The 288,358-nt window shown below is 39.7% G+C and overlaps 2 protein-coding genes and 1 pseudogene across 9 annotated transcripts; 2 read left to right on the forward strand and 1 right to left on the reverse strand.

Moving 5' to 3' along the window:
• Nucleotides 1-8,807: 8,807 nt before the first annotated feature.
• PANK1 (pantothenate kinase 1) lies at nt 8,808-113,093 on the reverse strand. Of its 6 annotated transcripts, XM_061402769.1 has the most exons (9): nt 112,901-113,093; nt 107,175-107,324; nt 93,002-93,142; nt 33,965-34,317; nt 24,149-24,402; nt 18,988-19,164; nt 18,358-18,481; nt 14,913-15,038; nt 8,808-10,325 (listed from the first exon to the last, which is right to left on the reverse strand). In XM_061402769.1, exons 4-9 carry the CDS (start codon nt 34,298-34,300, stop codon nt 10,266-10,268), a joined length of 1,077 nt encoding a protein of 358 aa, XP_061258753.1. In that variant the 5' UTR covers nt 34,301-34,317; nt 93,002-93,142; nt 107,175-107,324; nt 112,901-113,093; the 3' UTR covers nt 8,808-10,265. The 6 variants fall into 6 exon arrangements, with proteins under 6 accessions (XP_061258753.1, XP_061258748.1, XP_061258752.1 ...); XM_061402764.1 differs by lacking the exons at nt 93,002-93,142; nt 107,175-107,324; nt 112,901-113,093 and adding an exon at nt 64,424-65,776; XM_061402768.1 differs by lacking the exons at nt 93,002-93,142; nt 107,175-107,324; nt 112,901-113,093 and adding an exon at nt 63,527-63,955.
• A 119-nt stretch (nt 113,094-113,212) lies between these two features.
• Nucleotides 113,213-197,589, forward strand: KIF20B (kinesin family member 20B). Of its 3 annotated transcripts, none has more exons than XM_061402761.1 (33): nt 113,213-113,387; nt 119,334-119,481; nt 127,425-127,511; nt 127,612-127,731; nt 128,602-128,740; nt 129,310-129,494; nt 132,609-132,645; nt 133,128-133,355; nt 134,273-134,384; nt 135,475-135,546; nt 135,635-135,781; nt 136,438-136,600; nt 137,126-137,416; nt 141,064-141,203; nt 141,717-141,855; nt 142,855-143,083; nt 143,836-143,888; nt 145,232-145,351; nt 150,919-151,072; nt 160,060-161,293; nt 161,635-161,773; nt 167,265-167,384; nt 169,346-169,406; nt 176,756-176,881; nt 177,740-177,867; nt 181,382-181,537; nt 185,403-185,579; nt 187,315-187,425; nt 188,999-189,196; nt 191,450-191,548; nt 191,955-192,105; nt 196,037-196,179; nt 197,338-197,589. In XM_061402761.1, exons 1-33 carry the CDS (start codon nt 113,365-113,367, stop codon nt 197,413-197,415), a joined length of 5,508 nt encoding a protein of 1,835 aa, XP_061258745.1. In that variant the 5' UTR covers nt 113,213-113,364; the 3' UTR covers nt 197,416-197,589. The 3 variants fall into 3 exon arrangements, with proteins under 3 accessions (XP_061258745.1, XP_061258746.1, XP_061258747.1); XM_061402762.1 differs by having other exon boundaries at nt 113,213-113,344; XM_061402763.1 differs by having other exon boundaries at nt 113,214-113,387; nt 142,975-143,083.
• A 66,925-nt stretch (nt 197,590-264,514) lies between these two features.
• On the forward strand, nt 264,515-265,007 carry LOC133239080 (large ribosomal subunit protein eL21-like; annotated as a pseudogene).
• The last annotated feature ends 23,351 nt before the right edge of the window (nt 265,008-288,358 follow it).

A 288,358-nucleotide genomic window follows, 5' to 3' on the forward strand; every position in this document is an offset into this window, starting at 1 on the left:
TATAAGGGCTATAATGTCCAATTCATTTTTCAATGAAATTGGTCATTAATGAATATCAAAATTATGTTTTCCCTGGTGTCTCCAAGAAGATGGCTTTCAGATTCTCTGGCTTTTACGTTGCCTACTTTTGCTGCTTTTTAAAGACTGTTCCTGACTGGTATTTCATACTTTGTTCTATAATTAAACTATACCATGGGGAAAAAAAACACATGAGCAATAATTAATCAGTAGTTAGCATTATATAATGAGTTGATAAATCTTAAAGTTTGTATGCAAATATATTTGGAATTTGCTTGGCATCCAAAAACTAGACACAATTTGGTGTTTTCTTTTTAAAGCAAATCTTAATGTCATATACCATTTTAGAAAGGTTGTTGTTTTTTTTATATCAAAGGGTAGTTATATCTTGGTTATATTCAATGTCTTTCTCTATGGCCATGAAAACAGATTATGCCACAGATGAAATGGTCCTTAAGGTTCTCTGAGACCAACTGTGTGATGCACAGATATTCCTCCAGCCTGATTTTGCTGAGTAGTCGTCATGGTTAATTAATGACCATGGTCGAGGCTGTGAGGTCAGGACAGCTGAGGTCGGTCATTGGCTGTAGAAACACAGCCTAAAGCACAGGAAGAATTGTGTAATTAACTGAATATTCAGGGTACAGTCAACAAAACTCAATTGTTCTCAACAACCAAGCCATTTTCTCTGCTGTCACTGAAAGCTGTGTGGGTCGGATCTGCAGATAATTGCCTCCCTTCTCCATCTCATTTTGCTTGTCTAAACATTGCATAAATAACTACTTGATAAATTCAATGTTGATGTTGGCACGTGAACAGACAGACAAGAGTGACTGCTTGTTTCAAAATTTATAATTCCAACATAAATAGTAATCAAATCCCAAAGGAGACTGCTTAAAAATATTCCTGTTTAACATTCACGATCCCATTTAACTTGCCTAATTTCAACCCACACACTTGTGGAACTTAATACAAAAATACTCTTGGCCTATTTTTAAAATAATGTGACATTTGACAAACTGTTCAAGTATTGAATTTAAAAATATGCTCTGTGTGAACTATAGTTCTAATATAAATTCCAGATGCATCACTGGCAGGATTAACACTGGGCTTTATCTCTTCCCCAGTGCACCACGTCTACACACACACACACACAAACACACACAAACACACACAAACACACACAAGCACGAACACACAACCTAAATGCTAGAAAATGTAGTTTGAGAACATTCCATGAAAAAATATTAACCGGTCAGGGTAAGTTAACTTGAGTAGTTAATGAAAAAGCAATTATTTCAACATTTAAGTTTTCTTTTAAAATTACAATTTACATATCTCTTAAAGATACAGAAGAAGAAATGTACCACCTGCCTCACTATGGAACACGCTAAAATAGACATAATTCATTAGACACATTATGGCAGCCAAATGGCAAGAATTTTTTAGATGCCAAACCTGGTTAGAATAGCAGCAGTGAATTTCATGAACAGAGGGAAAGCAGAGGGAAGAAAAGAGAGAAGGAAAAGTCTAATATTAAAAAGATCCAATTCTTTCTAGTTGCTTTACAACCAAAGGGGAAAATTAAAACTCTTCTTAAGCTGTAAGAGCAAAAATTAAAAGAGAAATTCATTTGTTAAAAAAAAGAAAATGGAGACAACTGGGACTGAGGCTGCTGGCATTTATTTTTGCTGGCATTTATGATTTATTATTGTTACCACATCAACTCTGTGATAGATATTTGACTAAATGCACTTGGTTATTGTGTCTGAAAATGTGAGGATTCAAGGAACGTGCAAGAGAACTCAATTCAGTTTCTCAGTTAAGTCCAACTTTTTGCGACCCCAAGCCAGGTCTTCCCTGTCCATCACCAACTCCTGGAGCTTGCTCAAACTCATGTCTATTGAGTCAGTGATGCCATCCAACCATCTCATCCTTTGTTGTCCCCTTCTCCTCCTGCCTTCAATCTTTTCCAGCATCACAGTCTTTTCCAATGAATCAGTTCTTTGCATCAGGTGGCCAAAGTATTGGAGCTTCAGCTTCAGCATCAGTACTTCCAATGAATATTCAGGACTGATTTACTTTAGGATAGACTGGTTGGATCTCCTTGCAGTCCAAGGGACTCTCAAGAGTCTTCTTCAACACCACAGTTCAAAAGTATCAATTCTTTGGCACTCAGCTTTCTTTATGGTCCAACTCTCACATCCATACATAATTACTGGAAAAACCATAGCTTTGACTAGAGAGACCTTTGTTGGCAAAGTAATGTCTCTGCTTTTTAATATGCTATCTAGGTTGGTCATAGCTTTTCTTCCAAGGAACAAGTGTCTTTTAATTTCATGGCTGCAATCACCATCTGCAGTGATTTTGGAGCCCAGAAAAATAGTCAGTCACTGTTCCCACTGTTTCCCCATCTATTTGCCAGGAAGTGATGGGACCAGATGCCATGATCTTCATTTTTTGAATGTTGAGTTTTAAGCCAGCTTTTCCACTCTCCTCTTTCCCTTTCATCAAGAAGCTCTTTAGTTCCTTTTCACTTTCTACCATAAGGGTGGTGACATCTGCATATCTGAGGTTATTGATATTTCTCCTGGCAATCTTGATTCCAGCTTGTGCATCATTCAGTCTGGCATTTCGCATGATGTACTCTGCATACAAGTTAAATAAGCAGGGTGAAATATACAGCCTTGACGTAATCCTTTCCCAATTTGGAACCAGTCATTGTTCCATGTCTGGTTCTAACTGTTGCTTCTTGACCTGCATACAGATTTCTCAGGAGGCAGGTAAGGTGGTCTAGTATTCCCATCTCTAAAAGAATTTTTCACAGCTTGTTGTGATCCACACAGTCAAAGGCTTTAGTGTAGTCAGTGAAGAAGATATTTTTTCCGCAATTCTCTTGCTTTTTCTAGGATCCAACAGATGTTGGCAATTTGATCTCTGGTTCCTCTGCCTTTTCTAAATCCAGCTTGAACATCTGGAATTTCTCAGTTTATGTACTGTTGAAGCCTAGCTTGGAGAATTTTGAGCATTACTTTGCTAGCGTGTGAGATGAGTGCAATTGTGCAGTAGTTTGAACATTCTTGGCATTGCCTTTCGTTGAGATTGGAATGAAAACTGACCTTTCCCAATCCTGTGGCCATTGCTGAGTTTTCCAAATTTGCTGGCATACTGAGTGCAGCACTTTCACAGCATCATCTTTTAGGATTTTAAATAGCTCAGCTGGAATTCCATCACCTCCACTAGCTTTGTTCGTAGTGATGCTTCCAAAGGCCCACTTAACTTTGCACTCCCAAATATAATGAGTAGAATATTTTATGAAATTGAAATGACACCATAGGTTAAAATAAAGAATATCCAATTAATGTAGATAATTTCACTTTTGTGCTATATATAAAGGATTTTTTTCAGCTTTCAAATGTAACTTATTTGTGAAAAATAGCTGTACTGAAATATAATTCACATACTATTTAATTAATTTATTTAAAGTGTATAATCAGTGATTTCTGAATTGTACAAGCATCACTTCAATCAATTTCAGAACATTTTCATCACCAAAAAAGAAACCTCATTAACAATGAGCAGTAACTCATTTCTCTCAAATCCTTAGACTTAGTAAACCACTAATTAGCTTTCTGTCTCTATATTGTGTGATAGCTTAATCTCTCAGTTGTGTCCGACTCTTTGCTACCCCCTAGACTGTAGCCCATCAAGCTCCTCTGTCCATGGGATTTCCCAGGCGAGAATACTGGAATGGGTTACCATGTCTTACTCCAGGGGATCTTCTTAACTCAGGGATCAAAACTGGGTCTCCTGCATTGAAGGCAGATTGTCTTTTGAAACTAGCCCCTTTCACTTAGCATAGTAGTTTCAAGGTTAATCCATGTTGTAATAGATACCAGTACTTCATTCCTTTTTATGGTTAAGTAATATTTATAGCTATAAATTTCTCCCTAAGCATGGCTTTACCTGCATGCAACAAAGTTTTGGATGTTGTGTTGAAATTTTCATTCATTTCAGTTTATTTTCTGTTTTCTTTGCGATTTTTGTTTGACCTATTGATTACTTAGAAGTGTATTGTTTACTTTTCACATATTTTGAATGTCTCAAATTAGCATTCTCAAATTTGATAATATATCCTTGCTTAAAATTTTATTTCTAAATTTTCAAGAAGCTTTATAAGAGACTCTGAGATGAGGCGATTCTATGGTAGTCCAGTACTTAAGACTCCACGCTTCCATGAGTTGTGGGTTCAAGCCCTGGTCAGAGAACTAAGTTCACACATTTGTGAACTAAATTAAATACTCAAAGCTTACGAAATGGGTTAGCCATCAAACTGCTTCCCCAAAATATCTTTCATTTTCATAGAGGTGGTGGTAATGAACGAAAGCAAGATGAACTCACTGGCATTCCTTAGAAGCTGAGGCCATAACTTAATCATATTTGTATTTCATGTCCATCTGATTTTCCAGGCAACTCAGTGGGTAGAGAATCTGCCTGCAGTGCAGGAGACACAGAAACGCAGGTTTGATCCCTGGGTTGGGAAGATCCTCTGGAGGAGGGCATGACAACCCACTCTAGTATTCTTTCCTGGGAAATCCTAAGGACAGAGGAGCCCGGCGGGCTACATCTGTAAGGTCACAAAGAGTCAGACATGACTGAAGCGACTGAGCATACTCCTACACCCATCTGATTAAAGGAAGTCTTGTTCTTTCCTATTTTATCACCCTGTTTCTTTTGTAGCATTTATCACTATCTGATTGTTTTCTCATTTATTTATTGGTCTCTGCTTAAAGTCAATTTTCCCTCACCAGAATGGAAGCCAAATGAAAGGAGGGATCTTGTTGTCTTATTCATAAAAGAATGTATTCTAAATGTTACCCAGTGCCTCCCGGATCATAGGCATTCAGTCAAAAGTAAATAGAATGAGTGAGTACCTAGAAGACCCTGTAGAAAATGTGCATTCATTAAAACTTCTTCAACAAATTTGGAAGGATCATCTTCTGATCACTGGGAGGAAAAGTGCCTTCTCTCTAAACAGTTCTTACCAATAATGGAGCTTATGGCAATCTCTGATGGTGAAACCTTCCCACTCACTAAACAGAACCACAACAGAATTGTATCTACTAGTTTCCTGTGGGAAAATGCTCAAGAGTTTATATAACCATCTTAGTTACAGAGAAATGTGGTCCACTAAGCAGCTCCTGGAGAACCCCATGGACGGAGGAGCCTGATAGGCTGCAGTCCATGGGGTCACTAAGAGTCGGACATGACTGAGTGACTTCACTTTCACTTTTCACTTTCATGTGTTGGAGAAGGAAATGGCACCCCACTCCAGTATTCTTGCCTGGAGAATCCCAGGGACAGAGGAGCCTGTTGGGCTGCTGTCTATGGGGTCGCACAGAGTCGGACACGACTGACGCGACTTAGCAGCAGTAGCAGTAAGCAGCTCCTGCACGAGGTCTGGCACAGTAGAGGAAATAAAGTAACCATGATAATGGAATAGTATGTATTCAAAAGCACAATACACGGTTTACTCACGTTAATAGGACATTTTGCTCTACTATCACTTTGAAGCCAGATTAATTCTAGTTTCACTTTATTTGAAACTCTCTGACAGCTCCACACTGACTACAGAAGAGACCAACATCCTTAATGCAGAATACGAGTCCTTTCAGAATCTGGCTGTTGCCCTCTCTCCCGTGTCTGGTTTCTCTCTCACTAACCACAGCCCGGCTGAAGCAGACAGCATCCAGTTTCCTGAATAAACAAGGCTTCTTCTTCCCTCAATGCTTCTCTCACCCTGCTGTCTCTGCTTGGGCAGCCCTTCCCTCCTGGTCCGCTCGGTGCTCTGGGCTTGCTGGTTAAGGCTCTGTGAAAACTTTTCTTGTACTCTCCTCCAGGAGAGAGGACCAATGTCTCCTTCAAGTGCAGCTTTCTACCCTCACTTGGAGGACTTCAAACAGGACCTAGTCCACGGCTACTGTTAGAACTACATTTCCCACCACTCTGCCCATTGTTGACCCCAGACGCACCGGCCTCTTTACGGTTCTTTACCACTTCCATTGACATTTTCCAGGAGTGAAAGAATTTCTCCCAGGTATTTCCATGGTGTGTCCTCAACTTTATTCAACTCTGCTCAGCATCACCTCCTAAGAGAGGTTGTCTTTGAGCATTCTAACCAAAGAAATTTCTCCTTTTCATTTTCTAAACAGAATTACCTTGCTCTCTGGCCCCTCTATCTTTTTCCTCTTTGTAGTACTGATATAACATTATGTGATTAGTAATGTTATCTGTCTTCCCTTCCAGAATGTAAGCTCTCTGAGGATGGGTCTGAGTTTTGTTTACTGCTGTGCATATCTGTGAATGAATGAATGACACCTGAAATTATATGGTTGGTTGAAGACGTCTGTCTTCCCCGAACTTGACAAACATCGGTCATAACCTATTCCTCCTAGTCTACTCAGTGCCCCTTCCTGGCACAAAATAACTTCTTAATATTCCTTGTACAACTGAATGATGTCAAGTATAAATTACCTGTAACAATGGTTCTCAACAAAGGGACTCTGAATCCATGTAAAGATGGATGAAGAATACATAAACTGAAGAATGCAAGTAAATATTTCCACAATTCCTTTACTGAAACTCTTGGCACCAGATGTGTTTCAAATTCAGAATGCTTCCCTACTTAATTAACACCCTTAGTAGGGTCTGGTGGAGAAGGCAATGGCACCCCACTCCAGTACTCTTGCCTGGAAAATCCCATGGATGGAGGAGCCTGGTAGGCTGCAGTCCATGAGGTCGCTAGGAGTCGGACTTGACTGAGCGACTTCACTTTCACTTTTCACTTTTATGCATTGGAGAAGGAAATGGCAACCCACTCCAGTGTTCTTGCCTGGAGAATCCCAGGGATGGGGGAGCCTGGTGGGCTGCCGTCTCTGGGGTCGCACAGAGTCGGACACGACTGAAGCGACTTAGCAGCAGCAGTAGCAGCAGTAGGGTCTGGGGCAGTACCTTGTAATCAAACACATTAATTTCTTTGCAACGTGTAGAGACCTCCAAAGTGTCATAAATAATGCTCAAGTCAACTTTTTCTGTGAAATGAATTATCAAGATAAATTTTAAGAGTTTGGGATTTCAGAATTGTGGATGTGGGCTGTAGATGTAGACTAGCATATTGAGATCTGTGTAGTATTTTCATGCTAAAATGGGTTCCCCACATTCCAGTTTAGAAATCACCGATTTAACCTGTTCATTTAAAAAAAATATCTATTTTTTTTCCCAGCATAGCTAGCATTAATGAAGTATATACTGTGTATCAACCTCTGTGCTAAGCTTTTTAAGTATACAGGTAAAAACTACTATTTGCCTCATTTTATAAGTGAGAAAGAGCTTCCCAAGTGGCGCTAGTGGTAAAGAACCTGCCTGCTAATGCGGGACACATAAGAGATGCGGGTTTGATCCATGAGTTGGGAAGATCTTGTGGAGGAGGGCATGGCAACCCACTTCAGTATTCTTGCCTGGAGAATCCCATAGACAGAGGAGCCTGGTGGGTTATGGTCCATAGGGTCACAAAGAGTCAGACACGACTGAAGCAACTTAGCACCCATATGCACACATATGAATGAGAAAAACGGGTTTAAAGACAGGGTTAACTACTTGCCCACACAGCTCATCAGTGGATAGGCTGGATTCAAACAGAAGCTGTCTCACAACCAGACGTCCTGCTGTGGATCTTCTGGTCACCCTGACTTCATGGAGTTCAAGATAAGCATTCTTCAGTTCAGTTCAGTTCAGTCGCTCAGTCATGTCCGACTCTTTGGGACCCCATGAATCGCAGCACACCAGGCCTCCCTGTCCATCACCAACTCCTGGAGTTCACTCAAACTCATGTCCATCGAGTCAGTGATGCCACCCAGCCATCTCATCCTCTGTCGTCCCCTTCTCCTCCTGCCACCAATCCCTCCCAGCATCAGGGTCTTTTCCAATGAGTCAACTCTTCACATGAGGTGGCCAAAGCACTGGAGTTTCAGCTTCAGCATTCTTAGTCTTGCCAAATTTCTTCATGATGTTGAGCCAAAGTGTCTGTTATTCAAGTGAATGTAAAAAAATTCCTCTGGTACTACTTCCTCATTGTTTAAAAAAAAAAAAAAAAGACTGGCTATAAGTAGCCAACATATAACTGATATTTGTATAATGGAGTAATTTATTTCCTTAGTTAAACCCATATTGTATACATTTATAATGAGAGATCAAGTGATTCCAGATAATTAAAAAATTGTGTAGTTGCACTAACATGCCTTGATTTCTTTTGAAGAACCATGATCCAAGGGGTGTTATTCCCTGACGGATGAGAGTAGGAATGGCAGAAGAGAACAATCTGAAACAGGTACTCTCACAGGCGATATGTGGGTTTTCACACTTACCTTTTTCAAAAACATCTTAGTTTCTGGAATTTTTTTCAGCCAGGTGGAAGTTGATCAAATGTTTTTGTGATGACCAAATTTTGAAACTCTTTCAGAATTATCAAATACAGTAGTGATCTTTTGGGAATAAGGAGTTAGTTGTGTAAGAACAATAAAGCTACATTAAAAAAATAAATCCTTGCATAGGGCTACACTACAGCTTTAAGTGAAGACAGAGCATTTTGGACCTTACCAAGCTTACGTGAAAGCTTCAAATTATGAAATGTAGAGTAGCTAAAGTATAACACATATTCCTTTTATGATACAAAAGCAGATAATATGGACATAAAGGTTAAGATATGAAAATGACATACACACTAAAACAAATCACAACAGAAACAGGCTTTATTTCAACCAGACAAGTGAACACTTTCATTAACATCAACTTCTTCAAGACTTGAAGACATGGAAATTAAAGATGGTGCCCAGAAGGCAAAGAAGGAAAGTCTCATCATGGAACAATGGTACTGCCCTTCAAAAATCCCTTTCGACAATATGCTCAATTCAAAAGATTAATTAGTTCTGAATCATTAGATCTCATGTTTCAATATTTGTACAAAGCTCTCATTTTCAAGTTACCCATCAGTCCCAATGATATCTTTCAAACAGAAAAAAAAATATAGATCAGTATCATAATTTTTTTTTTAAATTTTAGAAAGTGGGATTGAAATACAGTTTTCAGTCTAAAATATTTTAAATAAAAAAGTTTGTTATTATTTAAGATGCATTGTTACAAAGCTCCTAGGTACATACATGTACAAAACACAGATGTTACTACATGACACCTCAACCCATGACTTCTCCTAAACATCCCAGTGTGAACAGTTATCTACCGGGAGACTTTCCCTGTAAATTCCAGCATCTTGCACAGGATTCGCTGCCACTCACATGCTCTGCATGGATGAGGACATTTAACCAGAGAACATTTCAATGTAACATTATAACCCAACATAAAAGAAATTCAATGCAACACTTTATATTCATAAGGGTGATGACAAAATTGCATATATTAATCATTTTCAACTTTTGCCAGACTCACTAAATTCATGAACACTTCTTCAGAGTTTTCTCTTCAAGGGCACTTTTGAGAGCTTTAGGTCTCGTGCTTAACTTTGTATTGAGTTGGTCAGCACCTTGATTAATGTGAACAAGGACACTGAAGAACGAATGTGTTGCAGGGGTGGGGGAGGGGTCATCCGAGGACAGAAACGGGGAAGGATTCTCTTTTTCCATAAGACAGTCAAACAGAAAAAACAAGACCAAAAAAAGGGAAACAGACAAACAAACAAACAAAATAGTGTTCACAGTAAAACATGCCAGATTTGTAGTTTCATTTGAAACCAACAGCAAATCATGAAACGTCATGAAAAATATGTCAAGGTAAAATCTTCTAGAGTCATTACTAAATGAAATTAAAAATTATCACACTGATCAGTAAACCCCAGAAGAAAAATAACCAGCACTTACATTTCAGGTCCTTCTTTAAACATCATTCAGCTTTTCAGAGTCAATGCATAAAATTGGTAGGTTTGGCCACGTTGCACAAATGTTTTTCTTTTTTTAAAAATACAGTATACAGAAAAAACTCTTGTATTCCCCATTTTGAATCATAAGCTCAAAACCCAAGAGTAAAAGATCAGCAAGAAGGATTTTAAATTATGTACAAATCCAGCAGGTTCATCTGCCATAATGGCTTGGCTTCCGTCCCGTGGCTCTCACCCTCTCCAGCAGCAGAGCTTGCGTCCCTGTCCTCACAGAGGGCTGCTCCATGTCTATGGCTCATCTCTACTGGTCATCAGGCATTTTGAACAGTTCCAACAGTGCCCCGACAGCTCCAAAGTAACCCTACAACAACAATGGGAAAACTTCTGTATGATTATCTCTGAACCTTGGCCCAATACCTGCTGTTTTTCATAATTTGAGGAATGCTGCCCACTAATGCTGTGTGTGCGTGCATGCTCAGTCACTCATTCATGTCTGGCTCTTTGAGACCCTATAGACCGTAGCCCGCCAGGCTCCTCTGTCCATAGGATTCTCCAGGAAAAAACACTGGAGTGGGTTGCCATGCCCTCCTCCAGGGCACCTTCCTGACCCAGGGGCTGAACCCGCGACTCTTTGTCTCCTGCATTGGCAGGCGGGTTCTTTACCACTAGCACCACCTGGGAAGCTGTAGATAATGAGAAATTTAAAACCTGAACTCTGGTATGAAACATGATAGAATAATAATAATAAAAAATGCACTGCGTATCTATTTGCTTATAAACATTAATTAACAGATGTAAAGCGCTTAGAAAAATCTCTGGCACCACAGTATACACTACTACCTTGCTGTTGAGTATTTTTAGGATTTTTCGGATTATAATTATTTCATTTTAATCCTTGTTATGGCAAAATTCACATTATTACCTCCATTCCACAGATAAGAAATGGAAGGTAATAAAGTAAATTACCCTTTCAGGGTCACATGCCTTGTCCTGGGCTCAATTCCAAAATCTATCTGACTCCAAAGTTGTCATGTCTCACAGGAAGGAACTCTAAGCTTCTCTCATCTGTAAAAATAACAGAACCTGAAAAACAGAAATATTTAGAGAAGTTGGTTTCCAAAAGGCAGGAGACGCCTCTTCTCTGCTATTTGCCTGGCTCAATGGTTACTTCCTGCAGAAATGGGTGGCAGATGTCAGAACACTACACAGCAGGGATCTCTGCCTCCACTGCCAACTGCTAACATTTATTGAGGGCTTGCTATAAGCTAGAAATTGTTCTAAGAACGCTACATGAATTTCTTCACTTAATTTTCACAATAACTTTATGAGACAAATACTATTATCACTTCATTTTACAAAAGCTAAAAGAGAATGGAGAAGTCATTGACTAAGGTCTCCAAGTCAGTGGGAGCCTGTGTTCTCAACTGCTTCACTAGACTATTTCTTTTAGTTCCAAGATACATGCGTGTGCATGCTCAGGCAGGTGTGACTCTTTGCAACCCTATGGACTGTAGCCCACCAGGCTTCTCTTTCAAGAATACTGAAGTGGGTTGCCATTTCCTGCTTCAGGGAATTTTCCCGACCCAAGGATCAAACCAGCATCTCCTGTGTCTCTTGCATTGGTAGGCAGAGTCTTTTACAACCAAGCCACCTGGGGAGTCCACTTCTCTTAGGAGATGCTCACTCATATAAGTGAAATGAATGAGACTGAGTGAGGACTCCAGGCAGGGCAGGAAAGCCACCTTACCAGCCCTCCCAAAAGTTCTCTCTCCATACCTTCCTCCAGAAAGACCTGCCTAACTGAGAATGAACCCAAGGAGGTAGAGAATTTTCTGAGAAGTACCTACAAGGAGATACAAAAACGCTCTATTTTCATTGGCCATAGAGACTGAGTTTAACACTTAGTAACAAACCATAGCTATCATCCAGAGGCCTAAGACTGTATGAAGGATATGCCTTTATACCCGGAGAAGTGGGTTCCCCAAAACATTGGGTTTTGCTCCCTATCTTACCATCAACTAACTACCTGTGTGCCCCGTAGATGGCTTTTAATCCCTGATGACTTCCAGCATTTGTTTTCTATTTTAGTCCAAGAGGATCACAACTTAGGGTTGCCAGATAAAACAGATAAATGCTAGATAAAATAAGTGTGTCCTATTTGATTGCTAAATATAGTAACACTAGGGTTTCCCCAGTGGCTCAGTGGTAAAGAATCCACCTGCAATGCAGGAGCCGCAGAAGATGCAGGTTCAATCCCTGGGTCAGGAAGATTCCCCTGGAGGAGGGCACGGCAACCCACTCCAGGATTCTTGCCTGGAGAATCCCATGAACAGAGGAGCCTGGTGCGCTACAGTCCACAGGGTCGCAAAGAGTTGGATACAACTGAAGCGACTTAGCACAGATATCCAGAAGAGTGTTTTTCATTTTATTTTTTTAAACAAAACTTTACAAGGAAAATCGATTAACTAAGTAGATAGAAAGGGAGATGCTCTGGTTGGGGGAAGGAAAGTGAAAATTCTGAGGCCCCATCCTCCCCACAAAAAAAGTTAATATCATTTCTTAGCCTGCGTAAAAACATGAAAACAAAAACTTTCTTTAGTACTAATGTCTATCACTGGCCTTTAACTCTTTTGTATTTAACTTCCTATTGTTTTATATGCTTTAATAGAACATAGGTTTGCTGCTGCTGCTGCTAAGTTGCTTCAGTCATGTCGGACTCTGTGTGACCCCATAGACAGCAGCCCACCAGGCTCCGTCGTCCCTGGGATTCTCTAGGCAAGAATACTGCAGTGGATTGCCATATCCTTCTCCAATGCATGAAAGTGAAAAGTGAAAGTGAAGTCGCTCAGTCGTGTCTGACTCTCAGCGACCCCATGGACTGCAGCCCACCAGGCTCCTCCATCCATGTGATTTTCCAGGCAAGAGTACTGGAGTAGGGTGCCATTGCTTTCTTCGAGAACATAGGTTTAGAGAGCCCTAAATAACTTAGAAATGCATCAGCAACTTTTCAAGTAAATAATTCAGTTTGGAAATGAGAAAAATGCCACAGTATTCATTACAATGGAAATTTATGATACTTCCTGTTCTTCCTGCTGCATTATATCCAAGGCACTGGGTACCTGCTATGATAAATAGCTGCCTTCTAAAAAAAAAAAAAAGAGCTGCTTTCTACAGTATTGATTTTATTTTCTTCCATTTTAAAATTAATTAATTTATTTTTGGCTGTGCTGGGTCTTCGTTGCTGTGGGGGCTCCTCTCGTGGTGAGCTGGGGCTGCTCTCTAGTTGCAGTGCTCAGGCTTCTCGTAGCAGTGGCTTCTCTTGTTGAGGAGCACGGGCAAACAAGTTCCAGTAGTTGTGGCACATGGGCTCAGTAGTTGTGGCACATGGGCTCAAGAGTTGTAGCTTGTGGGCCCGAGAGCGCTGGCTCAGTGTTTACTCCACGGCATGTGGGGTCTTCCCAGAACAGGGATTGAACCTGTGTCTCCTGCACTGGTAGGCGAATTCTTCACCACTGAGCCACCAGGGAAGCCCTACAGTATTGATTTTAAAGGAGGATAGAGGAGGTGGGAAGAAAAGAGGGCCCCCCTACTCACTCTTAGAAACCTCCAATTTAGAAACTGGATATAAGGGACTCTGAATTAATCAGAGCTCTCTACTTCTGTAAACAGGCTGCCTAATGTCTAGCACACTAGCCTCTCAAGGCCACCAGGTTACTAAGAGTAGCCTGAACACTTCTGTTCTCACTGACTGAGTTGTTTATTTGCCAAGGGTCAGTTGTGTTTATCCTCAAATTTGTTTAGGACAATTTCATTATTAATGTAATAATCTAATGTAAGTATATACCACCAAAACCAATAAAAAGAGTACAAGATGGTATGGTCACCTCTATGAAAATCGTTATTTTCTTAAAAAAGATGAAAAAGCTAGTTAATAATAGTCAAAGTTGCTAGGAGAGTAAATGTTCAAAGTTCTCATTACAAGGAAAAAAATCTTTGTAATAATGTGTGGTGGTGGATGATAACTAAACTTATGCTATTAATAATAACCATTTTATAATACATACATATATTGAATCATTATTGTATACCTTAAACTTATACAGTGTTATGTGCTAACTCTATCTCAAAATTGAAAAAAAAAAAAAGCTACAAAGATTTAAAAAGGTAGTCACAACCGTTGCCCTCTATTTAGGTAGCTTCTACATATGAAAGATTGGGATAATTTAGAATGATTTTGCAATCAAATTACTTCATAAGGATCTTTAATTTCTTGATCTACTTTAAAGAAACAAACCAAAAATAAAAAAATGTACACAATACTGTGGATTATAAAAAAGAGACAATTACAAAGCTCCCATCAGCAGAACCCAGGCTCAAAATTAGGTCTTGCACCTGCCTCAAAAAATTGGTGAGCAAGTGAACATTTACACATTTTATATTAAAATAGAATGTTTAAAGTAGGGAGGTATTTTCCTAGGATCACTCATTTTTTAACTTAAAAAAAAATTAACCATCTACTAGTCTTGATTGTCAGAGAAGGCAATGGCACCCCACTCCAGTACTCTTGCCTGGAAAATCCCATGGACGGAAGAGCCTGGTGGGCTGCAGTCCATGGGGTCGCTAGGGGTCGGACACGACTGAGCGACTTCACTTTCACTTTTCACTTTCATGCACTGGAGAAGGAAATGGAAACCCACTCCAGTGTTCTTGCCTGGAGAATCCCAGGGACAGAGGAGTCTGGTGGGCTGCCGTCTTGGGGTCGCACAGAGTCGGACACAACTGAAGCGACTTAGCAGCAGCAGTCTTGATTGTTGGATAAGAGAGCTTCCATTTTATATACTGTTCTTCCTTATCTTTTGCATAAATACAAACTAAGGAACCCGCTCACATGTTAGACAACCCAAAAATGTCCACAGAGGACAATTAAGTCCATGTGAACTCAACTTACCTCATGTTCCAAAAACAGAGCTTTTAGCTGTCCTTTGGACCAAAAATCCATGGCGTATGCTAGCAGCTTCATGGAGACCATATTGATTCTGAGAAAATTCCCAACGAACACAACCCTATCAATATTCTGGGAAAAGAAAAAACGAAAGAGAAACAGTGAACCATGGCATAAAAATAGCATTTAACAGATCCAATGCTTTGTATATCACTGTGCTCCAGGACTTTGCAGAGTGAATTTGTTGTTGTTGTTAAGCAGAATTATTTCAGGATTTCCAAGGTGAAGCCAAATCAACCTCATAGTTCATTCCACAGTTTGCATGGGTGAGGTAGAGACTGATATTGGGCTTGTTTACAGGTATTATGTTAGGTTGCCCTGGGTCTAATATAAAATTCACCTCCCAACATTTCATATATGGAATTAAAACTGGAACTCAAGCTCATCGAAATTGCTTGTGCTTTCCTTCAATCCCCCAAACTTCCAACTCTAAAATATTATCAACTTATAAATTATTTTTTTTATAAATTTTATCTATTTTTTAAAAAAGTTTTTGGTGCTGCGATGGCAGCACCAAATCCCAACCACTAAGCTATCAGAGAACTCCCAACCAACTCATAAATTAAATGGTTATGGTATAAGTTATTCATCTAACAAGTCTGGTCAGGTTGCTCTGTTGCAAACACTGGGAATACAAAAAAGAAATGGTACCCAGTTTTGCCCTTTAGGATATATGATGAAATATCCTGTTTGATCAATATGTGGGTTACAATAAGATAATGAAAATCACATTTATATTTTTGTTGTCATGGATACAGATTTGTATTCTGAACACACACCTCACACTGAACTCAGCCTGTCTGCCACACAGACGCTGCTCACCATCACTCACTCAGAGAGTCGGTTGCTATGGTCACTCACATAAAAGGGAACAGAGTCTTGGGATCTGGCATTATTTTCTGTTCAATCTATCAAGAGCAATCAGAGTGTGGGAACATCACTTTCTAACTGTCTCAGATTTCAACAATACATGTTAACAAATCTATTAACCACAGTGAAAATTTTCCCTGGGTAGAGGTGTGGGAGGTAACTTTAATGTTTCCACAAATAAGAGCTGTAGCCACAAACTGCCCAGGTAGGACTTGCTCAAACTTTCGGTCCTGCATTGCTCTGGCAGGAAGCCAGAAGAAAGGGAAATGGCATTAGAATGTGATAGATACTCCTATTTCAAATAAATTCCAGGTGCGTCAAAGATATAAATGTTAAAAAAAAAAAAAGAGACAAAGAAAACACGGAAGAATTCTTTTTAAAAATGTTGAAGTAGAAAAGGTGTAACACTCAGACTCCATTAAAGAAAAGTCTGACATATTTAATTCAAAAATCAAATATTTATTCAGCATGTTTACCCTATAATGCAGATAATACAGAGTCAAAACAAAACAGAAAAACTAAAACCAGTGCTACCTCTAGTGAGGTTAAAATTGAGGGATGGGATGGCAGTGGTGACTCATTTCCATGTATAGTCTACTTGTGGTGTCTTCAGAGCTCTGTATTATGTGTTTGTACTCTCTATTTCAAAAAAAAAAAAGAATACAAACTTTAAAAGTTGGTAGAGAACTATTTGATAGCATTCCAGTAATCACAGAAAAATATTTTAGAGTCAGTAAATGTGGTGCCCCTCCGTGAAATGGCTGGAATCAAAGATCCTCCAGTCAGTGACTCCAGGGAGCAAAGCAATGGCTGGCAGGACGCTGGCCAACAGAAGCCTGGCCCCAAGCGATCCGTGAGTCCTCTTATTCATTCAACACCACAGAAACATTCAAAAGAGTTACTCCAACTGTTAATAGGATGTACCATGGCTACACTATAATCCAACAATAAATGGTATTGACACTGAAATAAAAGTAAAAAATAAAAGCAGTTATTCTACTCGTAAAGTGATTATGATACCTGTAAAAAGATCTGCTGGCTCACTGCAGCTCTCTGGAAAGTAGGGGAAATGGCACCTATTGCTCTATTGGATGGAAGACATTCCACCCAAGTGACCTTTGAGAGTTTATGGGCACAGCCAACTATACACATACTAGTCCTAGGGCTTGTTTGGCTACTTGGGAAAACTTTCCTCAAAGGTTAATGTCAAAAAGTAAATTCTCTGTTAAAGTGAATCCCATGACCACAGTGGACTTTGAAAAGGCATGTCTCTGGAATACATACTTTCATCTGAATACCACCCTCATTTAAACTCCAACTGAAATGAGGGCTTACAAAAAGCATGACACTGATCCATAGGCCAGTGACAAATTCTGTTCAATGCTGTAAAAGGAGTGTGTCTCTTTCGTAACCCTAGAGTTCAAAGGCAGGGCTGTCACCCACCTGTCATAAAGGCTGCCTCCTACCCTGTTTAATATTCCACTGTTCAACTAGAAGGGGGCTGGAGAGGGCTTCTGCAGTTACCTGTAGTGTTCCAATTCTTGATCTGAGTGGTGGCTATACAGGTGTGTGTGTGCACACATGCACATGTGTCTGACAATCTGTCGGCTGTACCCTTGTGATTCGAGCCCTCTTCTGTATATATGTCACATTTCTATGAAAACTCATATTTTAAAAACTCTTACTGATGCTCCAGTGCTAAGTCGCTTTAGTCGTATCTGACTCTTTGTGACCTCATGGACGGCAGCCCACCAGGCTCCTCTGTCCGTGGGATTCTCCAGGCAAGAATATTGGCAAGCAGGGTCTTTACCACTAGCGCCACCTGGGAAGCCCCACTACTGATGCTACAGTGATTCTTTAATACTTTTGCTATTTCTTATTCCACATCCTAATGCCTCTTTCTTGTCTTCCTAATAAAACTCGGTGAGAACTATTCTACTTGACACATCTTGTATTTCAGAAAAGGGTTCTGTTCTTCTCAAAGCAATTTTGCAATGTTTTAAAACACGTTACCAAAGCTTTGTCAGTCACCAACTCTGCCCTTTCTTGTGCCTGGGGCTCTGGCTGGCCTCAGCTGTAGCAAGCTCTCTGTGCTTTGATAGCCCTGTACAATGCTGCTTGAACTCCATGCCACAAGGCAACACTGTAAAGAAGCTGAAAGCAGAGAGAATATCGAAAATTGCAAGTAGAATGTTTTACCTGCAACTGTTTACAAGGATGCATGAGCTTTCCCTCACCGTTCAATAGGTGTGTGTCCACAAGGTTGGAGAGGTTATAGTATGGACTGTCATTTTTACTGTTTCCCCAGTTAGATGGTTTTATTTGTCATCACCCAGTGTCTCCTTAAAACACATACTCCTCTCCCTCCCCCAACAAACATCCCTCATGTTCTGCAAGGTATGATTATGAGAAACAGCAGGTTTTCCAAGGATCTGTAGTGTTGTGAGGGTCACCAGTTACTGCACTGCCAAAAATGGTGTTTATGAATGACAGATGGCTGTTCCCGGGGTGAAGGCCTTACCTCATTCAGCGCACACATCCGAGCAATGGAGCCAATGTTGTTGGTGATGGTGACGAGGGTGGCTCGGGCGAGGTCTTCCTTGCTGATGGAATCTCGCTTTTCCTTACTCATCATGTTGCCAAAGCTATGTTGGAAATATTAGCGACTGTTCAAAATCATCCTCAGGCAGGCCCCATGCTTCCACCAAAGTACAGCGGAGAGTTTTATGAATAACTCTGATCAAGCTCAAATGACCTGATTTAGCTACCATGGTTTACAAGCTGACAGGATTACCATATGGATGATTGGCCGCCCTTTTCTTAATAGGGACAAAGTAGCATGGCTATTAATGGGGGGAAAAATTTTTTTTTTAATGCCTCTAGATATCTGGACAAGAATGGAACAGGGGAAACTGTTGCAGTTTTCCAGAACCTTCTTTCAAAGCTGCCTTATTTTAAGCACAGGTATCCAAAGCTAAACATCTCAGTGCTTCACCAAGGGCAGGAGATCAAGTCTGAGCTCCAATACCATAGATCCTTGCACCAGGCTGGTGGGTTGACATTAAAAAAAAACAAAAAACTAAATGAACAGCCAGGGTGGAGAGACTGCCTTGTGTTTAATCGCTACTGCTCCTAGCTACTTAGTCTCTACCTTGATGCTACCGCAGATCCTTGAAGGCCAAATCGTTCATAGTCTCCTCCGTAAATGTCCTTCACCAGCTTATCAACATTGGTGCTGTCGCCTTTGGCTGCCATTTCCAGAGCTTCTTCAAAGGTCTCACAACCAGTCAGCAAGCAACAAAGGCCTAGGAATGTTCCACCTCCAAGACTGAAGGAACAATAAGGTTTATTTTTTAAGTTTTACTGGAAGACTTTGCCCATCCAAGTCCCCAACTACATCAAGACCACTAATACGGGTGAATCAAAACAGAAAAAAAACTAAGGGGGCACTTGAATTAAAGTGCTGGGTGAAAAAGAGCTTCAGGGTAGATCGGATTGGAAAAAAAAAAAAAAAGAGGGCAGAGACTAAAAGAAACATCAAGGAAAACTTGCCCTGAATTTTAAGAACAAAACCCAGAGAAAGACTCTCACTGATTTCCGTTGTGAGACCTTCAACCAGCCGCTGACCTAAGTGCTTCATGCAATCGTCCCGCCTAGAAACTGGGGCTCAATCATGAGCTAGCTCCCTTAATTTGGGTGGTGTGGAAGCGGCAAATAACCAGAGAAATGACTGCTATTAAAAAAACAAACAAACAAACATATGTAGCTAAATGCAAATACTTAGAAACTGTGTATACATGAAGCACAGTTCATATCTAGAGAGACAGACTCTATGACGACAAGACTGAACTGGGACTCTGCCAGGAATAGCCAGTCCCAAAGCTGTATCTTTCCTCCGACCTTGCTTCTCCTGCAGAAGTAATGTCACTGAAGATTCTCAGAAATTTCAAAAAGGAAACAATTGATGGATCTCACATTTGATTTTTTTTCTAGTAAACTTTGGAAAAGATTATTAGTATTTTACTTACCATGCGATAGTCAAAAAATAGCAACAGAGATCTTAAAATGGTTTCAGTGTTTGAACCATGTTTTAAAAGGTTTCAGTTTTTTTGTGGGGGTGGGGGGGGTGCTGCAGGGAATTCCTCTACGATAGTCTTTTGAGACAAAATTCGAAACCAATCATGATAGTTGAGAGGGAACTCAATTGTATTTGAGGGGAAGAAAAGCAGATTCAGAATAAAACTGTCAGCAGTGAGCGCCTGGCAGAGAAGAGCACTGATATGGCCATGAATGGGCCTTACTTTCTGTTTGCCACTCAGAAGAGTAAATGCACATCAGTTTGTTCTGAAATTCCAAGAACTGCCAGCCCTGGGGATTCCATATGTGTTTGGATACTGGCTTTTAAGAGGAAATTCAAATTGAGATTGAGGTTATTTTCAAAACTTAAATCTAAAAAAAAAAAAAAGAAAATTTAGGGTAAACTATATTTATTGTCAAAAAGTTGTTACCAAAAAGGTACCAGATTATAGACACACAGTTCTTTAGGATTTACATCTAAGGTGTAACTGTAATATTTCTTAAATAGTGATTCTTACAAAAATGCATACTTGATTGAAATGATGTGTCTTCGTAGCAAATTAGGTAGTTAGGCACCAGGCATAGCCATGCAAACTAGGTGCAGTCCCGTGAGGACAAAAAGCTCCACGGGCATTACACTCTTGACAACTCAGTCACAGCAGAAATTCTGGATTTCCTCTAAGAAAGTTTGTGTTTATTTACATTTAACATGGTGCATCATGAGATGTTGTTAGTTTTTAGTCTGCCCCACATAGCTAGCATGGTTTAATGGGAACACTTTTTGGCTTGTGTGATGTGAATTTGTCTTGTTTTCTGTGTGTGTGTGTGTGTGTGTGTGTGTGTGTATAAAAAGCTTAGCACCCATTTCTAGTTTCTACTTTTCATCCACACTAATATCCTGTCTTTGAAATCAGGTATTTGTATTCCTCAAGGTGTTCAGCAACTGACTCCAAACATACAAGCACTTAAAGGCACTGGCTGACTTAGAAAGAAGGCAACTCATCATCTGATGTGTTGGTATGAGTGAAAAGGGACGAGGGCTTTGTATGAGTGGAAAATGACAGGTGACTGACAAAGAATCGGTGCTGAATGGGGAAAGCAAGCATGCACTGGCACAGCTGGGACACTGCAGGTTGGACGAAAGAACGTACAGTTGCAGAAGACCACTTTATTAACATCCTCAACCTGCCCCCCCGTTATCCAGTCTAGTGATTCTCTCGCTCATCATCAGATGCATGTTTGTTTCAGCAGACACATAGCAAAACCCTCAGCAAATCAGAGACCAAAACATCATTGTTTTTTTTTTAAAAAACCCAACAAACCTGTAGTGAGGAATTTCAGGAAGAAAGTAAAAGAAGCCAATTACATGAATGCTCATGCCCTTAAAACAGATTCCAAAAGAATGAAATAAGCTGCACTGCTCATTTCATTGAAGCTTGGAAAGTCTTTACATTCCTCTTTTCATAGATTACACATTCTAACAATATAAGCTGTTAAGTTCTGCTTTTTTTTTTTCATTGACTGCTATAATATAATTGGAGTTGTGTCAACAGAAAGGAAATGTTGCTATGAATCTAGGATGCAGTAAAATTACATATAACACTGAAACAAATCATTTAAAATCATAAGTCTAAAAGAAAACTGATATCCTGTAATAATGTGGGTTCCTAAAAATAAAAATGCTTAATAGGAAAATAGGGTATACGAGGATAACAAAAAACCTAGAGTTACAGCCATCCTACTAGGAGTAGCAAAACTTAAAGATCAAGCCATTTGCTTCAATCAGCGATTTCCAAAGTGTGTTCCACACACTGATGTTCACGGCTGACCAAAATATAGGCACACCTCATTTTCCTGTGCTTTACTTTATGGTACTTTACAGATACTGAATTTTTATAAATTGAAGGTTTGCGGCAATCCTGGATCCCCAAGCCTATCAGTGCCATTTTTCCAATGGCACTTGTTCACTTGTGTCTCTGTGTCACATTTTGGGTACTTCTCACAATATTTCAAGTTTTAACATTATGATTTTATGTGTTATAGTGATCTGTGATCTTTGGAGTTAAAGGATTATGACTTGCTGAAGGCTCAGATTATGGTTAGCATTTTTTAGGAATAAAATTTTTTAATCAAGGTATATATATGTATTTTTAAACATAATGTCATTGCGCAATTAACAGACTACAATATAGTGTAAACACAACTTTTAAATGCACTGGGAAACCAAAAGACTTATGTGATCCGCTTTATTGTGATACTGGCTTTATCGCAGCAGTCCGGAACTGATCCTGCAATTTCTCTGAGGTATGCCTATAGTTTATAGATAAATGGTTTTCTAACTTGGATCAAAAACAAAACAAAAAAACTTTGGCAGAATAAATGGTTGGACAAGGAAGACCTGGGGTCCAGAGACTTGATATTTCGTTCCCTTCCCCAACCTGTGGCAGCCCTGGAAAGGGCTCTCTCATAACCTTCAGTCTCCTGCAATACCTTTCCAAAACTACTGGTTAAAGAGAGCTTGTCAGAAAGCTTGGACATCCAAACAGTATTCGCTGATTGCGAAGCACTGGTCATTAACCAGCATTTACCAGTCATTGGAATTTATAGGCATTACTGCACATATATCAGATACCAAGCAGCACAGTTTGGCTCATTATTCAAAGACAACCAGATCCTTGGAACCTCCAAGGTTGAGAGCATGTACCTGTGACATAAATCATGACTTTGTTTAGTGTTAATCAACAAAACTATAAATATCTCTAATTGTGGACAATGGTTAGCTTGTTGTTACCTTGGGACTAGCTCTACCAATTCGATGGCTCCTTTTGGGAGGAAGTCTGTAGCTGAAGATTATACCTTTCTCAGAAGATCACTCTCTTCAGGTAAACCCAGTCTAGCCAAAATATTTACTTGTCTCTGATACTTCTGACAGTCCTAATGAGGCCGTGGGGCCGATTCTTCAGCTTAGTGCTGTATTCTTAGTAAGAAAGTGTGTTGCCTGGAGGCAATTTACACACACACAAGCAGGATCAGTCAGGATGTGTGTACCAGGGTTTCTTTATACCACCAACTGTTAACATTTGGGACTTGGCACTTTTTTGCTGTAGGGAGCTATCGTAGGATATTTAGCAACACCCTTGGTCACTAGATGCCAGTATCGCTGAATCTCCAGTTGTGACAACCAAAAAACAATGTCTCCAAACACTGTCAAACGTCCCTCCCCTGAGGGGCTCAATCTTCCCTTCCCCAGTGGTGAACCACTGATTTATGCAGACCCATCAAAAGTCATGTTAATACAGGAGAAAAGCTCCTGTTAATACAGGAGTGCTCGCCTCCTCATGCGTGAGTAGAATTACAGAATGTCGGTACTGGAGAGGCGGGTACAAATTAAGAAACAACTCACTTCATGGCACAAACAAGGATACTGAGGCTCAGAGGAGTTACATGGTATCTTTGTCTATCAAAAACAACACTTTCAATATCATGTCTCAAAGCACGTGTCACACAGTGCCAGTTCCTTAAATCATTCCTCCAAAAATGGGTTCTTGTGGTCCAATAAGTTAAAGAAACTTCATTCTAATCCTCTGACAAGTAAAGAAAACCCTTGTAATTTTGTTTACACTATGATCTCTCAAAGACTTCTGACCCTGTATCTTCGTTCCGTGTTGAATCCCTACTAACAGGAAGCTGAGCCCACATGCCCGTAGGGTGTGTGTACACAAAGAAACACTCCCTGCACCCCACTGCCGTCACAGGGCTGTTTGTCTATCCACTGCACTTCCAAATTCCCTGTGAGGTGTGCTGACTCTTCCAGTTTGCAGCAGGAGCATTTATCTGAGGGTAAAAAGCACTGTAAAGAGAGTCTGGCTCACTGATTGGAATGACATTATTTCAAGCAATTCTTTCTGTGCTAGGCACCAAGGCAGTTCCAAAGGAAGGGTTTCTCTGCAGCCCTCTGACTATCACAAGCACCCTTCCACCTGGCTTCTGGGTTGTGTGACCCTTTTCCCGCACCTGACCAGTTTCCCACCAGAGCAAGACCTGTGTTTTATTAACCTTTCTATCAATCACCCTGTATAACACATTCAATAAATCCTTTTTGGTTGGTTGAGGAGGTAAGATCTTTCTTTTAAAAATGTATTCAATATAAGTAACCTTTTCAGAAACTGGTCTTTAAGGAAGAGGCCTGGGTTTAATAAGCACAGAAAGGTTCTCCTAGTGGAAACCGCATTTACCTGGTCCCTGTAACTCTTTTATAGTTGTCCTTGGAGTACACAGCTAGGATGCTGACACCTGAGCCCATGTTCACCAGCAACATAGGGTACGGGTTATCCAGGCAGTACGGCTTTTTCTGACACAATTCGGGATTGGTGGGATTTTCAAAGTAGTAACATTCCGGCTTGCCGTTGAAGCCAATGGAGTCGACGTAAAGCAGGCCCTGAATCAGACAGTCCAGTTCGTCCAGTTTGTGGAGCTGCAGGTCAGCAATCTGAAAGAGAACAAGCCCGTGGGAGGGAGACTGCCACCACCTCAGGGGATGTCCTGGGGGCTTTTCTTTGGTCTAAACGTATCATGAACGTGAAAGGCATGGAACCATTCTTCTAGCACCGCATTGGGAAATCTTGTTGAGACTCAGTCATTCCAGTGGAAAACCAGCCCTTAGCATGTGGGGTGGGTTAAATGCTTGCCCCTGAAAGATATGCCCATATCTTAGTTTTCAGAACCTGTGACTGTAACCTTATTTGGAAACAAGGTCTTTTCATATGTAATTAATTAAGGATCCTGAGATGAAGAGAGCATCCTGGGTTATCTGGATAGCCCTAAGTCCATGGACAATTTCCTGATAAGACACAGGGAAGACTGGATGGACGCAGGGGAGAAGGCCACATGAAGACAGAAGGCAGAGACTGGAGGGCTGCACGACAGGCCAGGAATGCCAGCAGCCACCGGATGCCAGAGGAGGCAAAACATGGGTTCTGCCCGAGAGTCTCTGAAGGAAGTATGGTTCTAGCAACACCCTGATTTCATCTTTCTGGCCTCCAGAACTGTGACTGAACACATTTCTGTGGCTTTAAGCCGCTAGAAGGGTGGTAATTTGTTATAGCAGCCACAGGAAACTAACCCAGCGTACCATGGGGTGAAGAGAGTGAGAATGTTCTGGAAGCAGAAAGACTTCTACACTTCCTTGAAAAGATACACAGTCTTGAGGGAGGCACGTGAGCCTGGGGGCTGGGGACAATCTCCTTTGAGCCCAAATAGCCCAGCTCTCCTTTTCCCAGGCACCAGGCTTTGGAGTTAGAGGGGCCTGACTTTGAATGCTAGCTCTAACACTTAGCTAATTGAGGGATGTGGGGCTAGTTCCTTAACTTCTCAAGCCTCAGTTTCCTCCTCTGTAAAATAGGGACGATACCCACAGCATAGTGTAAAGACTACATGATGATAATATATAAAATGCTGGGACTTCTCTGGTTGCCTAGTGGCTAACACTCTGCCCTCTCTGTGCAGGGGGGCCCAGGTTTGATCCCTGGTCAGGGAACTACATCCCAAATGCTGCAACTAAGAGTTCAAATGCCATAAATAAAGATCCCATGTTCTGCAACTAAGGCCCAGAGCAGCCAAACAAATAAATATCTTAAAAAATAAAATAAAACAAAATGCTTACACATGGCTTGGCAAGTACAGAGGACTCGAAAAATAGTGACTCTTTTACTAATAGCTTAAGCAATGGCACCCCACTCCAGTACTCTTGCCTGGAAAATCCCATGGATGGAGGAGCCTGGTAGGCTGCAGTCCATGGGGTCGCTAAGAGTCGGACACAACTGAGCGACTTTCCTTTCACTTTTCACTTTCATGCATTGGAGAAGGAAATGGCAACCCACTCCAGTGTTCTTGCCTGGAGAGTCCCAGGGACGGGGGAGCCTGGTGGGCTGCCGTCTATGGGGTCACACAGAGTCGGACACAACTCAAGTGACTTAGCAGTAGTAGCAGTAGGTAGTCCTAGAGTGTCCTTTCATGCTCCTGAGAAACAAAAACTCCTTTTCTCCTAGGTACTGGGGGGAAAAAGAAAAGGGGAATGAGTTAACTGAGGGCTAGCCTTAGCAGGCAGTGGGTACTTTGCATCCTCAAAAGTTTATTAATGGTCCTCAAGAGTGATATTACTGCTGGTCCCCCCCAAAACGAAAACAATCTAATATTCACCAACATGAAACTGAGTCAACAATGGAAGATAATTTATAGGGTCTAATTTAAATTTTAAAAAATCTCTTTAAGAAAATAATAACTAGTATTTATTGTTTACTATATGCCCAACCCTTATACTAGATCATTTAGTTCTCACAAAAATCCTATGAAGAGGTACCATTATCCTAATGCTGTTTGAGGCTCATAGACCTGAAGTAACTTCCCCTAAGTGACACAACTGGCAAATGCTTTGCTGTTCTTCTGTCTTCATTCATAATGAGTCCTTCTTCTGGGATCTGGAAACCACCTACATGAGTACTATACTTAGATATATTGCCCCCAAAGCATCATCTTCATTATGAAAGTTAATAGCTAGAAGGAAATTTTGGACTTTTTGTCATCTCACTGTCCCAGTCAACAAAATCTACTGAAGCTTTATCTGCAGAGCAGAGTTAGAATAGGTTACTGGCAAGATGGTGGACATTTTCTTGATATACAGGAAGAAGCATTCTAAATGACACATGATGATAAAGCAAATCTATCAAATGATCCTGAACATTTCATTTTCCACCAAGTGAAATTCTGGGTGAGATGCATACCATGTGTTCGGGGGTAATACTAGAGGTGTAAGACCATCTGGAGAGCTAAACGCTATAGTGATACACAGCTGGGTAAACCCTGTCTTCTCTTCCTCCTAGATTCCTCAGCTCTATCCATGTCTTCCACTGCACTCACAGCAAGGGTCACATTCTGGCTTGCTTTGTGGTTCACTGGGTGCCCCTGCACACCACGCTCAAAGGCCTGTCCATTATAATGGCTTAATAAACATTTCTTAAACAGAACAGGGAAAGTCATCCCCTCTTAAATCACCCCACACTGAAAAGTAGTGATTTCATCAGCCAGTCTTGGGGTCATAGGTTAATCTGCTTAAAAATTAATCAGAGGTCCATCAACAATATTGAAACCCATGCCCAGAACTAACATCACAAACGTGAACAAAGTGTGTCCAGGAGACGTCCTGAAACTGCTCAGGAGAAAGAAAAACCTGTCAAGGCATATAAAGCATGCAACTTTGCTCTGAAAGGAAAGATCTCAACTTTTCCCTCAAAATCACTTTCAAATAATGTGCTAGCTGCAAGCAGACATCTCTTCTATAGCATTTTACTGAGGGATGGGTATTTGTTTTTATTTTTTAATTGGAGTATAATTGCTTTACAGTGTTGTGTTGGTTTCTGCTGTACAACATGTGAATCAACTATATGTATACGTATATTCCCTTCCCCTTCAGCCTCCTTCCTCCACCCATCCCGCCCCTCTAGGTGAGCACAGAGCACTGAGCTGAGCTCCCCGGGCTGCGAAGCTGCCTCCCACTAGCTGGCTACTCTACATGTGGGCGTATTTATGTCAGTGCTACTCTCCCAATTGGTCCCACCCTCTCCTTCCTCTCCACAAGTCCATTCTCTACGTCCTCTTCTCTATTCCTGCCCTGCAGATAGGTTCATCAGTACGATGGATATTTCTGAAGCCTGAGGTCATGCACCCCACACTGAGAAACAGAAATATTAGTCACTTTCATTGAGACCTATGGAGACCTCCCTCGAAGGTCTTTCTCATCCGGGAAATAGGACAGGCTCCCAAGTGTAAGCCATGAGTCAAATCATTACTTGGACAGCATGTTCAGATCCCAGCTACAGAGAAACGCTCTTTCTTGGGACTTGGTTTTCTTTATACTGGGGGTAAAGAAAAACAAATGCTGCAGGAGCCAGTAAAGGAGTAAAGTCCTTTGACTAAACGTTCAAGTAACAGAAGGATGGGGATCGTGGCACACAAGGCAATCCACATGTGTTTAAAATTCACTGCAGCCCATGTGATAGTGGGGGCTCACTGTTGCCAATGATCAGATTTCTCAAGAGTCAGAAATCTAGATTTTTACGTGAAACTTCCAATTTTTAAATGCTGGCAGCTAGTTTAAATTAAATACCTATATAGAAGGGCACCATAACAGCTGTGGGCTACATCTGACTTCCCACTAATAGGCAGTAAATTCCTATGAATTTTATATGTATTCTTAATGGTGATCTCTATAATGGGTCTTAGATGATGGTAGATCTGAAATATCAGATGCAGCGAATATGCAGATGAAGCTTCAGTTAATGTGAACATAACCTTGTCACCAAGGTGTGTTGGTAAATGTTTAACAATTACCTCTCTAGGAGCAAAAGCCCTGGTTTACAGCTTTTACCAATTTCAGTTGTATCATCACTCCCACCACGGCCAGCTTCAAGCTGCCAGCACAATGTCACTAAGCACCAACTTGGGAAGACACAGTGGGTTCTCATGAGCCAACAGGAGCTGACTCCAGCGCACCACTGCGTGTAACTCTCCTTAGCACTTTCAGAAGATATGATTTGCAGGACTTCCCTGGCAGTCCAATGGTTAAACCCTTCACTTCCACTGCAGTGGGCACCAGGCTCAATCCCTGATGGGGAACTATGATCCCACATGCCACACAGTGCAGCCAAAAAGAAAAGACAGTATGAGTTCTGCCTGTTCTTAAATCATTAAGTTTAAACTATTCCCCAAACTTAAAAACAAGAAATCAAAATTAGCCCTAAAACTCAAACTCTGTAAATAATGGGGATAGAGGAAGAAATAAAGTAAAAACAAACAAACAAACAAAAAAAAAACCCCACTTTTTTCCAAATTATTACTATGATAAACTAATTCTGTTTTGCCCATTCCCAAAGTCACCCAAGCAAGCATGGGTGCAGTGGGGATTCTCAAATTTTAGGCACCATCAGAACACCTGGAGGCTTTGTTAAATCAGATTGCTGGGCCCCCACTCCCAGAGTTTCTGATTGCCTGTCTAACAATATCCCAAGTGATCCAGATGCTGCTGGTCCTGCGACCACACAGACTTTGGAGCTGAAGAGCTGGTATGAATGCATGATCACAGAGTGACAACAGGCCTTCAATAAAATCACATACTGTCCCCAGTACCGGCTGCTCTAGTTAACTTTCAGGGCTCTTTTCAAGAACCGGATGAGATGGCTGTGTGAATGCCTTGGAAACATGAGCTACACATGAGTTATACAATTTATACAAGAGGTGAAATAATTCAATCTTCTTAAGCTGAAATACATTTGGAAACCCACTTCCAAACTGAAGGCTCTAATTTCTCAAAGGAATTCAGTGATTCCCTGTATGCTGAAATTAGAAAAAAAATATGGATTATAAACACAAGACATGTTGAGGATACAATTGGAAGAGGTTCTCCTTATGTGCTTCCCTCTGTCAAAAATAACTAACTAGCAAAAATTATTATATATAAGATAGGCTAAACAAGAAGGCCCTACTGTATAACACAGGGAACTGTTGTCAGTATCCTAAACATAATGGAAAAGAATATGAAAAAGAAGGTGTATATGTGTATCAATACAGAGAATCTTTCTGCTGTACAGCAGAAATTAACACACAATTGCAAATCAACTAGTGAAAGTTGCTCAGTCATGTCTGACTCTTTGCGACCCCATGGACTATATACAGTCCATGGAATTCTCCAGGCCAGAATACTGGAGTGGATAGCCTTTCCCTTCTCCAGGGGATCTTCCCAACCCAGGGATCGAACCAGGGTCTCCTGTATTGCAGATGGATTCAATTAGATTCAACTAGGAAATCAACTAGACTTCAATACAATAAACTTTCAAAGTAACTAAATAAATAGCTGAATGAATAAATAAATAAATGCATTCATACATACATATGTATGTTCATAAATATGAAAAAAACCATCCCAGGAGGTTTCATGCCTGCTCTCTATGGGAGTATGCCATTGACCTACCCCATTATATCACTCTCCTGCCCTTGAGAAATGAGTCACTAAATTGTTTGTATGATACACATTTGTATGATACCCCACACTGTCCAAGGTGCTTTTGCTGACATTGGCTCTATAAGTCATACTGGAAATGGTAGAAAAGGTTATCTTACTAAGCTCAAGAACAATCTGCATATAAAATGGTTGACTCTGAACTATAGATTACACTAGGGGCTCTTTGCTCCTTACACAGGAGAGCTGAGAGAGACCAGAAAGAGAGTTGAATTTCAAATATGTTTTGTGAGTGAGAAAAATAACAAAACCTGAGTAGGCAAACAGAAGGCAGCCCATATATTGATACTTTCTTGTATAGATGGCTAGACTGTTAGGCAAGTACTCCAGACTTGCTGCCTGCACCAATCTGTTTATTAGGCTCCAGCAGCCTGAAGGAACAGTTCAGTTCAGTTCAGTTGCTCAGTCGTGTCCAACTCTTTGTGACCCCATGAATCGCAGCATGCCAGACCTCCTGTCCATCACCAACTCCCGGTGTCCACACAAACCCATGTCCATCAAGTTGACGATGCCATCCAACCACTTCATCCTCTGTTGTCCCCTTCTCCTCCTGCCCTCAATCTTTCCCAGCATCAGGGTCTTTACAAATGAGTCAGCTCTTCACATCAGGTGGCCAAAGTGTTGGAGTTTCAGCTTCAACATCAGTCCTTCCAATGAACACCCAGGACTGATCTCCTTTAGGATGGACTGGTTGGATCTCCTTGCAGTCCAAGGGACTCTCAAGAGTCTTCTCCAACACCACAGTTCAAAAGCATCAATTATTCAGCGCTCAGCCTTCTTTATAGTCCAACTCTCACATCCATACATGACTACTGGAAAAACCATAGCCTTGACTAGATGGACCTTTGTTGGCAAAGAAATGTCTCTGCTTTTTAATATGCTGTCTAGCTTGGTCATAACTTTTCTTCCAAGGAGTAAGCATCTTTTAATTTCATTGCTGCAATCCCCATCTGCAGTGATTTTGGAGCCCAGAAAAATAAAGTCAGCCACTGTTTCCCCCTCTATTTGCCATGAAGTGATGGGACCAGATGCCATCATCTTAGTTTTCTGAATGTTGAGCTTTAAGCCAACTTTTTCACTCTCCTCTTTCACGTTCATCAAGAGGCTCTTTAGTTCTTCTTCACTTTCTGCCATAAGGGTGGTGTCATCTGCGTATCTGAGGTTACTGATATTTCTCCTGGACAGAGGCTTCTTTTTTTTGGTTAAATAAGACATGACTTTTCTCAAGTCAGATCCTTGAGAAACACACTTGCTCATGACCAACAAAAATTGAGTAACTTTCTCCTGGGGCATTACCCCAGAGGAGGGATAGAGCCTTTGACAGAGGTTGCTTAAATGCTGTAGGTCACCTTGGTTCACTTCAGGCTCCCTAGAAGAGATGGACACAGGCAACCTTGAGGGACCTGGGGAGCTCACAGCACTAGCAGTGGGTCAGCATCTGCTGAAAAGCATTGAGCTAACACTCAGCTCTCACCTAAGGGGGCACTATGAATGCCTCTTTATGGCTCTTTAGCTTTAGTTTCCTTATCCTTATAGCCACCTTCTGCTGCCTTCTGAAGATGATGAAACTGAGTCCCACAGGAGGGACATGATTTATCCAAAGGCACCCAGATAGTTAAATGCAGAAACATAATCAGAATTCAGGATCAGTGCTTTTTCATTTATGAATTTGCACTTAATGTTCATGCTCCTAGATCTCAACCTTCTCAGTTTCAAAACTCTTCAATTATTGGGCCCCAAAGAGGAGAGTGAAAAAGTTGGCTTAAAGGTCAACATTCAGAAAACTAAGATCATGGTATCCGGTCCCATCACTTAATGGCAAATAGATGGGGAAACAGTGGAAACAGTGGGTGACTTTATTTTTGGGGGCTCCAAAATCACTACAGATGGTGACTGCAGCCATGAAATTAAAAGACATTTACTCCTTGGAAGAAAAGTTATGACCAAGCTAGACAGCATATTAAAAAGTGGGACATTACTTTGCCAACAAAGGTCCGTTTTGTCAAGGCTATGGTTTTTCCAGTTGTCATGTATGGATGAGAATTGGACTATAAAGAAGGCTGAGCAGCAAAGAATTGATGCTTTTGAACTGTGGTGTTGGAGAAGACTCTTGAGAGTCCCTTGGACTGCAAGGAGATCCAACCAGTCCATCCTAAAGGAGATCAGTCCTGAGTATTCATTGGAAGGACTGATGTTGAAGCTGAAACTCCAACACTTTGGCCACCTGATGTGAAGAGCTGACTCATTTGAAAAGACCCTGATGCTGGGAGGGATTGGGGGTAGGAGGAGATAGGGATGACGACAGAGGGTGAGATGGTTGGATGGCATTACCGAGTCAATGGACATGAGTTTGGGTAAACTCCAGGAGTTGGTGATGGATTGGGAGGCCTGGTGTGCTGCAGTACATGGGGTCACAAAGAGTCAGACACAACTGAGCAACTGAACTGAATTGAACTTGGTGGAGAAAAGATTCCATGGATCATTTAAGTAAGTGGCAGCATCAAATTCTACTGCTGGGTAGGGAACACGGACACAAAAGGAAAAGTGAACACCTGAATATAATCAATCTGATCGAAGGGAACGTTCCAGGGCTCTATTGCTAGCTCTTGCAGAAACTACTTATCAATGAGATAAATGATGCTCCTTTTGAATGTGCAAATCAATTTGCATTAGAGCTTTATTCAATACAATGAATAAGGCATTGATTTACTAATTTATTCATTAATGATAAAGTTTCTGGCAAGACTAATCCCAGAATCTTTCAACCCTTCCTTCTTTTATGTTCAAACACTTCTGTTCATTTAAATTTCTCTATTATTTTTCTTTCTTCTCATTTTATTCCCTGTGAGATGAACCTAGACATTAAAGAGATTATCTTGACTATAGAAATGGGGAAATTGGAACACACAGGTGTTAGAGATTGCTTAATAAAGAGGAAGTTAGGACTCTATGCCACTCATCCATATCTTCCATTTAGCCAACTCTGTCAAATCTAAATAAGCAACACAGAGGCAGAATATCCTGCTGGTCAGGATAAGGTATTATTTACTTATTTGGCTGCACCATGTGGCGTATGGGATCCTAATTCCCTGTCCAGGGATTGAACCCACACCCTCTGGACTAGAATCACAGAGTCTCAACCACTGGACTGCCAAGGATGTCCTCAGGATAAGTTACTATTCTTATTATGTAGAACCATACTGCCTAAATCTTGTTTATTTATAAAGGAATTTACCTGTAAGTAATATCAAAGATTTCATTTTTGTTTGTGAGCAAAACTCCTAAAGGACATTCATAAAACAGAAAAGACACAGAGCAAATGGGCAGAAAGAAGTACTCATTTTTAGTAAGATGTATAAAAAGTCTTTCCTGCAGGCCTCGGTCTATATATCTATGAAACTGGCACAATAATTATGTTTTTCACAAGACTCAAGAGTCTGGAAAACTAAAATAGTTCAGAAGGTGATTTACATCACCTTGTCTTTAGCACATTGTGCAGACGTAATTGAAACAAAACTGAAGAGGGCAGCTAATATTTACTGGGCATTGGAAGTGCCAGGTACATATTATAGCTGCCAGCCCTATGAAGTAGGAACTATTTTTATTCTCATATAGATGAGGAAGCTGAAGCAGTGAGAGGTGAGGTAAACTTGTCCAAAGTTGCCAAGCCTAGTAGCCTAGTTCTTCCATTGGAGACGCCATGCCTATGGGCATAGGAGAGGCTTCCTTTGTTTCTCTAAGAGGTGGTTTTGTGGTTTGCACAGGGCTAAAGCGGAAGACCCTGATGCTGGGAGGGATTGGGGCAGGAGGAGAAGGGGACGACAGAGGATGAGATGGCTGGATGGCATCACCGACTTGATGGACATGGGTTTGGGTAAACTCTGGGAGTTGGTGATGGACAGGGGGCCTGGCGTGCTGCGATTCATGGGGTCGCAGAGTCGGACACGACTGAGTGACTGAACTGAACTGAACGCGGACATACCGTTCTGAAATCCTCCTCGAACTTGAAAGCCCCGCCTCCCGTGGCACAGAGCGTGGTGTGCAGGCTGGAGAAGTTCTTCTCGCTGCCCATCTGGATGAACTTGTGCATTGCACAGCTGGGGAAGCGGATGAAGTGCAGGTTCCCCTTCCGCCCACACATGGTCAAGTTTTTCAGTTCCAGGTGGACGTCTCGGATCCCGGTTTTCCCATAAGCCGTGTTAGAAGTCAAATACTTCCTGATGCTCTTTAGGTTCTCCACCTCCTCCTGCTCTTCTTCAGCTGTAATATCCTTCGGCTCAAAGTAGACCAATTTAACCAGCGTCCCACCGATATCCATGCCGAACCACGGGAACGCTAGGGGACAGAAAGAGTGACCATGAATTCTGTACATTCAAGAAACAGTCAATAATGAAACGCAGTGGTGTCGCATACGTATGTGCATTTACCATTAAATTTACCAGAATTCTACTCTAGGTGCCTAAAAGAAGAGACAGGCGAGGTGAAATACCCTCTTTAAAATGGTGCCCGTGATTCTGCTTTCATCCCACTCAAGAGTTGGACTCAGAATTGACTATGAGATAAGAATAGGATTCTCTAAGGCAGTCAATGGCCGCTTGCTTCTCAGGGCTCCAGAATGTCACCAAATGGAGTGCAATTTCAATACTTAGAGATACATCCTTTGCATACACTCTGGCTCCCAAAAGCTATTTTATCAGAATTTCAGGGAAAGAAACAATGATCTGACACCAGAGGAAATGCTGCTATGCTATCTGTATGTACCAAGAGATGGTATGTTGACCCCTAAGCCTCATGCTCTCTTCCCAGAGCACTCTTGGATGATAATTATCACAGTATACAATTTTTGCCTTCACGAGCTGACTTTTATACAATGTGACTCCACTGCTGCACTCAACAGAATAAACAGGAAGGAGAAAGGAGAGACAGTGGGTTTTAAGAGCTGAGGGGCAGACATGATGATTCCGATGGCAACAGGCCTCTCAAAAGAACAGATCGAATTACAACTCATTCCTTTCTTTTCTAAGGAAGAGATTCTCTCCCCATCTCCAGGTGCCCACCCAGAAGTCCTCACCTCAGCCCTGTGTCTCCTCCCCCATCGATTCTGATTTAATTCTTGGGGAGGACCTAGGCATGAGTATTTTTTTAAGTTCCCCAGATGTTCCAGTTTGCAGGCTTGCAAACTGCTGAACTACAAGAACCATGACCACTGATGGTCAAGCCTACAAATACCAGGTATACAACACAGAGGCATGTTTTGTGTAATATTTTAATACATAAATATATGTTTATATTTAATAAAATGCTGGAGAGGCTTACCTATGACAAAATGAATTTCCATAGTAATTATTTTTATTGTTATTGTGAGGAAAGGGCTGAGCTCCCTGAACAGGCTGAGTTTATTTAGAGGCAACCTGGAAAATTAATACTGGACTGTTGAATGCTTTGTAGTAAGCACGGGGCAAACCCAAATGGGAATCTGAAATTTGGAGATCCCTTTTCATCTTCCTCAGTAGACTGTATGGGCTAAATCTGAATCTTACAGTAAAAGTGAGTTTACATTCTAAATCAACTATACTGAGATCTCGGAGAAGGCAACGGCACCCCACTCCAGTACTCTTGCCTGGAAAATCCCATGGACGGAGGAGCCTGGTAGGCTGAAGTCCATGGGGTCGCACAGAGTCAGACACGACTGAGCGACTTCACTTTCACGCATTGGAGAAGGAAATGGCAACCCACTCCAGTGTTCTTGCCTGGAGAATCCCAGGGATGGGGGAGCCTGGTGGGTTGCCGTCTATGGGGTTGCACAGAGTCGGACACGACTGAAGCGACTTAGCAGCAGCAGCATACTCAGATCTAAACTAAAAACACCAAAACTGAGTTTAAAGACTCAAGAAGTTAAAGTGGCTTCTTTCAAAAAGCTTATTTTATTCAGCCCTAGACAACAGCCACTTGAGCCCTGGTCAAATTGTGCACATTATGCCTAGAGATTACACGGCCAGCAACAGAACTAGGACTTCGAGGAAGTCTTCTTTCTAGGCAGCCCCACTATTTAGCCCATCTCCATCTCCACTGGGAAGGGAGGAGGAAGGAGTACATAGGAGGAAGCCATTCCTGCCTAGAATCTTCTCTCCTGTGCTTGCCTGTTGTCATTTGAGTTCTGATCCAAGCCAGCTCCTCCACACTTGGTAAGCAGTAACTCTAATGGTAAATCCCAAACTCCCTAGAAGATTGAGAACAGCAGGGACTTCCCTGGTTGGTTCAGTGGCTAAGACTGTGCTCCCAATGCAGGGGGCCCGGGTTCAATCCCAGTTCGGGGAACTAGATCCCATATGCTGCAACTAAGAGTTCTCATATGCCATAACTAAAGATCCTGTGTGCCTCAGTGAAGGTCAAAGATCCCTCATGCCACAACTAAGACCTGGTGCAGCTATATAAATATATTTTTTTTTTCTCAAAAACATATTAAGAGAAGCAAATTCCGGTAACAAGACTGTTAACAAATGTCCTCTTATCTTTGCAGAAGTTTGCAAAGCAAATCCCACACAGCTCAGTGTAGACTGGGAAGCTTGCCTATCCTAGCAGGAGAGAGCAGAAACCTGGGAACCATTCATCCCTAGCTCACAGATGATGTTCTTGGTCCATTCTCGAAAAATCACTGTCAGCATGGCCCACAGTGTGCATGCGTGAGTGCTCAGTCACTTCAGTTGTGTCCAACTCTTTGCGATCCCAGGGACTGCAGCCCACCAGGCTCCTCTGTCCATGGGATTCTCCAGGCAAGAATACTGGAGTGGGTTGCCATTCCCTCCTCCAGGAGACCTTCCCGACCCAGGAATTGAACCCATGTCTCTTACGTCTACCTGCACTGGCACAAGGGTTCTTTACCACTAGCGCCACCTGGGAAGCCCAACCCACAGTGTAATAGGTGGAGTCCCAGTTCAGGATTCTGAACAACTGCTTCTCAGAAGCAGCAGCCAGTAACTAGCTCACACTAACTTCCTTCACCTCTCTGGATCACAATTTCCTTATCTGCAAAAGGAGTGGACTGTGTAAGAATGGCCTCTAGCCCCCTCCCTCCCATAAACTTCCCAAGGATTTTTTTTTTTTTTTAAGAAACACATATACAAAAATCACAACCAGCCACAATCAAATAGGCCAACCAGAGCCCTAGTTTTAAACCCCACTGAAATATACTGTAGTATGTCAACAGTGTCCAGTTATGCAATCGAGGTTGCAGGTATAATCCATTCTTGTCCACGTAGGAAAGACACCTACTACTGAATAGGATGGGAGAAGTGTATTCTGGAACACTGCTAAGGATAACCATTTTTGACAGACTCTGCCAACATCTATTAAAAGCACACATACATTTTAAAATGCAGTTAATTCCTCTCTCGGACCATATTTTTTAAAGGACTAGTATTTGAGGATGGGTATAAAGAAGTTTACTGCACCCCTTCTTGTTGACTAGTCACCAAGTCATGTCCAGCTCTTTCGCAACCCCATGGGCTGAACCTAGCAAGGCTCCTCTGTCCATGGGATTCTGCAGGCAAGAATACTGGAGTGGATTGCCATTTCCTTCTGCAGGAGATCTTGCTGACCTGGAGATCAAACCCATGTCTCCTGCACTGCAGGCAGATTCTTTAACACTGAGCTACCTGGGAAGCCCACTGCATCCCTTACAGTGGCCAAATCTAAGAAAAACAAAAAAGCAAGATCAAAACAAATTGGAAGCAACATACATGCCCTTTAACAGAGAAACTTCAATAAAGCATGACTTTCCAAACCATGGGATATTAGGCAGACATTAGAAAGAATGAATGAGATCTATACTAGAGATACCCCCAATCTTCTACGGATGAGAAAAACAAGAGATACCTAGCAGTGTAAATAACTTATTAACTCCATCTGGTTTGGAAAAAAAAAAACGAAGGGAGAAAGGAAAAGAGGAAGGAGGAACGAAGGACAGTGGGCAGGCAGGTGGAAGGCAGACCCCAAGTGTTTATGATTATATGAGCCCACAGGAAGGTAGAGAAGGCCACCCCTTCGGGTTGTTTATATTGTCGGAGGATGGTGGGATAAGTAGATTGTATAGGTAGAGGCTAGAAGTCAGAGAAAAGCATGAGAAAATTCTATACTTAGAAATTTCAGTACGTGAAGAAGTAAAATAAGAATTCAGTGATAATGGAAAATAAGACATCTTAGTGCAGAATGGACAGAACAAGTTGTATGTAACCCAGAAAAGCCCCTGTGGCCTGTATATGGTTGGCTGTTGTTAATTTAAGTACAGGCAACTGAAAAGAGGTCTCCCTTTTTAAAATGTGTCTAGGGACAGCTAAGCATTTTATAAATTATTTATAATTCCAGTTTCTTCTTCCTGCGTCACCTCCTCCATTTCAAAGCTTTTGTTAGCAGCTCAGCAAAACAGTGGGGGAAAGGGTAGAGTTTTGAAAATTCAGTTAAATGGCATATGAGCAGTTTGGGTTAAGGTAAAAGGGAATAAGGATTGGAAAACTATAGTTTAAATGGCAATATAAATTGCTTTCACTTACTGTATTCATTCCTTACCTTCATAAAAAATTAAATGCCCTTCTATTTACATTTTAATGCTTTTATAGGACACTATCATATTTTAAATGTTGTTTTATTTATCTTCCTGATATCAAGGGCTACCTAAATGATAGTTCCCATATACAAGCTGTGGTTGGAGACAGAAGATAAAGGGAAAAAAGAAATCCGAATGCAGCCACCATCCATGACTCGTGTTTTCTTTAATCCAGGGTATGCAGATGTTTTGATAAATTTAGCTGAACCACTGATAAGAATCTCTTCTGTGTTTGCCAGAAGTGATGCTCCTTCTAGATAAAGAATATCTGCACTCACTCTTTACTCTTCCCTTTTAAACCCAGATGCTTTTTTTTTTTTTTTTTAGTTCAGAAGCCTCTAGATCAAGAGGACCCACATCTAGAGTTGATGTTGAAATAACTTTGTTTCACCTCCTAATTTAGTGCCAACTGTGCATCACCTAGGCTCTTTGACTGGGTGGGACTGTGGGGTTCTCTCCTTTGGGGAGGAGATGAGTATTTCACGTGGAGGAAGGAGAGTGAGCCAAATACCTGGGAACCAGAAGCACACCTTGTGGTGGTCACTGGTGCTGCTGGCCCCTTCCCTCCTGGACTGAGTTTCTTTCCCCACTCTTTGTTAATAGATTGTCAAGCAAACTAATAAATAGGTGGGAAAGAAGTTTGAGGATTGTGTAATCAACAGAAAAGAGACTTTTCAAGTACTTTGGAAGATATTTTTATACTATGTGAGTACCGATTATGCTCAAGTTGCCTAGGGACTTCTGCAAGTTAAAAACACCACCAATAACAACTTTAATTTAGATCCAAGTATGTAATACAAACTGTATTTCTTTACAAATTTCCTCAGTGCTAGCCACCCCCTCACTGTGTCTCAATTTGACTGACAGCATAATGAAATTCTCTGCTAATGTATTCACGGAAGCATTGAACTTTAAGAGGTGGAAGGGATCTTTGGTCAAATTCAACACTTTGTTTACAGATAACAAAATCGAGGTTTGGAAAGATCAAGGGATTACCCAAGGTTGATCACAGTAGGTAACAGAAACTATTTTCAGTTTCATGAGCCCACATATTCCCCATTTCGCTAGGCTGGTCTGAGTTGAGTTGTCAGTCACAGACAGAATGATTGTAGGCAGGTTTTTCTCTTGAGCCATTTACTAACCTGTAAGATGAAGTAGACTAACTAACTAAGGTTCTGTTAAATTCTTACATTTCATCATCCCAATTACACATATACAAAGTCCTCCAAAAGCATAGCTTTAACAGCATAAAATATAAGAGTTGAAAACCTAAGACCCATTTAAGGACCTTGAAGAAAATGGTAAATGTAAAATTTAATAAAAGGGTTTCCATAACATTGTGAAGAAACCCATAATTATTGTACACAGAGCAGTCTGCTAAACATTAAATACTCTACGCAAAGAAACTTGAGTCATGGTTTCTTTTAAATTAATGCATACCAGATTTCTTGAAATTTTAGTCACACTGCAACCCACTCCAGTATTCTTGCCTAGAGAATCCCCATGGACAGAGGAACCTGGCAAGCTACAGTCCATGGGGTTGCAAAGAGTCGGACATGACTGAGCGACTAAGCACAGCACAGCACAGCACAAAGGTATCAGAACACAAGCACTTCCAGAGTAAGAATGGGAATATAAATGGTTGGAATCCTTCCTCTGGGCTATTTGGAAATATATACTAAAAAGCACCAGATTCCTATGCCCTTTGATACACTGGTTCCGCTTTACCCTATAGAAATAGTTATGCATGCATTCAAAAATTTATCTTAAAAATCATTGTTTTACTACTACTACTGAGGAAATGAATTTCATGTCCAAAAATAAAAGGTTGGTTATAGACAATTATCCATTAATACAAAGGAACAATATATCACCATCAAAATAATTTTGTAAGATAGCAATTAATGCGGAGAAGGCAATGGCACCCCACTCCAGTACTCCTGCCTGGAAAATCCCATGGATGGAGGAGCCTGGAAGGCTGCAGTCCATGGGGTCGCTGAGGGTCGGGCATGACTGAGCGACTTCACTTTCCCTTTTCACTTTCATGCATTGGAGAAGGAAACGGCAACCCACTCCAGTGTTCTTGCCTGGAGAATCCCAGGGATGGGGGAGCCTGGTGCGCTGCAATCCATGGGGTCGCACAGAGTCGGACACGACTAAAGTGACTTAGCAGTAGCAGCAGCAGCAATTAATGACATGAGGAGAATGTTCATTATATATTATTAGGTGAAAAGTGTGGGTGGTTAGTGGTACATTTTGTATGATTACAGTTTTGTGTAAAAATTAAACAGTTACTTGTTCCCAGAAAACAAGACTAGAAACTTCAGGCCAAAATGTTAACAGGCATTATGGATAGTGTGTGCTAAGTCACTTCAGTCCTTTCCAACTCTGCAACCCTATGGACCACAGCCCACCAGGCTCCTCTGTCTGAATACTGGAGTGGGTTGCTGTGCCCTCCTCCAGGGGATCTTCCTGACCCAGGGATCGAATCCACATCTCTCATGCCTACCTGCATTGGCAGGCAGGTTCTTTACCACTAGCACCATGTGGGAAGCCCATTAGAGTGGGCTTATGGTTTTTTTCTTCTGGCTTTGCTGATAGGATGTTTTTCAATTTTTACAATCAATATGTTTAATCTTCATAAGCAGAGTTATTTTATAATTCTCAATCAAAAACTTCTCTGTAATGATGCAAAAGCTAAAAAAAAATGTTTTAATTTCACTTCAATGAACAGAGAGCAGGTCTGTGGTCTTGCTCATGAAAAAGTGTGCCTTCATTTCCTCATCTCAACAATTTGGGTTACTCATCTCAACAATTGCTTTCTCAAGCAATATTCTGCTCATGTCAAGCCTGTTACCAAAATCTAAGATAGCACTATAAAGAGCGTGTGATATACATATACACACACAATGGAATACTACTCAGTCAAAATAAAAGAATTAAATGTTGCTATTTGCCACAACATGGATGGACTTGGAAGGTATTCTGCTTAGTGAAATAACTAAACCAGAGAAAGACAAATACTGTATGCTATCCCTTATATAGGGAATCTAAAAAATAAAACAAACTAGTAAATATAACCAAAAAGAAACAGACTCACAGATATAGAGCACAAACTAGTGGTTACCAGTGGGGAGAGAGGGGCAAGAAAGGGGTAGGAGAGTAGAGGTACAAACCATTAGGTACAGTAAGTTGCAAGGACATACTGTACAACACAGGGAATATAACCAATATTTTGTAATAACTATAAAAAGGAATGATGCTAAAGCTGAAACTCCAGTACTTTGGCCGCCTCATGCGAAGAGTTGACTCATTGGAAAAGACGCTGATGCTGGGAGGGATTGGGGGCAGGAGGAGAAGGGGACGCAGAAGATGAGATGGCTGGATGGCATCACCGACTCGATGGACGTGAGTTTGAGTGAACTCTGGGAGTTGGTGATGGACAGGGAGGCCTGGCGTGCTGCGATTCATGGGGTCGCAAAGAGTCAGACACGACTGATCGACAGATCTGATCTGATGAATGGACTATAACCTTTAAAATTTGTGAATCACTATATTGTACACCTTTAACTTACATAATATTGTACAGCAACTATATTTCAATTTAAAAGGTTGGAAAAAAAAAAAAAGAGGGACTTCCTTGGGTGTCCAGTGGCTAAGACTTCACATTCCAACACAGGGTGTGCAGGTTCCTTCCCTGGTTGGGGAGCTAAAATCCCACGTAACTTGCAGTCAAAAAACCAAAACATAAACAACAGCAGCAATAGTGTAACAAAATCAATAAAGACTTTAAAAATGGTCCACATTTAAAAAAAAAAAAAACATTTAAAAAAAGAAAAGGAATGACAGGGGAAGCCTGACACTCAAGAGCAGAGTTGTTTAGCTAGTTAGATGCTTGACATCACCAGGGCTCTTTCAGGCAGGAAGGGACCTGATTTCCCTCACTGTTGGCAAGGCACACCCTTGACAGCCTGAATGTTAAACTTGGAATTCAGAACACACTGAAGAAAGCACGGGGATGTTTGTGGGAATGGATCACCGTGGCAAAGGGCCCACGTCGCTGTGTGATAATAGCCCTTCTTCTACTGACAAGCCTCAGATGCCCATCAATTTTCTCCCTCTCCCAGACAGGTGGGAAAGAACCAAAAGGCCGATCATATTCTCATATGCAAAAGGGGAACAGAATAGTGAGAACAGTCCTTTCAGAGAATAATCCTTTCAGAACTCCCAAGGCAAGTAGAAGTATTACCACAAGTCACCAGAACCAACTTCTGGATTTCACCACCTCTGCCATACAGGCTCCAGTTAACTGTTAGGCACCAAAGGTTCCATGCCTACCATATTTTAAACAATCACAAAAAAATCAGAAGAAAATATGAATTTTCATGTCAAAGGAAATGCTGTCATACATAACAACACGTCCAACTTTACAGCAACAGTCGTAAAAGGCCTTTTTTTTTTTTTTAAATGGAGCAAGAGGCCCACAAAGTCAAGAGTGCCTGAGATCCATGAGAGTGAGACTCTGTTTATATTCTGCTCTGTGCCAACCCCAGGTTAGAAGTGACGTGAAACCCAATCAGGGTCTACTTTGCATGTGCAATTTGAACGGCAGCTCTGTGATTTTCTTACAACTGTATTTCCCGAAAGCAACTCCCATTTTAGTATTTTATGCAACTAAATTTTGAAGTCAAATGTTTCAATTATCTTTAGTTTTAAAAACTGATTGTGTAGGGACTTTCCTAGTGGTTCAGTGGCTGGGACTCTCCTCTCCCACAGCAGGGGGCTTGGATTCGATCCCTGGTTGGGGAGCTAGACTAAATATCCTGCACGCGAAGATCAAAGATGCAGGGGGCTGCAACTATGATCTGGTGCAGCCAGATAAATAAAGAAAGAAAAATAAATATTAAAAAAACCCCAAACAACAACAACAAAAACCTTGACTGCCATCAACAACATTTCTCAAATTTGCCTCATCATAAAAAACACCCAAGGCACTTGTTAAAAATACAGACTCCTAGGCCTTTGCCTGGAGAGCCCAGAGCAGGGGGACTAGAGACAATGTTTTCAAGGAGGAGCCCCTGGAATTCTCATGGGTCAAGTTCAAAACCAGAGTTCTAGCTGAACTAATGCTCTTGAACGCTCATAAGTACTGGACCACAATTTGAAAGTGAGAGTCAGAGTCTGAATGAGCTGTCTTTGCTCATAACTGCCAGGGAGCTCAGGCTGCCAACTGAGGCCAATGCATGGTAATGACCCGGCTGACGTCCCCATTCCCAGAGGGACTTGGAAACATCTTATCGCTTGCTAATGAAATTATTTCTGGACAATTTATAACACCAGTGCCGCGGGTGATTTTCACATTTTAAAGACAGCTTCTCAAGTTTCCAGTTATCATTCAACCAGGACTGAACCCAACCGACATGGGTCTAGAAATGTTACACATATAATTAAATTTCATCATGTGCTCCTCTCTCCCAATGACTTCCATTTTAAAGGTAACCAGCCATTCTTCCATAAAGAAGTAAGCTCTGGCAACAGCACTCATGTATTTAGGTCAGGCAAGCAGATATTCTCTGATTTGCAACCCACGGCACAGACAACCCCATGAAATCAGAACAAACAGGCATACTGACATGAAAGTCATGTCTCTCTCTTTTTTTTTTTTTAAGTTAAGATTTGGGAGGGGAAAAAAAGGCCTTGCAGGGCCCCACTGTGGTGGCACCAGTAAGTGTATTCTTAGCCTGGATCTGGGCCAGGAGGAATCGGGGCCAAGTTGGAGCCAGACATGCTGCTGCTTCTAAGTTGCTTCAGTCATGTCCGACTCTGTGCGACCCCATAGACGGAAGCCCACCAGGCTCCCCCGTCCCGGGATTCTCTAGGCAAGAACACTGGAGTGGGTTGCCATTTCCTTCTCCAATGCATGAAAGTGGAAAGTGAAAGTGAAGTCGCTCAGTTGTGTCTGACTCTGTGTGACCCCATGGATTGCAGCCCACCAGGCTCCCCTATCCCTGGGATTCTCCAGGCAAGAACACTGGAGTGGGTTGCCATTTCCTTCTCCAATGCATGAAAGTGGAAAGTGAAAGTGAAGTCACTCAGTCCTGTCTGACTCTTAGTGACCCCATGGACTGCAGCCCACCAGGCTCCTCCGTCCATGGGATTTTCCAGGCAAGAGTACTGGAATGGGGTGCCACTGCCTTCTCTGGGAGCCAGACATGAGGGGACCCAAAATGTCAAACCCCTGAGGCTAAAACAAACTTTTCCTCGAGTCTCTTCCATGAGTTGCTGACAGGCTCAGTGAGGTGCAATCTCTTTCCAAGGTCCTGGAATCTCTCTCTCCATTCCACCTTCTTACAAGAAGTTAGAACAGTGAGGGTGGTCATTGCAGTGTCCATTGAACTCATCTTCTCGCCCTCACGCCTGAAGTCCAGCCCTGCTTTCCTGCAACAGGTCTTAAGGAGGAGAAATGAAAGGCAGATGAAATTTGTTTCCTATTCCCTTGCAATATTCTCAGGTTGAGTGTGTGTGTGTGTGTGTGTTGGGGTGGTGTGTGTGTGTGTGTGCATGTTCAGTTGTGTCCTACTCTTTGGGACCCCATGGACTGTAGCCTATCAGGCTCCTCTGCCCATGGAGTTTACCAGGTGAGAATACTGGAGTGGATTGCCATTTCCTCCTCCAGATGATCTTCCTGACGCAAGGATCAAAACCAAGTCTCCTGCCTTGGTAGGAAACATTCTTTACCACGGCACCACCTGGGGTGGCAAGAGATGTATACAATTACAGATCTTCCATGTGGTCTTCACCTTTAGTTACACCACTCGACTCATCAGAAATGGCTTTGCTGGTGCTCAGCAGTAAAGAATCCACCTGCAAGGCAGGAGACATGGACTTGATCCCTGGGTTGGGAAGATCCCCTGGAGAAGGAAATGGCAACACACTCCAGTATTCTTGCCTGGAGAATTCCATGGACAGAGGAGACTGATGAGCAACAGTCCATGGGGTCACAGTCAGACACGACTTAGTGACTAAACAACAACAATTCATCAGAAATATAGTCCATGAATTAAAAAGAAGATGCCACAGTTTTGACCATGCAGAGACGTGCCAAGGGGACCTGAAGGCAGTGCACCTGTATGACTGTCTCCAGTGTGATCGTTTCAGCCACCAGAGCTGATCCCAGCATCCACTTAAGAATGGTTCTTCCAACTTCCTAATACCCTGCACTGAAGCTCAAGATGGTAATCTCATTACCTCCTTAAACAAATCCCAGTTTAAATCTCCAAGAGGTTTAGCTTTGTGTCTTGACAAGCCACCAGAGCATGCTTACTTACTCTAGGGACGCTATTGACAATTTAATACCAGGGGGTGGTTAATTAAAGAGGCTTTGGGGAGAACGGCATTGCTAGGTGGCACTGCAGAGAACAACGGGGCTACCAGAAATGAGCTTTGTTCATTAATTTTAGCTGTGAAAGCCTGGCAAACCTTTCAGGTCTAGCTGGGTGGGGACTGAGAAAAGATGTGCTAACTGCTCATGTGGCGATACAAGCTGAAATCGAGGAGGTCACAAGGACCCTCCTTCAATGATCTAAGACCAAGTTATATGCTTATGGGGCCACCGATTCAGTGAACAGATACTTTGTTCTATAGACTGGGAGGTTCTATGGTGGAGTCAGGATGCAGCAATGAACCCGGTCTCCTGGCATTTACATTCTCCTCTGCAAGGACTGATCATTAATCAAGAAGTCTGGAAAGAAGTGAAAATTCTGCTATGAGTGAAATTCACATTGTCCTTGTACCAGACATTACTTAATTAAAACAATCCTTTAATATTTACAAAGGGCAGCAGTTCTGTGCAGGGTTCTCTTTTGAGCACAGTAAAGTTTGACACTTCCCAGACATTCAGGAACCTTCTAATTCAACTGCAGATAAAGTTTGAACCTACTAAATGTTTCAAAATCACAGGATGCTAGTGTTGGAGGGATGTAAGGGCACTTTTTTAGGGAAATGCACATCAAAACCACAATGAGGTATTTCCTCAAACCCACTAGGATGGTTATAATTTAAAAAATGGAAAATAACAAGTGTTGATGGGGATATGGAGTAACTGGAACCCTCCTACACCGATGGTCAGAATATAAAACAGTGCAGTCACTTTGGAAAATAGTCTGGCAGTTTTGCAAGAGGTTAGACATAAGCTTGTCTATAATCTAGCAATTGCAGTCTTGGGTATATACCCAAGAGAAATGAAAGCCTATGCCCACACAAAAATTTGTATGTAAATGATCAGAGCAGTATTACATATAATAGTCAAAAAGTGGAAACCACAGAAATGTACATCAATTGATGAATAACACAGGACATGTCCATACAATGAAATATCATTTGGCAATAAAAAGGAAGGAAATACTGATACATACTAACACACAAGTGAAGTTTGAAAACACTATGCTAAGTGAAAAGAGGCAATCGCAAAAGACCAGATATATGATTCCATATACATGAAACACCCACAATAGGCAAGTCTATAGAGACAAACAGAGAAGGCAACGGCACCCACTCCAGTACTCTTGCCTGGAAAATCCCATGGACGGAGGAGCCTGGTGGGCTGCAGTCCATGGGGTCGCTAGGAGTCGGACACGACTGAGTGACTTCACTTTCACTTTTCACTTTCATGCATTGGAGAAGGACATGGCAACCCACTCCAGTGTTCTTGCCTGGAGAATCCCAGGGACGGGGGAGCCTGATGGGCTGCCGTCTATGGGGTCGCACAGAATCAGACACGACTGAAGCGACTTAGCAGCAGCAGAAGCAGGACTAGGAGTTGTGGGAGAAAAGGGGAGTGATTGCTAATCAGGTTTTTTTGGGGGGTGATGATGTAGTCTAAATTGTGTTAATGGTTTCACTGTGAATATGCTGAAAACCACTGAACTGGGCACTTTCAATGGGTGAATTGTATGTGTGTATGTCTCAATAAAGCAGATTTCATAACATACATAAAGCTCTGACCCAATCCATGCATTTTACCAATGACTTTTAAGATATAAATGCCAAATTATAAATAGTTTTTGAAGGAAATCTTTCTAAAATGCATGACTCACTTCTCATATTCTTAAGGAAACATGAATAAAGTCTTAGCTCTTTTGATGACTCAGGGTCATGTGAGAATCAATTACTGTGCCCACTATATACTGATGCCCTCAAGTACCACATAAACCTGTGCTTCCCTGGCTGCTACGGTTTGAGTATTCATCTGTCTGTTATAGCTTTCTATGTCTTTCTTTTCAGCTAATGCTGTTAATTTCTTGGCTGCTGTTGGTGTACTGTAATGTCTATCCCTAACCTGCTATGTATGATTGCAGAGAAACCAGAAGATCAAGTCTGTTAAAGCTGTGACTTGGGTGAAAGTAAATAGACTCGAGAGAGTCCAGGAAGTACTCCAAGTGCAAAATGCACGAGCATCTCCAACTTGATCTACTTTCCAACACTGATTTTTGGCAGCTCAGAAGGGTTTGTTTCCTTCCAGATTCTCAGCTGCCTTCTGGGTTATGGCTGCCAAGATGCCAGAAGTGATGATCGCTGTGATCAGCAGGAACAGCCAGATGTAATATATAATTGGGAAAAGAGATTCAAATTTCACAGATATATGAGTATTCAAAATATTTTGTCTGGTGCCACTTAGTTTGGGGGCATGGTGCCCTTCTCTATCACTAAGGTGAGACTGTCAAACTCTTGAGCATGGGAGCTTTTTTTTTTTAAACATCTTAACTGTGGATCTCAAATATGAAAGAGGTAAAAACAGTATCTTACTTAAGTTGGTTTATTTTACAAAACATATCACGTATTTAACATTAAGTTAACCAATAAGAACGATGCTGTTTTGATGAACATAAAGACCGGAAAACTGTCATTTATGGATGACAGGCGCAGCGTCAGGGACCTCAGCACAGTTTATCTTTGTACTTTCTTTGGATTACACAATATGGAGACAAATTTGAGTCACAGACAGTAGGCGTAAATCCTATCTGGTTTTGCAGCAGTTTTCCCTACAATCTCAGAGATTTCGTGAATCAAAACTGATGCAGTAGCTTGAAAAGATTTACTGGAAATGTATCAGAAAAGCTGAATAGTAAAATATCTAACAGCTCCTCAGTTTACTTGTAGTAAACATTAAAAAAAAAAACAAAAAACAAAAAGCCTCTAAATCTTATACATGCTAAAACTCGACAACGACATAATCAGGACGCAACAGGTTATCCATTTACTTGTGAGAGCATTTGCCAACCAAATATGCCTAAGCCTTGCCCCAAATTTAATGGAGGGTGGTAAACGTGTGCTGAAGTACTAGCTTATGCAAGTTTATCTGGATGTGTGGGCATAGACACACAGGCCAAATTTCAAAAAATACTTCAGGGCTGCACACATGCCAATCAAAGGTCTCTTTTTAGAAGTTCTGGAGAAGTTTATTCCAGGGTCTATAGAAGATGCAGCAGCATTGTAACAACTAGTGTTAAGGGCATACTATGTGCCAGGCGCTGTGCCAGGAGCTTCACAGGCAATATTTAATTGTCATAACCGAATGAGGTAGGCACTGTTATTATGCTCAATTTACAGATGACAAAACTGAGGCGCAGAGAGGTTAATGAACCCACCCAGGCATTAGTTAAGTGATCTCCAGCTTTTTAATTACAGCTTTTAAATAAATAAACAATTTTTTTTTAAATTGAAGTATAGTTGATTGTAGAATGTTGTGTTAGTTTCAGGTATACAGGTGTTTACACACACACATACACACACACGCACACACACATCCTTTATTTATTTTTGTCCATGCCACACAGTATGTGGAATCTTAGTTCCCTGACCAAGGCTTGAATCCGTGCTCCCTGCATTGGAAGCACAGTCTTAACCACATGACTGCAGTTATATCAATAAGAACTCACTGATGTTTAACTGATTTGATCCCTAGGAATGTTTGACAAACAAGAGTGAAACTAGATAGATTCAGGATCTTTTTTTTCTCTTTTGTGGTTAACCTGAAATACAGGGTCATCGGTGGAGAGATTGCCTGGAATCACAAATATCTCACAAATTTCAGCAATGTCCCTCTTGGCTCAACCCTGAATCTAGCACCTCCAGATTGCCAGGCCTGAGTCCAGACCTACATCCTACTTGTCTTTCTTTATCTCCAGTGTGAGTGCTAGCTTGCCTGTTCCCAGCCTACTGACTTCAGAAGAAAGGAGGGGAGAATTCTTGTAAGACTGTTCCTAACCTCTCAATGAGGGCTTCCCTAGTGGTTCAGTGGTGAAGAATCTACCCGCCAATGCAGGAGACACAAGGTCAATCCCTGGGTTGGGAGGATCCTCTGGAGAAGGAAATGACAACCCACTCCAGCATTCTTTCCTGGGAAATCCCATGGACAGAGGAGCCTGACAGGCTACAGACCATGGGGTGGCAGAGTCAGACACAACGGAGCAACTAAACAACAAGAAACCTCTCAAGCTCAAGACAAAAACTACATAGGAGATACCAGATGCTTCCATCTCAGTGATTTTGGAGTGACCCCAAAGCATCTGTTTTGGGGCACAGGACTATTTCATCCCAAGAAAGGTTTCAAAATCTCAGACCATGAAGAAATGGTTAAAAATTAATGATATTATGGAAATAGTACTTTAAGCATAAAAGCTATCTACAAATCTTATAGAAAAAAAAATTAATGATAAACAAATAATAAAAGGTACTGCCCCCCCCCCCCCCCCCACCGCAAAAAAGAAAAGGAATCCTTCAGGGCAACACGATATCAGATTTTCAGCTATCAACAAATAGGATGCAACAATTTTAACCATGGTTAGATAACTGATTTTATTCATCTCATCGTGCATCATAAAATACTATTTTCTCAATTGGATATAATACATTGTTAATGTTTTTAGCAAATAACAGATTATGCCTATTTTTTTAAAGCATTCTTATCCTTTAAACATATATATGAAAATATCTACCACTGAAATGATACGATATCTGAGATTTGCTTTCAATATCATCCAGTTTGGGAGGGGAATATTTGTATGTAATAGCCTAAATAAAATAAGATTGGACATGAGTTGATAACTGAGTTGAGTGATGAGTACTTAGTAGTTAGTTATACCATATACTCTGCTGATGCTGCGTCGCTTCAGTCGTGTCCGACTCTGTGCAACCCCATAGATGGCAGCCCACCAGGCTTCCCATCCCTGGCATTCTCCAGGCAAGAACACTGGAGTGGGTTGCCATTTCCTTCTCCAAGGCATGAAAGTGAAAAGTGAAAGTGAAGTCGCTCAGTCGTGTCCGACTCTATCGACCCCATGGACTGCAGCCCACCAGGCTCCTCCGTCCATTGGAGTTTTTAGGCAAAAGTACTAGAGTGGGGTGCCATTGCCTTCTCCGACCATATATTCTAGTTTTGTATAATGTTTGTGAAATTTTCCTAAATAAAAAGATTTAAAAACAAAAATCCCAACACTCTCCAAATACTTCTTCAGGACAGTGAGAGAATAAATGGAGCATAATGAGTTGCCTTTGGAGTAAAATGCAAGTGGGGATGAAATGGAGAAGTCCCTTTTTTGCTTGAGAGATCCTGTTTTGGAAGCAAACTTACATACCAAGTTCTTTCTCCTCCTGGCTGAGACAAATTTCAACCTGCCCATCATAACCAGAAACATGAAATGAAGATACTCTGGCAACTCCACCCTGTTGCTTCAGCAGCAGTAAATTCTAAATCAGTGTAGAAATTCTAAATTGGCAAGGCTCAACTGGGGCTGGATTTATACCTATAGCCTCTTGATGAAAGTGAAAGAGGAGAGTGAAAAAGTTGGCTTACAGCTCAACATTCAGAAAACTAAGATCATGGCATCTGGTCCCATCACTTCATGGGAAATAGATGGGGAAACAGTGGAAACAGTGTCAGACTTTATTTTTGGGGGCTTCAAAATCACTGCAGATGGTGATTGCAGCCATGAAATTAAAATATGCTTACTCCTTGGAAGGAAAGTTATGACCAACCTAGATAGCATATTAAAAAGCAGAGACATTACTTTGCCAACAAAGGTCTGGCTAGTCAAGGCTATGGTTTTTCCAGTGGTCATATATGGATGTGAGAGTTGGACTGTGAAGAAAGCTGAGCACCGAAGAATTGATGCTTTTTGAACTGTGGTGTTGGAGAAGACTCTTGAGAGTCCTTTGGACTGCAAGGAGATCCAACCAGTCCATCCTAAAGGAGACCAGTCCTGGGTATTCATTGGAAGGACTGATGCTGAGGCTGAAACTCCAATACTTTGGCCACCTCATGCGAAGAGCTGACTCATTGGAAAAGACCCTGATGCTGGGAGGGATTGGGGGCAGGTGGAGAAGCGGACGACAGAGGATGGCATGGCTGGATGGCATCACCGACTTGATGCACATGAGTTTGGGTGAACTCCGGGAGTTGGTGATGGACAGGGAGGCCTGGCATGCTGTGATTCATGGGGTCGCAAAGAGTCAGACACAACTGAGTGACTGAACTGAACTGAACTGAAAGAAAAATTATATTGTTCTCCAATCCACAGGCGATGAGAGTGTAACTCAAAATTTGTTATTCAAATAAAAGCAATGGTGAATTATGAAAGAAGTATAAAGAAGTCCAAAGTTATGATTTTGCTCTGATTAATACTTGGGTGCAAACATGTAAGTATACACACACACAAAGACATGTATGTTATTGTCTCCTTTCCTTGATTCCCATGCTGCACTGCTGGTACACTAACACCTACCTGCTCGTTCTACCTGCTGGGTCATCCAGCACTAGCCCCAAAGCGTTAGTCACTCAGTCGTGTTGGACTCTCTGCGACCCCATGGACTGCAGCCCTCCACTCTCCTATGCGCATGGAATTCTGTGCAGGCAAGAATACTGCAGTAGGTTGCATTCCCTGCTCCAGGGGATCTTCCCGACCAGGGAGCGAACCCAGGTCTCCTCTATTGCAGGCAGATTCTTTACCATCTGAGCCACCGGAGCCCAGCTATTTTATTTTTTAGATATTTTTTTTCTGTGGGGGCCATTTTCAAAGTCTTTTTGAATTTGTTACAACATTGCTTCTATTTTATGCTTTGGCTTTGGCCATGAGGCATGTGAGACTTTAGCTTCCTTACTGGGGATAGAACCTGCACCCCCCTCAGTGGAGGGCAAAAGTCTTAACCACTGGACCACCAGGGAAGCATGTGTGCATGTGTGCTCAGCCATGTTTGACTCTTTGTGATCGCAAGGAGTGGGGCCCACCAGGCTCCTCTGTCCATGGAATTTTCCAGGCAAGAATACTGAAGGGGGTTGCCATTTCCTACTTCTCTCAGGGAAGTCCCAAGCCTAACTATTTTTGATGTAGAAATTTCAGAGGGAAAAAGGAAAGCAGATAATAGTTGTTCATCTAAAATCCAAGGGGGATTTGCTCCAGAACCTTGAACCCCTCCCCACCAAGTGGATACCAAAATCTTCAGATGCTCAAGTCCCTTATATAAAATAGCATAATATTTGTATACAACCTACATGCATCCTTCTGTATACTGGGGATAGAACCTGCACCCCCCTCATTGGAATGATCTCTAGATTACTTATAATACATAATACAATGTAAATACTATGTAAATAGTTGCCAGTACATGGCAAATTCAAGTTCTGCCTTTTGGAACTTTCTGGAATTCTTTTTCAAATATTTTAATAGAATCTGTAGTTGGCTGAATCTGCCGACACAGAATCTGCAGGTACAGAGGGTTGACTGTGTGTGAGTCTAAATTCTACCCTTATATTACAGTGGGTTTTCAAACATTTGTAGAATACTTTCTTTCCTGAGAATGAGGCTCCATCATCTAATGTCTCATATTCTAGTACTGTCCTAAGTATCAGAAGATATATTGAGCTTTTTCTCCCATTCTCTGCCCACAAAGCTGTGATAATTCAGTTTGTATTACTGCTGCCCTCTGGGACTTTTCTCTGAGTGACATGTGACCTATATTATGGTCAGTGGTCAATATTTAACAACTGGATCTCTGAAAATAAAGCCCTGATTTTCAGCGTTTGCCAATTCCCGTTGTGTAAATACACCCATTGGAGCCAATTTCAAGCTGTCAATACAAGGACACTGACTGCAGAGTTGGGATGTAATGTATACAGCTGGCTCCGAGAGCCTGTAGCAGCCAGTTCCAGCACACCACTGGAACTCCTGGTTTGCCCAAGATGGTTCTGGCATCTTTATTAATGGTACCCTCTACCACTCTGTAAGGCTGCTGATGCAAAGGAGACATGGACATTTTGGACACAGTGGGGGAAGGAGAGAGTGGGATGATATGAGAGAATAGCATTGAGACATATACATCACCAACAGGTAAAATAGATAGCCAGTGGGAGGTCAGTGTATGATGCAGGGAACCCTAAGCCAGTGCTCTGTGACAACCTAGAGGGGTGGGATGGGGAGGGAGGTGGGAGAGGGGTTCAGGAGGGAGGGGGCGTATGTATACCTAATGCCTATTCATGTTGCTGTAAGGCAAAAACCATCAAAATATTGTAAAGTAATTATCCTCTAATTAAGAAAAAAATAAAATAATTTTTAAAAGACTGCTGATGAAATATTATGTGGTCACTGCAAAGAATAAATCACATTTGGGCTACTTCTTCACAGTAGAAAGCTTCCATGAAAGGAAAGAAGACGTGATATCTTCCCTGACCAAACTCATGCTATCTTTCTTCTAAATACATGGTATCTCTTTAGATGTTTTTCATCAAATGAAGGTAGCTGAGGAAATATGAATGGTGAACAGTTTTAACTATGTTCAAGCCTTCTGACTCATACACACAGTTTCAGGACTTATGGAACTGCCATAGCACAGGAGTAGAATAAAGTCATGTAACTGGTTTCAGGCTACACTACAGCTTGGAATCACATGGAAGTAAATATCACACCCAGAGTCTAGCACGGTACCTTGGCCCAAAGGAATAAAAACTGACTGACCCCTGTGCGACCCATGGGGAGTATTAAATCTCAGTTTTCAAGGTCACCCAGGTCAATACTTACCTGATCTCCTTTATGACAGTCCAAAAGAAGTCATCCTGTAGTCTAAACTTTAATACTTTCTGGTAAGTCAATACAACCTGTACTCAATCACATGGGTGAAGGAATCTGTCAGCTGAGAGTATGGCTCTTGGTTCTTCAAAGGGTGGGACCCCAAGGAAAAGTCAAAATAAAATAGCTATCTTTAAATATCTATATAATATAAATTAGATGTGCTGCATTGTCAAGGAACACAGGGTAGAAACTGTGAGATGGATTCTGACTTAGTGTAAGGAAGGATACCTAACATCAACTCCCATAATTTCTATTGAGTGCCTATGTTTTGATGGAAGACTCACCATACTGCTGAATCTCAAGTCAACTGAGACTGAGCTTCAAGTCAGCTAAGTCCATCCCTGTCTCTTCCACTCCTGGACTGCTTACTTCAGGCTGTAAAGCAGTTGTTTTTCCGTAAGCCCCAGGATTCCCAGCAACTGGTACCACTTAGGCTGGCTTTAGCTTACAGAGGTCCATGCAGGTCCAGAGTGTCCCGAGCCTCTATCTAAAGTCCTGTGGCCTAAGATTCAGCATAGAGTCAAGGCCAGACAACACCAGAAGGTTCATATTCTGGCCTTGCAGGCAACAAGCACCCAGAAGTATCCATCTCATCTTCTGCCAGAACAAAGTTTGCTAGGCTGAGGGTTAAAAAACAACACCTAAGCACTGGATGTGGCTGTTCTGAATTCTGAAGCTTTGTTTGTGCAGCTTTTATAAAGGAAAAGTGCTCCCTTTCCTTATCTTTCTCCTCTCCATGGTGCCTATCTGCCTCACTCAAGGGCTGAGATATCAAACGGTAAAAGATCAAAGGAAGATACTTCCTGTTTTAAAAATAACTTTGTCCTGACACTAGATTAGCAGTAACATAAGTTACACAGCTTTCTTATTCACATCATTCTCAGGCAGGGCCTGTTCGTACTTGGTCTCAAGAGTTGCCATGGAGCCACCTATGAAAGTGACAGTGAGATAAAGACACGACACAGCCATGTGTCCTGCTTCCAGAAACCTCAGAAGGAATTAAGGAAGCTTCCATTTAGGAGATGATGTCAGATCAGGTTGGAGGATACCCTGAAACCCTGTCCACAAAAGTACTCAGTCAGAGCAAGATGGGTTGATGAGAATCCTGAGATTTTAGAAAGATTTGAAAGCCTCTGTGACTAAATAATAGCAAGAAAATTAATATTGAATACCTTTTATAAATAGTAGCTAGTATGAATAGTAAAATATCTTTTGCTCTGCACATATCAGGATATAGGCATTCTACTATACGAGACTTCACCTACATTTCCCACATTTGGTGCTCAAAACCGGTAAGATGTGTGTGTGCATGCTAAGTCCCTTCACTTGTGTCTGACTCTTTGCGACCCTACAGACTGTAGCCTGCCAGGCTCCTCTGTCCACAGGATTCTCCAGGCAAGAATACTGGAGTAGGTATCTATTTCCTTCTCTAGGAGATCTTCTCGACCCAGGGATGGAACTCACATCCCTTCTGTCTCCTGCACTGGCAGGTGGGTTCTGTATGACTAGCGCCACCGGGGAAGCCCTATTTTCCACATTTGGTCCTCACCACTGATAAGACAGATGCCAGTTATTTGTAGTCAACAAAGTGAGCCTCTGAGAAGGTAAGCATCTCAACTGAGACTGCACTGTGAACAGGTAGTAGAATGAGGCTCCGAATCCAGGTCTGGTGACTCCAAAGCTCCTTCCACTCTAGAACACCACCCATTCATCCTGGGAATCCAAGAGGGTCCTGAGCCTGGTCTCCTGACCCAGCAGAGTCCAAATCGAAGCTCAATTTTCCCGAGTCCCAGAGCCCTTGCTCGGTTTCCTGGAGAAGGATAAACGGAAATTTATTCCTCACAGTCCTGGAATCCAAGATTAAGACACTGGCAGATTCAGTGTCTGGTGAGCTCAGTTCCTAGAAAGCGGTCTTTTTTATTTTTAAGCTTTTTATTTTGCATTGGCGTATAGCTGATCAACAACGCTGTGACGGCTCCAGGTGAACAGTGAAGGGACTCAGCCGTGCATATACATGTATCGATTCTCCCCCAAACTCCCCTCCCCTCCAGGCTGCCACACAACATTGAGTGGAGTTCCATGTGCCACACAGTAGCTCCTTGCTGGTTATCCACAGATAACTGTCTTTTTGCTTTTAACCTCTGGAGAATTCTCTGGGCTCGTCCTTATGACCTAATCACTTCTAAAACGCCCCACCTCTTATTACCATTATCTTGAGGGTTAGGATTTTGATATCTGAATTTCGGGGGGACACAAGAAATAAATCTAGAGTAGGACCTATCTCATAGGGAGCTGGGAGTGCTGTAATGAGATAATCCATGTAAAATGTTTTGGTTCCTGGCACAGAGTAAGGGTCCCTTAACATCGGCTACTGTTACCTCCACTAACACATGAATGAGCTTTTTGCCAAAGGTGTACCAACTGTATACACCGATCTCTTCTACAAGTTTTACAGAACACACTTCCTTTCCCAAAATAATAGGCTTAATGTGGCAGAAAAGAAGGCAGCTAGCTGAAAATGGAGGCAGACTTGGCTTTGAATTCTGGCTCTGCCGTTCACTGACTTCAGGTAGGTTGCTTCAATTCTCCAGGCCTTTCTTTCCCCATCGTATAAATCGAGTGTGGGAGTGCTGACCACATTCTTTTGTAAAGACACATAGAGAGCAATGGGACACACAGCTGTTGCTCAATCATAGCTAAGCTAGTTACTTGGTCAATCAAAGTGACCACTGTAAGTACCCACTATTGTCATAAATCTTTTCACCTTCTTTCCAAACTATAGAGAAATCTGTTAGAGGCACAGATCATTATTTTGATGTAACTGCCTCTAAAAATAACACTCCCTTACCCCTTGGAATCATTGACTGCTTTCAAATACACTCCCAAGGATAAAACATAGTCAAACATACACACATACAATTAGCCAACTCTAAGCATCTAAAAGATCTCATAAATTAAGTAATGAGATACCAAGCTTGATAGCTGCACTATCTAGAGAAAAGAAAGGTCTGCTGAGACATTCTGAGCACCCTATCTAATTCAGAATACTGTCATCCCAAGGCGAACACTGCCCTACACAGTGAAGGTAAAGCATAAAATTAAATGTAATGGAAGTCAAACCTTGATTGCTTTTCATGGTTATTGGTTTGTATTAAAACATACACACACACTATTAAGAGTCAGGCTATCACACACATTTAAACAAAAAACCAACCCCAAACCTGTTAATTAAAACCAATACTCTTCTTTCCTGACTAATTATGTCTCCAAAAACCATGCTGGATTTTGTTTTATACCCTTGTTGAATGTCCCACATGTTAAAAATTAACAGCACTCTTTCTGTCAAAATTTTTGGTTACTGTGCCAAACAAAATATGTTTTGTATTAACGTTGAAATTCACTTGGCCTTGTGGGGAAAAGTGGTGTTCAGGTCCCTAATGGATCCTGACACCTAATTTAACCACTTAGATACTGAACACTTGGGCACTTAAATTCATAAATCTCTAGTCCAAATGTGCATTGTAGAATTCATAACTTCACTGACAAACTTAGAAATCGGACCACATCCCCGAGGTAGGAATTCTAGAGTGTGCCCCTGCTTTCCATCCTAAGTCTTTTGTTCTTGATTTGCAAAGCTTGTCCACCATCTAGAAGTTCTGATTATGTTTTTAATAAAAACGCATATATAGTCACACCGTTCCAGCCATAAAATTCTACCTATTTACCTTTATATCCTGGTTTTTCCATTAGCCCGATTCAGAAGTTGGGGAAACTCTAGGTGCCAAAGCTAAATATCCTAATATTTAGGAAAGTGAAGACTTACACTTTGTCAATGGTGGCCAGCTAAAACTGGTAATAGATTTGTGTTTCTTCAGTTTATACCCCACGAATGTGTTAGGTGCATAATGAACTCTCACCCATTTTCTGCTCGAGTTCTATCTGCATGATCTCAGAGTCCAGAACTTCTACTAGGAGGCTGCAGGCACTGCTCCAGCCCTTATTCCCGCTTGTTGAAGAGGGCAGCTCACATCCTCGAGTCTTCTGATGACTCTCAAATATTTGCCTTTCTATAGCATAGTGTTTGCTGGCTCAAACAGCAAAAAAATTATCTCCTTTGCATTTTTCTCCTCTCTTCAGTAGTATGGCTCATCTACAAGTATCCTTAGGGTCTAAAATATTCAGGATTTCAAGGCAACAGCTCTATACTTTTTTGTGCCACTTCTGTTCCTTCTCCAAAGAGTATATATTCATCAGTTTCATCAAAAATAAAAGAGTTATGTACAAAACTGTTGCTGCTGCAGTGTTTATGATGTTTAGAGACTCAAGCTGCAGTCTAAAGCTACTAGAGACAGGTTAAATAGATTACAGTGTATCTATATAATGGAATTTTGGGAATGTAATACAACCACTACAAATGACGCTTTAATGCTGTAAGAAAATGCTTTTACTAAGATTTTCAAATAAAAAAGGGTAAGTTGGGAGTTTGGGATTGATATATATAGTACTATATTTAAAATAGATAATCAACAAAGACCTACTGTATAGCATAGCTGGTGGTGTTTAGTTGCTAAGTTGTGTCTGACTCTTGTGTGACCCCATGGACTATAGCCCACCAGGCTCCTCTTTCCATGGAATTTTTTTTCAGGCAAGAATACTGGAGTGGGTTGCCATTTCCTTCTCCAGGGGATCTTCCTGACCCAGGGACCAAACCTGTGTCTCCTGTGTTGGCAGGAAGGTTCTTTATCATTGAGTCACATGGAAGCCCACTGTACAGCATTGGGAACTATTGATACTTTGTAATAATTTACAATGGAAAAGAAAATGAAAAGCAATAGATATATGTATATGTAAAACTGAATCACTTTGCTGTATATCTGAAACTAATATAACATTGTAAATCAACTATGCTGCTGCTGCTGCTGCCAAGTCGCTTCAGTCGTGTCTGACTCTGTGCGACCCCATAGACAGCAGCCCACCAGGTTCCCCCATCCCTGGGATTCTCCAGGCAAGAACACTGGAGTGGGTTGCCATTTCCTTCTCTAATGCATGAAACTGAAAAGTGAAAGTGAAGGCGCTCAGTCGTATCCGACTCTTCTCGACCCCCTGGACTGCAGCCCACCAGGCTCCTCCATCCATTGGATTTTCAAAGCAAGAGTACTGGAGTGGGTTGCCATTGCCTTCTCCATCATTACTCCCGGACATAACCAATTAGATCATATCTTCTTATTTTCAATAAGCAGTCAGCACTTCTCAAATAATTCAGAACACTGATTTCCAGGTATTTATCTCTTATGCTATTTATCCAAATAGATTTACATTGGAATTGAGCACTTTAGAAATGTATTAATAACAAAAATATATTAAACACTTATAATTGGACCACACATGGCTTTCCTTGTCTTCTATATAGATATACTTACTCAATCATTAATTTACTTATAGTAATACCATCCAGACCTATGAATAGTAATAGCCTGAGAACAAAATCCTGAGTATTAACTTCTGACCTCAGAGTTACAGGGTTTAACCAAATCATTTATTCACACACACCTCAGATATGCATTGGTTCCAACTTTGCACCTTTCCATTCATGCGTACCTTTGTTTACTGATTCCCTAATTAAGTCACTAATAATAATAAAGTCAATATGTAAAATTCAAAAAACCCTAAAAACAATATGCTAGAATATTACTAAGGTCTATCTATAGGCTTATTTTTCATAAAACTAAGATGCTATGTCTTTTTTGCAGCAGATCACGTTACACACAAAGATTATGGGCTTACTTGCTTCATGTCAATCCCATATTTATACTTTATCTACTATGCCTGTCCTTCATTCACTTAACTTTTCCATGTTTTAAAGATGGTACATATGGTAGCCAGCCTCCAAGACAGCATCCAAGGATTCCTGGCTCCTAGTACTCGTAGCCTTGCAGTCTCCTCCCATATTAAATCAACTATGGTCCAACATAAAATAAAAATTAAAAAAATCGTATCTTAGTGTGATCCAAAATTACCTTCAGCAAACGGCACATTTTAAACAGCCATTTTCTCTGGGTGATGGTATTTGTGAGCACTTCTTCCTGCTTTGTTTCCTCCAGTTTGTATTATGTAATATTTTTATTGGAACAAGGGTGTTGGAAGTAACTGTGGGACTAGGAGTGTCATAGATAATCAAATAAAACATTTTGGCTTTCTTATATTAGCCAATTCCCACCTTTTTGTAAACAAGAAAGTCAATCTGAGGTGTCTCTGTCAGCTCAGTCTCTTGTCCTATGGGTTAGTGGTGGACAGTGTTTTGCATGTGTGATAACAACGGCATTTGCCAAATAACTGCTATGTGCCAAGCAGGAATTTACATATATATACACACACACACACACACACACACACACACACATATATAATATATATCTTATTTAATCCTCAGATCAACCTGATCACATAGTATGATTAGCTCCATCTTATCAATACTGAAACTGAAGCATAGAGGTTAAATAAGTAGCCCCAGGTCACCCAGATGCAATTTAAACTCAAGCCCTCCAGAATCTGGATAACTCCACCATTTACAAACGTTAGGCTCTTGGCATTTTATTAGGACTATAAAATTAGTTTCAAAATATTTGGGAAATGAGCTGACTTCATAAGGTGCTACTTACGTATGCTTCAAAGAATCAGAACACCAAGGAGCATACAAAAGGATTCTCCCTATAGAGACCTTACCGAGACTCCATTGAAGGGCTTTCGCCTCGTCTGTCCCATGGATGGAAATGGCTACTTTGATGAGGTGGTGATGATGTCACCTGTACCTTTTTCGTCAACATCAATCAAGTATTCATGTATCCAAGTTGCAAAGCATATGAAAAAAACTATCATCTGTAATAAGACTTCCAACTTAATTGGGGAGATAAGACCAATAACATGCAGGGACAAGGCAAAAATAAAAAATTTTTAAATGATAATAAAATGCTAAGCCATGTGGTAGACTAGATGACTAGGGTGGAAGTTATGAAGAAAGAACTCTCAGCTCTTTAGAATCTTAGCACTTTGAAAGTACAAGAAACAACCCTTGAAGATCATTTCGTGGACTCCAGCATTCCAAGAGGAGATCTAACCCGGTTGAGGCCACACAATTGCTCAGTAGCAGAGACAGGTAAAGTAACCAAGGAAGCTCAATGAAACAGTTAAGTCTTGGAAAAGCTTTCCAAGGATAAGCACAGTGAGTGAGGTCATGGTACTTTTGATGAACAGAGTGGACAAGATTTCCTGGTTTAACAAAATCAACCTGCCACTACTCTGATTTTTAGATTACAAGATTGTGAATAGTCCTCGTACTGAGGGATTAGATTTAATTTTTTTAAATAATCAAAAACTACTGAATTGCCTGTTTCGTTGCATTCATTGTTTTCAAACATGCAGTATTTCAAAGTGTATTGCACTCTACCCAATATATTACTAAATAGAAACACATCTACCCACATATGCATTCCAGGTGCCTGACAGAAGTGATACCTGGCTGTCCTAAAGCACTTCTGGTTCAGATAGAAGCAGGAGTCTGAAGTTGCAGACTGTAAGTAGGAAGTAGTTATTTGTCCAACTTTGATGATTTTATCAACAATACACTCAAATTTCATTTAAAGCATGTAAATACTCTTTGTAATAATTGCTTATGTAAAATTTATCAGTCATCAGAAAATAGAGAGATACTTAAGTCTAAGTAGATTTGTTTTAGATTACCTAAAAAATCAACTGATTTGGCAAATTTTTTCTTTTTTTTTGGTAAAAAGATACTTGAATATTAATACACAAGGTATAAGGATCCTAAATTAAACCTAATTTCAACTAAGAAAATTTGGTAGTGAACACAGCAGATGTGGCTTAGAACATGTAAAATTTATTTCAGAAACGTTTGTTCAAATTTGAGGAAAAAATAGGCTAATGAAACACCAATTCTGATGAATTTTTTTAAAAAGTTGATAAATAAGTATGATCACTAAACGTAAAATACATACGGTTTTCATTAAAAAAAAAATACAAAACCTATTTCAATACCTGACAAAACACACAGGCATAAATTTATACTTTCTTATATTCTAAATAATGCTTCCAGTGGATTTTCAAGCAAAAGTTAAGCCTCAAGGTTATTTCTCTGCCTTCCTGCAGAGAAAATTGTTAAGAGAGTATATTTTCAATTCCTCAAAAATTATTTCAAGAGGTATGATACACTCAAACATAGACCATTTATGCTCGCAATACTACATAAAAACTCAAAGCAGTTCTCTTTGTTATATTTTAGCTATTTACATTTTAAACTCTAATATAGTTTGTTAAAGTAAATCAGAGAAATAAATGAAATGTGGCTTCAAAAGAAGTAAAACAGGTTAATAAATCATAAACAATCAATACTAGTGCATAAATAAAGTCATTTTCTAACAAGGTTCAAAAACAAAAGAAAACAGAAATTCAGGTTTTAGATGCCTTCCTTACAACCCTACCAATCTGCTGTGTGGGTTCAAAGTTCCTGACAAGAAGTTAACTTTGAACCTGAACTTTCAGACTTACAAAACACAAGTATCAGAGTTACTGAGTCCCACAGTTGGGTTAAAAAGCTTCCCAAAGTCTCAGACTTTAACTGAATGCAGAAAAGCTAAGAGTCTAAGATAATAAACAGAAACAGCAAAAAGTGAAGTTGCCAAATATCAAGGTTTTACAGATGAATCTAAAGTATATCTAGCAATTTCCCTGTATGAAACAATAAATAACCTATACGCAAATATGCATGTTTGAATGCAATCACGTTATTAGCATGCATTCTACTTACTTTGCTTTTTGCCATTTATAAGCTTCATTGGGGAGACCCAGAAAGAGGTAACAAGTTGAAAGAAGTTCGGCTCAGATAAGAAACAGCTGTATACTTGATCTACAAATTTGCATCTCAGAACGTTCAGTGGGGGAGAGACTCTTCTCAAATTAACATATATACAAGCTTTAGACTGTGAAATTACGCATTTCAGCTTTCAGCACTGTATATTACTATTGGAAACCTCAACTCTACCTCCCCATTCTCCGAAAAAAAAAAAAAATCCACCTCCAATCTTCATTGGTCCACATAGTTCCGGCCCACATGGTATCAGTGGGTGTGTCCCTCCCAACAAGTCCTCTCATTGGCTGCGAGGAAACAGCCTCTAATAGGCTGTGATTTGGGGGGCTGTCAAACTCCACGCCTCCAGACCTCGCGCTCGCCAATAGACCCAGGGAGCTGGCGGCTCCTCTGCGATTCAAAGGGCAGGCTGACTGCCTGAGCGCCAACCCCAGAAAGATGAGCTCTCAGAAAAGGACGAGGAGAAGGGCGACGGCAGCTCAGGCTCGCCCCCCACCGCTGCTCGACTCCTACTCCCGGACCGCCCCAAATGTTGGCACACGTGCATTTTCCCACCGACAAATTAGTAAGGCGACCAGCGCGTTTGCCTTCTGCAGAGCCGTTACCCGAGGAGCAGCTCAGAAGCCGAGTCAAACCGGCCCATTTTACAGATGAAAGCAGGAAAGGGATCTGTAGCGCCTGGCGCCCCTGGGGAAAGAATCAGTCCCGTGCGCCCCCTCAAAGCCGTCCCCAGACAGCCGGGGCTGGGATGCCCCGGGCGCGCTTAGGTGCCTGTCCCGCCGCTCCTGGGGGTCGCGCCCCGTTCTGCGCCCGCGCTCCCCTCCCTGGGAGACTTACGCGGCCTGTTCTTCCTCCCGGAGTCCATCCTCCTCCGCAGCCGGCATTTCTTGGCGGGGGAATCGTGCTGAGGGGGCGGCGGCTGTGGCTGGAGCTCTGGCTGGAGCGGCAGGCGCGGGGGTGCCGCGTCGCCGCCGCCCGGGGGGCCCCGGCTGCAGAGGCGCGACGGGTGGAACCCGTTGTGCAGCAGCCCGTTCACGGCTGCAGCGCCGACGCCGGCGGGAGTCCCCGGGGCGTGCGGGGCCGAGCGCTCAGGCTGCCCGCCGTGGTCGCCCATGCCAGAGGCTGGTGGGGCGGCGCGCGGGCCCCGGCTCAGACGGCCTCGCTGGAGGTCATTCTCGGGCGTCTTTATTTCCCCGGATCCTCCTTGCGGCTTCCGATTCAGCAGCCGCAGAGCCGGCGCTGGAGGATGGCGAGCCGGGCGCTCCTCCCCTCCTCCCTCCGGCGTTCCCACCTCCTCCACGCCCTGCCCCTCGAGTGCCGGCCCCCCGGCGCCCGCCTGGAGCATGCCCGCTCCCGGCGCGGAATTGGGGATCCCCGCGCACCCCCAGCCGGGGCCCCCAGAGCCCGCCTTCCCCCGCTGCCCCAGTCGCGCGACTTCAAACGAGGCTTCCTCGCCTCCCAGACCTGTCCCCGCTACTGAGCATGCCCAGTCCTGCCCGCCACCGCCGAGCTTCAACATGGGGACTGAAGTTCTCCGGCTTCGCAAAGAAGAGATGGGCGGGTTGGGCTTTGTATGGCGGAGCAAGCCGAGAAGGGACTGGGCGAGGCCGGCGTGAGAGGAACGAGCAGCTTCGGGAGGAATGCGGGCGGGGGGAGGGGGGAGGCAATAAATATATGTAGAGGTTTGGGTTTGCTAATCCTGTCCGCACCGAGCTAGATACCTTTGCAAGGTCATTCACGTTGTCCCCTCCTCCCTGAAAGCTTTGTGAGCGTATATGTGTTTCTCTGGGTTTAGTTAAGTGACCAAACTACTCACAGGCACGAGGGGAAGAAGGAGAACGATTATTTATAGACAGGTAGGCGGATTTGGAGAGGGAGGGGAGTGTAATTTCTTTACTGGCACTCACAGACACCATGTGGCCTCATGGAGTTGTCTTTTACAGGGAGGAACCTAGGAATACAGTGTAAGGACAGTGAAGGACATAGATGTAGGCGGGATTAACCGGTGCTGGAAGAGACCAAGTAAACAGAAGCAGTCCCAAGCTATAAAAAGCACTTTCCTCACCCAGAAAGGACGCTGAAGAGACAATGTCACCCTATTTATAGAGTAAGGAGTTGCCTGTGTTTTCAGAGGGGCAGGCAGCATCACAGGGGAGACAGCACCACAACCCTGGAGTCAGAGCTGGATTCAAACTCCAACTCAGGCACCCAACAAACCCTGAGAAACTCAAAGCTCAAGTTAACACACCTGGTTTCATGAAACAGGACTGGGCATGCTCAGTAGGCAGGACAAATTTGGGTGCTGAGAACCTTCCCAAAGTTGTGCAATCCCTTGAGGCCTCAGCTCTTGACTCTAGAAACTGTCTTGAGAAATCTGCTACAGTCCTGGTGCACAGTAAATGCCCCAAAGAGTTGGTTATCCTTATTACTGTTATTATTAGCAGATCACCCTTCATTTCCAACAAGGGGAATAAACCATACTCACAGTCATGTTTATTGTGTAACTTACTGTGTGTGATGTTCTCCATCATCTGCACTTATTTAATCTACAGAGGAGTCAGAGGCCTCAGAACACTCAGCAGCAGCCAGGGGCCTGTACCTGGATGGGAATTCCTTCCAGCAGTCTAACCTGGAATCAGCTTTAGGACCCATGACCACTTGAGTGCACAGGTCCCTTGACTCCTTTTTTTTAGATATGGAAACTGAGCCACAGACGGATGGCTGAGGTTATTAAGAACAAAGCAAAGAATAAACCAGGTGGTTAAATGACAAAGAATCCAATGGAGGAAACACAGGAGGCTTGGGTTCAATCCCTGGGCGGGGAAGATCCCCTGAGGAGGGCATGGCAATCCACTCCAGTATTCTTGCCTGGAGAATCCCATGGACAGAGGAACCTGGCGGGCTAGAGTCCACAGGGTTGCACAGAGCTGGACTCGATTGAGCTCGCATGCACATTAAAGAATAAGTCTTAATTCTCCTATTTTTGTTTCCCTGACGTTATCATATTATTTGAAAATATGAAGGAAAAACCTAGATGACCTGGCCCCTGCCTCACCTTGAGCTCCTGATTCTCCCTCTATAGAGCAGCCTTTCAGTTTCTCAAACACACGAACATCCCTTTTCATCTGCTGTATTCCCTTGCGTGTTCCCAGATGTCTGTTTACCAGATTCCAACTCAGTCTTCAGATCTCTACTTCAACCTCTTAAAGTAGCCTTCCCTGACCCTTGGAACAAGATTAGAGCTCCCTCCTCCTATGCTTGACCTTCATGACTATCAGTTTGTAACACCACAATGGGGGTATAATAGGACATGACTGAGTTGTTACAGTGATAAAATGAATATATATGTAAAGTGTCCAGCCCATCATAAGTGCTATAAAAAAGCTCAATATTTGATTGTGCGTCTCCCCCAACTACACTGTAATCTCCATTAAGGCAGATGACTCTCTTTCATAACTATCCTTAGGAAGCTCTTGGTAATTATTTGTGACTGAATAAATGACTTGGGTGGTATTTCCCCAGCGTGTCTCTCACTTTCTACTGTAAATTTGCTAAAAACAAAACGCCTGGATTGTCACTCCTAAATATTCAAATATAAAGCTTTCAAATTCTGACATAATTTAAGCTCAGTAGTTTAGGAAGCACTTTAGAGCAGAAATGCAGAGAGTTAGCAATGCAGTGTATCCAAGGACATATCCTCTCCAGCATGATTCCCAGGCATGGTGAGGAAGGCCTGAGCCAGGTGGCTCAGACCCAGGTAGGGCAGGAGCACTGGTGCTGGGGACAGAACATCCTCTGCCTGCTTCCTTTCTCTCTTCTTTGCTCTGGGTGCCTTGAATCGGCTATACCTTGCATGTGATAGAGAGGAAGCCAGGTGGCACATCGCAGGTTTATGGGGTGTGTGGGAGTCAGGTGGGTGCGGGGAGGTTGCGGTTCAGAGGTGTCATTTTGAGGTATGAACTATGATGTGCTCCAGCAGGGGAATGGAACAAATAATGTTTGGAAGAGAGAGAAGGAGGAAGAACCCACAAGGCACTCTCTCCCTCTGTTCATTCATTTATTTACCAGTCATTTATTATGAGTGCACTATGTTGTAGGCAGTGAAATAAATGCTGGGAGTAAGTACGAAGTCAAAACAAATGGCTTCATTGCCCTCTAAGGGCTTACAATTCATAGACAGAGAGAGACAGAGACAGATAAGTCAATGATTCTCCATCATGTGGGTACATAAGAATAACCTAGGGACTTTTTCCTTTTAAACTTCTTGTTGAAAATAACATACATACAGAAATATATACATATCCTAAGGGTAGAGCTCGCTTCCTAAGGCCCACTTGTCTTCACAGTGAATTTTGCAGTGAATGAAACAAAGTGTGTCACCTATACTATGGAAGGGAACTCCAAAGGACTCCAGAGAGTGAGCAATGATGGAACAGGGAAGAGAAGAGGAAGATGGGGCTGAGATGGGTGTTAAAATACGCTTCAGGGAGGAAATGACCCTTAAACTGAAGTTTGACCAATCATGGAATTTCATCATGGAACGCTGAAGGAAATCCATTCAGAACTGAGGGAGTGGAGGCCCTGCAGGTGTTTTGAAACCATCTGGCACGCTTGGGAACCTGCCAGGAGATCAACAAGGCCGAAAGGCAACCTACCGAGGGAGGAGGTGAGTGATGGCCAAAAACGTGAGATGGGGTCCAAATCTCAGATGGCTTTCTGCACCATAGGAATCAATTCAGACTTTTTTCCTGAAAGCCATTAGAAACCACTGAAGAGTTTTAGATTGTGGAAAAACTCCTAGATTCGCATTCTGGAAGGATCTCTGGCATCAGTCTGGAGAACAAAATAGGGGAGGAGGTCCCTAGTTGGAGGGACCAGATAGACGACTACTGGAAACAACCAGGAAAGAAGTGAGATGGGACCAAGTGAAGGACATACCATTCAGAATGAGATCACTAAGGGGACTCAAAAACTGTTTAAAGAATTCATAGGACTTAGTAACCAACTGCACAACGAGGAAGAGGTAAGGCCAGGATAATTTTTATGTTTCCAGTCTGGGCAACTGGGAATCTGGTGGTTTCAGCATGTAAGACAAAATATGCAAAAAAGAAGCAAGACCTTCTACTTATATTCTCTCTGGGATTTATATTTAAGAAGGGTGATCCTTTAAAAATGTAGATATGATCATGACATTCTTGTACTTACACTGATAGGTAAGCCATATCAATATCTGTCTGTTTCAGTCTAACTCCACACTCCCCACTTGCCTTCTTTCCTCCCTCTCTCTTCCCCTCCCCCCATAAAAAGAGGGAGGTCAGCACTAGTTTTTAACTACTATTAATTAGACTTTTAATTTACTTTTTTTGGAAGACAGAGATTAAAACCTGTCCACCATGCCATCATTATACATGATCACTGTAGAAATTCTAGTTCCTTGCTAAAATGGAAATAAAATCCAATGTGCCCAAGCTTTTTACCACTTAATAACCACACTGATGACACAGTATGAGCTTGGGAAAGGATACTCTTCAAGACATAGTTTAAAAAGAATTACTAGAATTTTAACTGTCAGAATACTATCCACCCACGATGACGTCTTTCTTTCATTTTTTCCTCTTTTGCTATTGGTGTTGGGGCCTTTCTTAGAGATTCGCATGAGGCACCTCAGGAGGCTATTTTCAAGTACTGTGCTATTTTCGATGACCGTGCTTTTCACTTCGACGACAGTGCTTTCTTCAGGGCCCTAGGGGGTAGCTCTGCTTCAGGGAGTCAAAGACCGCCAAAACCCAACAAAACTGCCCTGTGAATAACAGTGTTATGGAGAGATTCTGAGGACCACTTCATCAGAGCCTCCCTCTTCTCCTTTCTTCAGAATTGAGCAACTGCTACACAGCAGGTACCATACTAAGTACCAAGGATATAGTCTTACGCAAAAACAAAGTTCCCATCCTTATCCAGATTACAGAATGGACAGGCCTTAAGTACGTAATCACAACAGCAAAAGCGTAACTATCACTCCGAGAAATGCAAAAACGGAAAGACTCCCAGTGCCATGAGGGCACATACCAGGGTGACCTGGACTCGTCTTAAACTTTAGTAGATGAAATGACATTTGCTGAATTCTGAATGCTGAATAGAAGCTAACTAAGGTGGAGGTGGAAGTGCAGGAGGTATTCTTAGGCTCTCTTATGTCATAAACATGTGGGCACTTCATAAACACTTGCTGATTGAAAAGATGAATTGACCCTGTTCCTCTCAATAGGGCAAATCGAATGTCAGGAAGATTATTCACCAAAATGAACCACTGGAGAGGGTTTAGGCCAATCCCGTTCTTTTTACTATTTTTTCTATATGGCTTGATGGAATATTTTAGTTTTTGTTGTTGGGTTTTTTTGGTTGTTGTTGTTTTTTCTTTTTTTTTTTTTTTTGGTCAATAGAAGTGGAAAAACAAAACATCAGCAGTTGCCACTACAGTAATAACTGTGTGTACAGGAATGAAACACACCCCACATGAACTAACTTCCTGTTACTCACTAATATTTTTTGAGCACCTACCAATGATGATTTATAGGTCACCATTACCAATGGTGAAGGGAGATGGGAGTGTGACTACCTAGGAATTTGATAAGAGTGACCCCAAATACTGGGCATAAGTTTAGGAATGTATCTGGCTTTAGCAAATTGTCAGTAGGCTTATTATCTAACATTTATTGAGTTCTTACATGCCATACACTGTACTAAGCACACTGGAAGTGTCATCTTTTTTAATTAGCAAGGTACTCATGTGAGTTGGATTTGGATACTATTATTAGCTCATATTTTGTATGAGCAAACTAGAGCTTAGAGAGGCTAATGGGTCCAAGGTCACACAGCAGAAAATCTAACAGACATTTGAGTCAGGTCTGGATGGCCCTAGAACCTCACGTTTTGTAACTCAACCACCATGCCGCCCTCCCAAAAGATGGTGTACCTGCTGTCACCTGCAGATTTTACACCACGGTTGCAGACACCTGATATAGTATCCAGTGCCCACACAACACTGCCTTTTAAACTACTGAGTCCCTTTACTTCTCACTGAAATGTTTTTGCTGTCCAGTGTCTTAGACTTTTGTTTCCAAAAGGGCTTTTTTCCCTCCCTTTTAAAAAATGTGCCAGCTATTGCCATTTTTCTATTTTGTATATCTATTCAACAAATATTTTAAAACGATGTGCAAACCATTGTTCCAGTTACAGTGATGAGCAAGGCAGAGAAGTCCCTCCCATTCTGGAGCACACATTCCTTTGGGGACGGGGACAAGGAAAGTCAGAAAATAAACAATAAATACAGTCTGTGTTACGTAACATAAAAATTAAACGAAATGACGTGAAAGAGAATTATTGGGAGAAAGGAACCAGTTTACATGCAGGTAGTTGAGGAAGCCACACTGATACCGGTTTCTGAGGGCTGAGAGACTGAGGTGTGAAGCACTGTGAAGAGAGGTTTAGAAGAGCATTCCAGCACATGGAAGAGGGAAGAAAATGAGTATCTGTATGAGAGGGCTGGATGGCATCACTGACTCGATGGACTGAGTCTCAGTGAACTCTGGGAGTTGGTGATGGACAGGGAGGCCTGGCATGCTGTGATTCTTGGGGTCGCAAAGAGTCGGACACGACTGAGTGACTGATCTGATCTGATCTATATCTATGTGTGTGTGTGTTTGACTCTTTGGGACCCCATGGACTGTAGCCCACCAGGCTCCCTCCTCCGTCCATGGAATTTTCCAGGCAAGAATACTGGAGCAGATTGCCATTTCCTACTCTTAGGGGATCTTCTGACTCAGGAATGGAACCTGGTCTCTTGCGTCTCCTACGTTGACAGGTGGACTCTTACCACTATGCTGCCTGGGAAGCCCACTTCTGTATCTATATCCATATGTGTATGTGTGTGTATATATACATATGAATATATATACATATATATATTCATCTCTTCATCACCAAAGTTCTAATATTTGGGGGGATGCTGATGAATAAGGGGTATGCATTTTCCTTTGAGAATGACAGCAGTGGAAGGAAGAGGCTTTGATTAGGTCCCAGCATTCAGGACATTCAAATTTGTCTTATAGTTTTCCTGTTTTCTGAGTGAAGTCCCCTCTGAATCCTGAAGTTTCGTCAGCTACAAATAATAAAAGCTGCTTTAACTCATTCCTACATAAAATGAATTAGTACAGGGAACTGGGTGAATAAAAATCTCTGAAGGGCTAAAGGAACAGCCTCTAGGCTGAGCTCCCAGCAGTGAATCCCACCACAGGATCACCTTCCTAAGGCAACTGCTGCAAGGGAGCTGCTACTTCTGGTACAATAGTAAACCAAGAAACCAGGGAGTCATTGCACCCTTGGGTCCAGGGCTGTCTCAGGCTGAATGGAAACGTCCAGAATTCATGCCCTATATTCTGTCCGTCCAAATCCATGGTGTCCAGGACAAGACACCAGGACCCCTGCTGCCATGCCACTGCCCACCAGACAAAACGGCAGAAGTCGGGCCTCCTCCTCCATCTGGACTTCCACGTGCTGTCCAGCTGCATCTGCTTGGCAGAGCTAAGCGGTGTACAGGACCCGGGCACTAGCAGGGCCTGGGAAACCGACATCTTCAATTTTCTCATGTGTAGCAACTGATACGGCATGTTTAGTTCAGTTCAGTTGCTCAGTCATGGCTGACTTTTTGTGACCCCATGAACTGCAGCACACCAGGCTTCCCTGTCCATCACCAACTCCTGGAGCTTACTCAAACTCATGTCCATTGAGTCGGTGATGCCATCCAACCATCTCATCCTCTGTCGTCCCCTTTTCCTTCTGCCTACTATCTTTCTCAGCATCAGGGGCTTCCCAATGACTCAGCTCTTCTCATCAGGTGGCCAAAGTACTGGAGTTTCAGCTTCAGCATCTGTCCTTCCAATGAATATTCAGGACTGATCTCCTTTAGGATGGACTGGTGGGATCTCCTTGCAGTCCAAGGGACTCTCAAGAGTCTTCTCCAACACCACAGTTCAAAAGCATCAATTCTTTGGCCCTCAGTTTTCTTTATAGTTCAACTCTCACGTCCATACATGACTATTGGAAAAACTATAGCTTTGACTAGATGGACCTTTGACAGCAAAGTAATATCTCTGCTTTTTAATATGCTGTCTAGGTTGGTCATAGCTTTTCTTCCAAGGAGCAAGTGTCTTTTAATTTCATGGCTGCAGTCACTGTTCACAGTGATTTTGGAGCCCAAGAAAATAAAGTATGTCACTGTTTCCATTGTTTCCCCATTTATTTGCCATGAAGTGATGGGATCAGATACCATGATCTTAGTTTTCTGAATGCTGAGTTTTAAGCCAGGTTTTTCACTTTCCTCTTTCCCTTTCATCAAGAGGCTCTTTAGTTCCTCTTTGTTTTCTGCCATAAGGGTAGTGTAATCCGCATATCTGAGGTTACTGATATTTCTCCCAGCAATCTTGATTCCAGCTTGTGCTTCATCTAACCTGGCATTTCGCACGATGTACTCTGTATATAAGTTAAATAAGCAGGGTGGCAGTACACAGCCTTGATGTACTCCTTTCCCAATTTGGAACCAATCTGTTGTTCTATGTCTGGTTCTAACTGTTGATTCTTGACCTGCATGCAGATTTCTCAGGAGACAGGTAAGGTGATCTAGTATTCCCATCTCTTTAAGAATTTTCTGCAGTTTGTTGTGATCTACACAGTCAGAGGCTTTGGCGTAGTCAGTGAAGCAGGAGTAGATGTTTTTTTGCAATTCTCTTGTTTTTTCTAGGATCCAATGGATATTGGAAATTGATCTCTGGTTCCTTTGCCTTTTCTAAATCCGGCTTGAACATCTGGAAGTTCTCAATTCATGTACTGTTGAAGCCTAGCTTGGAGAATTTTGAGCATTATTTTGCTAGTGTATGAGATGAGTGCAGTTGTGTGGTAGCTTGGACATTCTTTGGCATTGCCTTTCTTTGGGATTAGAATGAGAATTGACCTTTTCCAGTCCTGTGGCCACTGCTGAGTTTTCCAAATTTGCTGGCATACTGAGTGTAGCACTTTCACAATATCATCTTTTAGGATTTGAAATAGCTCAATTGGAATTCCATCACTGGCAGTAGCTTTGTTTGTAGTGATGCTTCCTAAGGCCCACTTGGGACTTCGCATTCCAGGATGTCTGGCTCTAGGGGAGTGATCACACCATTGTGGTTATCTGGGTCATTAAGATCTTTTTTGTATTGTATACGGCATGTTACAGGGAGCTGAAATGCAGCTGAGTGAGCCCATCTATTTACCTGCAATAACCTCAATTGAGAATCTTGATAATGAAGTGGCACTGTTTGCCTCAGAGTTTTCTGTTTCCAGCAAACCCCATGGGACAATTGTTTACCCTAGGATGTAGCCAGGCTTGAAGCTCCCTATAAATCCTTCAAAGGGGCTGAGATTGAAAATAGGACTAAGCAACTAATAATAATAATGATACTACCTTATGCAGTTAAGAATTCCATCTTTGAAGTCACTCAGACATAGGCTTGAATCCCAGCTCCTCCTCTCAGCCAGCTTCCTCTATTATCTGGCACTTCCCAAGAATTTTGTGATGAGGTAAATGTACCGTGTCTACTCTTTGGTGGTGGCCACTGGCCATGCATCATTTCTGAGTACTTGATATGTGGCTAATATGACAAAAGAACTGGATTTTAAATTGTATTTATGTTTTAATTAATTGACATTTTAAAAGTTAGCTTATTTTAAAAACCACTTTATTGAGCTATGATTGACATATAAAAAAACTGTACATATTTAATGTATACTACTTGATGAGTTTGGAGATAAGTAGTATATACCTGTCAAACCATCACAATTTGGCATAAATTTATCCATCACCTCCAAAAGTCTCCTTCTGCCCTTTTCCTCTTATTATATGATGATGATGATAAAAACACGTAATATACCACCTACCTTCTTAGCAAATTTGTAAGTATACACTAAAGTATAGCCATATTGTTTCCCACAGTAGCTAAACCATTTAAACTCAAATAGTAATATGTGACCAGTAGCTACTGTATTGGAGAAGGCAATGGCACCCCATTCCAGTACTCTTGCCTGGAAAATCCCATGGACAGAGAAGCCTGGCGGGCTGCAGTCCATGGGGTCTCTAAGAGTCGGACACAACTGATTTCACTTTTGCTTTTCACTTTAATGCGTTGGAGAAGGAAATGGCAACCCACTCCAGTGTTCTTGCCTGGAGAATCCCAGGGACGGGGGAGCCTTGTGGGCTGCCATCTATGGGGTCGCACAGAGTCGGACATGACTGAAGCGACTTAGCAGCAGTAGCAGCAGAGCTACTGTATTGGACAGCACTGTATACAATGGGGATAACAGTGGTACCTACCTCATTCATTTATTCAATGAATACTTATACAGTATCTTCTATGAGCATCTACAGGTATTGTGCTAAGGAAAACATCCTGAAGCCTACAACCAGTAAGGCAATCAGACCCATTTAACAAGTGAACAAATAAAATAGCTACAGTTTATAGTCAGCAGTATAAAGGAAGTAACACGGTAGAGCTTTGCAGAATAACAGGGGGTGAGAGGACACAGGATAAAGAAGTTCACCCACATGCTGGCTTCTCCATAACCTAACATAAAACATGAAAAAAGTGATGACTTAAATCACAACAACTGGAACAGGACCTCTCAAAAGCAAGAAATTTAAAAACATCCCACCTTTGATTGCAACACTCTTTTAAGTTGCTCTGACACTTGACCTTTTATTTTTACTGAGAATAGAATGTTCTATATCTGTTTTTTTTTTTTTTTTTAAACCAGCTTCTGTGGGTCTTATGCTTATGTGCTCAGATCTGTTGCCTGCCATGCCCCTGCCCTGCCTGGTGAGGCAGGGGGCTGGCTCCCGAAAGCCAACTTTCTTAGGGTCAGTTGTCTTCCAGCAGGCTTAGTCAGTGGGAGATGTTGGTGAGAATGGCAGAATCTTCTCTTCCTCCCCTCGCTGTCTAGGGAGGCATCTCCCCAAAGTTGCTGACCCTCTTCTGGGGTCTCCATCACCTACGGACACGTCTGCCTTAACTGTCTTCTGCTTGGTGACCGTAACTCCTGGGATCTCATTCTATCACCTTCTCCTTGCTTCTCGCCAGCCTAAGGTGGTGATGGCTTCATGCCATTGCTAATGTCTGTGTTGCCTCACTGTCCTCTGACTAGCTTCTCTGCTTCTTCTTCCCTCTCTTCTGAACACCCTGGTTGGATGTTAGATGACAGACCATCTATGATGTTGACTCAGAATTGGACCTAGGACCATACCCGAAAACAGTTTTAAGGTTTTAACTACTTCCCATGGCATCCCTTTTTGGCCCACCCCTCAGGCCCGTTGAGGTATGATATTCATTAATCCATTATGGGTGGGTATATTTGTGTCAGAAATGCAACCTTCAGAAAATTAAATTTATCAAGTCAGCTGGGCTGCAATCATATAACAGCTGAAATAATGTATTTAAAAGGTCTGGAATCTCTGAATAAAGATTAAACAGTCCACTGATCATATAAGATGTAGCATGTGCAATCAGCATACTGGAAATTTTATTAGCATACTTTATACTAGTTTCTGTGTAAATAAATAAACCCAAAAACTCAGTGACTTAATGCAATGAAAGTATATTTGCTGTTCTCAAAGAGTTCAATGTTGTCAGCTGGGGGGTGCCTGGTCTGTGTGGTTCATTTGGAAACTAGTGTTGCCCTAGATGTTGACATCCGCTAGCAGATGAGGGACAAAGAGAGTAGAAAGTGGTGGTGTTTTAGGGACCAAAACTGGAAACAGCATACATCAACTTTGGCCACATCTCACTGGGCAGAACTCAGTCAGTGTTCCCTCTGCACACCCACACCAGTTGCAGGAGAGCCTGAGAAGTGCAGTTTAACTTAATGCCTAGGAAGAAAAAGAAATGACCGTGGAAAATACATGGTCAATAACTACATTTCATTCTTCCTCCCATTTGTAGAATAAACTCCTCCCCGCTCACTTCCTAAAACATTATCCAAAGCTCTAGACCTTGGTGTCGGAGAAGGCAATGGCACCCCACTCCAGTACTCTTGCCTGGAAAATCCCATGGACGGAGGAGCCTGGTAGGCTGCAGTCCATGGGGTCACTAAGAGTCGGACACGACTGAGTGACTTCTTCACTTTCATGCATTGGAGAAGGAAATGGCAACCCACTCCAGTGTTCTTGCCTGGAGAATCCCAGGGACGGGGAAGCCTGGTGGGCTGCTGTCTATGGGGTCGCACAGAGTCGGACACGACTGAAGCGACTTAGCAGCAGCAGCAGCAGACCTCGGTGATGCTCAGCCAGTTCTATTTGGTTCACATGTTGTTCTTTTTGGTTGAGTACTTTGCAAACTAAAAAGAGGAGTCATCTGCCCCTGCTCCTTTCTCGTCCCCAAATATACACTGGCGAGCAGAGACAAGGAGCTTCAGGGTCCCATCTGGAAAGGGAAGAAGTAAAAGAAAGCCGACAGTGGCCCAAAGTGGTTGGTCAGGCATTGAGACATTTCCCTGACCAGAAAGCACTGGAAAATGTCTTTTGATTGGACTCTCGCTCTCCTGTATGAGAGGCATTATCTTGTCCATATTTCTCTGTGACCCCTGGTTCCACTCTTCTGGAATTCTCTTCATTGTTCATTATCTATCCTCTGTGGCAATATCTGACGTGAGTGATGGGGAGTAAATTATCTCTGACACTATGCAGATTTTGTAGTCTGCCTCCTTCTCATGGAAACCTGTAAGTCCAAGGCTGGTTGTTGCTTTGTACCTTTTTCTAAAATTTATTTATTTTTGGTCGCTTTGGCTCTTCATTGCTACTCACGGGCTTTCTCTAGTTGCGGCAAGCAGAGGCTACTCTTCATCGAAGTGCAGCGGCTTCTCTTGTCACAGAGCAGGATTTCTAGAGCGAGGGCTCAGTAGTTGTGGTGCACAGGCTTAGCTGCCCTGGAGCATGTGGAGACTTCCCGGACCAGGGATGGGACCCATGTCCCCTGCACTGGCGGTGGATTCTTATTCCCTGTACCACCAGGGGAGTCCTGTTCTGTGCCTTGACTCATCTTTGTCCCAGACTTCTGTTTTCTTTGGAAATATCATTTGTGCAAAAACCTAACAGACTTCCCATTGATTTCCTTCTAGACAGTTCCTATGCCACAAACTGAAGACCGAACACTGTTGCAGGCAGTGTTCTCAACATTCTTTATATCTTTCCCCCTTATCCTCATGCCTCCCTCATCTTAATGGCAGCCACCTGGATGACGTCAGGATCGAAATGGAAAGCCACACCTGGGAGGTGATCTGTGCCGAGAGGTGGTGGTGACATAGCCGTTCTTTGTTGCTCACAATTTTCTCACTTTTATTTCCTACCATTTGAGGTCTAGATGTAGTCTACTTCAAGACTTCCAATTAATGTAGTTTTTCTATTTTCTTTCACTTCTCCCTGCAAACTGCCCAAATGTGCCAGCCACTTGTGGCCAAAAAGCACTAACAGTTTGATTCCTTCCAACTGCTTCTCTTGGAGCTGACAGTCAGGAAGCATATGGCTGGCCTCTCAACTGAGAATTCTTGCCAAGTTTTTGCCATGACAGCATGCACTGCCACCTTTTCTGCCTCCGGGATCAGTTTCCTTTCTTCCCACAAGTGGCATGCTAAGCCAGTGCCACTTATTTCAGGTTTTCTGGATTTTTTATTTTAGGAGTTCCCACCTTTAAATTGTAATACTGGAGAAGACTCTTGAGAGCCTCTGGGACTGCAAGGAGATCAAACCAGTCAATCCTAAAGAAAATCAACCCTGAATATTCATTGGAAGGTCTGATGCTGAAGCTTCAATACTCTGGCGACCTGATGCAAAGAGCCGATTCATTGGAAAAGACCCTGATGCTGGGAAAGATTGAGGCAAAAGGAGTAGAGGGTGGCAGAAAATGAGATGATTAGATAGCATCACAGACTCAGTGGACATGAGTCTGAGCAAACTTTGAGAGATAGTGAAGGACAGGGAAGCCTGGGGTGCTGCAGTCCATGGGGTCACAAAGAGTCAGACATGACTTAGTGACTGAACAACAGCAACCCCCACATCAAGGTCCCATTTGTGGTGTTTGTTATGGTATTAATGCTAGTTGCATAAAAAGAACCTTCAAGTCTCAGTACCTTAAGACAACAAACACAGTCAAGTTCATGTTTCACTCCACAGTCCAATGTAGGGGTGAGGGCGAATGTGGAGAGGGAACTCTGAGCTGTGCAGTCAGAGAGGAGGCTCAGAGGTTCTACCATCTTCAATGTATGACTCCTGAGGGTGCTCTGAGCATAGATATCCAGCCAGCAGCTGGGAGAGGACAGAGAGCACAGATGATCATATGGGTTGTTTTAGGAGTTCGGTCTGTGAGTGGTGGTGTCTCACTCTGCATACATTTCATTTGTCAGAAATCACCAGTATAGCACAAAAGCTCAGTAGGTCATATAAGTGAGTTGAATAGGAACCAGGATGAATTCAGAAAGTGCATATTCTTTCTAAAGTGAGCAGCAGCCACTCAACTCCAACTGCTTATTGTCAGGTGGGAATGCAGGGTTGCCAGAACTCATTTTTCTAAAGTAGCCAGAAATCCAGATTTTTACATGAAGTCTTGTGATGTTGTCTTCCAACAACACAAGAGAAGAATCTACACATGGACATCACCAGATGGTCAATACCGAAATCAGATTGATTATATTATTTGCGGCCAAAGATGGAGAAGCTCTATACAGTCAGCAAAATTAAGACCGGGAGCTGACTGTGGCTCAGATCATGAATTCCTTATTGCCAAATTCAGACTTAAGCTGAAGAAAGTAAGGAAAACCACTAGACCATTCAGGTATGACCTAAATAAAATCCCTTACGATTATGTAGTGGAAGTGGGAAATAGATTTAAGGGACTAGATCTGATAGACAGAGTGCCTGATGAACTATGAACGGAGGTTGGTGACACTGCACAGAAGACAGGGATCAAGACCATCCCCAAGAGAAGGAGATGCAGAAAAGCAAAATGGCTGTCTGAGGAGGCCTTACAAAAAGCTGTGAAAAAAACAGAAGTGAAAAGCAAAGGAGAAAAGGAAAGGTATACCCATTTGAACGCAGAGTTCCAAAGAATAGCAAGGAGAGATAAGAAAGCCTTCCTGAGATCAGTGCAAAGAAATAGAGGAAAACAATAGAATGGGAAAGACATCTCTTCGAGAAAATTAGAGATACCAAGGGAACATTTCATGCAAAGATGGGCACAATAAAGGACAGAAATGGTATGGACCTAACAGAAGCAAAAGATATTAAGAAGAGGTGGCAACAATACACAGAAAAACTATACAAAAAAGATCTTCATGACCCAGATAATCATGATGGTATGATCACTCACCTAGAGCCAGACATCCTGGAATGCAAAGTCAAGTGGGCCATAGGAAGCATCACTATGAACCAAGCTAGTGAAGGTGATGGAATTCTAGTTGAGCTACTTCAAATCCTAGAAGACGATGCTGTGAAAGTGCTGCAATCAATATGCCAGCAAATTTGGAAAAAACAGCACTGGCCACAGGACTGAAAAAGGTTCAGTTTTCATTCCAATCCCAAAGAAAGGCAATGCCAAAGAATGCTCAAACTACCACACAATTGCACTCATCTCACACGCTAGTAAAGTAATGCTCAAAATTCTCCAAGCCAAGCTTCAACAGTACGTGAACCATGAACTTTAAAGATGTTCAAGCTGGATTTAGAAAAGGCAGAGAAACCAGAGATCAAATTGCCATCATCTGTTGCATTATCAAAAAAGCAAGAGAGTTCCAGAAAAACATCTATTTCTGCTTTATTGACTATCCCAAAGCCTTTGACTGTGTGGATCACCACAAAAGGCAGGTCTTTCTCAAGACCTGCCTCTTGAGAAATCTGTATGCAGGTCAGGAACAGTTAGATTTGGACATGGAACAACAGACTGGTTCCAAATAGGGAAAGGAGTACGTCAAGGCTGTGTAATGTCACCCTGCTTATTTAACTTATATGCAGAGTACATCATGAGAGACGCTGGGCGGGAGGAAGCACAAGCTGGAATCAAGATTGCCGGGAGAAATATCAATAACCTGAGATATGCAGATGACACCACCCTTTGCCTGAGGACACTCAGGCAGTCTGTGAAGACGCCTACATGGGTTTACTGGTGTCTCCCATCAAGAGTCGCACCATTTTGCCCACCATGAGAGTGTGCCACCTTGATCAATCATCCATCTCCAATCGAGCCTTCGGATGATATAGCTGCAGCCAATATTACATTTGCAACCTCATGGGAGACTGTGAGCTAGCACTACCCAGCAAAGACTCTGAGTTAATAGATTCTTATTTCTTTTTTCCTTATTGTTGTTTTAAGCCACTAATTTTTTGGCATTAGAGCTCAGCAATGGATAACTAATAATGGCCCTAAGTCATATTTTACATTTTTTAAATACTTTTATTTATCGGGCTGTGCTGGGTCTTTGTTCCTACGTGGACTTTTCTCTAGTTGTGGTGTGGCGGCTTCTCTGCTGTGGCTCCCAGCCTCTAGAGCACAGATTCACTAATTGTGGCACATGGGCTTAGTTGCTCCCCAGCATGTGGGATCTTTATGGATCAGGAATCGAACCCATGTCTCCTGCTTGGCAGGTGGATTCTTTAACACTGAGCTACCAGGGAAGCCCCATTAAAAAAAATTTTTTTTTAATTTAAACATTGTATATTAAAAAAGATTCCTTCTACTGAATTCAGGTTACGAATTTATAACATCTATAGGGAAACCAAGAAACAGTGGGCTCCCTTTTTGTGATTTTTGCTTGTTTTGAATTGAACTTTTCAAGCATGATAAATCCAAGAGGGAAAATGATTTAATTAACTGCATTACTTTTTGCCAGATTCAGTAAGACTGAAGCTTAAACATGATTCCACTATTTATTGGTTATGAGACCTTAGAAAATTTACTTGACCTCTTTTGAGGTCCTTAACTGGAAGAAAGGAATAACAACAGAAGTACTTCTTGGGGCAGGGGGGAAAATTGTGAAATACTTTGAAATAAGAAAAAATTAGTGGGTGTCCTATCTGTTAATCTATTAAAAGTTTACTCTCTGCATTTCATTGGCTTTGAGTTATTTTACAACTCTACAATTTGCAGAAAACAGAGTAATGTAAATGTTCTTATACATAGAAATGCAAATTGTGTCCAGGGGTATGCAACCCATTACTTTCCCATGGATAAAGATCAGTTTTACACCAATAAAGTAAGTGCTTAATTAAGCATTCCTGATGGCTTAATGTATTCTCATTTGGACTGGCTGCAACATCTTAGTTATTACATCATTAATTAAATTAATAAAACCAGAGACATGTTTATATTTGTGAGTCATGGCTCAACTTAAAAAAATTTCTCCTTCAACAGATTTCAGAGTGTTATTATGATGAATAAATTAATTAATGCATGTAAAGCCCTTGGCACCATGACTGGCACAGAACTTAAAATGCTAAGGAAGAGGGTAGTGAAGATGCAAAGATGTGAGGTCACCAATTTAGGTGAGACAAAGGTCTGTTGGTCTACCTTCTCTACAGATTCCTTTTTTTTTTTAAAAATTTCCTATTTATTTATTTGGCTGTGCCAAGTCTCTTAGTTGCAGCATGTGGGATTCGGCTCCCTGACCAGGGATCAAACCTCGTCCTCCTGCATTGGGAGTGAGAAGTCTTCTCCACTGAACTACCAGGAAAGCCTCTTCCATTCCTGATTTCTAAAAAGAATAATCAGAGAAAACAACTTTGCAAATCAACAAAATGGCAGTCAACATGCTAACCAACACAGCAATTACACAAGATTTCCAAACATTCATCTCACCTATCCTATCCCAGTGAGAAAGATAATACAATACCAACTTTAACAGTTGCTGAGAAGGCCCATGAAAGTAATATACATGGGGGGATTGTGAATGAGCCAGAAGGGTGCTAATCTGAAAACAGATTTAGAAAGCACGTGTCTGAGAATTCTTTCAATTCTCTGCTTCCTGGTAAGTAACTGAAATGCCTTAAGTGGGCCAGCTATAAGAAACAGCTCTATCAATTTTTGTTCCAGACAGAGATCAAATATTTAATAAAGAGAAAACATTTCTTCTTACACTGCCAACTGAAATTTTTATCACTTGCCATCTGCCTCTGCAAAGATTAGGTCACTAGCCACCACAGTTGCTGACCTACACCCCCTGAAAAGAGTTCAGGGAGGCAATCAGGAATGAGGCACTCTGTGCTCTGGGGAAAAACTCACAGAATAGGCCTTCAGATAGTTAGATATTTTCAGAAGATTTTATGAGCAGAATTTCTTGTATCTGCTCATAACTAGAAAAGCACTAAAATAATTAATGGAGACATCTGCTCCTCTTGACGAGCACCAACCTTCTTGTGACCAGCAGTAACCTTCGGCCAAAATATGTGCTTGTTTGCACATATCACCCCCACCTCCCAAATCACATATATACAGACCTCCCCCCTTACCTCTTCAGAGCAGTTCCTTAGAGCTACCTGAGAAACCATCTCCCAGGTTATAGTCTTCAATTTGCCCCCAAAAAACTTAACTTCACAACTCTTCCCTTGTGCATTTTTTTCAGTCGACACTAGGAAGTGAACAAACCTGATGATAACTGGAAACAAATACTCTGGCTTAGCATCAGAGAAGCAGTATGGAATGGAATGATGAACTGGAAGTGGGGGCCACTCTAGTCAAATGTTGCCACCCAGGAATTCTGGCCTCGGTTTTGTAAGAGCAGCAAGAATCTCAGTTATTACGGATATTTCTTCAGTTCAGTTCAGTTCAGTCGCTCAGTCGTGTCCGACTCTTTGCGACCCCATGAATCGCAGAACGCCAGGCTTCCCTGTCCATCACCAACTCCTGGAGTTCACTCAGACTCACTCACGTCCATCAAGTCAGTGATGCCATCCAGCCATCTCATCCTCTGTCGTCCCCTCCTCCTCCTGCCCCCAACCCCTCCCAGCATCAGAGTCTTTTCCAATGAGTCAACTCTTCCCATGAGGTGGCCAAAGTACTGGAGTTTCAGCTTTAGCATCATTCCTTCCAAAGAAATCCCAGGGCTGATCTCCTTCAGAATGGACTGGTTGGATCTCCTTGCAGTCCTAGCTCAAGCAATTAACTAAGCACCCAAATCAGGCAATCAAGACACATCTACCATTTCTTTGTGACCTCTGACTTAGGCCATGATGTTCTGGATGTGCTCTCTAGGTGGCAACTACTTGTTGGTGACACTCATCAGAAGTTTCTTATCATGGTTTGAAGCCTTATTTACTGGCATGAGTAGGAGATGAAGTGCCAGAGAACTGCTGATCATGTTTGCTTATCAGACTGGGGTTGCTGGTCCTCAACAAAGAGAAAGAGTAAGTAATATTTGTGGCTCTCCTGTCAGCCACTGGATACTTTCTTTTGCCATCGCACTTTGCTTTGTCCATCATAAAATGTACACGTGGGGAGAAAGGGTTCTAAGTATGTTCATCCTTTCAGGAAGCTTGTGAAAAACTGTAAGTGTTAGTCACTCAGTAGAGTCTAATTCTTTGAGACTTCATGGACTGTAGTCCATCAGGCTCCTCTGTCCATGAAAGTCTCCAGGCAAGAACACTGAAGTGTGTAGCCATTCCCTTCTCCATGGGATCTTCCGGACTCAGGGATTGAACCCACATCTCCTGCATTGCAGGCAGATTCTTTACCATCTGAACCATCAGGGTAGTCCAGGAAGCTTGTATTGTAGTAGAAAACAGACAACTTTGGAGTCATATAGACATAGATTTGAGCTGCAGCTGCAGTGCTTAAGAGGTAACTGACTATGGATACTTTGCTTAACACCTCTGAGCCTTGGGTTTCCTCACTTATAAGAGAATAAAAGTTGAATACAGAACCAGGCTTCTTCATTCTGACTGTTCGGCCATCTTCAGTGTGTGTCTTTCTGCCCATAGGTTGCAAGGTGGCTGTTACAAGTACAAGCATCATTTCTGAGTTCCAGGCAGGAAAATGCAGTGAAGGTTAAAAGGCACATGTCAGCTATGTCTCTTTTATCAAAATTCAGTAGCTTCCTAGAAGTCATATTGAGCAGACTTTTGTTACTGGTCATATTAGCCACCTCTGGTTGCAAAGGAACTTGGGAAATAAAATTTTTTTTAGTTGAGTACATTTCCACTTACTCATAGGGCAGAATTCTCCTCTGAATGGGAGATTGGCTATTGGGTTAAAAACAAAAAAACAACCAAGTGGTATCTGCCAAAGTGCTCAATAATCCTGGATATTATGTTTATATTATATTAGTTTTTATCTCAGCTAGTATGTTTCCTTTGTCATCATATCCAAAGGGCTGGGCATATGGTGTATGTGTGTGTATTCATTCTTGCTTCTTGCCCATCTAACTGGTACGTCAGAAGTACATTCTTCCTAGCTAGACTTAACAAAAAGCTAAAAATTAAAAAGAAAGAAAAAAAGGCACTTCTTCCATAAGTAACTATGCCAAGAAAGTACCTTTGGTGTTTTTTTTTTTTTCTGTTGAAGATGAACCATTATCATTATGATAATAGCTAAAATTTACTGAGCATTTATGGTGTGACAGAGACTGTGCAAAGTTTTTCTATTCATTATAACCATTATAAAAACTCTATAAAGTGGATTCCATCATCCCTACTTAACCAGTAAGGGAACTGATGCTCAGAGAGGTTAGTTGGTTTAAGACCACACAGCTAATACACAGTAGAGCCAATATTTGAAGGTGGATCTGTCTGATTGCAAAATTCCTGCTCTCATTTTATAGTATTGACTATACTGGCAGGTTGTGAGATGTTCCTCACCTACATTTGGAAACTCTTTCCAAACTTTATTCTAAAGCCCAAATCTTGGTCTCAGCACTTGGCCAATGCCACAATAATAACTGATGTAGGTAAACTCCACCAATGGATTGTAGAATTAGTGAGGTAAAATTTGATGAAAAACAGGATAGATGCATATTTAAAAAGTATCTCCACATGAGAAACTCAATTATAAAAATAGTAACTTCATAGTGTAGAAAGCAGGCTCACATCACCGTAACCAAGTAATCCAAGTTAACATCACTAGTAATGAGACAGAGCAGTACCATGTGACCCCTGAAATGGTGCCCTGAGAAGTGCACAGCATTACTTCTGTAGTGTTCCTGCCAAAAATGCACAAGCTAAATTTAATCATAAGGACATCAGACCCAACTTGAAGGACATTCTACAAAGTAACTGGCCAGTATTCCCCAAAAGTATCAATGTCATGAAAGACAAAAAAAAATTAAGGAAGTGTCTTAGCCTGAAGAAGATAGAAAAATATGACAACTAAATGTAATGTATGATCCTGGATTGGATCCAGGACCAGGAAAAAAAAATCAGTGTGACAATTAGGGAAATTTGAATAATATCTGTATATCAGTTAATAGTATGGTAAGAAAATTTTCTATTCTTCATAATTGTGCTATCATTATGCATTGTGAACATTTGGAAACTGGGTGAAGGATATATGAGAACTTATTTTTGGTTCTTGGTGACTTTTTCTTGCATCATTTTTTATAAGTTTGAAATTATCTTAAAATTAGAAATTAAGAAAAACCTGCCTTACCCAGTTCACCTGCTAAAGGTGTTTACTTATCAAAATTATGTCTGAACTGCAAGTATGTCTCCACCAGTTTTCTCATCTGCTCTGTGTTCTGTCTCTAAGAGGCTGACCTGTTCTTTGTCCAGATGGTACCAGGCTCAGTGGTGCCAGATCTGAGAACTATTCACACCCTAGATAGCATACATTTGTATATTCATTATGACAACTTTCTGGCAAATGAAAGGAAAATGTTTTATGCTAAAAAACAAAGTATTGTGACAGTCTGTCATGATATGGAGGTAAAGTGTCTGGGGAAGGCTACTTTTTTGTTCTAATTCAGTGCGGGTGAGCAGTGGTCCTGCAGTCTGTTTCCTTCCGTCACCACCCGGGTACAGCCTCTCCTCGTCCAGATTAGATCTCGGCATAGGCCACCTCCTGGCGGAGGGATATCCCCTTTCCTTCTCTCTCCTTCAGCTGCAAAACAGAACCTTCTCCCAGATTTTCAAATATCCTGAGGTGCGACATCCTCAGTTGGCAGTGGGTAGGCTACACTGACCAGCCAGCGTGTAAAGAGGAGATGCAGACCTCAGGGCTGTAAGATGAAGAGCTGATTCTCAAACTTTCCCCCAGAGGTTCCCCAAGGTAGAGGAGAGTTCTATCAGTTCTGCAAATAACTGAAAATCCAGTTGAGGCTAGATTACACACAAAGAAATTTATTTTGAGCTCTCAGGCAGTCCAGAGCTCAAAGGGGCTGCAGGGCCACTGCCATAAGGGCTTCCCTCCATTTCTTTGATACTCTCCTGGTTCATCCTTTGTGTATCAGTTTTGTCTCTAGATTAGAGTCCTCACTGAATAAATGGCTTACAGAGCAAATGTAGACACACACTTCTTCATGTTCTACAGGAGAAAAAGACCACCTTTCACCCACTGTACCACAGAAACCTTTCCCTTCAGGCTGATCGAGGGGTCAACTGAGGTCACACGTTCCACTCCTCGGCCAATTACATGCCCCAAGGGAGCTGTGCCATGAATGGCTGGAGCCTGAGTTCCTAAACCATTCAACGGCAAGGTGGTGGGATTACCACGAGTCGTTCAGAGTAAGCAAGACACACTCCCAAAGCTAGGAATGAGGTTCAATTCCTTTGAGTACTGGGCCTCCTGAAGAAACAGTGGATACCTGAACAAAAATCAGGGCTTTGCCAGGGAAAGGGATGGGAACAATTGACGTTCTTAAGTGAATTCCTATGCCCTGTGAATCTAGAGTGTTGGCCCAGCCTGACCTTCTACAAACAGGACTTTTCTTTGTATACCTTCTTCCTTTATAAATGGATTATACTGCTATGGAAGTTCCTCAAAATATTAAAAACAGAACCATCACATGATCCAGCAATCCCACTGCTGGGTGTACATCCAAAGAAGTGGAATGCAGGATCTCAAAGAGATATTTTCACACCCATGTTCCTGACACCACTGTTCAGAATAACCAAGAGGTAGAAGCAACACAAATGTTCACCCCCGGATGAATGGCTAAACGAAATCTGGTTTACAGGAATATTATTATCAGTCCGTAAAAAAGAAGGAAATTCTATCACAAGCTACAACATGGATGAACCTTGAGGACACTATGCTAAGTGAAATAAGCCAGTCACAAAAAGACAAATATTGTATGAATCACAAATGGCCATCACATTGCGAATATTATATGAATCACAAATGGCCATCACATTGCGGGTTGTGATGACGTTTCACAAATTAATAATTTTCTCTTCGATCACATTTCATCTAATTTTAAAAATCCTTTTCCTGCTTTCTTTTAAAATTTTATTTACATTCTTGCTCTATTTCATAATGTCTGAGCTGGGTTCATCTTAGAATGAATCTTCCAATTTTGTGGGAAATTGGTTATTTTATATATATATATATATTTTTATTTAGAGGATAATTACAATATTGTGATGGTTTTTGTCATACATTAGCAAGAATTGGCATTAGGTATACATATGTCCTCTCCCTCTTGAATCTCCCTCCCACCCCTTAGGTTGTTATAGAACACTAGCTTTGGGTTCCCTGCATCATGATGGAACTCCCACTGGCTATCTATTTTACATATGGTAATGTATATGCAGATATTTATTCTGTGGCATCCAGAAACCCTTAGCCACATTTGAGAGGAAAGGTATGGAACCTGGAGGAATGGGTTTTCTGGAAGACAATCTCTCTAGTTAAGTGAATTGTAATGTCATCATATACATGATGAACTATTAGCCATTAAAAAGGCTTATGAAGAGTATAATTTTTAAATGCGGGAAATTCTTATTTTACAATAATAAATAAAAAAGACAAAAGAGAAGTCAACGTTGACCATGACTATAAAAGAAAGAAGTGACAGGAACAATATTGGGAATTTGAAACAGAGGTATAGGAAAATACCCCAAAAGAAACCGACGGAAATGTTAACAGTGGTAGTCTTTGGGTGGTAGATTTCCAGGAAAGTTTTTCTTTGAACTTTCAATTTTCTTGTTTTTTTTTGATGCGTGTAGAATGTTTAGTAAGGAAAAAGTGAACTGGGGTAAACATAAAAATTGCATCTCTAAGGGACTCACTTATAAAAACATAAACATTATGACCACTGTTCTGGCTGTTCAGAGAAATTACACTACCACCCACGCCCCTGCTTTTTTATTTTTAATGTGATTTTTGACAGTTGAGGTCAACATAAAACTTCTACTGTAAACATAAAAATAACGATAGGTCCAAAACTAGGTGGCTCAGCTTTCTCTGTGATTTAACTTCTTGGCCATTTAAAGTTTTATCTCTGAGTAACAACAAACTATTCCTATTAGCATTGAAAGTAAAGTAATTCAGAACAAAATGCAATTCTTGGTTGTCCGAAAAAGGATTAAAAGTCTTCTATACAAAAATAGAAAATTGTTCACAGGGATATAATTTGAAAGTCTGAAAGCAGCACATTTATGTGTAAAAAGGTCATTTTGTTTTAATTCTCCCTTACGTAACTCACATACTAAAATTTAAGGAGGCTGAGTTTGTTCCATGTGAGTGCTCTTTAATAGTGCTGTCATTCCGTTTCTTCTAAGTACAGCTTTACATAAGCATCCCCATGTGGAAATTCCAAGGTCAGAATAATTCAGATTCTCTCCTGGGGACGAACTGTGTTTGTCTCGTGTAAGATGACGGAATGTCCCTGTAGTGAGATGGCTCTGGGTTCGGTCTGCAGACTCTGCTAAGACTCAAGCCCCTGGATGTGGTCCAGCCATGATCTCCATCAGTGTGGTCACAGGGCCGCTCTGAGCTGGCATTTGCAGCTGCTGCTCTCTCCTGCCCCGAGCACCTGCCCTGCAGAGACTTGAACTTGGTCTATCCAGGCATGTTCTAGTCAGCTGCTGTTGGTCTGCATCTTACCACTGTGGGGCTTTGGGTTAATCGGTAACTTAACTTTTTGTGGCAGGAAAACTTATTGAGAATCAGTTTTTTTTTTTACATTCTCCAGACCCTGTGCTCACCATCCCTTTTCTCAGCAGCAGACTTGTGGTATTTTCCTGCCTTGGGGTTTTTTTTGCGCAAGGAAAGACATTGCCATGGACCACTTTTTGCTTTGTTAAAGTTCAAAACTCGGCCAGCTTCTTCTATGCATTCTTAGAAAGACAGGAGAAAGGGAGACTCTTTGAGAGAAGCAAGAAGGAAGAGACAGATATACCTGTCACTAAAAAAGGGGAGGCCTGGGAAGGGGAGGAGCCCAGAGATTTGAGTAGCTAGAGGAGGATGCTAGTGCCCAGAGAGGAAAGGTGTGTAGTGAGGTATACCTTGACCTACCCCAGCCCCTCAAAGATCCTTGACATTGCAGGTCACACAGAAGACATGGCATGTCTCATTTCAGAGGACATTTCCTAGTACAGAAAATGGGCATCCAGCAGGTAATCATGCAGTTGGATAAGAAAGGACTGGGACAGACCCCCCCCATGCTTTAGCACACTGGGCAAGAACTGGAATCCTGAGTCAGGTCCCGTGAAGGAAGCCCTCAAATGGCTGAGATGTCATTTCTTGCCATCCCAGTGGAACCATGTTAGGAGTTAGATTTAATTAAATTTTACAGCATAAAATAACTGGACATTTCTTACTCATTTGAATTTGTGTATATTTCTGCTTTGGCTGTTTGAACCTCTATTTCTTCATCATATCCTGGAGATCAAACACTTGCCTCATAGTATCACTGTAAGGATTAAGTTAGGTTAAGATGGGAGGACCTGGGAAGGCCATTGGCCATACTCACTAGGTGGTTGGTTGCTGTTGATTCTCTAAAAAGAATGTTTTTTCCCTTCACTTCAAGATGGGACTGCCAGAAAGAATGGCAGAAGCTGCCATTCAGCTTCTATGGAAGGCTTTGGGTTAGGGAAGGCAGAGGGGCAGTGATTTTAAAAGTAATAATAATGATTGCTACTTTTTTTGGAGTCTATTAATTGGGGACTTTTTAATATTGAGGTTTAAACTGATTTGGGCTTTCCGGGTGGCTCAGTCGTAAAGAATCTGCCTGCCAATGCAGGAGATGCAGGAGACTCAAGTTTGATCCCTGGAGCAGGAATATTCCCTGGAGAAGGAAATGGCAACCCACCCCAGTATCCTTGCCTGGGAAATCCCATGGACAGAGGAGCTGGCAGGCTACAATTCGTAGGGTCACAGAGTCAGACACGACTGAGCACACATGCATGCACATAAGTTGATTTACAATATTTTCTTTCAGGTACAGTACCTGAATTCACAATTAAAAATTCACAATTTTAAAAGATGGTAATCTATTTATACTTATTATAAAAATTGGCTACATTCCCTGTGCTGTATAATATGCCCTAGTAGCTCCTTTTATGCATAGCAGTTTATATCTCTTAGTATCTCTTAGTACCCTAAGCCTGTTCTCTATAACTGTGAGTCTTTTTGTTGTTGTTGTTGTTATATTTACTAGTCTCATTTTTCAGATTCCACATATAAGTAATAATATAGAATACCTGTCTTTCTCTGACTTATTTCACTAAGCCTAATGCCATTCAGGCCCATCTGCACGGTTGCAAACGGCAAAACTTCATTCTTTTTTATGGCTGAGTAGTATTCCATTCCACCCACATGCTGTATCCTTTTATTCATAATGATAGGCAGTATTTATTAAGAACCTGTTATGGATCAGACATTCCTGGACTATAAATCTTGTCAGAGGGTTTTCATCTGTTCTGTGGAGTTCTAAGATTCCATGGAGGGTCTCAGGAGCTGCAATGAAGGGTCAAAGGGAAACCCGTGAGTCCACGTACACAGGGCTGATCCCTTGGCTTCAACTAGGTCAGTTTTGCATTTACCTGCTTAATGCATTGATCCTCTACGTGAGACTTTGTTTGAGAAGTAGTATGTCTTTTAAAAATGTTGGAAAACTTCTACAGAAATATTGGATCATGATGGCAATCCAAACAAAAACATGTTCATCCAGCCTTCCTCCCCTGATCTAAACCCTAAAACTAACCTAAAGGATATATATATCTACAGATACCTATAAATATATAGATTCTATATGTCTTTAGATATATAGATATTTGAAGATCCTGTTGACTTGCAAGAATTTCTCTAAACGGATCAAACATTCTGCACAAACTGTTGAAACACAGAAAGGAGAACTGAGATAACACTGAAAAGGGACCCCTGCCCAACATTAAAGAAGAGGGCACCTATAAATTGTGAGTCAGGCTTCAGTACTGCTCCAATACTCAATATTTTCCAGTAGTTAGGGAAAGGAGATAAACGGTCAGGAGGCAGTCCCAAACCAACATTTAGGGTGATTCTGGTAGCATTCCAGCAGCAGGGACAATCAGGCAGTTCCTCTTTTCTTCCTTCCACCTGTGCTACGCAGCAAACAGCCAAAGTAATTCCAATGGGACCTCTTGGGGATTATAAGCAAAGTAATAACCAAGAGATGTGTGTACCCCATAAGAAGTGGGAGTTCCCATGCTCACAAGACCAGCTACTGATCCACTTGATCTGGTGGTATATCCTTCCTCTAACCATAGGAAGCAGAAACAACGAACAGATAAGCACTCAAACATATACGCAAGGCTAAGAGATAACGGAAAATGCAGACAGATGAACAACTGAGAATCACCAAGTATTTGAAGAAAAACAAAGAGGTGTCCCAGAAGGAAAGAATGGAGGGAATGAAGGGAAAGAAATATTGAAAAACCAACAGAATAAAATAGCTCATTGTCAATGAAAGACATGACACCTCCAATGAAAAGAGCCCATTAGTGCTGCTTCAAATGAATAGAAAAACAAAGCAAAACCCAGATCACATCCAGACACTTGATGGTAACATTTCAGAAAACTAAGGATAGATGACAATTAAAAAATTATCCCTAGGTAAAGAAATTAACAGCTAAAGTAAAGCATATTACTTGGGAGAAGGAGACCATCATCTATTATTATAATTTTGTAAAAATTATAGAAAACCCTGGCGTCACATGGGAATAAAGTCCAAAAATAAAATCACACAAGGCCAGTTCCCAGGGTCTGCCTCACAATACCAACTCTAGTGTCATCTAGAGCTAGCTGTTCATCTGGCTACATACCAGTGGGGTGCACTTTTAATCATGAGCTGTCTTCCCATTAGCTCACACCTATTTCAGTGACTAATTTTGAGACTGGCGTGGGTACCACTGAGGACACAGGGCCCACCCCTCACATCCCTACTTACCAAAATGGAGTTGCTGCTGTTTTTCTCTCCGTGGAGACTCTCACTCTCTTCCATGCCATGCCTTTCCTGCACAACATCAGCTCGTCCCAATCCAAGAACAGTGCTGAGTGGAGAATGGGAACCAACCTCCAGTCAGGTTACCTGTGAGTCCACACGAAGGTGAAGGTTATTATACCTTATAAGAGCAGCTTGCAGAGAGGCAGGGCATGAGACAATGGGAAATGAGAGGGACCATTCTGATGGGGAAGCGGTGAGGACAACAGAGAAAGGAAGGCTGGTCTGCAGAGGGGCTACAGCATAGTGTTTCCCCAGAGCTAGGGAGTAGAGGTCCTGAAGTAAAGAGGGTAATGCAGTGTAGAAAATCAGATTTTGTCAGATCAAATAGGATTGATATGGGAAAATACAAGATAGTGTTAACTAAAAGTAATCTGGATCAAAGAACCTGTGAACACAGTTTGATCCCTGAAGGTGTGTTTTCTTTAAATCTTTTATATGCCTGCTACATGCTGAGGGCACTGCAGACAAGAGGCATGAATGGAAAGCCTGCCATTTGTACCCCCAAAGGGCTTATAGATCAGCATCATAGATAGCTTTCAAAGTAAACAAAGGTTAAGAGTGACTATCACTGGCTGTAACATTGTTCTTTTAGTATCGCTAAGTCCTGTTCAACTCTTTTGCAACCCCATAGACTGTAGCCCTCTAGGCTCCTCTGTCCATGGGATTTCCCGAGCAAGAATACTAGAATAGGGTACCAGTTCCTTTTTCAGGGGATATTTCTGACCCAGTGATCGAACCTGCATCTCTTGCACTGGCAGGCGGATTCTTTACTGCTAAGCCACCTGGGAAGCGGTTGTAAAACTAGGAGTGAGTTAATTTTCTTCCTTATAAATCATGCTTTCTACAATAGCTATGTATGCCTTTTATGAGAGAAAAGCAATGAATCTTATATTTTAAATACACAAACACTACAGAAAAATGAAAACAAAGGAGACTAGGCTATAGAGAATCGATTCACACTCATCAGGCTAACAACAGCTTTATTTATAAAACACAATGCCAATTTTATTTATTCAGCCATGTCCAAGATCTTACGATAGCGGCCGAGGTTATACAGAGGGTTAGGATAAATCCTTGTCCACAAGAAGATTAAATTATGGTTTATGTGGTATTTATGGAAGAGGGAGCTGGAAGAATGGTTGACAGATAAGGCACGTATTAATAATTGTATTTCTTTGATGAATAAAATAAGGGCTAACTAGAGGTGTATGCGGAGAAGGCAATGGCACCCCACTCCAGTACTCTTGCCTGGAAAATCCCATGGATGGAGAAGCCTTCTTTCCTTGCTTATGATAAAGCTTATTTCTAGGAAAGGTCTTAGCAATATTTAAAATTTATACTGATGAAAACAAACCTGTAACACATGCAACAAATATCACTTCTTGAAGAGATGATGCTGGTGTTACCACTGCCTGTGAAACCAGGTTGGAGCTGAACATCTGATGAGGAGCCAGAAACAGAATCCCCAAGTGATGAAGTGTTACCACACACAGAGAGACTTTCCTTTTTCAAGACTTTCCTCAGTATTACTGGTCTCCCTAAACTCAGGCTTGCGTTTAAGCAGTTTCTGTTTTTAAAAAAATTTATTTATTCACTTAGTTTTATTTTTGGCTGAGTCTTTGTTGCTGCACAAGAACTTTCTCCAGCTGTGGTGAGCAGGGGCTACTCTCTAGCTGTGTTGTGCAGGCTTCTCATTGCGGTGGCTTCTCTTGTGGAGCGTGGGTTCTAGGCAAGCGGGCTTCAGTAGTGGTGGCCGCGTGAACGCAGTTGCCCCAAAGAATGTGGAATCTTCCTGGACTGGGGATCAAATTCATGTCCCTTGCACCAGCAGGTGGATTCTTAACCACTGGACCACAGGGGAACTCCAACAACTTCTATTTAAATGAGTAAACAGTCATAATCTCTTGCTCACTGATAAACACACGCTGTTCAGGGCTAGCAATTAGTTGGTCACACATTTTCAGCGTTTGGTCTTTGGAGACTTCTTCACCTGTGCTTGTGATGCCACTGTCGGCACTGCTATCTTTGTACTGACCTGTACTCACCACTCTCTCAGCAATCTCCCCGTGACTCAAAGAAAGCATGAGGGCGTCATTATGTGTTCAGCATCTCTTCAAAGTCTGCTTCTTTCGACTCTATTTACACTGTCAGCTGATAAGTTTTTGGCAAAAGTAATGAGCTTTGCTATCATCTTTTAACCAGAGTCTCTAAATACTTCAAAATCTTTATCGGTCAGGTAATTTTCAAACATCATTGTGGCCCAAAGTCTGTACTTGTTAGCGTTGATTTACTGACATCATTCTAAGCGTTAGCAGTTGTGTTGGTGGCTCAGAGGGTAAAGAACTGACTGCAATGCAGGAGACCTGAGTTCGATCCCTGGGTTGGGAAGATCCTCTGGAGAAGAAAATGGCAACCTGCTCCAGCATTCTTGCCCACAGAATCCCACCGACAGAAGAGCCTGGTAGGCTACAGTCTGTGGGATCGCAAAGAGTTGGGCATTACTGAGTGACTAACACAAAGGGCATTCTCGAGACTAAATTCTTAAGGAAATCTTGGATTTTCAGGCTCCTGTTGACCAAAGCAAGAATACTACTCAAAAAAAAGGAAAAAAGCATTTATACCTGTTCTTCAAGGAGCATAGAATTCCCTGGTCACAGGGTCATATTATGGATGTAACACTGGGGGAAAAGTAAGTGCCATAAACATTATTTTTCACAAGAAGCTCAGGAGGGGGATGTGCAGAACAGTTGTCCAGGCACAGTAAAGTTTTGTAATTGTCTTCCAGTCCAGCTTGCTTGCAATGAGTTCATGTTGCTGGCACAAAGTGCTAATACAACCAATCCAAAAAGATTCCTCTTGTTACTGGTGCTTTCCTGTTTGCATAATACTGCAAAGGTAAACTGTGTACACCTTTTTGTTTTTTTAATGTATTCATCTGGCTGCACTAGGTCTTAGTTTTAGCACGTGGGATCTAGTTCCTTGACCAGGGATCAAACCTGGGCCCCTTGCACTGGAAGCCTAGAGTCGTAGCCACTGGACCACCAGGGGAGTCCCTGTGCACACCTTTTAAACATCTTGGATACAGACTTTTCTCAATCACTGTCAATTTGAACTTGTGTGTGTCTGCAGCCTAAGCACAACCAAGAACAGTCAACCTTTGCTTGGCATCCTAGATATCTGTTGGTGCCTTTTTGTCCGCCATTGTTAAGGTTTGTCTAGGAATGCAGTAGCAGTACAGAGCTGTAAATGTGTTCAGGGCTAAGGTTTTCATCAGATATAATCTTGGCAAATTCATCAATATCATTTTCAGTGGTCTCGTGATCATCAGCAGCTTCTTCACCACAGATTTTAAGATACTTGATACCATGATGCTTTTAAAAGTTTTACAGCCAGTCTTCTGAATATTCACACTCACTCTCAATGTTCAGTTCTTCATGGTATAGCCTAGCTTGTTTTATGACCTACAAGGCAGTCAGTGGTGTATATTGACTTCTTTGTTGTTGAATCCATTCAGTTAACACACAGTCAGGATCCTTGTTTTTGGTCCTATGAAATGTTTTTCTATTTTTCACTAGCACTTGGTTATCACTGTCACCGTAAAATTTTAAGAACTTATCTTTCTGTCTGTACAAGTCATAAATGTTGATGGTTCCCACACCATATTATTCAGTAAGGCATCTCACAGACATACCACCACCAAGCTTTGCGGTAACTCCACTTTCTGAGCTACTGACAAAGACAGATGCATCCTTTTCTTCTGTTACCCAGAGGCATGTCTTTAACTCTTTGGGTCATTTTCACAGTGCAATTAATCCTCAAGCCACCAAATGTCAGCCGAGAGGAGACATTAGCGGTGATGGATATGATGGATATGAGTGCTGAGATATACCTAAGGCTGCAGAGCTGAGGTTTTGCTTCCAAATAATCCTGGTGCCAAACTTATAAAAATGCTTTTGGGTCTCAGACAGTACTTTTTTGGTTTTGTGTTTCGTCTATTTTGGAATTGTGGAGTAGAGACTGTAGATCTGTATTAAAAATATCATTTTAATGATGACAAGACTGAGGCTCAATTAGTAACTTGATTTTCTATTTCTTTTCAGTCTCCTAAACTTCGGCCACTTTATTGGACAAAGAAATTTTATTTTTTTTTGGTATTGTCTGCCAAGATGATTTGAGTTGGAATATTTTTAGCAAAGGAACCTAATACTCTTGGCTGTTTGACTGACATAGCCAATAGTTGAGGCCCGTGCTGGGCAGTGTGAAGATGCCTAGGCAAGAAGAGGCTGGATGTGCTAAATTTATAGTCATTGAATCTAGATGTTTCTTTTTCTTCCAAATGATCTGTTTGGTACTTAATCTGTCTAGATACTTATTGTCCCACAATGAGTAATCAGGACAAATGAGAGAAAACAGCTCATTTCAGATCTGTCTCAAATACTCCTACAAGTTTCCCATAAATATCCACTCATCTGAAAGGTTTTGTTTGTTTTTTTCTAATGATTCCCTAAATTAAACATCCCAACTGTGACTCAGAATTATTGTTCATCAAGTTTCAGAATTAAAAACGTATTTTAGATTTTCTGCTAAAATATTTCCTTTAACTTAGAAAGAATTCATTAGAATCTTGAATGCCTTTTAAGAGTCTGTGGTTAGGGTCCTACATCAAATATTATTTTATAAGTTCTTTGTGGAGGACCGGCCTTTCTCCCTTAGTCTCACCATCCCCATATTTGTGTAGATCTTCATGGAACATCTATAATGAACTGGAGATTGTTGATTCAGGCCTAAATCTTTTTCTCTTTTCCCATTATGTGCGAGAGCAGTCCTTAGGACTGAGGGGTTTATAAAACTATGTAAAGCACAGTTCCTGTAATCCCAGAAGTTTAAAACCTAGTAAATAAAATGAGAAATATATAAAATCCAATGAAAATTCTCTATCTCAGGAGAGGAAGGGATCACATTTGTTACAATCTATACCACACTTATGTTATTTTTTTACATTGGTTTCTCCTGTAAGACGGCAATAATAACTACCATTTATTGGTCCCTTCTGTACCCAACAGAAGCTGGCATTTAAAAAGCACCAGACTCAGAAATGTCCATTGACTTTGCTCAGTGTCACAAAATTCTAAGTGAGAGAGTCTGGAATTGACCCTACTACTTGACTGCTGCTGAGTCACTTCAGTCGTGTCCGACTCTGGGTGACCCCATAGACGGCAGCCTACCAGGCTCCCCCAGCCCTGGGATTCTCCAGGCAAGAACACTGGAGTGGGCTGCCATTTCCTTCTCCAATTCATGAAAGGGAAAAGTGAAAGTGAAGTCGCTCAGTCGTGTCCGACCCTCAGCAACCCCATGGACTGCAGCCTTCCAGGCTCCTCCATCCATGGGATTTTCCAGGCAAGAGTACTGGAGCGGGGTGCCATTGCCTTCTCCAACTACTTGACTAGAAAGCTCTATTTATTTTTCACTCTAACTTAAACAACACTCTTTCCTTTGCCTTCAGCATATATTCTGTGTTCCCACCTGTCTCTTCACTATAGTCCATTCTCCTACTTTAGAAAAGAAAGGCATACCCTAACTTATCTGAAATCTTATGGTATATTATCTCAATAAGTAAAAATCTCTGGTTGCCCAACAAAAGGACAATTCAAACGACTGGGAGACTTCACTGGAGATCCAATGGTTAAGACTGTCTTTCGATGCAAGTGGTGCAGGTTTGATCAGGGGACTAAGATCCCATACGCTTTGTGGCCAAAAGACTGAAACATAAAACAGAAGCAATATTGTAACAAATTCAATAAATATTTTTAAATGGTCCATATTCGAAAAAAATCTTAAATAAGGCTCCTTGAATAATTAATCAAGGCACATAAAATCCTGCCTAATGTTTGTCTTTCTTATACATATTTCTGTTAAGAGAAAAATGTTGCTTTAGAACCAGCATATTTTGGCCAGTGTTTGGATACTCTGAATTAAAACAGAATAGGTATTGGGGGTGACTGTGCCTCTGCCCTTTATGGACTAGAATCAAAGAATGCAGTGCCCTTGAAAGTTCCATGATAGTAAAGGAAAGACAGCTTAGATTTTTTTTAAGGAAAGCAATTTTTTTCAGCTACTAAAAGAATGCTCATCTTGGCACTTGTCATTAGCTAGAAAAAATTATAAGATTTTTCTCAGGTTAGTTGTCTATCATCCAATAAGGGAGCTAAACCCTATTTTATCAAATCAGATCATGAGATACTTATCCTGATTAAAGTCCATTCCCATTTTTAATATTTATTTGATTGTGCCAGGTCTTAGGTGTGGCTTACAGGAGCTTTAGCTGTGGCCTGTGGGACCTAGTTCTGTGACCAGGGATTGAACCTGGGCCTCCTGCATTAGGAATGCAAGGTCTTAGCCACTTAGTACAGGACAACCAGGGAAGTCCCCCATTCCCATTTTATTTCATCTTTTGAGTTACTTACTGTTTACTAACTCCTAATAGCTTCCCAGGTGGCTCAGTGGTGAAGAATCCACCTGCCAATGCAGGAGACACAGGAGATGTGGGTTTGAGCCCTGGGTTGGTCATTACGATCTCCTGGAGTAGGAAACAGCAACCCTAATAACAACATCTCCTAATAACAACAAGTGAATTTGCTAGATGCTGGGCCAATTAGTTATTAGCTGTGTGACAGAGACTGGTTGTGTGCTCATCAACTGGGCTTCTTCCTGGGTGTGAAGGAAAACCACATTTCCCACTCTCCCCTGCAGTCAGACTGGGACCACATGCCTAGGTTCCTATCCCAGGAACATGAGCAGAAGTAATCGACACCACTTTCCAGGCCTAGTTATAAACTCTCTGGGCACCATTATTCAAGCTCTCTCTTCTCCTTCTGCTGGGCCCACGGAGGTCAAAACTGCAGATTACCAGATGAAAGGAACCAAGCTACTGTTCTGAAGACAACTGCACAGGGGTGACCCTACTATCACTAGGGCTATGACATGAATGACAAATAGGGTGGAGCTGTAATTTTTTAAAATAGCATCTACCTTTAATTACCCTGATTAATATAAACAATGTATACTTTTATTATGGAGAAGTAAATGGCAACCTACTCCAATATTGTTGCCTGGGAAATCCTGTGGACAGAGGAGCCTGGCAGGTTACAGACCGAAGAGCTGGACACAACTTAGTGACTAAACAACTACTTACTTTTATTAAGCATACCAGATTTCGAATCAAGATTCCTAAAGAATATCACACCTGTTCTCATAGATCTTGATTTATATGCAACTTCTACTCTTAGCTGGATACTACATTGCATTATTGCAAATTAAGAAATGAAAAATGTGTTGCTTTGTTTCAGTTAAGTCATGTAAAATTACTTATATGAGAGCTGTATCATCGTAATCTTGACAGCTCATAGAAATACACTGTACAACATGGATTCTGTAACTTCTCAGTGATTTTGATACTGTTACTTAAAAGAAATATTAGCATATCTGAATTGAAAAATAAAATCTGACTTTTTCTGTCAGAAAATAAGTCATATTTTAGAGATTAGTTTCCAAATGAGGACTGGCTTTGTTAATTGGGTCATATGGCTTTGTCATTTGTGGTCTGGTTGACCACAAGATAGGGGTACTTTCCATATATTCAGTGAATGAAAGCTTTAAGTCTTGACATAACTATATTTAAAATATGCTAAAAGAAGTTTATAAAAAACACTTTACTATCATAAATAACTGAAATTAGTATCTCCAATTTTGACTGAGTATATTGGTTTAAATGAAACACTGCTGAGTGAAAGAATAAAAGGTAAAATTAACATTTACTAGATAATCTGTGATAATAGCATTTTTGGTGCAGTTTCAGAGACTGAGACTCTTAATATCTGTCTAATAAAACCTTTTATAAGTGAGATGGTTTCTAATTTATAGCTTTCAATAAAACTAAAAAGAGGACCTAATTCAATTATTAGCTGATAAAACTTTTAGGTAATTTTGGATAATAAATCACTTATTTTTGACATCTAATTTGAAAGAAGTTAAAGAAATTGGGTGACACTGCCATAATTTCTATTATTATATTATTATTGTGAAAAACAGCAAGAGAATAGAAGTGGCACTTTGTCCTATTTTTAGAAATAATGTTCTTCTAGGAGTACCTCAACTAATGATATACAGAATTTAGAAAAATGGTAACAATAATCCTGTATACAAGACAGCAAAAGAGACACTGATGTATAGAACAGTCTTTTGGACTCTGTGGGAGAGGGAGAAGGTGGGATGATTTGGGACAATGGCATTGAAATATGTATAATATCATATATTAAATGAATCGCCAGTCCAGGTTCGATGCACGATACTGGATGCTTGGGGCTGGTGCACTGGGACGACCCAGAGGGATGGTATGGGGAGGGAGGAGGGAGGAGGGTTCAGGATGGGGGACACATGTATACCTGTGGCAGATTCATTTTGATATATGGCAAAACCAATACAATGTTGTAAAGTTAAATAAAATTAAATTAAAAAATAATAATAAAATACACTTTTATAAAAAAAAAAATTATTTTTGCCATACTGCATGGCATGCAGGATCTTAGCTCCCTGACCAGGAATTGAACCCTTGAACTCTGTATTAGAAACACAGTCTTAACCCACTGGACCACCAGGAAAGTCCCCCACTAACTTCAATGAAATGTACACGCCTACAAACTTCTACTTAGGTGCTTGGCAATTATGAAAAATATTTAACTGAATTGATTTTTTAACTACGTGTACAACAATAATAATCTTAACTACAGAGTATTTTTTTTTAACTTAGAGGGAACTAAAAAAATTAAAATCTGTATCTGTTTTTGTTTGAAGCACATGATAAGTGATCAATGAAAATCTTTGGAGCACAAATACTCTGTATTAGGGTAAAAAAAACTTGCATTAGGGTGAAAAACTGGGGGAAATGGAATGAAAAAGAGCTCAGGAAGTAAAAAGAACAATGCTCATTTTCTGAGTGCTAAAGAAGAGTTCATGTATTTTTAAAAAAATGTGTGCTAGTCTCAGAGTTGCTAACATGAGATCATACTATTCTAATTATTTGGAGCTGATACTTTTCCTTGTGTATCTATTTTTAAAAAATTGGTTAGGTTCTTATAATTTATGTATTCATATTCTGGCTCTGGCACTGCCTATGATGAGACCTTGGGCATGCTGCTTAACTTTTCAGAGCCTTGGTTTTTTCCCTATAAAATGAGAAAGTTGAACCAGATCACTTGCATGTCCCATTATGTCTCTAATATTCTATAACTCTGTGACTAAAGACTCAGAAATATTCCTTTAGATGACTGAAAACAAAAACTACCCAAAGAGGTGTTTCCTTTTCCCCCCTTCTTTCTCATTTTCCTTTTTCTCTCCCAACATCACTAAGGCCCTGTTGGCATACAGCAAAGATTGTATGTTTTGAGGGAGTTACTAAAATTGGTCTCATTATGTTCCAATTAATTACAGTGAATTCACTGGCTTCCCTCAACCAAAAACAGTCAAACTACTCATGACATCATTATTTCCCCTAGTAATGAAAATCTGAAATGCATCTAATAAAGGTAATATTTTCTGAAATAAAAAGATCACATTGGCATGATCCTTCTTCCTCCTTCTGAGGAAGACAGAATCTTGAAATAGCTCATCAGAAAGAGAACTCTTTAGAAAAGTTCACCAGAAAGTCTATAATTGCTCCTGAAAAATATGTGAGGTCCGCTAGCACCGCCTTGTGCTATTTTCAAAACAATGCAAGATATAACGCATAAATAGTACTGTTTTGGTTTTAAAAGGTCTGTCTAGTCAAGGCTGTGGTTTTTCCTGTGGTCACATATGGATGTGAGAGTTGGACTGTGAAGAAGGCTGAGTGCCGAAGAATTGATGCTTTTGAACTGTGGTGTTGGAGAAGACTCTTGAGAGTCCCTTGGACTGCAAGGAGATCCAACCAGTCCATTCTGAACGAGATCAGCCCTGGGATTTCTTTGGAAGGAATGATGCTAAAGCTGAAGCTCCAGTACTTTGGCCACCTCATGCGAAGAGTTGACTCACTGGAAAAGACCCTGATGCTGGGAGGGATTGGGGGCAGGAGGAGAAGGGGACAACAGAGGATGAGATGGCTGGATGGCATCACCGACTCGATGGACGTGAGTCTGAGTGAACTCCGGGAGTTGGTGATGGACAGGGAGGCCTGGCGTGCTGTGATTCATGGGGTCGCAAAGAGTCGGACACGACTGAGCGACTGAACTGAAGAAAACTGAACTTTCATTTTGATAATAGAATGGTCTGATTTTTCATATTTGCAGTGAGAAAAAGTCTTGAAATGCTAGTGCTGTGTTCTTCTTTCTTGTTCCATACTTCCATGTAGTTAGATCTACCCATGTCGACTTGGGGACAACTGAGATTTTTAGATCAGGGATTCAAAGAGAGACAGTTAATAACTCAACTGACGGACTTCCAAAAAACAGCAGAGTAGGGGAGGGAACCCATGTGAGGAGATGGTTGCTGACCAACCCCGGGGAGCTATGTGGAGAGGAGGCCGGGGACTGCAGTTCATCCCCACCATGCAAGTGAGCGTGCCTCTTCGCGTATTAGGAGAACCGCAGGTGCTGAGGTCATCACTGTCAGCTCATGGCTGCACCTGCGCTGGGCCCTTAGCTCATCCAGCTGAAAGACTGCTGCTGCTGCTGCTGCTGCTGCTAAGTCGCTTCAGTCGTGTCCGACTCTGTGCGACCCCACAGACGGCAGCACATGAGGCTCCCCTGTCCCTGGGATTCTCCAGGCAAGAACACTGGAGTGGGCTGCCATTTCCCTCTCCAGTGCATGAAACTGAAAAGTGAAAGTGAAGTCGCTGAGTCTTGTCCGACTCTTAGCGACCCCATGGACTGCGGCCCACCAGGCTCCTCCGTCCATGGGAGTTTCCAGGCAAGAGTACTGGAGTGGGGTGCTGCTGCTTAGTCATACCTGAATTTTTGCAATCCCATGGACTGTAGCCCGCCAGGCTCCTCGGTCCATGGGATTTCTCAGGCAAAAATACTGGAGTGGCTTGCCATTTCCTTCTCTATAGGATCTTCTTAACCGGGGGACAGAACCTGGATCTTGGCAGACGGATTCTTTACCACTGAGCTACCTGGGAAGCCCAGAGAATGTCTGCCTGTGTCCTAAGACCTTGCTAGGCTCTCAAATGAACTGCTGTGAATTTCAACCTTGTCAACAGGATATATTTGAAAAGATATATATTTAAAAAGATGTTTATCTTTTCAAAATCGTGTGAGATCCTTCCCCACCAGAGGACACTGAAGATGAAGTAGAAAACAGAAACCCCAGCTTTAGGACTTGGAAGAGTCTGGACTGGGAAACCCATCTGTGGAGTATGTGTGTGTGCGTGTGTGCAGTTACATGTATATATTTATGACAAAGAAATATTAGAGTCTTAAGACCAAATGAGATGGCATATAAGAAAGTGCACAGTGTGAACTCCTCTATACATCCTATTAATAAAAGTTTTATTGAATACCTAATGAGGATTTATTGGGCACCTACTATGTGCCAGGCACTGTCCTTGGTACTAGGGATATAGTGGTGAACAAGATGGATGAGGTCTCTGTCTCATAGGTCTGCCCTATAGTGGGAGAAGACATATTATAAACAAAGAAAGTAATTTCAGTTATTGTAAGAACCTTATGAAGAAAGTAAATGAGGTCAGTTGGATAGAAAGTGACTGGCTAGGGGGGTGAGGGGTGAAGGGAGCAACCTCAGGGACAGTGGGCAAAGATCACCTCTTTGGGGAGGGTAACACTGACTAATGACAAGTTAGTCATGGAGAGACATCTGGAGAGAACAGAGGGAAGACAGAGTGCAGAAGCTCTCAGGCAAGTACCAGTTGACCATGTTTTAGAAAGATGGCCAATGATGCAACTTCTGCAAGCTCAGGAGTGGGGAGCCTCCTTCAGTGAGGAGATGATGGGGTATTATAGCTCAACACAGAGTTAAGTGAATAGTGTGTTGTTTCTTTGACACACCACATAAGAAAATTCTTATTACGAATTTAAAAAGAGCTTGTAACAAAAAGCTTCCCTGGGCCCCCTCCTGTCCTGCTTCTCAGAAGCAATCACCCTTACAATCTACTTTTAGTTCTGTTGACATATTTTTGAATAACCCACTCCTAACGTTATTTCTTCATGTATTAATTATAGGCACTATCTACTTACTTCCTACAATGACAGATAAGCACTTAGCCAAGAGAGTTATGGTTATTTTTCTGCCTCTACTGGTTACCTTCACACCTATAAATAATTAACTTCTATGTCCTGTTCCTTCATCTCTTGATTCCCACATTGTAAGACTGGGATATTACAGACCTAAACCTTTCTGTTGCTTTTCTTCCTCCCACTTCCCCCCTGCATGTCTCTGTTGCACACAACCTCCTATGCACTATAGAATACAGTAATTCTAACTCTTTTTTAGCATGTCATACATACAGGACCCTTTATATGTAGGTGCTGCCTGCTTTTTTCATCTCCTGTCATTGTCCACGGTAGCTATACTCAAAGTCTTACTGAACTAGGTACTTACAGTTTTTGTAATGACTTTTGTGTGCTCATGTCTTTTTTTTCATTACCTCATATGTTTTCATTGCCTGGAATGGCCACCTTCTACAATTCACTGGCAAACCCCATTCATTCATTTCAGTCTACATGCCACTTTACAAAACCTTCCTTGGTGGATGTCATTTATAAATATAAAAAATATTTATTCAATGGCTGTTATATGCAAGGCACTGTTGTAAGTGTCAGGGTTACAGAGGTTCTAGACAGACACGCATGAGCTTGCATACCAGTGACTTATGCAGATTGAATAAAAACAAATAGCATGATGAAACATATTATGTGTTAGGCTTTACTAAATAACTAACAAATGCTATTTTAATCCTCACAACATTAGGGAGACTTTTATATCCTTCCCGAGGTCACTTCCTGTAAGTGACTGAGTTTATATTCAAACTCAAATCTGTCTATCATCAGAGCTGTCACTCTAAATTATTCTCATTCTGCTCCTATTACTCTTTGTACACTTCTATCATAACATTTGTCATACTGTTTTGAAATTGTGCATGGATTTCCCCATATAAACCACAGGATATAAAAAAAAAAAAATTATTCGTGTGACTATTTTCTCAGTTTTCTCAGGATGGCCACAGAAGTAATACCATTCTACAGGCATAAGAGAGAAATGATTGCATTACATATGATGGGTGCTGTAGGGAACAGGGATTATATTCTTGCTTGAAATCTCAGATTGAGAAAGACTTGCTTTAGGACAAAGCCTTCTTAAAGACAGAGATACCTGCTGCATAATGGGTACCTGATAAATGTTTGTTGAACCTGTTATTCAAACCTTTGCAAAAATACCTACTCAGTTTTTGGATTGAAAAACTGTCTACATTAGTCCTGTATTTGGAGATGGCTTTGCAGCAGGAGCTTGGCACTCAGTCTTCTTTCAGTAGAGTTTCAGGGTGTTCAGTCCAAACTTTAAGAAGCAGTAGGAAGCAGTGGTTAACTGTGCAGACTCTATAGCCATCTACCCAGATTCCAATTCTATCGTTTACTATTTGTACAATAAGTTATTATTTAACATGTGCCAGGCACTTTTAAAAGTACTTTACAGGCATTTCCTGACTAAACCTAACACCTCTGCGTAGTGAATACCTTTACTATTCCTCAATAGTGCTACGACTCAGTTTTCTTCTCTACTAAAGGCAGACAGTTGGACATGACTTAGCAATAGAACAATAACTAAAGGCAGGATACTGATAACAGAATACTTTACATGGTATCTAGGATTGAATGAGTATAAAATGCTTAGAATAGTATGCAGCACAGAGGAACTTAGTTATTACTACTTGTACAGGCTGTGATCAGAGCAAGAAATCAGCTTGATTTAACTTAATTTTTTCATCTTAAGCTAACGTTCACTTCAAGGGGACTAATGGGAATTATCTGGAATGGGCCTAAATCTTAAGCATCTCCCAATCAAGTTGGCTCTGTGTTTCTAAGGGAAAACTAGTGGCTGGTGCTGAGATGGAAAAAGCAGGAAAAAATACCTCTGAAACCTGTTCAGTTTTCTGCATCTGCTCTGCCATGTCCCAGTTCCACATTATCACCACCTCTTGTTGGGATGGCTGCAATAGCCTCCTGGCTGGTTCAACGGCATTCTCCTTGGCGGCCTCTATTCTCTGCTCCAGGAGATTAACCTTTTCAAAACACAAAGGCAAATGGTATTGTATGATACGCACACTTACAACAGTCCTTTGGTTTCTCATTGTTCTTAGAATAAGAATCCAAATCAGCCACTTAGTTGACTAAGCCTTGTAGGATCTGCCCTTAGCCCATCCCTCTCCACCCACCTCAGCCACATCAGCCTTCATTCATTGTTCGGCAAGTATTTGTTTGATCACCACGTATTTACAGAGTCACTGAGGATACAGCAGTGACCAAGAGAAACACAGCTCTTATAGAACTTACCTTTTAGGAGGTGGGAGAACAATGACAACAAAAACCAGACATGTAATAATTACTATAAAAAGGATAATTGCTGGTTGTAATAAGTAGGAAAATGAAATCTAGCCTGCAAATAAGAAAGAGGAGCATTTGAGATAAGACGGACAGTCTTTTCTAAGCAAGTAATATGATAAAAGAGATCTAAAGCAGGAAGAGAAGTGAGTCACATGATAAATGGAGAGGAGAGAATTCAGGTGGAGGGAATCTATGCAAAGGTTCACATATGCTACAAGAGGCTGGTGTGTTTGAGGTACCCAGAGTAGAACTCATGGTACAGAGGTAAGAAAGTGGGGAGTAAGATTGACTGGTACTTGATCCTGTAGGGCCTAGTAGGTCATCATAAGAATTAGGAATTTGGGGGACTTCTGGTAGTCCAGTGGTTAAGATTCTGTCTTCCAGTAAAGGGGGTGTGGGTTAAGACTCTACCCTCCAACGTAGAGGGGGTGTGGGTTCAATCCCTGGTCAGGGAGCTACGATCCCACATGCAGGGCAGTGTGGCCAAAAAAAAAAAAAAAAATTAGGATTTTTTTCCCTTTTCATTTCCCCTTTCATTCAAAGCTGTAAAAACTATGAACTGTTTGTCACATAACTGTTTTGGTTCTATTTTCTTTGTTCTCTCTTCTTTTGTTCTCCCTAACATTCTTTTTTCCCCCTCAAATCTTCTGAAGGTAAGTAGTTGCAGACACTGATACACTTTGCTGCTAAATACTGAAACAAACATCTTTCCAAAATAAAGACAGGCTTCTACATGGTTACAAATTATCACATGCCCCCAAATTAATACTGACTCAGTATAATCTACATGTAATCCATATTTAAATATCCACAATTGTCCACAATATGTTTTTCTTTTTGCAGTTACTTTTTAAAAAATCTATAACCAATGAAGATTCATGAATTTCATTTAGCAACAAGCACCTGCCTTTTGACTCTCTCTTTCCCTAACACTGACATTTCTAGGTCTGTTGACCTGTAAAATGGTCCTCACGATTAGATTCAGGTTAAACATTTCTGTCAGGCTTCCCGGGTGATGCACTGGCAGGAATCTGCCTGCCAATGCAGGAGATGCAGGTTCGATCCCTGGGTTGGGAAGATCCCCTGGAGTAGAAACTAGCAATCCACTCCAGTATTTTTGCCTGGAAAGTGCCATGGAGAGAGGAGCCTGGTGGGCCCCAGTCCAAGGGGTCACAAAGAGTCGGTCTTGAGTGACCACACACACACACAATCCATTGTTTTAGCATTCACTGATAAGCTTTATCTATGTTGATTTTGGGGCTTCCCAGGTGGCACTAGTGGTTAAGGAACCTGCCTGCCAAAGCAGGAGACATAAGAGACGAGGGCTCAATTGCTGGGTCAGGAAGATCCCCTGGAGGAGGGCATGAAAACCCACTCCAGGGTTCTTGCCTGGAGAATCCCATGGATAGAGGAGTCTGGCAGGCTACAGTCTACAGAGTCCCAAAGAGTTTGACATGACTGAAGTGACTTAACAGGGATGTCAATTTTTACATTGGGAGTTGCAAAGTGGGGACAGTTTACTATTCTTTTTGCATTAACTGGCATTCTCGTGTAAAGAATAGCTTTCCATTTTTAGTCCTTTTCTCCCTCATCCATCCTCCTACAAAGAGGACTTAAAACATTAAATGTGTTATTAAACTATTACCATCATTATTCTTTTGATGCACAATTTGTGCCAAACATGGTCAGTGTAAAACCCTTTATGCCAGATCCAGTGTCCTTTGTTAAATGACTTCATTCATTCTGAAGACTTCTTTGCTTTTTCTGACAAGAATGTTCTAGGCTCACTTTATAATTTTCTTGCCCCAGACCTGGAAGCAGTCTTCTCTCCAAGAGGCACTGTTTTCTTTTAGGGATAAATGGTATTTAGAAACCATTTGGGTGGCTTGGTCCTGGGGTGTTCATTGTTACTGGGGTGCCAGGGCTTCTATGCCTCCAGGCCCTCTCAGTGGACCCAATTAAGATAAAAAAAGATAATAAAACCCAAACAACCCAGGTCATTCTACTACCAATTCAAATCTAACTTCATGGGATTCTTCTTTACTTTCTATTATATTTATTTCCCTTCTCCCACAGTGAGAACCCTAGAACCAAACATGAATATATTTACTGATTTGCTTTTTCCTATAACACATGCATAATAGTTTCAAAATTATACCAATACCCGTTTCAACATCAAGCCTACTAAGCCAAGTTATTAATTTTTTTGCATTTCTTTTTGCTCTTCATCATATCCCACAACTCCTAACTCCTGAACATAGAATACTATGCCCAAGTTAACTGAACAAGCTCTTTATCTCTGTGTAGCTATGCTGACAATTTGATATACAGGTAAATTCATCTCTTTCTTTGCATTAAATTTTAGGGCTTGCTTTTATTTTTAGATTTAATTTTTTGAAAAGGCAAACTCTGTTTTTTTTAAAAAGTTACAGAAGTCACATTCTCATCCCCTATAGATAACCATTTACAACTAATTTTCTGTTTTATAGTTTTTGTATTTCTATCTTCAAAAATATACCAAAAATGTGTGTGGAATATATATGTATGTAAACTCTGATTTCTTCTTTTTGCTTACATAATAGTACAGTTTTTATATACTTTTGCATCTTTTTTCTTCACTGAACAATACAAATATCATTTTATTCTAAAACATCATTGAAGTGCTTTAAGCCAGAGGCTGACATGATCATTCCCACCTGAAGCTGGTTTTGCTGCCCTATAAATAATGGAGAACAGGATGTGAAGCAGGCGACCAGCTGGAGGCTATAGGGGTCTGGGCAATGAAACGGGAGGGGAGCATTTTATTTCACTTCTAACAAAAAAGTGCAACAGATACATTTGTTTATGAACTGGATGAGAGTGGTGAGGGAAAAGGAAAGCTCAGAGATGATTCCTCCTCATGAATAACTAGGTAGATGTGTGGTGGTGTCATTTACTGAGGCACAGATTAGGGAGGAGAGGCTTCACGTTTTGCAATGAAAAATCACGATCCCATATTGAATATGCCAAGGCAGAGATTAACAGTAAACAAGGAGAGGGTGACCTTTTGCTGGCCCAGAAGCCAAATGAAGAATGTTTCAAGGCTGAAACATTTAACTGTGTGGATGAAACAAACTGTGAGGAATACTTCTGGGAGCGAGAATAAAATAAGGCAGAAAATCCACTGGTTCTTGTATTTATCCTGCCCCTATACCTGGGTGCTTACTCCTCTCTTTTTTTTAAACTTATTTGACATCTAATAACCCTTGGAAATCCAGATTAAACACTACTTGCTCAGGTTCCAGTGACATTGTCTTTAGAAATGCTCTAAACATTTTCTTGAAAACACTCAGTACAGTTGTAATTTCTCAATTATTTGTCTTTGCAATTTTTTGTCAATTATTGGAATATAACAGTGACAGATTTTTATTTTCTTGGGCTCCAAAATCACTGCAGGTGGTGACTGCAGCCACAAAATTAAAAGATACTTGCTCCTTGGAAGAAAAGCTATGACAAATCTAGACAGCACACTAAGAAGCAGGGACACCACTTTGTTGACAAAAGTCCGTATAAAGTTATGGTTTTTCAAGCAGTCATGGACAGATGTGAGAGTTGGACCATAAAGAAGGCTGAGCATTGAAGAACTGATCCTTTCAAACTGTGATGCTGGAGAAGACTCTTGAGAGTCCCTTGGGCAGCAAGGAGATCCAACCAGTCAATCCTGAAGGAAATCAACCATGAGTTTTCATTGGAAGGACTGATGCTAAAGCTGAAGCTCCAATACTTTGGCCACCTGATGTGAAGAGCCAACTCACTGGAAAAGACCCTAACGCTGGGAAAGACAAGAGAAGGGAACAACAGAGGATGAGATGGTTGGATGGCATCACCGACTCAGTGGACATGAGTCTGAGCAAACTCCTGGAGACAGTGATGGGCAGGGAAGCCTGGCATGCTGTAGTTCATTGGGTTGCAAACAGTCAGACACACTGAACAACAACAAAGCTCCTGGAGGGTTAGGGTCTGTTTTGGTAGCTCTCCTCCACTGTCTCAATACCGCCTATTCTAGTGTGTGGTACTTAGCAGGTTTTCAATAAATATTTGTTGAACAATAAATAAATTCAGCACCTGGAGGGCCCAAGAGTTGGAATCAGTAACAGCTAGTAAAAAGCAATACAGGCATTATGAGGTAAAGACTGGAAGGGTAGATTTTTGGGTAGACTTGCCTGAAGGGGTAATGAAGAGTTTGACACAGAGGCCCCTAAAGACTTAAGTTCCAGCCCAAACAGTAAATTACAGTTTTATTTGATCATCTCTGCTTTCTTCCCTTTCACATCTACTTTCTCTGCTCATTTTTACTCCTGGCCTTGCATCCCTTCTTTACTCCAAACTGGCTCACCACAAATATGATTTTGTGGGGAAAGAAAGCAAACGGAATGAGACAGTGGGAAGTTAGAAAGGGAAGCGGGGTAGGTTATGGGAAACATAAATGTAGAAAAAGAAAAAGAAAGACAATAAGCTCAACAAAACAGTTACTATGTTACAAATGCTGCTAACCAAATAAAACAGTGGAAAATAAGATCACATGTGAGAGGGCAGGTCTTGAAGTCATCTAGCTGAGTTTAAATTCCTAGTTCCACCATTAATAGCTGTATGCCTTTGAGCAAATTATTTAATCTTGAACTCAGTTTCCTTAAAATCTATAAAAATGGCATAATAACAGTTTAAAATCTATAAAAAGTGCATATTAACAGTATCCACCTCATAGGGTTGTTCTCCAGATCAGTACCATAACCAGTTTTAAAGTGCTTAGGACCACGGCTGGCACAAGGTAAATGCTCAGTTAACGTTAGCAGTTACTTTTCTTTAAAATGAAGCACAGCACGCAGAGATGGCCCAAGTAGTAAATATTTGTCATATGACTGTAATAACACTGCACCAAAAGAAAAGGATCACTTTAAGATAATCAGAGACGATGTACTGGCACTTACATTTGAGCACTGCAAAGACCTTACCTGTGCATGCAAGATAGGTAGCTGCTTTATATTTTCAGAATGGCAAAAACTAGCAAACAAACCCACAAAGAGTGAAGAATGCTTTTGAAAATCTTTTCTGAGAAAAATGTACCTTGTCCATGAGGGCGCCTATGGACAACAGGTAGGATCATGAAGCGAAGGAAGTGAAGTGACCTTCTGGCTGCGGGCAGCGCTCATTCTAAGTTACTCTTTAGAAGCAGAGCCTGTCCCGGTCCGCAGTGAAAAGGCCTGCCATTTCTCACCTGGTCCCTAAGGGAGTCGCGGAGTTAAGTGGAGTGGCAGCGGCCTCACTTCGGGGCCTCCGCTACGTCTTTATTGTCTCCAGATTGGAATCCGAGATCCGCAACGCTGCCAAGAGAGGGTGGCACCCACCGCAGCCAGGAAGCAGCATCCTACCAGGCTTGGCACGCGGATACCCGCGGGAAGCTCCGCCCACTAGCCGCTCTCCAGTCTGCTTCCGCCCATTGGTCGCTCGGCATACCGAGACCCGCCCCCAAATTTGAAAGCTTCTCCCGGGAGCGGAAGAAAGATCCACAGAGAGAGACCGCGGCGCTCCAACGCGTCTTTCCGGAAGCTCCGCCCACTCCCAGCGTTCAATGCGGGACCCTGGCCGCCATTGTTTGAATTTGAAAAGGGCAATAACTCAGTGCTGGTCGCGGGTGGGGCTGGCAGGGTAACGTTTGCAGGTGAGGGCCCGAGGAAGGAAATGGGGGACTCCGTACATACCAGGTGAGGTGAAGAAAGGTCTCAGACGGTGTGAGTACCTTCCGACCGGGCTCAAGACGCCCCTCAGGTTACTGTCGATACGTGGGGCTCCGGGTGCTCTGTGGAGGGCTGAACCATTTTACTAGCGTTAGGGTTTAAATCTGGTCTCTGCCGTTTCAGTCCATGGGGTTGCAAAGAGTCGGACACAACCGAGCGACTGAACAACAACAACAATCGCCGCTTATTAACTCTGAGGCAAGGCAACGTCTTCAGTATCTCTGGGCCTCAGTTTCTTCATCTGTTAAAAGGGCTTAATTATAGAACCTACCTCTTCCGCCTCTTACGAAGATAAAGATAATGTGTAAAACTGTTAGAAACAGTGCCATTGGTATAGTAAGCTCTATGTATTTGCAAGCCTTAGTATTTTTATTATTGTTACTGCTGCTTTGAGGATCAGGCCTCCTTTGCCAAATCTGGTGTCCTGTATCCCCAAGGTGAGCATTTTGCTCGGCAAGTGGCTTGGTCTGTTTTTAGGGCAGTCGGGGGCTCGATGTCTGTGCAGTTATTTCCAGACTGCTACCGCCGGTGCCGGGGCGCTCCCTTCTTGGTCTTTGCAGTGCGGAGCGAAAGGGGGGGTGTGTGGCGTGTGTGATGACTGCAGTCATCTCCACCCACCCACCCTCACCCCCGGTTTGGAAGGTTTCCCCCATCTCATTATACTTTTTGGTTCAGTAATTCCTGCTTAATGTCGCTCTCTAATATTCCTTACTGGAGGGCTAATTGACAGAAGGTCGAGCCTTATGGGTTAGTTTGTTTTTAATCCCCAAGCTGATCAAATTCAGGTTTGAATCCGTTCTTAAAACAAGGTAGCATTACCCGGAAACAGCCTTAACTGTGTACATTTTATTAAATGTCCAAGACCTGAGACTTCAGGTTGCAAAATAATGTAAAAGACTCATAAGTTAATTGTAAAGACTTTTTTTGACTGTATTTTGTGGATGACATGCGGCAACCTCAGTTAGTAATCAGTCTTCAATCATGAAATCTCATTGGAGAGACGAAAAAGGATACCATTTCTCAGACTTGGGAACAGCCTTCCGCAATGAGGTCTTGAACCTTGCTGTTGGCTAGAGATAATATAGGACCAAAAAAAATTTTGCGCATAGAGAATTTTATTTATTATTTAACCCACTTAACCCACTATACAAGGAGTCTTTATCACTGCCTAAATCTCTGAATTTGTTGTAGGGGTACAGAGTAGTATAAGATAAGGTCCTTGCTCTCATTTCTAGTCTAATTAGGGAGGCCACACATCCATAGAAGTTAACTACAAGTACAGGAAGTGACAATGTATCTCTCAATTTTATGATTGTTAAGGGGCAGTTTATTCATGAAAACTGAACATAGAAGCAAGCACAAACAACTGTAACATTTTTTTTTTAAGGAGGTACAATATTTTTTTTTAACTTAGTAATTTCATAAAAGATGTGTCAACATTTTTTTAAGCCAAAAATTAATTGAAGGCCAAGAATGAAGGTTACTTTCCAGTTTCCTGGGCATTTCCATGAAACTTGAGTTATGAAATGTCAAGCCATTACGTTCATGTTTTTGTAAACTTTTCCTCTGTTCTACATCAGTGGTTTTTATTCTATCAGATACGTTTTCTTTCTAATTTTCACCCATAAATTAAATATTTGAAATATTCTATCAAACTACATTTAAATACTTTTCTCATTTTGATTACATCACTGATACAATGAAAGCAAAAAGCAATAAAGATTAAACGTGCTTAATTGTATGGTTGGTTGATGTAGTTTGCTGGGTTTTGTTGAAGGTAATTGTATAGTTTCTTTAAATCTTTGAAGTTTAGGAAAAAAGAGAAACAGCTTTGTATTGAGTTTGGGGGTTTCAACGCTGATCAAGGAAAAAGATACCACAAGGTGGCAGTAACACACAAGGGTCTTTACCAGGTTAGCACTTGGACAGGACTGCATGCTTGGAAAGCTGCCCAAATCGTGAGACTTCTCGGAGACTAGAGTGAAGGGCTACCACCTAGAAGGGGAGGGTAAGGAATTGGAGAGAAGTGGGAATGATAGCAGAGGGAGCTCAGTATAAGTGTCCTAGCACAGTAGGGAGTCCGCATATCTGAGAACTTCAAAGGGCAGCAGTGGCTTGGGGTCTTTATTGTCTTGGATTTTGTCTGTGGCTAGCGAATGGTTGAGTGCAGTTTCATGGAATGTGCAAACCAGATAGGCTCTAAATGGCTAAAACTAAGATTATTTTGGCTATGTATAAAGCAAACAGATGTATAAAAATTTGAGTTTGACACCTCATTGGTTTTTTGAACTAACGTTGCCAGCCTGCTGTGAAGAAGTAAACAATTCAGGGCCAGTGTATGGGGACCATCTTTGGCTCATTTACTTAATGCCTGTGGATGCCCGTTACAAGTACCTTCTTGAGCCAGGAACCCTATTGGCAGTGACTGTTCTGAGTATATCATAATATTCAAAGAATATGGTGCTCTCTCCATTTCTCCCTAATATTGTGCACCTAGTGGATTCTCAGTAAATATTTGAATGTTAATATTTTATCAGTGAAACTTACCTCTACATTTGTCTTTAAATTTAGCGAGATGCTTAATTTAGTTGTAGTAGTTTCAATTCAGTTCAGCCCTTCAGTCGTGTCCGACTCTGCGACCCCATGAACTGTAGCACGCCAGGCCTCCCGGTCCATTGCCAACTCCTGGAGTTTACTCCGACTCATGTGCATTGAGTCAATGATGCCATCCAACCATCTCATCCTCTGTTGTCCCCTTCTCCTCCTGCCTTCAATCTTTCCCAGCATCAGGGTCTTTTCAAATGAGCTAGTTCTTTGCATCAGGTGGCCAAAGTTTTAGAGCTTCAGCATCCGTCCTTCCAATGAATATTCAGGACTGATCTCCTTTAGGATGGACTGGTTGGATCTCCTTGCAGTCCAAGGGACTCTCAAGAGTCTTCTCCAACACCACAGTTCAGAAGCATCAATTCTTTGGCGCTCAGCTTTCTTTATAGTCTAACTCTCACATCTGTACACAACTACTACGAAAACCAGAGCTTTGACTAGACAGACCTTTGTCAGCAAAGTAATGTCTGCCTTTTAATATGCTGTCTAGGTTTCTTCCAAGGAGCAAGCGTCTTTTAATTTCATGGCTGCAGTCACCATCTGCAGTTATTTTGGAGCCCAAAAAATAAAGTCAGCCTCTGTTTCCATTGTTTCCCCATCTATTTGCCATGAAGTGATGGGACCAGATGCCATGATCTTAGTTTTTGAATGTTGAGTTTTAAGCCAACTTTTTCACTCTCCTCTTTCACTTTCATCAAGAGGCTTTTTAGTTCTTTTTCGCTTTCTGACATAAGGGTGGTGTCATCTGCATATCTGAGGTTATTTCTATTTCTCCCGGCAATCTTGATTCCAGCTTGTGCTTCATCTAGCCCAGCATTTCTCATGATGTACTCTGCATATAAGTTAAATAAGCAGGGTGCCAATATACAGCTTTGATGTACTCCTTTCCTGATTTGGAACCAGAATGTTCCATGTCCAGTTCTAACTATTGCTTCCTGACCTGCATACAGATTTCTCAAGAGGCAGGTCAGGTGGTCTGGTATTCCCATCTCTTTCAGGATTTTCCACAGTTTGTTGTGATCCACATAGTCAAAGGCTTTGGCATAGTCAGTAATACAGAAGTAGATGTTTTTCTGGAACGCTCTTGCTTTTTTGATGATCCAGCAAAAGCAATTTGATCTCTGGTTCCTCTCCCTTTTCTAAAACCAGCCTGAACATCTGGAATTTCTCAGTTCATGTACTGTTGAAGCCTGGCTTGGAGAATTTTGAGCATTACTTTACTAGCGTGTGAGATGAGTGCAATTGTGCGGTAGTTTGAGCATTCTTTGGCATTGCCTTTCTTTGGGATTGGAATGAAAACTGACCTTTTCCAGTCCTGTGGCCACTGCTGAGTTTTCCAAATTTGCTGGTATATCGAGTGCAGCACTTTCACAGCATCATCTTTCAGGATTTAAAATAGCTCAACTGGAATTCCATCACCTCCACTAGCTTTGTTCATAGTGATGTTTCCAAGGCCCACTTGACTTGGCATTCCAGGATGTCTGCCTCTAGGTGAGTGATCATACTATCGTGATTATCTGGGCCGTGAAGATCTTTTTTGTATAGTTCTTCTGTGTATTCTTGCCACCTCTTCTTAATATCTTCTGCTTCTGTTAGGTCCATACCATTTCTCTCCTTTATTGTGCCCATCTTTGCATGAAATGTACCCTTGGTATCTCTAATTTTCTTGAAGAGATCTCTAATCTTTCCATTCTATTATGTTCCTCTGTTTCTTTGCATTGATTGCTGAGGAAGGCTTTCTTATCTCTCCTTGCTGTTCTTTGGAACTCTGCATTCAAATGGATAATATCTTTCCTTTTCTCCTTTGCCTTTCGCTTCTCTTCTTTACTCAGCCTTCTCAGACAACCGTTTTGGCCTTTTGCATTTCTTTTTCTTGGGGTTGATCTTGATCCCTGTCTCCTGTACAGTGTCACAAACCTCTGTCCACAGTTCTTCAGGCACTCTGTCGGATCTAATCCCTTGAATCTATTTGTCACTTGCACTGTATAATTGTAAGGGATTTGATTTAGGTCATAACTGAATGGTCTAGTGGTTTTCCCTACTTTCTTCAATTTAAGTCTGAATTTGACAATAAGGAGTTCATGATCTGAGCCACAGTCAGCTCCCAGTCTTGTTTTTGCTGACTGTATAGAGCTTCTCCATCTTTGGCTGCAAAGAATATAATCAGTCTGATTTCAGTATTGACCATCTGATGATGTCCATGTATAGAATCTTGTGTTGTTGGAAGAGGGTGTTTGCTACGACCAGTGCGTTCTCTTGTCAAAATTCTACTTCTTTCTGCTTCATTCTGTACTCCAAGGTCAAATCTGCCTGTTTACTCCAGATATTTCTTTTTTTTTTTTTTTTAACTTTACAATATTGTATTGGTTTTGCCATACATCAACATGAATCTGCCACAGGTGTACACGTGTTCCCCATCCTGAATCCCCCTCCCATTTCCCTCCCCATACCATCCCTCTGGGTCATCCCAGTGCACCAGCCCCTACTCCAGGTATTTCTTGACTTCCTACTTTTGCATTCCAGTCCCCTCTAATGCAAAGGACATCTTTTTTGGGTGTAGTAGTTTACTGGTAAAGTATTCCATATTCTATTCCACATTCACCTGTGACATATCAGGTACTGTTTTAAATACATTCACATCTTTTTTTTTTTTTAAGTCATGCCTCATGGCTTGCAGAATCTCATTTCCCCAGCCAGGAATTGAACCTTGGCCCTGGCAGTGAAAATGCTGAGTCCTAACCACTCAACCACCAGGGAATGCCCAGTACTTTACTTTTTACTTGTATCGTTTGGAAGAATTCAGTTGAAAGTAATTGTCCAGATAACCGAATTTAACTCCTAAATTATAAAACATTACAAAGTCTCATATTCTTTAGAAGACACTAAAAAAACTAAGCACAAGGTTATATTTATTACACCTTCTTATCTGACTTCTGAGAGCATTTCAGACAGATTGAATGTTTTATACTATCTTACTTTGTAGATTATCTTCACTCTTGAAATCTCTTTGGATGAATCTACCTACCTATAGGTTGGATCACATGAACAGTAGTGGTAGGCAGTGTCCAATATTAGTTGATTCAGAATCTGTAAATAATCTGTTCTTTTGTCTTTTCCATGGCTCATTATGTTGGAATAGTAATATCTTTCTTTTGGAAAGATAGTAGATGCAATAGTAATATGTTTCTTTTGAAAATCTAGTTTATGTGGCAAGAAGTAGCGGGCTGGACTCATAGACTTTTTAAACTATGGATGGTTTATATGCTGATATATTGAGATTTTCTAAAGACGTTACTGTTATTCTTACAGAATGGAATCTAATTTAAATCAAGATGGGATGTCTAGACCATCTTATGTTTTCAGTGCTGACCCACTTGCAAGACCTTCAGAAATAAATTTTGATGGCATTAAGCTTGACCTCTCTCGTGAATTTTCCTTAGTTGCTTCAAGCACTGAGGTAAGTACAAGAAAAGTATTATGTTGATTGTCGTGATTGAGTGTTAATGGACGTGTGCACACATGCACACATACACTTTTTGACAGGTACGACTAAAGACGAGCTTTCCAAACCTTGTAGGTTTAAGACAGATTTATCTCAGTAATTTTCTCATGGTGCCCTAAATACAGAACAGTTGCTTTCCAAATAGTAGGTGCAGACAAGTTAATAACTATTTATGCCTAACCTAGTAGCCATTTGAGAAAAAATTAAATGAAAAAAGAATTTTAACATCCTTCTTCACTAACCAAAGGTTACTTACTGATGGGTTATGTGTGCCTTTTGGGTGCTGCACAACTTCTCAAACTTTGCAATCAGATTAGACACTGCCACCTTCGTTTCCTTTTCTTCATTGTTTTGGGGTTGGACTTGCTTTTCATCACAACAACCACTGAGAAATCCAGCTTCACTAAGATATGACTTTATCAAAAGAAGTAGTGTGATCCAGTGTTGAAACCAAATTACTTCATGGTTTTCAACATGTGTCAAGTATTGGTATGGTTCTCTCAAAAATGTCAAGTATTCCACTATGCCCCCGGGAACTGCCCTTAGTTTAAAAAATCATGCAGATTAAAAAAAAATTAGTAGTGTTTAAGAAATAAACATAACGAAGTTTCTACCACCCTACCTGTTACTATGTTTGCTGTGTTTATAGACCTTTTCTTACAAATGTACTTTCATTGTATTTATATTCTCTTTATTACAGATTAGATTGTTAACTTTGATGCCTTAGAGATGTACTAACCCCTTTTATAAAGACAGATGGAGTGGATATATGCATAGGTATAACTGATTGACTTTGCTGTACAGTAGAAACTAACAACATTGTAAATCAACTGTATTCTTATAAAAAAAAAAAGACTGAACTCTAATTAATGGAAACTGTGTACTTTGGGTTATAATGACATGTAACAAAGTTAGCACTCTGGTGTGGGGTGATAGTGGGGGAAGCTGTGCTTGTGTGGGGACAGAAAGTATATGAGAACTTTGTACTTCCTCATGTACTTTCTCTGTCCTCAGTTTTGCTGGGATTTTAAAACTACTCAAAGTGACTTTGTTTTGTGTGTGTGTGTGTGTTATGTAAGTAAGGGGTCTAGGAACTGACACTAGCAAAAAAGGCAGACTAGAATGCTCCAAGTCCTCATTTCCCCCATGAAACATTAAAACAACAACAGTATCTAGAGACTAACTAAAATACCTTTATGAGAGCTCTGAAAAGCAAAAATGCACACCAACCATGTGAATACCCAATTAAAAAAAAAAAAGCTATGAAATGGTAGGAAAAAAAAAATGATGGAAGGGGAAGAGGGGGTATAGGAAACATAGATAAAAGAAAAGTAATTATTTAATACCCATTTCATGTGTCAGGCTCTTTTACTTTAGCTGATTTAATCATAAAAGAAGAGAGGAAGAGATGGCCTGTTTTTGTACTGCTCACAAGCTGTCACTGGTTTTTGCAGTTCTAGATGGTTGAAGAAGAAAAATCCAATTTCATGACATGAAAGTTATATGAAATTCAAATATTGATTGGTTTACTTATTTTCTAGGTCTTCTAGGTCTGCTTTTGTATCACAGTGGCATTTGCTTGCTGATGGGCACATGTGTTTATAGTGTCTGGCTATTACAAACAAAGCTTCTATGAAATTTTGTATACAAATCTTTGTATGGATGTATGTTTCCTTTTTTTCTCCCCCTTGGATGAATACCTAGGATTGGAATGACTGGATCATTTTTAAGAAACTACCAAACTTTTCCAAAGTGATATAGCATTTTATATTCCCGGTAACAATGTGTTAAGTTCTTCCACATCCTCACCAACCCTTGGTGTGGTCAGTCGGTTTGTTTTTAAATAGACTTCATTTTTTAGAGGAGTTTTATATTCACAGCTAAAATGAAGAGAAGATACAGTGATTTCCTATATTCTCTTTGCCCCCAAATAGCTTCCTTCATTACTAACATCTCCCACCACAGAGGTACATTTGTTACAATTCATGGATGTACTTTGACACATAATCACTCAGACTGGTTACAATATAGTTACATTATGGTTTATGCATGGTGTTACACATTCTATTGAACAAATGTGTAATCACATGTATCCATCATTATGGTATTATAGAGTGTATTTTCACTACCCTGAAATTCATCTGTTTCACCTGTTCACCCACCAACATTGATCTTTTAACTATCTCCAATGTTTTGCCTTTTTCAGAATATCATATTTTAATAGTTGGGATTATATGGTCTGTAGCCATTTCAGATTGGCGTCTTTCACCTAGCAGTAGGCATCTAAGATTCTTCCATGTCTTGCCATGGCTTGATAGTTCAGTTGTTTTTAGTTCTGAATTATATTCCGTTATAAGGATGTTCAGTTCAGTTCAGTTAAATTGCTCAGTTGTGTCTGACTCTTTGCGACCCCATGAACTGCAGCATGCCAGGCTTCCCTGTCCATCACCAACTCCTGGAGCTTACTCAAATTCATGTCCATCGAGTTGGTGATGCCGTCCAACCATCTCATCCTCTGTCGTCCCCTTCTCCTGTCTTCAGTCTTTCCCAGCATCAGGGTCTTTTCCAATGAGTCAGTTCCTTGCATCAGGTGGCCAAAGTATTGGAGCTTCAGGTTCAGCAATCGGTCCTTGAAGCGAATACTCACTTCTTTAGGATGACTGGTTGGATCTCCTTGCAGTCCAAGGGACTCTCAAGAGTCTTCTCCAACACCACAGTTCAAAAGCCTCAATTCTTCAGTGCTCAACTTTCTTTATAGTCCCCACCTCTCACATCCATACATGACTACTGGAAAAACCATAGATTTGACTAGATGGACCTTTGTTAGCAAAGTAACGTCTCTGCTTTTTAACATGCTTTCCAGGTTGGTCATAGTTTTTCTTCCAAGCAGCAAGCGTTTTTTAATTTTATGGCTGCAGTCACTGTTCACAGTGATTTTGGAGCCCCCCAAAATAGTCTCTCACTGTTTCCATTGTTCTGAATTATATTTAGTTCTAATTTTAATTTAGTTTATAATTTAAACTAAATATGTGTAAGTATATATTTAGTTTATAATTTTAATTTAACTTTTGTTTATAAGTTTAGTTGTGAATTATAATTAGTTCTGAATTATATTCCATTATATGGATGTACTGTGGTTTATTCATTCACCTATTGAAAGACATTTTAGTTACTTCCTTTTGGGGAACTATGAAAAAAACTTTTATGAGCATTCATGTGCACATTTTCTGTGGACATAAGGTTTCAGTTTCTTTGGATAATTACCAATGAACGTGATTGCTAGATTGTATGGAACAAAAATATGTTTAATCTTGTAAGAAACTGTTAAACAGTCTTCCAAAATGGCTGTAACATTTTGCATTCTCACCAGCAGTGAATGAGAATTCCTGTTGATGCACATCCTCACCAGCATTTGGTTGTCAGTGTTCAGATATTAGCTATTCTAATAGATGTGTAGTGATAGCTCATTTTAATTTGCATTTCCTTGATGACGTAAAGTGTGGAGCATCTTTTTATATGCTTATTTGTCATCTGTATATCTTATTTGATAAGATATCTGATAAGGTCTTTGACCCATTTTAATCAGTTTGTGTTCTTATTACATTTTAAGAATTCTCTATATATTTTGGCTAATAGTCCTTTATTTGGTATCTTTTTGCACATATTTTCTCCCAGTCTCTGGCTTGTCTTATCATTCTTTTGATTATGTCTTTTACAAAGCATAAAATTAGTTTTAATGAAGCCCAGCTTATCTGTTACTTCTTTCATAGATCATGCCTTTGGCGTTGAATTAAAAAAGTCGTTACCAAACACAGGATCATCCAGATTTTCTAGAATTTTAGTAGTTTTGCATTTTACATTTAGGTTTGTATTCTTTTTAAGTTAATTTCTTTGGCGGGTGTGAAGTCTATGTCTAGGTTAGTTTTTTGCATATGGATGTCCAGTTGCTCCAGCACCACTTGTTGAACAGATTGTCTGCTCCCTCGTGTAGCCTTTGCTTTTTTGTCAAAGATCAACTGACTGTATTCATGTTGATCTGTTCCAGGGCTCTCTTCTGTTCCACTGATTCGGTTCTTTTGCCACTGCTACACTATCTTGATTACTGTCGCTTATAGTATGTCTTAAATCTGGGTATTGTGAGTTCTTCATCTTTGTTCCTCTATTTCAATTTCATGTTGGCTATCCTGAGTAGTCTTTTTATTTTTAGTCATTCTAATAGGTATGTATTGATAATCTAATTGATATTTGCATTTACCTAATGACCAAAGATGTTAAATATGTTTTCATGTACTTATTTGCCCTCTGGGTGTCTTCAGAGAAATGTCAATTTAAATCTTTTGCCCATTAAAAGAATTTTTTTAAAATTTTAAGTGTTCTTTATGTTCTCTGGATACATCTGTCTGTCAGATATATCCTTTGCAAGTATTTCCTCTATGGCTTGTTTTTTCATCCTTCAACTGTTTTGGAAGAGAAGTTTTAAATTTTGACGAAGTCCATTTTACCAGTTTGTTCTGTTATGTATTATGCTGTTGATGGCATATCTAAGAAATCTTTGCTTAAGGCCACAAAGGTTTTCTTCTATGTTTTCTTTTAGAAGTTTTTAGTTTTATATTTAAGTCTGTGATCTCTGACCCATTTGAAATTAATTTTTCTATACAATGTGAGATATGTATTCAAATTGCTATTTTTAAAATTGTATATAGATATCCAATTGTTCTAGCACAGTTGGTTGAAAGAGCTATCGTTTCTGTACTGCGTTTCCTTTACAACTTTGTCATAAATCAAATACTCTTGTATGTGGAGGTTTATTTTTTAATACTCTATATATTCTGTTTCATTTATGTATCTCTCTGGCTGTCGGTACCCCACTGTTTTGATCACTGTAGCTTTAAAATGTGTTGAACTCAGGTGGTAGTGTTAGCCCATCAAATTTCTTCTGTATCAGAATTGTTTTGACTGTTCTAGGAACTTTGCCTTTATCTATGAGTTTTTAAATGAGCTTGTCAGTTAATCCCTCCAAAAAACTTCCTGGGATTTTTTGTTGCGTTTGCATTGAATCTATAGATCAGTTTTGGAAGAATGGATTGGATATCTTAACACTGAGTCTGCCAAATAATGAATGAGGCATATCTCTGTTTATTTTGGTCCCTTCTAATTTCTCTGAGCAATGTTTTTAATTTTCAGTGTATGGTGTTCCTGATCTATTGTTAAGATTTTTCTTTAATTAGTTTATAATTTTTGAGGTTATTGCAAATGGTATTTTTTTTTTAATCAAATTCTGTTTCTTCCAAGCATATACAGAAACGTTACTTTTTGCATATTGGTCTTCTATCAAACTACATTGCTGAACTCATTTAATAGTTCTGGTAACTTTTTTTAAGGTGTTGTCATATTTTTAACATATAAAAATGTAGATGTTCATGATGTCTGTGAATAAAGACAATTTTATTTCTCCTTCCCATCCTTTCCCTCTTCCTTTTTCTTCTCTTCTTCCTCTTCCCTCTCCTTCGCTCTTTCCTCCTCTCCCCCTCCTTTCAACTGATGACTTAGGCTAAAACATTGAGAACCTCTCATATAGTGTTGAATAGAGGTGGTGAAAGCAGAAATCCCTTTGTTGTTACTCATCTTGCTACTCTTCTCTGATTCAGTCTTTTGTCGTCAAATATGCTGTTAAGTATAGGTTTCTTATAAGTGCTCTTTATCAGGTTAAGGAAGTTCCCTTCTGTTCCAGTCTGCCTGTAATTCTTATTATGAATGGATGTTGAATATGTGTATCAAATTCAAGTCACTCATATGCACTTCTTTTGCATCTAGTAGTGATGAAAGTTTCTCATTTGTTCTTTTAATCTACTAATTGATTTTTGAATGCCAGCTTGACCTTGCACTAGGATAAACTATTTTTTGTTAGGATATACTTTCCTGTTTTATGTATTAGCTAATATTTTGTTAGGGAATTTTTGCCTCTCTTTTTTCCTGACAGGCAACTTTTTTTCAGATTATATTAAAACAATTACATGTCAATAATAAGAAAACAGTCTAATAAAAATGGACAAAAGATTTGTACAGATACTTAACAAAAGAAGCTATACATAGGGTTAATACAGACATGAAAAGGTGCTCAACATCATTAGTAATAGTCAGTTCAGTCACGTCCTACTCTTTGCGACCCCACGAACTGCAGCACGCCAGGCCTCCCTGTCCATCACCAACTTCTGGAATTTACCCAAACTCATGTCCATTGAGTTGGTGATGCCATCTAGCAATCTGTTGTCCCTTTCTCCTGCCTTCAATCTTTCCCAACATCAGGGTCTTTTCAGATGAGTCAGCTCTTTGCATCAGGTGGCCAAAATATTGGAGTTTCAGCTTCAGCATCAGTCCTTCCAATGAACACCCAGGACTGATTTCCTAAAGGAAGGATGGACTGGTTGGATCTCCTTGCAGTCCAAGGGAATCTCAAGAGTCTTCTCTACCACCACAGTTTAAAAGCATCAATTCTTTGGTGCTCAGCTCTCTTTATAGTCCAACTCTCACATCCATACATGACTACTGGAAAAACCATAGCCTTGACTAGACGGACCTTTGTTGACAAAGTAATGTCTCTGCTTTTTAATATACTGTCTAGGTTGTTCATAACTTTCCTTCCAAGGAGTAAGCGTCTTTTAATTTCATGCTGCAGTCACCATCTGCGGTGATTTCAGAGCCCAAAAAAAGTGAGGTCAGCCACTGTAGCCATTGTTTCCCCATCTGTTTGCCATGCAGTGATGGGATGGGATGCCATGATCTTCGTTTTCTGAATGTTAAGCCAACTTTTTCACTCTTCTCTTTCACTTTCATTAAGAGGCTCTCTAGTTCTTCTTCACTATAAGGGAAATGCATAAATTAAATCCACAATCAGATACCACCCTCACACCCACTAGAAGGGTGATAATGAAGAAGACTGGCCCCACCATCCACTGGTGAGTGTACAGAGCAACTGACATGTTTATCCACTGTTTGTGGGAATAGAAGATGGTACAACACTTTGGAGAACATTTTGCCTTTATCTTATAATTATTAGGGATATTGTTCTGTAATTTTTTCTGAGGATATCTTTGTCAGATTGTGGTATTCAGGTTATGTCAAACTCAAATTAATTGAAAGGTGTTCTCTTTCCATTTTCTTAGAGTTTTAGTCTTTAATTTGTGTAATTATAATCTTAAATGTTTGAGAGAATTTACCAATAAACTACCAGGTTATTGCAAATGGTATTGGTTTTTGGAGGGTTTGGAGTTTTTATATAGGATTATTTTGTTTGAATATAAGTTGAATTTCTTTAATAAGTATAGGGTTATTCAAATTTTCTTCTTGTGTCTTGTTTGGTGAATTGTGTTTTTCATGTAATTGTTTTCTTTTTACTTTTTAATATAAAGCATTTCTTTAAAATTATTTTTAAAAAATGAACTAAGCTAATTCCTTTCTTAAAGGAAGCAGTAAGGAGAATATAATACACCAAAATAAATAAATAAATAAAAAATGCATGATGGTCTTGAGCATTTGGGTTAATTGAGTATTCTGGGGACTTGTGATTTACTCTACTCTTCTATGTTTTAGTGACTTTCAGCCCTGTTATTTGTATTGGTTATAAAAGTTACAGTTTTATGCCAAAGAAGCATATTGTAAACTTTAAATATAAATATAGAAGGCAGGGAAAATTGAATCTTCTCTGGCATTTTTGTTTTTTTTTAAAACAGATTTGTTTTTCTTTAAACAAATATAAAATGGATGAAAACAGAAGAGTCACTGTTTGCTTAGAGGTTTTGTATAATCTCAGATTATTCTATAACAATCAGCCACTTTAAAGAAAGGTGATCTCTGAAACTCTACATTTTGTATCTTTAAAATATTTTCTCCTTTTTAAGGCAAACAGTTCTGAATCTAAAGATTATCTCCAAGTTTGTCTTCGAGTAAGACCATTCACACAGCCAGAAAAAGAACATGAGTCTGAGGTTGGTGCTGAATTTAATTTTATAGTTTATTTCCATTAAGTGAGCACAATATCATCATTTTAATGTACTTGTTGTGGGTTTTTAATTATTTGTGTTCTAGGGCTGTGTGTATATTCTGGATTCACAGACTGTTGTCCTGAAGGATCCTCAGTATACTACCCTTGGTCGTTTAAGTGAGAAAAGCTCTGGGCAGATGGCACAAAAATTCAGTTTTTCCAAGGTAGGTACCCATATGAAACTGAAAATTTTTCTTTTAAGATAAAAAGACTTGGCTTGAGCTAAATTGCTGCTGCTGCAGCTGCTAAGTCACTTCGGTCGTGTCCGACTCTGTGTGACCCCATAGACGGCAGCCCACCAGGCTCCCCCATCCCTGGGATTCTCCAGGCAGATACAGTGGAGTGAGTTGCCATTTCCCTCTCCAATGCATGAAAGTGAAAAGTGAAAGTGAAGTTGCTCAGTCGTGTCCGACTCTGTGCGACTCCATAGACAGCAGCCCACCGTCCATGGGATTTTCCAGGCAAGAGTACTGGAGTGGGGTGCCATTGCCTTCTCCAAAATTGCTACCTAATTGTATATAATGAACTCTACACACCTGTGCGACTCCATAGACAGCAGCCCACCGTCCATGGGATTTTCCAGGCAAGAGTACTGGAGTGGGGTGCCATTGCCTTCTCCAGAATTGCTACCTAATTGTATATAATGAACTCTACACACCTTGTGCTTATGAAACTTAGATCTTAGGTTCTGGTATTTTTTTCTCAATGGTAGGGCTCAACTTTTAGGTGTATAAACATATAATTGGAAGTGAATAAATCATTGTAAAAATCTTACAGTCTCTTTGTGGTTGGTGGAAATGTTCTTTTAACAGTTTAGATGAAAGGTTATTGGCTGGATCAGATTTCTATCGTGAAAACTTTTGGCAGTAGTTAAACTAGGAATTGTATCTATTGGGATTGGGGATATGTCAACTCTAAGAATGAGTCTTGTAAGACAGATCTTTTAAATATTAAAAATATTAAAGGGTAGAACTCATGACTATTAATTAACTTGAATTTTCTAAAACTACTTGTTTTAAAAAATGCTTGTTTAGGTTTTTGGCCCAGAAACTACACAGAAGGAATTCTTCCAGGGTTGCATTCTGCAGCCAGTTAAAGACCTCTTGAAAGGACAGAGTCGGCTGATTTTTACTTACGGGCTAACCAATTCTGGAAAAACTTACACGTTTCAAGGTAAATGGTTTTATTTTTGGTAGAAAGAAAAAAGGAAGCCCTAATATTTGCTCATTTTCATAATACTTATAGTTATGTTTCCATTACCTTGCAAATTTACTCTGTTTTTAATAGTAATAGCATATTGAATGTGTATTGCCCATGGCTTTTAAATCAGATTGACTTAATTTGTAAAACTGCTTTACCCATATGATAGAGAATTAAATGATGATTGAAAACTTGGGAAAAGGACTGATGTAACATAAGGAATTAAGCAAAGAAAACCAGGGAAACACTTTATATTTTATTTTACTTTTATACTTTGTGATAATGAATGATAGCCAGTTTTAAAATCGGATCTGAATGTAAAATTTCAAGTTTTACATCAGACTAATAGGCTGATAAATGTCAGTTATACAATGAAAACCAAAGTGATGGAACACTGAGTAATCTGCAACTTTCCTCACTTTTTGTCTTAGCTTTTTACTCTTGCCTATTGGTGGTATAAAAGGAGTCTTGGTAGCTCAACAATGTTTCTTTACTCTTCCTTAGTACTTTGAGAGACTGTAAAACACAAATTCTTGTCATAGGCACAGAAGAAAATACTGGCATTCTTCCTCGAACTTTGAATGTATTATTTGATAGTCTTCAGGAAAGACTGTATACAAAGATGAACCTTAAACCACATAGGTCCAGAGAATACTTACGGTTATCACCAGACCAAGAGAAAGAAGAAGTCGCTAGCAAAAGTGCATTACTTCGGCAAATTAAAGAGGTATGGGAGTATTTTAGCAGATAAAATACACATAATTGTGACCTTTTATTAGCTCTTCAGGTTGTTTTCAGCCTGTATTGAAATAGCTTGTTGTAGTTGTTGTCTTTTCTTTGTGATTAAAAGCTTTTTTGAAGACATTTCTTCATTTTGTATTGTACAAACAGCTGAAATGTTTAAACAAAACAAATGTAAATGTTCTTTAATCATTTTAGGTTGTTGTAGAAACAGCAACTTTCTATATACTGATTTTTTAAAATCCTTTTTCTATTTGTAAAAGTAATGTGTATATACAAAATCTAAACAAGAGGATATGAAAAATAAAAAATAATTTTCTATAATTTCATTTCTGAAGAGAAAAACTAATATTAACAGATATGAGCATATCCTTTTTGGTCTTTTTCTCGGTATACCAAAAATAATAAAATCTACTGAGGTTTTTATGTACGTCTATACATTGTGTAGTCTGTGAGTCATGTCCGATTCTTTGTGACCCCATGGATTGTAGCCCCCCAGGCTCCTCTGTCCATGGGATTTCCCAGACAAGAATACTGGAGTGGGTTGCCATTTCCTTCTCCAGAGCATATTCTGAACCCAGGGATTGAACCTGCGTCTCCACCTTGGCAGGCGGGTTCTTTACCACTGAACCACCGGGAAGTTCATCAGATCAGATCAGTCGCTCAGTTGTGTCCGACTCTTTGCGACCCCATGAATCGCAGCACGCCAGGCCTCCCTGTTCATCACCAACTCCCAGAGTTCACCGAGACTCACGTCCATTGAGTCAGTGATGCCATCCAACCATTTCATCCTCTGTCGTCCCCTTTTCCTCCTGCCCCCAATCCCTCCCAGCATCAGAGTCTTTTCCAATGAGTCAACTCTTCACATGAGGTGGCCAAAGTACTGGAGTTTCAGCTTTAGCATCATTCCTTCCAAAGAAATCCCAGGGCTGATCTCCTTCAGAATGGACTGGTTGGATCTCCTTGCAGTCCAAGGGACTCTCAAGAGTCTTCTCCAACACCACAGTTCAAAAGCATCAATTCTTCGGCACGCAGCCTTCTTCACAGTCCAACTCTCACATCCATACATGACCACAGGAAAAATCATAGCCTTGACTAGACGAACCTTTGTTGGCAAAGCAATGTCTCTGCTTTTGAACATGCTGTCTAGGTTGGTCATAACTTTCCTTCCAAGGAGTAAGCGTCTTTTAATTTCATGGCTGTAGTCACCATCTGTAGTGATTTTGGAGCCCAGAAAAATAAAGTCTGACACTGTTTCCACTGTTTCCCCATCTATTTCCCATGAAGTGGTGGGACCGGATGCCATGATCTTTGTCTTCTGAACGTTGAGCTTTAAGCCAACTTTTTCACTCTCCACTTTCACTTTCATCAAGAGGCTTTTGAGTTCCTCTTGACTTTCTGCCATAAGGGTGGTGTCATCTGCATATCTGAGGTTATTGATATTTCTCCCGGCAATCTTGATTCCAGTTTGTGTTTCTTCCACTCTAGTGTTTCTCATGATGTACTCTGCATATAAGTTAAATAAGCAGGGTGACAATATACAGCCTTGACGAACTCCCTTTCCTATTTGGAACCAGTCTGTTCCATGTCCAGTTCTAACTGTTGCTTCCTGACCTGCATACAAATTTCTCAAGAGGCAGATCAGGTGGTCTGGTATTCCCATCTCTTTCAGGATTTTCCACAGTTTCTTGTGATCCACACAGTCAAAGGCTTTGGCATAGTCAATAAAGCAGAAGTAGATGTTTTTCTGGAACTCTCTTGCTTTTTCCGTGATCCAGCTGATGTTGGCAATTTGGTCTCTGGTTCCTCTGCCTTATCTAAAACCAGCTTGAACATCAGGAAGTTCATGGTTCACATATTGCTGAAGCCTGGCTTGGAGAAGTTCATATACACACGTAAATATAGTCATATATAAACAGTTGTGTATATCTTTATTCCTTTTTTTTATATGTGGGATAATGGTCTTTTATTTGAACAAAAATGAGATTTTATAGACATTCTATAACTTGCTCTTTCATTTAACATATAAATCTGTTACTACATTAGTTCACGTGTCTCATCAGTTTGTTTTTTCCTTTTTTTAAAATAATTTTTTATTAAAACATGTTTTAATAAAGTTATACTTGTCTATTTTTTCCTTCTGTGCCTTTTGGATTTTGTGTTATGTTTTTGCATGTTTATTTTAAAATTGTTAAAAACTAGTAACAATCTTTCTGGATATATTGAAAACACTGATGGGGATTAATTTTTAAATAATTTAGAAATCAGGGTTTCAAAGTAGTGTTGCTCAGTAGAGAGTAAAGTTCAGAGTCCATGATTATGCTCTCTGAAAGTAAAATAATATTTTAACAAGATTTGTGGAGATTGGTGGATATTTGTATAGATAATTCATAGAGGAAATTCAAGTCATTAATATTGAAAAAAAATTCTCCAACAGGTTATCTAGTTAAAATATTATTTTGCCTGTGAAATTATTAAAATATTAAAAACTTGAGATCATATTTTCTTTTTTAAAAATCTCTTTTTATTGAGGTTGCTGTACAGTATTATATGTTTCAGGTATATGACATGAGATACACACTTTCACTTCCATAGATTGATTGTAAACTGTATTTCTCCAAAGCAATTTAGCAGTACTATATTATGAGTGAGAACCTAAAAAAAAGTTCATTATCTTTTCATCTATCAATTCAGATTAAGGTATATAGCCTAAGGGAACAATTAAATTACAGAAAGAAAAAATATACTAAGGTGTTTATCTTAATAGTATTTAATTAAGTCATTTCACATCACATCTAGTCAGTTATGCAGCCACAAATGTTTGTTAATAATTTTTAATTTTATAGAGAGAAAGCTTACAATGCAATCAGTGTAGGGAAAAGAATAGAAAGGAATATATTGAGATATTAATAGTAATTGCCTCTGAGTGGCAGGGATCATATATGACGGTATTCCTTTGAATATTTTCTGTAGTTTCCCCAAATTTCTTATTAGGTTGTTGAATTGAGTAGATGTAAGGCTGGTGACTTATTTGGATAGGTAATTACTGGTTATTTAATCTTAACAAAAAACATTTTTTAACTTAAGAAATCTTTTTCAGGTTGTTATGCATAATGACAGTTATGGTGCTCTTTATGGTAAGGTTTCCTTTCTCATATACTTTTAAGATGTTGATTATTTAAAAGACTTTTAATTTTTGAATCACTTCTGGTGATTTAATTTCTTTAATGACACAGTCAATAATACTTCAAAAGTGGTACATAACTATATGAAATGCCAGTCACCATAAGGTTTTATTTGGATTTAATAACTGATTGTTACTGATTGTTAACTTTTACTGATTGTTAACTTTTATGTTGAATTCAAGAGTGGCACTATTTTTTTCTCTGTCCTTTACGTTTAATTTCATTTTGGTTTGTTAACATATTTGCAAAACAAAAAAGCCAAATTTTGGTTAACACAAATATTTTTATCTGCTTTGGTCCAAAAAAATTTGGACACTGCTAATTAGAAGATTTGTATACTTAAGTTTTTCAAGCTGGGGAATCTTAAAAGATAATGAGATAATAGCCTATTATCTTATTTAATTTTGTGATTATCTTTTTTTTATTTTCTGTAGGAAGTCTAACAAACTCTTTGAGTATCCCAGAGTTTGAAGAATCCATGAAAGATTGTGAACACTCAAACTTGAACATAGATATTAATAGAAAATTTTCTGTGTGGGTATCTTTCTTTGAGATTTACAACGAATGTATTTACGATTTGTTTGTTCCTGTATCATCTAAGTTCCAAAAGAGAAAGACACTGCGCCTTTCGCAAGATGTAAAGGGCTATTCTTTCATAAAAGGTATACTGATGAGTATTGTTTCCTTTTTTGCTCTGAAGTTTCTTTCTAGGCTTTGTTATAAGAAAGCAGACTGGAAATTGAAAGTTTTTATACTATTTATTAATAGCAAGATAGTAAGAGTAGTTTGTGCTTTGAAAATATGTTTTGGAATGTTCATTAAATCTGAAGGTAAGAGGGTTTAGTAATTTGTTTCTGGAGTATTATTGATTGGATTTTAGGGAATGGGAAAAGCTGTATGTGTATATTCACATTATTCTGCTGCTCTGTAACAGTATTCAGACCTTGGAGTTACTAGGTATACCACAGTGGTATTTTTCCAACCTTTTAAAAATCACTACCCTACAGCAGGAAATACTTATTAATGACATCATGATTCTCCACCTGCACGCATGTGTGTGTGTGTATGCATATTTACAATTGAAAATGATCATTATATTTACCCTCATTGCAAGGAATACACTTTGGTGTTTTGTACATTCTACTTCATTTTTACAAAATGCTAGTTATGGCTCAAGAAATTTGATTTCATGACTCACAAATGAATTGCAATCTATCTAAAATCTCATAGCTAGTTAATTATCTAGGTTTACTCTGTAATGTACTTTGTCTTTTTTTTTTTTTTCCGATGTCTAATTCTGAGGAATCTTAACCTATTTTTAATTTTCCCTTTGGCAAACTGTTGAAGAACATTTACTTTTTGTGTTTATGCTAGAAAATCATTATAATATCCTCGTCTTGTGTATTTATTTTCTAGTGGAATATGAGATAGCTGAGTTGGCTATACCTAGGACGTGTTATTAAAAGAAAGATTTCATTATATGTCTTTAGGAAAGAGATTACAAATCTTCAAAGAGATTACATTATATAGCAAATGCTGTACATTTGTAAATTGATATGTGCCTCTTTATTTTTTAAAGATCTACAGTGGATTCAAGTATCTGATGCCAAAGAAGCGTATAGACTTTTAAAGCTAGGAACAAAGCACCAGAGTGTTGCTTTCACAAAACTGAACAATGCTTCTAGTAGAAGGTAAGGAGTAAATCTTGTGGTATAAGCCTGACCTGAGGCACCCAGGTGTTCTGTGCTCATTTGAAAGTGAAAGTGAAAGTCACATAGCCCCGTCGGACTCTGCGATCCCATGGACTGTAGCCCGCCAGGCTCCTCTGTCCGTGGAATGCTACAAGCAAGAATACTGGAGTGGATTGCCATTTCCTTCTCCAGGGATCTCCCCGACCCATGGATTGAACCTGGGTCTCCTGCATTGCACGCAGATTCTTTACCAACTGAGCTTATAGGGAAGCCCTAGTAGCTGTGCTTATTTAAATACAACTAATTTAAGATTAAATCAGACAGTAGGTTGTCTGATAAGATTATCAGGACTAATTTCATGTTCTAACATACAATTTACTAATTTGCACTCAAAGTGAAGTATTTTTATTCTTTCTATACGTGAATATCTAAGCTCAATGTTTTAATTGCCTGTAATATAGGACATTTCTCTGGGTTTTTTCTGCTTACTCCATGAACATAGACACTATAAATACTGAGTTAGGCCAGTATTTCAAAGGGCTAAGGAAGGATGTTTTAATGAAAGGGATTGGAGAATGAGAAACAAAAGGATGTTAAGTTTGAACAGTGAGATACTTAAAACAGATTTTCTCTTAAAGGGGAAAGAGCCCCGTCTCCCATGTATGGCTTAAGGACAACATATAATCCAGATAAGCCAATATTTAGTAGGCATCTAAGCCAAATGTATACTTGGCTTGATTCAAGTGATTTAGCTGTACATTATACCTAAAAGTAATACCTTTGTAAGCAAATTGAGACTTTATTATGAATTACTTCATTCATAGAAGTTGGAATGTTGAGAAGAGTAAATTTGAAGGGTCTGGGGCTAAGTGAAAGAAAGATAAGCTCTTTGGTTTTAGTAGTTGAGTGTTATGTAGGTGGCAGTGGAGCACTAAACTGAGATACCTGATGGCTAGTTGGAGAATGTAGTACTGTGATGATGGCCAGTATTAGGGTGAAAATAGATATTGATGTAGATGCTTGCCTCTCCTATTAGAATGCAGAAATAAAGAAGGAATGATAATATGTAATCTTTGTTTATTTCTTTTAGTCACAGCATATTTACCATTAGAATATTACAGATTGAAGATTCAGAAATACCACATGTAATACGAGTCAGTGAGTAAGTTGAGCATTGTTTAAATTGTTATTATTTTGAATTTTTTTGTTTTGAAGAATTTTTTAAAGTTTTTTTCCTTTGGTTAATTTAGATTGTCTTTATGTGATCTTGCTGGCTCAGAACGAAGCATGAGGACACAGAATGAAGGTGAAAGGTTAAGAGAGACCGGGAATATCAACACTTCTTTATTGACTCTGGGAAAGTGTATCAGTGTTTTGAAGAATAGCGAAAAGTCAAAGTAAGAGTTGCTGAACATGTTATCAGCATATCAAGGATTATATTAATAATATTTACACTTTCAGCTTTGCTAGTTTTAGAAAGTTCTTTTGTTTTTAACTTGCTTCTTACATAATGACTAGGAATGATAGAAATGAAAAGCATTATCAGTCAATGCCAGTGACTCAGGTAAACACAGTATTTTCTATAGCAAATATGTATCAACAGACAACTTAGATAATAAGCTTCTAATGCTGGTTTATTAACAGACTTTGAAACCATATTATTCTTATTAATGCACTGTGTTTTTCTAGATGTGGTAGATTTCTGTATTAACTAGCATTTTAGGCTAAGTAAATGATAAATCCAGCCTTTACCATTTTCTAGTTAAGGTTTATATATTGCATAATTGCTATACACTAGAGAACACAACCCACTTCATTGTGACTTCCTTTACATTTTGCCTATTTGGTTATTATTGTCAGTATTAATAATAATAGTAGCAGTGTTTAAAGAAAACAACATGAATAAACAGAAAATGACTAGTACAAATGAAACTAATCACTAACCTAGAATTTAAGTCCATGGTTGTTATGTTATTTCTTTGTAAAATTTATCAGTATCCTGACTTCACAAGACTTGTTTTAACTTTTGATTTTTTGAAAATTTTTTCCATAGGTTTCAACAGCATGTGCCTTTCCGGGAAAGTAAATTGACCCACTATTTTCAAAGTTTTTTTAATGGTAAAGGGAAGATATGTATGATTGTCAACATTAGCCAATGTTCTTTTACCTATGATGAGACACTCAATGTGTTGAAGTTCTCAGCCATTGCACAAAAAGTAAATATAGCTAAATTTCAGAATTTGTTAAGCTTTGTATTATTAGAGTAGTAATGATTTTTTTTCTTAGAGTAGATAATTTTGCACTTACAGCTGTAAACCTAGAAAATAATTGAAAATTAAAAATGTAATATTTGAGTAGTAGGCATAGGAAAAAAATTGAAAGTTACCCCTGCTTAAGAGAAAATGACCTCAGTAATAAATAACTTACCCATTACAAATTGCAAGTACGCAGCGAACTATATGCTCTGCTGTCCGTCTGGCTTATATAGTGGCTAATCAGGAAACCACCTGCTGGGAATAGTACTAAGACCTTAACCCAGGAAAGTAGATTTATATGTAGTATACATGTGTAATTAGCTTTTTTCTTATCAAATATGTATTTGAGTATGCTAATTCCTTCTATATTTGGATAGATTTTTCTTTTTAATTCTCAAGTTGTCATTTGACTTAAATTTATAATTGTTTTTTCTTTGTTGACAGTTTTTGCCTTTGTTTTAAAAGTTACATTCAATATTTTACCAGGTTTATGTTCCAGATATTTTAAATTGCTCTCAAGAGAAATCATTTGGACCTGTCAAATCTTCTCAAGATGAATCATTAGATATTAATAATTCAGATAATAAAATACTAAATGAAAAAAGATCCACGATTTCATGGGAAAGTAGCCTAGAAGATGTGGTGGAAGATGAAGATTTGGTTGAGGATCTAGAAAAAGCTGAAGAAAAGCAGAATGTGGAAACTGAATTTATTGATGAAGATCTAGATGATACATTAGAGGATGATAAGGCTTTTAGTAGCCATGCGGGGAAGAGAGTATGTATTAACTCATACTTCTAAAATTGGCTTATTTATTATTCTGAAGTTATGGTTAGTAATTCTTAAGGCTCTTTCTCCCATTTTTTCCAACAATACACTAAGTTTATCTTTCATTACATGTTTTGAAAGTTGCCATTTCCTTCTCCAATACATGAAAGTGAAAAGTGAAAGTGAAGTCGCTCAGTCATGTTTGACTCTTGGCGACCCCATGGACTGCAGCCTACCAGGCTCCTCTGTCCATGGGATTTTCCAGGCAGGAGTACTGGAGTGGGGTGCCATTGCCTTCTCCAAATATAAGGAATACTCATTTGCATTTCATCTGGATTTGCTAGTTGTTAAAATTTTACCATTTTTATATTCTCTTTCTGTGAGTGTGAATACACATCTTTTTTGCCTGTATCATTTGAAAACAAGATGCAGACATAATGACACCTTACAACTAACTACTTCAGCATGTTTCCCAAGACCATGGGCGTGTTCCTCACAATCAAAAGGCCATTTTCATACCTAAGCACTTTCACATTAATACAGTAACATAGTGTTGTATTGTCCATATCGAGATTTCTCTAGTGGTCCAAGTATTTCCTTTCATAGCCACTTTGTTTTTGATCTACAATTCAATACATTGCTTTTGATTATCACGTTTCTTTAGTTAATCTCTAATCTAGCATAGATATTTTTGAAAATTTGTGGTTAATTGTCTTGTAAAAAACCTCCAGTCTGGATCATCTTATTATCATAAGATAATTATCATAAGATGATCCAGGTTTAACACTTTAGGCAAGCTTGTTATATATATGAAGTTCTGAATGAATTTCCCATTGAATCACATTAGGAGGCAGACAGTGTCTAATTTCTCCATTTTTGGTGAAGCCAAGTTTTAGTTAACTCGGTGTTGTGTTTCAGGTCTCTTTTCATTGTTCCCCAGTATCGTTTCACCCTGTGATTTTAGCATACTCCTCCAAAATTTTACCTTGCAGTCTTAAGTACAAGAGTGCAAAATGTGTGCCTAGTACCGATTATTCTATTTTAAAAAATCACTTGATCATCTTATATTTATAGAAACAAATAAGATTTAATGGTGTTTCTTATAATTTCTGTCCAAATAAAATTCATACATATATTTAAGTTTCATTAATCCTGAAATACGGCTTCCCAGGTGGCTCAGTGGTAAAGAATTCGCCTGCCAGGGCAGGAGATGCAGGTTTGATTCCTAGGTCAGAAAGATCTCCTGGGGAAAGAAATGGCAACTTGCTCTGATATTCTTGCCTGGAGAATCCCATGGACAGAGGAACCTCTCGAGCTACAGTCCATGGGGTTGTAAAGAGGCGGACACGACTGAGTGACTGAGCACGCATGCACACAGTTCTGAAATATAGATCATGTCCACATTACTGGTTCCCCTCATTAACTGACTTGAGTGGTGTTGACACATCTGACATCATAGTACTCTTTTGGACTATAGACGTTTAAATAGATCAGTGATGTATTGAGTTAAATACTCTCATCTTAATAGTTTATTCCAGTGTCCCTGAAAGCCATTGTTGTGCCTGTGTTGCTTAGGAATGAAGATGAAAGCTTCAGATGCCATTAGTCCTAGTTTATCTGGTCACCATGTGATTGAACATGCTTTACCCTGGATCTCTGTAATGTAGTACTTCCCTCAGTGAAAAACTAGGCTAAGTTGTTAATAGTCGTCCTTTAATTTTTTTTTGATCTCAAAACTGAAGTTTATATATCAATGTAATGTTTGTTAAACTTATTAAGTTGGTCATTTATGAATTTATTAAGGAAAAATAATGTCATATATGTAGGATTATGTAGTGTAAATGCATATCTTATAATATTTACTAGGTACTTCAAAATTAAAATTTCATCCAAGTTTTTTGTAATACTTCTCAAAATTAAAATGATTAGGCTTCTCATGCTTCACATTGTTAGCATTTTATTAATTAGAGGGTTGTCAGTATTAAAGATCATTATGAAATTATTAAAGATCGTTATGAAATATATTGATAGTAACATATCTATGCTTAAAATTCATTTAACTTGAATAACCAACCAGAATTTTTTTCACTCAATACTTTATCATATACTAACAGTGGTAGAAAACTAGTTGTTGAGAATTACTGAAAGAAACCAATTTCCCAAGGTTTTCATACAGATTTCTCTGAGTCTCCCACATTTCTTCTTCCATGTGAAAAGTGAAAGTGTTAGTAAGTCGTGTCTGACTCTCTGTGACCCCGTGGACTGTGCCTGCCAGGCTCCTCTGTCCATGGGATTTCCCAGGCAGAAATTCTAGAGTGGCTTGCCATTCCCTTCTGCAGAGGATCTTTCCCACCCAGGGACTGAACCTGGGTCCCCTCCATTGCAGATGGGTTCTGTACCATCTGAGCCATTAGGGAAGCCCCTCTTCTTCAATAGTTACTGTGAGTTACTATTAAATATTTATTGTTTTGAACAGTGGGAAAAGTCTGTGGTTATTTAAAATTATAAAAATATTATATAATCATGACAGAGTCTAGAAAAAGAAAAAGGGAAATAAATATAAATGTCTCTAAATCTACTTATCGTGTTAATAGATTTTTACTGTTTGTTACAATATTGTTAACTGATTTTCTTCATTTAAAAATAAATTGTGGAAATTATGAATTGTAAATATGTCATCATAATTCATTACAGTAGTTTCACTGTATGATGGTGCTATAGTTGAACCCATTTCTTAAGTTTGACTTTCAAGTTGCATTTTACTTTTTTTTTTTTGTTTACATATAACCACTCATTGTTGCAAAAAACACAGTGTCTATTTTATAGCCAAAATATAAAATTATTTCCTCAGTAGAAGTTCTTAGAATTTCAAAGTCAAGATATCTGTAAAATATTTTCAAATATAAAGTTGAGAAAGTGAAAGATCTGTAGCTTTGAGAGAGTTTATTAGTTTCTTATTGAGAAACTTTAATCAGAAACCTTAAAAAAAGGCTATCAGGCTGTTTTCTTGACTGCTATAATTTACATACCTATACTGGCTATAATGTCAAATTTTAATTGTTTTATTGTTTATTGTCCATGTTAAATGATTAATTATGTGTGTGCTTTCAAAGACAGAGTTGTTGCTTACATTTGGATAGTTATAGAAACCCAATAAAATACGTAATATCTCCCTTTGCCATTTTGAAAACTGGGGATTCACAGTAACTGCTCTGTGTAACATGTCAGCTTTATATTTTGACAGACTAACTTTAAACTCAGACTTAAGCATTTACCACAGACTTGGTCCTTACTTTCCCTACCTAGGAAATTTGAGTGCTCCTACTAAGTATAAAAAGGGTTGTGTAGATTAAATGAAATAAAATATGAACTCCGCAAAGTAGTTCCTAGTAGATAATAGATGCTCAAATTTTCTTTTCTCTTCATTCTTTGTGTAACCAGACAGACATTTGAACTGTGTTTCTAAAATGTGGTGAGACGAACTTGATTTTTCACATTAATCAATCTCTGCATATACATAGTTTTTAGTGAAAATACTATCTTTGTTAAAAAGAAACATAGTAATGAAATGAAAAGTTGTATTTTTAAACACATGGAATATCTTTCTCTTGGAATTTATTTGCTTTTTAATTAGAATTTTAATATTTATATTTTAGAAACTTCTGGATTTAATAGAAGATTTGAAAAAAAAACTAATAAATGAAAGAAAGGAAAAGTTAACATTGGAATTTAAAATTCGTGACGAAGTTACACAGGAGTTTACTCAGTATTTGGCCCAACGAGAAGCTGACTTTAAGTAAGTTTTTTTGTTCATGTCTAATAAAAATTGAAAATTTTATTTACTTGTGAAAAAAATTTATTTTTGCTTTTTTATATTAGGTGACTTCTAAACTCTAACCTTTATGCAAGCTTGAAAATAGCTATTACTAATCCCCATGGTGACTGTGAATTATATATGAGTGAGCATTTAAATTGACTTTTAATTTATAAGTCTTTTAATTTACTTTCTGAGCTCAGATGGTAAAGAATCTGCCTTCAATGCAAGAGACCTGGGGTCTATTCCTGGGTCAGAACGATCCCCTGGAGAAGGAAATGTCAACCCACTTCAGTATTCTTGCCTGGAAAGTCCCATGAACAGATGAGCCTGGTGGGCTAGTCAGTGGGGTCTCAGAGAGTTGGACATGACTCAGCAACTAACATTTTCACACTTTTACTTTAATTTATAATGTGCTTAACCTTAGAAATTTAAAATAAAAATGTAAAGTAGTGGTTTTTCTGTTTCTTAATGGGATTTATTTCTGTTATAAAGGGAAACTCTCCTTCAGGAACGAGAAATTTTAGAAGAAAATGCTGAATGTCGTTTGGCTATTTTCAAGGATTTGATTGGTAAATGTGATGCTCAGGAGGAACCAAAGAATGAAGATCATGCCATAAAAGATGAAACTGAAGTATGTTAACTGAAATATTAAATACATGAAGTATAGGTACCAGGATTTAGTATATAACATCAGTGATAATTTAATATACTTCAGAATTTTAAAAAAAACTTAATATGTAACTTTAAGTAAGTGTGCTTTGTTAGGAATATAAACACAAATAGTTTAAGTATAGCTATTGAACTTAGGAAAAAGTAGCTTTTATGTTTATATCTCAGTTTGGTGTTGCTTGAGTCATTGTGTTGTTTGTAGGTAGATTGCTTTTTGTCTGATTATGGGATACCCACTCAGATTTGTTTTAAACTCAAGAATTTTATGGGGCTGACAGACTTGTGGGATCATTTAATTCTATTCTGATTAAAACAAAAATATATATAGAAAAATCATTCTTGCTTGGCTGAATAACCGTTCTCTACTGTTTAAGAAACATTTTTCTTTTCTGCTGCTTCTATGGAAGCTGAAATTAATCACATCTTTTTGGAATGGTTGGTTGTTTTTGTTTTGCTTTGTTTTTTAATTACTCAGTTCAGCGGTCCACGATGATAATGTCTAGGCTCTTGCCCTCAAACCATCATTCTGTGTCCCTGACATAGTTTGGGATTCAGTCTGAATTGTGAAAATGAGGATTTGTTTCTTCAGCTTGCCCAAAAAATATTTTAAAGACTCATATGACTAAGAGTATACCTGAACTAGGTAATTATAATTGTTCTGTAAACTGTACATAAACAACGTACAGTTTATGACATTGTTCTTATGGAGAAATAAGTCTCATGTTCCATAAAATAGAAGATGACTAATGGAACACATCTTTTTCATATTTGGAGCTACTTCTATATAAGAAAACATAAACATGTCTATAGTCACCTAATAGAAAAACATAAATAATATGTTTAAAAAATTGTAAGTTGTGCATTTGTTTTGCTATTTGTTTTTAAAACATGCTAGATGGTACCACACTGAAGTAGTGAAAGCCACTGTTAACATTAGGCATGTGGTTTTTGCTATTTTTAGGAAGGACATAATTATGTAGGAATTGAAGATATTATTGATTCTCTTCAAGATGATGTCACTGGTATTAAGAAACAGGCTGAAATTGCTCACTTATATATTGCATCTCTTGCTGACCCCCAGGAAGCTATTGCTTGTTTAGAAATAAAGTTTAATCAAGTTAAAGCTGAATTAGCTAAAACCAAAGAAGAATTAATCAAAACCCGAGAAGAGTTAAAAAAGAGAGAAAGTGGTAAGTGGTTGTATTATATCCCTATGTAGATGTTACAAATTCTTAAAAAGACAGTTGGTAAGTATGAGATTTATGCAGCTTATTTACAAAGTGGTCAGAAAATGATGGAGGTAACATTTAATATTTTACCATTTGTATGAGTTTACAGTAATTTACTAGTAAAAATATATTTTTCCTTTTCTTTACTTTTAGACTAATATTACTAGAAAATAGACTTTCAGGAAAACCCAAAACCTAAGTATAGCTTTATTAGCAAATTAAGAAATCTCATAGGAAATTGTAAAGCTGTGAAGTTTGTTCATTTATGTGTGTGTGTGTGTGTGTGTGTGTGTGTGTGTGTGGTGGTGGGGGACTGGGAGGACTTGTCACATCTGAGTTTCAAGTATTAGATGAAATACGCTGCCCTTTTCTGTGTGAACAAGATGGGTGGAAAATAGCAGATAAGTCATGCCTCATTATGAAGTGGATCAGAAAGGTATAAGCTACTTCTCTTCTGACATTATTCCAGAAATTTCCTACTATTGAGCAGATGGCATTCATTTTTGCCCTGGGTTTTGAAAGTAGCTTTTTCAGAAACAGTACTCTCTGGTGGTAGAATTTGTAGCTGTTTGTGTACTTTTAGTGCTGTGAAAATTCTTTTTCCTGAGTATAACAATGAAGTGTCTACTGTAGCAGCTTATGTTTCATGTTTATTTAGTGATATATTTTTTTAGGTGCTTAGATATTTATTTTTAATATTCTTACTTTTTCAGAATCAGAAATTAATTTAAATTCATTGGTTCAAGAGCTTGAGAAATCTAATAAGGTAATGCGTTTAAGCTTTATTTTATCTTAATAAGGAAATTAATAAGTAAAATTGACAGTATGGATAATTAATGAGTATATAAGTGCCTTCACTCTCATACCTCTTTCCACATATGGTCTCTGGAAAGTTTCTTGGTCTTTCCAGAAAAGATTTTATTTGTATATGTGTATATATATGTGTGTGTATGTGTGTAACATACATCTTTTAAAAAATTTATACAAATAGGATTGTAGTTCTGTGTCTTGCTTTCTTCCTTTAGAAGGCATCTTAGATCTGTATGTGCTGCCAGAGAATCATCTCTATGTCACTCTTTTACCAGGTACATTGTATTGAATAGATTATTTAAATAGTATTTATCTTGTCTGAAGTTACTGTTTTAAAATTTAGGATATGGCCTGATCAGTGTGCAGCATCAGAATCTGAAAAATCTCTTGCACTTTATACCTTCAGATCAGATAATTACTCTAAGTGGTTTTAGATGGATTTGACATTGTTAGATCTAAGTATGAAATTGCAGGGATACATAGAGGTGAAGTGAATTTAAAACTCTAAACTTAATATTTTTCCTGACCTTCTCTTAACTTACATTTGTTCTTCTAAAGAGCTGAATATTTTAACATATGATCAGATATAAATAATTCGAAATCTTGGCATCTAATACCCAGTACTTAAAAAGATAACCAAAATAATGTACTCAATACAAGACATTTTAGCTGTTGTTTAGACAGTTCCTATTCTCCTTTCCTTTTATTTTTTTCCTATTTATAAAAATAGCTGCTAGTTGTAAACATACTGTTATATTAAACTATGTAAAATAGAAGGTACAGTAGTCCCCCGTAATGTCTCTCTTACATTGAAAACAAATCCAAACCAACTTGGTTGGTAGCTCTTAGAGATTATTTTATGTATATATACACATACATACACACATATATGTATTTTTTATAGAACATTTTCTATGAACTCTTTTAAGTTCTTTAGTTGTCTAAGTCTCACAACAACCTTATGATGCAGATACTGTTATTTTTTTATGTAGGCATTAAATAACTTGCTTGAGGTTCACAACTAGAAAGTAGAGAAGCTTGGAATCAAACCCAGATCATGTGACTCCTGATTCCTCTTATCCATTATGATGTATTGCTTCTCTTTCATTTTATATTTAGGCATGTTAATTTTTTAAATGAAAATAAAGTCATGCTATGCATAGTGTATTGCTGTTGTTTTGTTTTGTTTTGTTTTTTTGCTTAATCTTAAAATTTGAAGCAGTTCTAAACTGTATCATATTTGCATTCTAGTTATCCCCAAAGTACATTGACTAAACTTTGTTTTTTTCCTTCCCAAAGAAAATAATTATGCAGAATCAAAGAATTCAAGAGTTGATGGATAAAATTGACCAAAAAGAGGATACTATTAACAAATTTCAGAACCTAAAATTTCATGTGGAAAACACATGTAAAGGCAGTGTAAGAATCTAATTTTATTTGTGTTATAAATTAAATAAAGAATATGTTTTTGGTTTAAAATAATTTAAAATAGCTTATACAACTTGAGACTAATTCACTAAGAATGTTGACTTGCTTATCTTGGCATTGAATGCAATTCACTATTGCACTGAGATGAATTTTTGAAAACTTAGAAGATGGCAGTTTGATCTCTACAAACTAAGCTATGAATGCTTTGTACATAAAAGGGACAAGACCGTGTAACCCTTAGAAGTTTAAGCCTCAGCAAACTGGGTGGGGAGCTCTGGGGTGAAAGAAACTTAAATGTGCTTTGATTCCACAGATCATAAAGATCTGTATCTCTCTGTAGCTCTATTCTATTGATATATCTGTCTATATCTGTATGTCCATCTCTGTAGAACTATAAATGACATTAGGTTTTAGAAGCTTGTTTCTAGTTTGTACAATTTTGCTAAAGTTCATCTATTTAATAGCAGGGATATTTTCTTTTAAAAATTACATTATAACTATAGCATATAAAGCCTTTATGGGCTTGTCAGGGCTCAGCAGTGAAGAATCCGCTTGCCATGCAGGAGGTATGGATTCAATCCCTGGGTCAGGAAGATCCCTGCAGAAGGAAATGGCAACCCAGTCCAGTGTGTCTTGCCTGACGAATCCCATGGACAGAGGAGCCTTGTGGGCTACACTCCATACTGTTGGAAAAGAGTTGGACACGACTCAGTGACTAAAATACAAACTACAGTGCTTTAAGGGTTTTTAAGTAGCCTTTCATAAATAGAAATTTAGGTAATTTTATATTTAGTTAGTTTAGGATTGGATGATCAGCCTGTCTTTTAGTTGTTTTATTAAACAATGGTTTTTGGCTTTCTTTTATATTCATTTTTTATTGCAGTACCTTCAAATTATTTTTTTACATATTGTTAATAACACAATAGGTTGAGTAAATTAATAGCTAAAATTCTCTGCTTTTGTATGTCTTTTCTCTAACAGAGGCAAGCGTGGTATACAGTAGTTCCTCTTTATCTGCAATTTCAGTTTCTGTGGGTTAACCAAGGTCAGAAGGGTTAAATGAAAAATGCCTGAAATAATTCATGAGTTTTACATTGTGTGCTGTTCTGAGTAGTATGGTGAAAGCTTATGCCATATTGCTCCATCCTGCCTGGCCTGACTCATCCCTTTGTCTAGCATATCCCTCCTGTTAGTCTTGTTTATCAGATTGTCTGTTGTTGGTATCATAGTGCTGTGTTAGAGTAATGCTGATTTTGCTTAATAATGCCCCCAAAGCAGAAGCGTAGTGATGCTGACAATTTGGATATGTCATAGAGAAGCTATAAAGTGCTTTGTTTAAAAGTAAAGGTAAAAATTCTCAATAAGGAAAAAAAAATTGTATGCTGAGTTTGCTAAGATCTATGGCAAGAATGACTTTTCTATTTGTGAAATTGTGAAGAAGGAAGAAGAAAATCTGTGCTAGTTTTGCTGTCGCACCTCAAACTGCAAAAGTTATGGCCATAGAGCATAGGTGCTTAAGATGTAAAAAGCATTAAATCTGTACAAGATAATTTTGAGAGCAACAGAGGCTGCATTCACATAACTTATTATGGTATATTGTTATAATTGTTCTATTTTATTATTGTTAATCTCATTCTGTGCTTAATTTTTTAAAAAAAAAAAATTTATTTGGCTCTGCCAGATCTTAGCTGTGGCGTGAGGGATCTTTAGTTGCAGCATGTAGGATCTAGTTTCCTGACCAGGGATCAAACCTGAGTCCTGGGCACTGGGAGCAGGAAGTTTTATCCCCTGGGCCACCAGGGAGGTCCCTGTGCTTAATTTTTAAATTAAACTTTAGGCATGTACTAAACTTTGTAAGCATGTAAAGGAAAAAGCATAGTGTATATAGGATTCAATATTTCCATGGTTTAAGGCAACTGCTAGGTCTCAGAATGTATTCTCTACAGGTAAGCAGGGACTACCGTATTATAAAATGTTACATTTGACCCTCCTTTGGGTCTTGAGAGTTGAATGCCAGTACCCACAACTTTCTCTGTATCATCTCAACATCAGATAGGTTTTTGATGCTACAAGGGTAAATAAGGAACATTGTCTGGAGAAGCATAGCTCAACCTTTGTCTACTCTTGTAGCAGACCTCTCTTTTGGCATTTATTATAATATTTATTAATTATAGATAAATATAAATGCCATTTATTGGCATTTATTATTATTTTGGCATTTATTATTGGCATTTATTCACTCCATCTGACTTTTTGTCACTTCCGTTGAATACGTTATTGTAAATTAATTAATAATTATATTAACAGTTTAGGATTTATGTTAATATAGTTATCAACAAATTATATTGGTAATGTAATTAATATTTTAATTATAATTTATAATTATATATTGTTGGATTTTTTTCCAGATCTGTTTTATGTATTATTTAACTTTTCTGAACTGGGAGAATACCCCTGTAGTAAGGTAGAGAGTTAGGAGGAGAAGCATAAAATGATTTATTTTGTCAAGAAAAACTGAGATTCTGTGTGCCGGGTGCTCTGCTAGATTCTAGGGATTATACAGATTAATAAAAACTACTCGCCTTAACAACTCCCCAGTAAGAGAAAAGCAACATAAATGTATTTATAATGAAATGTGCAGTGGTAATCAGTATGTACAAGAAGCTGAGAATAGAAGGGTTTGAGAGAATACTTTGTGCAGATGAAAATGATTAAGTTGAATCTTAAATGGCAAGTGAAATTTATCTAGTCCAAAGTAGGAGCAGTTGGTGGGTGTGAGGGACAAGAAGATACACTGCTTTTCTAGATAAAAGAATCAGAATGCACAGTTATGGACATAGAAGGCTTTCAGTCAGTGTAGGAAAGTATAAGTTTTAATAATTTGCTCAAGAAGAAAGTTTGAAGCAGGAGAAGTGAATAATGATGCTAGGAGCAGTAGATTGGGGTGAGATAGTGTGTGTGTTAGTCACTCACTTGTGTCCGACTCTGCGACCCCATGGATCACAGCCCTCCAGACTTCTCTGTCCATGGGATTGATTCTCCAGGCAAGAATACTGGAGTGTGTTGACATTTCTCTCTCCAGGGGATCTTCCTGTCCCAGGGATCAAACCGGGATCTCCTGCACTGCAGGCAGATTCTTTACCATTTGAGCCACCAGGGAAGCAAAAGGCCTTAAATACTTCATTAAAGCATTTGGGTTGTATTCTGTAGGCAGCAAGGAGTCTAAGGAGAAGGATAGCAAAGTTGATTTTTTATTTTGAGTTGATATTTTTAGAAACTTGGAAGATAGGATTGAAGTGGAATTAGAATGAAGGCTGGGAGACCAACTAGAAACCTCTTGGAAAAGTTCTGGTGATAGTTGATGAGGTTTTGATTTAAGGTAGTTGGGTAGTGGTAGTATGGATTAAGAAGAGGAAATTGATTTGTGAAATAAAAGGAGGAAAAACTTTTTACAACTTAGGGCTTTTGACTTTTTTAAGTAAATGAATTGCTGGACCTCCAGGCTCTTAGCACTTTGAGATTATTTGCCACCTGTTTTTGTTGAGTGAGTGAGTGAAAGTTGCTCAGTCTGTCCGACTTTGCGACCTCATGGACTATACAGTCCATGGAATTCTCCAGGTCAGAATACTGGAGTGGGTAGCCGTTCGCCTCTCCAGGGATGAAACCCAGGTCTTCCGCATTGCAGGTGGATTGTTTACCAGCTGAGCCACCAGGGAAACCCAGGAATACTGGAGTGGATAGCCTATCCCTTCTCCAGGGCATTTTCTGAACCAGGAATCGAAACAGTGTCTCCTGCATTGCAGGCGAATTCTTTACCAGCTGAGCTCCCAGGACTTGATCTGAATTTTAAGTTCAGCCTTAGATTTGTTGAAGGTTAAGGAAAAAAAAAAAAAAACTAGAAAAAGAGAAGCCAGAGACAGATCACTTCTATTGCCTACAACTTTGAAGAAGATTGTTGGAACTTTAGCAGGGGATTATATCTATTTCTGTAGTATGTTTGCATATCACGTAATGTTAATAATGTTTATGTAAATAATAGTTAAAAAGCAATATAAAGTAAGCAATATTCCTAATTTAATAATCCTTGCTTTTGAGTAAATTTTTTAGATAGGCTCTAGACTCTGTTTTATCAACTGACTTAAAACAGTGTGCTAACTTGTTCACATAAATAAATGCAAAGTAAATTAGAACTTAACCTGACTGTGCTGATCAACTGTTGATCTAGGGTCACTGTTCCAAAGAGTCCAAAGCAGACTCTTTTAATGATTAAAAGTTTGTTTTGAATGGTTCTTTAGCATCCTTCCTAACAAGAATACTCTAGGCAGAAAATATTCCTTTCGGGAACTGACACTTGTGGAGGATAGATTTTTTTCTTGGTGAAGATTGTATAGTTTGAAGAGGAGAAAATTGATTAGGTGATTATAATACGTCTGAACGTGGAAGAGGGGACAACTTAAAATTGTCGTGGACTGTTTGAAAACTCAGACTTTGTCAGAGGTCTGATTCCTCTATCCCAGGACTTTGTCACTTATCAGTGACACCAAGGGACTAATTGTGAAAAAGCATGGAGGTTGTTCTTCGTGATATTCTTTGATTAGGGCTATCTAAAAAAATTGCTCTTTTTTTTTAATCATTACTTTATGACTTAAAATCGTTTAAATCTATATCTCTTAACAAAGTGATGATTTTATAATATAAAATGATGTTTTATTTTCTCATATAGTTTTACCTACCACCTACCCGCCCCCCGCAAATGGTTGGCTACCAATATGTAGGGATTTAATTAATCTCTGCCTTTCCCAAACCTTTAATTACTTTATAAACATGCACTTAATTGCTAAGGTTTCACCCTTCTTTCTGGCTTCCTTTCTGCTGTCCTACTAGGGAGGTGTAGTCTTTGCCTTAAAAAGTGAAAATCTAAATGGTCTTTTTCATCTAGATAAACTAGGAACTCAGTTTTAAAGCAGTATGTAGATTGTGTATCTTTGAATATACAAAGGCAAGAAGCTAAGATTAGAACTTTTTCTGGGATTGGTTAAAGTGTAGGACGTGGTTACTTTGAGCTTTGGTTGCAAAACAAAATGACTGATGTTTTCTAGTTATTCATAATTACTCAAAATTTTAAGTGAAAGTATCTATAAGGAGCAATTATGTCATACTGTTTTCCTATTTCTCTTTGTCAAAGCTCATTTTGTTTATGATTTAGAGGTAAGTGTTTTAGGACTTGGTTATCTGCAAATAAGTCTCTAACCCACCTAATCTTAGAAAATCTAAAGATGAATTTGTTTTTAGTTTTGGTTTCAGGATGAAACTACACAGTTACTTTTTTTTGGTGGGGGAGTCCTGCTTAGTGATTATACAAGTTAGTTAATATTACTTATTTCATAGAGTCATCAGTTATTTTAGGGTAGGGTGAGATTTAGGAAATAACCTAGAAAATATCTCAACAAACTTGAAAATATAATTTTTATAATGCAGTATTGAATTTTAATTTATATAGTTCTTATATTTATTATAGCTTTCTATATGTGAACTAATTTTAATTTATTTTACTTTAGGACAATGTTGGTAATTCTTCTTTAATAATAAACAGTAAATTGGTTTGTGATGAAACGACTGAAATGTCTAAGGACAGCAAAACTAAAACGTATTCAGGAAGAAAAAGATTAAATGAAAACGAACTTCAACAAGATGAACCACCAGCAAAGAAAGGTACTTGTTCAGCTGCTAACAGGAGGCCATTAAGAAAGCTGACTCCTACACCAGGAAACACAAAAGTTGCAAGTAGAAGGAAATTTACTTATCTAAGGAAAAAACCTGAGAAAATCTAAATGTCCCTAATTTTTACACTAACATGTTATAAACTATCTAGAGGATGCAGGTATTTAAAGCTGCCTTTATTTTAATGTTTTTAGATATTATGCTCTTATCAATTTAGCATCATGATAATTCTCTTATTTCTGTGCCTATCGTAATTGAAAGTCACCTTTTCTGCCAGAATTTCTCCACATTTTGTTTCTCTCTTTATTCTGTTTTTCATTTGAAGAAAAGGCCATTTGACAGGAAGACTTTGAGCTAAACGTTACAAAAGGCAAATGTGGTCAGGTTGTGTTTTCTGTGAAACTGCTAGAAAAGAAGTGTGCTGAGCTTACTCACTTTATGCTGTACCTCCCTGGCTATGTAGGAGAACATAGTGGCTTTCACCTTGTCTCTAAACTATTCTGTCTTTAGGAAAACTTTTATAATATAATACAGAGAAGGAAGACTTTCTAAGAGAACATACATTACTTTAGAAACCTAATTAGCTGCTTCACTTTGAGATAAATGGATAAATTAAGTCTTGCTTTGTTTATTAGTAAAATAAGTTAAATATACCTGCCTCCTAAGGTTGTTAAGAATAAAAACAATTGGATAATACACCAATATAATACAAACTTCATAGAACCTCAGTAAAAGTAATGTTTTCAAAAGTAGTTGACTTAAAGGATAATATAGCAGTAGTCGGACACGACTGAGCGACTGAACTGAACTGAAAGCATTAGCTATATTAATGTAATAATTTATGAGCTAATAGGTTGAAACTAATATGCATTTGTTGCTGTTCACTCATTTGTGTCTGACTTTTTGGCACCCTGTGCACTGCAGCATCGGAGAAGGCAATGGCACCCCACTCCAGTACTCTTGCCTGGAAAATCCCATGGGCGGAGGAGCCTGGTAGGCTGCAGTCCATGGGGTCACAAAGAGTCAGACACAATTGAAACGACTTAGCAGCAGCAGCACTGCAGCATGCCAGGCTTCCCTGTCCTTAACTATCGACTGGAGTTTGCTCAAGCTCATGTCCACTGAATTGGTGATGCCATCCAACCATTTTATCCTCTATTGCCCATTTCTCTTCCTGCCTTCAATCTTTCCCAGCATCAGGGTCTTTCCCAGTGAGTTGGTTCTTCGCATCAGGTGACCAAAGTATTGGAGCTTCAACATTAGTCCCTCCCATGAATATTCAGGATTGATTTCCTTTACTATTGACTGGCTTGATCTTCTCGCTGTCCAAGGGACTTGTGGGAGTTTTCTCCAGCACCACAGTTCAAAAGCATCAGTTCTTCGGCAGTCAGAGTTCATTATGGTCCAACTCTCAGATTTGTACATGAGTACTGGGAAAAACCATAGCTTGACTAGATGGACCTTTGTCAGCAAAGTGATGTCTGCTTTTTAACATGCTGTCTAGGTTAGTCATAGCTTTTTTTCTAAAGAGCAAGCGTCTCTTAATTCGGTGGCTTTAGTTACTGTCCACAGTGATTCTGGAGCCCAAGAAAATAAAATCTACCACTGTTCGCACTTTTTCCTTATTTATTTGCCATGAAGTGATGGAATTGGATGCCATGATCTTAATTTTTTGAAAGTTGAGTTTTAAGCCAGCCTTTACACTGTCCTCTTTCACCTTCATCAGGAGGCTGTAAAGTTCCTTTTCATTTTCTGCCATTAGAGTAGTATCATCTGCATATCTGAAGTTGTTGATATTTCTCCCAGCAATCTTAATTTCAGCTTGTGATTCATCCAGTCTGGCATTTTACTCTGTATATAAGTTAAATAAGCAGGGTGACAGTATACAGCCTTGACTTATTCCTTTCCCAATTTGGAACCAGTCTGTTGTTCCATGTCCAGTTCTAACTGTTGCTTCTTCACCTTTTTACAGGTTTCTCAGGAGGCAAGTCAGGTGGTCTGGTATTCCCATCTCTTTAAGAATTTTTCACAGTTTGTTGTGATCCACACAGTCAAAAGCTTTAGCATAGTCAATGAAGCAGAAGTAGATGTTTTTCTGGAATTCCCTTGCTTTTTCTGTGATCCAGTGGATGTTGGCAATTTGATCTCTGGTTCCTCTGCCTTTTCTAAATGTGGCATGAACATCTGGAAAGTCTCAGTTAACTTACTGTTGAAGCCTAACTTGGAGAATTTTTTTTTTAATATATATTTTTTAAAATATAAATTTATTTATTTTAATTGGAGGCTAATTACTTTACGATATTGTATTGGTTTTGCCATACATTGACATGAATCCGCCACGGGTGTACATGTGTTTTGAGCATTACTTTGCTAGTGTGTGAAATGAGTGCAATTGTGTGGTAGTTTGAACATTCTTTGGCACTGCCCTTCTTTGGGATTGCAATGAAAACTTACCTTTTCTAGCCCTGTGGCTGTTGCTGAGTTTTCCAAATTTGCTGGCATATTGAGTACAGCACTTTAATAGCACCGTCTTTTAGGATTTGAAATAGCTCTGCTGGAATTCCATTACCTCCACTAGCTTTGTTCGTAGTGATCTTCCTAAGGCCCACTTGACTTCACACTCCAAGGTGTCTGGCTCTAGGTGAGTAATCATACCATCGTGGTTATCCTGGTCATGAAGATCTTTTTTATACAGTTCTTCTGTGTATTCTTGCCACCTCTTAATAATATCTTCTGTCTCTGTTAGGTCCATACCATTTCTGTCCTTTATTGTGCCCATCTTTGCATGAAACATTCCCTTGGTATCTAATTTTCTTGAAGAGATCTCTAGTCTTTCCCATTCTGCTTTTTTCCTCTGTTTCTTTGCGTTGTTTACTTCGGAAGGTTTTCTTATTTCTCCTTACTATTCTTTGGAACTCTGCATTCAAGATAGGTATATCTTTCCTTTTCGCCTTTGCCTTTCGCTTCTCTTCTTTTCTCAGCTATTTGTAAGGCCTCCTCAAACATTTTGCCTTTTTGCATTTCTTTTTCTTGTGGATGGTTTTGATCACTGCCTCCTGTACAGTGTGTGAACCTCCGTCCATAGTCCTTTAGGCACTGGAGAAGGGAATGGCAAACCCCTTCAGCATTCTTGCCTTGAGAACCCCATGAACTGTATGAAACAGCACACTAATATGCATGGTCATTTTCTATTATCCACTGAACGAGTGGTGCCGTAACTACAGGGAGTATAACCTTTTTATGATTTCCACAGCACTGTTCCTCTGTTTTTTACCTTGTTTGGAGCCATGGAGTAGTTGAGAATTCAGGGTAGTTGAGAATGTAGGATCTGTAGATCACTAGGAAGTGGAAGTGTGCAGGAGCGAGTGATCCACATGGTACGGCTAATCCTAAGGGTAACTCATTCATGAAAAAGATTATATAGTGATCTGAATTGTTAGCAATAAATAATTTGGATGTGAGTAGGTTTATAAGTTTAGGTAACAAAATACTTTTTTTCCCCCTAAATTCATAACCACTGTGGCTATTTCTTAATTATTTGTTGTTAAGAGATTATAAGGACTACGTAAGAGATCATATGACAATTATAGCTATAATATAACCATTTTCCCCCCTCTACCTGCTACTAAAAAATCTCCAGAACAAAATACATGATTTCTGTACTTATTAGGATAGGATTAGGGGGTTATAGTTATGCAGGATTGATGTTTTCTGCTCTTAAAAGGAAATGCAAAGCTATTTCCCTATGAAAGTGAATTTACTTCTTTGCGTCACTGTATCTGTATTTTGGGTAAACTGAATAACCATGTAAACATTTCAAGAAATAAGCCTTCAGAATAGTGATAAAGGAGACAAACCAGAAATATGCTATAGTCTGCTCACCTGTGACTTTTCAACCAAAACTAATTTTTGTAGCAAAATATAGGTAAAGCAGTATATGTACAGATTGGGTGTGGTGGAAATATTGAATTAAAGTAATTATCTTTCTTATTGCTATGTTTATTTTTTATAAGTTAACCTATGTTAGGCTCATATACTATAAAATCTACTTCATCTTTATTGCTAGACTAATAGTTTAATTTCTTCCTGACAACACTGTTCTGAATATGGTCTATGAATCCTTTGATATGAAACATAAAAATTTATAAAAGGATAATGTGAATATCTGAATATCAAATGCAAATCCAATTTCCTGAAGTATCTTATGTAATTATCTAGTTTATTAAAGTATAGTAAGAGAACAACGTGACAAAATACTTTTTTTGATCACAAAAGCTATATTGCACTTGCTTTAATTTACCTCAATGTTTAGGGATATGTCCATATAGTATGCATGACTCAAGTCTCTTCTCTCAGGATATTCAGGATTTATTTGTGAGCTCTGAATTTCTGATTATCATTTTTAACTTGCTTATATCCCATCTCTCCTGATAAAGGGTTCAGACATTTTTTTTATAACTTGTCTTCTTAAAGGGCAGGAGGATTTAGTCATTTCCACTGGTGAAGTTCCACCGATGAAGTCATAGGTGTGAAAATTGTGTCATAAGTACTAAATTACTTAAAGGGAAAGTAGAACAGAAGTGTGAATCAGGGGGAAAGAAAGTTATTCCACTTTGGGATGATGTGGCTACAGTTTTATAAAATGTTAGGAGACAGTCTGATAAAAAATAATGCATTGGTTGAAGATTATTTTAAAAAATTCATTAGAATAAATGGGCAAGTTTGTTATAAAAGTAAATAAGAGTGAATCTGTTAGTTTCCAAAGTAGCTGGAATCCTTAGAATAAACTGAGAATCTGAAGGAGCTAAATTATGAAAATGTAACTACAAACATAGGAAAATCTTCAATAATCAACTCATTAGCTTTTCAGAAACCAGGCTATAGAGCAGGAGTAATGCCATGATTTTCCTCTCCTTTTTGAGTCAGAAGAGACAATGTAATTTATAGGTATTAAAACGTTATCCAGTGTGCTTTTAGTTAGTCTGTTAAAGAAATCTTGGAATCCTGTTACGGGATTACATAATTACTGCTGCCCAAGAGCATTTAAACTATTGCGTGAAGGAAAAGAATATGGATTGTATTTGAAAAATGAAAACTTAACAAATAAAGCTTGTTTTCACAAGTATACTACTGAATGTAAAAATGGATAAATTTTTGGAGTGGCAAAATGATGTTCCCAGATTATATAGTGAGTTTCAGGGTGAGGGGATACTCTAACAGGGGACATCAGTATATTGAGAGAACTGGGATTTCCCCCCCGCCCCGGTCCTGTTGAGGTATAATTGAGAAATAATATTGTGATATATTTAAACTGTTTAACATGATTTGATATACATTGTGAAAAGTTTCCCACCATGTTAATTAATTAATACATACATCATCTCATGTATTCACCTGTTTTCCCCCTCTTCTTCTTTTTGGTGAGAACACTCAAGTTATACACCCCAAGCAAATTTCAGTTTTACAATACATTGTTATCAATTATAGTCACCATGTTATAGTTAGATCCTATGACCTTATTCATCCTCAACTGAAAAACTATACTCTTTTCCAGCAACCACTATTCTACTCTTTTTTTCTATGAGTTAGATCTTTTTTCTTCCTTGTATTGATACCATACAGTATTTGTCTTCCCATGTGTAGTTAATTTCACAAAATGAACCCTCCAGGTTCACCTATGTTGGAGATGGCAAGATTTCATTCTTCTTTAGGTTGAGTAATTATATTCCACTGTATACATACTTATACCCCTTTTGAAAAAATCCATTCACCCATCCATTGACTCTTGGGTTTTTTTCAACGTCCTGGCTATTGTAAAAAATGTTGCAGTGAACATAGGGCATGAACTCACATGAACTTTGAATAGTGATTTCATTTCCTTTGGATATATACTCAGAAGTGGCGTTGTTAGATCATATGATAGTTCGATTTTTAATTTTTTGAGAAATCTCCATACTGGTTTTCTACTGCCTATACTACTTAATATCCCCATTAACAGTGAACAGATGTCCTCTTTCTTCTCATTCTTGTCAGCGTTTGTTATCTCTTATCTTTTTGATGATAGACATCCTAACAAGGGTTAGGTGATAATCTTACTGTACTTTGGATTTCCTTTTCCCTGATGATTAGTGATATTGAACACCTTTTCCCGTACCTGTTGATTATTTGTATGTCTTTTTGGAAAAATACCTGGTTGGCTCCTCTGCCAGTTTTTAAATTGAATTGCTTGATTTTTTGGCTGTTGAGTTGTGTGTTTCCCATATATTTTAGATATTAACTCCTGGTCCTACCGGACAAATGGTTTGCAAATATTTTCTCCCATTCCACAGGTTGCCTTTTCATTTTGTTGACTGATTCTTGTGCGTGCATACTGTTTGTATGTAGGATAGTATTAATTTTAAAGAGCTTTTTATGATCTTAAAGATGCCTTCTTAATTGAACAGATTCATTAGACCGGGTACTATCGTCTCTCATCGAGATGCCCAAGAGCCTGCCACAGCAGGGGGGAAAATTTAAGGGCTTGAATCTCATTGCTGTGTGAGATTTGATATTTATCTCTTATGGAACAATTACATGTAGCCAGCCTGCCAGATAGGGGCTTTGTAATGAAGCAAACTGATATGTTTAGATCCCAAATGTATTATAGGGGTGACCATCAAGTTCTTCCAGAAGTTTAAACAGATAAGTACCTGGATCATTGTGTATGTACGCTCAAGGTGTTTGCATGTACAATACATTGCAGATTTACCAAATCAGTATGTTTTATATCTGTTTGGAATCTACATTCTGAGTTCTCTTGCTCACTCTAAAACTAGAGAATCACTGTTGTAAAAAAGATACCGTAAAGATAAAACCTTAAAATTTAAAACATAAAATTACACTACAGTAACTGAGTTAATATAACTGGGGCATGTTAGATTATAAATTTGCACATATCTAGAACCGGAGTAGGTGACTGATTACAAAAATTGTGTTTTTCTGATCCAGTGATATGTCTTAGAGATAGAAAAGGAGAACATAAGCAACATAGCTAAATGTCAAAAATAATTCATTTAGGATTATTGTTCAAGTATGTAAAGATGCATTAGACACAGAGAGTCTTCTGTTGGGAAATTTGGAATATAATAGATGAGAGCAACAAGTATACATAGTATTTCAATATAATATGATGTACTCAGATTCATAGGATAATATGGTGGCACTTACTAAAAAGACAACTATAAAATATACCTTTTAAAGATTCTTTGTACAGTTAACAACTGAAAGTAATAGATTTTTTGGAGAATTTCAATCCAGTTCTCCCTTATGACTGCCTTCTACATTTATGGATTTCATATTGTACCTGGAACCTCTAAGCAGGAATTTGATTCTTGATATGCTTAACGAGACTGCCAGATAAAAATACAGGTGAAATTGACAGATAAATGGCGAATTGGGGGGAGTGCATGAAGGTCAGAAGGACGTGTTGAGTGGATCAATACAGTATTGTGTAAAAAAGACATATAAATTGTATTAGAGTCATGTTGTATATAAAATTCACACATATAAACATCAAACCATGAAGTGAAATAGAATAGGAAAAAAATTTAAAAACCAAAGGTTCAGATTGTTATGTTTTGAAGTAATTTTCCTAGGATATGAGACACTCATCAGATGAGTTATTATCATAATGGAAATTGTATGAAAGCATAAAAAGATAAATTTGTATATCTGGAGAATTGAGAATTATGTTTCAAGAGTTAATCATGCAATCTGGGAGAAAAATTTGAACATAATTTATACCGGACAGTTGTGTGAGATGATTTATTTTGTCAACATAAATATTAAGAATTAACTTTTAGCTAATAGTGCATCCTCTGGACACAGTTTAATTTATATCAACTGTATTTGTTAAAGTTCTTGTACTTACATAACATTTAGAAAATGCTTTAACGTACATTATATATTAATTTATTTGGCCCTCTTAACACTATCTTGTAGAAAGTAGGGCAGAGAAATATCCTATTTTTGAAATGTAGGTATTAAGCCTGAAAAAGACAAACTTATTTATTTTTAACTAGCTGAGCTCTTCTGTACAGATTTTCAGTTTTTAATAATGTCTAACTATATCCCAAGCACAGTGTTCCAAGTTCATTTATTTTCTTGATCTTCACAATAACTCTGAGATGAAAGTGAAGTCGCTCAGTCGTGTCTGACTTTTTGCGACCCCACGGACGGTAGCCTACCAGGCTCCTCTGTCCATGGGATTTTCCAGGCAAGAATACTGGAGTGGGCTGCCATTTCCTTCTCCAGTGGACGTTCCCGACTCAGGGATCGAACCCAGGTCTCCTGCACTGCAGACAGACTTTACCCTCTGAGCCACCAGGGAAGCCAGCTCTGAGATAGGTGATATTATTATTTCCATTTTACATTTGAGGAAACAGCCATGGAATCAAACAGTTGATTGACAGTTATGCAACTAGTAAAGATAAGGCTCCATTAGACTTAGCAGAAGTTTAACCATTTTTCTCCTAATTTCCGCTCTGAAAGTATAAGGCACTCTGTAAATCACTGATTTAGTAGACCTATAATATAATTGTACTTTTAAACTCTTCTTTAGTCAGCCTTAGGGTGTGATTCCCTACCCTCTGTCTCATAGTAATAATAGAGATTTGTGGTAGACAATTCAAATAACATTAAATGCTGTAAAAAGAAAGTAGAAGTAACTGGTAATCCCATTCAGAAGTAGCTGCCAGTATTTTCTAGTACATCCTTTACTAGTAACTCTGCTGTGACTTAATGGAACTATAATTTTTACCTAATTGGGTTTATAATATGTATGTTTGGCAACCTGATTTTTCTTTTTTAACTCAATAGCTTATCTCTGTTTTTCATTGTTTGTTTTCATATGTTTCATATTTTTGAATATTGGCTTATATGGTAACTTAGATTTTATTGAAGTTTGCAAGATTAATAATGTATATATATATTTTTTAAAGGACTTACGCATGCTAGTCCAGCTATCACTGAAGACCAAAAGAAAAGTGAAGAAATGCAAGAGAGCATTTCAGATGAGGAAAACATTAGACTTCTACAAGAAAATAATGAGCTAAAAACACATTTACTCACCATTGAGAATGAACTTAAAAATGAAAAGGAAGAAAAAACAGAATTAAATAAACAGATTGTTAGTTTGCAGCAGGAACTTTCTTCTTCTGAAAAAAAAAGTTTAGGCTTTAGTATAGAGGTCCAACAAATTCAGTCGAGTTACGACAATGTGATTTCTGAGTTACATGTGCAGAAAAGTATAAATCAAGAACAGAAGGAAAGGATCATGAAATTGTCAGAGGAGATAGAAACTGCTAGACGAAACATCACAAACAATGTTTCACAAATAAAATTAATGCAAGCAAAAATAGATGAACTGCGTCGACTTGATTCAGTTTCTCAGATCGCAAACATAGATTTACTCAATCTCAGGGATCTGTCCAGTTGTTCTCAAGAAGATAATTTGCCAAACACACAGTTACATCATTTGGATAATGATTATTTGATAAGTAAGCAGGTTAAAGAACATGGTATTCAAGAACTTAGTAGGGAAAGGTCTTTCCACTCTACTGTTGAAGCCATTTGGGAAGAATGTAAAGAGATTGTAAAGACTTCCTCCAAAAAAACCCATCAGATTGAGGAACTAGAACAACAAATTGAAAAATTACAGGCAGAAGTAAAAGACTATACAAATGAAAACAATAGACTAAAAATAGAGAAGAGGGAGAAAAAGAATCAAGATGATTTACTAAAAGAAAAAGATAGTCTTATACAGCAGCTGAAGGAAGAAGTGCAAGAAAAAACCATTAGTCTTGATATTGAAGTACAGCATGTAGTGGAAGGAAAGAGAGCACTTTCAGAACTTATGCAAGATGTTACTTGCTGTAAGGTGAAAATAAAGGAACTTGAAGCAATGTTAGAAACTCAGAAAGATGAATGTAGCCATTCAGCCAAGTTAGAACAAGAAATTATGGAAAAGGAATCTATCATTTTAAAGCAAGAAAGAAATCTGAATGAATGTCAAGCAAATCTTAAAGATTCTATCCAAAATGCCAGAGATTTAAGTGGAAGGGAGGTCAAATTGAAAGAAGAAATCATGCAATTAACAAAAAATTTGCAAGATGCTAAGCATTCACTTCAATTAAAGGAAGAAGAAAAGGAAAGAAACTGGCAAGAAACAGAAAAGTAAGCTAAACGTTTTTAAAAGGTTTTAAAAATTTGCATTTCTTTTATTGATTTTTCCATATAGCTTTTAAAGAATTTAGGTGGGCATAACTTAAGCTGGTTAAATATAGCATTGTATGTTGAGAGAAGAACTTGAACTTTGTATAAACCTTTGGGACTGAATGTTATTTATATGCAGAGTTCTGTTTATAAAATCTCCTGAAATCCTCTTTGAAGTACTCATTCATGCTATGGAGATTCCAAATTTGTGAAAAGATCTAATTTTGTAGGTTACTGGTCACACATATGATCCTAAGTGATTAGTGATATATCACCATAGGAAAGTGATTTTTGATTTTTAGGTTGAAAGAGGAGCTCTCTGCAAGCACTACTCTTACCCAGAATCTGAAAGCTGATCTTCAGAGGAAGGAAGAAGATTATGCTGAGCTCAAAGAGAAACTGGCTGATGCCAAAAAGCAGATTGAGCAAGTACAGAAAGAGGTTAGTTATTTGAAAAGTTGTGTGGCCAATTTAAATGATAATCATTGTTTTCCTTATATATCATGTTTATACACTAATTTTAGTATTGACCAGAACATTTGTCAACTCCATAATTTTTTTTAAAATGATGTGATCTGTTATTTCACCAAAAATTTAGGCAGCTTAAACAAACCAAAGAATGTCTAATAGTAAGAAAAATACTTGCCTTATGTAAGATTAGAACCTTTTTTTTCTTTTAAGGACTAAGCTCAAGTCTCCCCAAAAAATAAAAAGTAAACTTCTGTTTACAGATTGTATGTAGGAGAGTATGTAGTGCAGTTGTGACAAGTTTTTATTATAATTTGATTTTAAAAATAGGAAATACGTTCACATGGTAAAATACATGGAAGTGTATATAGTGAGGGGAGGCCGTCAGGCTCCCACCAAGGAATCAGATGTTACCAATAATTGTTTTTTCTTCACTTCTCCGTCTTCCTCTGTTGTTCCTTCCTTCTCTTCCTGTTAAAAAATGGAAACCTCCAATAAACACTATGTGAACCTTGTTTTTCTTCACATAGTGTATCTTGACTGTCTCTCCATCTCAAGATATAAGATATAAGTTTCCAGGTGACTTTTTTAATGACTAGGAACATGTATTTATGGTTAATAAGTCCCCTATTGTTGAACAATTAAGGTAATTTCCAGTTAATGATGCAGTGATGTCATTTTGAACTTTTGTAAGTCTTCCTGTGAAATAAATTCCTGAAAGTGGAATTTATGAGTCACTGGTTTGTACATTTTGATATTTTTTATGCTTTTTAGAGATTATGCCAATTTACTCACTAGAACTAATGTGTAAGAAAGTATTTTTTTCTATACTCTTATCCACAAAGTAGTATTTTATCATTATTTCTTTGATATCTGCTAACTTGACATGTAAATAATATATCTCAACTATAATTCTAACTTGCATATCTTTAATTAGAATGAACATTTTTTGGTTTACAGTTTAATTTTTTTTTCTCCTGTGGTCTGAGTATTCATATTCTTTAAGTTTAGGTTTTTTTTTTTAATTGTTATTGCTTTATGGGAGCTTATATATTTAGGAAATTAACTTTTTAGGGATATTAATTGTGGATGACCCCTGTACCTGACCCCTATCTTGACATTTTTCTTGATTTTGATTATGGTGCCTTTTTCCCTTGGAGCAATTTATTTTTCTTTTATGAATGTGGTATTTTATATCACAATTAGACCTTTTTTAAAAGTTGAAATAATTTTAAATATTTTTCATTACTTAGAGTTAGTTACAAAAGAATACTTAAATGCTAAGGTCTGAAGATTGTTCACATAGCATATGTTTGTGTGTCTCATCCATTTTTTGTTTCCTATCCCCAATGAAGTTAATATAATGAATGTTTTGTATTTGTCTTTTTTTAGATCTGTTAAAAATGTAAGTTAAACTATATATATATTTTTTATTTCTACACATTGTGTTCTGAGACATTATCCACATCATATTCCTGAGAGTCATTTATGTATGGTTATAGTTAATCACTTTCACTGCTGTGTAATGTTCCAAAGTGTGTGTGACTATGCAATTTAGTTATCTTTTCTCTTGACCATTTAGATTGTTTTCATTCTTTGCTCTTAGAAGAAAGAGTGATCCTATTTTAAACATGCCCTAGGTATACGTGTACAAGAATTTGGAGAGCATGGGGTGGAATGGTTGGGTCAGGAGATAAAGGGGTATTTTATGGTTTTAAGTTGTATTCCTCACAGTGTCTGTTTTTATTCACTATATGTCTATTCTAGTTTTCACTTTGTGAGATACGTTTGTTCATATTTTCTTTTAATTTTTCTGTCCTTTTAAAAATTATTATTGTGTTGGATTTCTTGTGTCTGATTCTTTTTTAAGAATTTTTTTGTTTATTTATTTATTTTTGGCTGTGCAGAGTCTTCACTGCTACGCGAGAATTTTCACCAGTAATTCTTTACCATTTCCCACCAGGGAAGTCCTTGGTTCTAATTCTTATAAAATATATTGCAAATACCTTCTAGCTTACTTGTTGAAAGTCAGGCCTCCTCTTTCTATGAAAGCCAGTCAGTGTTACACTTATTTCTGTGATTATTTTTTCACTTAATTTTTTTCTGTTATCTCGATATTTATTTTTTTGTTAGTTCCTCTGCTGCTGCTGCTAAGTCGCTTCAGTCGTGTCCGACTCTGTGCGACCCCATAGACAGCAGCCCATCAGGTTCCACCGTCCCTGGGATTCTCCAGGCAAGCTGGAGCGGGTTGCCATTTCCTTCTCCAATGCATGAAAGTGAAAAGTAAAAGTGAAGTCGCTTAGTCATTCCCGACTCTTAGCAACCCCATGGACTGGACTTTTAAAAAGATTTAAAACTTTTTTATCCAGCATTTGAAGTCCTTGAATAATTTTTTTAGGTAGCCTAAGAAAACTGACAATAATATAACATTAATGTAAATTAAAAATGAATGAAAAGAATGGGTGTGAACTTTTTGATCAAATAAATTATAATTTTCATGACTGTTAGGCCTGTACTGGTAAAGAGAAGCTCCCGCTATGACTTGGGAGATACCCTCCATCTCCATAAATGTAAAATAGTTACTCTATGTGCTTATGTGTTTTTATTTTTATAAATGGGATCAGCTATACCTAACAGAAGCAGAAGATATTAAGAAGAGATGGCAAGAATACACAGAAGAATTGTACAAAAAAGATCTTCACAACCCAGATAATCACGATGGTGTGATCACTGACCTAGAGCCAGACATCCTGGAATGTGAAGTCAAGTGGGCCTTAGAAAGCATCACTACGAACAAAGCTAGTGGAGGTGATAGAATTCCAGTTGAGCTATTCCAAATCCTGAAAGATGATGCTGTCAAAGTGCTGTACTCAATATGCCAGCAAATTTGGAAAACTCAGCAGTGGCCACAGGACTGGAAAAGGTCAGTTTTCTTTCCAATCCCAAAGAAAGGCAATGCCAAAGAATGCTCAAACTACCACACAATTGCACTCATCTCACATGCTAGTAAAGTAATGCTTAAAATTCTCAAAGCCAGGCTTCAGCAATATGTGAACCGTGAACTTCCTGATGTTCAAGCTGGTTTTAGAAAATGCAGAGGAACCAGAGATCAAATTGCCAACATCCGCTGGATCATGGAAAAAGCAAGAGAGTTCCAGAAAAACATCTATTTCTGCTTTATTGACTGTGCCAATAAAGCATAGTCTTTGTATGGATCACAATAAACTGTGGAAAATTCTTCAAGAGATGGGAATACCAGACCACGTGACCTGCCTCTTGAGAAATTTGTATGCAGGTCAGGAAGCAACAGTTAGAACTGGACATGGAACAACAGACTGGTTCCAAATAGGAAAAGGAGTACGTCAAGGCTGTATATTGTCACCCTGTTTATTTAACTTCTATGCAAAGTACATCATGAGAAACGCTGGACTGGAAGAAACACAAGCTGGAATCAAGATTGCCAGGAGAAATATCAGTAACCTCAGATATGCAGATGACACCACCCTTATGGCAGAAAGTGAAGAGGAACTCAAAAGCTTCTTGATGAAAGTGAAAGTGGAGAGTGAAAAAGTTGGCTTAAAGTTCAACATTCAGAAAACTAAGATGATGGCATCCAGTCCCATCACTTCATGGGAAATAGATGGGGAAACAGTGTCAGACTTTATTTTTTGGGGCTCCAAAATCACTACAGATGGTGACTGCAGCCATGAAATTAAAAGACGCTTACTCTTTGGAAGGAAAGTTATGACCAACCTAGATAGCATATTCAAAAGCAGAGACATTACTTTGCCAACAAAGGTTCGTCTAGTCAAGGCTGTGGTTTTTCCTGTGGTCATGTATGAATGTGAGAGTTGGACTGTGAAGAAGGCTGAGCGCCAAAGAATTGATGCTTTTGAACTGTGGTGTTGGAAAAGACTCTTGAGAGTCCCTTGGACTGCAAGGAGATCCAACTAGTCCATTCTGAAGGAGATCAGCCCTGGGATTTCTTTGGAAGGACTGATGCTAAAGCTGAAACTCCAGTACTTTGGCCACCTCATGGGAAGAGTTGACTCATTGGAAAAGTCTCTGATGCTGGGAGGGATTGGGGGCAAGAGGAGAAGGGGATAACAGAGGATGAGATGGCTAGATGGCATCACTGACTCTATGGACATGAGTCTGGGTGACCTCCGGGTGTTGGTGATGGACAGGGAGGCCTGGCGTGCTGCGATTCATGGGGTCGCAAAGAGTCGGACACGACTGAGCGACTGATCTGATCTGATCTGATATATAAATACTGCTTTTAAAATTTGATCTAATTTTAAGATTTTTTTTTTCATAGTTTTAGGTGGTATCTCTTTTTAAGTAATGTTTTACTGTGCAGATAACTAACATTACTCTTAAGGGCGAGAATTAAGAGTGTCTTCTGTCTTTCATTGTTCTGAATTTACATGTATCATCTTATTTAATTTTCATACAAATGTTAGGCATAGGGACTATTTTTAGCTTCCATTTTATGACTAGGGAAATAGGCATTAAGAGAAATAACTTGTCCAGTGTTAGAGGCAGGATGGAAACGGAAGCAGTCCTTATGTACATCTTGGTGTAATATATAGTCTCTATATTATTGGCAGACAGTTTATTTCTGTAAAATTGATGAAGATGGTGTTTATTAGTGGAAGTCCCTTGTTTTTGAACAAAATAATATATAAAGTTAAATTTTATTAATGTATGATTATACAAGGAATATATGTTTATTATAGTAATTTTGGAACATACAGGAAAACTAAAAAGAAATGTAAAAATCCCCTGAAACCAAAGAACTGCTATTATTATGGTATCTCCATAATTTTTATGAAGGGGAACTTTGTTCAGTTTATTTCCTTCAGTTTATGAGATCCCTAGGTATCTTGAAAATTGGCCTAAAAATGTACTTTGATTACATGTTTTCTCTACTTATCCCTTTCCCTTCTCTCCCCTCTCTCCTTCTCCCCTCTTTTCCTTTAAGGTTTGCATACTAATTCAAAGTGCTTTTTGATTTCTTTAATAGGTTTGTAGGATTAAGTTACCTATAACACCAAAAATCAATTGACCTTCCCTTGCATGGGTACTTTTTGATCTTGTAATTGTTCTGTTTTCATCTTCTACATGCCATTATTAGCTGTTAAGTTACTTCTTATATTACTGGATCATATTACTTAATAAATCTTGGAAATCAGAGTCAGTATTTTTCCCCTAGAGTATCTCTATTGATTTTTCCATGATAATGATTTCCCTCTTGCATGCATGGGACTATTCTGAGTCTTTTTTGGGAGCATTTACAGAGTTTGAGATTCTGATAATTTGAGTTACATCATGTATGTTGAAATCTGTAATTTTTCTAATGCTCTTAAAAGGACATTAATCTTTGAAACAGTGGCCTTGAATTTTAAACAACAAAAGCAGTTAATATTTTTAGAAATACCTAATTTGATTTATTACTTTGTAGATCTCTGTAATGCGTGATGAGGAGAAATTGTTGAGGATTAAAATTAATGAACTGGAGAAAAAGAAAAACCAGTGTTCTCAGGAAATAGATATGAAACAGCGAACCATTCAGCAACTTAAGGTAACAGTTTTGTTTTTAAAGATGATTTAAGTAGATTCTGTTGGTATATTTTAGTGTTTAATTAAATGTATATATATATATTTTTAAGTAAGAAATGGATAATCTGAGGATTGTAACCTGGAAGACAGTCTTTCAGAAAGCTCTTAGGACTGTTCTACCCATTAGAGGTCAAAGCAAAATTGCATACTTTTTGAGACAAAGGGTTATACATTAAATGATATATTGTTGACAATTTACAGTACTCAGATGTGCAGTATAAAGTGAGTAGGGGGTAATCATGGCCCCTTTGACCATAAGAAGGAAGGTTATCTCCTAAGGAGTTACCTTGCTGGCACCAGGAGAAAATAGCTTTTTACCATCCAGCAGGCATTCCTGTGTCTTCTAAGGAGGGGTTAATGCCAGTGCATAATGCACAGTTAAAATAGGGTAGGAGGCGGGCACAGAGAATTTTATGTTTGAAAAAAATTTTTCTTTTTTTTCTTCTCCTGCCTTAAAATGTTTATCACAACTCAGGACTCTTAGGTGGTAAACCCAGCCCAGTTGTCTGGTCAAGGTGCCTAGAATAGCTGGGATTGCTCCAGAGATGCGTTTGCATTTGCCGTCAGGGAAGGGCACCGCAGCCCTGGGTTTAGGGGAGATTCCCAGGCCTTGGGAGCCCAGTTTCAGGGGGATGTCTTAGTCCGCCATCGTGTTCCCTGGCACCTGCAGAGCAAGAGTCACGTTTTCAAGAGATGTTTAGAGGCCTTTAGGGGGGAAAAGCTGTTAAAATCCTACTTTCAAGAAGACAATTAGTTCATGATTCCAATACCTTAGGGATCTTTAGGGGACTTTGAGGAACAGCTATGAGTACTTGGCGATAAATGATTTGAGCATCAGTCCAAAGGAATGGTGAGGTGTCAAAACAGATGGAAATTTTGTTTATAGTGCGCCCTTGTGTAACCAGACACCGACTAGGCTCTTTCCCTCACTGTCGGACCACCTTTGACTACCGCTGTTGTTCTCCGTCTGTTTCTGTCCCCATCTGCCTACCTCTGTCGCTCTCCATCTGCTTCTGTCCTGTCTGACCACCTCCATCGTTCTGTTAACAGCCTGTGGTGTTCTCAGCGTTTGGGTCTCTGGTCACCCACTTCCGCCATTCTCCGTCTGTTTGCATCCACCGTCCTTGTTCTCTGTTTCAGTTGTGTCATGCTACTGCATCATTCTACATCCACCTCAGTCGCTTTCCATCTGTCTGCCTCCCTCATTCTCGTCTATTTCCACCCTGTCCGTCCACCTCCTTGGTTCTCTGTTTTCCTTTCTGTGGGTGCATCTCTGTAGCGCTGTTTCTGGTCTGTTTTGTCCCTGTCCGTCAGCCTTTGTAGTTCTCTGTGTTTCCATCCGTCTCTGTCCATCCACCTCCATAGTTCCTCTCTCGTTTTCTTTCATTGTCTCTTCACCATCCTTCCAGCTCCAGATGGAAGGTTAGATTACCAGACAGGTTAAAACTAAAATTGAAGGATTTCCAGTGTCCATAAATTAATGTTGCGTCTTTTTCAAACCTTCCAGCTACTTTCTACATATAGGGCATGTGGGGGCCCTATTTTTTCTGCATCTTGAGTTTACTTGATAAAGAATTTATTTATGGTTTACTTTGTTGTTCCCATATTAAATATATTTCTTCCCCTTTATGCTTTTTGTGTTGTGTAAGAGAACATACATGCTAGCTTAAAACGTTGAGTGAAGAAGATGATTTGGCATTTTTGAGGTAGATTAAAGGTATAAAGTTGGGGGTTTGTTTTTGTTTTATTTTTTCCGATTATCACTCTCACCTTTGCTCTGAGGTGAAACAAACTTGGAAGCTTAAGACTTAGCCTTCTAGGAGATGGATTTCAAAGTTAATAATAAACCCTGTTCAAGTCCCACTATTAAATATTGGTGTATAATTAAGTTTCACTTGGATTTCATGTTCTTTCATTTTGCAGGAGCAGTTAAATAATCAAAAAGTGGAAGAAGCTATACAACAGTATGAGAGAGTGTGCAAAGGTCAGAAACAAAACTCTTCTTCCAGTACTAAAAAGACTGCAAAATAAGTAGCTAGAATAACAATTGGTTCATCATTTTCCTTTGAAAATTTTGAAGTGAAATAAGGACAATATAAAATGTAACTTTATCAAAAGAGAAAAGCATTGATTCTCAAGAGTAACTTACCACCCTGAAGTTTATCAATGAAGAGGGACTAATTTGGATCAGTAACTTGGATGTGAAAATATATGTCCCTACAGAATCTTATTTTCCTACCCTTTTAGGCCATTGTCCCAGAAGCATCTCATATTTCCGTAATATTTTTGGAATTTTCCTTTATTTTGGCTCCTTTGTCATTGTTGTCAGGTGTGAATAGATCTTGGCTAGTCTATAAAACATTCTTTGAACCAGATATAGTTTCTTTCATATTTTAATATTTTATTTCTTGGCCATATATCGAGATGTGTGGTGTAGGCCCATTTTGAGTACTCTTAATCTTCCATCTTCTCCATTCTCTCTAAACTTTCATCCAGGCCACTTGTACCCTACATAGTGTCAGATCTTTTGGGGTTTTGCAATCCGTCCTTTCCTTTATTTTTTAATTATTTGTCAATTCATTTTCTCTCACTTTTGTTTTTTAAGTAGTATTAATTGTATGAGTATTTTTTCTAAGTATAAAGGTGATGTGTAGCTTCCCCCTTTTTGAAACTCTTTTACCTTGGCTTTTGTGATCTATTCTTCTGGTTACTGCCTTTCTCTCAGAATGGACCTTAGCCGCTGTGACAGATTTCCTGAATAAGGCATCGTTATCTTTTTTGTCTTTGTTTTCACTGTTGAGTTCCTTCACCTTTGTGATTTTAACTTTGTATTAGACATTCTCTGACAAGCCAAAAAGTACATTTTTAGCTCTTAAGGATTTCCCTGGCTTCTAAAGTTCTATTTAAATATTGAATGCCATTTACCTAGGTATCTTAATGAGTTTTTAAATTGAGATATACAAACCATAAAATTTACCCTTTAAAAGTGTACAGTATGGTAGGTTTTAGTATATTCACAAACTTGTACAACCACTACCACCATATAATTCCAGAGCATTTTCATCACCCTAGAAAGAAATGCTGTACTGATTAGCAGTCACTCTCCATTCATGCTTCCATCAGAACTCCAGTTTGGTTTTATCTTAACATAGACATCTTCCCTCTGAGTGTGTTTCTTCTCCCTATCTGTTGCCATACAGACTTCCCTTTTCTTACAAGGACACCAATTATGTTGAATTAGGGCCCACTGTGGAGAAGGTGATGGCACCCCACTCCAGTACTCTTGCCTGGGAAATCCCGTGGGCTGAGGAGCCTGGTAGGCTGCAGTCCATGGGGTCGCGAAGAGTTGGACACGACTGAGTGACTTCACTTGCAGTTTTCACTTTCATGCATTGGAGAAGGAAATGGCAACCCACTCCAGTGTTCTTGCTGGAGAATCCCAGGGATTGGGGAGCCTGGTGGGCTGCCATCTATGGGGTCGCACGGAGTTGGACACAACTCACGTGACTTAGCAGCAGCAGGGCCCACTGTAATCCAGTAAAGGGAGTTCCCCAATGGCTCAGCTATTAAGAATCCACCTGCAGTGCAAGAGACATGGGCTCCATGCTTGGGTTGGGAAGATCCCCTGGGACTTCCCACTGGAGCAACCCACTCCAGTATTCTTGCCTGGAGAACCCCATGGACAGAGGAGCCTGGTGGACTGCAGTTCATGGGGTCGCAAAAAGTTGGACACTACTGAAGCAGCTTTGCATTCAGGTACACTAATCCAGTATGACCTTATTCTGAACTTGATTACCTCTGCAAAGACTCTTTTTCCAAGTAAGGTCATATTCACAGGGAGTAGACATAATTTTTTCCCCTGACATGCTGGTGGGTATAAAGGAGTATGTCATTTTGGTTCACTCAGCTGCAGCAAGTCTTAGTTGTGGTCCGTGGGACCTTCCCAGAGAAGCCAATGGCACCCACTCCAGTACTCTTGCCTGGAAAATCCCGTGGGTGGAGGAGCCTGGTAGGCTGCAGTCCACGGGGTCGCTAAGAGTCGGACACGACCGAGCGACTTCACTTTCACTTTTAACTTGCATGCATTGGAGAAGGAAATGGCAGCCCACTCCAGTGTTCTTGCCTGGAGAATCCCAGGGACGGGGGAGCCTGGTGGCTGCCGTCTATGGGGTCACACAGAGTCGGACACAACTGAAGTGACTTAGCAGCAGCAGCAGCATGGGATCGTCATTGTGTCTTTGAAATGTTTGGTTCTGGTGCACAGCTTCTCTAGTTGTGGACACAGGCTCCACAGAACAGGTTTCGTAGTTTAGACATGTGGACTTCGTTGGTCCACAGCATGTAGGATCTTAGTTTCCTGACCAGGGATTGAAACCATATCCCCTGCATTGCAAGGCAGATTCTTAACCATTGGACCACACGGTAAGTCCTGTTTGTTGTTTTGATTTACATTTCCTACTGATATTGAGCATCTTGTCTTCTGCTATTGGCCGTTGGTATATCTTCTTTGCAGAAATGTCTGTTAATGTCCTTAATGTGCTTTGCCTATTTTGGGCAAAAGTTGCCCCCTCAGACAATGCAGTTGGGTTGTTTGCCCCCTCCCCCAACTTGTTTTTTTTGTGTGTGTGTGTGGAGTTGTGATTTTTATATTTTCTGGCTTCTAGACTCTTATCAGGTAAATGTTTTCTCCTATCCTGTGGGTGGTTTTTCACTTCCTGGGTAGTGTCCTTTGATAGATAAAAGTTTTTAATTTTTTAAGTTAATTTTTATTTGAGTATAGTTGCTTTACAATGTTTACAAAGTGAAAGTTTTTCATTTTGACGTTACCTATCTTGTTTTGATTGCTTATGCTTTAGGTATCATGTCTAAAAACCTGTTGCCTAATCTAAAGTTACCTCAGTTTTCTTCTAAGGGTTTTATAGTTTTTAGCTGTTGTATTTAGGTCTTTGATTCACTTTGAATTAATCTGTTTGAGTATAATTTTGTATATTATGTGAGGTAGATGTCTAACTTAATTCTTTTTCATTTGGAGATCCAGTTGTCCCAGCACCATTTGTTGAAAAGACTATTCTTTCTCCTGTTGCATTGTTTTGCATCTTTGTTGAAAATCAGTTGACCATAAATGTAAGGATTTATCTCCTAACTCTTAACTCTGTTTCATTGTTCTATATGTCAGTCTTTATGCTAGTACCATACAGTATTGTTACTTACCTTTTAGTGAGTTTTGAAATTGAGAAGTATGAATTCTCTCACTTAAAAAAAAAATTTTATTTGGCTGCCCTGGGTCTTAGTTGTGGCACTTGGGATCTTTAGTTGTGACATGCCAACTCTTAGTTGTGGAATGTGGTATCTAGTTCCCTGACCAGGGATCGAACCTGGGGCCCTGGCAGTGAGAGATCTTAACCACTGGACTGCCGTGAAATTCCCAATCACTGAGTATTTCTAATCCAGAGTTTTACATGACATTTGTATGTCGTTTCTTTCACAAGTTGGTGCAATGTCCCTTCTTTGCACAACCAACCTGTTCTCGAACATTATGCTTAAGCTTTTCTTCCTTGAAGCCTTGCTAGGACATTATATAGCTTTCAGTGATCCTCTCTCCTGAAAGTTAAACACTTAATTGATTGTCTGCCAGGCATTTATTTAGCTATGATAATTCATAGCTGTCTTTAGATAGCTTTGATGAAATATCTAGTTCCTGTCCTTTTGCTTTATTTTGTGTTTTATTTGTTGCATATTTCTGGATTCTTTTCTTGAAATAAAGTTCAGTTATTGGAGGCTGTGACCAATATAATTATCTTTTTTCTTTTACTGTTTCTGCCTTTCAAAATAGATGGATAGCCATTAGTGAAGTTATCATTGGTGTCTTGGAACTTTACTGATTGCTATCTAGATACTTAAACTCCTTTTTTTGAACCCTCTAATTTAGAGCAGAAGATAGGATGTAGGAAGAACAGATTATTTGAATAAAATTGTGATTAACTATATAGTCAATATATTTGCATATCATGCTTTTTCAAAGGAAGAGTTTGGGGCAGAATACCAGTACTACTTTAACCCTAAGAAAGAATTCTGTTTCATTAATTCTCCTGGTGGCTTATATCAATGAACAGAAATACTGAAAATTACTCAAAATATTTTCTCATTGTTTTGTTTTAAGCTTACTTTATAGTAAGTATTTTAAGGAAGCCATCTTTAGATATTTGTGTCATTTTTAGTGTTTCTTTTAGTGCTCTGAGTTTGAGCTATGCATTTATAAATTCATCACCTCTGACATGAATAGTAGTCTTGGTAAGAGGTGTGGGAAGTGAGCCCTGGTACTGTGTCACCAAAGACAATAAGCCAGTCTTTTCCTCCTTATCTCTTTCAGGTAGGATTAGAATTATTTATAATCCATTATTATAGTTATTTTTTCAAGGGCCAGAAACAGTTTTAGTAAGGTTATAATAGCACAGTTGTTCCTGAGGAGCTGGTTTAAAAAGCACTAGAAGTAAATATTTTGCTTTGAAAATTTTTCTAGAAAAAATAATTACTTGAGACTTTTGAAAAAGTAAATTTGGGATTGAGTATTTATTGTTTTAAGGAGGTAAAAATTATAGTTTTAGTTTTGGTTTAAGAATATTAACAGTTCAGTTCAGTTCAGTCGCTCAGTTGTGTCCGACTTTTTGCGACCCCATGAATCGTAGCACGCCAGGCCTCCCTGTCCATCACCATCTCCCGAAATTCACTCAGACTCACGTCCATCGAGTCGGTGATGCCACCCAGCCATCTCATCCTGTGTCGTCCCCTTTTCCTCCTGCCCCCAATCCCTCCCAGCATCAGAGTCTTTTCCAATGAGTCAACTCTTCGCATGAGGTGGCCAAAGTACTGGAGTTTCAGCTTTAGCATCATTCCTTCCAAAGAACACCCAGGACTGATCTCCTTTAGAATGGACTGGTTGGATCTCCTTGCAGTCCAAGGGACTCTCAAGAGTCTTCTCCAACACCACAGTTCAAAAGCATCAATTCTTCGGCGCTCAGCTTTCTTCACAGTCCAACTCTCACATCCATACATGACCACTGGAAAAACCATAGCCCTGACTAGACGGACCTTTGTTGACAAAGTAATGTCTGTGCTTTTCAATATGCTATCTAGGTTGGTCATAACTTTCCTTCCAAGGAGTAAGCATCTTTTAATTTAAATTTTGTCAAATAGGTTTTTTTCTAAATCCCAGTATATGTGTTTATTAGTACAGGTGTACCTCAGAGATGTTCAGATGCTAAATCACTTCAGTCATGTCTAACTCTTTGCGACGTTGTGGACTGTAGAGCCTACCAGGCTCCTCTCTCCATGAGATTCTGCAGGCAAGAATACTGGAGTTGGGTTGCCATGTCCTCCTCCAGGGGATCTTCCCAACCCAAGGATCGAACCCAGGTCTGCCACATTGCAGGCAGATTCTTTACAGTCTGAGCCACCAGGGAGTCCCTTAGCACACCCGTGCACACAGTTAAATGGCTTAAAACAATGCAAATACATTACCTTACAACTCTGGAGGTCAGAACTCTGAAAAAAGGTCTGTTAAGGCTAAAATCAAGATATCTGCAAAACTGTGTTCCTTCTGGTTGCTTTAGGGGAGAATCTGCTTCTTTACCTTTTCCAGATTAAGACATAATAGTATTATGTTTAAAAAAACAGTGCTCACACCTAATTAAAAAATACTTCATTGCTACAAAATGCTAACCATCATCTGAGCTTCCAGGGAACTGTAATCTTTTTGCTGATAGAGTAGAGCCTTACGTTGATGCTGAAGACTGCTGACTGAACAAAGTAGTGGTTGCTGAAGATTGGGGTGGCTGTGGCAATTTCTTAAAGTAAGACAGTGAGGAAATTTGCCGCATCCATTGACTCTTCCTTTCATAAACAATTTCTCTGTAGCATTCTCTGCTGTTTGATGCCTTTTTACCCACAGTAGAATTTTTTCATAATTAGAGTCAAGCCTCTTAGACTCTGCCACTGCTTTATCAGTTTATGTAATATTCTGAATCCTTTGTTGTCATTTCAACATTTTTCACTCAGAATAGATTCCATCTCAAGAAACCACTTTCTTTGCTCATCCATAAGAAGCAACTTGTCGTCTGTTCAAGTTTTATCATGAGATGGCAGCAGTTAAGTCGTATATTCTGGATAACTGGCAGCACCTACGTCAGCACTTGGCTTCTTCACCTTGCACTTTTATGTTTTGGAGACAGCTTCTTTCCTTGAACCTCAAGAACTAACCTCTGCTACCTTGAAACTTTCCTTCTGTAACTTCCTTACCCCTCAGCATTCATCAGATGGAAAGAATTAGGGCCTTGCTCTAAATTAAGCTGTGGCTTAAGTGAATTTTGTGGTTATTTTTGATTTCTCTATCCAGGCCACTGAAAGTTTCTCTATATCAGCAGTAAGTCTCTTTCGCTTTGTTATCATTTGAATATTCACTGGGGTAGGACTTTAAAGTCTCTTGAAGAACTTTAATTTGCAGTCACAACTTGAGTATTTGGAACAAGAGGCCTAGCTTTTGGCTAGTCTCAGCTTTTGATATGTCTTCCTTACATAATCATTTCATGTCTAGCTTTTGATTTAAAGTGAGAGTTGTGTGCCTCTCCTTGAGCACTTCCTTTCACTTGAGCACTTAAAGGCCTCTGTAGTGTTATTAATTGGATTAATTTCAATATTGTTGTGTCCTAGGGAATCGGGAGGTCCATGGAGAGGGAGAAACAGGGAAATAGCTGGTCATGGGAGCAATCAGAGCACGCACAGTCTTTATGGGTTAATCTTACTATCTTGCATTGTTGCAGTTCATAGCATCCCCCCTAGAAATACAATAGTAACGTCAGAGATCAGTGATCATAGGTCATCATAACAAATACAACAATAATGATAGAATTATTAAAATGTGATTCAGAGGCAGGAAGTGAACAAATACTGTTAGAAAAATGGTGCTTATAGACTTGCTTGATGCAGGATTGCCACAGACTTTGAATTTATAAAAAAACACAGTGTATCTGAAGCACAATTAAGTGAAGAACAGTAAAATAATAGTTTTATAATTTTCATTAATAGCTTAATTGAAAATGATTAATTTTATTTGAAAAGCTTTTCTGTCTGTTTATTCTTGCATTCATCTGTACATCAATTATTTGTTTGATCCTTCATTGATGCCAGTACTGGTCTAGGCATTGAAAATATAGCAGTGAACGAGACAAAGTTTTGTCTTGGTGGAACTCATATTCTATTTAAGTTAACTTAATTTTCAATATGGATATCTAGATGTAGATGTTAATAATTTCTAAAATGTTCTTTATAAATTTTTAGATCTGAGTGTTAAGGAAAAAATAATCAAAGACATGCAAATGACCCTGGAAGAACAAGAGCAGACTCAGGTAGAACAAGATCAAGTGCTTGAGGCTAAATTAGAGGAAACCGAAAGACTGGCCACAGGTAAAACAAGATTGCTTACATATTTCAAAGCATACTTTTTCATTTTCTTTTACTAGTTTGCTTTCCTTTTTAATGTGGTTTAATATTTATAATAATTTATAATAAGAAAGTATTTATTGTCTTTTTGGAATATCCTGTCACTTGTTATGTTTTACTGTGATGAAAATCATTGTATCTCATTGAAAAGAGGAATCAGTATACTTTCATAATAACTGGATGATAGCTTGCAGTGTTCCCCAGATGTTAAGAATAAACTTTCAACTTTTTTCACCTCTCTACAGCAATTGGTATCATCTTGTATGTTTAACTCAATAAATACTCTGGTTCTGTCCTTCAGAATACCATCAGTGGGTTTTTTTTTCTTTTTTTAATTTTTGAGAGCATGAGGTTTCCTATATATTGGCATGCATTTAAACTGTATACTCAGAACACTATTCAATGAGTTATTGAGAGGTTTTCGTAGTTCTTGTCTTAGAATTTGGTAAACTTGTAGAATGGTCTGTGTGTATGTGTGTACGAAAGTCTCTCAGTCATGTCCGACTCTTTGTGACCTCATGAACTATACAGTCCATGGAATTCTCCAGACCAGAATACTGGAGTGGGTAGCCTTTCCCTTCTCCAGGGGATCTTCCCAGCTTAGGGATCGAACCCAGGTCTCCTGCACTACAGGTGGATTCTTTACCAGCTGAGCTACAAGGGAAGCCCAGAATGGTCTCAGTTCTATTTAATATCCTGGCCTATGATCTTCTGCTTCTGGGCTCTGCTGTCTGTATTCCTGTCTGTAACCCATGCCACACACATCTCTGTGCAGTATAACTTTTGCATGTAGTTTAAAAAAAATTTATATTTCCATATCAGAATTGGAAGAATGGAAGGAAAAATACAAAGATTTGGAAGCCAAACACAATCAAAGTTCAAATAAAGAATTGGAGGATAACACAGATGTACTTAATACAAAACTCAGTAAGCTTCAAGATGAGTTACAGGTATGATTTTTATCTACATGTGTAATTTTATCTATATATTTATTATATTTCTCTTAAGATTATTTAGTAAATATTTTATAATTAATTTAGATATGGAGGTACTCATAGCTGGGAAATGTTAGAAAATAATTTCTCAGTACACATTGAAATAACATGGGGAAGAGATTCCCTAGAATACAAGCTACTAAGTGCCAATGAAAATGCAGTGGTTGGGTCTTCAGTTTTACATATTTAATTCTTGTATCATCATGTCTTACGTCTTTGTACCTATTTTTTGTACTGTTTAAACTTTTAACTCTTCAAATACTGCTGTAGAGATGAAACTATTAGGAAAATTATTTTGATTATTGTAAATGTAAAGATGGGCTCGATAAAGGACAGAAATGGTATGGACCTAACAGAAGCAGAAGATATTAAGAAGAGATGGCAAGAATACACAGAAGAACTGTACAAAAAAGATCTTCACGACCCAGATAATCACGATGGTGTGATCACTGACCTAGAGCCAGACATCCTGGAATGTGAAGTCAAGTGGGCCTTAGAAAGCATCACTACGAACAAAGCTAGTGGAGGTGATGGAATTCCAGTTGAGCTATTCCAAATCCTGAAAGATGATGCTGTGAAAGTGCTGCACTCAATATGCCAGCAAATTTGGAAAACTCGGCAGTGGCCACAGGACTGGAAAAGGTCAGTTTTCTTTCCAATTTCAAAGAAAGGCAATGCCAAAGAATGCTCAAACTACCACACAATTGCACTCATCTCACACACTAGTAAAGTAATGCCCCAAATTCTCCAAGCTAGGCTTCAGCAATATGTGAACCGTGAACTTCCTGATGTTCAAGCTGGTTTTAGAAAAGGCAGAGGAACCAGAGATCAAATTGCCAACATCCACTGGATCATGGAAAAAGCAAGAGAGTTCCAGAAAAACATCTATTTCTGCTTTGTTGACTATGCCAAAGCCTTTGACTGTGTGGATCACAATAAACTGTGGAAAATTCTTCAAGAGATGGGAATACCAGACCACCTGACCTGCCTCTTGAGAAATTTGTATGCAGGTCAGGAAGCAACAGTTAGAACTGGACATGGAACAACAGACTGGTTCCAAATAGGAAAAGGAGTTCCTCAAGACTGTATATTGTCACCCTGTTTATTTAACTTATATGCAGAGTACATCATGAGAAACGCTGGACTGGAAGAAACACAAGCTGGAATCAAGATTGCCAGGAGAAATATTAATAACCTCAGATATGCAGATGACAGCACCCTTATGGCAGAAAGTGAAGAGGAACTCAAAAGCCTCTTGATGAAAGTGAAAGTGGAGAGTGAAAAAGTTGACTTAAAGCTCAACATTCAGAAAATGAAGATGATGGCATCCGGTCCCATCACTTCATGGGAAATAGATGGGGAAACAGTGTCAGACTTTATTTTTTGGGGCTCCAAAATCACTGCAGATGGTGACTGCAGCCATGAAATTAAAAGGCGTTTACTCCTTGAAAGGAAAGTTATGACCAACCTAGATAGCATATTCAAAAGCAGAGATATTACTTTGCCATCAAAGTTCATCTAGTCAAGGCTATGGTTTTTCCTGTGGTCATGTATGGATATGAGAGTTGGACTGTGAAGAAGGCTGAGCGCCAAAGAATTGATGCTTTTGAACTGTGGTGTTGGAGAAGACTCTTGAGGTTCATCTAGTCAAGGCTATGGTTTTTCCTGTGGTCATGTATGGATGTGAGAGTTGGACTGTGAAGAAGGCTGAGCGCCAAAGAATTGATGCTTTTGAACTGTGGTGTTGGAGAAGACTCTTGAGGTTCATCTAGTCAAGGCTATGGTTTTTCCTGTGGTCATGTATGGATGTGAGAGTTGGACTGTGAAGAAGGCTGAGCGCCAAAGAATTGATGCTTTTGAACTGTGGTGTTGGAGAAGACTCTTGAGAGCCCCTTGGACTGCAAGGAGATCCAACCAGTCCATTCTGAAGGAGATCAGTCCTGGGTGTTCTTTGGAAGGAATGATGCTAAAGCTGAAACTCCAGTCCTTTGGCCACCTCATGTGAAGAGTTGACTCATTGGAAAAGACTCTGATGCTGGGAGGGATTGAGGGCAAGAGGAGAAGGGGACGACAGAAGATGAGATGGCTGGATGGTATCACTGACTCGATGGACGTGAGTCTCAGTGAACTCCGGGTTTTGGTGATGGACAGGGAGGCCTGGTGTGCTGTGATTCATGGGGTCGCAAAGAGTCGGACACGACTGAGCGACTGATCTGATCTCATTGTAAATGTAATTATTACGCTGAAAAAGAATAGAATTGTATGTCTGAACATTGAAATAGATTTGAAACTATATTACTACATTTGAAAATATATTACTACATAGAAGATAATCTGTTTTCTGTTTATATATTTTTCCGTATTTAGCTTTCACATACCATGAATAGGACGTACAGGGCAAAGATTTTTTAATGGGACTTAACAAATATGTAAAACTTTATACATTTTATTTATTAGAAGTTACAATCCAACTGTAGTTTTGGCATTGAAGAAAGCATAGTAATGGGTTTTGAAAAGATTGCATCTAAATTATTTTCTTAAATTCAGGCTGTATAGAATCAGATGTTAAACAAATAAATCCGTTCCTTTCTTTTTTGTAACTATTAATTACATACTATAGAATTTATCCTTTCCATTGTCAGAACTGAAAGCAGCTGGAACAGAGTGGATAATCCATTAGTTATGAAAAAATACACTAATTACTTTGTGAATATTCATATTAAGGAATACTGGTGTGTTTTGCATTCTAAAATAATAAGATCATGTATCTTAGATAATAAGCTTTGTAATTCTGTAATGGACTAGTGATAATTTATCTGGCACAGTGGTTTTGCAAGTTTTAAAAACAGATTTTTAAATACATAGCTTTTAGTGTAGTAGTATTATTTTTGCTTCAAAAGAAGTTTTACGTCAGTTTTGAATGTATAAATGAGATGTTTTTGAACTTGAAGGATCTATGGAAGCCTCTTTAAAATTTACTGATCAACTGTATTTTCTATCCAGCTATTCCCTGTATTCTTTAATAAATATTTGTCCTGTTACACAAGTTACTCTTTATTTGACATTCTGTATACCTGGGAAAATTTTATTTTGGAATCTCAGCTGGAAATGACCACTACAAATCAAAAAAAATTTTTTTAATCTAGCATTTAAAAAGACTTGGTTCTCTGTAATTCAGAAATTTCAGTTATTTCTTCTTAAGCTCACTGATGAAGGAAAGTTCTTAAATGGATTTTATAGCAAAATTAAGTTTATGAATGAAATAACTATTTAGGAAAGCAACCAACAGTGTTCATTTTATAGTCTGAAATATACTCAAACTTTGTCATTATTTAAAGAAAAATGCTTGTTTTAAGTTTTTGAAAAGGTGAAATGAAGAGCCATGGATTATATGGAAATGTTTATAAATGCAGATTTATTAACTGCTTTCAAAACATGTGATAGTTACTTATGCTATTTCTACATGTAGGAATCGGAACAGAAACATGAAGCTGAAAGAAAAAAATGGTTAGAAGAAAAAATGATGCTTATCACTCAAGCAAAAGAAGCTGAGAATCTACGAAACAAAGAGATGAAAAAATATGCCGAAGACAGAGAGCATTGTTTGAAGCAACAAAATGAAATGGTTGGTAATAGTTGTACTTTATCTGCTGTGTATTTTGCCTTCTTTCTTTGGCTTCTTAAATTGTTGCCTGGGATTCTTAGATTCTTATCAGTGTCTACATGGTTGTGTGGGTTTGGTTGGTTGTTTATTTTTAAGGCAGTTTGTCTATTTGTAAGATGAGTTTTCTATCCCAGTTTATCTTGAAGTTCTTATTCTTGGGAAAATAATTATTTCTCAATATCTAGATTCAGAACTTAAAAATATTTTCCTTTTGACTGCCACAGGGTTATCCCTACTAGAATGTAAAATATTTGCATTTTGAACTGTAGATTCTAACATGGTGTATGCATTTTACCTCATAAGCTGCTTTTGTCAGATCTTTTTTTAAAAAAAAAAAAACATCAACTATATAGTTTTTAGAAGACTGTAGGTAGAAATAACTTTGTTTTACTAGCTATAGTTCTCAAGTAATTCTGTCTTATTAATAGTTTGTGTTTTTTCCTCCTATTTTAATCTACAACTTAGTCTCTTTGATACTCAATCAGAAAAAAGTTCAAAGTCATCATTGATCCTGGGAAAACTATTGAGTAATATGTTATCTTTAAATGAAAAGATAACCTAACCCTAACCTAGTTCCCTGTTTACAGTAATACTAACATGGCAGTATCACATTGCCATCTGTTGGCATTTCCTTTGTTTATGACAGAATTTTACTTATATCAGCTCAATTTTTCTGAACAAAAACATTAATTTTCACTAAGTTAAAGAAGATTTTCCCACAGATTTTAAGAAATATTTTTTATTTTGAAATCACTTTATTTCCAGAAACATTGCAAAGCTAGTACAGAGAATTTCTCTATATCTATTACCCAACTTCTGATGTTAGAGCTTACATAACAACAGTACATTGATCAAAACCAACAAATTAATATTATTATAATACTAATTGCTAAATTATGGATCTTACTAGAATTTTACCAACTTTCCCAATAATTTTTTTTTTTTCCTGGATATAGGATCATATCTAGGATACTGTGTTCCATTTTAGTTGTCAGGTTTCCTTAGAGTCCTGACCCTGTTTTCTTTGTCACATGACAAAGTACGTGAGACTAATACTTGTTATTACTACAGCACCCAGGTAGCAATATATTTCACTTCATGTACCAATGCCACATGACTGGAGTTACCTTCAGGAAGTGTTGTGCTGAGCAAGATTGAAATGCTACATCTATCTTAACAGGAAATGCTGCTGCTGGTTCTGTTTCTGTCCATAACCCATTTAACCTTCCAGACGGTAACAAGAGGCAAGAAGTGAAATCAGAGCTGTTGACTTTCATAGTCAGTCACTCCAGCCCCAAACCAGGAATGGGCCTACTTCTTTTCCTAATCAGTGGTCCCTCTGGCAGCAATGCCAGCAAGTAAACCTCCTTTGAATTTTTAGTCCTAGAGCAAACTAGCTTTCTCCTTTCTCCTATATATTTCTTTGCACTTGTACCTAGGACGTGTGTCTGCAATATTTAAGAAATAAATTGTTGATTTTTTAGAAGCCTTTTAAGCTGGAATACACAGAACACAGTAAGTAAAATAAACCGTGTTCAATGAATTATTATAAAGCCAGTCCCCAGTTAACTACCATTGAGTTTAAGAAATAAAACAATATTAGCATCCAAGAGACCCCATCTTCTCAATGATAATAACTATTCTATCTTTTAATGTTAAACTTCAGTTTTGTTCATTTTTTAAAACTTTATATAAATAAAAATACGTAGAATGCATTTTCTTGTGCCTGGCTTCTTTCACTCAGTATTATGTTTGTGAGGATCATCTATATTTGTTCCAAGTAGCTGGAGTTAGTCTCCTTTCATTGCTGAGTATTTCAGTGTATAAGTATACCACAGTCTATTCAATTTAAAGTTGAAGATACAGGGGTTGTTACTGTTTGGGGCTGTTATGAGTAAGATATCCTGTAAACATTTTTATATATTTCTCTTAGTGCACATGTGCATTCATTTCTATTGCATATATAGCCAAGAATAGAATCGCTAGTGGATAGGGTAAACATCCCTGGAGGAAGGGATGGCAATCCACTCCAGTATTTTTACCTGGAAAATCCCATGGACAGAGGAGCCTGGCGGACTGCAGTCCATAGGGTCACACAGAGTCTGACATGAATGAAGCAGTTAGCAGGCAGGCAGGCACGGTAAACATATGTGGAACTCTAGTAGAATGCCAGACTAATTTTCAAAGTAGTTTTACCCATTTATACTGCAATTTGTATTGTTGGATGTTTTGTTTATTGGCTCTGCCTACCCAAGTCCCCTTGTTTATTTTCTGTTTGACTATCTTTTTTATACAGGAGTTCCTTATACTTTCTGGATAGGAGTGTGTTGCAATTACTTCTTTCAAACTCTGGTTTACCTTTTTACTCTCATTGCCTTTTAGAACAGAAATGAAGAATTATTCTAATTCATTTTCTCAGTCTTTTCCTTTATTAACTTCAAGGACATGAAGCTGTTCTCTTACATTATTTCCAGAAAGGTTTGGGGTTTTACCTTTCCTATTTTGATTCCAGTATTAATTTTTGTGTTGGGGTGAGATAGGGGTAAAGGCTGTCATCGTTCTTATAAATTTGAATTACCAATCGACCTGGTAGTACTTTTTGAAAAAGCTGTTACTTTTCTACTGCTCTGCAACTTTTGTTGTAGGTCAGTTGTCCAGTGGTTAACTTTTGTATATGGTGTGAGATTATAAGTCTTTTTTTCCATTTGGCTGTTCAGTTGTTCCATCACCCTTTGTAGAAAAGACTGTTGTTTTCTCCATTGAGTTTCTTTGACATTTTTATGGAATATCAATTGACCATGATATTTTTGGACTGTATCCTCTGTTCTCTGATGTCTGTATATCCTTAAGACAATATCACACTGTCTTTATTATTATATATAGTAGGCTTAAAATGACATGGTATGATTGCTTCTACTTTGTACTTCATTTTCAAAGTAAATTTGACTATGTCATTTGCATTTTCATGTTATTTTTAGAGTCAGCTTTTCCACTTCTACTCACTCACAGACACACAGATACACACACACACTTGCTTGGATTTTTATTGAAGTTGCTTTAACTCTAGATCTTCTAAGGGAGAACTGACATTTTAAAAACAATGAATCTTTTAATCTTTGAACACAGGTTCTCTTTATTTAAAAAAGAAAGTGAAAGTGTTAGTTGCTCAGTCTTGTTCTACTCTTTGCAACCCCATGGACTGTAGCTGGCCAGGCTCCTTTTTCCATGGAATTCTCCAGGCAGGAATACTGGAGTGGGTTGCCAGTCTCTTATCGAACCTGTGTCTCCTGCATTGCAGGCAGATTCTTTACTGTCTGAGCTACCAGGGAAGCCCCTTGTTTATTTACATGTTCCTTTATTTCTTTCAGCAGTGTATTGTGGTTATGTTTAGATCTTGCACATATTTTCTCTAATTTGCCAGTTTTTCAACCCAGTGAAAAAATATTTTTAATTTTCATTTTTCTGTTGTTTGTTGCTATTGGTTTTGTCATTTATTTTTTTGTAATTTTACCATCTCATTTTGCAAATATTGAGGGAAATGCTAGAATTAGTTTAAAAGCTCTAATTGTTTATTGAAGGAAGTGCCCAGTAAGCTTTTTTTGTTTTGAATGAGGTGGAATAGGATATAATATGTGGATAGTTAAGGTATATAAAGGCATTATGTATTTGGTTTTTTAAGTAAATATTTTATCTAGACTTGTCTATGTAGTTTGTTGTGTATCCTGTTCACAGTTGTATTTATTGTGTTATCCATAATAACTTCAAAAATTCTTAGATTCATAATGTTACAACATTTACTTTAGCATTTTGTGTTTATTCTGTTTAGGAAATACTTAAAGGACAGTTGGCTGAGAAAGATGGTAACCTCCAGCAGTGGCGGGAAGAACGCGATCAACTTGTTGCAGCTTTAGAAATACAGCTGAAGGCACTGATCTCCAGTAATGTACAAAAAGATAATGAAATCGAACAATTAAAAAAGATCACATCAGAGGCTTCTAAGACAGTCAGTAGAATCTTTTTCTTTCTATGCCTTTTTTGATTAAACATAGGAGTTTTCCAAAATTATTTAATTGATTAACTTTTAAAGAATAAAAATGTTAGTAGATCAGTTAGGAATCATAGATTGAAAAAATTATTTGCATGTTTGCCATGAATTTTGAGTTTTCAGAGTTTACTCTGAGTTGACCCATCAGTGACTGGTTGAGGAATAGTACTTTCTCTAATATTTTGGCCATATCTTCAGGTAGAGTATTTAGAAAATAAACAACTGGTGATTTAGTCCCTCATCTGTCTTTAAAATATGGCAGTGTGACTCAGCCTGAACTCTTGCTGATATTTAAATATTTGAGCCCATCCTAAATTTATGATAAAGATACACACTGTTTTTGAAAATAAGCACAATGGTGAGGAGATGTGAGTCATTCAGCAGGTACTTTTTTTTTCTTGGCCACACCACTCAGCTTGCAACATCTTAGCTCCCCGATCAGGGAATGAATCCGGGCCCCAGCAGTGAGAGCTCTGAGTTCTAACCACTGAACTACCAGGGAATTCCCAGGAGCTACTTTTGTAATATGCATTGGAGTTAGGAACCCTAGATGAAGAAAGTATTGCATTTCTCAGATAGCTGTTTCCCAGGAAAATTGAATCAGGGTGCATCTAAAGCTAGTCTTTTCAGAGTAAATGATTAGCATTTGAAAATATGCCATTCTAAAGCCTTTAGATAAATAATAAAATAAATGTGTATGTGTGTATCTGTCTCTTACATCAAAAGACCTTGTGATTCTCAGAGAAAGACTGCTCAAAACAGGTATTAGCATGTTGTATAAATTGTACAGAATAGACAGTTAGAAAAATGAGGTATCAACTACTGCCATTGTGGTTTGGGACCTTTGGGAAAATTACTCAACATTTCTGAACTTTAAATCAGAGGTGATAATGTCTTCCTAATGGAATTGTGAAAATTTATTGAGAGTGTTTATAAAACAGTTAGCACAGTTATTACAACAGTGGAAGTCAGTACATGCTAGTTGCTTTCTGCATTATGAGTGCAAATAGGATCTTTTTTACTTACAATTTTGGGTAGGTGACATAAGAGATGTATTTGACTTTTGATTTTGGTGGTAGTGATTAGAGGGTCCATGTTGGAATTTATCAAGTTTAGCAATGTAAATATGATTTTTTTTTATAGATAGGGTTTAGGAATAGAGAATATCCTGTGACTAAGTGGGATGAAGAGCGTGCAGCAAGGAAAAGTTTAGTTATCAGTATAGTCTTTTCTACTCTGATTCTGTAGTTGCATTCCTAAGACACCTCTAGTTTTTTAGAATTACATTATCAAAGTGATTTGGGAGGTTTAAGCTCCAACTCAGTACAGAGTCTGGTTTTGTTATTTAATGTCTCTAGGTCTCTGTTTCCTATACGGAAAGTAGAAATAATGATTCTTGCCAAATCTAACTCCGAGTTGCAATGAAAGTAAAATGAGAGAATATATGTAAAACACCTTGGAACTTGAAAGTAATCTTTCAAATTTCTGTTTAGGTCAGACTCAGAAGAGGCTGGAAAGTTGCCGAGTCTATGAGCATGCAAAAGAGGAAGAAGGAGAGTTAGTTGGTCATTGAAGTCTTTAGTTACTTCCAGTATTTAATTCATCTAAATCTTGATTTTATATTCTTTAGGTGAATTATTTTAATGTATATTCAGTTACAGCGGCTTGTTGCTTTAATATTTCCTTATTTTAGGAAAAACAGACCATGGATATCCACCTCACACAAATGAGTTCAACAGATCCTGGCAGGGTTGAAATTGAACCTCAGTCAACAAGTTTTGAAATTTCCAGAGGTGAAGTAGAGGTGGGTATTTGATAACACAGTCTGTTCTTTAACCCTCTTTGCCAATGACCATTAATTACTAAATAACACTTGAAAGTATAATTTAATTAGCTGTTGAAGGTATCTTGCTGTACAGTTAGCTATGAGTGCTCTTGGGAAGGAGAACTAAAGGCTTTTGAGGGGAGATGCAGTTCTCCTGAGGAAATTTGATCCCCAAATGATACTGATCTCCTCAAAATGATACTGATCTCAAACAACAGATCTTTTAATATAAATAAATTTGATGGTCAGAAATAGGAAATCCCACCAAAGATAAAATTTGGATGACTGTTTTCTCTCATAAGTAGTCCATTTAAAAAGCATTCTAGTAAATAGTATTTTTTGGAAATTTTACCCACTTTACAACTTTATCACAAAATCCCAGTAACCTCACAGTGAAGTTTCTTTGGTTTGAAGTGGGCTTGGGGTTCTGTGACTCATGTTGTATAGCACAGAGTTTATCAGAGTGCCTATGAAATAGGTAAAAATCATGTGTCACTTTTTGAAAATAAAATTACTTTTTAAAATATTTATTTCAAAAACATTTAATGGGAGCATTCATTGTTAGGAACTTTGCTAAGCCCTGAGGGTAAAGACATAAGATCGCCATCCTCGAGGAGTAAGAATTCTAATAAGACAGGTATTTAATGACTGTGTTGTTTGACCATTAGGACTGAGTGTTATGAAGAGAGTGCTGAGAAGGCACACTGAGGAAGATAGGATGAATTTTGCTTGAGTGGCTGTGTAGAAAAAGTAACATTATACTGGGTCTTGAAGGCTAATGGAAGTTTACCAAGCAGAGAATGGGAAGAGAAAGGCATTTTAATTCAGGAAAATAGCATAAGGCATTCCTTACAAGGCTTCAGAAAAACCATGTTACTTCCACCACATGCTGTTAGTCATAGAAGCCATTAAAGCCAGCCTCTATTCAGGGGCGGGGGGATGAGACTCTTGAGGAAGAATAGTATTCACAGCAAACTGTAGTTTACCACAGTGAGGATGCTTATTACCTGGTAGCTCAGACAATAAAAAATCTGCCTGCATTGTGCGAGACCTGGGTTCAATCCTTGGTTGGGAAGATCCCCTGGAGAAGGGAATGGCTATCCACTCCAGTATTCTTGCCTGGAAAACCCCATGGACAGAGGAGCCTGGCAAACTATAGTCCATGGGGTCCTAAAGAGTTGGACACGACTGAGCAACTTTAAATAAACAATAGATATTGGAATAGATAGGGTGCTTATTAAAAATCCTAGACTCTTTTCTTCGAGATTCCTGGTTTAGTAAATTCGTGGTAGAGTTCAAGAATTTTTAAAACTCTTTCTCCAGAGTATTCTGATGATGATACAGGTTTGGGAAATACTGAGTACCATGTGTAAACCTGGAGAAAGTAGATGACAACTCACTCTTTATATCCCTGTTGTGGTGAGTTTGACCCAAACGTTTTATCTTTCCCAATTCATTCTTTTTAATAGGTATTTGACAGAGGTAATTTTTGGCAATTTAGAAATTCATGTTCTGCAAATACGGTTTGTTTTCCTTTTAAATTCTGTTGTAGGATGGATCTGTAGTCCTTGACTCTTGTGAAGTGTCAACAGAAAATAATCAAAGCACTCGATTTCCAAAACCTGAGTTAGAGATTCAATTTACACCTTTACAGCCAAACAGAATGGCAGTGAAACACCCAGGTTGTACCTCACCAGTGACGGTTAAGATTCCCAAGGTCCGAAAGAGGAAAAGTCATGAAATGGAAGAGGTAAATACTTAACTATTAAGTGAACTAAACAAGTAAGTTTTATTATTGTTCAGCTATATAGTTAAACTCTGCTACGTTGCCCTCCTGTGCATAAGCACTAGTATTAGAACCCAGAGTCATAGTTTACAGTGTATTTAATACTCTTAAGAATGTCGCTGTGCTTAACAGTCCTTAAACAAAAAGCTTGAGGATTTTAAAATGTGTAGACGTTTCCTTGTTTCAGTGAAGCTGTGATAGGTCAAATGGTGGTGGATTTTAGTAGAAAGCTATTTCAGTATTCCAGTTCTGTTCATACTTAGTCACTTTCCTTCCTGTGGAGTAGGAAAGGGATTAAGGATAAAGGAATTAGAGAAACTGAAATGACTAACTTGCTTGAATAGAATCGTTGTGATTTAGTTAAAATCTTAGGTCTCTATGATCATAGTAGGTTTCAGAAGAGAAATTCTTTTTCTGTGAGCCAGTATGAAAATTTGGATCCTATTTAGTGGTAGGCCAAAAATGATTTACTTTTGCTTCTGCAGCTTTCTGATTGTGGGGTTACCAACCTTCTATCATATTCTAGCCATGTCGGTTCAGCAAGTCACATAAATTTTCTGATTCTCACTTTCCTCCTTTTGAAATAAAGAATTAGATATACTGTGTTTAAAATGTTTTGCTGTAACATTATGTACCTGTAATAGGTACATAATAAATGACAATGTTTATGCTAAAAGCAGTATTTATGTTTAAAACTCTTTAGCACAATAACTTTTTCTCCAACTTGTCTTTTTCACTTCTTTAAAGAGTAGTGTATTTTCAAGCTGGTGGAAGAACAGAAATAATATTAAACATACTCCTGAGGCTCTCTGTCAGATAATACATTTGGTGAATGAATATTATTTAGCATATTTCTTGCTACACGTAGAGCACCTTAAAAGATTGTTTTGGAGAGCCTTAGTTAACTTTTATTCTATATTTAATACACGTAGATACCATTAAGATACAGATGACCCTTGGACAACATGAGGGCTCAGTGCCAGTCATTGTGCAGAATTAAGAGACAGTTATTTTATTCATTTTACTGCTGGTATATACTCCCCATTTCAGAATTACTTACAACAACAGATTGTTCAAAGTAAACCATGTAGAAACTTAAAAGTTTTAAGTGATTTTGCTAGGCTCTTTCCTGCTCTAGTAAACAGTGTTGTGAAGTCTTCAGGAAAATAATTTATACAATGCTATATTCTACTCTAAATTCTACTCCAAATTTGAAGTGCTCTATTGAAAACAGCAAGTGTGATGGAATTACAATCTTTCTTCCTTTGCTTTCCCTGATTACCATCTATCTGTCTTTCCTCTCTTTAGAAAATCTGCTTTTTGTCATCCTTATGACTTTACTTTGTAACTTGAATTCTGAGGCTCAGTCGTGATCTTCTCTCTCTTTCTGTTCTTGCCTTCCCCCGCCCCCTTTATGCTTATCATCTTTAGCACAGTTAGGATTTGCACAAGTTCAATTCAGTTAATAACTACAAAAGATTTTGTCTTAAGTAAGGTTATGTGGGGAAAAAGAGTAAGATGTCATGCCTATTTAGTACTGAAGGCAGATTTTATGTCTTCACTATCATTTTTTACCTGTGCTTATACTGAAGATTTTTGTTTTCAGTGTCACCAAGTACCAATTAGAGGTCATACTCAGCATGATTTGGGAGTTGGGAAAAGGGTAGATATATTACTATGTTGTATTTTAAAGATGGGACTCAAAAGATGTTATCCCTTCATTTAAGTAATGTAATTTCATTATGATGCATGTGAAAAATTCATACCTTCAATCATTTTGTAATAAAAACATGTATTATATCGTCACGCTGTGCACTTAAACCTACATATGTTATATATCAGTAATATTTCACTGAAGGTGAAAAAATTGTGAGAAGAAAGTTGTACCTTCAGTCAGGGTTTCTCAGCTTCAGCATGATTGACATTTTTGGCCAGATATTTCTTTGTTTTGAAGAGTTCAGTGTCCTGTACATTGTAGGGTTTTTTAGCAGTGTTCCTGGCCTCTACCCACTAGTTGCCATTAAACCTGCCTCTTATTCCCAGCAATGAAAATCATAAATATCTTCAGACATTGCCAGTGTCCCCAGTCAGAATTGCTCCTGGTTAAGAACTATTTGCTTGTTTTTTTGTTTGTTTGTTTTCTTTTTTTTCTTCCTCTGGAGTCTAGAGAGAGAAAGAATATGTTGTTTAATCAGTGCTGAACTTCATTATTTTTAGGACTTTGTGAAATTTGAAAATAAGAAGAATGCTACACCAAGAATTAATTTGAAGTCCCCTGTTTCTGAGCATAGAAATTCTTTCAAAAAGGAACAAAAGGTTTGTCTTTTAATTTGTCCAGAATTGACCATTTTCATAAGTTACATTTGTGAAGTAGATGATGAAAATAAAAATGTCAAATTTGATTAGTAATTATTCAGAAGTTGAGTTTTGTCCAGTTATAACTCACTTATATTCTGTTTTCTATTTATCTAATTCAACTTAGAATATATAACCTTTAACATTTGACAGGTAGCAGGTACTTCCTGATGTGTTCACCTCTGACTTAGCACTCTTATCACACTCGTTCTCTGGCCCTTTCATCCCTCTCCTATATTATTAACCCCAAGTTCCCTGCCTGAGAATTTATAACTTGTGTCTGGCCTCTTTAATTCAACTATGGCTATAACTGTTTGTTCTAACATGCCTCATTACCAATAACAACAAAAAAATGTTTGTTTATTAGGTTTCCATACGCCCATCATCTAAGAAAACTTATTCTTTACGGAGTCATGCATCCACAGTTGGTGTAAACGGGTCTGCTAAGAAAAAAGAAGGAACGCTACAGAAATTTGGAGACTTCTTACAACATTCTCCAACTATTCTTCAGTCAAAAGGTTTGCAGACTATTAATTAAATGACCCTTTATGTTAGATGTATGGTGTTTTCTAATATCTGATTTGTATAAACTCAACCACAGTGACTCTTACATCTCCAGTAGAAACTGTTCTGTGTTAATGTTAGGTATTGAGGGAGGAAGCATGAACCTATGATGTGCCTTGGCGTTCACTGTGTGGTGGGAGAGAACAGTCTGTATTTAAATAATTGATCCAGAGTAGCTTCCCAGGTGGCGCTAGTGGTAAAGAGCCTGCTTGCCAGTGCAAGAGATGTAAGAGACATGGGTTTGATCCCTGGGATGGAAAGATTCTGTGGAGAAGGGAATGGCAACCCACTCCACTATTCTTGCCTGGAGACACCAATGGACAGAGGAGCTTGGAGGGCTACAGTCCATAGGATCGCACAGAGTTGGACACAACTGAAGCGACTTAGCATGCGTGCATGCAGACTGCTTAATGCGTTGTAGAGATACAAGGAAAGAACTATGGTAGTATTGGAGGAAAAGAACTGTTGGGGCTATGGGAAGATTTGGTATTAATAGAAGAGATGGGATTTAACTTGGGTATTGAAATGCTGGAAGATTATACCTCCTAGAAGTAACCACTATTAGTATTATGGTATATATTCTAGTGCTTTTTTCCTCTGCATGGATAAATATTACCTAATCTTATGTACTATATCAAAAACATATTTCTTTAAATATCTATAAAGTTTAGTTGCTTAATGCTTTTTTCTTTATAATGTAGACATATTAATGTGTCAGTAATTTTTTTCAGTGCGTCCATGCACCCAAAGAAACACCTAAATAGTCCCATCCATTAATACTTAAGGCCAAACAATCCCTGAAAATTTAGCTTCTGAAAATCCAGGTTGCTAAAATATGTCACCATCCAAAGGAAGGATATTTGATACCTTTTTGAAACTGTGTACTACCTTGAGTTGAGTGTCACTGTTTTCCTTAGAAATTTAAAATATTCCAAGTTGCTCTTGTGAATTTGTTGCAACATGTCTTGGCACACAGTTTGGGAACTTCAGACTTAGATCCATTTGTGTGTATGTATGTGTGTGTATATATATATATTGTGTGTATGTATTTGTGTGTATATATATATATATTAAAAGTATACATTGTTGGAAAGGTATCATTTGTATAAGCATAGAAAATATCTGGAGAGGTAAACAGCAAATTGTTAAATGTCTAAATTTGGAGAGGTGGGACTTGTTATTTTAGATTTTTAGGTATTCTACTTAATTATATTGACCATTGTTTATATTTATTTAGTTGCTAAATTGTGTCCGACCCTTTGTGACCCCATGGACTATAGCCCACCAGGCTCCTCTGTCCATGGGATTTCTCAGGCAAGAATACTGGAGTGGGTTGCCATTTCCTTCTCCAGGGGATCTTCCCGACCCAGGAATCAAACCTGGGATTCGGGTTGATTCTTCCCGACCCAGGAATCGAACCTGCATTGCAGGTAGATTCTTTACTGACTGAGCTACAAGGGAAGCCCTTCTCCTTGAAAACATATTTCCTTTTGATATATAAACAATATATTGCCATAAAAAGCAATGCATATATGGTTTATATATTAACAGGAAACATGTTTTCAAGTAAAGGGAAGTACCCAGATAGTAATGACTTCCTGACTTGGTTGATTTAGCTTAACAGCTTCCCTACTATATACCTGGTGTGGGTTTCTTTTTTTAAAACTCCTTTCTAGGAATATAAAGATTGCTTGTTTTGGATTGTAACTGCAGTACATGTCTCTTGTTGATCACTTGGAAATAAAGGGAAAAAAGAAGAAAATAGAGGCTAGTTCTTAAAATTCTGTTGCTCTGATAACTACTCTTAATCCAGTTCTCAGTATCACTGTTCTCCCCATTTATCCCTTATGCCTATCTCCTATCCATTCAGTACATAGCAGCCAGAGTGATCTTTTCAAAGTACAAATTATTTAAGCCATTTAATTTTTTGTTTTCTTATTATCTATTCCAGTAGGATATAAGCTCTGCAAGTGCGACATGTCTGTCTTGTTTACATCTTCGGCTCTTAGTACAGTGGTTTGCACATAGTAGTGTGGGATTTTGAGGCTCCAACCCAAATCCTATGTGTGATTTGTTTCAGGCTGACCATGGGCGACTACAAAGGTTTTACCTGTTAGGCCTCATAAGGAAAAGCTGCCCTTCCCACATCAAACATGATACACAGCCAGTGCATTCCAGTCTTTGAAGGGAGTTAGTCAGTCAAGGACTCAGATCTCCTGCTGGCCATACTCTTACACATATCTGCATTCCTAGCCTGTGTGTGTGTGTTAGCCACTCAGTGGTGTCCAATTCTTTGTGACTCCATGGACTGTAGTCTGCTAGGCTCCTCGTCCATGGAATTGTCCAGGCAAGAATAGTGAGTGGGTTGCCATTTCCTTCTCCAGGGGATCTTCCCGACCCAGGTATTGAACCTGGGTCTCTTGCATTGCAGGCAGATTCTTTTACCACTGAGCCACCACGGAATTGCTAGCCTAGGGGCCTTCATTTGGATGCTCCTAATTGTGAGTGCCTTCAGTAGAGAATGTCCTCAGGCATCTCTGCTGAAGACTTTATGATGGGGAAGAAGAAGGAACCTTGGAGACACTTTTTTCCACTGACTGTACTTTTCCACTCCTCCCCTCTAGTCTCCAGCACCAAGGTCCATAAAACTGCAAGTGCGGAAGCCTTTTGACAGTGATAGAACCACCACTTCTGTGCTGATGCACCTGACCCAGACATGCATTATCCCATGGGGGAGTGTGGAGCAGGGCGGGGTTTGGTATGTTCTCAGTTTAGACTTCCCTGGTGGCTCCGACGGTAAAGCGTCTGCCTACAATGCAGGAGACCCAGGTTCCATCCCTGGATTGGGAAGATTGCCTGGAGAAGGAAATGGCAACCCACTCCAGTAGTCTTGCCTGGAAAATTCCATGGACAGAGGAGCCTGATAGGCTAGAGTCCATGGGGTCGCAAAGAGTTGGACACGACTGAGTGACTTCACTCACTCAGCTTAGCCTCTTGCTTATTTAATTGCAGTAGATGGCTAAAGGCTTTAACTTCCATGTTGACTTATCTTAATTAGCTACTCTGACATCTGGCAGCTCCGCTCTTAGGCTCAGCTTAGCCACTGACAGGTAGACACTTAATTCTGCCTATTCCCTTAAATGTGTTCTTTTTTTAAAAAATATATATTTGATATAATATATATATATATTTATATATTTTAAATCCAGAAGTTTTCCTAAATGGAAATGTTTTGTGCTGAAATCAGTATTTGTCTGTTAAAATAAATAAATAAATAAAGCAGATGTACAAAGTAAGAAATTGAAAAATTCCTTTTCAACTCCTTAGAAACCATCAACTGTTAAAAATTTGGTTTCTATCTTTTAATCTATGTATCTGTGTGCATGTGTTTGTTAACTGGAAGTAAATGGCTCACAATTACAAGTTACTTTTACTTAATATTCATGTGGACATCTTTACATGTGAATACTGAACTAGCTCTGCCAACGTTATTATTCTTAGTGCTGCATGGTCCACTGTGTATGTGTACTGATCTTTTCCATAAATGTAGTACTGACCTCTTCGAGTCGTTAAGGATGCCTGAGTTTTACTGGTGGTAGTATAATTTACCAGTATGTAAATTTACCAATAGTAAATTTACCAGATTTACAAAATTTCAACCTTTACAATATGTTGAATATTAGTGAAGTGATATTTTATTTATTTGCCTATTTTTGCTGTTGATCATTAGGTCATGTATTTATTGGGCATTTCTTTGTTTTCTATTTGTGTCCTTTCACCATTTATAAATTGCAGTGCTTTTTAATATGGCTCTTTATGAAGGGTTTATAATATTTGCAATTAGGAAATTATTTCAGGATTTAACTGATAAATTTTTTTTCATAGCAAAGAAGATAATTGAAACAATGAGCTCTTCAAAGTTCTCAAATGTAGAAGTAAGTAAAGAAAATGTGTCTCGACCAAAACGGGCCAAACGAAAATTATACACAAATGAAATTTCATCTCCTATTGATATATCTGGCCAAGTGGTAAGCTACTATTTCAGTTCTCTTAAAAGTAAAACTCTTTATGTTCTTTTTAATTCTGAAATACTCTTACAATTTGAATTACATAGTGGTTTGAATCTTTTATTCTGTACACCAAGTCTCATAAAACTTGCTTTAAAAGTTATACTATTGGTACTGGATGTGTTAAGTTTGTAGTAATTGAATGTAAACGCTACATTGATGTATACAAGTGTCACGTGCATCTGCATTGGTAAACTCATTAGAATTCTAGAACTTTTAATTCCATCAATAGAATTATCACTGTTTAATAATTTCTTGGCTTCTAACATCTGTTTTTTCATGTTATCTTTATCATAAGAGTTGTACAAATCTGGGCCTAAGTCTGCCTGGTAAAAATATAGACTTGACATTCAGTCATTTCCTCCCACTTTGCCTCTAAGCCTTCCATGTTCTCTTCAGAAAAGACTGTAGTTCGTCACCCCGACTCTGTGACTCATTCTCCTGACTCAGAACACGCTGTTCTATTACAGGGAAAGTTCTAATTTTCTATCATGCTTGCATTTGCCTAGTGGATAAAAGTGAAGATAGGAAAATAATTAAAGGAAAAGCCTTCAACAGGAAGTGGCCAAGAAAAATCAGGAGAGACCTTTTTGTAACAGTAGCTGTCAGATAAAAGATAGACACTTGAAGCAAGTAGTAAAGAATTAGGGTCATTAGGACATGCTTTTCAAGGTGCTGTTCTCTTGGTAACTTTTTTCCATCTGTCTGATAAAGTACATGATTTTCTCCCTTGGCTGAAATTGTTTCTTTTCTTAGTTGCAAAATAATGCTCTACTTGTTATTGCAAAAAATAATTTCTTAAAAATTACTCGAGATACTTGTTTCGAAATATTTTAGTTATTATTTCAAACTATGTATGTCCTGAATTCAGTAAAAGTGTGGATTTCTTTAATTTTAAAATGAGGTGGTATTGTAAGAATCTTTTATAAAGTCTACTGCCTCAGGCATGCTTTTTTTATAGAAGATAGTGTAATTGCAGTCCAGGAGGACAAAAATTACTGTCATGTACTTATTTCAGTTATTAAACACTGAAATATGAACATATCTTATTAATTGTAAGTAAGGTTTCATTTTTACTTTTATTTTCACTTATAAAATTTGTGAAATTGTTAATTTCAGATTTTGATGGACCGTAGAGTGAAAGAAAGCGATCATCAGATTCTCAAACGACGACTTCGAACCAGAACAGTCAAATAAATCACTTATGGAGAATATTTTAATATAAATTTTGTATTCATAATCATTGTAACTTGTATCATAACTTTTTAAAGATAATTGTATATACTGTGTTGCATCAAATCCCTTTGTATATACATTGTTATTTTATACTGGTATAATTTTAATTCAATAAAGAAAACATGTCAACAATAAGTTTACTTGTCTACTTTTCTAAGGCTTTTAAATAATAGCTTCTTTTTAATAATAGCTTCTTTTATCCTAGGCGTGGGCCCAGAAAGATGCTATGGTTTTTGTTTGTGTTTATATACATAGATGTTATAAATTAGATCTTTGGTTTACTTATATTTAACTGTTGTAGGACTTGCTTTTACTGCATCTGTTAGGAAATACAGGTGATTTTACATATCTATACAGGAAGTAAGTGTGTATAGGTCATCTGGTTGTTAAAATGTGCACATATTTTAGAAAAGATGTCAGGTTTTTAATTAGAATATCTTTTATTTTTAAATAATAGAATAGAGTTGGCTTTCTGAATTCTTTAGGACACAGATGATTAGAAGCAGAAAGTTAGAAGGGAAGAGGAGATAACATCTAGAGGCCAAAAATAACACTGTTATCTAAGAAATATAGAATTTTAGTCGGCACACGCCCTGCAACTAGAGAAAGCCCACATGCAGCAAAAAAGACCCAGTGCAACCAAAAAATAAATAAATAAAAATAATAAATTAAAGCCATATGTAGAGAGAAAACTGCAGTGAGGGAAGGAAGATCAGTGATTGCCTTGAAGCCATGGTCAGGAGATGGAATCTGAGGACATGAGGAAACTTCTTGGGGGAATAGCTATGTTCTGTGGCTTGAGTGTTCTGTATGCAATCTCTAAAAATAAAATTGTCTTTGAATTAATTTTATTGCTTGAAATATAAAGCTGGGAAAAAAGATTTTAAAATAAGCACCAAAACTGCAATGAGGTACCATTCTGTGGAGACCAGAATAGCTAAAATTAGAAAGACTGACAATACCAAGTGAAAGATTCTGGCTTCTAGCATGTACATTTAAAGGAAATTTTTTTCCCCCTGTAGAGTAACTGCACTCGTTCTTTATTGTGGCAAGAGATCATATTTTGGAAAATGTTTTGGAGGCATTTTTTGACCTAAGGTTCAGTTCAGTCACTCAGTCGTGTCTGACTCTTTGCGACCCCATGGACAGCAGCCTGCCAGGCCTCCCTGTTCATCAGCAACTTCCGAAGCTTACGCAGACTCACGTCCATTGAGTCGGTGATGCCATCCAACCATCCCATCCTCTCGTCCCCTTCTCCTCCTGCCTTCAATCATTCTCAGCATCAGGGTCTTTTCAAATGAGTAAGTTCTTCACATCAGGTGGCCAAAGTATTGGAGCTTCAGCATCAGTCCTTCCAATGAATATTCAGGACTGATTTCCTTTAGGATGGCCTGGTTGGATCTCCTTGCAGTCCAAGGGACTCTCAAGAGTCTTTTCCAACACCACAGTTCAAAATCATCAATTCTTCAGTGTTCGTCTTTCTTTATAGTCCAACTATCACATCCATACATGACTACTGGGAAAACCATAGCCTTGACTAGATGGGCCTTTGTTGGCAAAGTAATGTCTCTGCTTTTTAATATGCTGTCTAGGTTGGTCATGACTTAAGGTATGGTGACTTTAAAATGATAGAATTATAATAGAAACATTTTATTAAAGCTCACTTTAGAATACAGGTATTAATAATTCCACTTGATGAAGTGGTTATAGCAAATTTGAGGGAGTTTGCAAATCTGTAGGTAGAATTTAAAATGAAATATAAGACAAGTATAAGCTGGGTTCTGAATGCCCTAGGGGCTATCATTAGAGGAAGGCTTTTGTAAAGGAAATAATGCTTTAATACTTAGAGTAATCACTTTCTAATTTATGTGTTTTATAAGTTTAAAATTTTATTTTTTCTTATGTCAAGTTATGCCCGATTTGTGATTAAAAGTCAGTTTAGCAAATGCTTATCAAAAGTTAATGATGATAAATACTATTTAAAGGCATAACAGAAGAAAGCCAAATATTATATAATCTAAAAATGGAAAGAGGATATATACTTCTGAATTCTCCTTTTGGTTACTAATTTTTTCATCTTCAGCATTCAAGAGAAGTGAAGACTTTATATGGAAGTTAAGGGAACAACTTCAAAGAAGTTTAATAACCTATTGGTAGGTGTGTTAAGCCTACCAATTTTTTTCTCCCTGTGGCTTTCAGAGGTATGTTCATCTGTTAATGCAATCGTACCCGTTTTTAAGAAGTCACAGTCCAGTATACTGAATATTCTTACTGATCTGAGTCTCAAATCTCAATCGGGGGGACCTGTGAATGTCATGTTCTGGTTACTCTGATCTACTATACCAAGCTGTGCTTCACTTCCCAGCTGCCCAGCTTCCCTAATCTTGGTCTTATTCACTGCTTTTGGAGCAAGAGGAAAGTACTATACTTTAGCTATTTAATCTCTGCCTACAACCATCACTGCTGATGTAATTGCTATAACTGCAGTTTGATTAAGATGGGCATTTTCCATCCCCTCTTCATACTTGGTAAAGCATGTAGGCTATCAGTGTTTCTGATTTGGCCAAATCCCAGATACGGACCAGACTGGGTACTAGATTGGAATTCTACTGGCTGTCATTCTTCAAAGCTTTTCATTTCCTATTGGTGACTAGTATCTTTGAACCAGTATCTGAACTTTGTCTCAGTGTCACATACACAGTCAAGTCCCTTGTTTCCCCAAATACGGAATTCATTAAGGAACTACTATATATAAAACATAACTACTAAGGACCTACTGTATAGCACAGGAAACTATTCAATGTAATGACCTAAATGGGAAATAAATCTAAACAAGAATGGGTATATGAATAATTGATTCACCTTGCTGTGCAGCAGAAACGAACACGACATTGTAAATGAATTTATACTGCAGTAAAAATGTTTAAAAACAGAAAAATATCTACACTCCCCCCCACACACACACACACAAAGAGGAAGTTTAGGCTTTGCTTAGGCTGTTTCATGGCCAAGTAGGCTAAACTTTCATAAATGGGAGGCTTCATTGTGGCTTTCTAAACCTAAGGCTTGAGCTAGCAGAGCCTAGTCTAATAATAGCTAAGCATTCAGTCTTTGGTTCTAAAACTCACTTTTTATTTTCCATGTGACTGAGGAACATAAATTTATGTATAACAGTAGATGAACTGTTTATAATAGCCAGGACATGGAAGCAATCTAGATGTCCATCAGCAGGTGAATGGATAAGAAAGCTGTGGTACATATACACAATGGAGTATTACTCAGCCATTAAAAAGAATACATTTGAATCAGTTCTAATGAGGTGGATGAAGCTGGAGCCTATTATACAGAGTGAAGTAAGCCAGAAGGAAAAACATAAATACAGTATACTAACGCATATATATGGAATTTAGAAAGATGGTAACAATAACCCGGTGTACGAGACAGCAAAAGAGACACTGATGTATAGAACAGTCTTATGGACTCTGTGGGAGAGGGAGAGGGTGGGAATATTTGGGAGAATGGCATTGAAACATGTAAAATATCATGTAAGAAACGAGTTGCCAGTCCAGGTTCGATGCACGATACTGGATGCTTGGGGCTGGTGCACTGGGACGACCCAGAGGGATGGTATGGGGAGGGAGGAGGGAGGAGGGTTCAGGATGGGGAACACATGTATACCTGTGGCGGATTCATTTTGATATTTGGCAAAACTAATACAATTATGTAAAGTTTAAAAATAAAATTAGAAAAAAAAAAACAGTAGATGAACCTTATGGTACAGACTCAGCATGACTAGATTCTATATCCAATCTAAATGCAGATACATATTTTCCATATGTTTGTACACCAGCAATATGATTGATGACTAGTCCCACAAAACAAGTGCAATATTAGTTTTATATCCTTCAACTAGCAGTGTATGGTTCAAGAATACAGTTTTTGTATTAACATTTAGCCTCCTGTCCATATTATCATTCCATTTATCATTTATTTGGGGACTCCTGTCTTTAGAATACCATTTAAAACTTAATAACCATTGACAGCACCAAAATGATGTTCTCGAGGTAAAATATGTACGTGGATTATTGGGCAATGTTAAAACTAACTTCTGAAAGTTTCAACAGAAAAGAAAACAAATGATTTCTCAGATAACACATTAAGTGGAAATTTGAAGACAAGATACATGTCATTGATCAAGATTTGTATCAGTGATCCAGTAACCAGAGATCTATTTAGTAGACCATACTGTGGCCATCACTCATACATCTATAGTTACATTCATACTACAGAGTTGAGTGGTTGTGACCCTTGTCTGCAAAGCCTGAAATTTTTACCTTTTGATCCTATACAGAAAAAGTTTGTTGGCTCCTGTAGTAGACAGTCCAACATACATAATGCCAGTTGGTAAGTGGTATTTATCCAGCAAGCTGCCAAACATGTTTTGGTCATAATCAGGAGATGTTTCTTGCCACTTCCTGGCATATTTTGGATTTAATGTAGTATGACAGTGTCTGGCATATAGGTATATTTTTTGAACATTTACTGTTTCAATTGACCTGTTTTAACTAAAAACAAGTATATGATACCCTTATTTTTTAAAATGGATCATCACAAAATAAGAACTTAGAAATGCTTAGTATTATTTTTAAAAGAAAATTTTGATTAACATTTTAATACTGTCTCTAGATGATTTTGTGAAGCATTACTGTTGAGGAATATAGTTTGGAAGGACTGTCCAAGGTCCTTGTTACTTAAAGTGCAGTCAATAGACAGTGTGGGCATCACTTGGAAGCTTGCTAGAAAAAGACACTCATGGGTTCCACCCTAGACAACTCCTGGAAAAAAGTTGTTTTTTTAAACAAGATCTCCAAATAAGTCATGTAAAGTTTGAGGAGTACTGCCAGTTACAATACAATGGCAAGTGATTGTGAGCAACTTCTACTCATGCCCTGCTGATGCTAATGTACTTGATAGAACCATTTTGGAAAATTGGTAGTATCAATTAAAACTCCCCCACTTAAGGTGAAAAGCACAGGGAAGACTTGATTCCTGATGAAACTATTTTCTACCATCCTGGTTAAAAAAATGTAAACAATTCTCACGTCACAAAATTCTATACAGCTCAATGAGTTATCAAAAGTGAATGCATCTATCTAATGAAAAAGCAAATTTTCTGTTATTACTCTCTTGGTCTGTCCCAGTTACAACCTGTCCTGTTATTGAAAGTAACCAACTATTTAAATTTCTAACAGCATAGAATGTACAAAAAGTATGCATATGTTGTGGCTGATGCCATTTGTACTAAAATATACTTGTGCGATTTATCTATATTTTTCTTTCTGGTTATAGTATTTTCACTTATTGCTATGTGATATTCCATTATATATCACAATTTATTCATTCACCTATGGATGGACATTTCAGTTCAGTTCAGTTCAGTTGCTCAGTCGTGTCCGACTCTTTGCGACCCCATGAGTCGCAGCACGCCAGGCCTCCCTGTCCATCACCAACTCCCAAAGTTCACTCAAACTCAAGTCCGTTGAGTCGGTGATGCCATCCAGCCATCTCATCCTGTGTCGTCCCCTTCTCCTCCTGCCCCCAATCCCTCCCAGCATCAGAGTCTTTTCCAATGAGTCAACTCTTCGCATGAGGTGGCCAAAGTACTGGAGTTTCAGCTTTAGCATCATTCCAAAGAAATCCCAGGGCTGATCTCCTTCAGAATGGACTGGTTGGATCTCCTTGCAGTCCAAGGGACTCTCAAGAGTCTTCTCCAACACCACAGTTCAAAAGCATCAATTCTTTGGCGAGCAGCCTTCTTCACAGTCCATCTCTCACATCCATACATGACCACTGGAAAAACCATAGCCTTGACTAGATGGACCTTTTTGGCAAAGTAATGTCTCTGCTTTTGAATATGCTGTCTAGGTTGGTCATAACTTTCCTTCCAAGGAGTAAGCGTCTTTTAATTTCATGGCTGCAGTCACCATCTACAGTGATTTTGGAGCCCAAAAAGATAAAGTCTGACACTGTTTCCACTGTTTCCCATCTATTTCCCATGAAGTGATGGGACCAGATGCCATGATCTTCGTTTTCTGAATGTTGAACTTTAAGCCAAATTTTTCACTCTCCTCTTTCACTTTCATCAAGAGGCTTTTTAGTTCCTCTTCACTTTCTGCCTTAAGGGTGGTGTCATCTGCATATCTGAGGTTATTGATATTTCTTCCAGCAATCTTGATTCCAGCTTGTGCTTCTTCCAGCCCAGCGTTTCTCATGATGTACTCTGCATATAAGTTAAATAAGCAGGGTGACAATATACAGCCTTGACGTACTCCTTTTCCTATTTGGAACCAGTTTGTTGTGATCCACACAGTCAAAGGCTTTGGCATAATCAATAAAGCAGAAGTAGATTTTTTTTCTGGAACTCTCTTGCTTTTTCTGATGATCCAGCGGATGTTGGCAATTTGATCTCTGGTTCCTCTGCCTTTTCTAAAACCAGCTTGAACATCAGGAAGTTCACGGTTCACATATTGCTGAAGCCTGGCTTGGAGAATTTTGAGCATACTTTCCTAGCGTGTGAGATGAGTGCAATTGTGCAGTAGTTTGAGCATTCTTTGGCATTGCCTTTCTTTGGGATTGGAAAGAAAACTGACCTTTTCCAGTCCTGTGGCCACTGCTGAGTTTTCCAAATTTGCTGACATATTGAGTGCAGCACTTTCATGGCATCATCTTTCAAGATTTGAAATAGCTCAACTGGAATTCCATCACCTCCACTAGCTTTGTTCGTAGTGATGCTTTCTAAGGCCCACTTGACTTCACATTCCTGGATGTCTGGCTCTAGGTGAGTGATCATACCATCGTGATTATCTTGGTTGTGAAGATCTTTTTTGTACAGTTCTTCTGTGTATTATTCTTTTTTTTAATTTAATTTTATTTTTTAACTTTACAATATTGTATTGGTTTTGCCATATATCGAAATGAATCCGCCACAGGTATACATGTGTTCCCCATCCTGAACCCTCCTCCCTTCTCCCTCCCCATACCATCCCTCTGGGTCATCCCAGTGTACCAGCCCCAAGCATCCAGTATCGTGCATCGAACCTGGACTGGTGACTCGTTTCAATATGATATTATACATATTTCAATGTCATTCTCCCAAATCATCCCACCCTCTCCCTCTCCCTCTCCCACAGAGTCCTAAAGACTGTTCTATACATCAGTGTCTCTTTTGCTGTCTTGTATACAGGGTTATTGTTACCATCTTTCTAAATTCCATATATATGCATTAGTATACTGTATTGGTGTGTTTCTTTCTGGCTTACTTCACTCTGTATAATAGGCTCCAGTTTCATCCACCTTATTAGAACTGATTCAAATGTATTCTTTTTAATGGCTGAGTAATACTCCATTGTGTATATGTACCACAGCTTTCTTATCCATTCACCTGCTGATGGACATCTAGATTGCTTCCATGTCCTGGCTATTATAAACAGTGCTGCGATGAACATTGGGGTACATGTGTCTCTTTCCCTTCTGGTTTCCTCAGTGTGTATGCCCAGCAGTGGGATTGCTGAATCATAAGGCAGTTCTATTTCCAGTTTTTTAAGGAATCTCCACACTGTTCTCCATAGTGGCTGTACTAGTTTGCATTCCCACCAACAGTGTAAGAGGGTTCCCTTTTCTCCACACCCTCTCCAGCATTTATTGCTTGTAGACTTGAATCGCAGCCATTCTGACTGGCGTGAAATGGTACCTCATAGTGGTTTTGATTTGCATTTCTCTGATAATGAGTGACATTGAGCATCTTTTCATGTGTTTGTTAGCCATCTGTATGTCTTCTTTGGAGAAATGTCTATTTAGTTCTTTGGCCCATTTTTTGATTGGGTCATTTGTTTTTCTGGAATTGAGCTGTAGGAGTTGCTTGTATATTTTTGAGATTAGTTGTTTGTCAGTCACTTCATTTGCTATTATTTTCTCCCATTCTGAAGGCTGTCTTTTCACCTTGCTTATAGTTTCCTTTGTTGTGCAGAAGCTTTTAAGGTTAATTAGGTCCCATTTGTTTATTTTTGCTTTTATTTCCGATAATCTGGGAGGTGGGTCATAGAGGATCCTGCTGTGATGTATGTCGGAGTGTTTTGCCTATGTTCTCCTCTAGGAGTTTTATAGTTTCTGGCCTTACGTTTAGATCTTTAATCCATTTTGAGTTTATTTTTGTGTATGGTGTTAGAAAGTGTTCTACTTTCATTCTTTTACAAGTGGTTGACCAGTTTTCCCAGCACCACTTGTTAAAGAGATTGTCTTTTCTCCATTGTATATTCTTGCCTCCTTTGTCAAAGATAAGGTGTCCATATGTGCGTGGATTTATCTCTGGGCTTTCTATTTTGTTCCATTGATCTATATTTCTGTCTTTGTGCCAGTACCATACTGTCTTGATGACTGTGGCTTTGTAGTAGAGCCTGAAGTCAGGCAGGTTGATTCCTCCAGTTCCATTCTTCTTTCTCAAGATAGCTTTGGCTCTTCGAGGTTTTTTGTATTTCCATACAAATTGTGAAATTATTTGTTCTAGCTCTGTGAAGAATACCGTTGGTAGCTTGATAGGGATTGCATTGAATCTATAAATTGCTTTGGGTACTATACTCATTTTCACTATATTGATTCTTCCAATCCATGAACATGGTATATTTCTCCATCTATTAGTGTTCTCTTTGATTTCTTTCACCAGTGTTTTATAGTTTTCTATATATAGGTCTTTAGTTTCTTTAGGTAGATATATTCCTAAGTATTTTATTCTTTTTGTTGCAATGGTGAATGGAATTGTTTCCTTAATTCTCTTTCTGTTTTCTCATTATTAGTGTATAGGAATGCAAGGGATTTCTGTGTGTTCATTTTATATCCTGCAACTTTACTATAGTCATTGATTAGTTCTAGTAATTTTCTGGTGGAGTCTTTAGGGTTTTCTATGTAAAGGATCATGTCATCTGCAAACAGTGAGAGTTTTACTTCTTCTTTTCCAATTTGGATTCCTTTTATTTCTTTTTCTGCTCTGATTGCTGTGGCCAAAACTTCCAAAACTATGTTGAATAGTAATGGTGAAAGTGGGCACCCTTGTCTTTTTCCTGACTTTAGAGGAAATGCTTTCAATTTTTCACCATTGAGGATAATGTTTGCTGTGGGTTTGTCATATATAGCTTTTTCTTCTGTGTATTCTTGCCACTTCTTCTTAATATCTTTTGCTTCTGTTAGGACATTTAGATTTCCAGTTTTTTTGTTGTTATTTACAAATAATGCTGCCATAAACACATATCTCTGAGGTGTACCTAGCAATTGAAATTTGTAAGTTATATAATATATTTGTATGTTCAGCTTTAGAAGATACTACCATTTTCTAAAATGGTTGTACCAAAGTACATTAGCATATACATGTACAACTCAGCAGGGCATGAGTTGTAGTTCACAATCACTTGGCATTACATGGTTTTAATTTGCATTTCTTTGATGACTAATGAGTTTGAGATCCTTTCATATGTTTATTGACTATTTGATTATCTCCTTTTACTAAGTCATTTGCCCATTTTAAAATTGGGTTGTCAGTCTTATTTATTTGTAGGAATCCTATGTCTTCTAGATATGAGCTCTTTTGTCATTTATATGTGTTGCAAGTATTTTTTCTCTCTGATTTGCCTATTCACTCTTTTTTTTTTTAATTTTTTTACCTTTTACTTTTTTATTTTTGTTTCACTCTTTTAATAATATATATTTTGAATAATTTTTCACGTTGTACTTAGAGAGTTGATCAGAACCATCTAATTCAGTATTGCCAGAAGTAGAACTAGTTTCCTTTTTAATAACTAAATTTTATAGCAGTAATGTATATTTTGGAGAAGGCAATGGCACCCCACTCCAGTACTCTTGCCTGGAAAATCCCATGGACGGAGGAGCCTGGTGGGGCTGCAGTCCATGGGGTTGAGAAGAGTCGGACACAACTGAATGACTTCACTTTCACTTTTCACTTTCATGCATTGGAGAAGGAAATGGAAACCCAGTCCAGTGTTCTTGCCTAGAGAATCCCAGGGACGGGGAGCCTGGTGGGCTTCCATCTATGGGGTCGCACAGAGTCGGACACAACTGAAGCGACTTAGCAGCAGCAATGTATATTTATGATTAAAACAGCCATTATCAGCAGGAATTAGTTTGACAAGATTTTAAAAGATAACAATCTATTTCAACCTATTCAATCTTCATTTGAAGTCTTCTAGGATATGTAAAAAAGCAATAGATAAGATGTAGCCTCCATGTTACATGGGTAAGAACTTCTATAGTTGTATATTTATGCCTTTGATGATCTTCTCTCAAGATTACCAACTATGTGTTCAACAAATGCACATCAAATAGATCTGTATTGGTTGGGAAAAAGAGACAAGCTGAGATCTTGGCAATGTAAATATTAGAAAAATATTTTAAAAACTTATTTGTAAATAACTTCAAGATTATAGAAAAGTTGCAAGAATAAGAATATTATATGGAATACCTATATAATTTTTACTCAGATTCTCCCTTTTTCAGCGTTATTAAGGTATAATTGATGGAAAAATTATGATACTTAGAGTGTACAAAGTGATTTGATATACGTATACACTGTGAAAATATCCCCCTTCAGGTTCACATATCCATCACCTCATGTATTTACCTTTTTTTTTCCTTTTGGTAAGAAAACTTAAGTTCTAGCAAATTTCCGTTATACAGTATGGTGGTCTTCAGCAATACATGAACTGTGAAATTCCAGTTGTTCAAACTGGTTTTAGAAAAGGCAGAGGAACCAGAGACCAAATTGCCAACATCCGCTGGATCATGGAAAAAGCAAGAGAGTTCCAGAAAAACATCTATTTCTGCTTTATTGACTATGCCAAAGCCTTTGACTGTGTGGATTACAATAAACTGTGGAAAATTCTGAAAGAGATGGGAATACCAGACCACCTGACCTGTCTCTTGAGAAATGTGTATGCAGGTCAGGAAGCAACAGTTAGAACTGGACATGGAACAACAGACTAGTTCCAAATAGGAAAAGGAGTATATCAAGGCTATATATTGTCACCCTGCTTATTTAACTTGTATGCAGAGTACATCATGAGAAATGCTGGGCTGGAAGAAGCACAAGCTGGAATCAAGATTGCCGGGAGAAATATCAATAACCTCAGATATGCAGATGACACCACCCTTATGGCAGAAAGTGAAGAAGAACTAAAAAGCCTCTTGATGAAGGTGAAAGAGGAGAGTGAAAAAGTTGGTTTAAAACTCAACATTCAGAAAACAAAGATCATGGCATCTGGTCCCATCAATTCATGGGAAATAGATGGGGAAACAGTGGAAACAGTGTCAGACTTTATTTTTTGGGGCTCCAAAATCACTGTAGATGGTGACTGCAGCCATGAAATTAAAAGATGCTTACTCCTTGGAAGAAAAGTTATGACCAACCTAGATAGGATATTGAAAAGCAGAGACATTACTTTGCCAAAAAGGTCCATCTAGTCAAGGCTATGGTTTTTCCTGTGGTCATGTATGGATGTGAAAGTCGGACTGTGAAGAAAGCTGAGCACCGAAGAATTGATGTTTTTGAACTGTGGTGTTGGAGAAGACTCTTGAGAGTCCCTTGGACTGCAAGGAGATCCAACCAGTCGATTCTGAAGGAGATCAGCCCTGGGATTTCTTTGGAAGGAATGATGCTAAAGCTGAAATTGCAGTCCTTTGGCCACCTCATGCGAAGAGTTGACTCACTGGAAAAGACTCTGATGCTGGGAGGGATTGGGGGCAGGAGGAGAAGGGGACAACAGAGGATGAGATGGCTGGATGGCATCACTGACTAGATGGACGTGAGTCTGAGTGAACTCTGGGAGTTGGTGATGAACAGAGAGGCCTGGCGTGCTGCGATTCATGGGGTCGCAAAGAGTCGGACATGACTGAGCGACTGAACTGAAATATTAATGAGGAGGAGAAGAAGGGAAAAGCAAGTTCTGAGTGTGTACCTAGACTACTGTAGGGCTTTGTGTTCTTAGGTGAGTGTTGATACTCACAGGAGGAATGACTATCCACCTTAACAGGTCCTTAAGAGAATTAAATGAGAAAATACGTGAGAAAGTTTTTGGTAAATACAAAAGGTATGAAAGTCCAGTTAAAACTACGTGACAGTTTTGCCAAAGTACCTGATTGTGTACTTAGTGTGTGTGTGTGTGTGTGTGTGTGTGTGTGTGTTTGCTTAATGCATTCTTATCTCACTACAGGGAGAGTCACTCAGGAAGAAACTGGGATTTAGAGTTCTTATATTCTAAGACAGTCCTTAGTGATTTCCCCTCTGGAAACTGTAAAGGGGCCCCTGGAAGATGATGGAATCTACATACACAGATTGCTCTTTTCCCTTTGTGGCCATCAGTTTATCATCGTTTTAGAAATTCTAACTCAGTGTATATTAAAATCATGTACGTATTTTTTAAACCAAATATCGCTGGCTGGATTCTGTTGCCGACCTCATTGAATTAGTCTGGGGCAGGGCTGGGGTATTGGGATTATTGAACCCCTGGTGATTATAAGGGCTTGCAAGGTGGCACAACGGTAAAGAATTCGCCTGCCAATGCAGGAGACTTGGGTGTGATCCCTTGGATTGGGAAGATCCCCTGGAGAAGGAAATGGCAACCCATTCGAGTATTCTTGCCTGGAAAATTCCATGGACAGGAGCCTGGCAGGTACAGTCCACGGGGTCACAAAAGAGTCGGTCACGACTGAGCTTGTGTGCAGAGGGATCCCAAAGTGCACCCAGGCCCGAGAACTGCAACTGATGTTGCAAACATAAATTTTTCCACCAGAGGGAGACAAAGCACTTCTCTGTGAAAAGGCCTGGCATAAAACCCATTCTCTGACTTCATAGCTGCACCAATTTATGTAAAGTGCCAAGCAGGGCAAAAATGTGGGAAGATAGGTAATATTATCTTTGGCACTGTTCCTTGCCAACCAAAGAAGTTCTTGCCACCACGGGAGAAAATTCCAGGAACTGGAAATGCAACCCAGTCCAGTATTTTTGCCTGGAGAATCCCAGGGCCAGAGGAGCCTGGTGGGCTGCCGTCAATGGGGTCGCACAGAGTCAGACACGACTGAAGCGACTTAGCAGCAGGAGAAAATTCCAGGAACTAATTTTAAAAGTAACATCGTTAAAAATATCTCATTCATTCAGTTACCTGTACTAGCATCTAGAAATCTTTTCATTCCTTCTACTACCTCACTTTGATAAAATAGACTGCATGAAAAAAAGGGTTATATTGTTCATATCAAGTGGAAAATTTACATAAGATCACTTGAAAAATTTGACATAAGATCACTCGAAGAATCATGCAAATAGAAATCAACATCAGCAAAAGTAAATTAGCTTAAGTTATGCTCACAAAATTTTAGGAAATATGCATACATAATAGTGTGATTTAGATGTATTTGACTGGCATCTCCCAATTTTAATTTCTCCCATCTCATGCCTACTTCATCATGCATTGCAGGCAGACTCTTTACGATGTGAGCCACCAGGGAAGCCCCATCCTCCATCATAAAAGCTATAAAAGCTACAAACTTTATCTCTGTCCTCTTGTGGCTGGAGACGGTCAGTGAGAAGGAGGTGAAAATCACTGGGGAGGGCTTCCCTTCATGAATAAAATGGCAAAGAAATTTCTCTCTTTTCATTACCTAGCAGTGTGCTTGGCAAATGCCATATGTGATGGAACTCATTATGGTATGGAACCAAAGTGAAAAGATATTAGCTTGCCTGGAAAGAAATGTAATTTGATGGCCAGGACAAGGAAGTAAATGATGATTTATGATCTGATTATTCAGTTCAGTCACTCAGTTGTGTCCGACTCTTTGTGACCCCATGGATTGCAGCACACCAGCTTCTCTGTCCATCACCAACTCCCGGAGCTTACTCAAACTCATGTCTATTGAGTTGGTGATGCCATCCAACCATCTCATCCTCTGTTGTCCCCTTCTCCTCCCACCTCCAATCTTTCCCAGCATCAGGGTCTTTTCCAATGAGTCAGCTCTTCGTATTAGGTGGTCAAAGTATGGGAGCTTCAGCTTCAGCATCAGACCTTCCAATGAATATTCAGGACTGATTTCCTTTAGGATGGACTGATTGGATCTCCTTGCAGTCCAAGGGACTCTCAAGAGTCTTCTCCAACATCACAGTTCAAAAGCATTAATTCTTTGGAGCTCAGCTTTCTTTATAGTCCAACTATCACATCCATACATGACTACTGGAAAAACCAAAGCTTTGGCTAGATGGACCTTTGTCTGCAAAGTAATGTCTCTGCTTTTTAATATGCTGTCTAGGTTAGTCATGACTTTCTTTCAATGAGGAAATGTCTTTTAATTTCATGGCTGCAGTCACCATTTGCAGTGATTTTGGAGCGCAAAAAAAGTAGTCTGTCACTGTTTCCATTGTTTCCCCATCTATTTGCTATGAAGTGATAGGACCAGATGTCATGACCTTAGTTTTCTGAATGTTGAGTTTTAAGCCAACTTTTTCACTCTCCTCTTTCACTCTCATCAAGAGGCTCTTCAATTCTTCTCTTTCTGCCATAAGGGTGGTGTCATCTGCATATCTGAGGTTATTGATATTTCTCCCAGCAATCTTGATTCCAGTTTGTGTGATCCCAGTCCAACATTTTTTGTTTGTTTGTTTTGTTTTCTAAAAGTGATTTTATTTATTTATTTATTTTTTTAATTTTTAATTTAATAATTTTAAAACATGTGTTCCCCATCCTGAACCCTCCTCCCTCCTCCCTCCCCATACCATCCCTCTGGGTACATTTTTATGATGTACTCTGTAAGTAAGTTAAATAAGCAGGGTGACAATATATAGCCTTGACGTACTCCTTTCCTGATTTGGAACCAGTCTGTTGTTCCATGTCCAGTTCTAACTGTTGCTTCCTGACCTGCATACAAATTTCTCAGGAGGCAGGTCAGGTGGTCTGGCATTCCCATCTCTGTAAGAATTTCCCACAGTTTGTTGTGATCCACACAGTCAAAGGCTTTGGCATAGTCAATAACACAGAAGTAGATGTTTTTTCCTAGAACTCTCTTGCTTTTTCGATGATCCAATGGATGTTGGTAATTTGATCTCTGGTTCCTCTGCCTTTTCTAAATCCTGATTGAACATCTGGAAGTTCACGGTTCATGTACTGTTCAGTTGGTCCTAAGAGTCAGCATCACAGCTACTATAGCTCCCTTACCCATGCATATATTCTCATCAGTCCCAAATGGGCATATCTGCTTGAGCCATTAAACTGTGAACATGTCAAGGGCGTTACCTTTAAGGTAACACTGATAAAGTTGTACCTTACACTTTTGACAGGAAAGCGCTCATTTTACCCTAATGAAAGTCAGGATTCTTGTGGCGATGGCTGCTTGATCCTGGCTCTGTCTGTAATAGCACACTGGAGAGTATGATTTATGAGCTGAGTTTTTATTGTTCAGACTGGGAGTTAAAGAATAGCGTCTTGACAAAACCACCTGATATCACTTATATGTGGAATCTAAAAATGACAGAAATGAACTTATCTGCCAAACAGACGCAGATTCACAGACAGATCAGACTTGTGGTTGCCAAGTGGGGAGAAGGTGGAAGAGGTTTGATGAGCAGTTTGGGGTTAGCAGATGCAAACTATTATCTATGGACAAACAAGGTCTACTGTGCAGCACTGTATACCGCTCTAACGGTAGAAAGTGAAGAGGAATGAAAGAGCCTCTTGATAAGGATGAAAGAGGAGAGTGAAAACACTGGCTTGAAACTCAACATTAAGACCATGATCATTAAGATCATGGCATCTAGTCCCATCACTTCATGGAAAATAGAAGGGGAAAAAGTAGAAGCATATGACAGACTTTCTTTCCTTGGGCTCTAAAATCACTGAGGCTGATGATTGCAGCCATGAAATTAAAAGATGTTTGCTTCTTGGAAGAAAAGCTATGACAAACCTAGACAGAGTATTAACAAGCAGAGACATCACTTTGCCAGCAAAAATCCATGTAGTCAAAGCTATGGTTTTTCCAGTAGTCATGTACAGATATGAGCATTAGTCCATATAGAAGGCTGAGCACCACAGAATTGATGCTTTTGAATTGTGGTGCTAGAAAAGACTCTTGAGAGTCCCTTGGACTGCAAGATCAAACCAGTCAATCCTAAAGGAAGTCAACCCTGAATATTCATTGGAAGGACTGTTGCTGAAGCTAAAGCTCCAACACTTTTGCCGCCTGATGCAAAGAGCTGACTGATTGGCAAAGACCTTGATGCTGTGAAAGAGTGAGGGCGAAACAAGAAGGGGGCGGCAGAGGATGAGATAGTTAGATAGCATCATTGACTCAATGAACATGAATTTGAGCAAACCCCGGGAGACAGTGGAGGACAGAGGAGCCTGGAGTGTTGTAGTCCATGGGATCACAAAGAGTTGAATATGACTTAGTAACTGAACAAGAACCACTGTAAAGCGCAGAGAACAGTAGTCAATATCCTGATAAATCATGATGGAAAAGAATATGAAAAAAAATGTCTATAACTGAGTCTCTAAGCTGCACAGCAGATATTAACACAGCATTGTAAATCGACTACATTTCAATAAAATAAAAAATTTTTAAAAGAGCAATCTCTTGATAGCAATACACTGAAAGCCTTGGTGCTGTAGCAGCTTCTAAGATGGAGCATTTATGGACCCTGGTGTTTGGACAGCTGGACAAGTGCAGCTGTATTTGAGACATATTAAAATTTTTGTGTGTTGTTTATCTGATATTCAAACATAATGGACATCAAGTGTTTCATTTGGCATGGAAATGGCTTAAAAAACCACTCCACTGATTCCTTACCTTAAGAAATGAGAGGGTTTCAGATGCCATGATTTTCAGATTTTACTTGTCTTCAGAAATTCTGCACAAGTGAAATTTTAGGCAGAAGTCCACTATACAAAACAGATAAAAGCTGAGTTGCTCTGACTGAAACTGAGTGTGGGTCACTACCTACCTGAAAGTGGTAAAAAAGCAGTGGACTTAGTGATGTCTAAAATTCCTTCTACTGTGACAATCTGTGTGTCCAAGTGAATTCGTTTTACAGGAAGTAATCGTCCAGATTGTGATTAATCAGATGTCGTCCTTTCCTTTGACAGGAAGGACAAAGTAGAATTAGTAACTGCCTTCATTTATTCTTTCCACAGATATTTGTTGAACACTTACTACAGCAATGTATTAGGCACTTTGGAACAAGAATACGAAGGGAAAATTTTAGAAGGCGCTCTGAATTTAGTAGAAGGGCTGATACTTATGACAGGTAACTGTAGGTGCATTTATTAAGATTTACTATGTGATGGGCATGCATTGCTTCCAATTTTAAAAAGTATTTCAGTGAGCATTGGTCTGACTCACAGCTCTTGTTCTTTTCCACCTGCTTTCATCACACCCTTATTTCCTTTTTTTTTCTGAAACTAATATGCAGATGATTCCTCTACTTGTTTTTATCTCTGAATTTGCCTATCTAATTTTGGATATTTCTTAGAAGCCCTGCCTCTACCAAAGTGTAAGATGATAAAGTTATAACGTGTTTTTTTCCCCCCCTTTCAGAGAGGCATTCCAGAGACCCAGCCTCTTCCCACAGCATGCCATGTCCCAGGTCGGGGGTAGAAGAGGTCATTTTGGACATAATCCTCGTTTTCACCTATTTCCATGCTGAGGCTGTTAGCAAATTTCACCATTCCCTGCTCTGCAGGATTCCTGGCTTTCTCTCCTTCCTCCTTCCTCTGCCAGGCCGGATCCCTCACCTGAGTTCTGGTCATCTCACATCTCTCTCACTGCTGTCTTCTACTCTTTCTTCCTCCCTTTCATATTTTGCATAACTCAGCAAAGGTTCTCTTTGACCATTCTAAGGTAAGTGGTTTGAACCCACGGCTTTGTCCTTGTCTTCCTGCTATTGAAAATTCCCAGGTGCATGTTGGAACAAATGTTCTCATTTTGACACAGCTCTCAATGGCCAGATATTCTCTTCCATTCACTTTCGGTTTTTAAAAAACATTTTTGTTTTTCTTTCATGGACTACAAAATAATATCTGTTGAAAAAATTTAAACATATGCTTTTTCAAAAAGTAAGTGTAAATCATATGTAATTCTGTCTCTCTGGAGTGGGAGGGGAGGTGGGGGATCTCTAAGGTATATTCTTTTGGATTTATTTCCCCTATGTATTTTTTTTTTCAACAAAAATAGAAGCAAATACACATACTGTTTTGTGGCTTGCTTTTTCATTTAACAATAGTTAGTGAACATCTTCTGATTTTATTAAATTTTTTCCCTTGATATCATTAAAGACTGTGTAGTGTTCTATCAGATGGATGTGCTATGATTCATCTGGCCTACCCTACTTTGTTGGTCATCTGACTTTCCCAGGTTTTCCCTATTAAAAACGTCCTACCCTCAACAATATTGAAGCTAAAGTATAACATACATCAGTGAAATGTGTTAAATGTTTTTTCCCTTAGGTCAATTCATAGAGAAAATATTTACACATAACCCACTTCCCAACCAGATTTCACTTTGTGTTTCGGTCAAACTTTCTTGTGTGACTAGCCAGTTCCTGGATTGCTCCTTCTTGGCCATTGAAGACCCACTTCTCTCCTGTCAGTTATAGTCTCTCACTTTATACCACACCTGTGTTGGCAGATTTCACCCCATGAACGCTGCTCGCTTCCCTTTCTGCAGGTAGAAGGAGAGCAGAGCCTCCAGCTCCTTTCTCTTTCCAATGTTACCGTTATTCCTGCCTCTTTCTTGGAAACAGAGAGGCATGCACAAATCCCTTAATAACTTGAGCTTCACTTAAGATGGTGCTGGGGAAGCCCCTCCAGTCACTGTGTGACTCAACTCAGACACACACACACACACACACACACACACACACACACTGCCTTCTCAGACCTTCACCCAAGCCCCAGGTTCCCAGCGATGCTCCCACTGAGAGGCAGTCTGCATCCAGCACGGTGGAGATAGTTCCTATCTTTGGTGCGAGAAGAAAAGTCAAGCACTAAGTGCTATCATTTCAGGAAGTCTCAAGGCTCATTTTATGTTATTATATGTTTTTTACAATTTTTTTTTTTTAGGCCGTGCCCCACAGCATGTGGGATCTTAGTTCCCTGGCCACAGAATGAACCCACAGTTCCCCTGCATTGGAAGTGTGGATTCTTAACCACTGGACTGCCAGGCAAGTCCCCCATTTTATGTTATGATGTAAGACTTCTAAAGAATCTAAAAGAGTGGATATAGATATTATATAACTGATTCACTTTGCTATACACCGAAAACTAACACAACATTGTAAATCAGCTATACTCCAACAAAAATTAAAAAAATTTTTTCTTTGATAGAAGAAGATAAAACTGTAGTTTTTCAAGCTGGGTTCTGTGAGGCCCTTGGGTTCTAACCCAACTTCTTGGGGGTCATCCCAAGTGGGGAGCAGAGAGCAAAGTTGAGGTGACCTAAGCTGATCTGTCTTTTTGTCTTGCCAGAGAAGAAGAAATGAAGACGCTGGAAGGAAGCGAGGGCCTTCCTAAAGTAAGCAGAGGTCATACGTCTTAACCCAAAGTTCCCAGTCTTTTCGTCTTTTTTGAGAGAAGGCTGCTTCTGCGTCTGGAAGGGGGCCCAAGAGAATCCCCCAGAGGTTGAGAGTTGACTTGGAGTTACCTTCTGATATGGTGTCTGTGAGTGCCGGACAGGGGGGCCTGTGCAGAGACACAACTGAGCGAGAGGGAAGGCGACAGCTGTGTCCCGTTGCACGACGTGGCAGACACACTCAAGTTCTCCCGTGGGCCCCGAGTGAGTGGGGAAGCGAGTGGAGAGCAGGGACTGATGGTCACTTTTCCCCTGCCGGACGCCGGGCCCCGAGTGAGTGGGGAAGCGAGTGGAGAGCAGGGACTGATGGTCAGATACTCAGAAAATACTGATATAGCCAGATACTCCTCCTGAAAATACTATTTGAATGTTGCCTTAGATTTTGGGGAAGAGGTATATGAAACAGATGAAGTGGAAGCAGGGACTTTTTCCAGGCTCCTATGTTGTTGTCTGGGTTTGGCGTCTGGCTGGAAGAGCAAATTTCCTTGGGGAAATTTCAGGGTTGCTGGACAAAAGCTCTACCTTACGGAAAAGCCAGGGAAAGCTTGTGGATTTGGTGTTTTGTGGGGTTGCATTAAGTCCAGACTAAACTCTAGTGCCTGATGAACAACATCTGGCTCATGAACTGTAGATAGGACAATTAGTTTCTCCACAATCAGTCCATCTAGACTAGACAGCAGTGCCGTTTTTTCTTAAGACATTAAAAAGAAGAGGCATAATGGATGGGGACTCTCAGAGTGGATTATCTCAGATGCAGAGGATCCTCTGGAAATATCCAGCTGCTGAAAAAATTATAGGAGAGCAGCAGCGGCGGAGGAGGCGGGGCTGAGTGTGGGAAAGAAGTAGATCCCTCCGCGAGAAAAGCAATGTGGACTCCCTGCAGAGTCAGGAAACCTCAGGGTCAAATCCGGCTGCTTCCTGGGAGACAAAAGAGTTGAGAGTAGGCCGGCACGCTGCCCTGCTCTCTAAGAATCCAGGTGCTGCTAGGACGAAGTGAGGGATGCTGGGAGCTTCCACTGCGGGGAGCTGGGTTTTGAAAAGCATCCTCCTTGCCTGTTCCATGTTAATTAAACTGAACGTGGGAAAGGAGCAGGAACCCTGTGGGGAGAAGCAGAGCGGGCCAGGTGAAGGCGAAGCTGTTGCTCAGCCCATTTCCGCTGCTTGAATCTGTACTCTGTACCTTCTAGCTGTGTAACCTTGAATGTGCTCCCAACACTGTCTGTGTATTGAGTTTCGCATTAGTCAAGGGGAATAGTAAACGCCTTCTTCGTAGGGTTGATTAGAGGGCGAAAGGAGATGGGTTTTTTAAAGAGCTATGGTAGGCCCTACCTAACATGTAGATGGTTCTCAGTGAATATTGGCTCATTTCTTCCTCCCTCAGCAGAAACTAACTTTTCCTCTGGTAATCTAGCAAGCATGGGGTGGCAGGAATTGACAATGATTTCACATAACCCTCTTTCTAATTTTTGGCTTTAACACAGATTGCAAGGAACAGAGCAGGTCACTGCAGGAGGCCTGTCATTTGGATCCAATACAGCCCTGCAAGCCACAGGCCTGAAGACACGTAATTCTAATTACCTGGAAGCAGAGAGGGGACTTGCCTGGAGGTCCAGTGGTTAAGACTCTGCAGTCCCAATGCAGGGGGCATAGGTTGCTTGATCAGGGAACTAAGATCCGTCATGCCACATGATGTGGCCAGGAAAAAAATAAAAAAAGAATGACTTTGGAAAACCCAAGCTGAGTGAAAAGAATAAAAGCTTACTAATATAACATTTACGTACATGTTTAAAACATACAAAGCAATGTCTAGAGCCAGAGAGAGAGGGAGCTGATTGGGTTGACTGACAACACTTACGAACATTGACACTGGTGTGTTGATTTCTGTCCCCCTCTAAACACGTGTGTGCTGTGCTAGGTCACTTCAGTCATGTCCGACTTTTTGCAACCCCATGGACTGCAGCCTGCCAGGCTCCTCTGTCCATAGAATTCTCCAGGCAAGAATAGTGGAGTGGGTTGCCATGCCTTCATCCAAGAGGGGCAGGTAAAACTTGGCATTTCCGAGTGTCTGCAGGCAGCCAGCAGCTAAAATTGACTGAGTGGCTCATTCGCATCCGACTCTTTGCGACCCCATGAATCGCAGCACGCCAGGCCTCCCTGTCCATCACCATCTCCCGGAGTTCACTCAGACTCACATCCATTGAGTCAGTGATGCCATCCAGCCATCTCATCCTCTGTCGTCCCCTTCTCCTCCTGCCCCTAATCCCTCCCAGCATCAGAGTCTTTTCCAATGAGTCAACTCTTCGCATGAGGTGGCCAAAGGACTGGAGTTTCAGCTTTAGCATCATTCCTTCCAAAGAAATCCCAGGGCTGATCTCCTTCAGAATGGACTGGTTGGATCTCCTTGCAGTCCAAGGGACTCTCAAGAGTCTTCTCCAACACCACAGTTCAAAAGCATCAATTCTTTGGTGCTCAGCTTTCTTCACAGTCCAACTCTCACATCCATACAAGAAAGTTTCAAATTCTAGTTCTGTTTCCATGGATCTAGGTGGAAGTTAGATGAAAACAGAGAAGGCTTAGAAATGGTTGGGGTGAAGAAATCAGCCCCACCAGGAAGCATTAACTTTCCCCCCTCTAACTTGCCAAAATGCACAACTATTTACAATGACTAGCTCATCCTGGTCTACCTGGACTTTTCCTGGCTCTATCACTGAAAATCCTGAGTTCCAGTAAACCTTTGTCTTGGGCCAACCAAGACAGTTGGTCATCCTCCTGGAAAGGACCAAGAAAAACTGTTGAGAAAGAGACAGACTCAATGAACTCTGGATGGATAGGCTGGGGTCAGGAGTAAGGGGAAATGGGTGGGGTTAGCTGCTTGAAGTAGGCCTGCAGAGTCACAAAGCTGAACTCTTAAGTAATTGAAACCCAGAAGTTGGAGAGGTTGCTGAGGCCACCTTGAAAAACCAATAAGCAAATAATCAAATGCCAAAAAATGAAGGCAATCTACTCCCCACCTGAAGTTGGAATAGGCTAGACCTAAAGATCTCCTTTGGGACTTAGGGCAGAGAAAGAAAATTAGTTTTTTAGGGAACTGGTCTGCAGAGAAAGACTCCATTAAAATTGCTTAGAGTGTTTATTAAACAGTTTCCTGGACCTTACCCCAAACCTACCAAACTTAATTGTTCAGGCTTAGGACTGGGAATTTGTCCTTTTAATAAGCACCTTGGCAAAGTTAATATGAAGTAGGTTTGGAGGATCACTTGCTCTGGAGTGGAAACTTTAAATTTTAATTTCTGACCACTCACCCCTAGAAGTGAAAAAAAATTTTTTTAATATATATTGTCAACATATGTTGTTGTTTAGCTGCTAAGTCATGTCTGACTCTTTGTGACCCCATGGACTGTAGCCCGCCAGGCTCCTCTGTCCATGGGATTTCCCAGGCAAGAATACTGGAATGGCTTGCCATTTCCTTCTCTGGGAGCTCTTTCTGACTACAAGATCAAATACGCATCTCTTGCACTGGCAAGCAGATTCTTTACTGCTGAGCCACCTGGAAGTCCCAACATATATATATATATTGTGTATACATATATATATACACATTTATATTAAAAAAATGTATATATATGCAGCTGTCTTTTAGGTTTCACATTTCACACTTCTGGAAGTGGTTTAATCGAATTGGTCTATGTTCTTATCATACCTTGGATCTTTCTTTCCAGGACACATTTGTCTGCTAGACCAGAGTTTCATGAGGGCAAAGGACTCTATTTGATTTACCTTTGTACTCATACAGACTGTGCTTGGCCCATAGGAAATGTTCAATAAAATATTGGTTTGAGCTGAATTTTAAGGACTCCTCCTTGAAAGAAAGGGGGCTTTCCAGGTGGGTCTAGTGGTAAGGAACCAGGCTGCCAATGCAGGAAACACAAAAGATGTGGGTTCAATCTCTGGGTTGGGAAGATCCCCTGGAGTAGGGCATAGCAACCCATTCCAGTATTCTTGCCTGGAGAATACCACGGACAGAAGAGCCTGGCAGGGTATAGTCCATATGGTCGCAAAGAGCCCGATACAACTGAAGCAACTTAGCAGGCACCCTTAAAAGAAAGAGAGCTTGTCCATGGAACAATGCTGGTTAATGCTAACATCGCATGTCCAAAGTGCTTCAGGTTTCCATGGAAACTCTTCTAGGAGTTCATGTAGTCACCTCTACCTGTCAGTGCCAGGTACCCAGAGAGTTTAAAATCCCATTTCCTAGTCTCCAGCTGGTTTTCTCCTGCAATGGCAGAACTCCTGCTATAGGAGAAAGGACCCTCCGTTAAAAGAGCAGCAGGAGATATTAGTAAGAAGCTTTCAGTCCAGACAAGTAAAGAGTAAAGCAGTGGAACAGCTTCATTCTTCAAATATCACCTCCCCATAGGAGGCATGACTCAGTGGGGAGGTCTCCTCGAACAGGTAGGCGGGAGAACAAATCCGCTTTCCTCTCTTGGGGGCTTTATTGTTGAGTTCCAGTGATTGCTAACATCAATTATGCCATCACTACTTAATAGCACCTTTGAAAATAGGGATTGCTGGCTTTGGAAAAACCTAGTTAGTTTCTTTATCTACTTTGGGGTAAAAAAAGTCAACATGAAAATGAAGATTGAAAGACAAGGAGTGCTTTCATGGTGATGTAACTGCTTCCAGGCATGGGTGGCAGATGCTGTGCATGTTTAGGGAGATGATGAAATGGTGGAAGGTCGTAGCTGGGGAGATGTTCACGATTCTGACCCTCAGTCTGCATCATCACTGAGGTAGGTGTTGTGAAATGACCCAAATCGCTCTGGTACAACCACTGGGTTCTTTTTGGCAAATGTACAAGTAGTTTTCAATGATTAGAAGCTGCTAAGGGTTATATGTTCCTGCTCATAACTTCCTACTAGGTTAGGATGGAAGCAAATTTCAAGCCATACCTGACATACATACTCACATTTAGTAGCAAGGAGACCCCCAAATGATCAGATCTGATCTTTGAGGTCTTTTGACTATTGGTAAAGAAAAAATTATCTGTGACACTTGTTACAACAGTAAGGCAGATTTTTTTCTTCAGGACCTTCGAGATAGGTATAGGGACTAATGCAATGGGGCTTTGATGTAAGGGAGAGAGATTGTGCTCAAATCCTGATATAATAAGAAAAAGTGGGAATTTTTTAAAAAGTGGAACTCTGTGTGTGTCGGGGGGATGGATTGGTGGGTAGGAAATTATTGAGGAAACATCAAGGGGAGGGGAGGGACTCTGGCCAAACTGCCCTCATTAGACTGTCACTGAAGGCAAGCTAGGATGATCAGACATCACCTGGAGAATGGTGGAGACCCTAATGAGCAAGGAGATGTGGAAGATGGGGGTTCTGGCTAAACTGACTCAGTGGGACTCCTCTTGAGGACATGCCCAAGGACAGAGGTTTGTTGAAGCAGAGTTCAGAGGATACAGATTAGAGTTTGATCAAGGAGAAAATCTTTGTTACTATACCTCCATGAGAAGAAAATGTGGCTAGACTCAGCTAAATTTACAGTTAAATCCCAATGGCAAGAATCCCTTGAATCAGTCACTGTTCTGTCTGGAATCAAGCTTGGGGTACATTTCAAAGGATACAGATGCCTGCGCTTGCTCAATTTGTTTACACTTCTCACACTAGAGCAATAAAAGACTATAAGACTTTTAGCCAAACCCACTGTCATGAAGACTGTTCATTCTAGTGGAAAACCATAGTTCGTTATCACTACCTGGCGTTGATAAAGATGGTTGAGACAGTCATAGGGGCCAGCTCTGAAGTGTGGCTTCCTGCCAGTCTTTCCAACACTAGCTGCCAGTGTGGAGTGGTGTTCCCCTTAGGGCAATTGACCACTCGAGATTATAGCCTGGAGCTAGCAGGCAGTTAATGCCAAGTACTTAATGTAAATTACAGACTGCAGGATGGTGGAACTCAGGACTTTTTTTTAAAGTCTAGAACCATAACTGGAATAAAGCAAGGCTCTTGTGCTTCTTTCTGGTGTAGTACACCAGTCGTGCATGGTAGTGATTTTTAAGAAAACCCATATTGACAACAAAGGCATAATTTTAAAAAATTTACTCAGTCTAACAAGGTGGGAAAGACCATTCCTCATATATAGCAGAACTTAAAATATGTGTCCCTATCATTGCCTCTCTTAAAATATTCCTCATGGACAAAAGCTGCTTTCAGAAGCTCTCAATTTCTTTCAACTCACAACTTTAAATATTCTTCCAATTCCAGACTCACTTCTCTGTCTCCTCTCTCTTATTTTCTCTCACAATTATTTTTTACCTCTTCTGTGGGAATCTAGACTTTCTTGCTGATTTCTCGCCATTCTTGCCATCAGTGTAATGAAGCACAGAAATGAGAGGTAGGTGGGGAGTTAGGGAGAAAGGCGGGGCAATTGTCAGAGTTTGGGGGGAAGGGAAAAGAATGAATATTTCCCCCCACTTGTTACATAACTTAATAAAACCCTAGGCTCATGAGTTGAGTAAGATATCTCTATATATAGGTTATTCATTTTGGATCTCTTGTTTTTCTTAATCACTCCCCTTCCATTACAATACTCTTACATTTAAAAATAGTTTCATGTTTTAGATTAGTGTAGCAATAACATATATTCCAATGGAATTACAAAGTTTCTACTAGTAATGAGACTATTTTTCTTGTGCTTAAAAATGATAGTAAAAAATGTATTCTCAGCTACACCACTGCAGTGTTTAAACGCATGCAAGATAATAAACAGAGCAACATGGAGTCTGTAACTATATAAATATCCTCCTCAGAATGAGTTGGCTTTGGTCCCTCTCACAGTGGGAGTCAGGTTATTTGACCTGGTAATTAGTGGGAATGCGAGATGAAAGGTAATTGTGTTTCTTTACTACTCAGCAGAGAAAAGAATTTTTGGAGCAGGGTGAAGGTTTCCCTAAGATTATATCAATTGATTAGTGGCCAGAATCTGGTGCTCTTTCCTCATTTTAAAGCTGTCCCTTTGCCAGATTTTGTCTGGCAGAAAATGGTTTGTTTTGACTAGGATATAGGAATGTAGAAAAGGACTTTTATTTCTACACATACACAAAATTGAGCTTTGGGTAACTGGGACAGTTTAGATAAAAAGCAATAAAGGAGGAGTGCATCCTCTTACAGCATAATGCAATTTGGCATCTGTTCTCAGGTTTGCTTATAACAAAAGAAACTCAAGCACCTCTCCTAGGCTGTTGCTCTTAGTTAAGTTGCAAAGGAGAAGCTGGGAAACATTGCTCTGATTGAGACTTCCCTAGGCCTGCTGAGAACAGGATGAGTGATGCTGAGAGCTTGAAGAGGAGAAAGTCGACCTAAGAGAAAAAGTTGACAATGAAATATTGTACTGGGTGGAGTTAAACAGGCAAGAAAGATTTAATTTGAGACTAGGTAGGGGTTTAATTGCAATAAAGATACAACAGAAGAGAGAGTGAACTCCATGGGAAAAAAAGGCTGGAGGGTTTTGTTTGTTTGTTTTTAATTTACTTTTTTTGGGGCACGCAGCATGTGGGATCTTAGTTCCCTGATTAGGTCTCAAACCTGCACCTGCTGCATTGGAAGTGTGGAGCCTTAACCACTGGACAACTAGAGAAGTCCCTGGAGGGTGTTAGTATTGAGGTGAGCTCATGGGAAAGTACTGAAGGCATTAGGAGGAGGCTGGTTGATGTGATTAGGCCACGCGTGTTTGCTTGTTGACATCAGCCTCCTACTCCCCACAGATTAGAGATATACGGACCCAGTCTTTTTTGATGATTACATTTTCAAGGGCTGCCCTTCCCTCCCCTGCCTCCTAGAGAATGATTCTTAGGTTGTAGAAGTTGTTGTTGTGTCGTTGCAAAGTTGTGTCTGACTCCTTTGCGATCCCATGAACTGTAGCATGCCAGGCTCCTCTGACCATGGGCTTTCCCAGGTGAGAATCCTGGAGTGGGTTGCCCTTTTCTTCTCCAGGGGATCTTCTTGATGCTTGTCTTCTGCAATTCGCAGGCAGGTTCTTTACCACTGAGCCACCTGAGAAGCCCAGGTTGTAGAAGTGTTACGTCTCAAAGGGGCAGAGAAAGAATTTACAATACAAATTTTCTAAAGTTAATGCTCTAGGAAAAGGGAGATCAGTAGTGGGCCTACAGTTGGAAAGTAACCAGTTTCAACTTAGTCAAGTTGAGGGGAAGGTTAAGGTTTTCTTTGTCAGGGGGATGAGGCTTGGAGGCAGGTGGTTGCAGGGGTGTCAACTGAGATAAACTGGATTATACCGGGAAGCGTCTCTGTTCAAAAATTCCCCATTACAGGGACTGCCCTGGTGGTCCAGTGGTTAAGATCCTGCCTTCCAATGCAGTAGGGCTGGGTTGGATTCCTGGTAAGGGAACTAAGACCCCACATGCTGAAGGGCAGCTAAGCCCATGCGCCACAACTACGGGGCCCACACACCCTGGAGTCCTTGCGCCTCGACTGGAGAAGCCTGCACACCATAACAAAAGATCTGAGCGTCACAGCCAAGATCCCACATGCCACGTCTAAGACCCGCACAGCTAAATAAATAAAGTAAGAGGAAACCAAGGTCATAAAAGCAATTCCCCATTACAGGCAAGCCACTTATGACATCACACTTAAAGTGATTCACTCTTACCTGTACTACAGCTAAGTGGTTAGCATTCTAACATATTACAGTATTAGAGTTTTAAAAATTTGGCTAGATGTTTATCTTTACCAGTGTGTCATATGTTTTCTTGTTACTAATTAGCATTCTTTTATTCAGTTTGAAGACGTTCAGCATTTCTTGTAAGGGAGGTCTAGTGGTGGTGACTCCCTCAGCTTTAATTTGTCAGAAAAAGTCTATCTCTTCTTTATTTCTGAAGGACAGTTTTGCAGGATAGAGTGTAGTTCGTCGATAGTTTTTTGTTTGACTATGTATGTATATACACGTACATAATAGTCCATTTTATGCTGATAAAAACTTAACTTTGCATACAAAAACTCTACCCTTTTACTACGCCCCACCCTTGCCCTTTTGATGTTTTGAAGTCAAGTGTGATCTTTTGAAACATAAGTTAGATGAAGTCATTAATCTGTTCAAAATCCAGTCATGCTAAAAGTAAATGTCAAAGTGCTTGTGATGGCCCAGCGCTGCTTCCCGATCCCCAGCTGTTACCTCCCGGACCTCGCCTCCTGCTGGTCTTGCGGTCTCTGTCTCCTGCCACACTGGCCTTTTGCTGCTCCTCCAGTCCTGGCATATCCCGGCTGTGGCTCTTTGCCTGGTTGTCTCCTTTGCATCTTTTTACACCCAAGATGAATGCTGGGACTAATCCCTCATCTTCTTTATGTCTACTCAGACATCACTTTCTCAATAAGACTGACTTGGACCACTCTATTGAATACTGTAAACTTCCTCTTTATCCCACCCGCAACCTTCCTTACCTGTTGTTATTCTTTTTGTAACTGTGTAATTTACAGTATCATTTATTGTCTGTCATCACCATCTACTATCGCAGTTTCCTAAGATTAAGTATTTTATTTACTGATACACCTCAAAGCCCAAGCACACAATAGGTATTCAGTAAATATTTATTGAATGAATAGATGCAGGTGGCCTAAAAATGCCCTGAAAGTGGGAACTTTGACTTGAATTGGGAGAGAACCCTTTGGTAGGGACTAGGAGGGAAAACGGCAAGAAGTCAGTCTGGAGCCCAAGCCACCTTGAGGCTACTGTCGGTTGTGGGGTAGTTATAGATGGAATTTGTCCTTTCCTTATTCACATATTAAAGCCTTAATGCCCCTTGTGCCTATATTTTTAGACAGAGCCTTTTATAAGGTATTTAAGATTAAATGAAGTCATAAGAGTGTGACCCTAATCCAATGGGACTGGTGTCCTTACAAGAAGAGATACCGGTAATGTGTGCACACAGAGAAAAGGCCACGTGAGGAGAGGGAGAAAGTGGCCATCCTGCAAGCCAAGGAGAGAGGCCTCAGGAGAAAACAAACCTGCCAGCAACTTGCTCTCAGATTTCTAGCCTCTAAAACTGTGAGAAATACATTTCTGTTACGTAAGCCCCTGTCTGTCATATTTTATTGCAGCAACCTAGTAGGCAGGTAGTATTTGGCGTGAGAGTTTTTACTCCTGTCTTGGGAGGAACTGTCAGAGGAAAAGGAGAAGTGGCCAGAGAAACAGAGTTGGAAACTTAACCCTGTGCTCCCTTGGATGTTTGTGCAGGTCACTGTGATTTTTCCCTCCAGCAGGTGTGAAACACATTGACTACTTGCCCAGTTTCCTTGATAAACTTGCTCTCATTTTGTGGCTCCTGCTTCAAGTAGAGTGGCTGGGGATGGGGATGAGTGCAGTGTGGCGTGTTTGGTCATTCATTTGTCCATCCGTTCACTCTTTCAAGGAATATGTGGTAGGTACCTGCATGTGCTAGGCTCCTGTGACATAGAGATGAATATAATATGATTCCCAGCATAAATCAATCATGTGCTGATAGTGGAGAAATACATAGGCAGATAATTGCACTACAGTGTGAGACGTCTGAAGACAGGCATTCTAGTGACAGCAGTGATAGAAGAAGGTGCTGAACAGGAGGAGCTCTTGCATCCTTCTTGGTGACACCCAAAGTTCACAAATGTTCAAGTTAGCACAGATGCAAAACTGAGCCAAAGAGAGTTATTTTGGCTCATAGATATTAAGAATGTTAGTTTGCATAGAGCTCTCCAAGGATTCTGTAAACAATTGACAAAGCCTCATTCTGAAGAAAGCAACATTCCCAAAGGGGCACATCATGATGAAGTCTTCAGGATTCTGAAACCCCTTCTAGTGAATAAGTGCTCTTGATGGAATTCGGGCTTCAAATATTCCATTGTGTCTCGGTTCTACCGGCCTTCTGTTGTGCCTGAATTTCTATGGGAACAGGATTTAACCTTTGAGGTAAAATGGTTCTTAAACGGCACGATGGTGACAAGAATGTCATATCAGCACACTGAATTGCCGCTGTCCCTCGGGTGGTATTTTGTGCTTTGTGAGATCCCCAAAGTACAGTTTAATGGGAATCACTGTCACTGTAGAGTGGGTAAGGGCATTTTGTCTCAGATTTGGTGCTAGCTTAGAGACAGGGAGCAATGAGTAGGTAGAAATGCACATTTGTTTAGAAGGAAAAGGGTAAGCACAGTGGGGTTCCTCAGGGGTTCGTCTGAGTCAGCCTTAGTTAGTGCCTTTATAAAGGATCTGCAGAAGGCTTTGTACTGTGAAATCTCCAAGTCTGCAGCTAATGCTGAACTCTTCTGAGTCGGGAAAAACCAAGCTGATGAGTCCTGATTCCCTGATGAGCAGGGGAGACTTAGGAAGCTGTGCTAATGGGCAGGAAAGTGGTAGATGAGTTTAAGTGTGGACATGAGCGACATAATGCATTTAGAACAGGAACATTAAAAAAATTTAAAAGGATGATTCTAAAATGGGACACAAGAGACTCATGGAATCATGATAAATTCTGGCCGAATGACATTAACCCACATGCTTCTGCAGCCAAATATGTGTATTATAAAAGGGAAAACAAGGACAACTGTTGTAAGTATGATGTTAGATTTTCTGAAGCTCAGCCTCTTGGTCATGCATTAATTTAATTTATGTTTATGGAGCACCTACTATGTGAAACATGTGTTTGGCACTGTGCTGGATAGGAACAGGGCTTCAAGGGAGATGGCCTGATAACTATGCATCATCTGATAAGTGAAGGTGGTGGAGGGAACCAGTGAGGGTCCTTTAAATTACCAGGACCTGGCAGGCAGCCTAGAGTGAGAAGCAGCCAAGAACCTCAGGCACTGGTGGAAGCATCTGCTGATAAGGAAACGATGGTGTCCTAGGAAGGATACCCTTTGCTTTTGTGTTGACTTGATACAACAATCGCTGCCACTTGTAAGAGCCTATTACATGCTCTTACACTGCTAAACACCCTTGTTTACCCAAATCTGTAAAAACCCAGACTCTCTCCCTTTCTTTGACAAAATGAACATTCTCCTTGTTGCAGTAACCTAGATAAAATAATCTTCTAATTAATTGTCCCATACATCTTATTTTTCACAATTTCAAGCAATTAACTATAATTAAATATTTAATTGTTTACCTATCCTCTGTATATTTGCTCATCAGGCACTATATTGGCCTCCACATGTATAGCACTAAGCAAGGCAGACATAACTCTCTTTGGAATCCCCAATTCACAGTCTAGTGAGGGTGTCAGATGAACAAGGAATTACACCAAAGTGTGATGATTGTTGAGATAGGTGATATAGTGCAGCATCGGTTATAAAACAGGAAAGGATTTAATCCAGCATTGAAAAGTGCAATGTTTACTTTCCTATGAAATGCTTCTTTAATTTACATCTTAAAATACAGACATTGCCTTTGCCAAGGAGCAACACGACTGATCATACAGAGGACTGATGTGTTTGAGGGAAGGCTTTTCGTGCCTCTGTCCTGGCTGCTCAGGGGGCTCCCAAAATGAATAGACAGTGGCCAGATGGATTCCCTTTGTTGCTTCGTGATGGAGAGGACTCCACGGATGAATAAGCAGGCCGCCAAACCTCGGGTCTACTACAGGCCCAGTTTGAAGGTGGAGATGAGGATGAAGGTATGTTTCCTTATATGAAGTATAAACCTGAATTGATCTGGATTTTCAGTGTGTGATAGGAGGTAGCAGGAACTTGCTGATGGTCCATTTAGAAGACAAAAAAGGTCTCTGAACCAAGGCCACTGAGCAAGAAAGCATTAAAAATATTTCCTTCAAGTTTGTTTTATTTAGTGAATTGCCATGGCAATGGTCTATTGGGAGGAAACAGTTCTACTTACAAAGTTTTTTATTTTAGGAATTTGCCTGACTCCCATAGTGTGGGAAACTCAACGTTTAATATTCCCTAAGATCCCGGTGTGCAGATTTTCTAAATTTTTAAAATTTATCTTCGGGCCTTGAAAGGAACCATGATAGATATAAACACAGGTCCTGGTTTCTATGAATATTTTACAGTAATAATATTATTGTTTATGATAATGATTGTAAAAGTAATCAATTACAAACATTCAGAGAAAGAAGCAAGAATAAAATAGTATTTATTAATATTCTCTCCCCAATAAGGTAGTGATTATCAGCTTCATTTTACATATGAATAAACTGAGGCTTCAGGTTGAATACCTAGGTTTGTCTGGCTGCAAAACCACACTCAGAACCACTCTGCTATACAGTTTCTAAACATTGTCACGTGTTTTTGAGAGAGTCATTTCCTAGGCAGGTTGATAGGGAGTCTAGGGGTCCCCAAGGAGAGAGGGGTCTGGAATTCTCAAGGAGGAAGAAAGGACAAACTTTTTTCTTTCTCCACATTCCTTAGGATTATATAACAATAATGTATCCTGCCTGAGGACAGTCTCTGGATTAAGGACAGTCTTTGGATTAAACCTTCTGGCTAATTCTGTTATCTTAAAATGTAAATTATGGGAGTAGGTCTGATGAGGTCTTTACAACCTCCAGACATTCTTTGGATTCACTGGAGAGTATATAACTTCATTGTTAACACTAGCAAGCGGGTACTCTTTCTACCCCCTTCTGATGCCTATGTCAGAAGCTTTCTCTATCTCCTTTATACTTTAATAAAACTTTATTACACAAAAGCTCCGAGCGATCAAGCCTCGTCTCTGGCCCCGGATTGAATTCTTCTCCTCCAGGGGCCAAGAATCCCGGTGTATTCGTGTGATTCAACAACAACCTTTCATTTTCCCATGGCCATTACATTTATTTTTAATGGTTTACATTTTTAAGAAAGTACACTTTTTGAGGTGTTATGATTTTTATTTATTTTTTCATTTTTGGGCTGTGCAGCACATGGAATCTTACGTTTCCCATCCAGGGATTGAACCCATTCCCCCTGTGGTGGAAGCACGGAGTCTTAACCACTGGACCACCATTATCATTGAACACTGTGACTACTATGAAAGAGAAGTTGCCCCAAACCTGGTATAGGAAGGAATCTTTGTATATGATGTAATTTGCTACCTCTTATTTGGGAAGAAATGAACATTCCAGTAAAATACTTAAGTAATTTTCTGGTAAATATTAATGGAACAAAATCTTGTTCTAGGAAAACTGTCGTGTATCTACCCTGCTGACTGACTCAAAAATCTAGCATCTTTAGCAAGCATTCTTTTCTTGTATATTTCCCTGTAACATTTATCTATAAAGAATTCATTTTTGATCACCTCACTAGAGGCTTTTGCCCTTGCACCAAGACTGCAATAAACTGTGACAATGCCCATAATTAAATAGCCTGGAGGGTTTCGATGAACACTATAGCCTCACATCTCTGTTGTGGAACCTAGCTTTATTATAAATCCAGTGGGTAAGGAGTCCTTCAACTGTCTATTTCTTACCAACCCCTTGCCAGCTTCTCCATTGTCTTCCCCACTGCACAATGATTTCTGCTCCCAAATGATTAGGACCAGAGACATGGAGATGGCTTAGTCTTTGCCTGTATTGGAAACTTGCCTTGGAATATGTTTTTCCTTAAATGATTCTGAACCACATTTCAACTTCTAAGTGAATTTTTTTCAGAAAAGATGTCATGAGAGGGATGACTCATGAAGATAAGCTTAACTGCCCAAGATCTAGGCTGGAAAGAAGAGAGGTGCATTGGGAGATAAAACCCCAGCTAATCTCTAAGATCAACAGTCTAATCTGGCTATCAACAGAAACTGCCTCACCAAATCCTGAACACAAGAGAGAGCAGCCTCTTTGGAGTTTAAGTGAGACATGATTAGGATAAATAAAAGGAGATACTGTACTTCCTGAGTGGACAGTGAGTAGAAAGAAATATTAAGAGGTTAAAAATATTTTGATACATTCACAGATAAAAAAGCCATGATTAAAGGACCCTGAAATGCTTGAGAATGTTATTCCTGTTAATATGGTAATCAGGGATAAATTACATCCTCAATGTATTGTTGAAGATGCTGCTGGACTAAATAGATCGTTGATCCAATCCAGAAAAGTTATCATGTCCTGTTTTTGTTTTGGTTGGGGGGGTTGTTTTCATCATTTTGATAAAAATTATAGAGAAAGAAGCATATTACTTATTTAGCATATTGCTAAATTTCCGGTGATAAAGGAAGCAGGGCAGTTGACCATGAAGAAGGCTTAAACAGCATTATATATCATTCCCTAAGGTCCTCAGCATCAATAAGGCTGAAAAGTACGGTGTCTCAGAGTTCAGACTTGAGAATCTGAATTCCACCCAGCTCTGTTATATGCCAGACTTGAATTTTTCAGCAAATAATTTCATCTCATTCAGACTGTTTCCTCTTAAAGAAAATGGAAATACCTTTTCCACAGTGTATGTGAAGCTATCTACTTCTGTTTTGTTTGTTTTTCTTTGTATCAATTTCTCCTAGGTTTTTCAAGTAATAATTTTCCTATAGAAAATAACCTCCCCTTAACTTTAATCCAAATAGTTCAAGTAAGATTGACTCACAGAAGGAGCTCAAAATGTCAGCAGGTAACACAGACCTGGTAATGGGAAAACCCATGCTGCAGGGATTGGTTCAGTGGTGGACACGTGACCTGAACCAGGCAAATCAGAATCAGTTCTGGGACTTTTGCTGAGGTTATTAGAGAAACTCCTCTGGGGTTACGTATTAGCTGGGCTGCCATGACGCAATACCATAAACTGGACAACTTAACAACAGAGATTTATTTCTCACAGTTGTAGAGGCTGAGATTTCTAACATCAAGATGCTTGTAGGGTCAGCTTCTGGGGAGTATTCTTCCTGGCTTGTAGGTGGTTGCCTCCCCTCTGTGTCCAGATATGGTGGAGAGCACAAGCTTTCTGGTGTCTTCTTCTCTTATAAAGATACCAAGCCAATCAGACCAGGGCTCCAACCATACAACCTCATTTAACCTTAACTACCTCCTAAAGGCCCTATCTCCAGTATAGTCACATTGGGGGCTGGGACTTCAACGTCTGAATTTAGTTGGGAGTGAAACAAATCACTTCACAGCAGGTTTGTTTTGCTGATAGGATGTAAACCTGGAGCTAATGGCATTCATCTCATAATTACACAGAGACAACCTGAGAATAAGGCAATTTAGAAGGAAGTGGAGAGGAGAGAAAAAAAGTGTCTGGATGATATCATTGAGGTCATGTCTTTAGCTAACTATGTTCCAGAATTTTAGAGCTGCATTTTTGCCATTTCCAATCCAAAGATTCTTGACTAATAGTGAGTTGTTGGGAAGATACAATGAAATTGCACTTATGAAATACTTAACACATTACCTGGAGGAGAGTAAGTGCTCAACAAATACTAGCTGTTATTATTACTATCAGCAATTGCATCAGTGACAAACTCAATTGATTTTGGATTTTTCTGAGACATCTAATGGAAATATGAAACAGTTTAATCACCTGAAAAATGTTGTGAGGGTAATTTAGAGAACTATAAGTTTTGTGGAAATTCATTTTTGAAGGGCAGAGGGTGGTTGGACAGATTGCTCTCAGCAAAAAAGAAACAGCCATAGCAGCACACAACTCATAACTTTCAGACAATGTGATTTGTCTTTCCAATGACTTGAAGGAAAGGTCAGTAGAAATATATCAAAATGGAGAGCTGAAGTTACAGAAGATGATTACTTTTGGCCCTCAAATCAATTCAACAAAGTATGAGCAGAAGGGAAAGGAAAAGAAATAGAAAAATATATAAAGTTTCAACAAATTATTTAGCTGTTTGAACAAACACAGATCAAAACTAGTGGACTGATGTTTTGGTTTTCATACTTGGTGGGATATTACATTGATAAAGAAAACAACTCATAACATCACATTTATGATTGCCTTTCATTATCACTAGATTTACTTTTTTTTTCTGTTTATTTATTTTACTTTACAATATTGTATTGGTTTTGCCATACATTGACGTGAATCCACCACAGGTGTACATGTGTTCCCCATCCTGAACTCCCCCCAACCTTCCTCCCTGTACCATCCCTCTGGGTCATCCCAGTGCACCAGCCCCGAGCACCCTGTATCATGCATTGAACCTGGACTGGCGATTCATTTCACATATGATACTTTACATGTTTCAATGCCCTTCTCCCATATCATCCCACCCTTGCCCTCTCCCACAGAGTCCAAAAGACTGCTCAATACCTCTGTGTCTCTTTTGCTGTCTCACATACAGGGTTATCGTTACCATCTTTCTAGGTTCCATATATATGCGTTAGTATACTGTATTGGTGTTTTTCCTTCTGGCTTACTTCACTGTGTATAATAGGCTCCAGTTTCATCCACCTCATTAGAATGGATCAAATGTATTCTTTTTAGTGGCTGAGTAATACTCCATTGTGTATATGTACCACAGCTTTCTTATCCATTCATCTGCTGATGGACATCTAGGTTGCTTCCATGTCCTGGCTATTATAAACAGTGCTGCAATGAACATTGGGGTACACGTGTCTCTTTCAATTCTGGTTTTCTTACTGTGTATGCCCAGCAGTGGGATTGCTAGGTCATATGGCAGTTCTATTTCCAGTTTTTTAAGGAATCTCCACACTGTTCTCCATAGTGGCTGTACTAGTTTGCATTCCCACCAACAGTGTAAGAGGGTTCCCTTTTCTCCACACCGTCTCTAACATTTATTGCTTGTAGACTTTTGGATAGCAGCCACTCTGACGGGCGTGAAATGGTACCTCATAGCGGTTTTGATTTGCATTTCTCTGATAATGAGTGATATTGAGCATCTTTTCATGTGTTTGTTAGCCATCTGTATGTCTAGATTTACTTCTTTTGAATGGCAGAAAATATTCTTACTATTTTGCTTATAGAAATATTTTTTTCTGTACAGATCTCCTAAGGAACTCTATATTCCATTTAAAATTTTGATTTTGAACATTATATTTTAAGTTTAAATTGATTTCTCTCTCTCTCTCTTCCTCTCTCCTCTCCCTATCCCCACCCCTGCCCCTTACAGGGGAAAATATAAAAAAAAAAAAGATTCTGATATTTTTATCTAGAGCTTAAATAACTCTACAATGCTTAGAGATATTAACAAGATGGCTGTCTTCACCAAATGAGGAAAACCTAGCAAAATGTGTGTGTTTATTAAGGTGGTGTAAGACATTTTCAAAGCAATGAAAATATATAGTGATATGTAGGGGTGTAGAACCTGGAATTATAATTTTTAGAAGTGACTCATTCCCAACACTCTCTGTCGAAATGTAGAAGACCCAGGGCTTTAGAAAAGTCTCTAGTTTTCATAATCTCAAAAAATAAGAAAATAAATACAAATCCTAAAATATTTTGCCATTTCAAGGGGTGAGGAAATAGAAAACATACAAATAAAATGTCTAGACAGTACAAGGATATATTATTCTGTATCTTCAATTAAAACTGTTTGATATAAAGCAAAAATTCCTGTTTTGTCTTTAGCACCCTGTTTGATATATAAGAATTTTCAGCAATATGATCTGGATTCATTTTTGGCGTTGCCACTGTCAAGGACAGACTCTTTATAGACACACATTTTGGAGCATCTTGAGTTTAAAAAGCCACTGTAGAATTGGGTCACTGACATCCAGATGCCTAACTCCTTGACAGCAGAACTAGAACGGCCCAGATGAAATGTTTTTGTGTCCTTCTCAAAACTTTCATGAGGGTAAAACATATGATTTTACTTTCTATTTAGTCCACTGGTAGAAAAGAAGGAAAAAGTTTGCTTTAAAGTTCAGAATGCTATACTTGTTCAGCATGCTGAAGTTGTTCAAAATTTGGTATGCAATAATTCCGAAATGGATGCGTCCCACATTTATCTTCCTATCAGTCAGTTCAGTTCAGTTGCTCAGTCGTGTCTGAGTCCTTGTGACCCCGTGGACTGCAGCACGCCAGGCTTCCCTGTCCATCACCAACTCCCAGAGCTTGCTCAAACTCATGTCTATCGAGTTGGTGGTATATGATACAAAAAAAAAAAAAAAGAAAGAAAAAAGTATATTAAAAATGGTGGCAAGGGTGGTTCCTTGTCTTCAATCACTGGGCAAGGATTTCTATAACACCTCAATATGTCCCAAACAACATTAAGATAGAGGGGATAGAATGATGTGGGAGACAAGCATCATCCTCTTACCCTAATAGAGCTTCCTGTTTAGTCAAGGAGACAGGTCAAAAATACAAGGGCCTAGAGAATAGAAGAAAAGGACTTAAGTTAGTGAAATGACAAAGTGGTGAAATTTGTGACAGACCAAAAAGAAGATGTACTGAATAAATCTCTTCAAGTTTAATGAAAAAGAAAACGCTCTTTGGACCATGGAATGTACATTTCTCTAGGCACTTTAGAATCATACATCATTCGAAACTCCTACATTAAAGGAAAACTGCATAAATAATTTTGTAGGTGGGAAGGAGAAAAAAGACTATCAAGAATAATGTCATGGTCTGTGCCTGAGTTGGAAGAGAATTTCTAGTCACGCGGCAGAATGAGAAGAGATAAGAGTTTATTAGAGTGGGAGATGCTATTAAAATAGTGGGCTGGCTCAAGGGAGAGGCAACACTTTTGTGGGCTAGTAGCCAATTTTTCTAGCCTCAAGACAAAGACAATTCCTGCTGGAGGGCTGGAATTAGGTGATTGGTTAGGATGCTACAGGGTAGGTATTTCCATCTAATATGGAATCAGGGAGCTGGCTGGTTTAGGTCTTTTCCAGTGAGTTGGCTCCTCACATCAGGTGGTCCAAGTATTGGAGCTTCAGCCTCAACATCAGTCCTTCTAATGAATATTTAGGATTGATTTCCCTTAGGATTGACTGGTTTGATTTCCTTGCTGTCCAAGGACTCTCAAGAGTCTTCTCCAGCACCACAGTTCTAAAGCATCAATTCTTTGGCATTCAGCCTTCCTTATAGTCCAACTCTCATATCCATACATGACTACTGGAAAAACCATACCTTTGACTATACAGACCTTTGTCAGCAAAGTAATGTCTCTGCTTTTTAATACATTGTCTAGGTTTATAATAGCTTTTCTTCCAAGGAGCAAGCATCCTTTAATTTCATGGCTGCAATCACCATGCATAGTATTTTAGAGTCCAAGAAAATAAAATTCGTCACTGCTTCCACTTTTCCCCATCTATTTACCATGAAGTGATGGGACTGGATGCCATGATCTTAGATTTTGAATGTTGAGTTTTAAGCCAGCTTTTTCACTTTTTCCTTTCACCTTCATCAAGAGACTCTTTATTTCCTCTTCCTTTCTGTCATTAGAGTGGTATCATCTGCATATCTGAGGTTGTTGATATTTCTCCTGGCAATCTTAATTCCAGCTTCTGATTCATCCAGCCTGGCATTTCACATGATGTACTCTGCATATAAGTTAAATAAGCAGAGTGGCTTTGGTATAGGGCTATACAAATAGCTCAAGATGTCATGAGGAAGTGGCTCCTCACTATAATTTCTGAGGCAGTTACAAATTATCAGTGACCTGAAAGATTAGTAGGAGTTAGGCAATAAGGACTGGGGAGAAAAGGTTTACATTGAATGCAACAGTAGCACTGATTGTGGGACGGGAAACAGCAAGTGATGAACTGAAGGGGCCAATGTGAGATTGAATAGGCTGTCTTGAGAATTTTAAATTCTTCCTGAAACAAATAGAAAATCAGTAAAGGATTGTAAACAAAGTGATTTAATCATGTGTATATTTTTTATAGGAATACCCTAGATGGAGTGTGTAGAATTGAATAGAGAGAAGTCAAGATTGGATGTGTCAGGGACAGTTAGGATGCTATTACAGTGGTTCAGGTGAGATGGGCTGGGCTTGGACCATATGGTTGATGGTTGAAATGGAAAGATGATTTATCACTTGAAATTAGGAGTAGCCTTGACCAAAAACTTTGTACTATAGTAGATTGGGCAGATAAAATGTTTATTTCTTGCTCACATAATTGAACTATGCACATAGTCAGCATAGAATTAGATTGGTGGCTTCACAGTCATCAATACCAGGGACTAGATCCTTCTATCTTGTTTTCCAGCATATAGTCTCTACCTCCTGATCCAAGATTGTTGCTCCGATTCCAGCCTTGTTGTTACAGCTAACATGAATGAGGAAGGGGAGAAAAGGGTATGCCCCCTCCTTTTAAGGGCATTTATAGAAATTATACATGATACTTTTAGTTACAGATCATTGGACAGAAGTTAGTCATATGGCCGCATGTGGTTGCAAGACGTGTAGAGAAATAAAATGATTATTATAGGACTAAAGGTCTAGTTGAAAACATGGGATTTTATGACTAGAGACAAAGGGGACAATGAACAATGGAGACAACTAACATCTGCCCAGAAGTAGACAAAGTTGAGATATGTTTTGGAGGTCAAGCTAGCAGGATATGATGATTAATTTAATTCAGGCAAGGTGAGGAAAAGAGAAGGAAGAAAACTGAGTTCAACTTTCCTGACATAGTCAAAGGGATAAGTGGTAGTATATTTTTGAATATGAAGAAATGAAAGAAGGGGCAAGTTTGAGGCAAGAAACTAGACTTAATTAACTTCTAGGAGCTTGTCGACTCTGTCTTCAATCCTGGAGGAGAGCAGTTTATCCGATTGCTGTTGCTGTTGTGATGTGCTCTATGACCACATAGGTGGGTTTGTGTCAGCGTGTATACAATCTGTGTGTATACAAAGTTACTTAGACTCATGTAGATGCACACACATTTCTAATTTTATTTTTATGCAGTGGTAGTGTTCAATTATCACACCATTATAAATCTTAAATTTTTCACTTAATGTATCTTAGAGACATTTCCATATAAGTGTATGAGTGAGGGTGTGCATGCTCAGTCATGTCTGACTCTTTGTGACCCTATGGACTATAGCCCACCAGGTTCCTCTGTCCGTACGTAGGGTTTTCCAGGCAAGAATACTGGAGTGGGTTGCCATTTCCTTCTCCAATAAGGGTATGAAGGGGTACCTTAGTATTTTTAACCATCACAGAATATTGTATTGTATAGCTATGCCATAATTTAACCAGTCCCTGAGTTGTTTCTAGTTGTTTCCTATTAAGAAAAATGCTGAAATGCTGTAATACATGTCCTTACACATGTCATTACCACATGATTGAATATAATTGTGGGTTAAATTCCTTTAAGTAAAATTGTTGGGTACAAAGGCGCATGCATTTGAAATTTTCATTTGCCTATTTCACTCCATGTAAGTTTTAGCAATTTATACTCCCACCAGCAGTACATTAGAGTGTTTTCCTACACTCTTGCCAACTGAATGTGTTAAACTTTCTGAACTTTGCCAAGCAAAGGGCTTAAAAATTATACTTAGATTTGGTTTCATTTTGCATTTTTCTTACTATGAGTGAGATCAAACATGTCAAAAGTTTAAAAATCAGTTTTATTTCCTTTTCTCAATATGTCTTCACTTTTCTAATTGATTTGAAAGAATTGGTGACATATTGAAGAGATTATCTATTATGTTTTGTGAATACTTTCCTCATTTTATTCTTTTATTGCTTATATTTTCCTCATAGTAAATTCCTTTCTGTGAATTAAGTTAGATGATTATTTTTTAGTTGAAATAGAATTCCATATAACATTATATTAGTTTCAACTGTATAACACAATGATTTTAATATATGCATATATTGCAAAATGATCCTCACAATATGTCCAGTTAACATCCCTCACCACATATATTTACAACTTTTTCTTGTGATAGAACTTTGAAGATCCACTCTCTTAGTGACTTTCAAATAGACAGTACAATGTTATTAGCTATAGTCACCATGCTGTACATTACATGCCCAGGACCCATTTATTTTATAACTAGAAATTTGAACCTATCGACACCCTTAACCTATTTTAGCCACCTATTCCTGTCCCCATCAACTATCACTCTGTCCTCTGTATCCATGAGGTTTTTTTCTTTACAGTCCATATGTGAGATCATAGTACTTGTTTTTCTCTGATTTATTTCACTTATGTAATGCCCTTAGAGGGGCTTCCCAGGTGGTCCTAGTGGTAAAGAACCTGCCTGCCGTTGCAAGAGACAAAAGAGATGTGGCGTTGATTTTTGGGTTGGGAAGCTCCGCTGGAGGAGGGCATGGCAATCCACTCCAGTATTCTTGCCTGGAGAATCCCATGAAAAGAAGAGCCTGGAAGGCTACAGTCCATAGGGTTGCAGAGAGTCAGACATGACTGAAGCAACTTAGTATGCACTCACACAGTGTCCTCAACATCCATCCATATTGTTGAAAAATGGCAGGATTTCCTTCTTTTTACAGCTGAATATTATTCTATTTATCATTAATGGCTTCTTACTCAGATCAGATCAGATCAGTCGCTCAGTCATGTCTGACTCTTTGAGACCCTATGAATTGCAGCACACCAGGCCTCCCTGTCCATCACCAACTCCCAGAGTTCACTCAGACTCATGTCCATCGAGTCAGTGATGCCATCTAGCCATCTCATCCTCTGTCGTCCTCTTCTCCTCCTGCCCCTAATCCCTCCCAGCATCAGAGTCTTTTCCAATGAGTCAACTCTTCGCATGAGGTGGCCAAAGGACTGGAGTTTCAGCTTTAGCATCATTCCTTCCAAAGAAATCCCAGGGCTGATCTCCTTCAGGATGGACTGGTTGGATCTCCTTGCAGTCCAAGGGACTCTCAAGAGTCTTCTCCAACACCACAGTTCAAAAGCATCAATTCCTCAGCGCTCAGCCTTCTTCACAGTCCAACTCTCACATCCATACATGACCGCAGGGAAAACCATAGCCTTGACTAGACGAATCTTTGTTGGCAAAGTAATGTCTCTGCTTTTCAATATGCTATCTAGGTTGGTCATAACTTTCCTTCCAAGGAGTAAGTGTCTTTTAATTTCATGGCTGCAGTCACTGTCTGTAGTGATTTTGGAGCCCAGAAAAATAAAGTCTGACACTGTTTCCACTGTTTCCCCATCTATTTCCCATGAAGTGATGGACCAGATGCCATGATCTCTGTTTTCTGAATGTTGAGCTTTAAGCCAACTTTTTCACTCTCCACTTTCACTTTCAGCCAGAGGCTTTTTAGTTCTTCTTCACTTTCTGCCATAAGAGTGGTGTCATCTGCATATCTGAGGTTATTGATATTTCTCCCGGCAATCTTGACTCCAGCTTGTGCTTCCTCCAGTCCAGCGTTTCTCATGATGTGCTCTGCATATAAGTTAAATAAACAGGGTGACAATATACAGCCTTGAGGAACTCCTTTTCCTATTTGGAACCAGTCTGTTGTTCCATGTCCAGTTCTAACTGTTGCTTCCTGACCTGCATACAAATTTCTCAAGAGGCAGATCAGGTGGTCTGGTATTCCCATCTCTTTCAGAATTTTCCACAGTTTATTGTGATCCACACAGTCAAAGACTTTGGCATAGTCAATAAAGCAGAAATAGATGCTTTTCTGAAACTCTCTTGCTTTTTCCATGATCCAGCGGATGTTGGCAATTTGATCTCTGGTTCCTCTGTCTTTTGTAAAACCAGCTTGAACATCAGGAAGTTCATGGTTCACATATTGCGGAAGCCTGGCTTGGAGAATTTTGAGCATTACTTTACTAACGTGTGAGATGAGTGCAATTGTGCTGTAGTTTGAGCATTCTTTGGCATTGCCTTTCTTTGGGATCGAAATGAAAACTGACCTTTTCCAGTCCTGTGGCCACTGCTGAGTTTTCCAAATTTGCTGGCATATTGAGTGCAGCACTTTCACAGGATCATCTTTCAGGATTTGGAATAGCTCAACTGGAATTCCATCACCTCCACTAGCTTTGTTCGTAGTGGTGCTTTCTAAGGCCCACTTGACTTCACATTCCAGGATGTCTGGCTCAGGAGCCGTGGCTGCACGGGCGCAGGAGGGCCTAGAGGAGCTATCCCACGTTGAAGATCAGGAAGGGCGGCGGTGAAGAGATACCCCTCGTCCAAGGTAAGGAGCAATGGCTGCGCTTTGCTGGAGCAGCCGTGAAGAGATACCCCACGCCCAAGGTAAGAGAAACCCAAGTAAGATGGTAGGTGTTGCAAGAGGGCATCAGAGGGCAAACACACTGAAACCATACTCACAGAAAACTAGTCAATCTAATCACACTTGGGCCACAGCCTTGTCTAACTCAATGAAACTAAGCCATGCCCATGGGGCAACCCAAGACTGGCGGGTCATGGTGGAGAGATCTGACAGAATGTGGTCCACTGGAGAAGGGAATGGCAAACCACTTCAGTATTCTTGCCTTGAGAACCCCATGAACAGTATGAAAAGGCAAAATGATAGGATACTGAAAGAGAAACTCCCCAGGTCAGTAGGTGCCCAATATGCTACTGGAGATTAGTGGAGAAATAACTCCAGAAAGAATGAAGGGATGGAGCCAAAGCAAAAACAATACCCAGCTGTGGATGTGACTGGTGATAGAAGCAAGGTCCGATGCTGTAAAGAGCAATATTGCATAGGAACCTGGAATGTCAGGTCCATGAATCAAGGCAAATTGGAAGTGGTCAAACAAGAGATGGCAAGAGTGAATGTTGACATTCTAGGAATCAGCGAACTGAAATGGACTGGAATGGGTGAATTTAACTCAGATGACCATTTTATCTACTACTGCAGGCAGGAATCCCTCAGAAGAAATGGAGTAGCCATCATGGTCAACAAAAGAGTCCGAAATACAGTACTTGGATGCAATCTCAAAAACGACAGAATGATCTCTGTTCATTTCCAAGGCAAACCATTCAATATCACAGTAATCCAAGTCTATGCCCCAACCAGTAACACTGAAAAAGCTGAAGTTGAACGGTCCTATGAAGACCTACAAGACCTTTTAGAATTAACACCCAAAAAAGATGTCCTTTTCATTATAGGGGACTGGAATGCAAAAGTAGGAAGTCAAGAAACACCTGGAGTAACAGGCAAATTTGGCCTTGGAATACGGAATGAAGCAGGGCAAAGACTAATAGAGTTTTGCCAAGAAAATGCACTGGTCATAACAAACACCCTCTTCCAACAACACAAGAGAAGACTCTACACATGGACATCACCAGGTGGTCAACACCGAAATCCGATTGATTATATTCTTTGCAGCCAAAGATGGAGAAGCTCTATACAGTCAGCAAAAACAAGACCAGGAGCTGACGGTAGCTCAGACCATGAACTCCTTATTGCCAAATTCAGACTTAAATTGAAGAAAGTAGGGAGAACCACTAGACCATTCAGGTATGACCTAAATCAAATCCCTTATGATTATACAGTGGAAGTGAGAAATAGATTTAAGGGCCTAGATCTGATAGATACAGTGCCTGATGAACTATAGAATGAGGTTCATGACATTGTACAGGAGACAGGGATCAAGACCATTCCCATGGAAAAGAAATGCAAAAAAGCAAAATGGCTGTCTGGGGAGGCCTTACAAATAGCTGTGAAAAGAAGAGACGTGAAAAGCAAAGGAGAAAAGGAAAGATATAAACATCTGAATGCAGAGTTCCAAAGAATAGCAAAAAGAGATAAGAAAGCCTTCTTCAGCGATCAATGCAAAGAAATAGAGAAAAACAACAGAATGGGAAAGACTAGGGATCTCTTCAAGAAAATCAGAGATACCAAAGGAACATTTCATGCAAAGATGGACTCGATAAAGGACAGAAATGGTATGGACCTAACAGAAGCAGAAGATATTAAGAAGAGATGGCAAGAATACACAGAAGAACTGTACAAAAAGATCTTCATGACCCAGATAATCACGATGGCTTCTTACTACATAGGGTCAATATAAGTACTTTTTGGTGTTTTGAACCTTATTTTCCTTTGCCTACATAATTTTACGAAACATGCTCACACCATGCATACTATTTAGGTATTTGCTTTTAATCGCATGTAATAATGGAAATCCTTCTATATCATTCAATATTTTTAAAAATCGTTTTTAATGGTTGTATGTATGATTTTGTCCTTTTGAGATACAGTAATTTAACCAATCCCCTTACTCTCATTTAGGTGATTTCCATTTTTAAAGGGCTTCCCTGGTGGCTCAGATGGTAAAACGTCTGCCCGTCTGCCCGCAATGCGGAGACCTGGGTTCGATTCCTGGGTCGGGAAGATCCCCTGGAGAAGGAAATGGCAATCCACTCCAGCACTCTTGCCTGGAAAATCCCATGGACGGAGGAGCCTGATAGGCTACAGTCCATGGGGTCGCAAAGAGTCGGACACAACTGAGCGACTTCACTTTCACTTTTTCTTTCCATCTTTAAAAACCGATGTTTAGCTACATATTCATGGTAATTCATTAGGATAAGGTATCAAAATAAAACTTGTATGTGTAGCGCAAAAGCCTCTCCTGTAACTTCATGGCCTCAGGCGGCTCCTCAGGACTCCTTGGATCTCAGGTCTCAGAGCGGTAGCTCCAGGCGTATCCTGCAGGGCGTTGGCGCAAGGCTGGAGGGCAACAGGCGCTCTGCAGCCCCTCCCTCCCCTCGCACCCAGCGTAGCCCTTAGGGATGTTGGTACCTTACCAAACAGCCATCTCCAAAGCCAGTCACAATTTGAATTTCTTCTAGAAAAAATTCAGATTTTGCTGGAGAAGAATTGGTTCTTTATTTGGGTATGTACTTTGCAAATCCCTGGTGGCTCAGACGGTAAAGAATCTGCCTGCAATGTGGGAGACCTGGGTTGCATCCCTGGGTTGGGAAGATCCCTTGAAGGAGGGCGTGGCAATCCACTCCAGTATTCTTGCCTGGAGAAACCCCATGGACAGATGAGCCTGGCGGGCTACAGTCCATGGGGTTGCAAAGAGTCGAACACTACTGAGCAACTGATCACACTTTGTAAATTATACAATACCGGACTCTTTCCTCCCGCCTGCCCCCACCCCCGACTCTCCATTCTCCTATTAGTGCATATAAAATATGTTCCTAGTAGTTCAGCTTATCTCATAGCATATTTACGGGGAGTGAGTGTGATTTGTCTAGAAAAGGAATGGACATCCCCCAAAGATAAAGTGAACAATGAGACTTCATGTCCTCATTTGGGAAGCCACTTAGGGTGTTTTCCCTTATGCCAAGAACAGCTGCGTCATCTTTGGGGAAAGCTAGGTTTTGCAATTGCAGGTTAAATATGCCTATTAGAGGCATAAGACTGAGTGGGATACCAGTTTGACAGTGCTGGTTTTGTATGCTGTGGCCTGACCTAAGCTGGAACTACATTTATTTTATGGTTAGAGTTGGCGAGCGGGAGACGTGCAAGATTTAGGAGGTGAAAGTGAAGTGGCAGCTGTCATTGCCTGCAGTTGGGGTTGGCTGCAGTGAGAGGCAGAGGCAGATATGCTAGTGGGTCCTAGTTTGTTCTTGTTCTTCTGTTTTGCCTCCAGATTTTTCTGCCCAGTCTGCCCTGCTGGCCTACAGGAGCCCCGGGTCCCCCATCAGATACAGGGCCGCAGCTTTCCTTGGTCTTCTTCACCAGCTCCCATCTGTGTCCCACTCTTCCAGCTAGATGTGCTCTTCCCCAGATTTTCCTGCAAGTTCTGAGTTTCCCCTCATACTACTTTGCGAGGGCTCAACAATGGCTTTTCTCTGCTCCTTTCCCTCCTCAGTCTGGGCTTTCCTTCCTCGTCTCCTCCCGTTGTTGTGTAAGTTCTCGTTCTGTAAGTTACTAGACCATAAACTTCAGGTAGGCATACTGTCTGTTTTTATGACAACTATAGCCCCAGTGCCTGGCACCTAGAAGATATTCAATAAACATTTGTTGAATTTGTAAAGGATGTAACACATGTGCTTGGCCCATAATTAGCACTCAGTGAATGATTTGCAATTGGTTATCCAATATTGTTACCTGACAGAATTGAAGAGGACTCTTCCTCATGGGCCTCGGTTCCTGGTGAGGACACAGAGAAGAATCTGAGGTCTTACCCACAGCAAAAACAAGTTTATTGAAGAAAGAACAGAAAGAACAGCCCCAGGGAGAGGTGGCTTCTCTCCAGCAAGAGAAGCACTGGAATGATGAGGTAAGGGGTTTTCAACACAGGGCTTTTACATGTTCATCTAGGAGGGCGTGGACTGACAGTTTTGATTGACAGTTGCAAGTTACATAACGCTGGTCTCTATTACACATATCCTTCCCATAATTCAATCTGTTATAATCAGATGTATATAGAGAATATTTATGAACCCTTAATGGGCTCCTGGGAGAAGGCAATGGCACCCCACTCCAGTACTCTTGCCTGGAAAATCCCATGGACAGAGGAGCCTGGTAGGCTGCAGTTCATGGGATCGCTAGGAGTTGGACATGACTGAGCGACTTCACTTTCCACTTTCATGCATTGGAGAAGGAAATGGCAACCCACTCCAGTGTTCTTGCCTGGAGAATCCCAGGGACGGGGGAGCCTGGTGGGCTGCCGTCTATGGGGTCGCACAGAGTCGGACACGACTGAAGCGACTTAACAGCAGCAGCAGCAGCAATGGGCTCCTGTTTCTCCCTTGAAGACACAACTGTGTGTCAAGGGTGCATGTCCCTGATTTGGAAAAGTCTCCGTGGTTATTTTGTAGGATATCTGTGAGTGCTCCTGGGCAGCATTGGGGCGTGTCTGGGGTGGGATTTCCAGATGAGCTTGGCACTTTTTCAGCTAGGCCACCTCTCATTGCTCTTGCCTTACTTCCTACCTAATAGTGAAAGTGTGAAAGTGCTAGTCGCTCAGTCAGTCCCTTTTGACTCTTTGTGACTCCTTGGACTGTAGTCTGCCAGGCTCCTCTGTCCCAGAATTCTCCAGGCAAGAATACTGGAGTGGGTAGTCATTCCCTTCTCCAGGGGATCTTTCCAATCCAGGGACTGAACCTGGGTCTTCTGCATTGCAGGCAGATTCTTTACTGACTGAGCAACCAGGGAAGCCCATTCTCAAATGTGACTGTGTGGCCTGAGACAGAAGGTACATAACCAACTTGCTTTTACTATCTGGCTTAAAAGCTTATTAGGGAAAACTACTTTTTAATGTGTTTTCATAGGCATTTGAGGATCTCTGGACCTCTAAACTCAATCCAGTCCCTGGGAAGCCCCAAATTACCTATAGATAGGATGGTCTGAAAAATTTTGGCTTGCACCTCACTGCCCAGTGATACATTCATCATAACTCTTTCCTGCTTTTCCTGGATTTTTTTTTTCCTTTTAGTATGTTAAGGTCAGCAGAGTTGTCTTTCCCTACTTGTATAAGGTCATGTGGACTTCCTTAAACATTATTTTATATGTAACTAAGTATTTATTCTTAGTTACTCATTGGAAATAACTAAGTATTCTTATTCATTGGAAAAGACCCTGATGCTGGGAAAGATTGAGGGCAGGAAGAGAAGGGGACGACAGAGGATGAGATGATTGGATGGCATCATTGACTCAATGGACATGAGTTTGAGCAAACTCTGAGAGATAGTGAAGGATAGGGAAGCCTGGTGTGCTGCAGTCCATGGGGTCACAAAGAGTCGAACATGACTGAGCAACTGAATAACAACAAAGTATTTTTTCATGTCTGAGAGAACTGTTTTCTTTGCTTTTGTTTTGACTCAGTATCTTTTCCCCTTATTTATGTAAAAAATATGTAGCTCAACCATCCGTGGATGAGTGTACAGCATTGTGCTATGAACATGTTGTTGTTGGAAAATTGTTAAGGACTTCAAATAATCCATGAAACAAATACATGGGATTTTTGTTTAAAGTATCTTTAATAGTAATTTCTCATTTTGTTATTAATTTCTCATTTAAATGCCTTCCTCTCTGCAGTCACCCTCTGTGTTTTTTTCAGTCTAACCTTATTGAGGCTTCCAATGAGGGTTATTTTCAAATATCTTTTTATGTTGATTCCTAACATAATTCCACAGTGATAAGAGAACAGACTCTGTATAACTTCAATACCTTGAGACCATGAATTTTTTTGTACCTTGTTTTACATCCCTGGATATGGTCAAGTGTCTCCTAGTTTATAGTCTATGGGACCTTGAATAGACTTTGTATCCTACTATTGTGTGAAAATTGTATAAATCTTAGTTATGTTGAATTGGTCCACAGTGCTTTTCAGGTCTACTAGATCCTTCTACTTCTCTGCTGATGCTGCTACTAAGTCACTTCAGTCATGTCTGACTCTGTGCGACCCCGTAGATGACAGCCCACCAGGCTTCCCCATCCCTGGGATTCTCCAGGCAAGAACACTGGAGTGGGTTGCCATTTCCCTCTCCAATGCATGAAAGTGAAAAGTGAAAGTGAAGTCACTCAGTCCTGTCCGACCCTCAGCGACCCCATGGACTGCAGTCTACCAGGCTCCTCCATCCATGGGATTTTCCAGGCAAGAGTACTGGAGTGGGGTGCCATTGCCTTCTCCATTCTACTTCTCTGTATATTCATTAATTTTTGAGAGTTTCATATTGAAACTCCAACCAAAAATCCTTATCTACTTAAAAAATAAATATAGTGGCACTATGTAACCTTGTTCTGTATTTTCCAAGTCTTTTGTAAAGGTGTTATCATATTTTAATAATTAAAAAAATAAAAATATAAAACAAAATACACAAAAAAGAAGAATTCATGAAAGGCATAGTCAGTTTTGGGGGAGGGTAATTTTCTGCTAATAGATTTTAACATATCTTCAAGGCTTTTCATATACTATATCTAAACTAGTATATACCATTTTAACAAGTCATAATAGTGATTCATAAAATATTGTGGTATTTATTCTCTTGTTTCTCTTGTTTTACTCTTTTCTCAGTGTTTTATTATGGAGAGCTCATATTTGTATTCTGTTTTATATTCTCCCATATGGACTATAACATATTGGTTGTATCTGGCACTTCTGTTCGATTAGACTTAGCATTTTTCACTTTCCTCATTTTCATTCATTTTCCTCTTTTTGAAGTATTTCTCATCATCTCGTTAGAGTTTCACTTTGGCCTTAGAGTCTACTCAATCTCTTTAATGTCCCACAAGCACATTTCATGGGTTCTAAGTATTCTAACGTGCAATTCATTTTTGCACTCTCTAAACCTTTACGAATTTAACACATACTCAGAAAAATAGAAAATTCTTCAAGTAAGTATATTAACACTTAGCAATGCTTATAGTTCCTTTAATTTAACATCGTTAAAGTAACATATGTTCTCCATCACGGAGTAAAAAAGTTAATGTCATAATGCAAGCTAGCACTCTGTTCTAGTCTTTATCACTTTACTGATTCTCACTCCCCAAAGACAGCTTACATCTCTTTTAACTGTTTCCTCTTTTAGCTTCACATTTCTTTAACATGTCTGTAATACTATTTATTTTTTAAAGTGTAGATGATTTACAGTGTTGTGTTATTTTCAGGTATACAGCAAAACAAATTAGATATATTTATATATGTAGATATATGTATATATGTATACACACATACATATATCTTTTGCAGATTCTTTTCCACTATAGGTTATTATAATGTATTGAATATATTTCCTTGTGCTATACAGTAGGTCCTTGTGGTTTATCTGTTTTATATACAGTAGTGTGTATCTGCTAATTCCAGACTCTTAATTTATCCCTTCCTCCCTGCCCCCCATTTCCCCTTTAGTAACCATAAGTTTGTTTTCTGTGCCTGTGAGTCTATCTCTGTTCTGTGTATAAGTTCACTTGTCTAATACTATTTCTTAATAATAGTTCAATTTATTTCTTTTCTCTTTTCTTCCTACTATTGAAGATGAATTGACTTTCTTACAATTGGGCACATATCCCCTTTTCCCCAGGGAAGGCAATGGCGCCCCACTCCAGTACTCCTGCCTGGAAAATCCCATGGACAGAGGAGCCTGGTGGGCTGCAGTCCACGGGGTCGCTGAGGGTCGGACATGACTGAGCAACTTCACTTTCACTTTTCACTTTCATGCCTTGGAGAAGGAAATGGCAACCCACTCCAGTGTTCTTGCCTGGAGAATCCCAGGGACGGGGGAGCCTGGTGGGCTGCCGTCTATGGGGTCACACAGAGTTGGACAGGACTGAAGTGACTTGGCAGCAGCAGCAGCCGCCCCTTTTCCCATCTTCCTAATCTAGAAATATTTCATTATTATATCAATTTTCAGTGCTTATTTTGACACTGTATGATTCACAGCTGATCTAGTATATATTGTCTTCTCTTTACTATGTATTGTTTTTTCTTCGCTTAGTGACTCGGATTTTCCACCCAGCTGATCCGCCACAGGTCCCTGGTGCCTCCCATCCAGAGCTTCCCAGGGCCCGCAGCCTGGAAGAGCTTAGCTTGCTCACACTCTGCCACTGCTGGTTAGGTTCCGGCTTCCTCACATTTGCCAACAAGTTGCTACTCATTCACACACAGCACATTCTTCCAAATTTTATTGCTATTGTCTTCCTGCCACTTCTGCTTATCCTTGTGGTTTGACCTTGTAAATTATTCCTTTTACTGTCACTGTAGGACTTACCAGGAGGGAAGTGGAGGGAAGTGTCCTTGTTCATTTTTTGATGATTAGTGCGAAGTGTCTCATAAAATTCCTATACACATTTTTATACACTATTTAATGCTCATATAGTGTCCTAGAATCCTGAGAGCAAAGTGGCTGTTTTGCCGTGCGTACAAGCGTGTGTGCGTGTATGTGTATTGAGGAGAAGAGGGCATTGAATGGTAGTTGAGCCTTAATTGTATGTATTACTATATTTATTTAAATTACAAATTTAATCTCCCTTGTTCATTTTTTCCCACATATGTTATAAATAGCTTAATTTTTAAAATCTATTCTTTCATACACTGGCATTAAATCTGTGTCAAAACAAGTTCCTTTCCAGGAGTGAATAGAACCTATCTTTCTTGGAAACTTGAAAATAATTTTTCAAAATACAGCAGACCTTTTTCTTCTTTTTGTTAAACATGCTTGTGCCCCACCTACACACATTAGGAAAAACTAAACTTTAAAAACTATGGAAAAATTTGAAGTATAAAATTTGTCATAGCTCTAGATATGAGGATATAAGACATCTAAAATCATTTCTGTTTTTATTACGTCATTTACTTATATTAAAGTTCTCTCATATAAGTCCATTTATTCCTGTTAGTCTAAACTAATAGAATCAACAAATGTTAAGTACCAATAACATTTAAATACATATATTTTTTATTCTAGAATTTCTTGGATACAAGTGATGGAAACTCATCTCAAACTAACTGAAACCCAAACGGTAATTAACTTGTATAAATACTTGGGAATTCTGAGTTTATTTAGCTCTAGGTATAGCGGGATTAAAGTGGGTATTAAAAGACATTGTCAGATTTCTAGGGTTTCTTTCTCTTCTCTCTCTGTCTCTCAGTCTGTGTATACCTCTATCTATATATGTGTGTGTTGTTGTTTGGTTGCAAAGCTGTGTCTCTTTGTGACCTACCAGGCTCCTCTGTCCAGGGGATTTCCCAGGCAAGAATACTGGAGTGTGTTGCCATTTCCGCCTCCAGGGGATCTTCTTGACCCAAGAATCGAACCTGAGTCTCCTGCAGGAAGATTCTTTACTGCTGAGCCACCAAGGAAGCCGTATGTGTATGCAGGTATGTTTATTTTACAGTAAATATTTTTATCATGTTGCCAGTGTTATTCAAACAAATATCCAAATGAATGTTAATCATTTAAGATAGTTTTTTTTAGGAGACTAAAACACTAATGGGACATGTGTATACTTTTTCTTTTGAATTTCCTTCTGAATTAAAGCCACAGAAAGAAATCAGTCTGATAATTTTATAATCATTGAACTTTCACTGGTTCCCATATGATATTTGTTTTATGGACACTTGTGTATTGCACCTGCACTCCCTTGGATGTTTAGGCTCTGAGTCAACAGCTGTGTGTTCTCACTGGCTTTGCCTGTATTTATCTTCCAGAGCATCATGCCTTCACACTGGATGGAAGAGAAGAAGCCATGGCAGGAACAGGGCTCCCAAGAGACACTGGGCCTGGCTGAGGTCTGTCCAGGTGGGTGAGCATGGCTTCACCTCAGAGAAGCTGCTTCTGGGGTCCCTGGATGGAGGATCTGGAGGCATTGCTTCTGGAGGCCATGGAAGCAAGGGATCCATGGGGGTAGGGAAGCCACCCTTCCTACCCACAAGTCCCACTGCCTGCACAGCGAAGGGTCCTGCTTGGGCTGCACTGGCAGCTGCTCTGATGGAGCATTGCTCACTCTCACATCATCTGTCCCCACATCGTCTCCTGGCTGTGCTGTGGCCCTCCGCCCTGTCCCTTGATCCTCCCCTAGATCTGCCTTCCTCCTCCGAGTGTTCTTAGTAGCAGTTAGAGGATGTGCTGCTTGCAGTTGGCGGGCACCCTATCCCCACCCCTGGGGCTGGGGAAGGAGAGCTGTTGTTGGTTAGATTGGCTGAGGGCTGAGGCTTCAGGTGACTGGGCAGCCCTCCGGCTCAGATCTCTTATAACCCAGGAGTGATATTGGAACATGACTTCCTGTTTCTGGCCTATCAGCGAGTCCTGGATCTCCATTTCCAGGTGAAACCATGGATGCCATGAAGTCAGTCTGCCCAGAGTCCCTGTGGCTCCACGTAGAGCTTTAGTTGCTCATATCCATGACTCACAATAATCCACGGAGCCTTCACAATCTGCTCTAAACTGCCTCTCTTGACGGGATCGAGGATAAGAAATTTCTCTAGCAGATTTTCACGTTCCTTTGTCAAGAATGGAATATGATGTGTTCTGCTCAGAACCTGCATCTACAGCTGCTTGAGTTTCCATCCCTGGAAAGGCCAGAATCCATCGCACTGAGGACAGGATGACTTCCTGTGGTTCTTCCCTGGAAGAGTTCTGGGGCAGCATGAGGGAGACCACCCCAGAAGATGTCCAGCTCGTTGTAAAAAAAGTGAATTTGTTGCTGAAGCCAAAGTCTGATGTTCGTGTTCGCATCCAAGAGCAGGTTTTCTGCTTGTAAGTCTCTGTGAACAGCACCCTTCTGGTGACCAGTCACACAGAGCTCACTGCTGGTGGACTCTGCCTTCAGCCTCTCTGCTTTCCTACTGCCCTGAGCCATGGGTGCTCACCCACCTCTCCTCCACTAGCGTCCTCCGAACATGAGTCAGAGTTTCAGCATCTTTAAATGTAGAAGTTGCAGCTGTGAGTTGAGAAAACATGCCATCTACTCTTTTTTAAGTTAACAATCCACTGCGCTCTGTGTGCCTCTTATTTGGCTTGGGATGAGGGAGTAAAGGCATCTGGGCGTTGTCACCAGTAGCTCAGAGGAGGAAACCAAGACACCTGTGCATGATTTTTTAAAAGAACGTTCTATTGACGGTATAGATACAGAAAAGTGCACAAATCATGTGTGCTGCTTGGTGACTGCTTACAGATTAAATTCACTTAATCAACATTCAGATCAAGAAACAGGATGTCATCAGCTCCCCTCCCCTCACCCCCACAAGCCCCTTTCCAGTCACTTTCTCCACAGTGATAGTCACTACTGTGTCTTCTAACCGCGCAGATTAGGTTTGCTTGTTTTTGAACTTTCCATAACTGGAATCACACAGCGTTAGACCCATTGTGTCTGCTTCCTTTGTTCGCTGTTTTTATGAGATTCATGTCGTTCATTTGCTATTTTAAATGCTGTAGAGTAACCCATTGTTTGCCCATTTTGCTGTCACTGGGCATTGGATAGTTCTCGGCTCAGTTCAGGCTGTTAAGAAGAGGGAGTGCTGCCCTGAACATTCCTCTCCAGTGTTCAGTGAACATTTATGGCTTTCTGTTGGATATACACCTGGAAATGGAATGGATTGCTTAAGAGGGCTACAGTACAGTTTTTGGTTTTAGCAGACACTGCAATTTATACCAATTTACACACCCACCAATACTAGCCCTTTAATTTTAATCTTTCTGTGGGTGTGGGGGTGTCACACTGTGATTTTAATTTGCATTTCCCTGATGCCTAATCAAGTAGAAGACTTTTTCATATGCTTACTGGCCCTTTTCTTTTCTGTGAAATGCCCAATCATGTCTTTTTGCCTATTTTTCTTTTGGGTTGCCTGCATTTTCCTTATTGGTTTGTAGGTATTCTTTTTTTTTTTTTTTTTATATATTTATTTGGCTGCACCAGGTCTTATTTGCATCACTTGGGACCTTTGATCTTCCTTGCATTATGCAGGATCTTCAGTTGCAGCATGTGGGATCTAGTTTCTTGACCAGAGATTGAACCCAGGCCCCCTCCATTGGGAGTGTGGAGTCTTAGGCATTGGGCCACTAGGGAAGTCCTGGTTTGTTGGTATCCTTTGGTTTGGTGTGAATTGTTTGTTGCATTTGGCCCTGGATATACATTTCCTCTCCTCCCCACCCATCCCTGTTTAACTCTCTGATGCCACCTCCCACTACTTTATCAAATTGCTCATTCCTTCCCCAAAGCTGGACTTCCTTCTTCCTTGAATATGCCCTGCCAGGCACATTCCCACCTCATGCTCTGCTCTAGCTCCTGCTTATGCCTGGAATCTTCTTTCCCTGGATCCGCAGAACCCTCTCCCTCACCTCCTTCAAGTATTTGCTCCAGTGTCACCTTCTTAGTGAGGTCTTCCCTGATTTACATCTTTGGTCTTATAAGATGTATTACAAGAGCTATCTGCCACCCTCACTCCATTGTTTTCTTTCTTTTTTAAAACTTTGCATTATGTAAAAATTCAAACATCAGTGCAGTTCAGTCGCTCAGTCGTGTCCGACTCTGCGACCCCATGAACTGCAGCACGCCAGGCCTCCCTGTCCATCACCAACTCCCGGAGTCCACCCATCACCATTGAGTTGGTGATGCCATCCAGCCATCTTATCCTCTGTTGTCCCCTTCTCCTCCTGCCCTCAATCTTTCTCAGCATCAGGGTCTTTTCAAATGAGTCAGCTCTTTGCATCAGGTGGCCAAAGTATTGGAGTTTCAGCTTCAACATCAGTCCTTCCAATGAACACCCAGGACTGATCTCCTTTAGGATGGACTGGCTGGCTCCCTTGCAGTCTAAGGGACTCTCAAGAGTCTTCCCCAACACCACAGTTCAAAAGCAACAATTCTTCGGTGCTGAGCTTTCTTTATAGTCCAACTCTCACATCCATACATGACCACTGGAAAAACCATAGCCTTGACTAGACGGACCTTTGTTGACAAAGTAATGTCTCTGCTTTTTAATATGCTGTCTAGGTTGGTCATAACTGTCACAGAACTAAAAAGATTAGTATAAAGGCCTTTTCTCACATATCTAATATCCAACAGCTATAATTATCAATGGTTTTGCACTCTTATTTTATCCATAAATACTTCAGGCTATATTTGTAATAGGTGCATTTTTTAATATATAATACTGATCCATATTCAAATTTCCCATTTGTCTCAAAAATGTTTTGTTACATTTGATATGTTTGAATAAAGCTCTAAACAAGATATACTTGTTTTTATTTTTTCCATAACAATTTGCTTATTATGGAATATATTTATCATATATATCAAAATGTATATATTTTTACTTATTGATTATTTTTATGTTCCTCTCCCATTAGAATTCTATTCCATGTGAGCAGTGATTTCTATCTGTTTTGTTCTTTGTTGCACCTCTAGCACCTAGTACAGTTCCTAGCAGTAAGTAGACATAAAATAAATGTTTGGAGAAGGAATGAGTGAATACGTTGGCAAGACGGATGTAACAGCACAAGGGGTATGCTGTGTCACCTTGGTAAGATCTGTTATTTTCCCTCTCTAAAACTTTGGGCAACTTCTCTGAGCCTCAGATTTTCTCATCCGTGAAAAGGGACCAATAATACCAAATTTTCAGGGTTATTTTGAGAATTAGACAAAACTGAGTGTGCAGAACCTCACACTCTGTGTGGATACTAGTTTTATATGTACCTGCCTTTGTTAGCCGTATCTGTAAGGCATAAGCAGATGAAAGAGCTGCAGGGGTGAACTTAGCCTTGCCCAAAGAGAGGTCTGACCTTTGTCCCTGGCTCCTAGGAGGTAACAGCTAAACCCCTTGGAATTTTCTGAGTGATAGGAATGTCTTTTTTATTTAGCGTCACACTGGATAGTATGCTATTGAAGTGTATCCAGGTGCGCCCTCTGGGCTCCTTGATATCTGCCCTGCTGGGATGAGGGAGAGAGCTGAATGCTGAGTTCAAGCACATGGCTAATCAGTTAATTATGCCTTCATATGAAGTATCTACAAAAACTCTAATCAATGAAGACTGAGTGAGCTTCCCTGTTGGCCATGCTCCATTCATACTGTCACACATCAGTGATGGGAGGATAATATGTCTTGAGGGCAAAGAAGCTTTATGTTTGGAAAATTCCAAGACTCTTCCCTATGTGTCTCTTCATTTGGCTAATTTTAATATTCATTGTTTCCCTGTTATAAACTATAAGCATGAGTCTAAGCTTTCAGTTAGTTTTGTGAGTCCTTTCAATATATGATCAAGTCTGAGGGTGGCTTTGGAAATCCCCTGAATTTCAGTTTGTGTCGTAAGTGAGGACAGCCATGGCAGCTGTGCTCTTTAACTTTACCTTTGGACTCTATTCTGGTATGTAGTGTCAGAAATTTGGGAGGCTTGGCACTCTGAAGCACTCTACCCTTAAACCTCATCTTTGGGCCAATTGCAAGTAGTTGGTGTTAGGAGAAGTGGGATTCAGGATAATGACCCTGACCCACTGAAATAGGCAGTTTGGGAAGAAAAAGGATGAGACATCAGGGCTTGACAAGTGTTTGATTCCTGAATGGCCACGGGGCCACCCACAGGGTAGAATGGGTGACAGATGGTACGGCTGTGCTGTAATCAGTTACTGGAGGTAACTACCAATAGAATGTTGAAAAAGCTACCAATAGAATGTTGAAATGATGAATCCATCTCCTAGGAAGTTAGCTCATTGAATGCATAAAGAAGTGTAAAGTAGTAAAGAAATGTAAGTAATCAGTTCTTTGGTTATTGCTGTTTGCTGTTGTTTAGTCACCAGGTCGTGTCCAACTCTTTTGCGACCCCCATGGACTCTGGCCTGCCAGGCTCCTCTGTGCATGGGATTTCCTAGGCAAGAATACTGGGTTGCCATTTCCTTCTCCAGGGAGCTTCCTGACCTAGGGATTGAACCCCCATTGGCAGGTGGTTTCTTTACCACTGAGCCACCTGGGAAGCCCCTGTTGTTTATAAAGAGCTAACATAACAGTGAGGAGAGGGGTGGTGAATCCCAGTGACCACGCCTGGCTTTGGCTGGTCTACGACTCTGCCTCCAGCTCTAGGCCCACTACCACTGGGTAAAGTTAAGCTGAAAGAAGAAATAGTGTGTCACGTCCTGACGCTAGAACAAAATTGGATTCTGGCCATTCTGTGTTACAGACTCTAGCCTCAGGGCCCTCAGCAAAGGGTGAAAGAAAACTAGAAGAAAGTCTAGGTAGATCTTGACACAAAACTTGAATCCCAACCTATCCATGGGACAACCTGTGGCCTCAGGGCTGCTGCCACCAGGTCAGGTTAAAATGAAAGTAAGAGAAGGTGGGGGTACTTTCTGATGCTGGGCAAACTTGAATTCCAGCAGGCTGAACTACAATCTTGGGCTCAGTCACTTCCAGTGAGAACAGTTACACTGAAACACCAGCACATCATTGTATACATAATACAAAAGGAACAGCTTTCATTTCACCTCTCTGAGTTGCTGGAAAACGCAGAGCTTAGTCTAAAGTCAGGTTGGAATTGACATTAACGAGTACTTTTGCATGGTGTATTAGAATACTAAACTTGGTGTCCAGAGATCTGCTTTAAAATCCCTTCTTTACCATTTATCATCTTTTTGGCTTTGGAATTCATATTGGCCTACTTGGACTCCAAGCAGAATACTGATGCCTGACTGGCTTAAATACAAGAAATTAATTTTTTCACAGTTCTGAAGGCTAGATAGGGTACTATTGAGATTGTTACATGAGACCGTTCTGCCAGGCTTGCAGACTATGTCCTCACATGGCTCTCTTCTCTGTGTGCACACAGAGAAAGATGTTGCTGTTGTCTCTTCCTCTTCTTATAAAGACACCGGTCCTAGAGAGTTAGGGCCTCACCCTTATGACCTTATCCAACCCTAATTATTTCCTTAAAGGCCTTATCTCCAAATACAGTCACATTGGGGGTTTAGGACTTCAGCATATGAATTGGAGGGGAAGCAGAAACAATTCAGTCCATTATGGAAATATTGTTTAATTTTAGTGTATATCTCATATTGCATTGCCGCGTGGGTCTGAAGATTAAGAAGATATATGTAGTAGACACTTAGTATTTGAGTTAAAAAAAAAAACTTATTTGCCTGCACTGGGTTTTAGTTGTGGCCCATGGGATTTTTAGGTGTGGTACACAAGATATATATATATATATTTCAGTTGCATCATGTAGGATCTATTGCCTGACTAGGGATCGAACCCATCCTCCTGCATTAGGAGTGTGGAGTCTTAGCTATTGGACCACCAGGGAGGTCCCTAGTTATTATTTGATTTTTAAAAGTGTATCATTTTTTAGCCCTCTGCTACTCTTGCCTGGAAAATCCCATGAGCAGAGGAGCCTGGTGGGCTGCAGTCCATGGGGTCGCTAGGAGTCAGACACGACTGAGCGACTTCACTTTCACTTTTCACTTTCATGCATTGGAGAAGGAAATGGCAACCCACTCCAGTGTTCTTGCCTGGAGAATCCCAGGGACGGGGGAGCCTGGTTGGCTGCCGTCTATGGGGTCGCACAGAATCGGACACGACTGAAGCGACTTAGCAGCAGCAGCACGCATTGCCAACTGAGAGGAGGGGAGATGATGAGTTTAGAATTTGTATAAGTAAATTGAGCACATTACATGTAATTTGATTATATGTTGATTTTCAGCTTATAAGTTGATTTTCAGCATTTGTGAAAAACATGTAGGGGTTTTTGAAAAAGAAAACATTCATATCCTGGATTTACAATGCTTTCTTTTCACTATGCACACAAACGTTAAATAAGCCACTTTCAGTCATGACTAGTGGCTTCGAACATCACCAGATAGCGACTGACGTTAGAGAACTTTGAAATCTACGAGGTGAAACACAGAGGTAAAGCATGTGTGTTATTTTTATACCCTGCATCTCTCGTCAAAGGCTTTAAGGTAGTTAAAAAAACAAAACACCAAAACTTCTAAGTGCATTTGGTTGTTTCAGTTGAATTAAAAAAAATTTTTTAATTGGCATATAATTGCTTTACAATGTTGTATTAGTTTCTGCTGTACAACGGTGTGAATCAGCTATGTGTATACATATACCCCTCCTTCTTGAGCCTCCCTCCTGCCCCTGCATCCCACTTCTCTAGGTCATCACAGAACACTGAGCTGAGCAACCTGTGCTATACAGCAGGTGTCTGTCTACCCATGGCAGTGTATATATATGTCAATGCTGCTCTCTCAGTTCATCCCACCCTCTCCTTCCCCCTCTGTATCCATAAGTCCATTCTCTACATCTGTGTCTCTACTCCTGTACTGCAAATAGGTTCATCAGAGCTATTATTCTAGATTCCAGTTTCAGTTTTCTGTGGCTTATTGAACAGTCATGGAGTACTGGGGCTAGCAATTCGAGGGTTTTGTCATTTGTGTGACTGTGAGAATAAGCCATAGCCACTTAAAAGAACTTCAGGCGTGACACTTTTTGTGTGTGCAAATCTGACACATGTAACCTAGACTGTGTACATAACCAACTTCTCACTCTGTGCTTTCCAAATAACACTTGCTACACAGTCCAGATAATTTCCACCATGTGAAAAACATGGTGCATGCTTTTCAAAAACATGTACAAAAATCCGAATTCAATGTTTTCAGCAAACATTGGGTATGTACTTGCCGTGAGCCAGGGGTCAATGCTTTCTAGCCAAAATCACCAGGAACATATCATGTTGTACCAGTTGGACTTATTACTCACTGTACCAAGGGAGAGGAGAAGGCAATGGCACCCCACTCCAGTACTCTTGCCTGGAAAATCCCATGGACAGAGGAGCCTGGTGGGCTGCAGTCCATGGGGTCGCTAAGAGTCGGACGTGACTGAGCGACTTCACTTTCAGTTTTCTCTTTCATGCATTGGAGAAGGAAATGGCAACCCACTCCAGTGTTCTTGTCTGGAGAATCCCAGGGACAGGGGAGCCTGGTGGGCTGCTGTCTATGGGGTCGCACAGAATCGGACACGACTGAAGCGACTTAGCAGCAGCAGCAGCAGCAAGGGAGAAAGCACATCATAAGGGCCTGAGGGACTTCTCAGTAAGAGGATATTGGAAGGTGACTATTACAGGATTTGATTTGTTTTAGGTGATTTTGTGGAGGGGCTAAGGAAGCAGGAGTTTGCATTGGATGTCAGGAAGCTAGTTCATTCTATGAAAAAAAATAAAAGTGGAGAGAACCCATGTATGGTTAGGCCACTCAAGACAATTACATCTCCCGTCCAACCAGTGACGGCTTCACCTACGCCCTACTCAGCTGAATGACTTTCCTGTGTATTTGCCCCAGGCCTCTGCTGGTGATTTTTCTTATCAAAAGGGCTGTGAGGGGCGGGCGCCTCTGCTGGTTTCCCTGGTAACTAATGAGCCCACCTGACATCAATTCCACTATAACTGGTAACTTCCCTCCCCTCTTCCCCTGGCGAAGACTGCCACCACGTTCTGCCGCTTTCTGCAGCACACTATGAAGTGTCTCTCCAGGACCTTTCTTCAGATGTGTAAGTTCCTCCATCCATTAATCTCTTTTGATGACTCCAGTCTCTTTCTCAGGTCTTGAAGCTGGGCAAGCACAGACCTCGTGGTCTGCAGGGCACAGCTCAACAAGCTGTCAGGGGTGGCAGGGGTGGAGGGCTGACTGTGGGAGAAGGTACACAAAGTTAATAAAGCAGAGTGTGTATCTTGTTCATTTGGGGGGTAGGATGGGCAAACAATAAGTCATTTATCTGAGGTGGATGGCTTGTGGAGGTAGTGGTGGTAAGAGAGGGCAAAGCAATAGGTTGGGGCCAGATTATAGAGGACCTTGAGTGGAGGAAACTGGGAGTCATTGAGTAAGTTTGAGGAGGTGCCAAGAATCACAACTGACAGGTCAGGCTCCTAACAGGGTAGGGGTTTTCATACTCTTTTGATCATGTTACAATAAGAGATACATTTTACACCAAAACCTAGTACATACACACAGACACACACACACCTGTGTTTTAACAGAACACGATTCAGCCTTATACTAGAGCTGCCCTCTATTTCCCGTTCCATTTGGCTACACTTCACCTCTCTCTATGCTACTTCACTCTTTTCTATTTCATGCTGGCTTTTATGCACCCAATTGATTTTTCTTCCAACTCAAAAATGGCCTGAGGTCTGAAAAATATTGTTTTTAGAAGATAAATGAGTGTGGTGCGGGGAAATAGGAGTAGGAGGGCTGTTCATAGCACAGCAATAGTCCATTTACCAAAAAATTCATTAATTCATTCAATCAAAAATATTTATTAAGTATCTCCTACATACCAAGCATGAAGATATGAAGATACCCAGACCCAGCAGTGCTCTTGGAGAGCTCATGGTCAGCAGGGAAGACAAGGAGTCAATTCACTTTGCAAGTCTTTAATAGACAGTTGTGAAAATATTGCAGGATGATCTAAACTGCCTGAGAAAAAAGGGAAGATTTTACAGAGAAAAGGGCATTTGAGGTGGTTCTTGAAAGCTAAGTTTGCCAAGGTGAGGGGACTGGTGGAGTGTAACCTAAGGGAAAGGGTCGTGTGACAATGACAAGCAGGTCTGAAAGCACAGAGTGTAATCTGGGTAGGGTTGCCAGATTGAGTAATAAAAATAGAGTGCCGCCAGTCAAGTTTGAATTTCAGATAAACAATTACTAACTTTCAGCATAAGTATATGCCATCAGTCTGGGAGGGGCATGACATTCTGTGTGACTGGAATATGAGTGAGCCTGGGGGTGTACTGGGATCATGCTGTGAAATGTGATGAGAGAATAAAGAAACTCCCATGTAGACTCAAGCTTCTACTGAAGGGTAATTTGAGAGATAATTGTGGAACGCTTGGAAAGACATTAAAAAAAAAAAAAAAACACTGAAAAATATGCAACCCTTGAGTCTTTAGCTTATTAAAAATAAAAGTAGAATCACAGTATGTAGGTGGGGTGATTATTAATTATTAACCATTATTAATTACATTTGAGTAACTGTTTCTCACCTTCTCTCCTGATGCCTTTGTCCTCATGTTTAGTTGAAAAGAGAGGAATGAACACATTTTGCTATAGGTACCAGTTTCTTATTACACTCTAGACTGAAGCCATATTTAGGTTGGTAACAGTCATGGAATGAATAACACGTGTGTGATCAGCCAAGTGAATCTTTTTTCTGTTTAAGCAATTTCCCAGATGTAATACACACAGGTTGTCTACCTTTCATCCTCTCCCTTCTGCCTGCCCTCCCCAACCCCCATCTCAGCTACTCTTCAAAATACTGTAAGGGTGGCCCCTGGCAGGCATGTGATGGGGCAAGTAACTCAAGCTGGACCAGGCAGTCTTCAGCCTCTCTTGTGCTAGTTGTAATTGTGACTTTAAACTCAGGAGCTCAGGGTAGCCATGTTTTCCTCCCATATGGGCTGGAAAATCAGAGAAAGCCAGTCAATATTGGCTGTAGGGTGTGGAGACCTGTGCAGCCTTTCAGTGAAGGAAGGATAGAGAGAGTGTGAGCATTTGGATTAAAGCAAAAACATACTAGAATGAGAAAGTGAAGAATGAAGAGACACAAAAGAGAGGAGAGAGAGGGAGACAGAGACAGACAGACCGACAGATAGATAGGGTTGGTTACATTCCATCTTTGAATTTTGTGCCCTTTTACCTTCTGATTCCTCTATGTTTAAGATCACTACGATAGATTCTGTGACCTGAAATGAGTACTAATTTAAAAACCAGATCACTGGGAACAGTGGCTCTTGTCAGTCTCTTGTTTCTGGAGAGTGAAGACCAGAGAAAGGGGATCCAAGCCTCAATGCTGTCATGGATGAGGGGAAAGGAATGTAATATCTTCTTTCAGGAGACATGCTTTCTCTCCATTTCCAGGCTCTGTGAAATACGTTGCAAGGTATATCTGTCTGCAATAGGACAGTCTGAACACTGCTTGCCATTCAGTGCTCACGAAAGGAAAGTATGAAGACTGAGGAGAGTCAAGATTATGTAATTTTTTCAAATTGAAGATTTGTGACAATCTTAAATCAACCAAGTTCATTGATACCATTTTTTCAAACAGCATTTGCTCACCTTGTGTCTCTGTGTCTCATTTTGAGGTTAAGCCCTGAGCCTTTGGAGTGGGAGCACTGACTCCAAGACCCTGGACTACCAGAGAACTAACTCTAGGGAGTATCACATATTGAGAACTCACACAAAGGAAACCACTTGAATACAAGACCCGGCATCACCCAACCACCAGGAGCACCCTGTACAGGAAGCCTCATCTAAACAACAAACAAAACAAAAATACAAACCCAGCAGACAGGATTACCACCTCACTCAGCCTTGCCCATCAGAGGGAAAACAAACAAACAAACAAAAACAACACAAATCGCACCCTATATGAAGCTTACACAAACCACTGGACCGGCCTTAGGAGGGCAGAAACCAAAAGGAAGAAAGAATTCAACCTTCAAGGCTGGCAAAAAGAGACCTCAAACACAATAAGGTAAAAAAAATAATGAAAAGGCAGAGAAATACTACACAAATGAAGGAACAAATTAAAAACACAGAAGATCAAATAAATGAAGAGGGAATAGGCAAACTACCTGAAAACTAATTCAGAATAATGATAGTAAAGATGATCAAAAACCTTGAAAACAAAATGGAGAAAATGCAAGAATCAATTAACAAAGACCTAGAAGAATAAGAGAATAGACATACAGAGACAAACAACACAATTACTACAATTAAAAATACTCTAGAAGAGATCAATAGCAGAATATCTGAAGCTGAAGAGTGAATCAGTGAGCTGGAAGTTAAAATGATGGAAATAACTTCTGAAGAGCAGAATAAAGTATAAAGAATGGAAAGAACTGAGGATAGTCTCAGAGACCGATGGGACAATATCAAAGGCACCAACTTTCGAATTATATGGGTCCCAGAAGAAGAAGAGAGAAAGGAAGGGTATGAGAAAATTTTTGAAGAGATTATAGTTGAAAATTTCCCCAACATGGAAAAGGAAATAGTCAATCAAGTCCAAGAGGTGCAAAGAGTTCCATACAGGATAACCCAAGGAGAAACACACCAAGACACATATTAATCAAACTAACAAAGACTAAACACAAGGAAGGAATATTAAAAGCAGCAAGGGAGCCTGTCGGCTGGAACCACCATCTTCCAGTAATTTGCCAAAATGACCAACACAAAGGAAAAGAGGAGGGGCACCTGCTGCATGTTCTCTAGGCCTTTCAAAAACATGGAGTTGTTCCTTTGGCCACATCTATGCAAATCTACAAGAAGGGTGATATTGTAGATATCAAGGGCATGGGTACTGTTCAAAAAGGAATGCCCCACAAATGTTGCCATGGCAAAACTTGGAGAGTCTACATTGTCACCTAGCATGCTGCTGGCATCACTGTAAACAAACAAGTTAATGGCAAGATTCTTGCCAAGAGAATTAATGTGCCTATTGAACATATTAAGCACTCTAAGAGCCTAGATAGCTTCCTGAAACATGTGAAGGAAAATGATCAGAAAAAGAAGGAAGCCAAAGAGAAAGGGATTTGGGTTCAGCTGAAGCACCAGCCTGCTCCACCCAGAGAACACACTTCATGAGGACCAGTGGAAAGGAACATGAACTGTTGGAGCCCATTCCCTATGAATGTAGGGCCTGTTGGGTGTAAGAATAAAGACCTGGACTGTACAAATGTTTCTCTTAATTGAGTAGAGATGTTGTGTCTAAATTCAGTGGGTGATGTGTTTTCAAGTCTAGTGTTTCTTCTTCCTGAAAGATGTAAGATAGTTTGTTATTCAGTATGTTCCATTGGTTAATAAACTGCCAGATATTGCCAAAATAAAAAAAATAAATTGCCAAAAAAACCAGCAAGGGAAAAGCAACAAGTAATATACAGGGAAACCCCATGCCTTTAATAGCTGATGTTTCAGCAGAAACTCTGCAGGCCAGAAGGGAATGGAAGGATATATTTAAAGTACTGAAAGGGAAAAATCTACAACCAAGATTACTGTACCCAGCAAGGATCTCATTCAAAATTGATGGAGAGAGAAAAAGCTTTTCAGACAAGCAAAAGTTAAGAGAATTCAGTGCCACCAAACCAGCTTTACAACAAATGTTAAAGGGACTTATATAGTCAAGAAATACAAGAGGAAAAAAACATCTACCAAATCAACCCCAAACAATTAAGAAAATGGCAATAGGAACATATATCAATAATTACTTTAAATGTAAGTGGATTAAATGCCCCAACCAAAAGACACAGACTGGCTGAATGGATACAAAAACAAGACCCATATATATGCTGTCTACAAGAAACCCACTTCAGACCTAAAGACACATATAAACTGAAAGTGAGAGGATGGAAAAATGTATTTCATGCAAATGGGAAGCAAAAGCTGGAGTAGCAATCCTCATATCAGACAAAACAGACCTTAAAATAAAGATTGAAAGAGATAAGGAAGGACACTATGTAATGATCGAGGATCAATCCAAGAGGAAGACGTAACAATTGTAAATATCTATGCACCCAACGTAGGAGCACATCAATACATGACAAACACTAACAGAAATAAAAGGAGAAATTGACAGGAACACAATAATAGCAGGAGACTTTAACACCCCACTCACACCAATGGACAGATCATCATAACAGAAAATTAATAGGGAAACACAAGTCTTAAATGATACATTAGATGAGATGACTCTCATTGATATCTTCAGGACATTCCATCCAAATGCAGAAGAATACACCTTCTTCTCAAGTGCGCATGGAACATTCTCCAGGATAGACCACATCTTGGGTCACAAATCAAACCTCAGTAAATTTAAGAAAATTGAAATTGTATCAAGCATCTTCTCTGACCACAATGCCATGAGACTAGATATCAATTACAAGAAAAAAACTGTAAGAAACACAAACACATGGAGAGTAAACAATGTATTTCTAAACAACCAACAGCTTACTGAAGAAATCAAAAGTGAAATCAAAAATTTTCTAGAAACAAATGACAATGAAAACATGACAACTCAAAACCTATGGAATGCAGCAAAAGCAGTTCTAAAGGAGAGTTGATAGCAATACAATCCTACCTCAAGAAACAAGAAAAACATTGAATAGACCACCTAAATTTACACCTAAAACAACTGTAAAAAGAACAAAAAACCCCCAAAATTAGTAGATGGAAAGAAATCATAAAGATCTGAGCAGAAATAAATGAAAAAGAAACAAAACAATAGTAAAGACTAATAAAACTAAAAGCTGATTCTTTGAGAAGATAAAATTGACAAACCTTTAGCCAGACTGATCAAGAAAAAAAGAAGAATCAAATCAACAAAATTAGAAATGAAAAAGGAGAGGTTACAACAGACAATGCAGAAATACAAAGGATTATAAAAGACTATTATGAACAACTATATGGCAATAAAATAGATAACCACAGATTCTTAGAAAAGTTCAATCTTTCAAGACTGAACCAGGAAGAAATAGAAAGTATAAACAACCCAATTACAAGCACTGAAATTGAACCTGTGTTCAAAAATCTCCCAAAAAACAAAACCCAAGGACCAGATGGCTTCACAGGAGAATTCTATTAAACATTTAGAGAGGGGCGAATGCCTATCCTTCTAAAACTCTTTCAAAAAACTGCAGAGGAAGGAACACTTCCAAACTCATTCTACGAGGCCACCATCACCCTGATACCAAAATCAGACAAAGACAACACAAAAAAAGAAAACTACAGGCCTATCACTGACGAACTATCACTGATGAACATAGATGCAAAAATCCTCAACAAAATTTTAGCTAACAGAATTCAGCAACACATCAAAAAGCTCATACACTATGATCAAGTTGGGTTTATTCCAGGAATGCAAGGATTCTTCAATATGCACAAATCAATCAATGTGATACACCATATTAAAAAACTGAAAAATAAAAACCACATGATAATCGCAATAGATGCAGAAAAAGTCTTTGACAAAATTCAGCATGATTTGTGATTAAAACTCTTAAAAAAATGGGCCTATAAAGAACCTACCTCAACATAGTAAAGGCCATATATGATATGAAAAAACAAATGCAAAAAGGCAAAATGGTTGTCTGAGGAGGCCTTTCAAATAGCCATCAAAAGAAGAGAAGCAAACAGCAGAGGAGAAAAGGAAAGATACCCATTTGAATGCAGAGTTCCAAAGAACAGCAAGGAGAGGTAAAAAAGCCTTCCTGAGCGATCAGTACAAAGAAATAGAGGAAAATAATAGAATGGGAAAAACTAGAGATCTTTTCAAGAAAATTAGAGATACCAAGGGAACATTTCATGCAAAGATGGGCACAATAAAGGACAGAAATGGTATTAACCTAACAGAAGCAAAAGATATTAAGAAGAGGTGGCAAGAATACACAGAAGAACTATACAAAAAAAGATCTTCACAACCCAGATAATCACAATGGTGTGATCACTCACCTAGAGCTCTGGCATTCTGGAATGCAAAGTCAAGTGGGCCTTAGGAAGCATCACTATGAACAAAGCTAGTAGAGGTGATGGAATCCCAGTTGAGCTATTTCAAATCCTAAAAAATGATGCTGTGAAAGTGCTTCACTCAATATGCCAGCAAATTTGGAAAATTCAGTGGTGGCCACAGGGCAGGAAAATGTAAGTTTTCATTCCAATCCCAAAGAAAGGCAATGCCAAAGAATCCTCAGACTACCGCACGATTGCACTCATTTCACATGCTAGCAAAGTAATGCTCAAAATTCTGCAAGTGAGGCTTCAACAGTACATGAACCAAGAACAAGATGTTCAAACTGGATTTAAAAAAGGCAGAGGAACCAGAGATCAAATTGCCAACATCCATTGGATCATCAAAAAAGCAAGAAAATTCCAGAAACACATCTGCTTCATTGTCTATGCTAAAGCCTTTGACTGTGTGGATCACAACAAACTGGAAAATTCTTAAAGAGATGAGAATACCAGAGCACCTTATCTGCCTCCTGAGAAATCTGTATGCAGGTCAAGAAGCAACAGTTAGAACTGGATATGGAACAACAGACTGGTTCTGAATTGGGAAAGAGGTAAGTCAAGGCTGTATATTGTCACCCTGCTTATTTAACTTATATGCAGAGTACATCATGAGAAATGCTGGACTGGATGAATCACAAGCTGGAATCAAGATTGCCAGGAGAAATATCAATAACCTCAGATATGCAGATGACACCACCATTATGGCAGAAAGCAAAGAACTAAAGAGCCTCTTGATGAAAGTGAGAGGTGAGTGAAAAAGTTGGCTTAAAACTCAACATTTAGAAAACTAAGATCATGTACCTGGTCCCACCACTTCATGGCAAATAGATGGGAAAACAATGGAAACAATAAGAGACTATTTTGGGGGGGTGCTCCAAAGTCACTGCAGATGGTGACTGCAGCCATGAAATTAAAAGATGATTGCTCCTTGGAAGAAAAGTTATGACCAACTTAGCACATTAAAAAGCAGAGACATTACTTTGCCAACAAAGGTCCATCTAGTCAAAGCTATGTTTTCCCCAGTAGTCATGTATGAATGTGAGAGTTGGACTATAAAGAAAGCTGAGAGCCAAAGAATTGATGCTTTTGAACTGTGGTGTTGGATAAGACTCTTGAGAGTCCCTTGGATTGCTAGGAGATCCAACCAGCCCATCTTAAGGGAAATCAGTCCTGAATGTTCATTGGAAGGACTGATGCTGAATCTGAAACTTCAATACTTTGGCCACCTGATGTGAATAATTGATTCATTTGAAAACACCCTGATGCTGGGAAGGATTGAAGATGGGGGGAGAAGGCAATGACAGAGGCTGAGATGTTTGGATGGCATCACCGATTCAATGACATGAGTTTGGGTAAGCTCCAGGAATTGGTAATGGATAGAGAAGCCTGGCATGCTGCAGTCCACGGGGTTTCAAAGGGTTGGACACAACTGAGCGACTGAACTGAACTGATGATAAGCCTGCAGCAAACATTATTCTCAATGGAGAAAAACTGAAAGCATTCCCCCTAAGATTAGGAAGAAGACAAAGATGTCCACTTTCACCACTATTACTCAACATAATTCTGGAAGTTCTAGCTACTTCCAGAGAAGAAAAAGAAATAAAAGGAATCCAGATTGGGAGAGAAGAAGTAAAGCTCTCACTGTTTGCAGATGACATGATACTATACACAGAAAACCCTAAAAGATAGTATCAGAAAATTACTAGAGCTAATCAGAAAATTTAGCAAAGTTGCAGGATACAAAATCAATACACAGAAACCACTTGCATTTCTATATACTAACAATGAAAAATCAGAAAGAGAAATTAAGAAATCAATCCCATTCACCATTGCAACAAAAAGAATTAAATATATAGGAATAAACTTATCTAAGTAGACAAAATAACTGTACACAGAAAATTATAAGGTACTATTGAAAAAATCAAAGATGACATAAATAGATGGAGAGATATTCCATGTTCCTGGGTAGGAAGAATCAATATTGTGAAAATGACTATACTACCAAATGCAATCTACAGATTTAATGTGAACCCTATCAAATTAGCAATGGCATTTTTCACAGAACTAGAACAAAAAAATTTCACAATTCATATGAAAACACAAAAGACCCTGTATAGCCAAAGCAGTCTTGAGAAAGAAGAATGGGACTGGAGGAATCAACCTTCCTGACTTCAGATTATACTACAAAGCCACAGTCATCAATACAGTATGGCACTGGCACATGAACAGAAATATAGACCAATGGAACAAGATAGAAAGCCCAGAAATAAACCCCTGCACTTATGGATATCTTGTTTTTTGACAAAGGCAGCAAGAATATACAGTGGGGCAAAGACAACCTCTTCAATAAACGGTGCTGGGAAAACTGGATTGCTGCTGCTGCTGCTAAGTCGCTTCAGTCGTGTCCAACTCTGTGCAACCCCATAGACAGCAGCCCACCAGGCTCCACTGTCCCTGGGATTCTCCAGGCAAGAACACTGGAGTGGGTTGCCATTTCCTTCTCCAATGCATGAAAGTGAAAAGTGAAAGTGAAGTTGCTCAGTAAGTGTTGGACTCCTCGTGACCTCATGGACTGCACCCTACAAGGCTCCGCTGTCCATAGGATTTTCCAGGCAAGAGTACTGGAGTGGGGTGTCATTGCCTTCTCCGGGGAAAATTGGATAGCTCCATGTAAAAGAATGAAATTAGAACATTTCCTAACACCAAACACAAAGATAAACTCAAAGTGGATTAAAGACCTAAATGTAAGACCAGAAACTATAAAACTCTTAGAGGAAAACATAGGCAGAATACTTGATGACATAAATCAAAGCATGATTCTCTATGACCCACCTCCTAGAGTAATGGAAATAATAACAAAAGTAAACAAGTGGTACCTGATTAAACTTAAAAGCTTTTGCACAGCAAAAGAAACTATAAGCAAGGTGAAAACACAACCCTCAGAATGGGAGAAAATAATAGCAAATGAAACAACTTCCAAAGGATTAATTTCCAAAATATACAAGCAGCTCATACAACTCAATACCAGAAAAATGAACAATGCAATCAAAAAATGGGAAAATACCTAAAGAAACATTTATCCAAAGAAGACATAGAAATGGCCAACAAACACATCAAAAAATGCTCAACATCAATCATTATTAGAGAAATGCAAATAAAAACTACAATGAGATATCACTTCATACCAGTCAGAATGGCCATCATCAAAAAGTCTACAAACAATAAATGCTGGAGAGGGTGTGGAGAAAAGGGAACACTCTTGTACTGTTGGTGGGAATGTAAATTGATACAGCCACTATGGAAGATGGTATGAAGATTCCTTAAAAAACTAGGAATAAAATCCCCGTATGACCCAGCAATCCCACTCCTAGGCAAATACCCTAAGGAAACCAAAATTGAAAAAGACCCATGTATTTCATTGTTCATTGCAGCACTACTTACAGTAGTAGAGCATGGAAGCAATCTAGATGTCCATCGACAGGTGAACAGATAAAGAAGTTGTGGTACATATACACAATGGAATATTACTCAGCCATAAAAAGAAATGCCTTTGAATCAGTTCTAATGAGGTGGATGAACCTAGAACCTATTATACAGAGTGAAGTGAGTCAGAAAGATAAATTTCGTATTCTAATGCATATATATCGAATCTAGAAAAATTGTACTGAAGAATTTATTTACAGGGCACAATCGAGAAACAGATACAGAGAATAGACTTATGCATGTGGGGAGAGGGGAGGAGAGGGTGAGATGTATGGAAAGAGTAACATAGAAACTTACATTGCCATAATTAAAATAGATAGCTGTCAGGAATTTGCCGTATGGTTCAGGAAACTCGAACAGGGCCTCTGTATCAACCTAGAGGGGTGGGATGGGGAGTGAGATGAGAGGGAGTTTCAAAAGGGAGGAGATATATGTATACCTACGGCTGATTCATGTTGAGGTTTGACGGAAAACAGAAAAATTCTGTAAAGCAATTATCCTTCAATAAAAAAATTAATTAAAAAAAAAACCCAGATCACTAAAGTTGTTTTGAAAACTCCTGTGATTATCGCAGTTGAGCAGGGATTATGAGATGGCTATTTACTCACTGAGGCTTCCCAGGTGGTACTAGCGGTAAAGAACCTGTCTGCCAATGCAGGAGACATAAGAGATGTGGGTTCGATCCCTGGGTTGTGAAGATCCTCTGGAGGAAGGCACAGCAGCAATCCACTCCAGTGTTCTTGTCTGGGAAATCCCATGGACAGAGGAGCCTGGTGGGCTATAGTTCACAGGGTCCCAAAGAGTAAGACATGACTGAAGTGACCTACCAGGCATGCACATTTACTCACTAGGTAGATCTTGACCCTAGAACTCCTTAATGGCAAACAGAAGGAAATATGGTTTTCATTAAACTGTGTGAACTGCTACTACACATGACAGAAACTACCCAGGCATACCACTTCTCTCTCCCTCCTGGAGCTAGTTCTGGATTTGTTCTAGGAAAAAACTGTGGGTTTAATTTGAAGCCAGTTTATTTTCATTGGTTTTGCAGTTATTTTGTGGTGCTTTTAATATGACACAGTTTAGGGTTTCCCAAGGTGTGTATTGTAAAGCTTTAGTTCAGCCATGGAATAAAAGAAGGAGGGAAGTTCCATGGTCAGGTCATGGGGGCTTTAGGTAAACCACTTTATAGTACACTGTGGAGCCTTTGCTCTGCTCATACACAGTGTGAATTTCTAAAAGGGAGAGAGCTGATGCTGCATTTCCTAAACTCACTTGCCCACAGCATGGAGTGTTTCACCGGACTAGCATCTCCCAGGACACACCACAGGATAGGACAGCTGAGTGTGCACAGGGGCGGCTCTCACTGCTGCTCTGTGTAGGAGGGGACGTCTCCTGCCCAGTGTCTCTGGCACATAACGTTTCTCTTCAGTTGACAGGAAAATGACCTGACTGCCAGTGATTCTGCAGTACTCTTGAAGCTGTTAAGAGAACAGATTATTTTAAAGAGCTTCTCCTAAGAGAAAGGGAAAGCTTGGCATAGTGTGTATCTAGGTCAGGGGGTCCACAGACAAGAGATGTGTGGAGAGAATTCAGGTGCTCTCTAAACCTGGATAGGAATAGAAACCCGTGTCTTCATTTTATCAACATCTGTCTGAAATTTAGCAATTCCTATAGTTATGAATGTGGCAACAGATCCCAGTAATATGCGCAGAACCTGTGACTTTGTCAGCAACAGAAATCATAGATTTATATGTCAAAGTTGTTGCAGGTTTCTCAGAATATTACTTGTGCTTCTTGCTAGTTTGAAATTGTGGTAATTATGATGCCTATCAGTAGGTTGATCTTGTTATTTAATGTGTTACTAAAGAAGCACATAATCACCAAAGAGAGTGTGTGTGTGTGTGTGTGTGTGTGTGTGTGTGTTTTGGCCACATTGGTGCAACATGTAGGGTCTTATTTCCCTGACCAATGATTGAACCCGAGCCCCCTACAATGGGATCACAGTGGCTTAACCACTGGACTACCAGGGAAGTCCCTACCAAAGTATTTTGATAATAACTTTACCTCTCAAGCACATCACCTGTCCCTTGGTAGGGCTTCATGAATATTGACTAATGTTACCACCAGCCCCATCACCACCATGTGACTAAGCTTTCATATTTGTTGTATTAAAATGTCTCATTTTACTTCCAACCTCAGAGTAGTAGGGCATGTAATACTGATCAAATCAGATCGAATTATTTGCCTTGCTGATTCTTTTGCACATGATATGTGCTAGAAAACTGCAGCACTTACAAGAAACTTTAACTTGTTTATAAATTCCTTTATGCATTCACCTGTCGAGTGTTTATCTGCCCTCTTCCTTGGTCTCTGCTCAGGTAATGTCGGTGTGGTTGGAGTGGAAGTAAAGTGGGGAGCAGTAAATGGAAAGAAGTCTTCATAATCTATTTGTCCAACCTTCATCTCTCCCTGTCCTGTCTCTATTAACTCCAGAAAATTCAAGGGAAATGTTGCCGTCAGTTTCTAGCACAGTACTCTGAGCCTGAGGGCACTGGGGAAGTTGAAAAACAACACACCTCTGTCTACAGTGTTTTTACAGGGTCACTTTCCAAGACTGTGGCACCCATGTTCTCAGGTTATCTGATATTTAAGTGCCTCTTTAAAATTTATTTTTGAAAAGTGGAGTATAATTGCTTTACCATGTTGTATTAGTCTCTGCTGTACAACAATGCAAATCAGCTACAAGTATACATATATCCGCTCCCATCTGAGCCTTCCTCCCACCCCTCTCAGTCATCACAGACCACTGAGCTGAGGTCCCTGTGCTATAAGCAACTTCCCACTAGCTAGCTATGAGACACATGGTGGTATATATACGTCAGTGCTACTCTCTCAGTTTGTCCCGCCCTCTCCCCACTCTGCTCTGTCCATAAGTCTGTTCTCTACATCTGTGTCTCTATTCCTGCCCTGCAAATAGGTTCTTCAGTACCATTTTTCTAGATTCAATAAATATGTGTTAATATATGATACTTATTTTCCTCTTTCTGACTTCACTCAGTATGACAGACTCTGGATTCAATCACACCACTACAAAGGATCCAATTTTGTTCCTTTTTACAGCTGCGTAATATTCCATTGTCTATATGTACCACATCTTCTTTATCCATTTATCTGTCAATGGACATTTAGGCCGCTTTCATATCCTGGCTATCGTAAACAGGGCTGCAATGAACACTGGGGTACATGTACATTTTTGAATTATGATTTTCTCAGGGTATATGCCCAGTAGTGAGATTGCTGAGTCATGTGGTAGTTTTATTTTTAGTTTTTTTAAGGAACCTGTACTGTTCTTCACAGTAGCTATACCAATTTATATTCCCACCAATAACATTTATTGTTTATAGATTTTCTGATGGCCATTCTGACTGGTGCGGGGTGATACTTCATTGTAGTTTCGATTTGCGTTTCTCCAATAATGACTGATGTAAAGCATCTTTTCATGTGTTTGTTGGCCATCTGCAAGTCTTCTTTGGAGAAATGTCTATTTAAATCTTCTGCCCATTTTTGATATTTTTTATATTGAGCTGCACAAGCTGTATGGTTTGGAGATTAATCCTTTGTCAGTTGCTTCATTTGCACATATTTTGTCCCATTCTGAGAGTTGTCTTTTTGTCTTGTTTATGGGTTCCTTTGCTGTGCAAGAGCTTTTCAGTTTAATTGGAAATGCCTTTTGTCTAACCTTCTCTGGATTGTTTCAGACAGAAAGTGGAAGATTGGCCAGGTGAGAATGAGATCTCTAGCAGGTTAAATTGTGTCCCCTGAAAGGTATGTCTAGGTCCTGATCTCGTGCCTGTGAGTGCTACCTTATTTGGAAATAGGGTCCTTAAAGATGTAATTCAACCAAGAATCTTGAAATGCGAACATTCTAGACTTAGGGCCCTAAGTCCAATGATAATGTCCTTATAAGTGACAGAGAAGTGTCCTTATGAGTGACTCAGAGGCACACCAGGAAGAAGGCCATATGGAGACGGAGGCAGAGGTTGGAGTGTTGCAGCCACAAGACAGAGAAATCCAGGAGCCCCTGGAAGCTGGAAGCGGTGAAGCAGGATTCTTTCCTAGAGTTGCTGGATGGAATGTGGCCCTGCGAACCCCTTTATTTTGGACTTCTGGCCTCCAGAGTTTTAAGAAAATAAACTTCTCTTATTTTAACCCACCATATCAGTGGCAATAATCAGGAAGCTAGTACATTTTCCTCTTCCACTGGATACGGTGTGGAGCACACCAGTGTTCAGCCAGTCCTGGGGTTTGAGTGACAGACATTGCTATGGTCTGAACGTTTAGGTCCTCCCCAAATTCCTATGTTGAAATCCTAACTCCCCAGTATAGTGGTCTTTGGAGGTGGGGCCTTTGGGAAGTGACTGGGTCATGAGGTGAAGCGTTCATGGATGAGATCAGTGCCCTTGTATAAGAGGCTCCAGAGAGCACCTCCTATCCTCCTGCCACATGAGGACACAATGAAAAGATGGTTGCCTACGAACCAGGAAGCAGGCTTTCACCAGACACCAAATCTGCTGGCACCCAGATGATGGAATTTCCCAGCCTCCAGACTGTGAGAAATAAAGTATTGCTTATGAGCCACTTTGTTATAGCAGCCTGACTGGACTTAAGAAGAGACATTCTTTAGTAGCTTCAGGATATTTTCCATTGATTCAGAGTCCAGCCCCAATTGGTTTGAACTTCATTTACCTATTTCTCTCCAGCCACCCTCTCTCTCTTTTCTTCTACTTTCAGGATAGAATCAAAGGCACCAGAAGACCTAATAATTATTCCTGTCTCATTCAGAGTTGTCTCAAATGATCCCAGATCAACCAAGTGACTATACCTACCTGATCTGATACTGTACAAATAGTTCTTCCCTCCTCTTGTGAAGGTCAGCAGGCTGGAACTGACGAGAGACTGATGAGAGAAGGAGATGATTGAGGGAGGCCCCCTCTTTCTCTGGGCATTGCCCTCTGATCTCACTCCCAAGAACCTCTCTCCAGACTCTGTCCCCCTGCTCATAGGAGAGAGAGACTAGGAACTAACCTAAACACACATGAGCAGGGGAAGAAGGCTTTGCATGGAGGCAATGGTTACTGATGTGCCCTTGTATGGGGTGGTGCCCTTCCTGGGGCCATTTGCAAAAATGACTAGGAATGGACATGAACTTGGGCAAACTCTGGGAGATGGTGAGGGACAGGGAGGCCTGCTGTGCTGCAGTCCACAGGGTTGCAAAGAAAAGGACATGACTGGGCAACTGAACAACAGCAACTCTTGGGAAAGAGTTTTACCTTAAATTCTTAAGGTAATTTTTAATTTTACCTTAAACCAGGCTGGGCTTGGGCTTTGAAGGGAGCAGTGGATATCACCATGGCACATACAGCAGGGAGGAAAAGCCCCATGGACACTCCATGGAGCTCCCAGACATATTTAGGAGAGAGGGCTAGATTCTGCAACTGTGCATGGAAAGGGAGCCAGAGAAATAGGAGTTGTTATCTGTCTCTTCTGTTTCTCTTATGGAGACCCTGGTTTTGACTCCAGACTGGAATGACCTGGGAAACACTGGTAACACTGCAATGTAATGCCAGTCACATCTGTTGAAAGCCATCAAGGCTGGAGCACATTGAGAAACACTAAGTTCACTTTTAAAAGCCAATGAAAAGAAGTTATAAAACTTGTTGAAAGTTTTATAGTGAAATTGATCAATAAAGATAATTTATTTTGCATAGATGTGGATAATAAACTTGAATTACAAAATAAATTTCCAGGGTTAGAACCCAATAAGGGCATCATGGCTTCCCTGATAGCTCAGTTGGTAAAGAATCGACCTGCAATGCAGGAGACCCTGGTTCAATTCCTGGGTCAGGAAGATCCGCTAGAGAAGGGATAGACTACCTACTCCAGTATTCTGGCCTGGAGAATTCCATGGACTACGGTCCATGGGGTCTCAAAGAGTCGGACACGACTGAGCAACTTTCACTTACTCACTCAAGGGCATCGTATCCTTTCTTCTCTTCTCATCATAAACTTGCAGTTATATGGCCAAAAGCTACACCTGCAGCAAAAATGTAGCTTTGGTCCTGCCCCCTCCTCCTCTACTCCCTGGACCAGCTCAATGATGAAGATGTGTGATGCTTCAGGGGCCTTCTTGGTTCTCTGAGTGAAAGTATTGCTCCAGAAAAAATCTCTCTGTGGCCCTCCTCTCTCCTTTCTGTCTCTCTCAGCCACCTCAGGTGTTGAGTATCTGGGAACATCTCAGGCCTCCACTGACCCAGCAGCTGCTTCCAGAAGAGCAGCTGGGAATCCTGGGGATCAGAGACTCTCACTGGGTGACCTTCAGTTGTGAGGAAATGTTCTGGCTTTTCCATCAAGTGCTGTGGTTCTGAGCTACCATGGGCAAGGAGCTGTGCTAGGATGTCTGCAGGGCTTCACATAGCCCATTCTCACAAGTATTTAGGGAGAGAGAACACACACTGCAATTAGAAAAGGAAGAAGAAAGTGATCTCAGTGAGGCAGTAGCGAGTGGTGGCATGGAATGAGATCTTAATTCCCTGCCCAGGAAGTGAACCTGGGTAGCCAGGATGTACTCTTGTCTGTCAAATCCCATGGACGGAGTCTGGTAGGCTGCAGTCCATGGGGTCGCTAGGAGTTGGACACGACTGAGCGACTTCACTTTCACTTTTCACTTTCATGCATTGAAGAAGGAAATGGCAACCCACTCCAGTGTTCTTGCCTGGAGAATCCCAGGGACGGGGAGCCTGGTGGGCTGCCGTCTATGGGGTCGCACAGAGTCGGACATGACTGAAGCGACTTAGCAGCAGCAGCAGCCAGCATGAAAACTAGGAATCCTAGCCACCAGACCAACAAGGGCTAGAGGTTAGAAGCTAATTTTTCCTTGATCTTTGCCTCCAGTGAAAAATGCATTTATCACAGAGGCAGAAGCGGGACATGCAGGTACAGAGTTTATTATTAGAGACATAGCACAACCACAAGTGGGAGAGTGCATAGAGACACAGTTTGTTAAGTTGAGATAGAAGCAGGGCAGAGATGCACACCCAGAGAGAAAGGCTGTGGGCGTCCCCCCCAGTGAGGAAGAGCACTGTAAAGAGGCGGTTAAGTCATTTATATAGATCAGTTCTTCTGAGTCTTTGTCCTCCTTCAGGACAATTATCTGGTTTCTTTTCCACCACTAGACCTACTCTGGGATGCTCCCCTGGATATTGACGTGAAGGCTTCTGGGAGGAACAAGACTCATTATGGCCTGGAGTTATCCCCTGACTTTTGATTCCGAGGAGGGTTTTTGTGCATGTGTAGTATCTCCGTTATCTTTTACTCAGAGGTTTTGCCTCTGTTTGTCCTTGCCATGATTATTCCCTTGAGATGAACACAAGCGACAAAGACTGGCTATTTACCCTGTTTCTATTGTTACTTCCATTTCTGAGAGCGAATAGGGGGCTGGTTGTAAATTTTTCAACTGGAGCCCACCTATCTTTTGCCTCAGAAAATGGAAAGAGAAGGCTGGCTGATTGTGAATTTCCAACCTGGACCCTGTCAATCTCCTACCTCAAAAGCAATAGGACAGTGTCATGTAATGGCTAAGAGCCTGGGCTTTGAACTCCGCAGTGGCCCTGGGATGAGTCTCAGTGCTCCTTGGCACCTGGCTGTAAAGGAACTGGCCTCCTGTCCGGTCCCAGGTGCTGGTGGGGGACCTAGAAAACCTGGAGGAAAGCTCTTCAGGATAGCACAGGTCCCCAGAGGTGTGGGACAGAGGCATGAGCCCTTCACCCACCTGCGTCTGCTCCCGGTTTGCTGTAAGGATTACAAGAGTTCATGAAAAGCAGATAATTAGCACAGCTACTAGCACATAATAATCTCTCAAAAGAAGTGCTATTATTGTTTCAACAGCAAGAATTGCCAGACTCCTGAGGATAGAAGCAATTCCTGGAGGGATTCATGAGAGGGAAGAGATTTAGGTAGTAAGAGGCTTCTGGGGTGGGGGACTTGAGAGAAGATGACATCAGGTAGATGTACTGTGAGATGGCTTTGAAAAGGTCATCAAAATACCACCTAGTGACTGGCCTTGGAACTATGGGGGCAACCTTTGTTAGCAGTCTGTGGCTTTGTTATTGATCAGTGTTCTTCGCCCTCCTTGATCAATAGAAATGGATAGGAGGCCAGACAAGAAATTCAGGCAAGGCTTTACTGGGGCCCCTGTTGCAATAGGGGGGAGTGATAACAAGTAACAGTTTCCTTGCTCACTCCCTGATGAGGGTGGAGAGTTGATTCCTTTTATGTGGGAGGGGAGGGGTGGGTCCTGGGGTTGGGCCAGAGGGGTGGCTTAGGTGGTTTGCCCATCCCTTTGGTGGTGGTGTATGCAAGGGGCATGGACAGCACCCTGCTTTTGCTCCCAGCTCTTCAGAAGTGGCAGCTGGATTTTTGGTCTTTTGTATCTTACCGTTCATAATTTGCCCCAGCTGCGCATGCACACAGTTCTTTAGTCCCTTGTCATTTCTTTTTAGTCCCTTATAGCACAGGGAAGCCTGGCATGCTGTGGTCCATGGCGTCGCAAAGATCCCGACATGACTTGGCGACTGAACACCAACTACGTTTCTTTGCATTTTGTTGCTCAAGGAGACGTCTGTCCAGGTGCAAGCACTACAGCACAGGGCCCCAGGACCCGGCCTGTCTCAGCTTGAGCCCCACAGACCAGGCGAGCAGGTGTCTTCAGTGGTGGGCTGCTGGGGGAGGGCAGGGCCTGAGGAGAGCCAAGGCCCAGAGGCCAAACTTCAGGGGGTGTTGAGGGAACAGTGTGTAAACCCCACCCCTTTCCAGCTGGAGCAGAGGTTTGGTGTAAACTGTAAAATCGAAGAGTATCTCTGAGGCTGTGACAGGGAGGAGAAAGCTAAGGAGAGAAGATAAGGTTTCCAGGAGGCTTAGAGCAGCCCCAGAGGGAAGTCATGAGCAGGGTGGTGTTGGCTTGTGTGAGGGGGTGGGGTGCCTCCCCAAAGCAGGATTCATGGGGGGAAATATCTCTCCCAGCCCCGCTGAAGTGTACCCTCCTCCCCAGCTAATTCCAGGCTGGCATCACCTTCTACCGAGCAAAACAGTGGGGCGGCCTGAGAGCTGCTGTTTACCTTAGCAAACAGCGGCGAGCCTATGCCAGTGAATCCTGAAAAGGATTAAGGCTGTAAATTAAAGTTTAGGAAACAAGAAATGAAACAAGGCCTTTAAACTTGTAGCCCCAAATAGGCAAACTGCTCTGTTCAAGCAGTTCAGCTGCCGTGATGCTGGGCGACCAGCAAAACACTGAAAAAGCCTCTTAAAACTAAGGTTGAGGAACCCACGATGTGACACCATCCTATTAGAAAAGGGGCTCCGCAGAGCGGCTCACTGCTCCTGCACCCTCCTGGCCGCCAGGGCTTCCCTCCTGGCTTCCTGTACACCCAGAATACAACGGCCTCTCCCTTTCCTGTCAGGAGGAACAAGCCCAGAAGGGTGAGGCTGAGAAAAGGTCATTCGTTAGCTTTGGAAGCAGGAAATTGGGTGACCTTGACTAGGGCAGCTTTCACAGGCCCGGGAGAGCAGAGGGTGCCGACGGGCTCCCCCACTAGGGGGCGTGCTTGGCCGACTCACCGGGGCCTCGGGAACAGGTCTGAAGTGGGGCAGGCCCTCTATCCTCCTCGTCCCCCGCCCACGGAGGCCTCCACACCCTCTTCACAAGTGAGTTCTTAAAACATCAATTTTATTTTGTGTTTCTTATTTCAAAAGGAATATACAGAAAATTTGGGGAAAAAAACAAAACAAAACAGAAGACCACAGAGGAAAAAAAATTGTCCACAATCCTCAAACTAAGGAATTCCTCTGTTAGCATTTTAGTGTATAATGAGTTGATTTTTTTTTTTTTTAATTAAGTGACAGCTGGCATCAGCATTTATCTTTGGGGTGAAATTCTTGTTTTTGAGAAAAATAAACTGGTACATTTTCTGGTTCAGCGTGGGAGGACAATTTGCAGGAAGGAGAGAGATGGCGTGTGGGTGTCCTCTACCAAGGAGATTCAGCGGAAGCTGTATGACCTGGCTTTCTTTTGTTTCTTTTTTTGCAGCAAATGCATTTGTTGCATTGTGTGACTGGATATTTTGGTGCTGTGCGGAGATATTAATTTCAAGTCTAGATCAATACAAGCAGAGTAAGCATGGAGTCTGGGAAGGAACTCGGGGGGCTATGAACACAGAGATTCAGGGTGAAGCTGCAGAAATCTGGGGGCAGGCGTTTGGACTTCCACAGTCTGTGGTGGACTAACAGGGGTGAGTCAGCTATACCCAGAAATTTGGGGAAGGAAAACATCCAGCTGGGTCATGTCATGCTAGAGATTTATCATTAGGATCAAAATTTATCATCAGGATCATATTTGCTTTTTTGATTGCAATGTGCCTGACATTAAACTTTTGATCACTGAGGCATCCACATCAAAGACATCCCTCTCCAACAGACACATTGCCAGCTACCCTAGATAAAAGAGCCAGACCTGGTCCACCATGAAGTTCCCTCTTTTTTTTTTTTTCCAGAAAACTCTGGTTATGGTAGATAAACAACTGTTCATTTGACTGACCTCTTGTTTTCCCTTCCTGAGCTTTAATTCTGGATTTTATAATTTGTTTTTTTGAAGAGGGTACTGAATTTATTACTTATTTTTGTTAACTGCAGGGACATAGACAGAAATTCTTAACTTTCCCTATATCGCTGATAGAAATGTGACTGACTCAGGTTCGTGGACTCCTTAATCACTAGAAATTGGTAAGGGGCCACAGGAGGAATTCAGGCAAGGCTTTATTGATATTCAGGTGCTCCTGTTTGTTCCCAAGGCGGGGAACAAGCTGGTACCTTAAATGAGCTGGGTGTTGAGGCGGGTGGGTGGGGTTGGAGGGGTGGTTTGGGTGGTCTGCACACCCCCTTGGTGCTGCTGTGTTTACAGATTTTGTGGGGTACCCTGCTTTTGCACCTCAAGAGTGGCAGTTGGTTTGTGACTGTTTTGTGTCTTCTTGTTTGTAATTTGCCCCAACTGCTCACTTATGCAGTTATTTTTAGTCTCTTATAGTTTCTTTGTATTCTGTTGCTCAAGAAATGGAGGAGACATTTGTCCAGGTGCAAGCACTCTGGTAAAAATTTCCAGGTCCCAAGTCCCAGGTCCCAGCCTATCAGAAATAATGACCAAGTGCAAAAATACAAGATTCTGGACGAAGAGTAAGGTTCTTCTTGTTTTTACTCAAGCAAGTTGGGACTCTTGATTCACAGGGTCTTTTGGGAAAATTTATGCTTTATCTCTTTTTCTCTTAAATTTGTTTTTCTGTTGTAGGTTTTGTTTTGAGTACCTTTATTGTTTTCTTCTTTACGGTTTTTGAGATATGTTCTTATCTTTTTTAAAAATCATGTCCTTCTTTTTTACTAGCTATTTTTTTATTTCAAATTTATTTTTTAATTGAAGGATAATTGTTTTACAGAATTGTGTTGGTTTCTGCCAAACATCAACATGAATGAGCCATCAGTATATATGTGGCCCCTCCCTCTTGAACATCCTCCCTCCCACCTGCCTCTCCATCCCACCCCTCTAGGTTATTACAGAGTCCCCGTTTGAGTTCCCTGAGTCATATAGAAAATTCCCATTGGCTATCTATTTACACATGGTAATGTAACTTTTCTTGTTACTCTTACTAGCTATTTGGAATGTTTGTTTCAGTTGTCCTGGTTTTTGGATTTGCTCATTTAAGATGTATTTATCTCTATTATTGTAGCTATATCTCACAAGTCTTTAAATGTAATGTATCCTTTCTCATTCTGTTATTATTTAGAACATTTTTCTTTTCCCTCCAGCTTTATTGAGATATAATTGACATATACCTGTATGTGTCATATACAAGCTCACTGCATAGCTTTGGGGCCTCCCTAGTGTCTCAGATGGTAAAGAATCTGCCTGCAATGCAGGAGACCTGGGTTCAATCCTTGGATTGGGAATATTCCCCTGGAGAAGGGAATGGCTCCCCACTCCAGTATTCTTGCCTAGAGAATTCCATGGATGGAGAAGTCTGGTAGGTACAGTTCATGAGTTCACAAAGAGTTGGACATGACTAAGCAGCTAAACACGCACACACACACACACACAGAGCATACATTTAAGATGTACAGCATAGTGATTTGACTTCCATATGTCATGAAATGATTAGCACGATTAGTTTACTGAACATCCATAATCTCATATAGATACAAAATAAAAAAAAAGAAAAAATTTGTTCTTTGTGATGAGAACTCATGCTTTAATCTTGTAACAACTTTCATGTATAGCATAGAGCCGTGTTAGTTATATTAATCATATTGTACATTGTATACCTAGTACCTATTTATCTTGTAACTGGAAGTTTGTATCTTTTGACTATTTTCAACATATAAAAATATTACATAATTATTGAATATATTCCACAAGCATACATTTCATCCCTGTGATTCATTTATTTTGTAACTGGAAGTTTATATTTCTTAATTTCCCTCACTTATTTCACTTATACCTCTTCCCACTGGCAATCCCCTCTTTGTTCTCTGCATCTGTGACTCAATTTCTGTTTTGTTACATTTGTTCATTTGTTTTGTTTTTGAGATTCCAGATATATGTGAAATCATACAGTATTGTCTTTCTCCGTCTGACTTGGTTCACTTAGTATAATAATCTCTGGGTCTGCCTATGTTGCTGCAGATGGCATTATTTCGTTCTTTTTCATGGCTGAGTAATACTCCATTGTGTGTGTGTGTGTGTGTGTGTGTGTGTGTGTATGTGTATGCTGCATCTTTATTCATTCATCTACCAATACACACTTAGATTGTTTCCATCCAGATCTTATATTTTACATTCATCAGTAAAGAGTGAAACCAGGAAGCAGGCATCCCACCCTTGACCCCAATGAAGGGGGAACTCCAGATCCTTTTCCTATTTCTCTCTCTCTCTGTCTACCTGTGACCTCTCCATGTGGTCTCAGGTGTGCCGCATACTTTCCAAGACATGTAAGTAATAAGCCTTGATTTTTTTCAAAATTTCCTGATAGTTATTGCTGAGGATATCTTGCAATTACAGTAAGAACCGCAAGGGTTAGCCCAACTAAAATATTGACTCCATAAAGGAAATGTCTGCGGGGCTCGACACAAGTAGCACAGGCCCAGTTTAGTGTCCCCAGGCATTTCTAGTCAGTAGCATCACTATCGATAGGCTGAGACAATATTGTTATTATATATAACACAGTTTCTATCTTGTTATACTTTTTCTTATTTTATACTCTTTGAGTATTTTCCCTGCCCATTAAAAAAAAAAAATATATATGCATGTATGTGTTCACACAGGTATATATGTATACACACAACATATACACATGTGTGTAAATACATGTACGAGACTTAAAATGTTTAAAAACTGCAATATTCTATCATTCGGATGAAATTCTGATGCCTAAATTTGGATGTTGAGTGTATTTGTATGGCAGTGAGTATTAAAGAAGATTTTGAAGTATTAAGGAAGACCTGATTTTGAGGTCAGGGGTTGAACATTCACTTCTGAAATATCTTTCACAGCTCTGGCCTTTCCTTCCCCAAAAGACCCCCCAGAAGCACCCAGGTACAGTGGTGACCATTCTTGCATTGTGCTGCTGCTGGGCTCAGTCGCTTCAGCATGGCTGACTCTTTGCAACCCCATGGACTGTAGCCCTCCAGGCTCCTCTGTCCCTGGGATTTTCCAGGCAAGAATACTGGAGTGGGTTGCCATTTCTATCGCCAATTCTTACATCACACTGGGCTATTTTGGTTGTGTGTTTCTACTTCCTCTACTATAGCAGGAAGTCCCTGATCTTAGGACACCTCATGTTTCACATTTGCAACACAGAGTCAGGCATAGTGTGTAGGTTCAGGACATGTTTTAAATAAACATGAGTATTCAGTCATTGAGCAGATCCCGCTCCCACCCCAAGTCATGGGCAGAGGCTCACTCCGTCAAGCTGCTCCCATTCTGATGAAGTGGCATTCTAAACTGACAGTTAAGTCTGCTCCCCACAGACTGCTCCTCCCCAGATGAGCCCTGGGGAGGCGAGCTTTCATGATTCCTGCATCCTAACTGGACTTACATAGATTCTTTTCATGTGTGACACCCAGTGGTTTTTTTTTAGGAGTATTTTGTATTGTCATTGTTCTGCTTTCTGAATCTGAAAGTGAGTGGTGGAGGAGATGGGGAAAGAGGGGACAGACTGAGGTTGTTTGCTGGCATGCCTTGATTTTCAGTTATTATTTTGACTTTGGGTAGGTAAGCATTAAAGACTGAATCTGAGTTCTGAAAGAATTTACAACCTCTAGAGGAAAAATATGAGAACCAAACCCATGTCTTGCTATTTTGAATTTGAATAGTTGAAAGGATTCCCATGCGTAGAATTTCACCCAGTTTGTGATTTTGTCATCTTTATTGGTTTTAACATTGCTGATATCTGAAGCTGACTGAAAGATAGTCTTTTTATTGGCATCAGAGAAGAGAATCATCCTCCAGAACCAGCACATCCTTTGTGTGGGAAGCGTTTCCTTTGCTTTTCTCCCCTACTAGTTTCTGTTTAGAAAAACTGAGTCTTGGTGCGTGTGTCAGGCAGGTCTGTTTCAGAGGCGAGTAGAATAGATGGCGTGGCTGGTGTGATTCCTTTTTCTCTTCCTATACCACTTGTTGAAGATAATGCAATACATATACTGAGCTCAGAGAAAGAGGAAACTATAGGTGTTTTTCAGATATTCCACTTGAAGAGTTGGCCTTCTCCATTTTTTCCCCCTCTCTTTCACCTTCTTACTGCTGCTGCTAAGTCACTTCAGTCATGTCCTACTCTCTGCGACCCCATAGATGGCAGCCCACCAGGCTCCCCTGTCCCTGGGATTCTCCAGGCAAGAACACTGGAGTGGGTTGCCATTTCCTTCTCCAATGCATGAAAGTGAAAAGTGAAAGTGAAGTTGCTCAGTCGTGTCTGACTCTTAGCGACCCCATGGACTGCAGCCTACCAGGCTCCTCCATCCATGGGATTTTCCAGGCAAGAGTACTGGAGTGGGGTGCCATGGCCTTCTTCTTACTACTGTTACAGAATTTCAATGAGTTAAGATACTTAAGACTAAATCAACTGCGTGGCTGCTATACTCTGCAAAATGAAAAAGGAAGCTAACCTTAAGAATAGAGGAATAAATGATGTTTTCAGTAAAAACACATGCTTTTCAGAGTGCATGGAATCTTAAGAGTCTAGAATCTAAAATCACTAGAAGAGTCTGTGGATGTGACATAGCTAAGCATCTGGGGAATCAGTACTGATGCTCCTTATACTGACCATGGCAGACATCATTAGCTGATCACAGTATGTCCCACCATGCAGAGACAGGGCCTCAGAACACCTCTCAGCAAACCATACTGGTTCTTCTCTATTAATTCATGGGTGTTGATACTCAAGATGAAAGCTCCTTGTCTAGTGTGACTTAGACATACTATCCACTGTATGAAGGGAGTTTCTCTTATAATGTTTTGGATGCGTGATTCAGGGCTTTCTGTTTCCAATTATCTCTGTAGCCCCCAACAGTTATACGTACCACAAAGTTCAGACAAATGAAATGATCTCTGGTTCCCAAATAAAGCCTTGGTTGTTCTTCTATAATTGTGTATATCTCCAGCATCATTACCACCCTAATAACATTCCACCATCCTTCCAAGATCCAAGAACTGCCATTGCAGTCAAGGCTTCTAACCACTTCTGCCTCACAGAATTTTATGATTACTTTTTTATTTTATTTTTTTGACCACACTACATGGCCCGTGAGATCTTAGTTCCTCAGCTAGGAGTTGAATGTGTGCCCCTTGCAATGGAAGCAGAGTCTTAACCACAGGACCACCAGGGAGGTCCAATGATTACTTCTTTAAATCCTCATAGCACTCTGCACCTTATAATAAACTCTAGTAGGTGCTTTGTCTCTAAGACTGTTTAGAAATTTTAAACTGGTTTAAAATTCTCTCTTGGCCAACATTTTTTGGGTTTAAGAACTTCTGGATGAAATGTAAAAAGACTCAGATAATCTTTCTAATGTTTGGCTTACTCAGTGCCAAAGTAGTCTGAAATTTTTTCCTTTTCCTAGATTTAATTGATTGAAAGTTTGATGTTTTTCTTTCCAGTGTGAAATCACTTATTCTTGTGTATCAAGAATAAGTCAAATCTGTATCTTAGCAACTATTTTTGAGGCACTTTTCAGTAGCATATGTTTTTTATGCAAAAGTAGATAACTGTATCTTTCCCAGAGCATAACAAATATTATAGACAGCTATGGGATCACTAGCCTGATGACCACAAATTTTATGGTAGAAACTCACTGACATCTCTATCATTTTATTATTTATGATAAGATAGGTGTGAGAATAACACAAGTCTCTCCTAAGGGTACACTGAAAAATCCAACTTAATTTTTTGGTAATCTCAGCCTTGGAAGTCTCCTATAAAAATACGGCCTTACATTACAAAGGAGTTTCCACATACGCAGATCTGTGACATAAAATACATTCTGAAGAATAATGACTCCTCTGAGTTCAAACAGAACTCAATGAATCTATGTTGTATGTGTCATGTAAACACAGGCTGCCCTAAATCAATATGTCTGATTATTCTTATTAGTCCTAAACCATAGTTTCTTCCATTTTTTCTTTAGATTTAATGTAAATCTCTCCCTCTTCACACTGTCATTTCCTGTTTTCTGTCCTCCGTGGAATGGACTCACGGCCAGTTACCATTGTTCGTATGATATTCTTTCATTGCTTGAAAATTTATCATCACCTTCTCTTCTAGTTGAAATATTCTTTATTCTTTTAATTTTTCCTCAGAAGGTGTGCTTAACCCCTTCTACCTTTTTTAATAATTGCTTTTCTGGAGACCTCTCTGAGTTCACTAGG

The sequence above is a fragment of the Bos javanicus genome, chromosome 26 (assembly GCF_032452875.1).
Source record: "Bos javanicus breed banteng chromosome 26, ARS-OSU_banteng_1.0, whole genome shotgun sequence".
Lineage (NCBI taxonomy): Eukaryota > Metazoa > Chordata > Mammalia > Artiodactyla > Bovidae > Bos > Bos javanicus.

Excerpts from the sequence above, each read along its gene's own strand:
- PANK1 (XM_061402764.1), bottom strand. The coding sequence starts at position 65,105 with ATGTTGAAGCTCGGCGGTGGCGGGCAGGACTGGGCATGCTCAGTAGCG. Across the intron at positions 34,318-64,423 it reads CGGGAGGAAGAACAGGCCGC|CGTTCCCGTGGTTCGGCATG; the intron begins GTAAGTCTCCCA and ends TCTGTCCCCTAG. Across the intron at positions 24,403-33,964 it reads TCGAGGAGGATTTCAGAACG|ATTGCTGACCTGCAGCTCCA; the intron begins GTATGTCCGCGT and ends GTTCTCTTTCAG.
- KIF20B (XM_061402761.1), top strand. The coding sequence starts at position 113,365 with ATGGGGGACTCCGTACATACCAG. Across the intron at positions 133,356-134,272 it reads GGGCTATTCTTTCATAAAAG|ATCTACAGTGGATTCAAGTA; the intron begins GTATACTGATGA and ends TATTTTTTAAAG. Across the intron at positions 185,580-187,314 it reads CATCAGAGGCTTCTAAGACA|GAAAAACAGACCATGGATAT; the intron begins GTCAGTAGAATC and ends TCCTTATTTTAG.